At 42.9% G+C, this 288,358-nt stretch overlaps 2 protein-coding genes and 1 non-coding gene across 10 annotated transcripts; 2 read left to right on the forward strand and 1 right to left on the reverse strand.

Annotated features, from left to right (window-relative positions):
* Nucleotides 1-5,604: 5,604 nt before the first annotated feature.
* Nucleotides 5,605-182,240, forward strand: SLC11A2 (solute carrier family 11 member 2). Of its 4 annotated transcripts, none has more exons than XM_073613717.1 (19): nt 5,605-5,797; nt 80,541-80,621; nt 85,690-85,811; nt 90,074-90,199; nt 94,433-94,552; nt 98,904-99,010; nt 101,574-101,644; nt 103,793-103,860; nt 104,308-104,463; nt 106,125-106,283; nt 106,759-106,851; nt 117,830-117,949; nt 126,447-126,596; nt 135,751-135,824; nt 136,359-136,512; nt 149,631-149,684; nt 172,568-172,597; nt 174,317-179,515; nt 179,953-182,240. In XM_073613717.1, the coding sequence occupies exons 1-18, from the start codon at nt 5,638-5,640 to the stop codon at nt 174,395-174,397; spliced, it is 1,926 nt and encodes a 641-aa protein (XP_073469818.1). In that variant the 5' UTR covers nt 5,605-5,637; the 3' UTR covers nt 174,398-179,515; nt 179,953-182,240. The 4 variants fall into 4 exon arrangements, with proteins under 4 accessions (XP_073469818.1, XP_073469819.1, XP_073469820.1 ...); XM_073613719.1 differs by lacking the exon at nt 5,605-5,797 and adding an exon at nt 38,464-38,650; XM_073613720.1 differs by lacking the exon at nt 5,605-5,797 and adding an exon at nt 44,068-44,091.
* Nucleotides 165,533-165,640, forward strand: LOC141130696 (U6 spliceosomal RNA). The gene has a single exon (XR_012242466.1). It is a non-coding gene; the product is annotated as a U6 spliceosomal RNA (small nuclear RNA).
* Nucleotides 182,241-184,921: 2,681 nt separating the features above from the next.
* HIGD1C (HIG1 hypoxia inducible domain family member 1C) lies at nt 184,922-228,825 on the reverse strand. 5 transcript variants are annotated; one of them, XM_073613723.1, is made up of 4 exons: nt 228,639-228,825; nt 214,268-214,363; nt 191,153-191,287; nt 184,922-190,590 (listed from the first exon to the last, which is right to left on the reverse strand). In XM_073613723.1, exons 2-4 carry the CDS (start codon nt 214,356-214,358, stop codon nt 190,529-190,531), a joined length of 288 nt encoding a protein of 95 aa, XP_073469824.1. In that variant the 5' UTR covers nt 214,359-214,363; nt 228,639-228,825; the 3' UTR covers nt 184,922-190,528. The 5 variants fall into 5 exon arrangements, with proteins under 5 accessions (XP_073469824.1, XP_073469823.1, XP_073469826.1 ...); XM_073613722.1 differs by having other exon boundaries at nt 228,634-228,821; XM_073613725.1 differs by lacking the exon at nt 228,639-228,825 and adding an exon at nt 223,875-224,043.
* Nucleotides 228,826-288,358: the final 59,533 nt, after the last annotated feature.

Genomic DNA, 288,358 nt, shown 5'->3' on the forward strand with positions numbered 1-288,358 from the left:
TACAAGGGATGTTTACATTCCTTGTAATAGGAATAAAAGTGATCAAAAAATTTATTTTTTGGAAAAAAGTGTCAAACTAAAATAAAGTAAAAAGAACAATAAAAAAAAAATTTTCCCCATGTGCTCGCATGCAGAAGCGAACGCATACTTAAGTCCCGCGCACATATGAAAATGGTGTTCAAACCACACATGAGGTATAACTGCGATCGGTAGAGCAATAATTTTGGCCTTAGACCTCTTCTGTAACTCACAACATTTAACCAGTAAAAATTTTTAAAGCGTCTCCTATGGGGATTTTTTAAGTAGCGATATTTGAATGTGACAGACCTAGCCGGGAGACTGACTTTTGGAGGGGACTGTATGCTAGCCTCTTGCCGAACGATTGTGGGCCCTGGCATTTGGGGGAATGGTGCTCTTTGTGAGCTGTATGCCTGGGGACCCTGGAGGTGGTACTACTGTGGATTCGGGTCCTGGTCCCCCAGGACACGCAGACTCTGGGGACCCTGGATTTGCCATATTAGAAATAGTGGCTGATTCATAATGCTGGGACAGATACTGTTAGGAGATGCTGATGTAAATTCCAGCACCTGTCTGTCTGTTACCTGCTAGAATGTATATTGTAAACAAGTCTCTAGTATGGGATCTAAGAGTCATTAGATCCCCATTGTTTGTGTTAATTAACTCTGCTATTGTGTGAAGAAGAGTCTATGTCTGAGTCATCTAGGCTGTCTAAAGGGATTAGTTATTTAGCCCATGTTAATTAGGTTACAGGTGTATTGTTAGAGTAATATGAGCCGGGGGTATGCACCTACACTGTTAGTGTATAAAAGAGCCTGTATATTGCAATAAAAGAGATTCCTGTTTGAACTTACATACAGCCTGCCTGGTGTTTGTTCTGAGCTATCACAACTGGACTAGAACGGCACAGAGCTGTAGTTCTAATCCCGGAGCATTCGAGATAAAAAGTTGCAACGACCGCCATTGTATTCTCTAGGGTCTTTGCTAAAAAACATATATAATGTTTTGGGGTTCTATGTAATTTTCTAGCAAATGATGATTTTTACATGTAGGAGAGAAATGTCAGAATTGGCCTGGGTGCTCCAGAACGCCTGGAGGTGCTCCCTGCATGTTGGGCCTCTGTATGTGGCCACGCTGTGTAAAAGTCTCACACATGTGGTATCGCTGTACTTGAGAGTAATAGCAGAATGTGTTTTGGGGTGTAATTTGTGGTATGCATATGCTGTGTGTGAGAAATAACCTGCTAATATGACAATTTTGTGAAAAAAAAGAAAAAAAATCTTGATTTTGCAAAGAATTGTGGGAAAGAATGACAACTTCAAAAAACTCACCATACATCTTTCTAAATACCTTGGAATGTCTTCTTTCCAAAAAGGGTTCATTTGGGGGGTATTTGTACTTTTCTGGCATGTTAGGGTCTCAAGAAATGAGATAGGCCGTCAGTACTTCAGGTGTGATCAATTTTCAGATATTGGCACCATAGCTTGTGGACTCTATATAACTTTCACAAAGACCAAATAATATACACTGATTTGGGTTATTTTTACCAAAGATATGTAGCGGTATAAATTTTGGCCAAAATATATGAAGAAAAAATTACTAATTTGCAAAATTTTATAACAGAAACAGAGAAAAATGCATTTTTTTACAGAATTTTTGGTCTTTTTTTTCTTTTTTACCCAAAAAAATAAAGAACCCAGTGGTGATTAAATACCACCAAAAGAAAGCTCTATTTGTGTGAAAAAGGGACAAAAATTTCATTTGGGTACAGTGTTGCATGACTTAGTAATTGTCATTCAAAGTGTGAGAGCCCCGAAAGCTGAAAATTGGTCTGGTTATTAAGGGGGTTTAAGTGCCCAGTGGTCAAGTGGTTAACGTTCATGTTCATTTTGAATTGAAACAATTTTACCACTATATACTAATGTATCTATTGCCATTAGATCGTTTGTGAATCATGTCGTTATTATGTATAATAAATTGTTAACATGATAGAAATAAATAGCACCTTATCTCTTTTATTCAATATATATCGCCTTGAAATCCACTAACGTGGTTGCATATTTTTATTTTCTTAGCCGTGCTTCATATAAAGTCCCAACCAATTCCCTGGTTCGAATTTATAAATATAAAGGAATAGTAGTGGTAAATAGTAGTGGTAAAAAAAAAAGCATTTATGGGTTTAACTAATCCTTCTTCCCTTTTTTTTTTTTTTTTTTTTTTGGTATAATTCTCCTTTTTAAGGGGAGTGGCAGGGGGTGTGTCTAATTGCCTACATACTTTTTGTTAATAGGTGTCCCTCATTCCCATCTCAAAAAGTTGGGAAGTATGTTAACTACCGTATTGGCGCATATAACATGCACTTTTTTTACCCTGAAAATAGAGGGTAAACTGTGCCTGCGTGTTATACGCCAAAATTTTTTTTTTTTTTTACCAACAGGGGCCGAGGATCGGGCAGTCCGCTCCTGGGTACCACCCATTGGGAGGGTGTTAGGCCGGCCACCCCGCCTCTCCTGGCCGTGGGACAGTGCTGCCAGTAAACTTTAAAGTTCAGAAAACATTACTGCCAGCCCTTTGTCATTTACCGCTCCTCTTGTGTAACTCTCAATGTAAATCTAAGCCTCTGAATCTCTCAATTAACGCAGCTCATTGTGGCTGCTTGCCTCCTCCTCGTATATAGCTTTTGATTGGAGGAGGAGAGCTGTCACGTGACGGTCAATGAAAGAGAGGAGAGCAGTCACATGACCGGAGGTATTTAGAAGCTTTGATTTACAATGAGAGTGACACAGGAGCAGCGGTGTATGAGAAGGGGCTGACAGTGAAGTTTTCTCAACCTTAGAGTATGCTGGCAGCGCTGTCCCTGTCCCAGCGCTGGGAGTGCATAGGGGGGCCTTTAAAATGCAGGGGGTCTGTGTACTGTGCAGGGGGTCTGTGTACATTTTTTTTTTTTTTTTTTTTTTTTCCTGCAACTTCCCTCTTAAAGTTAAGGTGCGTATTATATGCCGATAAATACAGTAACTGCCCCTTCTTTTACTTAAATTGCACTTATCCACTGCCCCAATCTGTTGCTCTAGCAACCCAATAAATATGCAATTTCAGTTGTGGAGCACATCCTCTCCTACCTACAAGACTGTGATGCACTGCATGGTCCAACAAGCACTGGCATGTTGGATCGATGCCTTGCCCTGTGCAAATAATTCAGAAAAATTTCAGAAAAATTTCTGAAATTTCAGAATTTCAGAAAAATTTCAGAAAATTTCAGAAAATCATTATTCCTAAAGATTTGACAGAGTACTGGAGTATGTTTTTATGGAGGAGATTACCACATATGAGTTTTTCTATTCTAGTTATGGTATCTGTAATAACTGGATCACCAGGAACTCGTTTGTCACATGTGGTTATGTGCGAGGGAGCCTTGGGTACATAATTGAATGATGGAGTATTCAGTACACACTACTGGACTACACTTTATGTTAATTATAACTTGCTGGAGTTGAATTTTAAACTCCTTTTGCATTAGTTCAATGTTTAAAAGTGTGTTTTCTTCCAGTTATTATGTTTAAGACTTCCCAGAGGAGCATACTTTCACTATATCACTATATAATCTATATTGGTATTGCCCAAAAGCCACCAAACTATGATCTAGAATATAGTCTTTTTTTTAACCAGGGTGCCTCCTGGGTTCTTCAGGGGTGTTTTGGCAAAATGCCTAAAAATTGCCCCAAAATCCTGTAATAGCCAGAGGGTAGATCATGCCTGCCTTTTAATTACAGAAAGCCACAGGTTTTAATTGTGCCACATTACAGCCTTAGGCACCATGTGGGCCAGCATCCTAACGATCACTAACGTCATCAGCTGATGAGGAGGACGTCAGGCATCTGCACAGCTTATGTTAGCTGCGTGAGGGAGAAAAAATGCTGGAAGAGAGTTAGTACCAGTGCACAAAAATGGTATATGCTTTGTAAGAATTTAATCACCTCCAATGTTGGATGTCCTGTGTGTGTTGATGCTGATACAATATGTAAATCTATTAGTTTAGTTTATCACATTTTAGAATGGGGTTCCTCAACATTGTGCATAATTTAAAAGGGTGCCTTGACTGGAAAAAGTTTGGGAAATACTGTTTTACGCCTATTTTTTGTACATACTGAAAAAGTAAGCTGGCAGCCTACAGAGTTATTAAAGTGGTTGTAAACCTCAGACATGAAATATAAATAAAGCATATCCCTCTATAGTGTGTACTTGTTTTGTTTAAGAGCTGTAAGTGCCAAGTGTCATTTCTGTCTGCTGCTTTGTTCCTCTATCAGCATGAATCTATTCTGACAAGTTTTCCTGACACCAAGAGAAAAATGGTGACAGGGGAGGACTTACAGCTGATTGGCAGCCTCAGCTCTGTTCCTATATGCTGTGTGAAGGGGGTTGTCCCTTCCCTCCAATCAGCTTTCAGAGCTCCCCTAACTGAGCTCTGCAGAGTGTGACTTCAGCTCTCCAACCCCTGTTTTCTGAACACTCAGACATCCTTTAAAATTTCTGAAGGCCAATGACTTCACTGGGTATCTGGAAGGGTTTACAACAACTTTAACCCCTTGGCGCCTGCTGCCACTGGCCCTTTAAGGGGCTTGCTGTTTTTCTTTTTTCTTCACTGTACTGGGGTCCGGTGCGTTTTTGATGGGGTTTTTTTTTGTGTTCCAGTGAATTCCGGTGCGTTTTACCACATTCCAGTGCAGGAAAAATGCAGCATGCTCTACTTAACTTTTTTATTTTTTCACTGGAGCTGGAACTGACAAAGCTGGTGTGAACTATGTCACTGCCACTGGAAACCATATAACCTAATTTCCATGCGTTTCTTTTTTTTTTTTAAGCGGTCCGCTTTTAAGTTAAAAGTGGTCTCTGCGGTGGATTCACCGCAAGATCACTTTCATTGGTGGTGGGAGAGGCGCTCTCCGGTGCCCTCTGCCGCTTGCTGGAGCCACCGGCAGTGGTGGAGCCGATTGGATCCTGTCCCCTGCTTGGCATGGAGCATAGTGAGGGGAAGATGGGCCCCCACCCGGCTCCATACCATTTTTTTTTTTTTTTTTTTTTTTTTACACGTCGCATATGGATATTGTCTGGAGAGTAAAAGTTTGTCGCCATTCCACGAGTAGGCACAATTTTGAAGCGTGACATTTTGGGTATCCATTTACTTGGTGTAACCTCATCTTTCACCAATATAAAAAAATTGGGCTAACTGTGTGTTTGTTTTGTTTCCTCAAAAAATGTGCTTGCAAGACCGCTGCGCAAATACGGTGTGACAGTCTTGCAACGACAGCCATTTTATTCTCATTATATATATTTTTTTCTAAGTAATTTTCTAACAAAAAAAATTGATTTTAACTTTTAAACAACTAGTTTAAAAAAAAATAGGCCCAGTCCTTAAACAGAAACAAAACACAATGGACTGCATGTGGTGTGCACTGGCCCTTATTCTTCTATCTCTGGCTGCTGTACGAGAGAATTATTGTTTTGTTTGACTAGTGTCAGTTTTACAGTGTAATCCTTTACTGGAAAATACCACTTCATTGTGTTTGCACCTTTTTTTTTTTTTTTTAATAGCTTCTCAATTTTCTTTCCTTCAAGGGAAATATGCCAACCAATGATGCTCAGATTAAACAGCACTTATCTAGTGGGAGAGGCTGCTTTAATAGTGATATTGTGGCACAGTACCAAAGCCAGTGTTTGGAGAGCTTGAGTGAGCAGAATATGAAGACCAAGAAGTCCGAAGGGTCAGCTCCTTGTGAGCTTGGTAAGTTTTAAAAAAAAATGTATTTATTTGATAGGTAATTTTAGGGCACAGGTTCGCTGCCATCAGATTCAGTAGCAAGTCAAATTTAGTTTCCTTTCAGCTACTTTTGAAGTTGCTTTGACTTGCTGAGTTGTTTCAGTTTATAATTTCCTTTCTCAAGGAGCTTCTTAAACTTATAGGCTTCTTTTCCATATTTTGAGTTGTGAGGGGGAATAAAACCTATGTATGTGTATCTATCTATCTATCTATCTATCTATCTATCTATCTATCTATCTATCTATCTATCTATTACATCATTCTGATGATTTATCAGCAAGCAGATCTGCAATGTACTTTTTATTTATTTATTTATTTTTTTAATCAATTGATCTTATTTAAACTTGAGCTCCAGGCACATTCATTTTCAAAGTTTTTTAGAGGTATTGATGAGCACCTACTGCTGCTGTTTACTAGTAAATATCCGTTAAAAGGTTAAATACTGTTAAAAAGTAAATATCTGATTACTTCAAAAAGCTTAAAAATTACTCCTTTCAGTTTCAGCCCCCTACTAAAAATCAGTGCTGTGTGTATAATGTACACCGGTGCTGGTTTCTTGTGTCTGCCCTCGTTTACATCCGGCCAGTCACAAAAAGTATGGCTGCTTGCCTCCTCACAGGCTGTGTGAATGGCCAGATGAGGGTGAAGAAGCTAAACAGCAGAGGTAAATGCTTATGCTTCCAAGGCTATGAGACCGATAGTGCAAAGAGTTCATTTCTTCGTTTTATGATAAAAGGAAGTTTCCATGGACTATAATCAGGCATTATATGGCTTAGAAATAATATGCATAAAGCCATATTCAGACTAAACTTGCATTGACCTGTCCTCCCATGTATTCCTTTTTTGTCAAAGCAGAACTGAAATATCATGATGCAAATATGGGCATTGGTAGTTCCTGGCTGTCATGCTCATCCTATAACTTCATTACTTACTGGGTCACTCACCTGAAACAAGCATGCAGGCAGTGAAATCAGAAGTTGGGAATTGCATGGTTGGCACGGGTCAGTAATTTATTAAGTAGGTAAAGCTTTGGAGAAACATGAATGAAATCTAAAAATGTTGGCAGAGAGGGCCTTCATATTTCTTATGCCCCTGATTCATGTAAACTAGTGCAGCGCAGAGCTTCAAGAGACAACTTGCTGTTTAAAAGCTTTGATGCACAACAGCCAAGGCACAAATTTACAATCTTTTAGCTATCAATTTATTTAGCATTTTTTTTTTTACTATAAAAAAAGTTAGAGTAAATATAACCGTACATTTAGACACTTATTCCCATGAAGATGTTTGTCTCCTGATGAGCATGTGATCATTCTTCTCTGTCTTTTTTGCCTTTTTTTTTTTCTCCAGTCTCTGATCCATAGACTTTTCAAATGTTCCTAATGCCATCTGTTAATTTTCTTCTTGGGATACAGATAGCTTTGCTGCCTTTTGATATAGCCTATTTCCAATGTATTTGCGTCCTTGTCCAACCTAGTAGAGTCAAAATTCAACCTAGTAGACAAGCCACTTTGGTATGCTTTAGAGCCCATTCACACCTGAGCGTTTTGTAGCTTGAAGCCTCAAGCTACAAAACGCTTGAGGGGAAAAATTCCATTATTCTCTATGGAGATGGTTCACATCTGCACTCTAAGTCACCTGAAGCCCTACGCTTGAAGCTCAAACAAGTTCTGGACCCTTTTTTGTTTTTGGAGCAGGAAGCAGATGACAAAATCTAACAACATAGCAACAAATGATGAAAGAGATGATCATTTTTCCTATTAGCTAATAAAATAAATGCCAAAGCTCAAACGCCGGACAACGCTGCATGAAAACACGCAAATATGCCCGAAAAAACGTGCAACAAAATGCCGGAAAAACGCTCAAACGCTACACTCAGGTGTGAATGGGGCCTTAGAAGGCCAGTGTGTTGGAGAACATTGGTAGACTTGTCTCAGCTCCCATAATGTTCTTTAATCCATCCTTACTTTGCTTGTAATTAGGAAATCATTACAAAGGAAAACATGTAGTACACCACTGCTGACTGTTCTTTTAAAAAATACTACTTGTGTGTTTGTCATGCTAATGACCTTACATAGTTACATAGTAGGTGAGGTTGAAAAAAGACACAAGTCCATCAAGTCCAACCTATGTGTGTGATTATGTGTCAGTATTACATTACATATCCCTATATGTTGCGGTCATTCGGGTGATTATCTAATAGTTTCTTGAAGCTATCAATGCTCCCCGCTGAGACCACCGCCTGTGGAAGGGAATTCCACATCCTTGCCGCTCTTACAGTAAAGAACCCTCTACGTAGTTTAAGGTTAAACCTCTTTTTTTCTAATTGTAATGAGTGGCCACGAGTCTTATTAAACTCTCTTCTGCGAAAAAGTTTTATCCCTATTGTGGGGTCACCAGTACAGTATTTATAAATTGAAATCCTATCCCCTCTCAAGCGTCTCCTCTCCAGAGAGAATAAGTTCAGCGCTCGCAACCTTTCCTCATAACTAAGATCCTCCAGACCTTAGCTTTGTTGCCCTTCTTTGTACTTGCTCCATTTCCAGTACATCCCTCCTGAGGACTGGTGCCCAGAACTGGACAGCATACTCCAGGTGCGGCCGGACCAGAGTCTTGTAGAGCGGGAGAATTATCGTTTTATCTCTGGAGTTGATCCCCCTTTTAATGCATGCCAATATTCTGTTTGCTTTATTAGCAGCAGCTTGGCATTGCATGCCATCATCTACTAGGACCCCCAGGTCCTTTTCCATCCTAGATTCCCCCAGAGGTTCTCCCCCCAGTGTATAGATTGCATTCATATTTTTGCCACCCAAATGCATTATTTTACATTTTTCTACATTGAACCTCATTTGCCATGTAGTCGCCCACCCCATTAATTTGTTCAGGTCTTTTTGCAAGGTTTCCACATCCTGCGGAGAAGTTATTGCCCTGCTTAGCTTAGTATCATCTGCAAATACAGAGATTGAACTGTTTATCCCATCCTCCAGGTCGTTTATAAACAAATTAAATAGGATTGGTCCCAGCACAGAACCCTGGGGAACCCCACTACCCACCCCTGACCATTCTGAGTACTCCCCATTTATCACCACCCTCTGAACACGCCCTTGTAGTCAGTTTTCAATCCATGTACTCACCCTATGGTCCATGCCAACGGACCTTATTTTGTACAGTAAACGTTTATGGGGAACTGTGTCAAATGCTTTTGCAAAATCCAGATACACCACGTCTACGGGCCTTCCTTTATCTAGATGGCAACTCACCTCCTCATAGAAGGTTAATAGATTGGTTTGGCAAGAACGATTCTTCATGAACCCATGCTGATTACTGCTAATGATATTGTTCTTATTACTAAAATTCTTGTATATAGTCCCTTATCATCCCCTCCAAGAGTTTACATACTATTGATGTTAGGCTAACTGGTCTGTAATTCCCAGGGATGTTTTTTGGGCCCTTTTTAAATATTGGTGCTACATTGGCTTTTCTCCAATCAGCTGGTACCATTCCAGTCAATAGACTGTCTGTAAAAATTAGGAACAACGGTCTGGCAATCACCTGACTGAGTTCCCTAAGAACCCTCGAATGCGAGCCATCTGGTCCCGGTGATTTATTAATGTTAAGTTTCTCAAGTCTAATTTTAATTCCGTCCTCTGTTAACCATGGAGGTGCTTCCTGTGTTGTGTCCTGAGGATAAACACTGCAGTTTTGGTTACTGAAGCCCCCCGATTCACTCGTGAAGACTGAGGAGAAGAATAAATTCAATACCTTTGCCATCTCCCCATCCTTTGTAACCAGATGTCCTTCCTCATTCTTTATGGGGCCAATATGGTCTGTCCTCCCTTTTTTACTGTTTACATACTTAAAGAATTTCTTGGGATTTTTTTTGCTCTCCTCCGTTATGTGTCTTTCATGTTCTATCTTAGCCGTCCTAATTGCACCCTTACATTTCTTATTGCATTCTTTATAAAGTCTGAATGCTGAGGATGATCCCTCAACCTTGTATTTTTTTGAAGGCCTTCTCCTTTGCTTTTATATGCGTTTTTACATTGGAGTTAAGCCATCCAGGATTTTTGTTCGCTCTTTTAAATTTATTACCCAATGGGATACATTGGCTAATGCCCTTATTTAATATGCTCTTAAAGCAAACCCATCTCTCCTCCGTATTCTTTGTTCCTAATATTTTATCCCAATTTATGCCTTTTAGCAAGGTTTGTAGTTTAGGGAAGTTGGCTCTTTTGAAATTCAGTGTCTTTGTGTTCCCTTCATGTTTCCTATTTGTGTGATTTATACTGAAACTAATTGACCTGTGATCGCTGTTACCTAAATTGCTCCGTATTTCCACATCTGTGATCAGGTCTGTATTGTTGGTAATCAGTAGATCCAGTAATGTTTTATTTCTAGTTGGTGCGTCTACCATCTGACCCATAAAATTGTCCTGCAAGACATTAAGGAACTGGCGAGCCTTAAATGAATGCGCGGTTCCCTCCGCCCAGTCCTATGTCTGGATAATTAAAATCCCCCATTATGATAACACTTCCCATCCTTGCTGCTAATCCAGTTTGTGATAGGAGATCCGTCTCCACTTCCTCCCTCAGGTTAGGGGGCCTATAGCATACTCCCAGTATTATTTTCCTCTTAGCTTCATCCCTTTTGGAGCTCTACCCATAAGGATTCCACCTCCTCTCTAGCTCCCTTAGTGATGTCATCTCTCACATTCGCTTGTACATTATTCTTGATATATAGGCATACCCCTCCCCCTTTTTTACCCTCTCCTATCCTTGTGGTATAGGGTATACCCTTGAATGTTTGCCAGCCAATCATGAGAGCTGTTGAACCAGTTCTCTGAAATTCCCACAAAATCCAAATCCTCCTTGTACAACAGTATCTCTAGTTCACCCATCTTGTCCGCCATGCTCCTGGCATTGGTGAACATGCCACATAGTTTAGACCGGTCGCATATTGTCCTCGTATTGGGTGTTTCAAGATTGCAACTAGGACTTGCTACTATACTCGCCTTGTGTTTTTGTGCTTTGGTTAACCTACCACTAATGCCCCCAATACTACCCTCTGGAATATCTTCCGCGCTGGCTATCACTGTCTCTGGACCCTCCCCCCCATCGCCTAGTTTAAAAACCCCTCTAACTTTTTGGCCATCTTCATTCCCAGCAGATCTGCACCCTCCTCATTTAGGTGCAGTCCGTCCCTTCTATAGTACCGGTTACCGACTGAGAAGTCGGCCCAGTCCTCCAGGAACCCAAACCCCTCCTTACTACACCAGCTCTTCAGCCACTTGTTTACTTCCCTAATCTCCCTCTGCCTTTCTGGTGTGGCTCGATGTACCGGTAGTATTCCTGAGAACACTACCTTGGAGGTCCTTTTCCTCAATTTAGCACCTAAGTCCCTAAAATCGTTCTTTAGGACACTCCATCTGCCTCTGACTTTGTCATTGGTGCCAACGTGCACCATGACAGCCGGGTCTTCCCCAGCCCCTCCCAGTAATCTGTCCACAAGATCCGTGATGTGCCGAACCCGAGCGCCCGGTAGACAACATACTGTTCGGCGCTTCAGGTCTTGGTTACAGATTGCCCTCTCTGTCCTTCTAAGAATTGAGTCCCCTACCACCAGAATCTGTCTTTCCTTTCCCTTTGCTGCCCCCCACTCTCACTGGAGGAGTTCTTCCCTGGCAGCTAGGAGAGTCCCTCATCTCCAGCAGTGCTGGTCCCTGACTGGTTTCACCAATGTCACTCAATGGAGCGTACTTATTGGGATGCTCCAGTCCTGGATCGGCCTCTCTGGCACTTCCCCCTCTACCCCTCCTGACTGTCACCCATCTACTCTTTGCTAGTACCTGCACCTCTTTGTCTCCACCCGCCTCTGTGCTGACCCCTGCCGGCACCTGCCGTGTACGTTCCTGGCTCACCTTTAGTATGGAGGGACTTCTCAGTGCTGACAGTTGCTTCCCCAGATTCAGAACCTGGGCTTCCAGGGAAACAATGTGCTTACATTTTGCACAGCAGTATTCGCCCTCGATCGGATGATCAAGGAACGCATACATGCTGCAAGATGTACAAAAAGTCGCCTCTCCACACCCGCCGGGCATCGTACCTATTAAATTTAGTGAGGGTTTGGGGATTTTACCCTGTCCAAATTACCTAACAGCTAGCTTCCTGGCACTAATACTCAAGACAATACACAGGTACACAACAAGACAATGCACAGGTACTCACAGACCTACGTGCAATCGCAAAACAGCCGCAGACCTACGTGCACTCGCAATACTCAAGTATACAGTGCACAATACACAAGTACTAATGATCCACACACACTACTCAGACAACACTCAGATACTCACACTACACAGGTACTATGACCCCTGTTATAACCTCCTGTTTTAAACTCTGCTTTTTAACTCCCACTTATACCAGCTCCACTTACACCGAGTTCCACAGCCTCAGACTGAGCACGCTCAGACTGAGTCCTACACCCAGTTAAATAGGCACCTGTGAGCAATTAACCACACCCCTTAATTGATAGACTGAAGGAACCAGAGAAAAAAAAAAAAAATAAGCTATTTAAAAAGTGACAGAAAAAGGCAAATGAAAAACTAAAAGGAAAAGCCCCAAAAAAACCTTGCTTCAGCACATTGAGCCACTCAACAGAAAAATATATATTTCTGATTACACTCTGCTTTTCTTAATCAGCATGCTTGTTCTGAATCAATAACATACCTGATCCCATTATACATGGTCTTCTGTAAATTTCTCAGTACAGGTTCCCTTTAATTACCTAGACACTGCAACCGTTACATACTTTGGCTTTCAGCATAATGCTGACCTGGTAGCTGTGCCAATAGATAACAATTAATGGCAAATTCAGTGAATGAAATGTCCAACCTGACATGATTATCTTGAACAAACATTTGTCTTTTGTGGTATGTCAAAATTGTTTTTCTCTTTCCCATCAAACCTTAAAGTGTAAATTCACGTTTACAACTCAAAATATAAATAGTTCAAATTATCATACTTGTTATTAAATTACCATACTTATTATTAAATTATCATACTTGTCTCAATTGGTCATGTACTTAAATGCTATTATATCATATCCTTGAATATTTCTAAATGACATATTAATACCTTTTATTGACTTTCTTATCAAAGAACATTTGTGTTTAGTGTAACAACACAAAACAAAAAAAAGCAAGAATTTGCGCACTAAAGTAGTGTTTTTTTTTTTTTTAAAGTGGTTAATGCATGCTCTGCCTTTTATGGTAGAAGCTTTCCGATATCTACCCCCCCAAAACACATACCTGAGTCCTCTCTTATTCCAGCACTGTGCCTGGCTGCAAAAGTTCTGCTCTCTCATTGTAGTCTCACAGAAGCCTCTGAGAGCAGCCGGATCCATTGACACCTGCTGTTGTCAGTCAAATCCTGTGAGGAGAGACTGGGGAGCATGACCACATTGTGCTATGTGTGTCTATGGATGCTCACAGCCCAGCTTGGGAGTCCACTCATATTGGTACCCTCTCAGTACCAGGTTTACTGAGGGGGCACTTGGATGGAGGAGTAGAAAGTGTTGAGGGACTCCAGAAGAGGAGGAAAGTGGCCACTCTGTGCAATACCATTACACAGTGCAAATAAGTGAATAGTAATGAAAAATATCAAAAATATATTTTTGGTAGAAAACATGGGTAAAAGCATGGCAAACTCTCACGAGAGTGAGAGAGCTGAGCATGATGTCATAAGCCTAGGCTTTTTACCAGACACGAAACAGGAAGTGGGCTGTATAAGGTATTTACTGGCAGAAAAGAAATGTTTTACTATCCAAAGTTAAAACAACAAGGGCAGAAGATTTAATAGATGGAAAGATGAAAAAAATACTGAAGTTCTGCTTTAACATTAAATTTGAATTTTAAAGCTTTTAATAAAGCTTCAGGACAGAAATGTAGCTATGTTCTTGCAATATTTCCCCTTAAAAATTATTACAGACACTGTTCAAAAGCAGGAAACACAATGGTCTGCATTTTTGAAGGGTTAGATTTAGCGCCATTCATAAAATAACCAAATTCAGAAAAAAGGATAAAGCAACCATATGAGCTTAATGAACATGGCAATTGCACAATGTGAATGCCAGGGTAAAAATTATGCCGTGTACACACGGGTGGACTTTTTGGCATTAAAGGTCTGACGGACTTTTGACGGACTTTCGAACGAACGGACTTACACACACGATCACATCAAAGTCCAACGGATTCATACGTGATGATGTACGACTGGACTAAAATAAGGAAGTTGATAGCCAGTAGCCAATAGCTGCCCTAGCGTCGGTTTCCGTCCGTCGGACTAGCATACAGCCGAACTGATTTTTCAACCAGACTCGAGTCCGTCGGAAAGATTTGAAACATGTTCCAAATCTAAAGTCCATCTGATTTTCGACTGAAAAAGTCCGCTGCAGGTCCGATGAAGCCCACACACGGTCGGCTTGTCCGACGGATTTGTCCCGTTGGACCAGTCCGGTCAAAAAGTCCGCCTGTGTGTACACGGCATTAGAAGCACTCAGCAGGCAGGCAGTGTCCTCTCACATAGTTTAAATTCAAAAGTTTTCTGGTAGTTTGGAGTATAGTTTTTAGTACTACTAATACTTTATTTATCAAACCAATCACCGGTTAGGTTTTGCAGGTATATATCATTACTTTGCCAAAATGTACATTTATAAATAGTAAACTAATATATATTTTTTTTTAATTCTTTGTAGAAGATGATTGTATGTTTTTAGGAAATATGCCAACTCAAACATGGTATATATTTGCTAAGTCCTACAAGAGCTGTTGAAATTCAATAAGGATTTGTAAGCAGTTTGAGATCACTCCTCAATTCATCTAATGAATGAATACTGAATTCCTTTCCTACATAAAATATGAATACCTTCAAAGTCCTTACTTGAAGATCCACTGCATTCCTATTGCTCCTTTCCTGTCCTGTCCCTACTTTAATAATACGATCTTTATAGTGGTATTCTGGAAGTTAGTGTAGCGCACCCCATGTAGGAGCCGCTATTGAACTAGGATCCCCACCCTGCACAGCCAGGCACACCAAATTTTCACAGGCTCCAAGAGTCCAGAAACAGTCCAGTGCTTGTTTTGTATTTTGGATAGAGAATAGGGGTATTAGGGGATGCCCGCTTTAGAGAACTCTTCAGGGACAACTTTACTATATACAGTCTATATACACTCCTCTGCTTCCTCCAGCACTCTTGCTTGCATAACCTCATTGGCACACTTGACAAAATTGATCCTGACACAGCACTCTGTCAGATATAGAAGCAACGGCCTGTTATAGGCAGAGACCCCAGGCCCCTTTTTAAATGTGTACACCTCCTCTTCAGGCACTTCCAGCCCACCTGGCTGCAGCTGCTACTCTCCTTAGTCCTCCCAGACTGACCCACATTCTTCCCAGACTGTACACTCACCAGCCCACCCGGCTGTCTTCTCCTGGAGAACTCCTGGACTGCTGACTCTCTCCCGCTGTCCTCACGCCTGCTCCCGTGCATCCAGGACAGGATTCCTTCATGTGTTTTAAAAGGATCCATCCAGCACCCGAGCTCCAGGCCCGGGGTCAACCCCCTAGAAAAAAGCCTTTGGAATACAGAGTAAAAATAAATATCAACAAACTGTTTTAAATCATTTTACAAATCTATATTTGAATTCAAATCTTTTTTTATTTTTTGACAATGACATGGTGTGGGCAGATTTCTGCCATTTACAGAAATGGGTTGGAGGAATTCGCACTCCTCCAACCCATGTATTAGAATACTAGGGAGGTGAAGCCTCCTCTAATCTACATGTAATATCTCACCCCAAATGTGTTTAGGAGGGGAGTGAGCTGTCATTTACCACTGTGTATACGCCCACATGTGACTCTATAGTCACATGGGCTGCTCAGATGTGATAGGGAGGAAATGCTCAGCGCAGAAACTCACTGAAAACTGAGCATGTGCAGAGTTGCCACTACAGCTGCAAAATCCCTAGCTGAATTGGGGACATGAACAGAAGTGGGAGATGGAGAGCAGAAGGATTAAGCAGTTTGATTTTCTGTATTCTGCAAAAAAAAACCTCATAGTGACTGAGTGTGAACAGCATGTAATACAGTATTTGATAGTAGTTTTTTTTTATGATGTGGGTTTAGTGACACTTTAAAATGTGTGTGTATTGTAAAACTTTTTTGGTTTAGATAACCAAAAAATATCCTTCCTTTTTTTTTTTTTTTTTTTTTTTTTTTTTTTTTTTTTTTTTTTTGTATTTCTGCATCCCACTGAAACATTTCTCTTCACTTCCTGTCTTGGAGACACAATAGGAAGTGAAAGGAAATCTCTTGCAAGTGAGATGAACCTCTCCTCCTAGACAGGTGCTACCACACCAGGTGTCTCTATTGGAAGAATAACGCTTACCTCCACATTTTGGATTTCCCATCACTTTTACTAATCAGCAGGACAAATGGAAAAGAATCTGTCTAGCAAGAACAGTAAGGGCCAGTTCACACCACATGCAGTCCAGTGTGTTTTTGTTCTCCATTAAAAATGCATGCAATGTAGGTTATATGGTTTCCAATGGTATAGTTCACACCATTGCAGTCAATTCCAAGGCTTTCTGAGTTCCAGAAAAAAAGTATAACATGCTGCATTTTTCCTGTACTGGAATGCAGTAAAACGTACCAAAAATGCACTGGACCCTAGTATAGAGAAAAACAAAGCACCTGGAATGTATCCAGAAACTCCCCAAAAAGACACTGGAATGCAACAAAAACGCACTGGACCCTAGTATAGTGGAAAGGGGACCATAAAAAAGAAGAAAAAAAGCACCTGGAATGTATCCGGAAACTCACCAAAAAGGCGTTAAAAACGTGCATGCAAAAACGTATCCAGAACGGATCTGGAGTGCATTTTTGTTGTGTGAACCGGACAGAATACAAATTTAACATGGGTGGTAAGCATTCCATAAGCTATCCAAAACTATCTTAAATAGAGTCTTGAATAGAGTCTTGACTATACATACTCTTTAAACCATTCTCTTGCTTTTCCACTAGACTAGACAATAGGAGTGAATACAACCTTATGATCAAACTGAATCTAAACAGAAATAAAATATTTACATATGATTTGTACATTTAAACATGACAAGGTGTTTTGGTTATACAAGGCTTGTATGTTCTCTTCCTGGAAAATAGCATGCATTTCCATTTCCAGACATACAGGTCGTTTCACTTCCATATTCTATCACACTATAATTTTTCTTTGAAAAGTACAATTCACATAAGTATCAGTAAGGTGTGCAATGCATTATTTTTCACATGAAGTAGTCCTATAACACTAAAAGCCTTTATTCCTTGTCAATTGTTATTGTATGGTCTCTTCAAATGGCTTGGTTTGATAATCTTCTCAGTAGACACCCCACTCAAAATCGGTTATGTTAGCATGAAGATAGCAGCATTTTAGGGAGCTATAATCCACGCTGTAATCTTTGATTTTAATTTTACACTTTAAAATATTGCAAAAATAAAACGTATACAGTAAATCAAGCTGATCTCTGAAATAAAAACGTCTGTGAATTGAAAGATTTTGATTGTTTAAAGCAGGGTAATGAAAATGCCATGTGTTAGGCTGGCCATAAATGGAGCGAATTTCTTTCCTGCAACCACAGTCTGTTGATGCGGGAATCCCTCCTGCCGGACTATTGTCTTCTCTTGGCAAGAGATTCCAGCAGGCTGGTTGTACCCAAGTTGACCAATCATTTTGGTATTGTACATTCAGCCTGCCCATTAGGCAGGCCATAGATGATTTTGTTTTTCTTCCCTGAAACCCCATCAACACAGTCAGCAGAGCTATTGTGTTCTCCCGGTGAGGGGTGTAGGGAGCTGTCCCTGCCAGGAGAACACAGTGATTATTGCTGGCGGCTATAGCTGCTGGAAATAATTGCATGAAAAAAATCTGACATGCTGGTTGCGCCCAAGTCGATCAATCGACTTTGGTACAATCAGCCCTCCCATAGATGGTTTGAATCTCGGCCAATCCATGTTGATCTGGCCGAGTTTCGAACCACCTATGGCCGGCTTTAGGCTTTACTGAATTAATCCTGCTGTATAACAAAATGCAATTCTGGGGAACAACTGAAATCCATCAATGGGCCAGTAATGCTATCCGGCATTTGCTGCAGCTATGTTTAATCCACTGCATTTACAAGCGCATCCTGTGTTCTAATTGGAAAAGAGACAGTACTTCCTAGACCAGTGGTTCTCAACTCCAGTCCTCAGGACCCCCTAACAGGCCAGGTTTGCAAGGTAACTGAAATACATCACAGGTGATATAATTTGCTGTTCAGTGATTGCAGTATTCTAGTCTGCATCTCCCCAAGGTAATACTTAAAATCTGGCCTGTTAGTGGGTCCTGAGGACAGGGGTTGAGAACCACTGTCCTAGACCTAAAATCTGTGCTGTAAAAAATTCCTCTTTCTGCATCACCAACCATATTAAAAAACTCCTAAGAACGCTGTGAATATGATTGGTGGCTGACCAACTGCTTAGTACTGGTCTTTGTATTACAAGTATGTGAGAGGCAGCAAGGATCCTGCAGTGTGTTCCAGCACTCCAAGCAGACGTGTTTCAGGATCATCAGGTTACCAAGAAAAAGGGAGAAGGATGGACTGTGCAGCAATAACCAAATAAACTGAAGCTCTAAGCAGGTAGGCTGTTTTCTTGTTTTATCTAATGGCTTAATATTTATTTGCATTGTTTCAATTTTGTATTGTACCTTCTCAGAAAGAAACAGTCTTACACAGGGTTTATGCAAGAATCTTAAGCAGGCCATAGAGCAGGGGTGTCCAATCGCTGGCCCGCGGTGCCCTCTGATGTAGCCCTCCACCACCTGCTCTGGGATGGCGGGTCGGCAAGCCCAGATCGCGGGTTTCCGACCCGCCATTCCCAAGCATCAGTGTCAAGAATGGAGCTGGAACTAGAGGAAATAGAGCCGATGCTTCCTGTATAGTTCCGGCTCCTGTCACAGGTGGAGTGATGCCGAATGTACTCCGCCTATGACAGGAGTGATACATGAAGCATCGTCTATGCTCTCTACTGCAGCTGCATGCTTCCTCTAGTGCCAGCTCCTGTCACACTGATGCTCGGGGATGGTGGGTTGGGAACCCGCGAGCAGGACCCACTAGCAGCAGCAGCCAGTAGTACCCACCAGCCGTATCAGCCTGGGGGACAGCAGCAGCCAGCGATACCTGCAGGAATCCTGAGCAAGAAATGAAGATGAGGTACAGGTAAACCGCAGTGCATGAGTGTAAAAGCAGCCTTAGGCCCCTCTCACACGATTGGTCCGATCGGGTCCACCTGTCTGTCTTTCAGGTGGACACAATCGGACCCTCCATTCACCACTATAGAACAGCAGATATAAATGGACTTGAGTCCGTTTACATCTGCCTAACTCCAATTCGATCCCCTAAAAAAACAGAAGGGGATCCGTCCCCTTCTGTCTGATCGGATTGGAGGGCCCATAGAGTAGAGCGGGCTGTGTCCGTGTTTGCGCTGCATATGCAGAGTGGACACGGACCTGTCATCTGCCCGCTCCGCTCATTGTGGCCCGCGCCTGGTTACCAAGTTGCTAAAGTGGCCCTCTGTCCTCAAAAGGTTGGGCAGCCCTGCCATAGAGGGTGCAAATTTCTTTCACAATTTACAGGTTTGGCTATATATAAAAATTAGGGATGAGCCGAACACCCCCCTGTTCGGTTCGCACCAGAACATGCGAACAGGAAAAAAATTTGTTCGAACACGCGAACACCGTTAAAGTCTATGGGACACGAACATGAATAATCAAAAGTGCTAATTTTAAAGGCTAATATGCAAGTTATTGTCAATAAAAGTGTTTGGGGACCTGGGTCCTGCCCCAGGGGACATGGATCAATGCAAAAAAAAGTTTTAAAAACGGCCGTTTTTTCAGGAGCAGTGATTTTAATAATGCTTAAAGTCAAACAATAAAAGTGTAATATCCCTTTAAATTTCATACCTGGGGGGTGTCTATAGTATGCCTGTAAAGGGGCGCATGTTTCCCGTGTTTAGAACAGTCTGACAGCAAAATGACATTTTGAAGGAAAAAACTCATTTAAAACTACCGCGGCTATTGCATTGCCGACAATACACATAGAAGTTCATTGATAAAAACGGCATGGGAATTCCCCACAGGGCAACCCCGAACCAAAATTAAAAAAAAAAAATGATGTGGGAGTCCCCCTAAATTCCATACAAGGCCCTTCAGGTCTGGTATGGATATTAAGGGGAACCCCAGCCAAAATTTAAAAAAAAAATTGACGTGGGGTTCCCCCTAAATTCCATACCAGACCCTTCAGGTCTGGTATGGATTTTAAGGGGAACCCCGCGCCAAAAAAAAAAAAAAAAAACGGCGTGGGGTCCCCCTAAAAATCCATACCAGACCCTTATCCGAGCACGCAACCTGGCAGGCCGCAGGAAAAGAGGGGGGGACGAGAGTGCGGCCCCCCCCCCCCTCCTGAACCGTACCAGGCCACATGCCCTCAACATTGGGAGGGTGCTTTGGGGTAGCCCCCCAAAGCACCTTGTCCCCATGTTGATGAAGACAAGGGCCTCATCCCCACAACCGTGGCCGGTGGTTGTGGGGGTCTGCGGGCGGGGGGCTTATCGGAATCTGGAAGCCCCCTTTAACAAGGGGACCCCCAGATCCCGGCCCCCCCCTGTGTGAAATGGTAAGGGGTTACTTACCCCTACCATTTCACTAAAAAACTGTCAAAAATGTTAAAAATGACAAGAGACAGTTTTTGACAATTCCTTTATTTAAATGCTTCTTCTTTCTTCCTTCATCTTCTTCTTCTTCTGGTTCTTCTGGCTCTTCTGGTTCTTCCTCCGGCGTTCTCGTCCAGCATCTCCTCCGCGGCGTCTTCTATCTTCTTCTCCTCGGGCCGCTCCGCACCCATGGCATGAGGGGGGAGGCTCCCGCTCTTCTCTTCATCTTCTTCTTCATCTTCATCTTCTTCTTCATCTTCTTCTTCTTCTTCTTCTTCTTCTCTTCTTCCTTCTTCTGTTCTTCATGTCTTCTCCGGGCCGCTCCGCAGCCATGCTGTGGCATGGAGGGAGGCTCCCGCTGTGTGACGGCGTCTCTTCGTCTGACGGTTCTTAAATAACGGGGGGCGGGGCCACCCGGTGACCCCGCCCCCCTCTGACGCACGGGACATGACGGGACTTCCCTGTGGCATTCCCCGTGACGTCACAGGGAAGTCCCGTCAATTCACCGTGCGTCAGAGGGGGGCGGGGTCACCGGATGGCCCCGCCCCCCGTTATTTAAGAACCGTCAGACGAAGAGACGCCGTCACACAGCGGGAGCCTCCCTCCATGCATGGATGCGGAGCGGCCCGCAGAAGAAATGAAGAAGGAAGAAGAGATGAAGAAGAGAAGAAGAAGAAGAAGAAGATGAAGAAGAAGATGAAGATGAAGAAGAAGATGAAGAGAAGAGCGGGAGCCTCCCCCCTCATGCCATGGGTGCGGAGCGGCCCGAGGAGAAGAAGATAGAAGACGCCGCGGAGGAGATGCTGGACGAGAACGCCGGAGGAAGAACCAGAAGAGCCAGAAGAACCAGAAGAAGAAGAAGATGAAGGAAGAAAGAAGAAGCATTTAAATAAAGGAATTGTCAAAAACTGTCTCTTGTCATTTTTAACATTTTTGACAGTTTTTTAGTGAAATGGTAGGGGTAAGTAACCCCTTACCATTTCACACAGGGGGGGGGGCGGGATCTGGGGGTCCCCTTGGTAAAGGGGGCTTCCAGATTCCGATAAGCCCCCCGCCCGCAGACCCCCACAACCACCGGCCACGGTTGTGGGGATGAGGCCCTTGTCTTCATCAACATGGGGACAAGGTGCTTTGGGGGGCTACCCCAAAGCACCCTCCCAATGTTGAGGGCATGTGGCCTGGTACGGTTCAGGAGGGGGGGGGGGCCGCACTCTCGTCCCCCCCTCTTTTCCTGCGGCCTGCCAGGTTGCGTGCTCGGATAAGGGTCTGGTATGGATTTTTAGGGGGACCCCACGCCGTTTTTTTTTTTTTTTTTTTTTGGCACGGGGTTCCCCTTAAAATCCATACCAGACCTGAAGGGTCTGGTATGGAATTTAGGGGGAACCCCACGTCAATTTTTTTTTTAAATTTTGGCTGGGGTTCCCCTTAATATCCATACCAGACCCGAAGGGCCTTGTATGGAATTTAGGGGGACCCCCACATCATTTTTTTTTTTTTATTTTGGTTCGGGGTTGCCCTGTGGGGAATTCCCATGCCGTTTTTATCAATGAACTTCTATGTGTATTGTCGGCAATGCAATAGCCGCGGGTAGTTTTAAATGAGTTTTTTCCTTCCAAATGTCATTTTGCTGTCAGACTGTTCTAAACACAGGAAACATGCGCCCCTTTACAGGCATACTATAGACACCCCCCAGGTACGAAATTTAAAGGGATATTACACTTTTATTGTTTGACTTTAAGCATTAATAAAATCACTGCTCCTGAAAAAACGTCCGTTTTTAAAACTTTTTTTTGCATTGATCCATGTCCCCTGGGGCAGGACCCGGGTCCCCAAACACTTTTTATGACAATAACTTGCATATAAGCCTTTAAAATTAGCACTTTTGATTTCTCCCATAGACTTTTAAAGGGTGTTCCGCGGCATTCGAATTTGCCGCGAACACCCCAAATTGTTCGCTGTTCGGCGAACTTGCGAACAGCCAATGTTCGAGTAGAACATGAGTTCGACTCGAACTCGAAGCTCATCCCTAATAAAGATGTGTTGATGTTTATGAACAGAACAAAGCTTCCAGCAGGGAATTACAGAAGCAGTCATAGAATAGTGAACACAATAGTAATCACAAGCAGTTGTGATTATTATAGGGCTGCATTGACAGACATTTGATACCAATGATGATATTTTGTGGTCAAAGCGGTAGTAAAGTCTGCTTTGTAATTTTTAACCACAGGTAAACTTGTTTAGGAGATATTCACACTGGATGCAGCCAGTGACATCACCAGAGCATATGCTCTGAATGTCCAGTATACCGTGCCAGACCTTCAGAGCCCTGTGTCGGAACCGAGTGCTCCTGTGCGCGTGCAAGGGAATGATGTCATTGCGGCTCCGGCAGATTATGCAATTGTCTTACAGGGGAAAAATATAATTTTTAATTATTTTTTCTTTATCAGATTACAACCGCTTTAATGGGCAGCACAGTGGCTAAGTGGTTAGCACTTTTGTCTAGCAGCACTAGGGTCGGTGGTTTTAAATCCCAACCATGGCACCACCTTCCCTGAGTTTGCATGTTCTCCCTGTGCCTGTGTGGGTTTCCTCCGGGAACTCGGGTTTCCTTCCACACTCCAAAGACCTGCTGGTAGGTTGACTGGCTTCTGTCTAAATTCTGTCTACACTAGGGCTGTCGCTACACACTGACTTTTGTGTTACTTGCAGAGCTGGAGCAGACAGTGCGAGTGTGCTCCTGCATCTAGCCAGCACAAGTCTTTCAGTCACTTCCCTGTCCGGCGGAGTGATCTTGTGCTGTGTCATTTGGCCCCCTGTAACACCTAAAAATCCTGACTGATCCTGCCTGGCTATACCATCCCCGCTGTAAACTGACCAAGATAATCAGGGCTGCTGAGCCCTGACACCGTGGTCAGAGTACGTGCCTCCGTCATCTGCAGCCCTGCTCTCCTGTGTCTGTTTTATTTACCTTTTTTATGCATTCTATGTATGAAGGAAAAAAAACCTGTGTATGGCGCGCCCCCCCCCAATACTTACCTGAACCCATAGTAGGTGAGGTTGAAAAAAGACACACCTCCATCAAGTCCAACCTATGTGTGTTGGTGTGTGTTGGTGTTTGCTGGGTTGCATTTTGGGGACTTTTCCTTTTAGTTTTTAATTTGCCTTTTGCTGTCACTTTTTAAATAGCTTTTTTTTTTTTTTTTTTTCTTGTTTCAGCAGTCTATCAATTAAGGGGTGTGGTTAATTGCTCACAGGTGCCTATTTAACTTGTTGTAGGACTCAGTCTGAGCGTGCTCAGTTTGAAGCTGTGGAGCTTGGTGTAAGTGGAGCTGGATTAAGTGGGAGTTAAAAAGCAGAGTTTAAAACAGGAGGTTATAACAGGGGTCATAGTACCTGTGTAGTGTGAGTATCTGAGTGTTGTCTGAGTAGTGTGTGTGTGGATCGTTAGTACTTGTGTATTGTGTACCTGTGTATTGTCTTGTCGTGTACCTGTGTATTGTCTTGAGTATTAGTGCCAGGAAGCTAGTTGTTAGGTAATTTGGACAGGGTAAAATCCCCAAATCCTCACCAAATTTAATAGGTACGATGCCCGGCGGGTGTGGAGAGGCGACTCTTTGTACATCTTGCCGCATGTATGCGTTCCTTGATCATCCGATCGAGGGCGAATACTGCTGTGCAAAATGTAAGCACATTGTTTCCCTGGAAGCCCAGGTTCTGAATCTGGGGAAGCAACTGTCAGCACTGAGAAGTCCCTCCATACTAAAGGTGAGCCAGGAACGTACACGGCAGGGGCCAGCACAGAGGCGGGTGGAGACAAAGAGGTGCAGGCACTAGCAAAGAGTAGATGGGTGACAGTCAGAAGGGGTAGAGGGGGAAGTGCCAGGGAGGCCGATCCAGGACTGGAGCATCCCAATAAGTACACTCCATTGAGTGACATTGGTGTAACCAGTCAGGGACCAGCACTGCTGGAGATGAGGGACTCTCCTAGCTGCCAGGGGAAGAACTCCTCCAGTGAGAGTGGGGGGCAGCAAAGGGAAAGGAAAGACAGATTCTGGTGGTAGGGGACTCAATTCTTAGAAGGACAGAGAGGGCAATCTGTAACCAAGACCTGAAGCGCCGAACAGTATGTTGTCTACTGGGCGCTCGGGTTCGGCACATCACGGATCTTGTGGACAGATTACTGGGAGGGGCTGGGGAAGACCCGGCTGTCATGGTGCACGTTGGCACCAATGACAAAGTCAGAGGCAGATGGAGTGTCCTAAAGAACGATTTTAGGGACTTAGGAGCTAAATTGAGGAAAAGGACCTCCAAGGTAGTGTTCTCAGGAATACTACCGGTACATCGAGCCACACCAGAGAGGCAGAGGGAGATTAGGGAAGTAAACAAGTGGCTGAAGAGCTGGTGTAGTAAGGAGGGGTTTGGGTTCCTGGAGGACTGGGCCGACTTCTCAGTCGGTAACCCGTACTATAGAAGGGACGGACTGCACCTAGATGAGGAGGGTGCAGATCTGCTGGGAATGAAGATGGCCAAAAAGTTAGAGGGGTTTTTAAACTAGGCGATGGGGGGGAGGGTCCAGAGACAGTGATAGCCAGCGCGGAAGATATTCCAGAGGGTAGTATTGGGGGCATTAGTGGTAGGTTAACCAAAGCACAAAAACACAAGGCGAGTATAGTAGCAAGTCCAAGTTGCAATCTTGAAACACCCAATACGAGGACAATATGCGACCGGTCTAAACTATGTGGCATGTTCACCAATGCCAGGAGCCTGGCGGACAAGATGGGTGAACTAGAGATACTGTTGTACAAGGAGGATTTGGATTTTGTGGGAATTTCAGAGACCTGGTTCAACAGCTCTCATGATTGGCTGGCAAACATTCAAGGGTATACCCTATACCGCAAGGACAGAGAGGGTAAAAAAGGGGGAGGGGTATGCCTATATATCAAGAATAATGTACAAGTGAATGTGAGAGATGACATCACTGAGGGGGCTAGGGAGGAGGTGGAATCTTTATGGGTAGAGCTCCAAAGGGATGAAGCTAAGGGGAAAATAATACTGGGAGTATGCTATAGGCCCCCTAACCTGAGGGAGGAAGTGGAGACGGATCTCCTATCACAAATTGGATTAGCAGCAAGGATGGGAAGTGTTATCATAATGGGGGATTTTAATTATCCAGACATAGACTGGGCGGAGGGAACCGCGCATTCATTTAAGGCTCGCCAGTTCCTTAATGTCTTGCAGGACAATTTTATGGGTCAGATGGTAGACGCACTAGGGTTGTCCCGATACCACTTTTTTAGGACCGAGTACAAGTACCGATACTTTTTTTCAAGTACTCGCCGATACCGATTACCGATACTTTTTTTTTAATGTCACGTGACAGTGTTTTTTTTTTCATTTTTTTTTTTTTTTTTAACAGTGCTTGCTTTTTTTTTGGGGGGGGGGGAGGGGGTGAACGTTGTATGTGTGTGTTATTTTTTTTTTTTTTACAATTTTTATTTTTTACAATAATATTTCTTTTATTCTTTATTGTTTTTTTTTTTTTTTTTAATCAGCCCTTTTGGGGGGCTTTGGTGAGATATCAGGGGTCTTAACAGACCTCTGATATCTCCCCCTTGAGACAGAGAAAGAGACAGAGGATAGAGAATCCCCAGTCCCTTTCTCTGCAGCGTCAGCTGCACTGACAATGAATGGAGAGAAGACCGCAGCTTCTCTCCATTCATAAACTGACACATCGTAATCACAGAAGATTACAATGTTTCAGTTATGTGAATGGACAGAGTCAGCTGACTCTATCCATACACAAAGGAAGGAGGGGGAGGACGGAGGAACTGAAGGGGAGAACGGAGGGGACAGATAAGAGCAGAACGAGGGGACAGCGGAGAGGGACAGATAAGGACAGATAAGAGCAGAACGGAGGGGACAGCTGAGAAGGACAGAGGAAAGGAGGGGGCACGGAGGAGGATGCAGTGACAGTCAGCTGTGAGCGATCACCGCTGTCTGTCACTAAAGCTGGTGAAAGCCGCTGGGGGAGAATCTTGTAACTCCCCCACGCGCCGATCACAGCTGACAGTCAAGGTATCGGGGGAAGCATCGGGAGCATTTGCCCGAGTACAAGTACTTGGGCAAATGCTCGGTATCGGTGCCGATACCGATACTAGTATCGGTATCGGGACAACCCTAAGACGCACCAACTAGAAATAAAACATTACTAGATCTACTGATTACCAACAATACAGACCTGATAACAGATGTGGAAATACGGGGCAATTTAGGTAACAGCGATCACAGGTCAATTAGTTTCAGTATAAATCACACAAATAGGAGACATGAAGGGAACACAAAGACACTGAATTTCAAAAGAGCCAACTTCCCTAAACTACAAACCTTGCTAAAAGGCATAAATTGGGATAAAATATTAGGAACAAAGAATACGGAGGAGAGATGGGTTTGCTTTAAGAGCATATTAAATAAGGGCATTAGCCAATGTATCCCATTGGGTAATAAATTTAAAAGAGCGAACAAACATCCTGGATGGCTTAACTCCAATGTAAAAATGCATATAAAAGCAAAGGAGAAGGCCTTCAAAAAATACAAGGTTGAGGGATCATCCACAGCATTCAGAATTTATAAAGAACGCAATAAGAAATGTAAGGGTGCAATTAGGATGGCTAAGATAGAACATGAAAGACACATAGCGGAGGAGAGCAAAAAAAAGCCCAAGAAATTCTTTAAGTATGTAAACAGTAAAAAAGGGAGGACAGACCATATTGGCCCCATAAAGAATGAGGAAGGACATCTGGTTACAAAGGATGGGGAGATGGCGAAGGTATTGAATTTATTCTTCTCCTCAGTCTTCACGAGTGAATCGGGGGGCTTCAGTAACCAAAACTGCAGTGTTTATCCTCATGACACAACACAGGAAGCACCTACATGGTTAACAGAGGACGGAATTAAAATTAGACTTGAGAAACTTAACATTAATAAATCACCGGGACCAGATGGCTTGCATCCGAGGGTACTTAGGGAACTCAGTCAGGTGATTGCCAGACCGTTGTTCCTAATTTTTACAGACAGTCTATTGACTGGAATGGTACCAGCTGATTGGAGAAAAGCCAATGTAGCACCAATATTTAAAAAGGGCCCAAAAAACATCCCTGGGAATTACAGACCAGTTAGCCTAACATCAATAGTATGTAAACTCTTGGAGGGGATGATAAGGGACTATATACAAGATTTTAGTAATAAGAATGATATCATTAGCAGTAATCAGCATGGATTCATGAAGAATCGTTCTTGCCAAACCAATCTATTAACCTTCTATGAGGAGGTGAGTTGCCATCTAGATAAAGGAAGGCCCGTAGACGTGGTGTATCTGGATTTTGCAAAAGAATTTGACACAGTTCCCCATAAACATTTACTGTACAAAATAAGGTGCGTTGGCATGGACCATAGGGTGAGTACATGGATTGAAAACTGGCTACAAGGGCGAGTTCAGAGGGTGGTGATAAATGGGGAGTACTCAGAATGGTCAGGGGTGGGTAGTGGGGTTCCCCAGGGTTCTGTGCTGGGACCAATCCTATTTAATTTGTTCATAAACGACCTGGAGGATGGGATAAACAGTTCAATCTCTGTATTTGCAGACGATACTAAGCTAAGCAGGGCAATAACTTCTCAGCAGGATGTGGAAATCTTGCAAAAAGACCTGAACAAATTAATGGGGTGGGCGACTACATGGCAAATGAGGTTCAATGTAGAAAAATGTAAAATAATGCATTTGGGTGGCAAAAATATGAATGCAATCTATACACTGGGGGGAGAACCTCTGGGGGAATCTAGGATGGAAAAGGACCTGGGGGTCCTAGTGGATGATAGGCTCAGCAATGGCATGCAATGCCAAGCTGCTGCTAATAAAGCAAACAGAATATTGGCATGCATTAAAAGGGGGATCAACTGCAGAGATAAAACGATAATTCTCCCGCTCTACAAGACTCTGGTCCGCCCGCACCTGGAGTATGCTGTCCAGTTCTGGGCACCAGTCCTCAGGAGGGACGTACTGGAAATGGAGCGAGTACAAAGAAGGGCAACAACGCTAATAAAGGGTCTGGAGGATCTTAGTTATGAGGAAAGGTTGCGAGCACTGAACTTATTCTCTCTGGAGAAGAGACGCTTGAGAGGGGATATGATTTCAATTTACAAATACTGTACTGGTGACCCCACAATAGGGATAAAACTTTTTCGCAGAAGAGAGTTTAATAAGACTCGTGGCCACTCATTACAATTAGAAGAAAAGAGGTTTAACCTTAAACTACGTAGAGGGTTCTTTACTGTAAGAGCGGCAAGGATGTGGAATTCCCTTCCACAGGCGGTGGTCTCAGCGGGGAGCATTGATAGCTTCAAGAAACTATTAGATAATCACCTGAATGACCGCAATATACAGGGATATGTAATGTAATACTGACACATAATCACACACATAGGTTGGACTTGATGGACTTGTGTCTTTTTTCAACCTCACCTACTATGTAACTATATGTAACTATGTGTGATTATATGTCAGTATTACATTGTATATCCCTATATGTTTCGGTCGTTCAGGTGCTTATCTAATAGTTTCTTGAAACTATCGATGCTCCCTGCTGAGACCACCGCGTGTGGAAGGGAATTTCACATCCTTGCCGCACTTACAGTAAAGAATCCTCTACGTAGTTTAAAGTTAAACCTCTTTTCTTCTAATTTTAATGAGCGGCCACGAGTCTTGTTAATCTCCCTTCTGCGAAAAAGTTTTATCCTTATTGTGGGGTCACCAGTATGGTATTTGTATATTGAAATCATATCCCCTCTCAAGCGTCTCTTCTCCAGAGAGAATAAGTTCAGTGCTCGCAACCTTTCCTCGTAACTAATATCCTCCAGACCCTTTATTAGCTTTGTTGCCCTTCTTTGTACTCGCTCCATTTCCAGTACATCCTTCCTGAGGATTGTGCCCAGAACTGGACAGCATACTCTAGGTGCGGCTGGACCAGAGTCTTGTAGAGCGGAAGAATTATCGTTTTATCTCTGGAGTTGATCCCCTTTTTAATGCATGGCAATATTCTGTTTGCTTTGTTAGCAGCAACTTGGCATTGCATGCCATTGCTGAGCCTATCATCTACTAGGACCCCCAGGTCCTTTTCCATTCTAGATTCCCCCAGAGGTTCTCCCCCCAGTGTATAGATTGCATTCATATTTTTGCCACCCAAATGCATTATTTTACATTTTTCTACATTGAACCTCATTTGCCATGTAGTTGCCCACCCCATTAATTTGTTCAGATCTTTTTGCAAGGTTTCCACATCCTGCGGAGAAGTTATTGCCCTGCTTAGCTTAGTATCGTCTGCAAACACAGAGATTGAACTGTCTACCCCATCCTCCAGGTCGTTTATGAACAAATTAAATAGGATTGGTCCCAGCACAGATCCCTGGGGGACCCCACTACCCACCCTGACCATTCCGAGTAGTCCCCATTTATCACCACCCTCTGAACTCACCCTTGTAGCCAGTTTTCAATCAATGTACTCACCCTATGGTCCATGCCAACGGACCTTATTCTGTACAGTAAATGTTTATAGGGAACTGCGTTGAATGCTTTTGCAAAACCCAGATACACCACGTCTACGGGCCTTCCTTCATCTAGATGGCAACTCACCTCCTCATAGAAGGTTAATAGATTGGATTTGCCAAGAACGATTCTTCATGAATCCATGCTGATTACTGCTAATGATACCGTTCTCATTACAAAAATCTTGTGTGTGTGTGTGTGTGTGTGTGTGTGTATATAGTCCCTTATCATCCCCTCCACGGTGCTTCCTGTGTTGTGTCATAAGGATAAACACTGCAGTTTTGGTTACTGAAGCCCCCCGATTCCCTCGTGAAGACTGAGGAGAAGAATAAATTCAATACCTTCGCCATCTCCCCATCCTTTGTAACCAGATGTCCTTCCTCATTCTTTTTGGGGCCAATATGGTCTTTCCTCCCTTTTTTACTGTTTACATACTTAAAGAATTTCTTTGGGATTTTTTTTTTTGCTCTCCTCCGCTATGTGTCGTTCATGTTCTATCTTAGCCGTCCTTATTGCACCCTTACATTTCTAGTTGCATTCTTTATAAAGTCTGAATGCTGATAATGATCCCTCAACCTTGTATTTTTTGAAGGCCTTCTCCTTTGCTTTAATATGCACTTTTACATTGGAGTTAAACCATCCAGGACTTTTGTTCGCTCTTTTAAATTTATTACCCAATGGAATGCATTGGCTAATGCCCTTATTTAATATGCTCTTAAAGCGGATCTTCACCCATTTTTTAAACATCATCTCGGTGGCTTCTAAAGGCAACACCGAGTGCCATATGGACCTTTTTTTTTTTTTTCCCTACCTTACGTAATCTGTCTTTCCCTTTGTTCTGTTCCTGCGGCTGTGGGCGTGGACTTTGCGGGTATTTGCGTCATATCCTTTCTTCAGCGCACTGTCTCCTGGGATCTCATTATCATTCATCCCAGGAGACAGTGCGGAGAGCCGCCGTGAAATCTCGTGAGATTTAAACAGGACTGACGTTTACTGCGCATGCGCGAGATCGGGGCTAGAACGGGCGGTGCATGCTGGTCGATCAGCAAAATCGTATCCCGGAAGAGGATGTCTGTGGGCTTCACATGCCCACAGGCAAGATGAAACCCGACAACAGGAACGTTTTATAAGTTATTTTTACTCCAGAAAACTGAGAGCAGTACGCTGTAGAAGCGGAACAAGTAAGTTCAAGATTAAAATACATTAAACATTGTCAGTCTTAGAAAAAAAAAAATTATGCGGAGACAGTGAAACACCGCTTTAAAGCAAACCCATCTCTCCTCTGTGTTCTTTGTTCCTAAGATTTTATCCCAATTTATGCCTTCTAGCAAGGCTCGTAGTTTAGGGAAGTTGGCTCTTCTGAAATTCAGTGTCTTTGTATTCCCCTTATGTTTCCTGTTTGTGTGATTTTATATTGAAGCAAATTGACCTTTAATCGCTGTTACCTAAATTGCCCCGTATTTCCACATCCGTGATCATGTCTGTATTGTTGGTAATCAGTAGATCCAGTAACTCTTTATTTCTAGTTTGTGCATCTACCATATGACCCATAAAATTGTCCCGCAAGACATTTAGGACCTGGCGAGCCTTAGATGAATGCGCTGTTCCCTCCACCCAGTCTATGTCTGGATAATTAAAATCCCCCATTATGATAACACTTCCCATCCTTGCTGCAAATCCAAATTGTGATAGATCTGGCTCCCCTTCCTCCCTCAGGTTAGGGGGCCTATAGCCTACTCCCAGTATTATTTTCCCCTTAGCTTCATCCCTTTGGAGCTCCACCCATAAGGATTCCACCTCCTCCCTAGCTCCCTTAGTGATGTCATCTCTCACATTCACTTGTACATTATTCTTGATATATAGACATACCCCTCCCCCTTTTTTACCCTCTCTATCCTTGCGATAAAGGGTAAACCTTTGAATGTTTGCCAGCCAATCATGAGAGCTGTTGAACCAGGTCTCTAAAATTCCCACAAAATCCAAATCCTCCTTGTACAACAGTATCTCTAGTTCACCCATCTTGGTGAATATGCCACGTAGTTTAGACCGGTCGCATATTATCCTTTTATTGGGTGTTCTGAGATTGCAACTAGGACTTGCTACTATACTTACCTTGGATTTATGTGCTTTGGTCAACCTACCACTAATGTCCCCAATACTATCCTTTGAAATATGTTCCGTGCTATCTCTACCTCTGGACCCCCCCCCCCCATCACCTAGTTTAAAAACCCCTCTAACTTTTTGGCCATCTTCATTCCCAGCTGATCTGCATCCTCCTCGTTTAGGTGTGCAGACCGTCTCTTCTATAGTACCGGTTATCGACTGAGAAGTCGGACCAGTCCTCCGGTAACCCAAACCCCTCCTTACTACAACAGCTCTTCAGCCACTTGTTTACTTCCCTAATCTCCCTCTGCCTTTCTGGTGTGGCTCGATGTACCGGTAGTATTCCTGAGAATACTACCTTGGAGGTCCTTTTCCTCAATTTAGCTCCTAAGTCCCTAATATCGTTCTTTAGGACACTCCATCTGCCTCTGACTTTGTCATTGGCGCCAACGTGCACCATGACAGCCGGGTCTTCCCCAGCCCCTCCCAGTAATCTGTCCACCAGATCCGTGATGTGCCGAACCCAAGCGCCCATAGACAACATACTGTTTGGCGCTTCAGGTCTTTGTTACAGATTGGCCTCTCTGTCCTTCAAGAATTGAGTCCCCTACCACCATAATCTGTCTTTCCTTTCCATTCGCTTCCCCCCCACTCTCACTGGAGGAGTTCTTCCCCCGACATCTAGGAGAGTGCCTCAGCTCCAGCAGTGCTGGTCCCTGACTGGTTTCACCAATGTCACTCAATGTAGCATACTTATTGGGATGCTCCAGCCCTGGATCGGCCTCCCTGGCACTTACCCCTCTAACCTTCCTGACTGTCACCCATCTGCTCTTTGCTAGTGCCTGCACCTCTTTGTCTCCACCCGCCTCTGTGCTGGCCCCTGCCGACACCTGCCGTGTACGTTCCTGGCTCTCTTTTAGTATGGAGGGACTTCTCAGTGGTGACAGTTGCTTCCCCAGATTCAGAACCTGGGCTTCCAGGGAAACAATGCGCTTATATTTTGCACAGCAGTATTCACCCTCAATCGGATGATCAAGGAACGCATACATGTCACAAGATGTACAATGAGTTTCCTCTCCACACCCGCCGGGCATCGTACCTATTAAATTTAATGAGGATTGGGGATTATACCCTGTCCAAATTACCTAACAACTAGCTTCCTGACACTAATACTCAACAAGACCTCTGTGCACTCACAGATCACTCGCAGAGCCACGTGCACTCGCAGATCACTTGCAGACCTACGTGCACTCGCAGACCTACGTGCACTCGCAGACCACTCGTACACCTATGTGCACTCGCAGACCTACATGCACTCGCAGACCACTCGTACACCTATGTGCACTCGCAGACCTATGTGCACTCGCAGACCACTCTTAGACCTATGTGCACTCGCAGACCTATGTGCACTCGCACACCCACCTGCACTCGGGGGAACCTAATCTCGATCCAGTGCTCTGCATGGGAGCAGTAGCTCTCTCAGGCCTCTCCTCATTGGTTGAGACACAACACCGGGAGCTATTGGCTCCCACTGCTGTCAATCACAGTGAAGAGGGAGTGGGGGTGGGGCCGAGCCATGGCTCTGTGTTTTGTGGAGACACAGATAGCGACTTGGGAGCGAGCACACACTCCTGTAGGGTGCTGGGCAGGCTAGACACCATGTTTTACCACACCAGGTGACCCCAATCCTAGTAATGAAACTGTAAGGGCCCACTGTGGTTTAGGGGTCCATGACTCCATTTATACTACATCTGGACATTATTTACCTCTGGGGCTCATGGTAACAGAAGGCATTTTTCATGATGATCTATCCTTGCTCATGATTTGTATATTCTCAGACACCTCAAGTCTCCCGGAAGGTGCAGGAGACTCCTACATTTCTGCGGCGGTTCCTGCACACCTGCAAGCGCCTCCCGATCTCCCGGGAATGATCGGTGCTGCGAGGATCAGCTGTGATCACCGATCTCCTTTTTGTATAGATTTTTAGCTGACAGCCGCTTCTCCTTCTCTCTCTCTCTCTCTCTCTCCCGCGCCTGTCAGCTAAAAAGCTATACAGGGAGAGTGATCACAGCTGTTCCTCCAGCCGCACCGATCATCCCCAGCTGCTTTGTGTGCTCCTCCCGGGCCCCCTTCATGTCCTTCTGTGCCCCCATTCTCCTCCGGCCCCCTCCATGTACTTCTCCGTCCCCGTTCTCCTCCGGCCCCCTCCCAGTACTTCTCCACCCCTGTTCTCCTCCGGCCCCCTCCATGTCCTTCTCCACCCCCGTTCTCCTCTGGCCCCCTCCATGTCCTTCTCCACTCCCATTCTCCTCTGGCCCCCTCCATGTCCTTTTCCGCACCCACTTGTTCTCCTCCGGCTCCCCTCCTCTCCTCTCTTCTCCCGCCGGCTGCGGGGGGGGGGGGTGTCGGGGGGAACTAGTTAATGGACACAGCGAGCGAGATCGCTCCTGTGTCCTGTGATAAATGAGCAGAGTAAACTGTGTTTACTCTGCTCAGTTTATGAATGGACAGGAGCCTCTGTCTCCTGTTCATTCATCTTTAGTGCCGAGAAAGGGTCTGGGGAATGTGTGTCCTCAGTCCCTTTGTCTGTCTCAAAGGGGAGATGTCAGGGATCTGTTTTAGACCCCTGACATCTCACCAAAGCCCCCCCAAAAATATAAAAAAAAAAGAAAGTGTAAAAAAAAAAAAAAAAAAAACTACTGACACCACTCTCCCCTGCCCTACCAACACTGTCCACTGCTCCAACCCCCTCCCCCCAAAAAACACTGTGAAAAAAAAATTAAAAACAAATTAAATTGTAAAATAAATCAATTTATTAAAAATAAAAAAAAAACTGACACCGTCCACATACCAACCACCCCCTTCCCCAGAAGCACTGCGAAAAAATATTGATTTAAATAATATTTTGCCGCGGGGAGTGGGCGGGCGTTTGCGGGGGCGCGAAACGCCACCTCCCTGAAATGAGTTTCTGCAGGTTGGGATGTCTGTATTCTAAGTGGTGCTGGGCACCTTCTTCACTCCCCCCCCATGAAGGAGATATCCACAATGTTTACCCCAAGTATTTTTTCCTAAAACCATTTAGACTGAAAAGACAGTGTTAACTGTGACTCTAGTTGCATAATTTAAACCTGGAGAGTGTCAGTCTTACAAAGGCTACTCTTCACATGCAGCTATCAATCTGTCATTGTGTAAGAGCATGTTCATATCAGGTGCATGGAGCTGTGTTAATCTGCCCAGTTCACAACATAACGCTGCTTTGAGGTATGGTGTGCTGCATGAAAATGAAGCATGAAGAAAAAAAATAGATCTGCCTTTTTAAATGCCATGAAGGCTTGTATACCAAGTCTTTGGAAAAAACGGACCTCTCCCACAGTCTCGCAGTGGTTTGCCAGGGTGAAATATTGTTACGAATCGAACAACTAACTTCTGCCATAGAAGATAAAGTTGCAGCTCATATGGCCAGATGGTACTACTGGGAAAAGTTCTGGCTATCTACTGAATACTTACAGCACTAAAACCCTTGCCTGATATCTTGGTTGTCATTTTATGGAGCATGCCCAAGGGTGTATGGAGCCTTAGTATTGGGAGGGGGGGGGGTCACCTGTATAATTGTCACCCCTGTCTTAACATTCCTTCCGCTTTCATTCAATATACTGTATGACTTTGACTGTAATGTCAGACTTTATATCACATGTGTCAAACACAAGATCGGCAGGCCGAATCTGGTCCTTTAGGCTATTTCTGGTGGCCCTCACACCTCTCCTGTAGTTGCAGCACCCCCTTGTCTCCACCCCCACCTTCTCTCAGCAGTCAGCAGCAGAGAGGAAGACAGAACTCCACCTCCAGATCCTAAGCTTCTCTGTGCAGCTGCAGAGCGGCTCGTCTCTGCCCTCCCTTCCCTCGTCTCTGCCCTCCCTTCCCTCGTCTCAGCAATCGGTAGCAAAGAGGAATACAGAACTCCTCCTACAGATCCTGTATCTCTCTGTACAGCTGCAGAACTGCCTCGTCTCCACCTCACCAGTCTTGGCATTTGATGGACTCCAGCAGCTGACTCTAGTCCTCCTCCCGACCCTGCACTTTCTGCCTCCCAGCTCTCTTGTTGTTACATTCCTTGTAATAGGAATAAAAGTGACCAAATTTTTTTTTTTTTTTTTTAAGGGACAGTGTAAAAATAAAAAGTAAAAATAAATAAGAAAATATTTAAAGCGGAGTTCCACACAAAAATGGAACTTCCGCTTTTCGGAACCCTCCCCCCCTCTGGTGTCACATTTGGCACCTTTCAAGGGGAGGGGGGTGCAGATACCTGTCTAAGACAGGTATTTGCACCCACTTCCGGCATAGACTCCCATGGGAGTCTATGCCTCTTCCTGTCCCTCCGCGCTGTCTCTTGGGAAACACACAGCTCCCAGGAGATAGCGGGGACCAGTTACGATGCGCAGCGCGACTTGTGCATGCGCAGTAGGGAACCGGGAAGTGAAGCCGCAACGCTTCACTTCCTGATTCCCTCACCTAGGATGGCGGCGGCAGCTGCCGAGAACCGAGCGGGTTCTCTGCGTCGCCTGCCGACATAGCTGGACACTGGGACAGGTAAGTGGCCATTTATTAAAAGTCAGCAGCTGCAGTATTTGTAGCTGCTGGCTTTTAATATTTTTTTTTTTTTTTGGCGGTTTAGGTGGACCCCCGCTTTAATTTTTTTTTTTTTTTTCTTTAAAGCGCCCGCTCCCACCGAGCTCGCACGCAGAAGCTAACGCATGCTTAAGTTGCGCTTGCATATGAAAACGGTATTCAAACCATACATGTGAGGTATCACCGCGATCGTTGGAGCGAGAGCATTAATTCAAGCACTAGACCTCCTCTGTAATTCAAAACCGGTAACCTGTAGATATTTTTAAATGTCACCAATGGAGATTTTTATGGGTCAAAGTTTGTTACTTTGTCACACTTCAAAATTGCACCCACTCGTGACATGTTGGGTATCAATTTACTGGGCGTAATATTATCTTTCACAATATAAAAAAAAAAAATTGGGCTAACTTTACAGTTATCTTATTTTTTTTATTTTAAAAAAAGTGTATTTTTTCCAAAAAAATTGTGTTTGTAAATGTGCAAATACGGTGTGACATAAAGTATTACATGAACCGCCATTTTATTCTATAGGGTGTCTGAAATAAAAAAAATGTTTGTGGGTTCTAAGTAATTTTCTAGAAAAAAAAATGATTTTCAGTTGTAAACACCAAATCTGAAAGTCTGAAAAATAGGCTCGGTCCTTAACTAGTTAAAGGTAAATGAGAGATCTGGAGTCTTTTTGAGCCAAGATCTTTCAATAAAGAGGACCTGTCATGCTTATTTCTCTTACAAGGAATGTTTACATGTTTGTAATAGAAATAAAAGTGATCATAAAAATAAAGGGACGGTGTAAAAAAAAAAAAAGTTAAATAAGGAAAAAAAAAGATTGAAAGTGCCCCCATCGCTCCGTGCTCGCATGCAGACGCAAATGCAATCGTAAGTCGCATCGACATATGTAAACGGTGTTCGAACCACACATGTGAGGTATTGTTGCGATTGTTAGCGTGAGAACGATAATTCTAGCACTAGACCTCCTCTGTAGCTCTAAATGGGTAACCTGTCAAAATGTTTAAAGTGTTGCCTATGGAGATTTTTAAGTACCGTAGTCTGTCGCCATTCCATGAGCGTGCGCAATATTAAAGCGTGACATGTTGGGTATCCATTTACAGTTTTTAATTAAAAAAAGTATAATTTTTTCCAATAAAATTGTCTGACCATTGCGCGAATACAGTGTACATTGTGGGACATTTTATTCTCTAGGGTCTCTGCTAAAATAAAATATATATAATGTTTGGGGGGATTTGGGTAATTTTCTAGCAAAAATACTAATTTTAAACTTGTAAACAAAAAGTTCTGAAAGGGGCCTGGTCATCAAGTGGATAATTCTGATGTGTCCCACCATGAAATGAAGTTTGACACCCCACGCTTTATATGTTCAGCAGTAGAAACCCTATTGACACAACTTTTAAAACGTAAAAAAAAAAAAGTATACAGTGTATATAGATGTATAGTGAGCAGACGAAATGTATAAGAAGAGCTGATGAGGGAAGATCTGGGTGATCGGCCAACACAGAGCAAGACTTTGACCTTCACATTGGGTGCCGCGTGTAGTACCAGCCTTCGCCGGCAGAGGTCTCTATCTCAGAGACGAGTCTGTTGTCCATTCATTCTTCCGGAGCACGTCACCGGAGGCGGGCTAATGCGTGCCATGGAAACCGCGAGGTGACCCGCCGGATGCCCGAGGGAGCTGACAAGGTAAGTGTCCGGTCACCGGACTGGCTGACTTGCACCGGAGTTGGGGAGGGATTTCCGGGCTGGTGTGACCTGACAAGTGAGAGTCTGAGCTGTGTCCTGTACCGGGCTCATGTCAGCACTACTACATATGGGGGAGACTCGTACACTGCCCAGTGTTGTGTCATCAGGAGTGATCCCTGGACATGTCCTCCTGTGTGTATTCCATTGGCTGCTATATCGGCACAACGGAGTTCATTTACTAAAGCTGGAGAATGGAAAATCTGGTGCAGCTCTGCATAGAAACCAATCAGCTTTCATGTTGTATTGTCAAAGCTTAATTGAAGAAGCTGAAGTTAGAAGCTGATTGGCTCTCATGCACAGATTCTGAGTGCTCCAGTTTTACTAAAGCAACCCCAAAGTGTTGTCTTTTGTATAGAATGACAAGGATGTGATCAGTGCTGTCTGTATGTCATGGAGATCCAGGGGCTTCATTGTCACAGGTGTGTAGTTTAGGAGCGGAGACCACCTGTGCTATGTCTGAGGCTCATCGGTCTGTACACCAATGAGAAGCAGGGTGCCTGCAATGTGGCCCTCGGAAGAACTAAAGGGCCACATCTAATATTGTGTAATGCGGGAGAATGCAGGCATTCCAGAGGAGATGATAGGAGTCTGTACACGTATTACAGGTGTTGCTGGATGTGAAAAACCTGCTGCAGAAGATTGTCAAAGACCTGCGGGAGTAACATGAAACTGCTAGAGATCAGTGTCATTACACACCCCTTACTACAGTACAACTCCAACTACTGGGCTGTGTAAAGGGCCACAGGTTGGTCCCAAGGGCTTACATGCTATCAGTGATCTGTCATATCCAGTAAATGTTGCAAACTTTATAATAAAGTGGTAGAAAAGTCTTCTTTTTTTTTTTTTAAAGCAGAGCTCCACCTAAAAGCAGAAGCTCTGCTTGTTTACCCCCCCCCCCCCCCACTGTCACATTTTTGGCACCTTTCAGGGGGGGGGAGCAGGTCCCTGTTTATGACCGGTCCCTGTCCCCACTTCTGGATGATCCCGCCGAGGCGTGGTCCACCGGAAGTTTGGCCCCCCCTCCACCTTCCGCTGCCGCCAAGCCATTCACAAAGCGCAGTGTGCATCATGCATGCACAGTAGGGAACCAGCTGTGAAACCCCAAGGCTTCACTGCTAGTTTCCCTTACAAGGAATGTCGGCAGCAGCACCCAAGAGCTGATTGAAAAATCGTCTGGGGTGCCAACATTATGGGATACCTGGACACAGGTGAGTGTTCTAATATTAGGGTGTGATGATATCGGCCCGCATCGCCATCTCATCCAATCCAGAACATTTTGCATTCATTCAAAAATGACACCTGCGCTGAGCGGCCAACTTCCTGTGTTCACCTGTTCACAATGCATCAGACAAGCCGCTTGGCCTGGGACCCAGAAACAAATGGAGATCAGTGGAGTAGCTGTGTCTACTTCAGTGATTTCCAGCTTCAGCCAGGTATGGTATATACATACCAAGCTGGACCAATGTAACTATGTATAGCATACTGATGCCTGGGATTATTCCTTTAACCACTTCCCACCCAATGTACGTCATATGACGTCCTTGACTTTGCTGGGTTATATATCGGAATGATGCCTGCAGCTACAGACATCATTCAGATATCATCTTTTAGTGTTGGCGATTCCCTACACCATAAGAAAGATCATAGCAGCTGTTCTACCGCTTGATCATTCTTACGGGCAGCAAGAGGGGGACGCTCCCGCCGCCCTCCGGTGCTTTTACTGACTCAGCGCTTCCTTCGGTGAGTAGGAGACAGGATCCGCCGGCCCTGGATGGTGACCATAGAGATTTCCATCGAAACAGATGGTCGCCGGAGTCTCTATGATCGTTCGGAGGCCGGGCGCGATGTTATGACATCACACCCGGCCTCTGCATTCAAACGAATGGCGCCGCCTCGGCTGGGATGCTGTGATAGTTTAATTTTTTAATTTTTTTTATTTCAGGCTTCCCAGCCTAGAGCCTAGACCCCATATCTCGCTGTAAAGAGGACCTATCATGCCATATTCCTATTACAAGGGATGTTTACAAACGTTAGAGTGACGCCGCAAACGTTAGAGTGCGAGCAATAATTCTAGACCTAGACTTCCTCTGTAACTCAAAACATGTAACCAGTAAAAATTTTTAAAGCGTCGCCTATGGGGATTTTTACGTACCGAAGTTTGGTGCCATTCCACGAGTATGTGCAATTTTGAAGCGTGACATGTTGGGTATCTATTTACTCCGCGTAACTTGATCTTTCACATTATGCAAAAGAATTGGGCTAACTTTAATGTTTTTTTTTTTCTAAAGCATGAAACTATTTTTTTTTCCAAAAAAAAGTGTTCGAAAAATTGCTGCGCAAATAACGTGAGATAAAAAGTTGCAACGACCGCCATTGTATTCTCTACGGTCTTTGCTAAAAAAACATATATAATGTTTGGGGGTTCTATGTAATTTTCTAGCAAAAAAATGATGAATTTTACATGTAGGAGAGAAATGTCAGAATTGGCCTGGATGGGAAGTGGTTAAAGTGGAGTTCCACACAAAAATGGAACTTCCGCTTTTCGGAACCCTCCCCCCCTCCGGTGTCACATTTGGCACCTTTCAGGGGGGAGGGGGGTGCAGATACCTGTCTAAGACAGGTATTTGCACCCACTTCCGGCATAGACTCCCATGGGAGTCTATGCCTCTTCCTGTCCCTCCGCGCTGTCTCCTGGGAAACGCACAGCTCCCAGGAGATAGCGGGGACCACTTACGATGCGCGACGCGCGCATGCGCAGTAGGGAACCGGGAAGTGAAGCCGCAACGCTTCACTTTCTGATTCCCTCACCTAGGATGGCGGCGGCAGCTGCCGAGAACCGAGCGGGTTCTCGGCGTCGCCTGCCGACATCGCTGGACCCTGGGACAGGTAAGTGGCCATTTATTAAAAGTCAGCAGCTGCAGTATTTGTAGCTGCTGGCTTTTAATATATATTTTTTTTTTGCGGTTTGGGTGGACTCCCTCTTTAAGGGGAAGTTTGGGGTGCATAAAAAAAAACACACATACTCGCTTCTATGCTGCAGTATCAGTGTGATGCTGCAGCTGTCCCCCACTGGCTTTCAGCCCAAGAACTGAGCAATCCTATGACCGCTGATCTGCTCATAGTGGTGACTGTCAGTCACCGCTCTCTATTCTGCTCCTCCAACACTCACTGGAGCACTGAGCTGGGGAGGGGTGGGTTAGGCTGGCTCCAGCTCTCACTGAGAGGGAGAACCAGCTGTCAGGCAGCATGGTGGATCCAGACAATATTGTCAGGATCCTTCCAGACCCTGCAGTGGCTCTGCTCCATCAGCTGATTACGGACAACAATAGTCTGCAAACTCTGGGTCACAGGAGTGACCCACAAGAGATGTACAGTGAGGGAAAAAAGTATTTGATCCCTTGCTGATTTTGTACGTTTGCCCACTGATAAATGATTAGTCTATAATTTTAACGGTAGGTTTATTTTTAACAGCGAGAGACAGAATAAGAACAAAAAAAAATCCATAAAAAAGCATTTAAAAAGTGTTATAAATTGATTCGCATTTTAATGAGTGAAATAAGTATTTGACCCCTTCGCAAAACATGACTAAGTACTTGGTGGCAAAACCCTTGTTGACAATTACAGAGGTCAGACGTTTCTTGTAGTTGGCCACCAGAAACATCTGAGACACATCTCAGGAGGGATTTTGTCCCACTCCTCTTTGCAGATCCTATACAAGTCATTAAGGTTTAGAGGCTGACGTTTGGAGACTCGAACCTTTAGCTCCCTCCACATATTTTCTATGGAATTAAGGTCTGGAGACTGGCTAGGCCACTCCAGGACCTTAATGTGCTTCTTCTTGAGTCAGTCCTTTGTTGCCTTTGCTATGTGTTTTGAGTCATTGTCATGCTGGGATACCCATCCATGACCTATTTTCAATGCCCTGACTGAGGGAAGAAGGTTCTCACCCAAGATTTGATGGTAAATAGCCCCGTCCATCTTCATTTTGATGCAGAGAAGTTGTCCTGTCCCCTTAGCAGAAAAACACCCCCAAAGCTTAATGTTTCCACCTCCATGTTTGATGATGGGGATGGTGTTCTTGGGGGGTCATAGGCAGCATTCCTCCTCCAAACACGGCGAGTTGAGTTGATGCCAAAGAGATCGATTTTGCTGTCATCTGATCACAACACTTTCACCCAGTTCTCTTCTGAATCATTCAGATGTTCATTAGCAAACTTCAGACGGGCCTGTACATGTGCTTTCTTGAGCAGGGGGACCTTGCGGGCGCTGCAGGATTTCGGTCCTTCATGGCGTAGTGTGTTACCAATTGTTTTCTTGACGAATATGGCTCCAGCTCCCTTGAGATCATTGACAAGCTTCTCCCGTGGAGTTCTGGGCTGATTCCTCCCCGTTCTCATGATCATTGAAACTCCACGAGGTGAGATTTTGCATGGAGCCCCAGTCCGAGTGAGATTGACAGTTATTTTGTGTTTCTTCCATTTGCTAAATAATCGCACCAACTGCTGTCACCCTCAAACCAAGCTGCTTGGCGATGGTCTTGTAGCCCATTCCAGCCTTGTGTAGGTCTACAATCTTGTCCCTGACATACTTGGACAGCTCTTTGGTCTTGGCCATGATGGAGAGATTGGAATCTGATTGCTTCTGTGGACAGGTGTCTTTTAATAAGCGGAGATTAGGAGCACTCCCTTTTAATAGAGTGCTTCTAATCTCAGCTCATTACCTGTGACACCCGGGAGCCATTAATCTTGCTGATTGATCAGGGATCAAATACTTATTTCACTCATTAAAATGCAAATCTATTTATAACTTTTTTGAAAGGCTGGATATGTTTGTTGTTATTCTGTCTCTCACTGTTTAAAAATAAACCTACCATTAAAATTATAGACTGATCATTTCTTTGTCAGTGGGGAAACGTACAAAATCAGCAGGGGATCACATTTTTTTCCTCACTGTATTGCCAAAAATGCTTTGGTCATACTTCTCTTTTATAATATATAAAACATTTTGTGCACAGTTGTATTTGTATACATATCTCTTTTAACTATAACCCAGAGCTGGAAGATTTTACTATTACTAAGCACACATTGTGAAATGTCTCCCCCCCCCCCCCCCCCCAATAGCTCCACTTTTTTGTTTTCATTAAATTTCCTCTAGTAATGAATGTACTACTATGGTGATACAACAGACTATGTAACCCAGTGCTGCCAAAAGTGTCATCTCATTCTAGTACAGGTAGTGATCTCCATTCTGTGGGTTTCACAACATGTTCATATCAGAGCAGTCATGTGACTGACACTTCCTCGGTGTATGATGCCCTTAGAGATCGCATTACCCAACTGACAAGTGTGCTCTGCTGCTGCACTCGCTGCGCTCTGTGTTAGGTAATATTCTGCTTTTCATTATGTCTGTGCTGGTTTGATTTCTCATCTCTGGACAAATGTATTCTGCAGTCAAAAGTGTTCTGAGTATGTTGACCAATTGCCTAAAGTGTACCTTTAAGATGAAATTCTTTTTTGTAGTTTTGGATAGAGTAGAGAAGGATTTTTATTGCTGTCTACATCTCCGTTGGGGGGATTCACCCTGTTTACCATTATCACCAAAAGTGTGGTCAAAATTTACAGGAAAAGTGATATATGTTCCTCCATAGATTCTTAGATTTGCAATCTAAGATAATTCCAGCAAAGACTTCAGGGTAAAGAAGGATAGTTCTTTACCCTGTACACAGAGAGAAAGAGAGAGAGACTGAGACTGACTCACTCCATGTGAGGAGACATCTAGGAGCATTGCTGCTCATCCCTGATGTTGGATATAAAGGATTTGCCTTTGTAAGGACGCTTACTACAAGACCAAGGACTGGTCAGTCTATGGACACAATCTCAGTAGAGCAGAAGTTTATTGTTTGATTGCTGGAAGAGCTGGTGGTTTGACCAGTACCTGTAGCAGCAGTGCTGTTGAAGAGTAGCCAGGTGGGCTTGTATTTTCAATTGTGTCTGATGTTTAAACCCCTGTGTGGGATTCCTGAGTGAACTTTTGTTTCGTTTTTATCATTTAATAAACGTGGGCTACCAGGCCCTTAACTATAAACGCCTGTCTGATGTGGACTCATTACTTGAACACGCATCTACCACTGAGCTGAACAATCCCCCATGCTACAAGATTATATATAATCTCTGTAGGAGACAGTTGACATGCCTGGTATAGTCCATAAGTGAAGTAAAGATTATGGCTGTAATGTCAGGTATGTTTTATACTTTTGTCTATATGTACAGCATAGTGGATCCCGAGGTTGGTACATTGTACAAAGCCCTCTAGTAGCACCTGAAAATATTTCTTCCTGCCTTGCCATATGTAACCTGTACAGCAGCTTTGATTTTCTGTAAAGAGCAAGTATGGGGGCCACATTCATTGTATTGTATATGGAGGTCTGGGGAATTTACCATGTGTTGTGTGTTTTTTGTTTTTGTTTTTTTTTTTCCTTCATGCAAAAAAAGAAAACAATTCCCTGCTTTTTTTTATACTGTTACCATTTTAATTGAACTGACACCCATGATTATGAAACCAAAAAAAAAAAATCATTCATATTTTCTTGTGTGGTTTAATTAATATTTACAAATATTACTTTCCAATGCTACCCCTGTGATGATAATATAGTTGAAATGCCAAATCCACAATACGCAGGAGGTAAGACCCCTTTCACACCAAGGCGTTTTTGCAGCATTTTAGTGCTAAAAATAACGCTATTAAAACGCTCATAAAACGCTCCCCATGCATCTCAATTGACCCTTCCACACTGAGGCGTTGCGCTGGCGGGGCGTTGAGAAAAGTCCTGCAAGCAGCATCTTTGGAGCAGCTTTTGGGCATTGAAAAAAGCGCTTCAAAAACGCCCCTCTCCATTGAAATTGAAAACGCTGTAAAAACACCTGAATAGCGCCTATAATCCGCCCTGAGCTGTAGAAAATTCACATGATCTCACAAAAAGGTAAACATGCATACAGAAAAGAGAGCATCTACAACAACAGGACTGAACTTGTGGGAAGGTCAGAATGATTAAACAGACCATCAAAGTGCCAAAAAAAGAATTAATCCCAGAAAAATGAAGATTTGAAGTAAAAACAAGACACTGCTTGTTTTATATGATCTCACAAACGATAAACCTGCAAGGAAAAAGATGGCATCAATAACACATGCTTCAATAACGCTTGAAAAATGCTGCTAAAACGCCTGCAGCGTTGCGTTAATTTTACCGCTAGCGCCCCTAAAACGCGGTAAAAACGCTGTAATAACGCTAAGGCGTTTTAGGGCATTTATGAAGCGCCTTGGTGTAAAAGGGGACTAAGGCCCCTTTCACACTGAGGCGGTTTGCAGGCGGTATTGCGCTAAAAATACCGCCTGCAAACCGCCCCTAAACAGCCTCCGCTGTTTGTTCAGTGTGAAAGCCCGAGGGCTTTCACACTGAAGCGGTGCGCTGGCAGGACGGTGAAAAAAGTCCTGCAAACCGCTTCTTTGGAGCGGTGAAGGAGCGGTGTATTCACCGCTCCTGCCCATTGAAATCAGTGGAATACCGCGGCTATAGCCGTGCTGTACGAGTGATTTTAACCCTTTTTCAGCCGCCAGCGGGGGTTAAAACCGCACTGCTAGCGGCCGAATACAGCTACAAGAACGACGGTACAGCAGCGCTAAAAATAGCGCTGTTGTACCGCCGACGCCCCCACAGCCCCAGTGTGAAAGGGGCCTAAAGCTGAAGTTTAGCTTAAAAAAAAAAAACAATTCCCTATAGTTTGTCAAACCGCCTGTGTGTAATGAAGGATGTCCCATGTTGTGCAGGCAGATCCTTTAGAAACACTCACTGCAGGGATGCCCCGTTCTCTTCCTGTCTCTGAATTTCAGTGATTAGCAGCTTTAGGTCTTCAAGCAGTACAGTTGGTCTGACAGGGATGTTCCCCCTCCTTCCACCTTTTCTATTGAGAAAAGTTCTTTCATTGATTTAGGCTGCTTGTATCACAATCTATGAATGGGGGAGCATCTGATCATGCTCAGGATTCTCTCCCCCATTCACGGATCGTGTTGCAAGCAGTGTAATCAATGAAAGACCTTTTCTCAGAGGATGAGCGGGAAGGAAGGGAGGTGTTCCTGTCAGACCCTACTGCCTGAAGACCTGAAGCTGTTAACCATTGCAGCACTGGAAGTTCAGCCAGACAGAGGACAGACATCCCTGAACAGAAGATCCAGGTGCCTGCACAAGAGACATCCTTCATTACAGGCAAGTGATGTGAGGGAATTATTTGCTAAAGTCCATCTTTAACATGTCACACTTTGTTTCCATCAGACGTGAGTTTGTAGACTGGCCATATTTTCTGATTAGCCTCTGTTTGCACAGTAAAGGGTGTAATTAAAAGGTAAAGTTTGCTAGTGTATTTTGCATTGATGCAGGTCTGTCATTTTTCTGATGTTGGGCCTTTTGTTTGTTTGGACTTGGGAATTTTTTAAAGCATTAATGGGAAAGATCAATGCTTAAATTTGGCGTGTTCTTGACATATCATTGCAGGATCTCGGCCCACCTTACATTAGATGTTACATGCAGAGTTATCTAACTTATTGTAAAAGTTCAATGGTAAATCCTGTGTGGTTTTCACCAGTAAGAATCACCTGCTGCTATAACATTACAGGAGCAGTGCAATTATTTGAATATTTCTACAGATAGTACTTTAAATAACAAACCTGTTATACTCATCTGCTCTGTGCAGTGGTATTGCACAGAGCAGCCCCAATTTTCCTTTTTTTCGGGTTCCCTCCCCTCCACTCCTGGCTCCTTCTTCTCTTTTTTTGTGTGTCCCCATAGCAAGCCCCTTGCTATGGGGGCACACAGTGTCTGCGCGCTCCCGTGCTATGTCTATGGAGCTGTGCACCATTGACTTACACAGTTTTTACCTTAATGCAAGGAATGAAAACAAGTAAAATATGTTTTTTGGCTTTAGTATCACTTTAAGCATTGGAAGCGTTCTATCTGTTTTGAAGTGCAAAAAGATTCTGCTGATAATGCCAGTATTTCAGGGCTGTCCTGTGTCTTCTTGCTTTATTTCAAATTTCCCTCCTAGTGCTTCTCTTGGACTGCAGAGTAATTAGCCTTTATGTAGTGGAGATCTGAGAGTAGGTGTGGTTCAGTAGTTTAGCAAAGATGCTGGGAAGGCTAACACCACTCAGTCCACAAAAATGGTGTTTGTTATCAGCCCACAACAGGACTTAGGAGCTGAGTGCTTTTCTGGCAGCTCACCGAGTATTTCTCTGTGCTTGAAGGGTCTTTAAAAAGATAAAACCTGAGGCCATGTGCATTTATTGCAAACTCATTATTTTGCCCTGAAAGGTTAAAACAAGGGATGCCAGCCTTGAATCTCAAGAAAAATGTGCCAGCTGAGTAGTAAGTGATCTATGGCTCCACACCGCTGATGCCCCTAGGAGGTAGTGTGGCAAAACATACTGTATGTGCAACCTGCTCATCTTCTCCTTCCTGGTGGGAACCAATAGATTAATACCCCCTCCCTAATGAATTGAGAATGCAAAATAAATTAACAAGGCTGGAAATGGGTTAAAATCATAGCTGTCCTCAATCAGGCTAAAGTGTTTTATAATGATATATTTAGCTCTTTGCCTATGAAACGTCAAGCTCTATAATGACTGATTTTCAGATTCATTATAGCAGGTAGGTATGTGGGTTCAAGGGAAATTCTTATGGCTCAGAGCTCACCATTCAGGCCTGGATCACACTGTTGTGTGCATTGCATATTAATTCCGTGTTACCCCAACACCTACCCTGCAGTGCACCACAAAACGTGGAATTTTAATGCACTGCATGCACCTTTTTTGTTGCATTTGCTGCAGTTGGCAGCCAGTTCATGATTCCATTCTCAGAGTCCGTAGTCTGTAACTTTATTAGAACATTGTGAGACATCGGCCGAAAAAAAAAACAAAAAAAAAAAACATCCGGCATTCGGCCCGTGTGTATGCCACCCTGTTCAACAGAAGCTGGCTTCTGTTGGACGAGCATGCCAGGAAACCAGCAGCTTACCGACTCCTGTTCAGCGCTCTGACAATGGCAGAGAGCACTGATCAGAGTGTTCTGGCGGGGGGCCGTCCCTCTGTCAGAACACAGCTCAGCAGGGGAGATTGCTGTACTAACTTTGCACAGTTAGTACAGCGGCTCCAACCTGGAGCCGACAGTTTTTTTTCCGTTCAATTCAAACTCAGCGTGTACCGGGCTTGAGGCTCGATTCACATCTATGCATGTTGCTTTTGAGTGTTTCTGCAGTGCTTTTTGCAGTGCTTTCTGTATTTTTGGACACTTGATTTTGCCGCGATTTGTGTTTTTTTTTTTTTTTACACTGTATATAGCTGGTTGCTAAGGAGGGGGCCGGGAAGCCGGCCGCCGCGTCCTTAACAACCGATGAGTCATCAGTTGTCTGCGGGCTTCCTGCTCAATGTAAAAAAAAATAAAGAAAAAAAAAAGTGTGGGGTCCCCCCCAGGTTAATACCAGGCCCTTGGGTCTAGTATGGATTCGGAGGGGACCCCCATGCCAAAATGTTTTTAAAATATGGCGTGGGGGTCCCCCAAAAATCCATACCAGACCCTTATCCGAGCATGCAGCCTGGCAGGTCAGGAAAGGGAGGGGACGAGCAAGCGCCCCCCCCTGAACCATACCAGGCTGCATGCCCTCAACATGGGGGGGGGGGGTGGGTGCTTTGTGGCAAGGGGGCTCTGCGCCCCCCCACCCCAAAGCACCTTGCCCCCATGTTGATGGGGACAAGGGCCTCTTCCCGACAACCTTTGCCCGGAATCTGGAAGCCCCCTTTTAAACAAGGAACAAGGGGGCCCCCAGATCCCGCCCACCCCCCCCTCCCCATGTGAATGAGTATGTACATTGTACCCCTACCTATTCACAAAAAAAAAGGAGTGTTAAAAAATACAGTAGACAGTTTTTTTTGTCAAGTCTTTTTTTTTTTTTTTTTTTTTTTTTTTAATTAAAAATCTTCTTCTCCGCTTCTTCCTCCAGTCTTCCTCCATCTTCTCCCGCATCTTCATCCTCCTGTCTTCTCCTTCTCCCCCTGCTTCTTCTTCTGCTCTTCTTCTGTCTTCTTTGTCCGGTGTTCTTCCTCTGCCACCGCTCCTGCCAATGTCATAATCCGATTGCCACGCCCCATCGTTATTGAAGAAGTGCAGGACATCGGCGCCAACAGATCAGTGGAACGCAGCATCGGAGGAGGGTCATCGGCTGGAGCGGCGGCAGAGGAAGAAGAACATCGGAGAGATAATATAATCTCTATAGAGATAATAATAAAATGTATGTATGTGTGGTATGTATATTTATACCCTAGAATTATGAATTCTCAATGTCTGAATAAAAAATTCCACCTAATGGGCTTATAAAGGAATTATAACAAATGATGGTTAATAAGTATATAATGTGTGTATTTGGACCACGAAAAATGTAGATTGACAGTATTAATAATATGACCCATAAAGGTAGACTGCAGTCAGATGTAAGCCAATGAAAAAGATAAATAGTGGGTGATTATGATGAAAGTATTGTAGATTGTTTATCTTGTGCGTTATTTCCTCTAGTGTATTATCATGTATGCAATGTATGTCTCTATTTTACTGTGTATTTTGCTGCATAATTGCTATGGTTTTATATATTGTTATACAATCCAATAAAGATTGGTTTAATGTGTATTTATCTCATTTATGTATTCATATCAAGATTGTGTTCACTACACCGACCATTGGTATACACGCCTCAGTTTAAGTCCCAAATTGTCTCCCTCTTTTTTTTGCATGGTAGCTTAGCCACTGTCTGAATACCAGCAGCAGGAATCCCATACACGGTGCGATTCCCAGCAACTCGAATCCCTTACGCAGTGCAAATCCCAGCAGCAGGAATCCCTTGCACGGTGCGGATCCCAGCAGCAGGAATCCTTTGCACGGTGCAAATCCCAGCAGCCACTCAGTCCATAAACTGCAATGATGGGATGTCGGCGGCCACAGCTATTCATGCCTGTTGGCACAGCCAGTGAGCCTCAGAGGAGGAAATGTGTCTGGGAGCAGTGCCTGGTCATACAAAGCAGAGCATGCTATAAAATGGAGGCAGGGAGACTCGTTTGGGGAGAATTAGTAGTAGTTTAATAGAATGCAAAAAGCAGTACGGAGAACGGTTAAAGGCAAACTTGCTAATTATTTTCTTTTCCTCCGGGCTGGAGTTAAGCTGTAAGCCTATAGTCTCTATTTGTATGCAACAAACCTTTTTCACACAAAGGGTCTGATCAGGTCTGCCTGTTGGTTTTTCAGGCAGATCTGGACAGGTGTAAAGCCCTGTACACCTTGGGAGACAGGTGGTTAAAAGAAAAGACATTCAGCCCGTGTGTATGTTGGTCTGTCTGGCAGAAGCCAGCCGTGCATGCTGGGAAACCAGCAGCCAACCAACTCTCGATCAGCGCTCTCAGCCAATGGCAAAGAGCGCTGATCGACATGTTCTGGTGGGGTATTATCCCCCTGCCACAACATAACAGCTCAGTGGGGGAGATTGCTGAACTGACCTCACAGGGTTAGTACAGCAGCTCCGACCGGAGCTGTCAGTGGATTGCAAGAAAAAAAAAAAAAAACTGTTGGCATGCACCTGGCTTTAGAGTACTTCTGTCTGTTTTACACCTGATCCAATCCGGTCCGTTATGATAAAAAATGGAAGGGATCTAATGTCCTCTGTCTAGGCAGATCGGATGGCAGTCTGGTGTGAACGGACAGAGTCTGTTTACACCCGGGCCAGCGGCTGTCCATAGAGCAAAGTGGGCTGTGTCAGTGTGGACATGGACCTGTTATGTGCCCACTCTGCTTCTTTCAGCAGGCAAATCCCCTGCTGATCAAATCGGAGTCCACCCTGTGTGAAGGGGGGCCTTGGATAATGGTCTGTGTATCTGAGAAAATTAATCTTTTGAGGCTTGAAATGTTACCTCTACTGACAGAGCATTTTCCATGCATTGGGCAAATTGTATGCCTTTGTATGGCCCTATTCATGTTTAATACAAACGTGGTTGAGAACGGGAGTGGGTCAAAACCTTGCTGTAAGTCATCTGTCTCATTGAGCTCACAGTGGGAAATAGTAATTATCCTAATGGAATATTCTGTTCACAATTTAATGCTTTATTTGGTAGATTCATATTCTTTAGTATATTCATAATCTGCAGCAGGCCGATAAAGCACAATCTTTCATAAAGCTTTCATCAAGCATTGCAAGTGTCAGCACAAGATAATCAGTCTGTAGGTATGACAAGTCCCCTTATGCATGACGAGCCTTAACTGCTGAATTAAAGTGAGCCAGACTTTCATCCATTTCCATTTCATCCATTTCTTGTCGCACTGTTCATTGCATGCCGCGTGTTGTACAAGTAATCGGACTCGGATCAATGTTCTGATGCTGGAAGGATATCTGTGAAGATTGTTTTACCTTCATGTACAAATGACGTGACATAATTGCCTGAAATTTATATTTTCCATACTACAATTTGAATTGCTGTCTAACTATTTGACTCATTTTGGATATTTACCCTACTGGTGGTGGACTTTCGTTACGTTTTGAGTGATCTATTCTGAAATCAATAAACATTCAGGACACCTATGCAATAGTGTTGTCACCCACCTATTCATATATTTTAATGGGTTATTGGTATGAAGCATGTATTCGCACTAGATTTAATTTGTACACACTTTTTTTTACTTTGTTAGCATTTAGCCAGAATTAGTATAGTAATTTAACCACTTCAGCCCCAGAAGGATTTACCCCCTTCCTGACCAGAGCACTTTTTACAATTTGGCACTGCATCGCTTTAACTGGTAATTGCGCGGTCATTCAATGCTGTACCCAAATGAAATTTGTGTCCTTTTGTTCCCACAAATAGAGCTTTCTTTTGATGGTATTTGATCACCTCTGCGGTTTTTATTTTTTGCGCTATAAACGGAAAAAGACCGAAAATTTTGAAAAAAAAACCCCGATATTTTCTACTTTTTGTTATAAAAAAAAAAAAAAAATACAATAAACTCAATTTTAGCAATACATTTAGTCCAAAATGTATTCAGCCACATGTCTTTGGTAAAAAAAAAAAAATGTCAAGCGTATATTTATTGGTTTGCGCAAAAGTTATAGCGTCTACAAACTAGGGTACATTTTCTGGAATTTACACAGCTTTTAGTTTGACTGCCTATTTCATTTCTTGAGGTGCTAAAATGGCAGGGCAGTACAAACCCCCCCCAAATGACCCCATTTTGGAAAGTAGACACCCCAAGAAAATTGCTAAGAGGCATGTTGAGCCCATTGAATAATAATTTTTTTTTTGTCCCAAGTGATTGAATAATGACAAAAAAAAAAAAAAAAATTACAAAAAGTTGTCACTAAATGATATATTGCTCACACAGGCCATGGGCATATGTGGAATTGCACCCCAAAATACATTTAGCTGCTTCTCCTGAGTATGGAGATACCACATGTGTGGGACTTTTTGGGAGCCTAGCCGCGTACGGGGCCCCGAAAACCAATCACTGCCTTCAGGATTTCTAAGGGCGTAAATTTTTGATTTCACTCCTCACTGCCTATCACAGTTTTGAAGGCCATAAAATGCCCAGATGGCACAACTCCCCCCCCCAAATGACCCCATTTTGAAAAGTAGACACCCCAAGCTATCACATATTCCCATGGCATGTTTGAGCAATATATCATTTAGTGACAACTTTGTGCAAAAAAAAAAATAAAAATTTTTCCCGCAACTTGTGTCACAATATAAAATATTCCATGGACTCGACATGCCTCTCAGCAAATAGCTTGGGGTGTCTACTTTCCAAAATGGGGTAATTTGGGGGGGGTTTGAACTGTCCTGGCATTTTATGCACAACATTTAGAAGCTTATGTCACACATAAAATTACTTTGAACCCCCAAACATTATATATTTTTTTTAAAAGCAAATGCCCCACAGATTAAAATGGTGGGTGTTTCATTTTTTTTTTTTTCACAATAGGGCAGCACAGTGGTGTAGTGAGTAGCACTCTCGCCTAGCAGTAAGAAGGGTCGCTGGTTCAAATCCCAACCACGACACTACCTGCCTGGAGTTTGCATGTTCTCCCTGTGCCTGCCTGGGTTTTCTCCAGGTACTCCGGTTTCCTCCCACACTCCAAAGACATGCTGGTAGGTTAATTGGCTTCTGTCCAAAATTGGCCCTAGTATATGAATGTTAGGGACCTTGGATTGTGGGCTCCTTGAGGGTAGGGATCGATGTGAGCATGCGATTATATGTGTGGAACGTTCGGTAAAAAGTGACACAGTGCTATATTGGGTACCTTAAATAAAAAAAAAAAATTAATAGGGATAGTTGTAGACACGCACCCACACATGCTCAGGTTGAACTTGATGGACTGGTGTCTTTATTCAACCTTACTATGTAACTATGTAATATTCAAAGCAAACTCCCCCATCCATCCATGTTTCCTTGCTTTATTTTGTTAAAAACTTATTTTGAAAATCGACCCACTAGCATTTCTGGTTGTGGCCATCTTGCGTAAGGGCAAATGATTCATATAGCATTTACTTTCTGGAATCCAAGAATGCATGCAGAAGAGTGTGCTTAGCTGAGAAAACTCCTCCTCCTCCCTCCTCTTGTATGACATAATTTGCCTCGACAACAAGTAAATATGATGTTGTTTCCTATCTATTTATTATTGCTAGCAGCAAGAGGATTTTAAAATAATCAATGTTGATTGGGGGAGTGAAGTTCCACTTTAAAATCTATAGGGTATCCTGCCAGTTTCTGCCCTCCCCCCTGTAAACTGACTACGGTATATCAGGGCTGCTGAGCCCTGACACCGTAGTCAGTTTAACAAAAAAACTCACCCAAGCTCTACTGCTATATAGTATAGTTGGTGTGTAGAGTAGTTGGTGCTCTTGCCAATTAAGCTCACAAAAGATCCATAAAAAGTACAGGCCGGCAACTCGACAGCTTCTCCATAGAAAATATTTATTTAAGCATTACAGCAATAACATCATACAAAAAAACTGATGTGTTTCGGCCTTAGGCATTCATCAAAAGCATTAAAATATGACCTTAACCACTTAAGGACCGAGCCTCGTTTTTAGATGTGGTGTTTACAAGTTAAATTTTTTTTTTTTTTCCCTAGAAAATAACTTAGAACCCCCAAACATTATACTTATTTTTTTTTTCTAACACCCTAGAGAATAAAATGGCGGTCGTTGCAATACTTTCTGTCACACTGTATTAGCGCAGCGATCTTACAAGCGCACTTTTTCTGGAAAAAATACGCTTTTTTTAAATTAAAAAATAAGACAACAGTAAAGTTAGCCCAGTTATTTATTTATTTATTTTTTTAATCTTGTGAAAGATAATGTTACGCTGAGTAAATTGATACCCAACATGTCACGCTTCAAAATTGCGCCCGCTCGTGGAGTGGCGACAAACTTTTACCCTTAAAAACCTCCATAGGCGACGTTTAAAAAATTCTACAGGTTGCATGTTTTGAGTTACAGAGGAGGTCTTGGGCTAGAATTATTGCTCTTGCTCTACCGATCACGGCAATACCTCACATGTGTGGTTTGAACACTGTTTTCATATGCGAGCGCTACTCACATATGCGTTTGCTTCTGCACGCGAGCTCGGCGAGACGGGTACGTTTTTTAACATTTTTTTTTAATTTAAAATTTTTTAAAATTTATTTTAACTTTTTTGTAATTTTTTTTTTTTTATTTTTACAAAAGAAAAAATTGTCACTTTTATCCCTATTACAAAGAATGTAAACACCCCTTGTAATAGAAAATAAGCATGACAGGACCTCTTAAATATGAGATCTGGGGTCAAAAAGACCTCAGATCTCATTTATATTACAATGCAATAAAAAAAAAAAAAAAAATTATCATTTAAAAAAAAAAGAATGAAAAAAAATGTCCCTTTTAAGAGCTATGGGCGGAAGTGATGTTTTGACGTCGCTTCTGCCCTGCATAGTCATGGAGACGGGTGGGGGCCATCTTCCCCTCACTCGTCTCCATACCCAGCCAGCAGAAGGACCCGATCGCTCCTGCCACTGTTGCTGGCTCCGGTGAGCGGCGGAGGGCACTGGAGCGTGGCGGGAGGGGGGCCCTAGCCCGCCACCGGTAAAAGTGATCTTGCGGCAAATCTGCTGCAGAGACCACTTTTATCTTGAAGCGGACCGCCGGTCGAGCAAGAAGATACTGGGGTTATGGCAGCTAGCTGCTGCCATAACAACGATATCCCCCTTCAAAGTAAGGACGTATATCGGTGTGCAGCAGTCCGGAAGTGGTTAAAAACAAGTATATATAAGGGAAGCAACCCTTTAGGTATGAGGGGCAAAATTCACTTAATTAAAAAATTAGCCCATTAATTGGTTACAGGTGGAGATGACCAAACCCGGGCCAAAGAAACGCACACAAAAACGGGGTTTCAACAAAGAGCATTAAATTAAGTGAATTTTGCCCTTCATACCTCACAAGGGCTGCTTCCCTTATATATACTTGTTTTTAATGTCATATTTTTATGCTTTTGATGAAGGCCGAAGCACGTCAGCATTTTTGGATGATGTTATTGCTGTAATGCTTAAATATATGTTGAGTCAAGTTGCCGGCCTGTACTTTCTATGGATCGTAGTCAGTTTAAGTGCCACCATCATCCGTGGTGAGTGAAAACATTACTGCATATGAGCACTGCAGCCCCACTGCTAGTATAACCTATAGTATATCCTGTATGCCTTTTTGTAAAATTCTTCTCCTAAATACCTTTATTCCTTTTACCCAATCAGCGGTCACGTGACCGCTCGTCACCCTCTTCCTCCGATTGTATACACTACAGAGGGAGGTCCCGTGACCGCCCAGCAGACGTCAGAGGGAAAGCTCGGCCTCTCCCTCCCTACTCTATATATATCAGAGGGCGAGAGCGGCGGGCGGTCACGTGACCGCTGATCGGGGAGAAGGAATAAGTTATTTAGAAGAAGAGTTTTACAAAAAGGCATATACTGTATACTACAGGTTATACTAGCAGTGGGGTTGGCACTGCCTTAACAAACCATTTTAAAGTTATTCATGTGGAACACATACTGTATATAGGTGTTTTAATTAGCCTCTGCTGTCTGACTTGTCTCTAAAAAAAAAAAAAAAAAAAAAAAACTCAGGAGTGGCTGAATAAAATTATTTGTGTACAGAACTTTGTGGAATTTGGCAGTTTGCCTGGATTTAAGCTTTTAAATCCCATTAGATTAAAATAAGACAATGGATGTCACTGAGCAGCAGCAATCTGACATCTAGCTAATCTTCACCAGGAAGTAGAGAGTAATATGGGAAAATCCCGGAATACCCTCTAAGGCTGATGATATATGGCTGATTTTCTCACACCGTTAAAGTTGCATTTCTCTTACTTTCATTGACACAGCTTCTTTCCTTTAGTCTTGACTAAACAGAGTTTTATAGTGCCACCTACAGAAGTAGGACACTTGCCAGAAAAAAACTTGGCACCTCCTATGGACAGTCCTATTTAGGCATAAAAAAACCCTCTCAGCTATAGGCAGCCAGAAGCTTTGAGTGCAGTTCAACGGCTCTTGTCCCACAAGTGACTGTCCCTGTGTTTTTGCATGCAGGCACTGGGTCTGATGGTGGCAACATTCGAAACGGTCCAGTATTCCCAGTTCTACACGAGGACCCCGCAGAAAGAAATCCTGTCCAAGTGGGACAGGTTGCCTGCTTCTCTGGACAACCAGATCTGCCCGGACTGGTTGATGAGTGCCTCTCTCCTCTGGAGGCTACGGTCCCTGTCCCTACGGGCTGGCAAGCTCTTTCTTCCCCTTCGTTGGACAGTGGTGACAGTGGATGCCAGCCAGTGAGGTAGGGGAGGAGTCCTAGGCTCGAACTTGGCTCAAGGTCGCTGGAGTCTGGAGGAAGCTTGACTGCCCATCAACATCCTGGAACTTCGAGCCATTAGGCTGTACCTGGAGCATTGGACAGATCTCCTCAAGGGTCTTCCGATTAGGATGCAATTGGACAGCGAGCCTGAAGTGGCCTCTGTCAATCATCAAGGCAGTACGAGACATGCAACAGCGGCACTGGAGGCGTTCTTATATTCAGCAGTGGGCGGAACTTTTGTTCTGGCCCTGTTTGCTGTGCCTATCCCTGGCATAGAAAACTGACAGGTGGGATTACCTCAGCCATCAGACCCTGGGTCTGGGGGAGTGGTCTCTGCACCTGGAGTTTTTTCACCAACTCTCTCTGATTGGGTATGCCAGATGTGGATCTGCTGGTGTCCTGCCTCAGCCGTAAAGTTCTTGGTTTGTGGCAAGAATGAAGGATTCTCTGACAGATGCACTGGTGGTGATGTGGGATTTGTACCATCTAATTCACGCGATTCCTCATCTGCTATGCAGGATAGAGGCCTAAAAAATTCCAGTCATTCTAGTGTCCCTGGACTGGCCCCGTCAGAGATACGCTGACATGGTGCGGCTGGTCGTGGCTGCTTCCTGGTGGTTGCCTCTTTGAGAGGATCACCTGTCCAAGGATCTGGTCTTCACTCTGCTTTACTGTCTCCGGATTGAATGGCATGGCTATTGAGAGCCAGGTTCTGAGGGACCAGGGGGCTTTCTAGCTTGGCAATTCCATCCGTCTTCTTCTTCTTTCTATCCGAAAGTGGTGCCAGGTGGCCTTGTGCTCCTTGAATGTGGTCCGAGCAATTTGTGTGTACTTATCTGTAGAGGTCCAACTGTTTTTGCTTACGGGCATTCCGAGGAAAGGTATGGCGGCCTCCTCTGCCACTATTTACCATTTGGATTCAGCAGACGGTTGTTCAGGCATATGTCATTAAGGGGCAGGATCCTCCCTTCCCTGTTGCCATCAGATGTCTGTTTCTCAGGTTTGCAAGGCAGTGACCTGGTCATCTGTGCACACTTTTGCAATATTTTACAAGGTTGATGTTTTGGCTGCAAAGTTTTGCAGGCTGCTATTTAAGGTTTACACGGGCCACCTTGGGGGTTTGGAGTGTTGGCACGTTTGCCTGATTGTTTCCTTTACCCACCACTCATTGTGGCACTACTTTGGGACATCCCTGTTTGGTCAAGACTAAAGGAGAGCTGTGTCCGTCAATGAATGTAAGAGAAAACAACTGGATTTTTTTGTTACCGTAAAATCCCTTTCCTGCCCAGTGTCCTAGCACATATTTTGTGAAGTGCAAGTAAAATTATAAATGGTTTTAATTTTTTTTTTTTTTTTTTTACAAATATATGAAAAGTGTTGCGTACGTTTTTGTATTCAATCCCCTTTTACTCTAGTACAGTGGTTCTCAACTCCTGTCCTCAGGGCCCACTAACAGGCCAGGTTTGCAAGATAACTGAAATACATCACAGGTGATATTATTTTCTGCTCAGTGATTGCAGTATTCTAGTCTGCATCTCCCCAAGGTAATACTTAAAATCTGGCCTGTTAGTGGGCCCTGAGGACTAGAGTTGAGAACCACTGCTCTAGTAGAACCAATTGCCTTCAGAAGTTATCTAATTTGTAAATAGAGTCCACCTGTGTGTAATTCAGGTGGGGACCCGTGCCGGCTGGTGGCTCAGGTCCCTTGGTGGGACGGGAGACACTAGTGGAGTGGCAGAAGGCGGGAGGGGGGTGGAGGTCGTCCCCTCCTGCTGCTTGTAATAACAGCCGAGTGGCTGCTTAGCCGCATCAGTTATTACAAGTAAGCCGACTGTCGGCTCTAAAAACAAAACTGTATTGTACAACCACTTAAGCAAAATGACGTACAGGTATTATACAAAATTATCCCAAACTTGGAGCACTGTTCAAGCCATCATCTGAAAATTGAAAGAGTATGGCACAACTGCAAACCTACCAAGACATTGACGTAAAAAAAAATTGAAAACCATTTATCATTTTACTTCCACTTCACAATTATGTGCCACTTTGTGTTGGTCTATTACCTAAAATCCCAACAAAAAACATTTACGTTTTTGGTTATAACTTGACATGTGGAAAATTTCAAGGGGTATGATTACTTTTTCAAGGCACTGTACCAGCGACTGAAGTGATTTAATCTTTATGATGAAGTACCCCATCTGTCATCGGTCTTAAGAGGTTTAAATACCCCCATGAATTAAAAAGTGACTGTCTTTAGCGTGTAACATGGTGGAATTAGCCTTCTAGTTAAAGCGTTTGTAAAATCTTGTGTTTTTTTTTTTTTTTTTCCCCCCTATAAAAATAACAAACATGTTATACTTACTTGCTCTGTTGCAGTGGATTTGCACAGAGCAGCCAGGATCCCTCTTCTTCTCAGGCCCCTCTTCTTCTCAGGCCCCTCTTCTTCTCAGGCCCCTCTTCTTCTCAGGCCCCTCTTCTTCTCAGGCCCCTCTTCTTCTCAGGCCCCTCTTCTGTGATCCTGGCTCCTCCCTTCTGTTTAGTGCCTCCACAGCAAGCAGCTTGCTATGGGGGCACCCAAGCTGAGTCACAGCCAACTGTGTCCATTCAGACATGAAGCCGTGTGTTTGGGGTCATTGTCTTGCTGGAAGGTGAACCTCTGTCCTAGCCTCAAATCACACACAGAGTGGTACAGGTTTTGCTCAAGAATATCCCTGTATTTAGCACCATCCATCTTTCCCTCAACTCGGACCAGTTTCCCAGTCCCGATGGTGTTCTTTGGATGATGTGATATGTTGGGTTTGCACCAGACATAGCGTTTTCTTTGGCCAAAAAGTTAAATTTTAGTCTCATCAGACCAGAGCACCTTCCTCCATACATTTTGGGAGTCTCCCACATGCCTTTTCACATACTTAAAATGTGCCATTTTGTTTTTTGCTGAAAGTAATGGATTTCTTCTGGCCACTCTGTCATAAAGCCCAACTCTATGGAGCGTACGGCTTATTGTCCTATGTACAGAAACTCCAGTCTCTGCTGCAGCTACTCCAGGGTTACCTTAGGCCTCTCTGCTGCCTCTCTGATTAATGCCATCCTTGCCCGGTCCGTGAGTTTTTTGGTGTGCGGCCGTCTCTTGGCAGGTTTGCTGTTGTGCCATGTTCTTTCCATTTGGTTATGATAGATTTGATGGTGCTCCTAGGGATCATCAAAGATATTTTTTTTATAAGCTAACCCTGACTTGTACTTCTCAACAACATTGTCCTTTACTTGTTTGGAGAGTTCCTTGGTCTTCATGGCAGTGATTGGTTAGTGGTGCCTCTTGCTTAGGTGTTGCAGCCTCTGGGGCCTTTCAAAAAGGTGTGTATATGTAATGACAGATCACGTGACACTTAGATTGCACACGTGGACATAATTTCACTAATTATGTGACTTCTGAAGGTAATTGGTTGCACCAGAGCTTTTTATGGGCTTCATAACAAAGGGGGTGAATACATACGCACGTGCCAATTATCATTTTTTTATTTCTGAAAAATAGTTATATATATATATAATTTTACTTCCCCAACTTAGACTATTGTGTTCTGATCCATCACATATAATTCAGATTAAAAAAAACATTGAACTAAAGGCTGTAATGTAACAAAATGGGTAAAAAGCCAAGGGGGTGAATACCTTTGCAAGTCACTGTAGGTGAGAATAAAAGTTGAAGCTTTATTGATTGCTATTACAAAGGCTTATTTTACAATGTGCCAGTTTTTATCAGTTATGTGTTAAATTGTCACAAATCATAGGACTCACAGTGCTTGTAGGGATATTGGATCACCTGGAGAATGACTGAGCAGGCTTTGAAGAAGTATGCTGACATGTCAGTCTTGGTTGAGACAGGAGGAATGATGTGGTAGGACATGTCCCTCAGGTTTGATGGCACTTTTAGAATATGTTGTGTATGGGTTCGCAAAGTCATTGCTGCAAGGAAAACGTGTGCATTTTGCACCTGCTTGCTCTCCAGCCACTTTCACACTGGGGAGATGGGGGTGTCGGCTGTAAAACCCCCACTGGTGTCCAAAAAAGGGTTAAAAGCACCCGCAAATGTGTGAAAGGCACCTTACCCAGCTCCTAAGGCTCCTTTCACACTGGTACGACATGACAGTCGTACAACTGTGGATCTGACTTTGCCCTGCGACTTGAAGTCCGACATGCGTCCGTCTTCAATGAACAGGGTCCTGACTTTGATCCCCGACAATACCAGGCACTGTGTCTGGTATGAATCTTTAGGGGGAACTACATGCAAAATGTAAAAGTTAAAAAAAAAACAAAACAAAAAAAAAGGCATGAGTTCCCCCTCCAAGAGCATAACCGGCCCTTTGGTCTGGTATCGATTTTAAGGGGAACCCCCGTGCTGAAAAAACTGTGTGGGGATTCCCCCCAAAAATCCATACCAGACTATTATCCGAGCATACAGCCCGGCAGGTCAGGAAAGGGGGTGGGGATGAGCGAGCGCCGAACCATTGGTTGTCAGGGTCTGCGGGCAGGGGGATTATCAGAATCTGGAACCTCTCTTTAACAAGCGGGCTCCCAGATCCCGGCCCCCCCACCCTATGTGAATTAGTGAGTATGGGGTACATTGTACCTAGAGCTGCACAATTAATCGTCAAGAATCGTTATTGCGATCTTTACCAAAGTGTTTCACAATTCTTTCTATTAGTGCCGGTTCACACTGATGCGAGTTCATAACGAATGTGATGTGTCAAAAACATTCTAAATTCGCATGTCATCCAAAAAAGTCATTGTTTTCAATGACCGTCGTTCACATACATGTGTTGTGATTCCCCTACGAAGGCGATGCGATAAAAAAAAGGGTCTTGTGCGAGTTTACAGCGTTGCGTTGCGAATTTAGTCTCCATAGACATCAATGTAAATCGTTCTGGAATTGCATTGTTGGTTCAGATATGTGCGAATTCCACCACACTACTCCACAAAAACCAGGAAGTACACAGGAAGTTAACACCCTTTTTTTTTTTTTTTTTTTACATTATGATTCCATTGGCTAGAACATCAATCGCAGCTATGACCAACTCCTGAAATTCTCAGTGAAATCGCGGTAAATTCGTGGTAAAATCGCACCTCACACAGGACAAAAAAACGGAACAAATTCACAGCGCAGCAGTGTGAACCGGTGTCTTGCCGAGAAAGTTCCCCCGGCGGATAAGGACCCCCCTGTACTGCGCTTGCGCAGTACGAATGACTAGGAGCCACCGAAAATAGCCGAAGCTGAAAAACTTCAATCAGCTGTACACGGCGCCTGCGCCCTAGGTCCAGGTTCAAGCCCCACCATCCAAGTGGACCTAGAGGGAGAATAAAAAAGAGCCGAGCGAAGCGAGGCCGTGCCCAAAGCATGGCGAGCGAAGCGAGCCCGCGAGGGGCCCTCTTACAGGCGCCGTGTACAGCTGATTTCTATTCGGTTTCGGCTATTTCCGCCGGCTCCTACTGCCCAAGCGCTGCACCTGCGCAGTAGAGGGGGGTCCTTATCCGCCGAGGGGAACTTTCTCGGCAGAACACCGGCACTTAAAGTGTTTCACAATTCTTTCTGTGCAAAGAATTCTCTCTGCTCTTCTGAAGCCACAAAAGAAAGGAAGAGAAAAACTGGACAGTCTGCCAAGAATCAAAATATTCTTTATCAGTTGAACTAAGTATAAACATTGCAACAATTTGTCAATGGAATAGACTGTGTGTGTGTGTGTGTAAGTGAAAAAAGTTTAACCACTTACACACTAAACCTTTTTCTGACATTTGTTGGTTTCAAGTTAAAATAATATTTTTTTTTGCTAGAAAATTGCTTGGAAACCCCAAACATTATATATATTTTTTTAGCAGACACCCTAGAGCAGTGAAGGTGAACCTTGGCACGCCAGATGTTTTGGAACTACATTTCCCATGATGCTCAACTACACTGCAGAGTGCATGAGCATCATAGGAATTGTAGTTCCAAAACATCTGGAGTGCCAAGGTTTGCCATCACTGCCCTAGAGAATAAAATGGTGGTTGTTGCAATATTTTATGTCACACTGTATTTGCGCAGCGGTCTTTCAAATGAATGAATTAAAAAAAACCAAAAAAACTAACCAGTAAAGTTAGCCCATTTTTTTTTTATATATAATGTGAAAGATTTTATATCGCAAGAATCGTGAGAGAATCGTGATCTTTTTATTCTAAGCAAAAAAATCGTGATTCTCATTTTGGCCAGAATCGTGCAGCTCTAATTGTACCCATACCCATTCACCTAAAAAAAAAAAAAAAGTGTCAAAAATAAAACGCAGTGCACAGGTTTTTAAAGTAATTTATAAAGACATGAGTATGGGTCACCGGGTGATGTCATATGGATGCCCCGCCACTTATGACATCACCGCCCAGTGCATGATGGGGCAGTGACGGCTGCGTCCGACGCAATGTCGCAGTTACGATAAAAATCGCAGATCGCCATCATTACTAATGGAAAAATAATAAAAATGCCATAAATCTATCTCCTATTTTGAAGACGTTATAACTTTTGCGCAAACCAATCAATGTACGCTTATTGCGATTTATTTATTTATTTTACCAAAAATATGTACAAGAATACATATCGGCCTAGACTGAGAGAGAAATTTTTGGTTTTTTTTTTTATATTTTTTTTTTTTTTTTGGGGGGGGGGATATTTATTATAGCAAAAAATAAAAAATATTGCTTTTTTTTTTTTTTTTTTCAAAATTGTGGGTCTTTTTTTGTTTTATAGCGCAAAAAATTAAAACGGCAGAGGTGATCAAATACCACCAAAAGAAAGCTCTATTTGTGGGGAAAAAAAAGGACATCAATTTTGTTTGGGTGCAATTGTCAGTTAAAGCGACGCAGTGCTGTATCGCAAAAAGTGCTCTGGTCAGGAAGGGGGTAAATCCTTCCGGGGCTGAAGTGGTTAAACACCTGTGTATACAGCCTCATACGGTTCAGGAGGAGTGCTCGTTTGTCCCCACCTACTTTCCTGACCTGCCGGACTGTGTGCTCGGATAAGGGTCTGGTATGGATTTTGGTGGGGACCCCCACACTTTTTTTACAGGGAGGGGGGTTTCACTTAAAATCCATACCAGACTGAAGGGCCTGGTATGCTCTTGGAGAGGGAACCCTTGCCATTTTATTTATTTATTTTTTACATTTTGTGTGGAGTTCCCCTTCAAGATCATCAGAGCACAAAGCGCATGCCAAAGTCGGATCAGTTAAGACAGCGATCTGACTGATCCGACTTCAGTGATATTCAATGGGCTAAAGTAGGATCAAAGTCGGACCAAAGTAGTGCAAGGACTACTTTGAAGTCGGCACGACTTGAAGTCGTACTAATATGAATGGTTGTCATTGGAAATCACAGGGAACGACTTGTCATGGGACTTTGCAGTCCCAAGTCACAGGACAAGTCGTACAGGTGTGAAAGGGGCCTTAGGCTCTGTTCACACCTAGGCATTTTGTTTTCAGGCAGAAAGTCGTGCAATTTTTTGCCGCAATTTTATACAGGTCAAAAGGACACCAATGTAAAAAGCAGAACACCTGTAATCTGCCAAAAAAGAAGCCCCTGTATTTTTTGAGCTTCAGGTTTTTGCTTCAGATGACAAAACGCTCAGATGTGAATGGAGCCCATTGATATGAATGGAATTTATCTTGTTGGGCTTTTTTAGAGCTGAGGCTTACAGCAGAAAAACACCTAGGTGTGAACAGTCTTAAGCACCTCAAAGATGCTGCTTGAAGGACTTTTTTTTAGTGTCCTGCCAGCGCGCTGCGACAGTGTGAAAGCACTCGGGCTTTTACACTGGAGTGACAGGAGAGTCGCTTTGCAGGCGCTATTTTTAGCGCTATAGCGCCTGCAAAGCACCTCGGTGTGAAAGTAGCCTTTGGGCTTAAAGCATAACTCCACTTTAATGGAAAAAAAAATATAGCGTATACAGTTGTGACTCAAGTCATATTGTAATTGAATGTTATTAAAAATGACTTTTTCTTTTCAGTCTGCAGCTCTGTAATTTTCTGTAGAATTTAATCCAATATGGCTACCTGGAGGTGTTCTGTACACAGGTGGTGTACAGAACGCCCCCTGAAAATGTATTTTCCTGCTGGTATGATTGGTTTACTGATTTTCCCAGAAGTCTGCACTTAAAGTCAGATTTTGAGCATGTCATTTTTGGTGAGATACACTCAAAAGGAAAGTATGTCCAAAGGGATGCAGACCCTGCCACCTCCCTCATTAGAGCCCTGCAAGTGCAGTAGCTGATAATTATGCCTCATGCACACTGGACGTTTTTACAGCTGCTGTTTTTGGCTTCAGATGTGTGTGTTTTTTTTTGTTTTGTTTTTTTTTTTCTACAGCCATTAAATGCCCCAGCATGTTATCCTGTATCTCTGCACTCAGTGTTTTTTGGCAGGGGTATTTGGGGCTGGAAAAAAACCCCAGAATTAGTGGTTTTTGAGGAGTTTTTCAGCTGTAAAAATGCTCGTAAACACTGGAAAAACGCAGCTTATGAGCGTTTTTGAGCCATAAGCTTTTGTGGGAGTATAAAAGCTAAAAAATTTCTACTGAAAAAACGCAGCAAAACCTCATTCTACAGTTATAGCTAAAATTACTGGCGTTTTTTTATAATGTCCAGTGTGCATGAGGCCTTATAAAACTACTCCCATACAGATTCACTCTGTACATGGACACAGGCAAACAGCTATTTCTTCAGAAAAGCAAAAGGTAGGAATCTGCAACAACGTTTGTTATAATCCTTGCCATGTACATAGATCAGCCAGATGGAAATGTTTATTTTTTTCTCAACAAAAGTGGAGTTACTCTTTAAATCATCGCAAAATGTTATGATGTAGAGCCGTGACCAAAAGTTTTGCGAATTACACCAATATTAATTTTCACTAAGTCTGCTGCTTCAGTTTTTATGATGGCAATTTGTATATACTCCAGAATGTTGTTGAGTTATCAAATGAATTGCAATTAATTGCAAAGTCCCCTTTTGCCATAAAAATGAGCTTGATCCCATAAAAAAAACATTTCCACTAGATTTGTGAAAAAAGCTTCAGGGCGCCAAATAAAGTCCAGCAAGCGCTAGGACCGTCTCCTACAGTTGATTTAGCTGTGGGATCGGAGCACCACCAGTGCAGAGCTTGCTCAGGAATGGCAGCAGGCAGGTGTGAGTCCATCTGCACGCACAGTAAGGTGAAGACTTTTGGAGGATGGCCTGGTGTCCAGAAGGGCAGCAAACAAGCCACTTCTCTCCAGGAAAAAAACATCAGGGACAGACTAATATTCTGCAAAAGGTACAGGGATTGGACTGCTGAGGACTGGGGTAAAGTCATTTTCTCTGATGAATCCCCTTTCCGATTGTTTGGGGCATCCAGAAAAAAACCTTGAGAAGAAAAGGTGAGCGCCACCATCAGTCCTGTGTCATGCCAACAGTAAAGCATCCTGAGACCATTCATGTGTGGGGTTGCTTCTCAGCCAAGGGAGTGGGCTCACTCACAATTTTGCCTAAGAACAGTCATGAATAAAAAATGGTATAAAAACATCCTCCAAAAGCAACTTCTCCCAACCATCCAAGAACAGTTTGGTGGCTAACAATGCCTTTTCCAGCATGATGGAGCGCTCACCTTGCCATAAGGCAAAAGTGATAACTAAGTGGCTTGGGGAACAAAACATCAAAATTTTGGGTTCATGGCCAGGAAACTCCCCAGACCTTAATCCTTTTGAGAACGTATGGTCAATCCTCAAGAGGCGGGTGAACAAAAGATACCCCCTTAAATTCTGACAAACTCCAAGCATTGATTATGCAAGAATGGGTGTTAATCAGTCAGGATGTGGCCCAGAAGTTGATTGACAGCATGACAGGGTCAATTACAGAGGTCTTGAAAATAGAAGGGGCAACACTGCAAAGATTGACTTTGTATAAACTTCATGTCATTGTCAATAAAAGCCTTTCACACTTATGAAATGCTTGTAATTATACTTCAGTATACCATAGTAACATCCGACAAAAAGATCTAAAAACACTAAAGCAGCAGACTTTGTGAAAATGAATATTTGTGTCATTCTCAAAACTTTTGGTCACGGCTGTAGTGTGAATCATGTGAATGTATTGTGTCCAGTTGTGGACTGGCAGCTCGTTTAGATACCCGTAAGACCCCTTTCACACTGGGGCATTTTTTAGGCGCTGTTGGGCTAAAAATAGCACCTAAAAATGCCTCCCCTGCAGCCCCAGTGTGAGAGCCCAAGTGCTTTCACACTGCAGCGATGCGCTGGCAGGACAATAAAAAAAAAGTCATGTAAGCAGCATCTTTGGGGCAGTGAAGGAGCGGTGTATACACCGCCCCTGCCCATTGAAATCAATGGGCAGCGGCACTTTGCGAGCGCATTTAACTCTTTATTCGGCCGCTAGCAGGGGTTAAAAGTGCCCCGCTAGCAGCTGAATAGCGCCGCTAAAACGAAGATAAAGCGTCGCTAAAACTAGCGTCAATGCTCGCCCCAGTGTGAAAGCAGCCTAATACCCATGACTACATCCTATTTTTGGCTGCTACATTTTTGTTAGTAAAAACGGTTCCATTCCTTGCTTTGAGTAGTATACTGGGGGGAGGGGAGAAGTGACAGATTCAGGTATACATTCTTGTTTTTTGGAAAAACCCATTTGACGTTAATCAAATACTACATTTAAACAAAGTGCCTCTGGCCTCATGTCTGTAATGTACGATGCACTGTTAGATACGCCACCTACCAATCAACAAAAGTGAGAATCTGATTTTTGTTCAAGCTTTGACAAGGAAGACTGAACTTAAAGTGTTGCTAAACCCAGGACCCTGAATTCACTGTATCTGGCCTCCCACAGTACACAGAACATGCTAAATACCTTTTCTCATCAACAGTATATAGCAATCTTGTGATTCTGATCAGTGTCAGGCCGAGCACTGATTATAAAGCTTGTAGGAGGAGTTTTCATTCTCCCCTGACTGTCCTATGAGGCTGCATGACCCCTGACCCTCTGTCTGGACAGTGCTGATTGGCTCTGTACTGATCACATGCACCCTCCAATGATGAAAAAAGACTGTCTAGCAATACACACCAAACTGAGCATGTGCAGAGTACCTCCAAAGACTCTGTCTTATCAGGAGCTAGTTTGGGGAAGAAGGGGAGGATCAGAGAAGACAGGAACAAACAGCCTTTTTACACAATGTAGAGGATTAACTCCTTAGGTTCCATAGTGAGTATAACCAGCATGCTTTACTGCGTATACAGACTGATTTTACTGTTGTGGGTTTAGTAACACTTTAACCACTTGCCGACCGCCTAACGTATATATACGTCGGCAGAATGGCACGGGCAGGCAGAATCACGTACCTGTACGTGATCTGCCTTCCGCGGGCGGGGGGTCCGATCGGACCCCCCCCCCGGTGCCACCGGCGGTCGGCATCTGACTGGGAGCGTCGGGAGGCGAGGGGGAGACCATCCGATCGTGGCCCCCCCCTCGCGATCGCTCCCAGCCAATAGGAATCCTCCCCTGCCTGTGTGTAGTTTCACACAGGCAGAGGATGTGATGTCATCTCTCCTCGGTCTGGCAGTTTCCGTCCCAGCGCCGAGGAGAGAAGACATGTGAGTGCACAACACACACACACACACAGTAGAACATGCCAGGCATACCTTACACCCCCGATCCCCCCCCGATCGCCCCCCCGATCCCCCCCGATCACCCCCCCCCCCGTCACAAACTGACATTAGCAGTATTTTTTTTTTTTTTTTTCTGATTACTGCATAGTGTCAGTTTGTGACAGTTACAGTGTTAGGGCAGTGAGTATTACCCCCCTTTAGGTCTAGGATACCCCCCTAACCCCCCCTAATAAAGTTTTAACCCCTTGATCACCCTCTGTCACCAGTGTCACTAAGCGATCATTTTTCTGATCGCTGTATTAGTGTCGCTGGTGACGCTAGTTAGGAACGTAAATATTTAGGTTCGCCGTCAGCGTTTTATAGCGTCAGGGACCCCCATATACTATCTAATAAAGGTTTTAACCCCTTGATTGCCCCCTAGTTAACCCTTTCACCACTGATCACCGTATAACTGTTACGAGTGACGCTGGTTAGTTCGTTTATTTTTTATAGTGTCAGGGCACCCGCCGTTTATTACCGAATAAAGGTTTAGCCCCCCCAGTCGCCCGGCGGTGATATGCGTCGCCCCAGGCAGCGTCAGATTAGCGCCAGTACCGCTAACACCCACGCACGCAGCATACGCCTCCCTTAGTGGTATAGTATCTGTACGGATGAATATCTGATCCAATCAGATCTATACTAGCGTCCCCAGCAGTTTAGGGTTCCCGAAAACGCAGTGTTAGCGGGATCAGCCCAGATACCCGCTAGCACCTGCGTTTTGCCCCTCCGCCCGGCCCACCCAAGTGCAGTATCGATCGATCACTGTCACTTACAAAACACTAAACGCATAACTGCAGCGTTCGCATAGTCAGGCCTGATCCCTGCGATCGCTAACAGTTTTTTTGGTAGCGTTTTGGTGAACTGGCAAGCACCAGCCCCAGGCAGCGTCAGGTTAGCACCAGTACCGCTAACACCCACGCACGCAGCATACGCCTCCCTTAGTGGTATAGTATCTGATCGGATCAATATCTGATCCGATCAGATCTATACTAGCGTCCCCAGCAGTTTAGGGTTCCCACAAACGCAGTGTTAGCGGGATCAGCCCAGATACCTGCTAGCACCTGCGTTTTGCCCCTCCGCCCGGCCCAGCCCAGCCCACCCAAGTGCAGTATCGATCGATCACTGACACTTACAAAACACTAAACGCATAACTGCAGCGTTCGCAGAGTCAGGCCTGATTCCTGCGATCGCTAACAGTTTTTTTGGTAGCGTTTTGGTGAACTGGCAAGCACCAGCCCCAGGCAGCGTCAGGTTAGCACCAGTACCACTAACACCCACGCACGCAGCATACGCCTCCCTTAGTGGTATAGTATCTGATCGGATCAATATCTGATCCGATCAGATCTATACTAGCGTCCCCAGCAGTTTAGGGTTCCCACAAACGCAGTGTTAGCGGGATCAGCCCAGATACCTGCTAGCACCTGCGTTTTGCCCCTCCGCCCGGCCCAGCCCAGCCCACCCAAGTGCAGTATCGATCGATCACTGACACTTACAAAACACTAAACGCATAACTGCAGCGTTCGCAGAGTCAGGCCTGATCCCTGCGATCGTTAACAGTTTTTTTGGTAGCGTTTTGGTGAACTGGCAAGCGCCAGCGGCCTAGTACACCCCGGTCGTAGTCAAACCAGCACTGCAGTAACACTTGGTGACATGGCGAGTCCCATAAGTGCAGTTCAAGCTGGTCAGGTGGCAAGCACAAGTAGTGTCCCGCTGCCACCAAGAAGACAAACACAGGCCCGTCGTGCCCATAGTGCCCTTCCTGCTGCATTCGCCAATCCTAATTGGGAACACACCGCTTCTGCAGCGCCCGTACTTCCCCCATTCACATCCCCAACCAAATGCAGTCAGCTGCATGAGAGGCATTTTCTTTATGTCCTCCCGAGTACCCCTACCCAACGAACCCCCAAAAAAGATGTCGTGTCTGCAGCAAGCGCGAATATAGGCGTGACACCCGCTATTATTGTCCCTCCTGTCCTGACAATCCTGGTCTTTGCATTGGTGAATGTTTTGAACGCTACCATTCATTAGTTGAGTATTAGCGTAGGGTACAGCATTGCACAGACTAGGCACACTTTCACAGGGTCTCCCAAGATGCCATCGCATTTTGAGAGACCCGAACCTGGAACCGGTTACAGTTATAAAAGTTAGTTACAAAAAAAAGTGTAAAAAAAAAAAAACACATACAAAAATATAAAATAAAAAAAAAATAGTTGTCGTTTTATTGTTCTTTCTCTCTCTATTCTCTCTCTCTATTGTTCTGCTCTTTTTTACTGTATTCTATTCTGCAATGTTTTATTGTTATTATGTTTTATCATGTTTGCTTTTCAGGTATGCAATTTTTTATACCTTACCGTTTACTGTGCTTTATTGTTAACCATTTTTTTGTCTTCAGGTACGCCATTCACGACTTTGAGTGGTTATACCAGAATGATGCCTGCAGGTTTAGGTATCATCCTTTTCAGCCAGCGGTCGGCTTTCATGTAAAAGCAATCCTAGCGGCTAATTAGCCTCTAGACTGCTTTTACAAGCAGTGGGAGGGAATCCCCCCCCCCCCCCCCCAACGTCTTCCGTGTTTTTCTCTGGCTCTCCTGTCTCAACAGGGAACCTGAAAATGCAGCCGGTGATTCAGCCAGCTGACCATAGAGCTGATCAGAGACCAGAGTGGCTCCAAACATCTCTATGGCCTAAGAAACCGGAAGCTACGAGCATTTTATGACTTAGATTTCGCCGGATGTAAACAGCGCCATTGGGAAATTGGGAAAGCATTTTATCACACCGATCTTGGTGTGGTCAGATGCTTTGAGGGCAGAGGAGAAATTTAGGGTCTAATAGACCCCAATTTTTGCAAAAAAGAGTACCTGTCACTACCTATTGCTATGATAGGGGATATTTACATTCCCTGAGATAACAATAAAAATGATTAAAAAAAAAAAAAATGAAAGGAACAGTTTAAAAATAAGATAAAAAAATAATAATAATAAAGAAAAAAAAAAAAAAAAAAAAAAAAAAAAAAGCACCCCTGTCCCCCCTGCTCTCGCGCTTAGGCGAACGCAAGCGTCGGTCTGGCGTCAAATGTAAACAGCAATTGCACCATGCATGTGAGGTATCGCCGCGAAGGTCAGATCGAGGGCAGTAAGTTTAGCAGTAGACCTCCTCTGTAAATCTAAAGTGGTAACCTGTAAAGGCTTTTAAAGGCTTTTAAAAATGTATTTAGTTTGTCGCCACTGCACGTCTGTGCGCAATTTTAAAGCATGTCATGTTTGGTATCCATGTACTCGGCCTAAGATCATCTTTTTTATTTCATCAAACATTTGGGCAATATAGTGTGTTTTAGTGCATTAAAATGTAAAAAAGTGTGTTTTTTTCCCCAAAAAAATGCGTTTGAAAAATCGCTGCGCAAATACTGTGTGAAAAAAAAAAATGAAACACCCACCATTTTAATCTGTAGGGCATTTTTTTAAAAAAAAAATATATAATGTTTGGGGGTTCAAAGTAATTTTCTTGCAAAAAAAAATTATTTTTTTATGTAAACAATAAGTGTCAGAAAGGGCTTTGTCTTCAAGTGGTTAGAAGAGTGGGTGATGTGTGACATAAGCTTCTAGATGTTGTGCATAAAATGCCAGGACAGTTCAAAACCCCCCCAAATGACCCCATTTTAGAAAGTAGACACCCCAAGCTATTTGCTGAGAGTCATGTTGAGTCCATGGAATAATTTATATTGTGACACAAGTTGCGGGAAAGAGACAATTTTTTTTTTTTTTTTTTTTTTTGCGCAAAGTTGTCACTAAATGATATATTGCTCAAACATGCCATGGGAATATGTGAAATTACACCCCAAAATACATTCTGCTGCTTCTCCTGAGTACGGGGATACCACATGTGTGAGACTTTTTGGGAGCCTAGCCGCGTACGGGACCCTGAAAACCAATCACTGCCTTCAGGCTTTCTAAGGGCGTAAATTTTTGATTTCACTCTTCACTGCCTATCACAGTTTCGGAGGCCATGGAATGCCCAGGTTGCAAAAAACCCCCCCAAATGACCCCATTTTGGAAAGTAGACACCCCAAGCTATTTGCTGAGAGGTATAGTGAGTATTTTGCAGACCTCACTTTTTGTCACAAAGTTTTGAAAATTGAAAAAAGAAAAAAAAAAATTTTTTTTCTCGTCTTTCTTTATTTTCAAAAACAAATGAGAGCTGCAAAATACTCACCATGCCTCTCAGCAAATAGCTTGGGGTGTCTACTTTCCAAAATGGGGTCATTTGGGGGGGGTTTGTGCCACCTGGGCATTCCATGGCCTCCGAAACTGTGATAGGCAGTGAGGAGTAAAATCAAAAATGTACGCCCTTAGAAATCCTGAAGGCAGTGATTGGTTTTCGGGGTCCCGTACGCGGCTAGGCTCCCAAAAAGTCCCACACATGTGGTATCCCCATACTCAGGAGAAGCAGCTAAATGTATTTTGGGGTGCAATTCCACATATGCCCATGGCCTGTGTGAGCAATATATCATTTAGTGACAACTTTGTGCAAAAAAAAAAAAAAAAAAAATTTGTCACTTTCCCGCAACTTGTGTCAAAATATAAAACATTCCATGGACTCAACATGCCTCAAAGCAAATAGCTTGGGGTGTCTACTTTCCAAAATGGGGTCATTTGGGGGGGTTTTATGTCATCTGGGCATTTTATGGCCTTCAAAACTGTGATAGGTAGTGAGGAGTAAAATCAAAAATGTACGCCCTTAGAAATCCTGAAGGCAGTGATTGGTTTTCGGGGCCCCGTACGCGGCTAGGCTCCCAAAAAGTCCCACACATGTGGTATCCCCATACTCAGGAGAAGCAGCTAAATGTATTTTGGGGTGCAATTCCACATATGCCCATGGTCTGTGTGAGCAATATATCATTTAGTGACAACTTTTTGTAATTTTTTTTTTTTTTTTTTGTCATTATTCAATCACTTGGGACAAAAAAAATGAATATTCAATGGGCTCAACATGCCTCTCAGCAAATTCCTTGGGGTGTCTACTTTCCAAAATGGGGTCATTTGTGGGGGTTTTGTACTGCCCTGCCATTTTAGCACCTCAAGAAACGACATAGGCAGTCATAAATTAAAGGCTGTGTAAATTCCAGAAAATGTACCCTAGTTTGTAGACGCTATAACTTTTGCGCAAACCAATAAATATACACTTATTGACATTTTTTTTACCAAAGACATGTGGCCGAATACATTTTGGCCTAAATGTATGACTAAAATTGAGTTTATTGGATTTTTTTTTAGAACAAAAAGTAGAAAATATCATTTTTTTTCAAAATTTTCGGTCTTTTTCCGTGTATAGCGCAAAAAATAAAAACGGCAGAGGTGATCAAATACTATCAAAAGAAAGCTCTATTTGTGGGAAGAAAAGGACGCAAATTTCGTTTGGGTACAGCATTGCATGACCGCGCAATTAGCAGTTAAAGCGACGCAGTGCCGAATTGTAAAAAGTGCTCTGGTCAGGAAGGGGGTAAAACCTTCCGGGGCTGAAGTGGTTAAATCTGTCTCACAGCAAAAGCCTGTTTGTAAAATGCTCTTGCTGTAAAGATAAGTTATGAAGAACTTACAGACTGGTACATGGTTCCTAGCCAGCTTCATACATAATTATCTACCTGCTTGTTTCTGCTGTTGCACTGAAGCATGGACGGTTCCTTCATGAATGAAAATGCCCCAACACACGGAAGTGGGTCAGTATTGATTAGTATATGAAACATGGCTACCTCATTCTCAAGGACCCCTATCGAGCCTCATTAAATGGCAAACCAATTAACGCAGATTAATATACATTAATGTTTCTCAACTATCCGTTTACTTCGGCTAAACAAACTGTTGCCAAATCCAATGAAAACTCCTACTCTTTTTTTTTTTTTTTTTTTCTCCTCTATATTTCTGCCCCAGATATAGGACAGTCATCTCTTAATGCTTTAATTCAACCCAGAATCCCAATCATTTTGTTTCTTTACCCTCCACCAGGCCATCCCCACCCTCACCCTCTACTGTCTATTCTCCTCGTTGCCATTCCTTCAGACCATCCTCCATGTACACACCGTGTGTGTGTGTGTGTGTGTGTGTGTGTGTGTGTGTGTGTGTGTGTGTGTGGTCTTCTACAGCCTCTCACAAGGCCATCCTTCTTGTGTCTTCTTATATACCACCATTGCTCTAAATGTCTTCTCTTATATACACAGACAGGGATGATATTGCTATGTTACAAAATGGTAATGCTTAAGTTTTCTAGATTATCTGTAATTTTTGTTAAAACAAAGATATTGAACTATTTTTATTTTTTCTCAAAAGGTTCCCTGAATAATATTGAAGCTGACATTTTACAGGCAGAACACATTGATGAAAATAGTACTTTTCTATAAAGATTAGAGCTCTTTTAACTTTATGCTAGTTTTTTTTTTAATTCTGACTCTGTTAATCTTTACACCATGAATTTTAAGAATTCTCTGCAGAGTCCTATGTGAAAGGAATTTCAAGCAGTCACAAGTTCTCATACAGTCTCCTCTTTGTTTTCAGCCAGACACTCTGCTTACTTTGATATTTTCCACCACTAGTCTTGTTTTTAAGATCTGAAACATTTTAAACATGAACTTGTACAGGGCCTTGCTCATGCAATGCTGCTTCAGCTTTTTAATCAGGGTACCTTCTCTTTAGCAGCTGCTTATCCCCATAATCTATCTTCTGAACTAATTTGTGAAGAGGTTGATGGAATGACCGTAGTGACCAGAAGAGGTTCAATTTTTCTGGGCAAGGTCCGTAAAGACATGGGTGAGTGAGTTTGGGGTGGAGGAACTTGACTGGCCTGCACAGAGTCCTTACCTCAACCAAATAGAATGCATTTGGGATGAATTAGAGCAGAGACTGCGTGCCAGGCCTTCCAACATCAGTGCCTGACCAAAAGCGCTTCTGGAAGAATGATCAAACATTCCCATAGACACTCTCCTAAACCTTGTGGACAGCCTTCCCAGAAGAGTTGAAGCTGTTATAGCTGCATATAGGGTGGGCCAACACAATATTGAACCCTACGGACTAAGACTGGGATGCCATTAAAGTGCATGTGCGTGTAAAGGCAGACGTCCCAATACTTTTGGTAATATAGTGTATATCCTTACATAGAGACTAGTGTTTGATTAGTCATATACAACATCTGCATGCAAGAGTAACATTCGTAAAGCGCAACTCCAGTCTTTTGCCCTCCCCTCTCCTTCAAGGTTGAGAGCAATGCAGTGAGGTTTTTTTTGTTTTTTGTTTTTTTGTTTTTACATTACCTGGAGTACATGTCCTTAATAAAAAAATGAAGTTAAAGCAGAGGTCCGCCCACCGCTGCAAAAATGTAAAAGCCAGCAGCTTACACATACTGCAGCTGCTGACTTTTAATAATCAGACACTTACCTGTCCTGGAGTCCAGCGATGTCGGCGCTGCAGTTGTTGTTTCCATCATCTGTCGGGTGCATGCCACCTCCATTGCGAGTAAGGGAAACCCGGCAGCGAAGCCTTACGGCTTCAGGCCAGGAACCCTACTACGCATGCGCGAGGCCCCGTTCTTCTCTTCTACTGGCCCGGCGGCTGGTGGAAGAGGAGGGAGCTCAGGCAGTGACACCAATACCCGCGGCTGAGGCTCCCGGAAATGGGAACAGGATACGTGTGAAAGACCGGTATCCTCTCCCCCTGAAAGCTGCCAACTGTGGCCCCCGAGAGCGGGGGAGGCGTACAACGAGCGGAAGTTCCACCTTTGGGTGGAACTCTGCTTTAAAGAAACAAGACGCTATTGGCTACAGTGGAGGAAATGGGGTACACTTTTGTTAATGCAAGAGTTTGCTTGGTGTGTGTTTTTATAGGAAGATTGCTGCTAAAGCTTCTTTCACATTTAGCTCGTCTCCAAAGTTGCATGATTTCCGGTGCAACTTTGGAGCGCTTTTTGGTGTGGCTTTGATTCTACTTTACATCCCGTGGATCAAAGTTGCATCAAAGTAGTGCAGACACCTTTTCAAAATTTCTGTGACTTAAACAGGTGCCATTGGTGTGCGATTTGTCATGTGAATTTGCTGTCCACATTCCCATGACAAATCACACAAGTGTGAAAGGAGCCTTAAAGCAAGTTACCATCAGCTACTTTGTATTATATAAAGATATGCCTGAACATACAGTCTACGGATAAATTCCAGCAGGATGCCAATGTTGAACATTCCAGTTTTTTTTTTTCACGTGCTGTGGGGAAAATTACACCTAATGGTGTTTGTTTCTCAGCCAATCAAATCTGAGATGTTATCTTTCCAGAACAGAATAATCCAGCATAATAATAGCTCTTGGGGGAAGAAAGGAGGCCTTTCTTCTTTTTTTTTTTTTTCCTCTTCCCACTGTTTGTTTATTAGTTACCTCCACTGTCTTGTGGACATGCTAGGGCACTGGTTCTCAACTCCAGTCCTCAGGGCCCACTAACAGGCCAGATTTTAAGTATTACCTTGGGGAGATGCAGACTAGAATACTCCAATCACTGAGCAGCAAATGATATCACCTGTGATGTATTTCAGCTATCTTGCAAACCTGGCCTGTTAGTGGGCCCTGAGGACAGGCGTTGAGAACCACTGTGCTAGGGGAAAGCTGGCATCTATAATCTGATGAGGTGTGTGCGCTTGTGTCACCAACCAGTTGTTCTTTTTCTAGAGCACGTTGCACATCCAGAGCACACCGTGACGTCACCGGCGCATGCACTCTGAAGGAACAGAGCTCCCTGACGGGGCCATGCACAAGGGAGTGGCATCATTGCAGCTCAGCCATTTATACAGTCAGAGCCAGCAAACCCAAAAGGAAGACTGGGTGAAGATGGAAGCCCTGTCAGTGGTGGCAGCGTGCCGCTGGAGGCCTTCCATCTAACAGAAGTCTTTTATAATGTGCTAATATTCGATGCATACTAGTATATTGTAACATTGCCTTGCAGGTGTTTTTTTTTGTTTTGTTTTTTTTTTTTTTTTTTTTTTTTTGGAATGCCCAAATTTACTACCGCTTTAATGGCCATTGAGGAAAAAAAACGCAATACTTTCTCATTTCTATACTCTGTTTATTAACTACCCCCTCTGTCTTTCCTCTGGGATAGACTGTTGGCCTACTATTTAATAACAGCTTTTTATATGGATGTGAAAAACTAAGCTATATATGCAAGCCTCTTATAAATAGTAACATTCAATGGAAAGCTTTCTGTGTGCAAATGGACTTTTTCTAATTGAAATCGTAAAGAGCTGTTATCGTTTTTCTTTGCACATATATGCTGCTAGCTCACATTGAGAAAGTATTTTATTCTGTAATAACAAAGCTTTAAAAATGAACAAATATTGGTAAATGAACATTTTGCAATGACAGGAATAAGAGGAATTAGAGGGTTGTGGCATTCTCCCCACCCTAGGATGAGCCCAAGTGATATTCTAGTTCATTAATTTTATATGTAATTCCGAATGTAACAAATGAGCCCCTTAAGACAGTTGCTGACTTTATTATTGATAATTAAAGCCGAACTCCAGGCAAACTAAAGAAATGTTTATCTTTTAATCAGCAAAAGGTTCAATAGAGATGACCTAAATCTACAGGTAAATTATATAGGCCCATTTCCATTTTTGTGCTACATTAAAGAGGAGCTCCAGTCATTTTTGTGTTGTTTAAAAGTCAGCAGCTACAGTTTTTTTAACAGATACACCTGTCCTGGGATCTAGTGATATGCTCACCACTTCCATCACCCTTCCCTCTGTCTTCTCTCCCCGGCTCTGGCATCTCAACTGTGGGCACCTGGCTGTGACAGCTTGCGGCTTCACAGCCGAGTGACCACTGCGCATGCACGAGCTGTGCATTGCGACTGGTCCCGCAGTTTTCTGGGACCTGTGACGTGTCCCAGATGACTGCAGGGAGGGAGGGGGAGAGGAGAACTTCCGATCGGATTGCCTAGGCGACCAGGTACCCCCCCCAAAAAAATAAATAAAAAAGAGCCATTTGGAGAACAAGAGGGGGAGGATGCCTTAAAGGGGAACTTTCCCTTTTGAGTGGAGCTCTGTTTTAAGGCACATTGCATTAAGGCTACCCATTTATTTGAATTGGGTTTCCAAAGAGAGGTTCTGTTGCCGTGCATTATTATAATAAAACTGTGAATCCAGCCTTAAACTCCTCTAAGGTCAGGAGTATACAGCAGTTTAACACAGCTCAAGCCAGGCTTCACTAATAGTCATCGGGGTGGGTTTACTAAAGGTAAAAAATTAGAAGAAAAGCGGTTTAACCCTGAACTGCGTAGAGGGTTCTATACTGTAAGAGCGGTAAGGATGTGGAATTCCCTTCCACAGGCGGTGGTCTCAGCGGGGAGCATTGATGATTTCAAAAAACTATTAGCTAAGCACCTAAATGACCGCAACATACAGGGATATACAATGTAATACTGACACATAATCACACACATAGGTTGGACTTGATAGACTTGTGTCTTTTTTTTCAACCTCACCTACTATGTAACTATGTAAATAGACTGTGCACTTGGCAAGTGCAGTTGCTCCAGAGCTTAGTAAATGAGGGGAAGCTCTGATGACTTCCATTATCCAATCATGAGCAAGGGTTTTCTTTGCAAAGTGAAGCTTCACCTCAATTACTAAGCTCTGGACCAATTGCACTTGCAGAGTGCACAGTCTATTTGCCTTTAGTAAATCCACCCCAATTTATTTTTCATTTGAAGCTTTGAGACATCCCACCACCAGTGTATAATGGGCACTGCTGAACCTTTTATAAATATAAGAAAATAATACTTGTCCTATTCACTTGACTTGTGCTAAGAAATATGCGGATAACTTTGCTGCCCTCACCTAAAAATGCAGATTACATGACTGTCATACTGGTCTAGCAACTTCAATACATTCTGAACACAGAGAATGAAGATCAGGAGTTTTGAGCGCACTCCAAGCTTGTTGCAAGATAGTAGCTCAAGAAGAATTAAAGTGGGGACAGCCAGGTATCTAGCGCTTTCAGAAGGTCGGCAGTGATGACCTGTCTGTCAGCACAAGCTCCCGTTGATGTATGATGCATGCTGTATGTTTGCATGGGACCTTGCCTTACATGTACAAACATTAACAATGGAAATTTTTCCTTTGCTTTAGATGATATTCATTCTTTCTTTCTTTTTTTTTTTTTTCAGTTAATGTGGCCCATCCAAAAGAAAGCAAATTGACTGTTACACCTGACACCATGTCAGACCAGAGTTATCAGCAATTAGATGGTAAGCTTGCTCCTCCAAATGATTGAATACAGAGTATTATAGTAGTGTAGATACCATACTGTCCATTGGTTTTACATACTTTCTTTGTGTTGTGATTATGTATTAAATTAGAGTGTTAATACCTTAATCCATACAAACATCATCCTTTTACCCTGGAGAGTGCACTGCACACTATTTCTAAGAAACAGTACAGCGGACTGATCGATATCACACAGGCTTTAGTATCTGGTGAGGATCCTGAGAAAGTTTGCTGGATGAATGTGATATGGCTTACTTGGTGCAGGTCTGTGAGATGTCTTATACTGGTGAGTATTGTTATCAGTGGAGAACAGGATGGAGTGCTTAGGTGGGAGGGGTGCCGCCTGCACTGCACAGTGCCTGAAGAACCAACCTATACAGTTGTCTGCTCCTTCTTGTAGAATAATGCTAGCCTTGTTTGAACCAAAAGGACAGCATGATGCATGTTACACTGCACTAAAATCTTTGGTGGAAATAATATATCCCAATATTTTTGGTTTGCCACAATTTTCTGATCAGCAAAAACAAGGACTCCTAGGACTGTATACTATACTACTGAAAACTCTCAGATGTCTGTCATTTCTAGTCACATCCCTCTTATACATTACATTGCAATAATACGTCTGTATTTATTGGATAGATAAGCTTTGGAAAACCTATACAGAAAAACAATGTAGGCTGCTGAACTTCCCTCTGAAAATGCTAGCTGACAGACAGTCGTGCTGATACTTTGGCTTCAGTACTTTTTCCGTCAGTGACCAGGGACAGATCACTTATAAAATATTGACACCAGCTTGTAGGCCTAGACCTAAACCATGACAGCCAGGTAATGGATCAGAAAGAGAGCAGCAGTGACCGCTCCTGTACTTCTCTCTGTACAGGTTTCAATGCGCAGATAGACTGAAAACTGATACCCTATGTACAATACGTAAACCAGGTTTTGTGGAAGCTTGTAGCTTCCGTTGTGAATTCCTCCCTCTAGTGGTCCTAAATGACATTTAATAAAGTATGAGTAATTGATGAGTAAAAAAAATGATGCTTGCAGTTGCTTACACATCAAAATCATGTGATGAAATATAGGATCCCATCCCTGCTGACCTTCTGAAAATACTAGTTGCCTGGCTGTCCTCTGATTTATGTACTAGGTTGGGGTTAATAACTAATCAGTACAATGAAGCTGTATGGCAGCAAGTTTTTTTCAGGGTTAGAGATTAGGAATAGCAGCTCTCGTAGTTCTTTTTATTTAATGTTTAGAAAATAAATATCCCAGACCTTGTTTATTTGGTAGCTTAAAATAAATACAAATCCGGTATTGCTTGCCATATGTATACACTATTGCACCTTTATTCGACTTTTCTTAGAACCCTTTCACACTGGGGTGTTTTTCAGGAGCTTTTGGGCTAAAAATAGCACCTGTAAAGTGCCTGAAAAACGCCTTCCCTGCAGTTTAGGAGATATTCACTATATACACCGCTGCAGATGTCATCGGCGCATGCACACTGAAGAAACAGCCCGCTGGTGCCGTATTTTTCAGGGCCCATGCCATGACTGGCGGCTACTGTGTGCAAGTGCGGGAGTGACATCATCGTGGCTCCGGCCAACCGCAGCGCCACAGCCCGCGAACCTGGAAATAACTCCGGTGAAAGATGTCGGCCGTGTACTCGGTGTGCCGGCGCCGATTCAGGGCATTGTTCTAAGGTTAAGTATTTCATATTGAGCTAGTATGCGATGCATACTAGCTCATTATGCCTCTGTCTTGCAGGTGTTTTTTTTTCCCGGAGGTTTACAACCTCTTTAATGCGTGGTTGATAAGCGTTCAATGAGCTATAAAAAAGCTCCCCCAAACTCCCTACGCGCGTTTGCGGTGCAGTTGACATGCGTTTTTTGGTGAGTTAAAACCGCACCACAAACTCCCTAATAACTGTAATGTACTGCCACACCACAACGTGGTTGCCATAGACTTGTTTGGAAGGAGTTGAAATGCTTCAACTCCTTTCAAACTCGACACAAGGTTTCAATTTTGAAGCAAAGTGACCCCAGCGCTTCATATTTTGATGATGTGAACAGCACTATGTGCTGTCCATAGTATCATTTGCACATGCGTTTTAGGGGCGTTAAAAACGGCCCTGAAACGCCTGCTTTTAATGCCAGTGTGAACTAGGCCTTACAGAAAGAAAAATGAAAAAACATTTTTCTGGCTTGAAACTACAATGCTTTTGCCAAAGCTGCATTTCTAAATTTAATTTGTATAAAGCTAAATGAGATTATTTTTGTTTTTACATTGAATATATTCTTAAACTAGATCCTGGAGTGAGCCCAATAAACTATATGTTGTACACTAGACTACACTTTTGGACTGCTTGTTTTTTGAAGATGGTATGTGAACATGAGTGTACTCATGACCCTATTTATCAGTGATATTTCCTTTAAGGTGGAAGTAAAGGCAAAACTTGACTAACTGTAAACCTACTCTCAGCCACATGCTAAGCCTAATCTGTCTAGCCTATTAATGAAAAAATATACTTGCCTATTATGCAGTCACTTCAGTCCTGTCTCTTGCAGCACCCTCTGCAGGAGTAAGCCGACAATGACTGGGAAATGCCTGGGAGGTGGCGCCACCCATAGACTTACTATTTTTTCCACCTTTTTAATGTGACCTATAATCTGTACAACTCAATGGAAAAACAAACTGAAATCTTTTAGGGGGGCGGAGTAAAAATAAAAAAACAAAAATAACGTGGTTGCATAAGTGTGCACACCCTCTTTTATAACTGGGGATGTAGCTGTGTTAAGAATTTAAACAATCGCATTCAAACTCATGTTAAATAGGAGTCAGTACACACCTGCCATCATTTAAAGTGCCTCTGATTAACCCTAAATAAAGTTCAGCTGTTCTAGTAGGTCTTTCCTGACATTTTTTAGTCGCATCCTACAGCAAAAGCCATGGTCCACAGAGGGATCCAGAGGGATCATATTGTTAAAAGGTATCGGTCAGGAGAAGGGTATAAAAGAATGTCCAAGGCATTAGATATACCATGGTACACAGTGAAGACAGTTCTCATCAAGTGGAGAAAATATGACACAACAGTGACATTACCAATAACTGGATGTCCCTCAAATTGATGAAAAGACGAGAAGAAAACTGGTCAGGGAGGCTGCCAAGAGGCCCACAGCAACATAATAAAGGAGCTACAGGAATATCTGGCAAGTACTGGCTGTGTGGTACATGTGACAACAATTTCCTGTATTCTTCATATGTCTGGGTTATGGCGTAGAGTGGCAAGACAGAAGCCTTTTCTTACGAAAAAAAACATCCAAGCCTGGCTAAATTTTTGCAAAAACACATCTGAAGTTTCCCAAAAGCATGTGGGAAAATGTGTTCTGGTCTGATGAAACCAAGGTTGAACTTTTTGGTCATAATTCCAAAAGATATGTTTGGTGCAAAAACAACCCTGCACATCACCAAAAGCACACCATACCCACAGTGAAGCATGGTGGTGGCAGCATCATGCTTTGGGGCTGTTTTTCTTCAGCAGAAACAGGGGCCATAGTCAAGGTAGAGGGAATTATGAACAGTTCCAAATACCAGTCAATATTGGCACAACACCTTCAAGCTTCTGCTAGAAAGCTGAACATGAAGAGGAACCTCATCTTTTAGCATGACAACGACCCAAAGCATACATCCAAATCAACAAAGGATTGGCTTCACCAGAAGAAGATTCAAGTTTTGGAATGGCCCAGACCTGAATCCGATTGAAAATCTGTGGGTTGTTCTGAAGAGGGCTGTGCACAGGAGATGCCCTCGCAATCTGATAGATTTGGAGTGTTTTTGCAAAGAAGAGTGGGCAAATATTGCCAAGTCAAGATGTGCCATGCTGATAGACTCAGAAAAAAGACTGGGTGCTGTAATAAAATCAAAAGGTGCTTCAACAAAGTATTAATGTAAGGGTGTGCACACTTAGGCAACTATTTTATTTTAGTTTTTTATTTTTACCCCCCCCCCCCCCCCCCAAAAAAGATTTCAGTTTGTTGTTCAACTGAGTTGTACAGTTTATAGGTCACGTTAAAGGTGGAAAAAGTTCTGAAATGATTTAACTTTGTCTCATTTTTTTTACATCACATAAACCTGACATTTTAACAGGGGTGTGTAGACTTTTTTTTTTTTATATCCACTGTACACTGTCCACAACCCTGCCAACCAGTACCCTACAAATAAAAAATAAAATAAAAATGTGTGTATACCAAATAAAACATGTAAGTTAACTGTTCATTTTAGTTGCTATACATCATAGCCCTTTGCCTCAAAGTATAGCTGCTTGCAAACCATGGCATTGGTATTGTCCTATACCAAATGAAAAGTAATAGATGCCGCTCAGGCTCTGGAAAGATCTCATCCGATGCCAACTGCTGGGAATGCCGGCCGGGAACGGAGCTGGTCCCAGCCGCAGACGTCACTATATAGCAAGAAAAGTATCCCATAAGCCGCACATCGCTGCAAGTCCACTTTAAAGGAGTATGTGGCAGTCTCAGCCTGGGCTCTAACCAGGCCATGCCCCCAACGTGTTTTGCTCCCCCCCCGCAGCCTAATCGTGGGGTTGCCATGATTGGACTTGCAGCGATGTGTGGCTTATGGGATGCTTTTTTTGCTACATATTGTTCAAAGCCGTTACATAGTAATAAAGTTGAAAGGGGGCACAGGTCCATAAAGCTCAACCTATGTGTATGTGTGAGCTCTATTTGCTACAATTCCCATAGCCCTGGTGCAGTGCTTTTCTAATGAAAATGTTGTTAGTCGCTCAGAATATCACTATTTCACCTGGCATGTCTATCCACAATTCACTGCTTATCATTTGAATGCCTCATAAATGGTTAACATGGCTCTGTTTTGTATCTGTGGAATAGTAAAGTGAGAACTCGATCACATTTTGATGTTCTGTTGTATGCTTTATGCCAGCAATAACACTATCAGACTCTTGCCTATCATTTAGTTGAGCCATATGGAGTGACATTTTGATTTAGTCAAATCATGTTCTGCCATTCTGTTTTACAGAGAGTGGATCAGGAGATCATGGGTCCAAGCCAGATCTCAGTGACATCCCTGATCCAGAGGTGGAGGGGGAACCATTTACCAGCTATTTTGATGAAAAAGTTCCCATTCCAGAGGATGAAAAAGTAAGTAAACTGTAATTGACAGCTGGTAATATTGTGTTTTCTGACTATTTCCGAGCAAGTAAGCAAGCATCTTCAATCCTCAAAGTGGTTCTAAAGGCTGAAGTGTTTTTTTTACCTTAATTTAATTCTTTGCATTAAGGTAAAAAAAACCTCGTGTGTGCTGCTCCCCCTCCCATACTTGCCTAAGCCTGATATCGATCCAGCGCTGTCCATGAGAGCAGCATCGCTTCTCTTTCTGGCTCAGAGCCATTGGCTCTTGCTGCTGTCAATCACAGCCAGTGAGGAGTGAGAGCGTAGGCAGGGCTGAGCCACACAGAGCACAGCTTGTGAGCGAGACTGCATGCGTGCCCCATAGAAAGGGCAGGGGGAGGACCAGAGAAGAGGGGGATAGGAGCTGCTCTGTGCAAAACCATTGGACAAAGTCGGTAAGTATAACATGTTTGTTATTTAAAAAAATATATATATTTTTACCTTTTTACAATTCATTAAAAAGTTAACCCTCTTCTAAGCTGTTTATTCTTTAACCACTTGAGGTCCGGGCCATAGCCGAATGACGGCTACAGCGCGGACCTCAATTTCCGGGAGGCCGTCATGGGACGTCCTCCCCTGTGCACACGCACCGCGCGCACCCTGCAGGGCGCGCGGTGTGTGTGCTGTGATCACCGAGTCACGGAGACTCGGATAATCACAGATCCGAGTAAGGGGCCGGTCCCGGCCCCTTACCATGTGATCAGCTGTCAGCCAATGACAGCTGATCACATGATATAAACAAAACCTCGGTGATCGGTTTCGTTTTCTCCTCACGCTGACAGCGTGAGGAGGAAAAACAAGCCGATCACCGGCTTATGTCAAAGGGACATCGGTCCCGAAGAGAAAGGAGGCACATATGCCTCATCTGTGCCAACAGGTGCCATCTATTATTGCCACCTGCCAGTGCCACCTGTCAATGCCCACAAGTGCCACCTATCAATGCCCTCCAGTGGTGCCAATCAGTGCCACCTAGCAGTGCTGCCATCAATCAGTGCCCAATTAGTGCCCATCACTGCCACACATCAGTGCCCATCACTGCCACACATCAGTGCCCATCACCGCCACACATCAGTGCCGCCTCATCAGCGTACATCAACGAAGGAGAAAAATTACCTGTTTGCAAAATTTTATATCAAAATATTAAAAAAAAATTTTTATTTTTCTTTAAATTCTGTCTTTTTAATTTTTTTTAACAAAAACTAAAAACCGCAGAGATGATCAAATACCATCAAAAGAAAGCTCTATTTGTAGGAAAAAAATGATAAAAATTTCATTTGCAGTGTTGTATGACCGCGCAATTGTCATCCAAAGTGCGACAGCGCTAAAAGCTGAAAATTGGTCTGGACAGGAGGGGGGTTTAAGTGCCCAGTAAGCAAGTGGTTAAAGTGGTTGTAAAGGCAGAGGTTTTTTTTTTTTTTTTTTTTTTTCCCCTCAGTGCATTCTATGCATTAAGATAAAAAAATTCTTCAGTGTGCAGCAGCCCCCTTCAGCCCCCTAATACTTACCTGAGCCCCCTCTAGATCCAGCGCTATTGGCTCCTGCTGCTGTCAATTAAAGTCAGTGAGCCAATGAAGAGAGACTGGGAGGGACGGAACCACTGCTCCGTGTCTGAATGGACACACAGAGCAGCGGCTCGGGTGCCCCCATAGCAAGCTGCTTACTTGGGGGGCACTCGGCAGGAGGGAGGGGCCAGGATCACTGGCGAGGGACCCGAGATGAGGAGGATCTGGGCTGCTCTGTGCAAAGCCACTGTACAGAGCATGTAAGTATTACATAGAATAAATTTATATAATGGCTGTGCTTAGGGCAATATTTAGGTATGCCGCCCCCCCTGAAAGGAGCTTCCCTAGGGATTCTCCAAATAGTTACAAATATAAATCAATAATGGGGTGTGGCGCTTCCTATATAGGTCTATAATGGGATGGACAACTATAATATGGTGGGGGGCCGCCTTGCTACCCCACTAGTGAGCGTAACCCACCTAAACCCAAATGTGTGGTGATTACAAAAATTAGAAATAATAAAAAAAATATATAAATACCATTAATAAAATTGTTAGTGTTCAGATTAATAGGTTTCTCTGTGTGTTAGAATATAACGTAATAGAGGCCATAAAAAAGTGCCATATAATTCCTCCCAAAAGTGTTGGGTAAATGTGAGACTGAGTAACTATAATAATACCCTATAGGTATGCTAGTGATATACTTCCATAACTTAAACCTCAAATATTGCAATCTACATAAATAATAATAAGAGTAGTACACTTAAGTTAGCTATTCAAAAGCCATAAATTACAGACAGTTCAAAACATTTCAAAGTATCCGTGGGCATAACGCCAAACAGAATCATATAGTGTTCATATAACAGTCCATAAATTGTGTATTGGATTTCTCCAAAAATTGTGAAAAAGATCCCTCAGGAAACGTGACTGAAGTGCTCTCAGTATCCTTGCTCCCTGTTTAGCAATTTAGGCTGAGGGACACAATCATTGCTTTTCAGCTGGGGATCAGAGAGCTAAAGGAAACTACCATGATTATGCTATAATTACTTACACGAAAGCCGGAGATTATCCTGGGAGCCCTACCAACCACGGTGGCGAGGAGATCGCTGAGGCTATATCCATATGCACATTGCCCCTTTGGGATGACTGGATCTGGTGAGTGGGGACCCTTGAGGGGGAGCACAAAAGTCACCATGGATACTGAGAGCACTTCAGTCATGTTTCCTGAGGGATCTTTTTCAAAATTTTTGGAGAAATCCAATACACAATTTAAGGACTGTTATATGAACACTATATGATTCTGTTTGGCGTTATGCCCACGGATACTTTGAAATGTTTTGAATTGTCTGTAATTTATGGCTTTTGAATAGCTAACTTAAGTGTACTACTCTTATTATTATTATTTATGTGGATTGCAATATTTGAGGTTTAAATTATGGAAGTATATCACTAGCATACCTATAGGGTATTATTATTATAGTTACTCAGTCTCACATTTACCCAACACTTTTGGGAGGAATTATATGGCACTTTTTTATGGCATCTATTACGTTATATTCTAACACACAGAGAGGCCTATTAATCTGAACACTTTAACAATTTTATTGATGGTATTTATATTATTTGTTATTATTTCTAATTTTTGTAATCACCACACATTTGGGTTTAGGTGGGTTACGCTCACTAGTGGGGTAGCAAGGCGGCCCCCCACCATATTATAGTTGTCCATCCCATTATAAACCTATATAGGAAGCGCCACACCCCATTATTGATTTATATATGTAAGTATAACATATTTGTTATTTTTAAACAAAAAAAACAAAAATCAAGACTTTAATATCACTTTAATTCCTGCACTGAGATTGGCACTAAATGGTACCCTAATGCCAGTCACTTTATAAAAATGTCATGCCATCAGATATGGTCAGCTGATTGTTGCTGCAGTTTTCTTTCTTTATTCTATTTAAAGCCCAAGTTTAGTTATCTTTTTAAATCGAAACAAAGGACAGTACTTTAAATGAGAAGTGTCCTTGCTGATGGTTGCTCTCTTCCATCCTCTGCCCACCAATATCCCCACAGTTGTAATCTTCTGGTGTTGTGGGGGTTAATATAGCTGCTGGACCTGTCATAAGCACTCGCTAAGATTACTGACTATGCCCATTCTTTCCACCCCGTCCTCCATTTATAAAAACATACTATAGCTATGAAAAGCACTGTATAAGTGGAGGACGGGCAGAAGAATGATTTCTTTCATTATTGTAAGCTATAGTATAATTTCTATGAGGAGGAGGGATGTGCAAAGAGCAGGCATAGTCAGCGCTCTGGATGAGTGCTTATGGCAGGTACAACTGCTGTATTAACCCCCGTAACAGTGGAAGATTTCCCCTGCAGTGGTATTTCGCCAGAAATATAATTTCCTGCTTGTGTGATTTCCTTACTGATTTTTCCAGAAGTCTACACTAATATACACTAAGTCAGATTTTAGGCATCCTCGTTAAAACAATGAAAAAGCCACTTCCATTCAGAATCAGTATCCAAAGCACAAACAGCTTTTCCTTTAGCAGAAACTGGTAGAAATCTGCACCAAAGTTTATTAAAATAATTTCAATGTACATTGATTACCCAGAGGGGATTGTGTGTGTTTTTGTTGAGGAAAAAAAAAAAAAAAAAAAAAGTTACTCTTTAAGAAATATGGAAACTATCTTTAGGTATGTAATTATTTTCTTTGCAGAACTCCTTGTTCAGTTTCCGTAAGCTTTGGGCCTTTACTGGACCTGGCTTCTTAATGAGCATTGCCTATCTAGATCCAGGAAACATTGAATCGGACTTGCAGTCTGGCTCTGTTGCTGGTTTTAAGGTAAGTGAATGATACCGGTTAATGAAGCCATTTACTAGGATTATGATTGGTTTAAAGCAGTATTAAAACCAAAAGCAAACATTTTATTATATTGCAGCTGATTGATTCTTAGATGTGATGGCTTTCATTTTTTTGCCCTTCTTTCTTCTATTTTCATATGGTGATACAGCCAGTAAGTCTTTTGTTTTTCAAAAGAACAAGCTCTCTTCCAGATGTATCATGTTACAGGGATGAGACAAACAATTTACTACTGACAGGGGTGCTTAAAGCGGGGGTCCACCTATCTATTGTTTTTTTTTTTTTTTTGAGTTCATTCACAAACTTTTCTTCTCAGCATTACATACTCACATATTGTGTGTAATATGTCCGCCTGTGTCAGATTTCGTCGGAAAGAATAACTTATATTATTCACTGCAGGCGGTTTCCATCTTCATTGTGGGCATTTGAAGCCCACAAGCATTTATTTCCTGGATGTGGTGAATGCTGTGCTCCCAGCATTCACCGCTCGTTCCCGCACATGCTCAGTGGCATCCTGGGAAGCCTGAGACAAGCTCCCAGGAGTCTGCGAGAGGCTAGAAACACGCCTACTCCCACGGGAGGAGAACCAGGAAGTGCAAAGAAGAATAGAAAAATAAAAGGTAATTATGGCGATTTAAATTTTTTTAAACGGCATGTCAGCATCTAGGCAAGGAAGAGAATACATACAGATATTGTTCAAAATGTGGGTGGAACCCCGCTTTAAAGGCTAAGCTCACAATTTTTTTTCTTCTAAATTCCAGCTTCCCGATGTACCAATATACCATTACTGTACCTCTGTTGCAGAAAAGCTTTCTCTGTGTTCTATGGCAGGAATTACCTCAGCCTCCAGTTTCTTCTATAGAAACCCCTTTCATAAATTCCTGGTATCTGTCCTTTAGAACAGGAAAACTGTTAGGAAGTACTAAAGCAGCTGACCTACCCTGTACCTGTCGCCCCCCCCCCCCCCTCCAGGAGTTTGCTCTTGCCCATCTCTGCAGTTGCATGCTTTTCCAATGCAATCATTGTCATTGAGCACTGTTCTAGTTCTCCCTCAATACATAGCCAGTGCCTTCCTCTGCTGATTAATCATTCTGTACTTTACTTTCTTCTTACATAGATTGTTGATTTGGCTGCATGTGCAGGAGCTGAGCGATCACATAACAGCCTATGTGGAGCAGAGCTGTAGTATTGAAAACAAGAGTCCATGGAAGTCTGTAAAGCACACCATACACTATACAATCTAATTGTACAGTCTTCTTTAGATAGAGAGTGATTGGATAGATGTGGCTTCTTATTATATAGTGTATGGCCACCTTCAAACCTAAAATGAACTTTAATCGTTAACAGCATCGCAAGCACATTTTGCCACGTGCAAAAATGTGCATCTAATGCATCAAAACATGCAGTAAAAAAAGTGTAAACTGCAACACATCAAAACGGCCTATGAGTCATGGGGCAATCCTGCCAAAAAATGTGCACTCCCGCTACACTAAGTGTGATTGGTCCCTGAAAGTGAAATTGGCAACAATAACAGCTGAGTGTCTCCCAACTACTCCCTTCCATGTACTTGCATAAAGCTAGCCATATACTAATGATACACTATGCAATTTGATTGTACGATCTCTGTACAGTTTTCTTTTAATCCGCCAAACTATGAAATGAAATAGGAGGACACACCCAAACAATCCGTTCAATTTGTATCAAATCATGCAGGACCTTGCCCTACAGAGCCCAATAAACACTCGGTTTATTGTTACTACAGTAGTTACTTAAGGTGACACTTCTAAGGATAAATGTTATACAGTGGAACCTCGGTTTGCGAGTAATGCGGTTAACAAGCGTTTCGCAAAACGAGCACTGTATTTATAAAAATGCTAACTCGGTTTGCGAGTGTTGTCTCGCAAAACGAGCGGAATTCAGGCCAAAAGCAGTGTGCAGTACCACTTTTGGCCTGAGGTGGGGGGCGTTCGGAAATGCTTGGAAATGCCCAAGGACAGTTCGGCTGACTTCGGCAAACCTCTGAAAGGCTCGTGAACGGAGTCTTTCCGAAGTTTGCTGAGGTCAGCCGAAGCGTGCTCGGGCCTTTTCGGCCATTTCCGAGGTTCTCCGTGCCCCTCACTTCTGGCCACATGCGGTATTGCATCCCATTGAAGTCAATGCGAAACAAGTAAGTTTCGTTTCCATTGACTTCAATGGGAAAACTCGCTTTGATATGCTAGTACTTTGGATTAGGAGCATACTCCTGGAATGGATTATGCTCGTAATCTGAAGTTCCACTGTATAACAATTTAACAAGTTTTAATCGTATCAAAAAGATATAGACAGTAAATACTGAAAATATAGAAAACACACAGCACCTTGTTACACATACATATAATGAAAACCACGAAATTACTGCATATTCAAGAACATATACATCATGAGGGTACAGCAACCGTAAACCAGAAGACAGGTACTTGGCTTGACTGTTACTTAGAGTAGTATAATAATGGTAGCCAAAGACTGGTATAACATAACAAATTCATCCTCATTAAAATCCACATACATGTGTTTTACCGTGGATTGATAATGTCTCATACAATGTGGTATCAATAAGGAAATGCTATACCAGCAAGGGTCTAACATATATAGTACCAGTTAGACCACTAATGCACCTGTTGTGGCTAGCTTACATCAGGTTGCCCCCTAAATTCAGCAACAGTCAGTTCCCATCTAGTACCATCTGATTGTACTTGTTGATAAATGACTGGGACATAGTAGGTAGAAGCGCCACTTTTAGGCAACTTTTAGGCATTTGTGAGATCACCAAGACATACTGTAGCTCTCAGGTGGAGAATCGTCAAGTTTTAATATCACTGGTTTAACACATGATGTGGCTCTTTAACAACCATTGCAAAGTCAGCAACAGCTGGTAGGTAAAATTTCAAGCCGGATTGTGTGGTGTAAGCAGGGCAAATGACAATAATGGTGTATAGAGCCCGTCAGATCCACCTCTTTCTGCATGTCATACAAGTTTGTCCTGATGCACTAGGAAAGTGTCTGGAAATTAAAAAAACGTTGTATAGTATTGAGGCAGGTGTATTTCAGAGAGGTAAAACACACCCTGTTCTGTGATGCAGTAAAGCAGTGCATGATGGGATATGACGTTTCCTGGATGGTCACATGATGCTACAGGAAGTCAAGGCTCAAAATGCATTTTTTTAAATTTTGAACAGAGTGGGTACATATTTAAAGCTGCCATGGAATAGGTAAGTGAGAGATAAGCACATTGGGATGGCTTGGGCAGAAAAGACATTAGAAAAGGCTTCTGTTTATTATGAAAAGTAAAATTATGCCTGAAAAGGTTAACTTTGCCTTTTAAAATCAGCTTTTATTTATTTACGTAAAACCTTTATTTTAAATTTGCTAGTACATCTAACACTCCACTACTACTAGGGAAGAAAGCCTAAAAAAGAAAACCAATGCAGCTCCACATGTAATGATTGGTAAGCTCCAATATATTATATTTTTGGTTTTGGGTTTAATACTATTTATTTGTGAAAACCTTTACCATTGCCAAATATTTGTGAGCTGCATGTAGGAGACATGCTCCAGAACAGCCCATTGCACGTGACCTCGGATATCTGAACTGTACCATTGCCTGTAGTGGTACAGCAAAGTTATGCCGGTGCCCTTAACTGCACTGCAGTATTATGTGAGCCTTTTAATGTCCTGCCAGCAGTATTTTTACTACATTATGAGAAAGATGCGCTAGAGATGAATAGAACATTATGTGTTTTACATGCATTTCAATATAGAAGTTGCTGCCTCTTCACAGAACTTATGAAAAACGCCTGCATTTTAAAACATGAACGTATGAACCAGTCCTAAAACCTGCTTGGAGCCCCTTCCCTTCTCCCTTTTGTATCCATACTTGTTAGTGGCACAATGAGGCAGATTCTATACCCTTGTGATTCTCTGTATATTACCAAGCAGCGACCGACACAAAGAAAGGGTGGGGTTCTATTTTAATGCAAGCCTTGGAGAGCACTTTTGGAGACATAACCTGACCCCATGACAGGAATGGCACTTGGATATATATGTTGAATATGTTGGTTCCATAACTGAATGTAGTAAATGTCTTTTTATTGCTTTTACTTGATTTATAAATGTATGGATTGGTGATTGTATCCATTTTGAAAATTAAACTATGAATCACATGTGACATTTCCACAGCTGCTCTGGGTCCTTCTAGCTGCTACGATTATTGGCCTCCTTCTTCAGCGACTGGCTGCCAGGTTAGGAGTAGTGACTGGTCTGCATTTAGCGGAAGTGTGCAATCGGCAGTATCCAAAGGTTTGTTTTAATCACGCATTAGATTATCCAGTTTACCCTATTAATGTCTTATTTAATGTCTTTAATGTCTTATTTTTATTAATGCATATTTTGAATCCTGAAGAATCAATTTAAAAGACTGGTAAAAAAAAAAAAAAATTATATATTGTATACATAAAGAAACGTTTATGCTTTTTATCAGAGCTTTACAAATGTGAGCTATGTCCCAACAATGTTATTTGTCCTAAATGCATGCTTTAGTAATGGCAGTAGTTAGAACACAGAAGTTGTCTTTAAGAAAATAGAACATTCTTTTAATATGTAGTATGCCGTTTTTGCAGAGAAATTTGTTCAACTTTGGAGTGTTGACTGTGTCCGAGACCTCTTTAGACCATGTTACCACAGCTGCATGCACTCCCATCCTGATGTCACCTCTGCCCACATCTCCATCCTTATGTCACCCCATCCTCCTGCTGTCACCTCTGGCCCTCCCATGATTTCACCTTTTGCCCTTTTTGTGTAGCCTCACATAATCTTGAATGAGTCTGCAGAGGCTGTATTTGGGATGAGCACAATATATGCAGCAGGATTGAGTATTTGTAAACAAAATCTGTCATGTGATCATTCTTTGTCACATGACAAACTACCAGGGATCTCCAAACTACAGCCCTCCAGCTGTTGCGGAACTACACGCCTCATGAGGCATTGTAAAACTGACATTCACAGATATGACTAGGCATGATAGGAATTGTAGTTCCTGAACAACTGGAGGGCCATAGTTTGGAGACCCCTGATAGACTATGTTGCATTAATAAATACCAAATATAACTAGGTGGGCTTTGACCATTCTGAATCCAGAGCTGAGCACTTCCAAGTTCATTGAGGAGGAGATTGGTAAATCCCATCTTGTTTTCCATCCTGATTTCACCCTAAAGTGGTCCTGAGCTCACTGAGGAGAAAGGCCAAGCCAAGAGAAGGTAGCCAGAACAGACTCTGCAATGTACTCTCCCTGGGTTTTTTATCGAGTGACTGCCAAACACAGTCTGCAATACCAGTCATAGGGAGAAGATTGCTCTTGAAAGTACTTAAAGGCTAAGTGCACCTTCTTTTTTTTTTTTTAATTTGTTTTTTTTTCAAAATTCCAGCTCTCATGTGCACCAATATAGCATTCATGTACTTTTTTTGCTAAATTATCAAAGCTTTCCATAAAATTTACAGACACTTACCTTACAGTCCTCCATCCATGATTCCAAACGTATCTATTGCTTCTGTCTTACGTCCTCACGGACTTTAGGTCATGACACAGGAAGAAGCTGACCAGCTGACCTCATTAGCACACACCCTGCATCATCCACACTCCCAGCTGCACGTTTTTTTAAATTAAATGTAATCAATCAGTGATCACCCTTCTCACTAAATACACAATCGGATTGCATAGTGTATGGCCATCTTTATACAAGTACATAGGAGGGAGTTGACAGAAACACTCAGCTGTCAAGCCCCATTCACATCTCTGCATAGCGGGAACGCTCATTTCCACATGCGTTTTTTTTTTTTTTAACGAGGTGGGGGGTGTTTTGGAGCATTTTCACTCATCACACATAGGGCAGCCCATCTACCTGAATTGGCTGCCCTACACACAGCAGTCGCCCCAAAGAAGTTTCAGAACTTTTTTTTTGGAGCGGAGCTTGGTGTGTTTTTTACTGCGATTTTTGGTGCAGTGCATTTCTGAAATGCAAGGAAACACACAGATGTTAATGGAGCCTCATTGTTCTTGTGTTATCGCACCAATTTCACATTCAGGCCTCATTCATATCTAGCATAGTGGGAGCGCACATTTTGTGTCTTGTTTTGCTGTGACACGCATAGGGCAGGCTGCTGATTTAAATGGGCTGTGCTATATGTGGCTTATGGGACATGTTGGTGTTTTGTGGGTTGCGTGTTTTTTACTGTGTGTTTTGCAGCATTTGGCATTTGTTTTTTCACATGCCAAAATGTGTGTTTGCTTCTGTGTTTGGTGTGGTGTTTACAATTATTGTAATTTTAGGTGTATAAAGGTGGCCATACACTATGCAATCTGATTGTACAATCTCCTTTTAGATCTGCCATCAAATATGTAGTGCAAGGGCCTGCCTGATTGGATATAGAGTGCAGAGTGCATAGAGAAGCAAACACACATTTTGCCATGTGAAAAAACGAGTGTCAAATGCTGCAAAACGTACAGTAAAAAACACACAACCCACAAAACGCCAACATGTCCCATAAGCCACATATAGCACAGCCCATTTAAACCAACGGGCTGCCCTATGCATGTTGCAGGAAAACCAAGCCACAAAACATTCACTCCCACTACGCTAGATGTGAATGGGGCCTGAAAGTGAAATTGGTGCGGTAACACAAGAACAACAAGGCTTTATTCACATCCGTGTGTTTCCTTGCATTTTAGAAATGCGCTGCACCAAAAATCGTGGTAAAAAATGCACCAAGCTCCGCTCTAAAAAAAAGTTCTGAAGCTTCTTTGGGGCGATTGTTGCATGTAGGGCAGCCCATTCAGGTGGATGGGCTGCCCTATGTGTGATCAGTGAAAATGCTCCAAAACGCTTCCCTACCTCACTAAAGAGAAAAAAAAAAAAAAGCAGGTGGGATTGCGAGTTCCCGCTATGCAGAGTTATGAACAGGGCTTGACAGCCGAGTGTTTCTTTCCACTCCCTCCTATGTGCTTGTATAAAGATGGCCATACTCTATGCAATCTGATTGTGTATTTAGTGATAAGGGTGATCACTGATTGATTGCATTTAATTTAAAAAACGTGCAGCTGAGAGTGGGAGGGTGGATGATGCAGGGTGTGTGCTAATGAGGTCAGCTGGTCAACTCCTTCCTGTGTCATAACCTACAGCCTGTTAGACATAAGACAGAAGCAATAGATACGTTTGGAATCATGGATGGAGGACAGCAAGGTACGCATCTGTAGATTTTATGGAAAGCTTTTGATATTTTTGCAAAAAAAGTACATGAATGTTATATTGGTACATAGGGGAGCTGGAATTTAGAAAAAAAAAGGTGAACTTTAAAGTGCAAAACTGTTTTTAGTTTTGGCTCGTAAAAGGTCAAAGCCCCTGTAATTTTTTTCATGCTGTTTCTAATGTGACACAACAGGTAGTGAGAAGAAATTTCCCCAAAGGGAAATCCCCCTTTAAAGAGTAAACGGGTTTTTTTCACCTTTTTTTAATTAATTTTTTTCTTCCCTGCAAAGTAAAGGCATGACATTATGTGACACCTGCAAATGAAGCCCGCTGCAGGCCAAATCCATCTTCGCCCATCTTCCTTCCAGGCCCGCGGACTCTGGCTGTGTGACTGTTCGGAGCTGTGTGACGTCACTCCCATGCATGCATGTGTGAGCCGCCAGTCACGTCACACGCTCCTGAATAAATGGCACGGGCGGCCGTTCCTTCAGAGCATATGCGCCAATGACGTCATTGGCGCAGCATACAGTAAACATCTCCTAAACAGCACACGTTTAGGAGATATTTACAGTACCTATAGGTAAGCCTTATTTTAGGCTTACCTATAGGTACAAATTATAAAAGAAGGTATACAACCTCTTTTAAACAGTTGTCACATGATCAGGTGTCCCTTCATTTCCTATTTTCCAGTAGCACAACCAGAAAGCACTATAGCTCCTCAAAGTGTATAAAATCTGAGGGTAAAAGGTGGAAACTTATTGTTCACTGTACAAAGTTGTACACAATGTAAAATTAAAACCATGATGGGTTATACGATACCATCCTAATGGTTGTACATGCAGATGGGCTAATGTCCACTGGTGCCATTGAGCTGAGGGGCGGGAGGGTGCAGTGTGGCAATGAGCCGCTGGAAGCGAGTCCCAAACACTCGGGAGCCAAGCCGGTGTCCGTCGGCACTCCCTAGTGACATCATCGCGACCACGGGGCGGAAGTCCAGGACCAGAATGGTGAACAATACATTTCCACATTTTAGCTTTTACCATTGGCTCAAATTTTATACACTTTGAGGAGCTATATTCATCCACTTCCATCCAGATAGAGTTGTCATCCTTTCTGGTTGTGCTTATTGTTACTCTGTGTACTACTACTGATGGCTGCATCGGATTGACCTTTGGTCAGTGAACAGTGTTGGTCTCAATAGGACCAAGCGCTTGGAACATACTGTGTTTCCTGTTTTCCAGTGACACCCATTACGTTTTGATTTCCCATCACTTTCTGTCCCAATAACAGGGGTTCTAACCTTTCCATACTGCATCAAAAGCTAAAAAGAAAAATTTTGGCTTTAGATGCACTTTAATTTTATTTCTCTGATTTTTATTTTGCCTACTAAAAAATTGTTTGTATCATAGGTTCCCCGGATTCTATTATGGATAATGGTGGAGATGGCTATCATTGGATCTGATATGCAAGAAGTCATTGGCTCAGCCATTGCCATTAATCTCCTGTCTGTCGGAATGTAAGTTCCTTGTCTGATTTGTAAATATTATTATTTCCTGCATCAGATAAAATCATTCATTGTCTCACCCTGTTCTGCACATGCTCAGTTGCTCTCCATTTTTAGGCATCTTTAGGCACTGCTAAGTTTGTAGAGGCCGATCTGCTGACAGCCTTAAAAGAGGAATTAAACCCTCCTATCCTTTACAGCCAAGGACACTGCTTCTGTTTGATCTGAAACTGCCATGCTGCTGCACATGTGACCAGTTTGGATGAGAACATAAGCAAATGGGACAGTTGGCAATCCCGGCATTCCAAGAATGCAACTGCTTTTTGAAACTGTTAAATTGATGGGTTTAGATCTGCTTTATGACTTACTGCTGCTCCGGTTCTGGGCTTCAGCAAAATGTCAGCCTCCAGCAAAAAGAAATAGGAACAATGCTGGGGGGCAATTTACAGCACAAACTAATTTTGGTAGTGTAATTATTAATGTGGAATGTAGGTTATCCGCTGAAGACCATTCTTTAACAAGTTGTTATGAGTAAAGTTCCGCTTTAAGTTAGATTACTGTTGATAATCCACTATATTCAAATACCAGAATGATTTTTTCCCCATTTCTCCTCTCCCATGTTTTCTTTTCTTCAGAGCAGCAACTTGAAATATTGCATGTCTGAATTGGCTGCAACATATTTTTGCTTGGATGCCGATCATCACACAGCCTATTTCTCTCCAGCCCAACTGCCCCATATACACCTATTCCGCTCTAGTTCTGAGAATTACAGGGGTGAAGTCATGATAACCTGCACCACTTACTGGTGGATGTTCTAAGCTATCATATTCAACCTTCCTGGCTGTGTTGTCGGATACATAGCCACATACACCCACCAGCATGTAGGTGCAAGCCTGTTGGAACATGTAGTCCATAAACAGTGCACACATGAACAAAGTGAAACCTGTGTGAGCCACAAGCCTCCAATCTTGGTCCTATTGGGGATGGGGCTGTCACCTGAACAATTGCCATAAAGTGTCATATGACGTCCTTGAGTTTGTGCGGGGATATCTGAATGATGCCTGCAGCTACAGGCATCATTCTGATATCATTCTTTCCAGCCGGCGATTCTGTGCACGATAAGAACAATCACATCGGCAGTTCCGCCGCTTGATCGTTCTTATAGGTGACGGGAGGGGACGACCCCCCGCCGCCATCCGGTGCTTCTCAGGGCTCTCCCGTGCCATCGGGGGCCCGGAGAAAGAGTTGGCCAGCGCCGGATGACAACAATAGAGATTTCCAGTGATCAGATGGTCACCAGTCATCTATATTACTGTCAGAGGCCGGGTGTGACCTCACAACGTCACGCCCGGGTTCCTGGATGTAAACAAAGCCGCAAATCGTGGCTGTCAGCATGAGATCGGTGAATTTTTTTTCTCGATCTCATGCTTTCCAGCCTGGAGGAGAGATGTAGGGTCTTATTGACCCCGCATCTCTCCATAAAGAGAACCTGTCACGATAGATTCCTATTACAAGGGATGTTTACATTCCTTGTAATAGGAATAAAAGCGATCAAAAAAATAAAAATGTAAAAAAAAAGTGTAAAAATATAAAAAGTAAGTAAAACACCCCTCTCCCCGGTAGCTTGCGCTCAGAAGTGAAGGCACACGCAAGTCCCACCCACTTATCTAAACGCCGTTCAAACCACATATGTGAGATATCACCGCGTGTGTTAGAGTGTGTGCAACAATTCTAGCACTAGACTTCCTCTGTAACTCTAAACTGGTAACCTGTAAACATTTTCAAAGCGTCGCCTATGGAGATTTTTAAGTAGCAAAGTTTGGCACCATTTCATGAGTGTGCGCAATTTTAAAGCGTGACATGTTGGGTATCCATTTACTCAGCGTAACATCATCTTTCACATTATACAAAAAAATTGGGCTAACTTTACTGTGTTGTTTTTTTGAATTCACGAAACCGTTTTTTTTTCCAAAAAAAAAGCGTTTGTAAAATTATTGCTCAAATGCCATACGAGATAAAAAGTTGCAATGACTGCCATTTTATTCCCTAGGGTATCTGCTAAAAAACATATATAATGTTTGGGGGTTCTAAGTAATTTTCTAGTAAATAAATTATGATTTTTACATGTAGGAGAGAAGTGCCAGAATAGGCCCGGTGGAAGTGGTTAAAGGGGCAGCAAACATAAAACCGGTGCATTGACCAGGGATAGGGAGGTTATGTAGGTTGTGATGTCATTTACTAGAATCTTGACTTTTTTTTTTTTTTTTGTTTTTTTTTTTGTTTTTTTTTTTGTTTTTGTTTTTGTTTTTTATGACATTGATAAATGAACAAACCTCATTTTCATATTGGTGATTTGTGATCAAATAATTATAGATGTCTAATAAACTGAACTTATTTCAAAGATGCCATTAGTTATTTAAGGAGCTATACCAAATAATCTAAATTTACATGGTGAGTGTGTAAAGTATGCTTTATTATACATTTGATTATTATGTCCTTGTGCATTTGAATATTTGCTTCAGATGTGTGTGCACACCATAGAAAATCAGAAACCTATTTTTTTTTATCTCTCTAGAATTCCATTATGGGGAGGAGTGTTGATTACAATCGTAGATACATTTTTCTTTCTATTCCTCGATAAATATGGTAGGTGGACAAATCATTTTGTAGTCAAAAAATTCTTAGGGTTTTTTGTTTTGTTTTTTTTTGTGTTCTGACTTCCCTGTAACTGTGCCAGACTTTAGGGATTGTATTTACATATTTAATGTGAGCCTATGAGGAGAGCAATATGGGAGCTACCATTGCTAACTTGTTTGTAATACAGCAAACCTTCAGGACTTTTTTCCTGCATTTATTTACACTATTTATTAAGTCCCTGCCCTGCAAAATGCATGAATTTAAAGTGTTACTAAACCCAGGACCCTGCATTCACTATATCTGGTCTCCCACAGTACACAGAACATGAAAATGCAATTACTTTAGTAAATATAAATTGCTAAATAATATTTCTCATCAGCAGTTAGAGCAGTCTCGTGACTTCTATTAGTATGGTTAAAGCTTGTAAGAGGAGTTTTCATTCTCCTGATTATCCTATGAGGCTGCAGGACCCCTGACCCCCTGTCTGGACAGTGCTGATCACATGCACTCTCCCAAGAAGAAAATACTCCCTAGAAAAACACACCAAACTGAGCATGTTCAGCTTGCCCTCAAGGCTCTATTCTATCAGCACATAGATTGGGGACAGTGGAAGAAGGCTGCATTCACACTTCAGCGTTTTGAATCGCGGGCACGTTTGTCGTCAATCTGCCTGCGTTTTTAAAGCGTCGATGTGTAAATGACAAATAGCGGAACTCGCATCTGAGATTCCATTCATTTAAATGACACCTCAAATCGTGGCATGGGTCTGCTGGGATTGTCTTGCTGCAATCACGGCAACACGCATTGCGGGAAGCACATCGCCCAAAAGTAGCTCCTGAACTTTTTCTGGGTGACATGCTTCCCGCGACGCACAACAATCACGGCAGACCCATGCCATGATTTGAGGTGTCATTCAAATGAATGAAATCTCAAATGCGAGTGCAGCGATTTGTCATTCACCATCGGCGCTTTCAAATCGCGGAGAGATTCGCAACAAATCTGCCCGCGATTCAAAACGCTGAAGTGTGACTGCAGCCTAACACTTTCATTAAGTCTCTAAAGGCTAATCTCCTACCTTGCATACTCTTGCCAGGTCAGAAGGTCTTGGGGAAAAAGACCCCAGGCAACAATGACAGTTCACATAGCTCTACATTCACAGGTTCGCTTTAAAGTGTTTGTTAACCCAAAAAAATATATATATATACAGACCCTGGTCCCTTAAAGCAGATTACACAGCACAGTGCTTGTGCTGTGTAATCTGCTCCCCTCTAAACTGCAAAAAAAAAAAAAAAAAAAAACCCTGAACTTGCCACTTCCTGTATGGCCTCTCTAAACAGACCACGAACATCAGGGCTGCTCCGCCCTGATCACCGTGGTCAAAGTGCCCCCCTCCATAATGGACTGCCCTGCTCTGCTCTCCTCTCTCTCCCCCCTCCTTCCTGCCTGTCGTCCCCCTCTGTGTCTGTCTCCCCCTCCTCCCCCCCCCGGCTTCTGCGGAGGAGACGAGCGACCATGTGATCTCCACGTCTGATGTCAGAGGGAGTCCACGGCCCCTCCTGCAGAAGCAATCCAAGCTGTAAAGCGGCCGTGAGTGATGTGACCGGCCTGAAGACCGCTCAAATTAGGTATTTATACTGCTCGTTTTTTAAAACTACTGACATAGTGTGCTATGGGCTGGCATAGTTTTTATATGGATGTGTTAACAAACCCTTTAATGTCTTGTTCACACAGACGGTTTATTTTTATTTATTTTTTGTTCAACCCAGCGAGCTGAACCAAAAAAAAAAGAGGAACTTGCTGTAGTAACTATGCAATGTTAGTACAGCAAGCTTCCTCCTGAGCTATTGTGTTCTGACTGCTGCCACCCCCCCTTCCCCGCCAGTCAGTGCTCGCAGCCATTCACTGCCATCACTGATCGGCTGCTGGTTTTCCAGCATGCCCATTTGACGTAAGCCAGACAGGCTGCTGTACACACTGTGTACATCAAGATATCATTACAAATGTTTCTTTGCATATAAAAGGTGAAGTATTTTGCAACCGCCATGTTAAAGATCACAGGATCATGTACATGTTATGGTGCTTATTTTTTGTATTCCCGAACCAGAAATTGTTACATCTTGTACATTCATATATTCTTTTTTGTTTTTTTATTTATAGGGCTGAGGAAACTGGAAGCATTTTTTGGTTTCCTTATTACAATCATGGCAGTGACTTTTGGATATGAGGTAGGTTATTAATATGAATATTTGGAATAGGCATGACCCCCGCTGCTTTATGACAGTCATTTTTCTAACCCATTGACTTTGACCTTCCTGCAGCCAGATGTCAGCAGTTCCCTATAGCTTTCCATAAGATTGGCACTACATGTGATTGTAGAAATTGTACAGTCAATTTCTGATGTGCATGTTGCCAGCTCTACCAATATTATGTTCAGTTTTGCTGCTGAAATACAATACTTTGCTGTACATTAATTGTTCTTTAACTTTTTCACTGCTGAAGGTCTTTTAGTTTTTTTTTGTAGTGGTAAGGAATATATTTTATTACTGAGTTGTTTTTTTTTTCTGCTTTGCTAGTATGTTTCTTTGCAGAATACAAAATTGCAGCTTAATATGTAAATGCAGTACATATTTTCTTGTAGTTGACTAGTGGTGTTAAATTTGTTCCTCTTTCAGTATGTGCGAGTTCGTCCCGATCAAGGCCAGCTTCTGAAGGGCATGTTTTTTCCTTACTGCGCTGACTGTGGGAATGCACAAGTTTTACAGGCGGTTGGGATTGTAGGAGCTGTAATTATGCCTCACAACATGTACCTGCATTCAGCTTTGGTGAAGGTATTTATAGATTTTATATTTCTAGTTCTGAGATTTTTAGGTTTCTGTTCTAAAGACGTAAAGTTAGATTATAAAGCTTAAAGCTGTATTGAACCCCAAACCTAAAATGTAATACATAGCAGCTTGCCAATTATTAGATGTGGTGGCTGCATTAATTTGTTTTTTATTTTGGGCTTTTTCCCACTGTTTTTACCTTGTGAACTGGTATGCAACACACCTCTCTTGTATTAGAGTGCCTCTACTCTGGGTGAAAGAGCACAGGGGGCACCTTTGGACAGCAGCATTGATAGTCTGGAGGGAGGGGAGTGTTAGATGTACTAGCAGATTTATATACTGTAACAAATTGAAGCCAAGCTCTAGCTAATACTTTTATAATCAGTTGTTTTTTTTTTTAACTTTTGGAATAACGGTTTTACATTTAATGAATGCACACGGATCATTTTAAGCACCTCTGTCAGTGGTAAATGGTCCATTTCCTTCCTATGCTTGCAAGAAAGCTTTTCTGTTGAAAAACACTTACTGGCTGGATCACCAGATGAAAATAGAAGAAAGTAAGCCTAAAAAGAAAACTAATGTAGCAACCACATCTAAGAATTGGTAAGCTACAATATTCTAAATATTTGCTTTTGGGTTTAATACTGTTTTAATTCCATCCAAATATGTTTGCGTTTTGGATGGTCACCGGAGGGGTAAATCATCCAGTGGATGTTTTTTTTTATATCGCTTATAGATGCCAGTCAGTGGCAGCGCTGGTGCTCCAATTTTTTCTTTTTTTGGGCAGCAAAACCGACCGCTACTCAAGCCCCCCCCCCCCCCGCTCAGTAGGTAGGTAGACCCTGTGTTTTCTCCTTTGAATCATGGCGGCTTCCCCTGCGTACTCTCCTCCTCCTCCGGTGGCCAAGAAGATCGCCTCTCCTCTCCGCCAATCAGGTCTCGGGACCCGCTTCCTGACTGGCCAGGTGGAGAATCAGAAAGACAATAGCGAATATTAATTTGCTATTATCACACAACTGGGTGGGCTCAGGCGCCCCAAACCCACCCTTTTTTGAAGCCAATTAGAGCCTCTGGCTCTAATCATGTGCTTTTAAAAAGTAAATAAGAGAAAAAAAAAACATTGGAATCCATGCGTTTGCCCTGCATGTAGATTAGGAGCCGGATGCATGGATTAGGGGAGCCCCTGCGCCTCTTATGGACGGGTCGCCACTGATGCCAGTGGTGAGGTCTTCCATAAGCTTCTGCACTTCATGGGTATATTGTATTAGACCCCCATACACCTTGTAGGACAACCAGCAGGGGGTGGGGTATCGGATGTGTAACGGCTGCAAGTTAGAGCCTGGTACCTCAGTTTGTCCGACTTATCCATGTGGCCTCAAGATAGTACAAATTAAAATCTGGTAAGGCAGCCCCTCCTTACCCAGGGTCAGCAGATTTTTGAGAAGTTTGCACTTTTCTTGTTGATAGAAATCATACTGAAGTCAATTACTTGAATACATATTCAGTCAAATATAGTGAATACTCCATATTCTATAATTATGTGATAATTATTTTGTTGAAATGTGTATGAATTTGTCCACTACGGTTATTAGTCTCTGGACTCCTTGTATTGCACTTGGTTCTCCATCTATTAGTCTTCTCTAAGAAATATGTCTTGCTATGTCCAGTCCAGGGAAGTGAACCGCGCTAACAAGAAAGATGTAAGAGAAGCAAATAAATACTTTTTTATTGAGTCCAGCCTAGCCCTCTTTGTGTCTTTCATCATCAACGTCTTCGTTGTGGCAGTGTTTGCTGAGGCCTTCTATGAAAAGAAGAACAATGATGTGGTAAGTTTCTACATGGGTATTATGTGACTGAATTTTCTAATACAGAGAAATATAAAAAAGAGCCAATTGGGTGCACCCTGGCTCACTTGATTACAAAAGAGCATAAAAGGCTAAAACATTTAAAACAGGAGGCTCACAGCAGAGGGCGGGTGGAGCTGGGCAGAATTTGGGAAGAAAGGTGTAGTGGAGGGAAAGGGGTAATCTGTATTGGATATGTGTCCTAGGGCTGGTAAGAGGGGTGTAACATAGCGATATAAAACCTAATATAGAGCAGCTTGTTTTGCGATACCAGTACTTGTCATTTGTACAGTCACATTGTGGGTGGTCTCATTATGGGTGGTCCGTCACAGGATAGTGATTTGGGGTTACTCCATTTTCACTTTTATCACATTGCCATTTTGCTTTATAATGGCTGTAGCAAATAGGCACACTCTATTGCAAAATACCTGAAGAAACAATATTCTTTTTTATGCAGCTGAATGAGTGCATGAACAGTACTTTCAGTGGACAGAGTAGAAGTTTGTTTCCAAACAACAACGATACTTTGAATGTGGACCTTTACAAAGGGGTAAGTTAGTCTTTGTGTACTCTATACTGATGCGCTTATTTTATAAAAATGGCTTTATTCTGGGTTAGTAATAAAAGTAATTATAAATGTTTATCAAACACTATTGGGTAGCCTCAAACCTGGATGGCTAACTAGAACATAGGCTTTGTTTGGATCTATTAGATCACATTGCATAATTTCTGTGGTCTAAATACTGTTAATGTTCTGTGTGTGTCTCATTATGTTAGGTTGGAAAATCTAAGGTTAAATGAAAATGTAAGTTATAATAGTGGTTAGCATTTCTGCTTGTTAGCACTAAGGTCATCAGTTAAAATCCAACTGCTACACTACCTTCCTGGAGTTTGCATGTTCTTGTGCTTGCGTGGGATTCCTCCTGAGGCCCCTTTCACACGGACGGATAGAATTGTACTTTTAGCTGCGTTTTCTACCGCAGCTAAATTCACACAATGCTTTCCTATGGCCCCATTCACACACTGCGTTTAGCTGCGTTTTGATTACATGCGGTTGTGTGCAGATAAAAAAAATAGAATTGACTGCATCCAGGAGCGATTTAGCGCCGTTATCTGCACATAACCGCAGGTAATCGCAGTGCACTGTGTCAGCTGTGGATAGCAGCGCCGAGCTGGCTCGCTCATCAGGAAAGGAAAAATGTTTTCCTTTCCCACTGAGCGACAAGCACGGGGATCCGACTTGGATCCCTGCCAATGCCAGGCATGGTGTTTGGTATGAATCTTGAGGGGGAACTCCATGCCAAATTTTAAATAAAAAAACCGGCATGGGTTCCCCCTCCAAGAGCATACCAGGCCCTTTGGTCTGGTATGGATTCCAAGGGGCACTCCCTATGCCGCAAAAATGGCGTGGGGGTCCCCCAAAATCCATACCAGACCCTTATCAGAGCATGCAGCCCGGTCGGTCAGGAAAGGGGGTGGGGATGAGCAAGCGCCCCTCACGCCAAAGCACCTCGTCCCCATGTTGATGAGCCAAGGTTGTCGGGAAGAGGCCCTTGTCCTCCTCAACATGGGGACAAGGTGCTTTGGGGTGTGGGGGGGCCCATGCCCCAAAACACCAACCCCCCCCATGTTGAGGGCATGCGGCCTGGAATGGTTCGGGGGGGGGGGGGGGGCGCTCGCTCGTCCCCACCCCCTTTCCTGACCGACCGGGCTGTGTGCTCGGGTAAGGGTCTGGTATGGATTTTGGGGGGACCCCCACGCCGTTTTTTCGGCGTAGGGGGTGCCCCTTGGAATCCATACCAGACCGAAGGGCCTGGTATGCTCTTGGAGGGGGAACCCATGCCGGTTTTTTATTTAAAATTTGGCGTGGAGTTCCCCCTCAAGATTCATACCAAACACCGTTCCTGGCATTGGCGGGGATCCAAGTCGGATCCCCGTTCCTGTCGGGTTGCTATGGAAATGGCACACTAAACGCAACTGCAGCTAATCGCACTGTACAAATGCCGCTGATCGCAGTGCCTGGTGTCTTGAATTTCACAGAAAAAAACATGCTTTTAACTGCGACAGAATAGCCGTCCGTGTGAAAGGCGCCTGATACTCTGGTTTCCTCCCACACCCCAAAGACATGTTGGTAGGTTAATTGGCTCCTGTCTAAATTGGCCATAGTATGGGTATGTATGAATGTGAGTTAGGGATCTTAGATTGTAAGCTCCTTTTACCGCAGGGACTGATGTGAACAAACATTAAATGTATATGTAAAGCTCTGCGTAAATTGTCATTGCTATATAAATACCAATAGTAAAAGGTGTTACTAATTTCATGAAAGCCTAGTAAATTAAAGTGATGTTAACCACTTAAACACCAGCCTTGTTTTGGAATTTACGTGTTTACATGTTTAAAAGTTTTTTTTTTTTTTTTGTTTTTTTTTTTGCTAGAAAATTACTTTTTTTTTTTTTTTTTACAACAAGGTTGGTCTTTATTTGGAAAAATGGGTCATAGTACACTACAAGTCATGACATTTGTGCAGTGAATACATAAGTGGAGAGTCAGCATAGATGCGATAAACAGTATTCAAAATGACAATATGATATGATATAGATATACAATACTCAGGTCAGGTGGGAGAGAGCTGCCAGCCACATAATAGTATAATAGAACATGAGAAGTGTGTGGGGGGGGGGGGGGGGCCTAGTACACTGTTATACACCTTTCCATGTGTGCAGGAAGAAAAAAGAAGTATGGTCACCATGAATGAGTGCTTCACATGGGGTCAGTCCATGGCTACCATACCTTCGTGTGTTTCTGAAGACAACCTCTACTCATATAGGTCAGTTTGTACATTGGAAAAATGGCATTAATCGAGTTCTCCCATGATCTTACGGTAGGAGGCCGGGGAAGTCCATTTGAGTAGGATTTCCTTTTTTGCATAAAAGAGCAACAGTGAGAGCAGCAATTTAGTGTACTGAGGTCTTTGTTCATCATCCTGTATACCCAGCAATGCTAACTCTGCCGTCAAGGGTATCTCCAGCTGGAGACACTCATTGATAAACTCCATAATGGCAGACCAATAACGGAAGAGTCTAGGACAGGCCCAAAACATGTGAATATAGGTGCAATCTGGAGATTGACATCGCGGGCAGTTCGTGGATCTCTGTGGGTATATTCTGTGCAGTCTCTGAGGCGTGAAATAAACCCTGTGTAGGGATTTGGCTTGTATTAGTTTATCCCTAGATGATATCACTAGCTGGGAACTGTTTCCAAAGCACTCCTCCCAAGTTTCTCTATCTATGGTCGGGATGTCCGCCCTCCATTTATCCCACAGTACGTCCATTTTTGAGGAATCTGTCCAGAGCAGTGTCAGATACAGCGCGGAGAGGGGTTTAGCCAGGGTCTCTTGAGCCAGCAATTCCTCGACCACATCCGCCCGTAGGTCGGGTGGTGTTGGGAACTGAACACTAGTCATGAAGGGGGAAGGGGATAATCATGCTTACCCGGTCCCAGCAATGTAGAGCAGTCAATCACACCAAAACAATTATATGCACAGGATAGATAGCGCAGCTTTACTACGGGGGTAGAGCCTCCAGCCAGGTGGATGCATCCTCAGAGCTGGTGAAGAAATGAGCCGTCTCCCCATCCACCACCTGCAACTTAGCAGGAAACAAGATGCTATACTTTATCCCCCTCCTTCGCAGGGCGGCTTTGACTGTATTGAAAGAGCGGCGCTGTCGTTGAGTCTCCATGGTGTAGTCAGGAAACAGCAGGAGCTTAACGTTCTTGTAGGGTAGTCCGCCAGCGGCATGCGAGGCCCTGAGCAGCTCGTCCAGGTCACGAAAGTTTAATAGCCTGAGGATGAAGTCATGAGGAGGGGCTCCCTCGGGCCCTGGCCGGGGCGGCACGCGGTGAGCCCTCTCCACTGCAAAGTACGGGGAGAGCTGAGCAGCCGGCAACAGAGAACGCAACAGGGCCGGGGAGCGCCCCTCTACCCCCTCCAGGAGGCCCACAATCCTGAGATTGTTCCTCCTGCTCCTGTTTTCCTCATCTTCTGCCCAGTATTCAAGGGCTCTTACTTTTGTTTGGAGGGTTCGGATAGAGGCGGTATGGTCTGTTGCTGTGTCCTCCACTGCTCCCACTCGCCGCTCAGCCTCCGCAACCCTGGAACGGATTTTGTCCAGATCCTGCCGGATTATGCCCACGTCTAGCTGGACCTCTTCTATCTTAGAAGCCAGGGTAGGCAGGAGGTAATAGCAGATTGGCAGGAGTTGATAGCCGCCATAATCTCTGGCAGTCCCGGAGGGGCCGATACAGGAATCACCTCGTGGTCTGTTTACGATGCCATATTGCTATGGCGCGCAGGGGGTCCCGTGTAGCAGGGGACCGGGCTGTTTTCTACCAGGATATCCGGAGGAAATGTAAGTTTCTTACCTCTCTTCTGGTAGCCCGGGGTTCTGGAAGGCATCCAGAGAGTGCATGGCCCCTCTGGAAGGCTCAGTTGCAGGGCACGGATAGGTTTCCTGGATCACACTTCAAGAGAGCTCACAAAACACGTCCGTTCAGTCCGCCATCCCGGCCACGCCCCCACTAGAAAATGACTTAGAACCCCCAAACATTATATATTGTTTTTTTTCTAACACCCTAGAGAATAGAATGGTGGTCATTGCAATACTTTTTTTTTTTTTTTTTTTACACCGTATTTGCGCAGCGGTCTTACAAGCGCACTTTTTTTGGAAAAAAAATCACTTTTTTGAATAAAAAAAAAATAAGACAACAGCAAAGTTATCCCAATTTTTTTGATATTGTGAAAGATAATGTTACGCTGAGTAAACTGATGCCCAACATGTCACGCTTCAAAATTGCGTCGTGGAATGGCGTCAAACTTTTACCCTCAAAAATCTCCATAGGCGACGTTTAAAAAATTCTACAGGTTGCATGTTTTGCGTTACAGAGGAGGTCTAGGGCTAGAATTATTGCTCTCGCTCTAATGATCGCGGCGATACCTCACATGTGTGGTTTGACCACCGTTTTCATATGCGGGCGCTACTCACATATGCGTTCGCTTCTGCGCGCGAGCTTGTTGGGACGGGGCATTTTTAAAATTTTTTTTCTTACTTATTTTATTTATTTTTACACTGTTTTTTTTAAAAAATGGGTCACTTTTATTCCTATTACAAGGAATGTAAACATCCCTTGTAATAGAAAAAAGTATGACAGGTCCTCTTAAATATGAGATCTGGGGTCAAAAAGTCCTCAGATCTCATATTTGGACTTTAATGCAATAAAAAAAAAAAATTGTCATTTGAAAAAATGACATTGAAAATAATGTGACTTTAAGAGGTATGGGCGGAAGTGACGTTTTGACGTCGCTTCTGCCCTGCAGTGTCATGGAGACGGGTGGGGGCCATCTACCCCTCACTCGCCTCCATACCCAGGCAGGGGACAGATACGATCGCCTCCACTGCTGCCAACGGCTCTGGTAAGCGGCGGAGGGCACCAGATCGCGGCGGGAGGGGGGCCCTCTCCCACCACATATAAAAGTGGCCTCACGGCGAATATGCCTGAGAGACCACTTTTATCTCTTAGCCGACGGCCCGCTGAACATGGGGATACCAGGGTTATGGCAGCTAGCTGCTGCTATAAGAACAATATCCGCCCCCAAAAAAGGGACGTATATGTAAATGCGGCGGTCGGCAAGTGGTTTAGCCCTCAGTTTAAGCACTGATTTAATCACTTACTGAGTATGCAGCAGCTTTACGTTTTAATCCTTGCCCTATGTTCCAGTTTAAGCTGTTGCCATGACCACTGCCCCAGGTTTCTCTTGCAGCAACCTATTGAGCCACCCTTGCATGCAGGAACTAGAGCTGTGTCTCCCTACACTGTGTGCATTAACAGAAACAGTTGGCCCCCATAGCCTACGATGGCAAGGCACTCTCGTGCGCCTCCCTCCTCCTCTTCCCTTCCTTCTTCAAGCTAACGGGCAGACTTAGAGACTGCACAGTCCACTGTCTTTTATGTGAAGCTCAGAAGTTCAGAGAACCAGCGCTGAGAGATCAGGAGCCAGCAACACAGAAAGTTGTAAATTGCTGAGGTAAAAAGTTAAACTGGGAAATATTTATTTTATTGTGCTCCATGTATTAGAGTGGTACTAAAGGCAAAATGTTTATCTTAATTGTACAGTACGAGACACGGGCTGAATAATCGTAGACCCTGGGTTCAGTCTCAGTCTTAAACATACATCTAACTGTTCCAATTGAAGATGTTCCTTAATTCAAAGATTTTGCAGATAGGAAGTTTGCTTTTGAAGGTTCTCTGCAACCAGCTATTGCTGTAATTTCTGTCAGGCAAAATGTAGCTAACTGGACTAGGGCATGGAACAACCAACATTATTCTGCATTCCAGGACCGTACTTTAACTGAGTAGTTACAGCAATTACTTTCTGTCCTGCTGTTTTGTTTCGCTGCCCTAGAACAAATTGTGACACAGAACTCCAGAATGGCTCTTATTTCCTTTCATATGCACGGAATCTTGTGGCTCAAAGTCTGGTCAGCTGAAGCTCCCTGTAAAAGACACCTTGCACATATTCTTTTTTTAATGGATATAGGTGTGTGAGCTATGACGCGTTGGAAGTTTTACAGCAGTTATACATGTTTTTGCAATAAAGGATAACCATTGTTGAATGCCGTTTTGAGTGGCCGACTTCTCTTCTTGTGATACATATTCTTTTTGATGGAGGATGTCTTTTTGGTGAGGCGCTTGACAAATTCATCAGCTATGTTACAGGAGGAAAGGTACTTCTTCCCCAGTGGAAATACCAAAATTCCCTTCCTTAGGAGCCCCTACCTTCTCAAAACACAGAGCACATCAAAGCTCTATGTAGGCCTCAGCTTCTAAGCGTAAGTTCAGCCTTTCCTTTCAGCTCAAAACTTGGCCCACAGAGACCACCAAGCCTTCCCCAAAGCCCTCTTCCCGATGAAGACGCATCCTCACTTCTTAAGGTAGGGAGACATCTGTTACAGTTTGCCTATCTCTGGGTCACAGACATACAAGAACTTTGGGTTAATTTGTTGGTTTCAAAAAGGTACAAAATACAGCCAAAACTTTACCCCCTCACCCCTTTCTTCTCTCAAATCGGCCAATATCTTTCCAAGGACAGTCAGATTTGCAGAATGCCCTACACCATCTCTTGTCTTAGTAGTTGCGCCAGTACCTCTAGAAGACAGGCTGAAAGGATTCTATTTTAACCTGTTCATAATACCAAAACCCATTGGGGTAATTGTCCTATCCTGGACCTAAAAATGACTACAAAATACCTACAAATTCCAAAATGTTTGGAATTCACAAGGTCCATTGATGTCTCCTTTGAGACAAGGGGAATACTTTGGCATCTGTGGACATCAAAGATGCCTACCTGCCAACTCCAATATATCCACCTCATCAGTGCTTTGCAGTAATCACTTCCAGTTTGTCACACTGCCATTTGGCCTATCCTCTGCTCGTAGAGTATTCACAATGGTCCTTGCACCTCCTTTTGCCCTTCTAAGACTTCAGGGCATCCAGATCAATGGCTATCTAAAGGACCTTCTGATGGACTACTCTCCCTTGCAGCTATCTGCAAATCTCCACAGGACAATTCAGATGCTTCAGGCTTTTGTTCGGAGATCAACTTCCAGAAATCTGCTCCCCAGCCTTCTCCCTAAAGCCGACCTTACACGGGTTGAATTCCGAAAGAGTTTTTGTTCGAATTTCGCAACGTTAGTGGGCCGCAGAAACGGACGATTTTTGAGTGGCCATCGCATTTGAGTGATCGGCATGTTTGAATTGTTTGGGAAAAAAACTAATTTCTATATAATGATAGGAGAATCATGCGAGAAATGAGGTGAAATTGAAGACTTGGTTGGTTGAATTTCGAAATCAGTGGTGGCACCATTACAAAACACACAATTTCTGATGTTAGAAATAAAATTTGTTTGGCATTTCGACCCATGTATGGCCTGCATAATTCTAGACACCACTCAATCAGAAGTCTTCCTTCCAGAGAAAAAAAAAAATCTCTCTCGATCGATCTCCATCTCTCGATCTCCATCTCTCGATCTCCATCTCTCGATCTCCATCTCTCGATCTCCATCTCTCGATCTCCATCTCTCGATCTCCATCTCTCGATCTCGATCGATCTCTCGATCTCCATCTCTCGATCTCGCGATCTCTCTCTCTCTATCGATCTCTCTATCGATCTCTCGATCTCTCGATCGATCTCTCTTGATCGATCTCTCTCGAACGATCTCTCTCTCGATCGATCTCTCTCTCGATCGATCTCTCTCTCGATCGATCGATCTCTCCCGATCTCTCTCTCGATCGATCTCTCTCGATCTCTCTCGATCTCTCTCTCTCTCGACTTGGGATCAAAGATACACCCCTTTGCAAAATTCTTCATGAAAGTTCTGGATCTCGTGCTGGCCTCCTTTTGAGGCTGTCCCAATCATCCAATTTCACTTGAGATCACTCTGACACAACATCAAGGAAGCACCAGGAGTTTTGCAGCCTTAAAGGAAGCAAGTCTGATGCTCATAGGGATGAACACTGTTCAGTGATCTCTGCGTTCCATATCCCAGGAATGGACAATTGGAAGGAGGATTACTTCCACCATTGCTGCCTAGAGCAGGGGAATGGACCTTTTAACATGACATCTTCAACCTAATATGTCAGAAATGGGCGACCCCAGGATATGAATATACTGGACTCCAAATTCAAGTTGCCTCTTGTTTGTGGCCAAGACTAAGGGTCCTGTAGCACTGGCATTGGATGCTTTTATTGGATAATTTCCTGGTTTCCGTTCAGGCTAAATTATGCCTTTTCCACCAGTGCTAATTTTGCCTTGCCTGCTCCACAAGATAGCGCAAGAGAAGAAACTGATGACTCTCACTGCACCAAACTGGCCCAGAAAAACCTAGTACACAGACTACTAGGAGACAACATAGTGAATCGTTTCCACAGCGCTATCGAATACAAATCGCTCTACATCCAATGCAGTGACTAAATAAAAAAATTAAACCAATAAGAATAACTAAAAAAGAATAAAACCCTCTCTCTCTGTGTGCTTGATATTACACAATGCTTAGTGCATAAATGTTCTCCACTATGGTGCAACAAACTTTCACACCAATACCAACAATCCACCTCCTCGTGATCCGTGTGCCCCCACACAACCCCCCCAGGATACTCCCATGCCATACTCGCTGGAGATCCTTGACCCTTTGTTGGTATGCACAAGAGTCAATCAGTCTTTTTTATTATCATTAGATGTTATCCCTCCCGGGATCTTCTCTGTGTCCCAATGCTCATGGAGTTACACCATCCTGGACTCACTTTGTCTTTCTAGGTCCGTACCACTCTTTAACAGCTCACTGTTCAGTCATTCATAAGGAAAAAATAGGGAACACGGTTTGCATAGTGTAGCATATTTTATTAAAACAAGACGTGAAACCTAGTATTGCACTCAAATATAGTATGAAAATAGCTTGCCTGTAGACAGATCTGATCTGTCAGATGTGTCTCTGAACTAGTGTCTCTCTTGTTAGAAGCCATTCCTCATTCTTCACGAGGACAAGGTAGTCTTATGCCCAAGGCCATCCTTTCTTCGTATGGTGGTATCAGTCTTCCGCCTCAATTTAGACATAGTCCTGCCCTCTTTAGCCCTACTCCAAAGCACCCACAGGAGATTGGACTTCACTGCCTGGACATAGTTAGGGACGTGACTCTGCCTAAAAACAACATATTTTATCCAGAAGACAGACTCCCTATTCACCCTACCCTCAGGACTTCTTTAGGAACATTGTGCTTTAAAGTCCACCATCGCTAGATGAATAAAACAACTCCTTGCCATAGCTTACACTCTAAAGCAGGGGCCATCAACCCCCAGGCCAGGGCCCACTTCCGGGCTGTGGCCTATTTGCAGCCGGGCTGCAAAGGCAACACTGTCTGACGTGCAGCGTTGGAGCGAGCAGGGAGATGACGTAACAAAACATCCCACACTCTGAGTGCTTCCGTCATATACCGCTTCCTCCCAGTCTGAATATTGATATCACATATCCCAACCACTGATAACAAACAAGATGATACTTGTTTGGTTTCTGAACATGAACTGTTTATTGAAAACACAGGTACACAGGTAATACTCTGGACAATTCCCCCCCACCCCTTTGCATTCCAGGTGGGGTAGACTGTCCAATCAGCAGTGAGAGCTGTTGGAGGAATTCACCCCACCAATCTCGCAGCTAATCTACATACATACACATCCCATAATAACCAAGGCAGACAGACACAATAATAGAACATTGGAATAGCCACAGCCACACCCCAAATGACCCAGCAAAGAGTACACAACAAAATTATTTATATATATATATATATATATATATATATATATATATATATATATATATATATATATATATATATATATATATATATACATACACACACACATACACATTATATATATATACACACACACACACACACACAACATTCCAGTGTGGCTGTACAGTGAGTCCGATTAGTACAGATCAGAATGGTTTTCTCGGTTACCCTGTGCCTCTATTAGAGACACAGGGTGACTTAGACATATGAGGTGCATGGGGAGCTGAAACAAGGTTTTCCCAACCACCCAAAGTGACATTATTTCTCACCATTGTTCCGTGCTCACACCTGTAAGTTTTGTTATCTGTGTCCCACTGGGGAAATGGAAAAAACAGGAAGTAAAAGGAAATCCCTGGTTATCACCAGGATCACTGGATGTAGGGTCGACATTGAAAGATTTTCCGTTTATTCCTGTTCTGTTGACAGCCCAAAATCTGGGATATTCTTTCATTTTCACTTTTGGTGATTATGTTAAACAGAACAGGGTGAGAGGGTGAAAATCCTGAATAGGAACACACAGCAATAAAAAAAAACTGGCAGGTGTTCAAATTCAAAGCAATTCTCCTGCACTCAAGTAGTGGGCCTGAGGATGCATAGTACAGATAGCTTATTTCTGCGCAATTGGCTTTGCTGCCCTCCTTGGGACAATGGGTATCCTTTGGAAATGTAAGACAATAGCAAAAGAAGGGTACACCAACGTAAATTTTATTCGAAATACAAACAACAATGGTTGTACTCACATACAAATGTAGAGGCATAACACAGCGCAAGCTGACGCGAGCAGTCGATCTCAGGTCAGGTCTGGAGAGCCGGTATTGCCGGAAGACTAGGTAGTGTTAGGACTGACTAACGTGTTTCGAGGGAGACACCTCTTCTTCAGAGCCAAAGTGATTTTATCTTGGTAATGCGCTAGGTCGGTGCGCCCTCCCTCTAGGTGTTCAAATCCCTCTCCTCTCTATCCAAACTGTAAAAAATGTCTCCCTTTAGGTATTCTTTAAGCTAAAAAAATGCTGAGGGCTTAATACTACTTCAATGAATTTGTTTCATTAGCTCCTCCACAAATCTTTAATGAGTTTTTCAGCCTGAAAGAAGATTTTTAATGTGTGTTTTTGTTTCAGGGAGTGATTTTAGGATGCTTTTTTGGGGCTCCGGCTCTCTACATCTGGGCTGTGGGTATCCTAGCTGCAGGCCAAAGTTCCACAATGACTGGTACCTACTCTGGTCAGTTTGTCATGGAGGTAAGCCAAATGTGTTGCATTTAAAATGAATTAACTGAAATAAAAATATGAGAAAAATATTTGCCCTAGTTTCCCCCAAGGGTATCATTCATTCATTTTGGCTGTGACAAAGCCAGCATTAAAGCACATCTAAACCCAAACACAAAAATTGAACACATTGAAGGTTAAGGAAAAGTCATTGCATGGTTTCATTTGTTTTCTTTTTTTACAGTTAGAACATTAGCAAATTCAAAAATATCTGTTGTTCTTTCCATGAAATGCAGTGTCCTTGTCACTTACTGTGAACCCAACTAGTCCCAAAAAAGCACTATGTCAGAGAGATGAACAAGAGCAGACATGTTTGTAGCTCAGCCTGTGTGACATCCATGAGTGTGTGTGTGTGTGTGTGTACAGTGCCTTAAATAAGTATTCACACCCCCTTGAAATTTTCCACATTTTGTCATGTTACAACCAAAAAGTAAATGTATTTTATTGGGATTTCATGTGACAGACCAACACAAAGTGGCACATAATTGTGAAGTGAAATGATTTTCAACATTTTTTACTAATAAATATGTGACAAGTGTGGTGTGCATTTGTATTCAGCCCCCTTTACTCTGATACCCATTAATCAGAGAAGCAGCCAAGAGGCCCATGGTAACTCTGGAGGAGCTGCAGAGATCCACAGCTCAGGTGGGAGAATCTGTACACAGAACAACTATTAGTTCTGCACTCCACAAATCTGGCCTTAATGGAGGAGTGGCAAGAAGAAAGCCATTGTTAAAAGAAGACGTCCAGTTTGCAGTTTGCGAAAAGCCATGTGGGGGACACAGAAAATGTGGAAGAAGGTGCTCTGGTCAGATGAGACCAAAATTGAACCTTTTGGCCTAAACGCAAAATGCTATGTTTGGCGGAAAACTAACACTACACATCACCCTGAACACACCATCCCCACCGTGAAACATGGTGGGCAGCATCATGTTGTGGGGATGCTTTTCTTTGGCTGGGACAGGGAAGTTGGTCACAGTTGATGGGAAGACAGATGGAGCCAATTACAGGGCTATCTTAGAAGAAAACCTGTTAGTCTGCAAAAGACTTGGGACTGGGGTGGAGGTTCACCTTCCAGCAGAACAACAACCCTAAACATACAGCCAGAGCTCCAACGGAATGATTTAGATCAAAGGATATTCATGTGTTAGACTGGCCCAGTCAAAGTTGTTACCCGTGTACTATATTTAAGATTTAATATCTCTCAGATATGATTTGGGTTAAATGAGAGTTCTTTGACCAAGAGTAAAAGCTTTAACACAATAACAACATTTATTGGTAAGTAGTTGAAAGTCTCTATCTAATACACAACCATATATCTATAGTCTACACCAAGGAAGAAAATATTAGGTTAAAATAAGAGAATTACATGAAGGAATACAGAGTATATTCCTTAAAACATTAATCTACAAACATATTTAAAGTAAAATCAGGCCTTTCCCATAATTACCCATTTCACCGAGGTTCCATTCAGATGGCTGCTCTCCCATAAAGTGTTTGTTTTTCCTCCCATCTAGTCTGTATATCAATACAGGCTGATGCCTCATTGGTTGGCATAGCATGGCTCCGATTGGTGAGCTTCCCTATACTTTGCATAAGTCAGCCCCCTTTAATGCAAATCCTTGTGACTATTCTGAGGAGGAGATTAACCTGTATGTTCCCAGGAAATTAAGTATTGGCCTCCCTTCATTACATATCCCAGCATGGGATCCTTTGAAGTGAGTGTGTAAAATAATGAGGTTTGAATCCCATTGTTTATACACAAAAACCTGGGCACTAACTTGTCTGGTCTTACCAGAGATCTATGTGAAAATATGTTCTGGCCTGCATAGATACAAGCTAAATTAAATGTATTCCTAATTACAATATTTTACAGCTATTACTGGAGATTTTACATATACTCATAAGGCAACAAACTCCAGACCTAAATCCAATTGAGAATCTGTGGCAAGGCTTAAATTGCTGTTCACAGACACTCTCCATCCAATCTGAAACAGAGCTTGAGCTTTTTTGCAAAGAAGAATGGGCAAAAATGTCACTCTCTAGATGTGCAAAGATGGTAGAGACATACCCAAAAAGACTTGCAGCTGTAATTGCAGCGAAATGTGCTTCTACAAAGTATTGACTCGGGGGAGCTGAATAGAAATGCACGTCACACTTTTCACATATTTATTTGTAAAAAAATTGAAAACCATTTATCATTTTGTTTTATTTGTATAAATATAAGTATTATCACATGAAGATAACGTAAGTGTCATAATAAGTGTAATAAGGCATTTATGATGTAAAAATAAGCGAAAATGTCCAGGTTGGGCACAATTAGCCATTTTCCCTCCCTGGTGTCATGTGACTTGTTAGTGTTACGAGGTCTCAGGTGTGAATGGGGAGCAGGTGTGTTCAATTTGTTGTTATCGCTCTCACTCTCTCATAATGGTCACTGGAAGTTCAGCATGGCACCTCATGGCAAAAGAACTCTCTGAGGATCTGAAAAAAAGAATTGTTGCTCTACATAAAGATGACCTAGAATATAAGAAGATTGTCAAGACCTCGAAACTAAGCTGCAGCATGGTGGTGGTAGACCATACAGCGGTTTAACAGGACAGGTTCCACTCAGAACAGGTCTTGCCATGGTCGACAAAAGAAGTTGAGTGCACGTGCTCAGCGTCATATCCAGAGGTTGTCTTTGGGAAATAGACGTATGAGTGCTGCCAGCAATGCTGCAGAGGTTGAAGGGGTCGGGGGTCAGCCTGTTAGTGTTCAGACCATATGCCGCACACTGCATCAAATTGGTCTGCATGACTGTCGTCCCAGAAGGAAGTCTCTTCTAAAGATGATGCACAAGAAAGCAGACTAAGGACCCTTTCACACTGGGGCGGGAGGTGCTATTAGCGGCGCTTTACCGTCGTTTTAGCGGTGATATTCGGCCGCTAGCAGGGAGGTTTTAACCCCCCGCTAGCGGCCGAAAAATGGTTAAAACCGCCCGCTACAGCGGCACTATGCCGGCGGTATAGCCGCGCTACTCCATTGATTTCAATGGGCAGGAGCGGTGAAGGAGCAGTGTATACACCGCTCTTTCACCGATCCAAGGATGCTGTTTGCAGGAGTTTTTTTCCCCTCCTGCCAGCGCACCGCTCCAGTGTGAATGCCCTCGGGCTTTCACACTGGAGACACAGCAGCGGCGGTTTCAGGTCGGTTTGCAGGCGCTATTTTTAGCGCAATAGCGCCTGCAAACTGCCCCAGTGTGAAAGGGGCCTAAGGACATTGATTACTGGAACCATGTCCTGTGGTCTGATGAGACCAAGATAAACTTATTTGGTTCAGATGGTGTCAAGCTTGTGCGGCGGCAACCAGGTGAGGAATACAAAGACAAGTGTGTCTCATGGTGGTGGGAGTGTCATGGTCTGGGGCTGCATGAGTGTTGCCGGCACTGGGGAGCTACAGTTCATTGAGGGAACCATGAATGCCAACATGTACTGTGACATACTGAAGCAAAGCATGATCCCCCTCCTTTCGGAGACTGGGCCGCAGGGCAGTATTCTAACATAACCCCAAAAACACCTCCAAGACAAACACTGCCTTGCTAAAGAAGCTGAGGGTAAAGGTGATGGGCTGGCCAAGCATGTCTCCAGACCTAAACCTTATTGAGCATCTGTGGGCCATCTTCAAACGGAAGGTGCAGGAGTGCAAGGTCTCTAACATCCACCAGCTCTGTGATGTCATCATGGAGGAGTGGAAGAGGACTCCATTGGCAACCTGTGAAGCTCTGGTGAACTCCATGTCCAAGAGGGTTAAGGCAGTGCTGGAAAATAATGGTGGCCATGCAAAATATTGACACTTTGGGCCCAATTTGGACACTTTCACTTAAGGGTGTACTCACTTTTGTTGCCAGCGGTTTAGACATTAATGGCTGTGTGTTGAGTTATTTTGAGGGGCAGCAAATGTACACTGTTATAGAAGCTGTACACTTACTACTTTACATTTTAGCAAAGTGTAATTTCTTTAGTGTTGTCACATGAACAGATATATATTTACAAAAATGTGAGGGGTGTATTCACTTTTGTGAGATACTGCGTGTGTGTGTATAATATAAATATGTGTGTGTGTATGTACAACGCTACTTCTACAATGATCATACATACAACAAAGAACTCAAACTATATATACTTTAGAAGTGACAAAACATATTCACATGTTGATCTGATATCATTGTTTATTTTGAAATTTCACTTTATTTGGTTTGTGTGGCATTGCACATGTGAAGAGGTTTTGTCACTTCACAAGTATGATAGGGGTAGCGCTGTGTATGTAAGTATTTTAAGGGAGGAATAGCAGCGTAGGAGTTTAATAACACAATCTTTCAGTGGGGAAATTAGTGTTGCCAAGAAGAGACATGATGTGTGTGGTTTTCAGGATTGCCGCATTTTAGGGGCTGGGAAGCTGCATTGTATTACATTTTTGTTTTGGGGTTTAGATACCCTTTAAATGTATTGTGCTCATTCTTTGTTTACACAGTACTGGTAGCTCCTTGGAGAGTCCTGCACATTGTTAACATTTATAGTGTCATATCCATGAGTTGACATATCTGTATAGTTGTCTGATATGGAATAAAACGTTATTTTGTCCTTACACTAGCAGGGAGATGACCGTACATAATGTTATCCTAGACCATCTTTTTTTTCACTGTTGAATACCCCTTAAGGCAATAGACAATAGAGCAGGAATAACCTACAGCACATTAATAAGGGTGGGGGAGGGGGTTAGGGGCCATTCTTTTGGGAAAGACCTGATCATGCATAGCACCCTGGATTGCTTATGAGGGTAATATTTTTAAAGGTAACTTTGGTCCCAGTCTGCATCGAAAAAGCCACAACGGTTTTGTGGTGTATTGTCATCACACAGCCATTGTTACTCGTGATAGTTATGTTATATACACAAACATTATACAAAGACGCTGGTATAAAATGGGTGACGGTTGTGTCTCAGTCCTGATTAGTACATACACACACCACATTTATCTATAGCCCGTGGGACTTTTTACGAGTCACAACACCAAGGTAAAATATGAGAAAATTTTATTGCTTGAAAAAATACATATATTATAAAGTGTGTATATATATATATATATATATATATATATATATATATATATATATACCGGCAGTGAAAAGACCACATTTCAAGTTTTGACACATTTTTGGGACCATTGACATTTATACAGCGATCAGAGCTATAAAAATGCACTGATTACTGTGTAAATGTCACTGGTAGGGAAGGGTTAACAGGGCGATCAAGGGGTTAAATGTGTGTTCCCTGGATGTGTTCTAACTGTATGGGGATAGGACTGACTGGGGGAGGAGACATATCGTTGTTTCTACTATGTAGGAACAAATGACATGTATCCTCTCCCCTGACAGAACAGCCACGTGCTGGCTCTCGTGGTGGCGATCGCACTGCTCCTAAGGGAACAACGTACCCATACGTTGTTTTGCCCAGCTGTGCCATTCTGCCGACGTATATCGGCATGAGCCGGTCGGCAAGCGGTTAAAGAGGTTTGTGTATATAAAAAAAATTACATGAAAAAATATATATTATAAAGCACATATTATATATGTATACCGGCAGTGAAAAGACATCAATTAGTAGATTTACTAGATTAGTAAAAGACCCAACATCAACATGTGACAACTAAGCTGATGCTGTCCATCAACCAAGATGGACTGTGCTCAGATTCTCTATGCGTTTCGCAAGATAAAGACTTGCTTCTTCAGGAGAAACGCACAAGGATATCTAAAGATAAAGAGCATATAGGGGGTTAAAAAAAAACACATATAACACACAAACTCCATCCGGCTTGCTGTTTCAAACTTACCTTGTTATGATGCCTGTCCCAAAGCCTTCACATGAATAAAGTAGTGAAGAATTCACTCCTGGTCAAAATCAAGTATCTGAAACTCCCAAATTTATAACAAGCCGGGTGGAGGCCATCCCAGATGCACATTAAACTCTGTGGGAGTTGTAGAGAGGCGGGGCAGAAAGCAAAGACAGGTGCTCCCTGAGTGGATCTCCAAACGTCTCAATAGATCACAATGGAGGAAATACCCACACGTCACATCAAAAACAACCTAGTGAGTAAAAGAAATAATCCAATTGATTACTGGTGCAATTATATGTCCCCAAAAGATGTGCAAAGTGTACTGTGCCTTAACTCTAAAGCAACAAAAAAGTATCTGTTATGACAATACAAAAAAGTGACTAGTGCTGTTGACAGTGGAGACTAGGTGTCACATATTGCATAAAACTAGAGAGTAATTGTTGAGGGCTGGTGTCAGCAGCTATTAAGCCATCGACCCATGGTAAAATGTTGGTATCAATGAGTCAGAAAGACCCACTGCACCAATATAAATAGTGCAAACAATACAAATGTGGATGATAACATTACCGGGCATTAAGCCCAAAGTCAATCAAAAACTGAAAGACGAAACTACTAAAAAGTGCCTTAATACACAAAGTGATAAAAATGTATCTGAATATCATACCTACTGGTGACCTGTGATCAAGGCTGGAGCCACACATACACCGCCCACTCCCAGCAGCAGATGGAAAGCAACTCAGTCGAGCCCTGGGCTAGTAAAGCCCAGGTGCTCGATAAACCCCACCTCTCTAACCTCACCATGGTGGCGAACCGCCAAAGGGCTCTTGTCAAGCAAATCGCAAAGGGGGAAACAATAAATGTTGCCACCCAAAAGATGAGGCCAATGAAAAGTAACATCCAGGCCAAGGATGGGACGAGGCCGCCCGGTGACCACGTCACATCCGCCCCAATGGATCATAGTGCTAAAGGCGCATGCTCGAAGCCGAGGGGCAACCGTGTCATGGGACCAGAGGGGTGCTGACCTTAGTGCAAAATCAATCTCAATGGGAGGAGATTGTAGGTGATGCCAAGCCCATCCATCCCCTGCAACGGAAGGGGACGTAGCCCCACGCAGGATATGGGGGACACTAATGGGTAGGAACACCCAAGTGACCGCCTAGGGGATGTGTAGTGGAAATGGGCCTGTAACTCCCGGATAGAGAACAAGGTGCTCTGGGAAAGAAATAAACACACAAATACACACTAGAACAGACACAAATAAAAACAATACAAAACGAAAATGAAATCAAAACCAAGACCAAAACAAAACACACACAAACACCGGAACCAAAAATGAAAATACAAAATGACAAACATGAAACAGAAAAGGAACCCAAAACCCCAATCTGCATTCACTTCCAGACATCCGGCTTGTTATAAATTGGAAGTTTCAGATACTTTATTTTAACCAGGAGTGAATATTACTACTTTACTTTTGTGAAGGCTTTCGGACAGGCATCATAACAATAGGTTTGCAATAGCAAGCTGGAAGGAGTTTGTGTTATGTGTTTTTTTAATGTGGTGTGTGTGTGTTTTTTTTTTTTTTTTGTTTGTTTTTTTGTTGTTGTTTATAACCCCTTATGTGCTCTTCATCTTCAGATATCCTTGTGTGTTTCTCCGGAAACGCGTAGAAAATCTGAGCAAAGACCATCTTGGTTGATGGACAGCATCAGCTTAGTTGTCACATGTTGATGTTGGGTCTTTTACTAATCTAGTAAATCTACTAATTGATGTCTTTTCACTTCCGGTATACATATATAATATGTACTTTATAATATATATTTTTTCATGTAATTTTTTTTTATATACACAAACCTCTTTAACCGCTTGCTGACCGGCTCATGCCGATATACGTCGGCAGAATGGCACAGCTGGGCAAAACAACGTATGGGTACGTTGTTCCCTTAGGAGCAGTGCGATCGCCACCACGAGAGCCAGCACGTGGCTGTTTTGTCAGGGGAGAGGATACATGTCGTTTGTTCCTACATAGTAGAAACAACGATATGTCTCCTCCCCCAGTCAGTCCTATCCCCATACAGTTAGAACACATCCAGGGAACACACATTTAACCCCTTGATCGCCCTGTTAACCCTTCCCTACCAGTGACATTTACACAGTAATCAGTGCATTTTTATAGCTCTGATCGCTGTATAAATGTCAATGGTCCCAAAAATGTGTCAAAAGTGTCCGATCTGTCCACCGCAATGTCGCAGTACTACTACAAATCGCAGATCACCGCCATTACTAGTAAAAAAAAATAAATAAATAAAAAATGCCATAAACCTTTCTCATGGTTTGTAGACACTATAAGTTTTGGGCAAACCAATCAATATACACTTATTGTGTTTTTTTTCCGCCTGTATGGCAGATGTGTTCAGGCAGAGATCACCAATCTGTAGATACTGTAGGTGTGCATGAGAAGCACACATGTAAATTGCTGCAAAAGATATAATGTACACAAGGCTTCAACGCACACTTTGAAGTGATGTGCTTTGGGTCCTAATAATTGTATTAACCAGTATGCTTTAGGTAACAATTTTTTTTTTTTTAATCTTACAGGGTTTTCTTAACCTAAAGTGGTCCCGGTTTGCTCGAGTGGTCCTTACCCGATCTATCGCTATTACTCCTACTCTGCTGGTAGCCATTTTCCAGGATGTTCAGCACCTTACTGGCATGAATGATTTCCTCAATGTGCTTCAAAGCCTGCAGGTAAGATGCTTCAGTCATATGACAGGCTATCCTGTAACAGGATTGGTCTAGACTAGACTACTTTTTCTTTTTAATCCAGTGAAATCTTTACAGAGCTCTTATTAATAAATGCATTTTAGATGAAGTCTGACGATGAATGATTTTACTGTTTTACATCATAATTGGAGCATATATACACACACACACACTCAATTACTAGTATTGAGTAAATGTAATTATATTTGCTTAGTCTGTTAAATCTGAACATCAGGCAAAGGTAAAATCTGTATAAGAAAGCTGTTTTACCTGCCAAAGAATTTTATTTCTGTCCTTCCAATTCTGGGAATTACACAGCTCTGCTGTGTCTATCTGGGAAGGCCATCTGATCTTTCACTGCTTCAGTTTCACTTTCACTCACAGTTCCCTGCCCCACCCTCAGCCTGTGACCGGACAGTGAATAAGGAAAAGTAGAACACTGGTGAATACATCGCTCTGGCACTCTTCTCTCTCCTCCTGTCAGCGTGTTTCTTGCACTGCAGCACACCTGATTGTCTCCTTGTTCTTGTTCTCTATCCCCCTCTCTTAGCTTTGCTGTGCTTTAGACTGCAGGAAACCAATACAAGGTTAAAGTGATGCATGTCACCATAGTGACACTGCGCTATTCTGAGAAGGTGATTGGGATTTTTTTTTTTATCTGTGATTTGCTTGTTACAGTTTTAACTGTCATGAATGTCTTTCATTCATGACGGTTTCCTATTGTGATTGCTATGGTTGGCCCTGACCATGTGATCACTCATTTACAGAGATCGCAATAGTGGGCAATGCTATCATGAATGGAAGCCATTTACTGTATGATAGTTTGCGTTCATGTGATGGCTGTGATTGGTCACAGTGATCACGTTACCTGGGCCAGTCACAGTGGCCTGGTACTGATCACTGTAATCTTCTTGCAGCAGTCAGATCAGAGATCGCAGTGCTGCACTCCTCAGGGGTTGGGCAAGAGGACATCGTATGATTTGGAAAATTAGAATTGCGCTATCCATAAATTAACCAAACATTAATGGGTCCGTGAGTAATTGATTGATTGTAAAAAATTATAAGTCCATAATTTATATACTTGGATTGTGAATGTGAAAAAAGCAATCTAGTGAACAAATAAAAAAAAAAAATAAATAAAATTCCATATAATATGAGCAAGCCATCCTCAGAAACACTGGATAAAAAGCTGACCCACAAGCACAGCAACATGACGTGTAAACATCTAGAAGGTGTGACTGAGCTGTCACACTTGCGGGACGTATCCAGCCTAATTTTTTTGTTCTTCGAAAGATGGTCCTGAAGAGATAAGGAGACAGTTCTTAGAAGCAAGTGCAGCTGGGAAATCCCCAGTCCATAGCTGCAGAAATCCAGTCAAAGTCCCAACTGCCGATGGGCTTGTTTTGCACTAATTAAGATGATCTAGTAGTTCCTAGGGATCCCGGCTAGTTGCTTTAATGAGGATCCTTATGATCTGATCGGTTGGGAGGGGACCGCCTGGCTGTGACTGTGCTCGATGTCCTTGGAGCCATACAGTGTTTCCTTACATGCATTCCCTGATCCTCTGTTATGGGGGATCATGGAACTCTGGTAAGAGTTCATTTCTGCTGATCTGCTGGTGGATTCAACACAGCTTTTCATCCAGTGTTTCTGAGGATGGCTTGCTCATATTATATGGACTTTTAATTTTTGCACGGGAGGTTTTTTATTTATTTGTTCACTAGATTGCTTTTTTCACATTCACAATCCAAGTATATAAATTATGAACTAATAATTTTTTACATTGATGTATGTTATCTCTTCAATCAATTACTCATGGACCCATTAATGTTTGGTTTCACTACTCAATCTGTTCATGCACATTTTAGTTTTTGGGGAGTTTTTGATTTTTATTATTTATGAATTATTCACTATTATCAGATGTACTTATGAGATCAGTTTGATTTTTGGTTAATTTATGGATAGTGCGATTCTAATTTTCCAAATCATCTTTTTTGTATTAATGTTATACATGAGAATTGCAGCTCCTGAGGGATCAGTTTTGGCTATAACTCCTCTCAATGTTTTATTTTTTTTTTTTTAATGTATTTGTCTTAGTGCAGTTTTTGATATTTCTTGGACATCATATGATATCCACCTGGAATAACGGAGCACCTGCCCCACCATATTACAATAGGTCAGACGAGAAGTGGTTAAAGACACAAAATGCATACTAAAAACAAAGGAATACCCAAGTTTTCCATGGAATTGGTTGGTGCTTTAGTTGATTTTTTTTTTTTTCGTATATATTTAAATTGTCTGTGGTAGCCCTGTAATATAGATATATTTTTACAGCAGCGGTTTCTATTTTTTCGGAATGCAGAGGCCCTATACAATAAAAAGATGGTTGTTGCAATTTTTTATATTGCATAATATTTGCACAGCTATTTATCAAATCCTTATTTTTCAGGAAATGATACAGGAAAATAAATTTTATTGTACAGAATAAAAGAAATGGTGTGGAGTAAATGGATATCAAATTTTATCAAGCCCCAAAACAGCCTGCAAAATGGTGAAAATTGTGCTGCCCAAAGTTATCAATAGTTGGTTCTTCATATGCCTTGTCAGCTGATCAGTTTGAGTACTCCTAAATTGATAGCCCTAGTATTATTGCTCTCACTCTGATATTCACAGCGATATGCAATATGTGTGGTGCAATAGCAGTTTACATACACATGTGCATTCTGTGCTTGCTCTTGCATTTCGAGTGTGCACAGCATACTTGGGTTGTTTTTTAATTTGTATGTAAAATTTTATTATTTTTTTACTATTTTTTTATTTTTTTTATTTTAACTTTATTGCTATCACATCAAGCCCCCTATGTGATAGTATTGGGCAGGTGACAGGTACTCTTTATAAAGACATTAGGAGTCTAGTGAACCATAATGTCTCCCCTGCCCTTTGCTACAGCCGATCAAGCACAGATTGTGCTTGATTGGCTCTGCACCCTGCTTTTGAGCCAGAATTCTGACATCTCTAAAGCCAGAAATGCTGAGAGCTGAGCACTTCCAGAGTCATGCACAGCAGAGGAGATCGGGGAGCACTGAAAAAATTGGGCGGCTGTACAGCTGCCCCGATCACTTGTACATTACAGACAGGAGGCAGCCGAACAAAACAGTAACAAGCTCATGGCTTCTATTGCAGTTTATTTTGTTTTAAACCCTTTGGACTCTGAATAAACATAGTACATTCAGATAGGCAAAGTGGTTAGGATGCAAGATTTCAAGATAACATAGATCCCTTTATACTATCAATGATTACAGAGCTTCATGAATTTTTGTCTGTTAAATCTGCCTGAAGTACAACTTCCCTTTTTCCTGCCATTATTAAAACTGTTGAGGTGGAACTGCAGTGCTTGGCAGTACCCTAGGTCGGTATCCTTTAGAGGGCTACCTTTTAGTTATATTCCAAGCCATTAACTAGCACTGATAGGGTTTAATGGATTGTAGAATATTTAGATGTGAATGCTTGACTGCAAATTGCTTCTACAAAATTGCAGAATGAAAGCTGAGATTAAATTGTTCAGTGATATTGCTATCTTCATAAAGCCTATGTTCTAGTGAGTCTAAATGTTACTGCCAGCAACTTGTAGGACTCACTATATCCCCAGCAGTAATTTTTTCTGTGCGTCATACCCTGTGCATGGTAGTGTGGTTATCTAGTGGTAGTCGGTGACATCCAAAGGACTGGGGAGCACTTTTGTCTCTTGGTCAGTGCTCCAGCATGAGGGAGAGCAGATGGAAGCTTTGTAATGGGATTGTCAGGGGGACCTACCACTGTCTATAAAGGGTTAGAGCACTAAAAGTGCAACTAATATTTATAAATGGCTTTGTTTAACAGTGGTAGTCTACTGAAATTGAATTTCAGTTTGTTGAAAAAAAAAACTTGAAGAGTCCTGCTGTTGCTTATGAGAGGGCTTGAGGGTAGATCGACATTAGATTCCGCTATTTAAAATTATTATTGAGCAGCTTAAATGGGTTTGCTGTATGTTTTCTGTACAGAAAGTCTTCCACTAAATGGCTCAATAAACAATGACTACTGTATCATTACATTTAATGCAAAAATATAGTTTCTTGGCCAGCTTGGTAGTTACTACTATTTATTCCATTGTGGTCTTTGTGATAGAGATTAGCACAGGCCAAGGACTGCAGTAAACACGCTTATGGAGCAAATGTGCCATTATCAATAAGACTGCTATGAAAGATTGTTTAGTATTATCTTTTTTGACCAGTTGGCTCCATAAAATACATATGACCCTTTCTAGTGTCCACTGACATTTTATTGATTTTCAGTTTTTATTTTGTATGCCAAGGCCACCTTTTAAGGCCAGGCCATAGAGGGGGTTGACGGAATCTGAAGCACTGGTTACATGTCTGTGCTCAATGAGATATTTTTTCCAAGAGCATCTCAGATTAAATATGGGCTCACTACATATATGAAATGAAAGTACATAACCTTTGTGTGTGGCAGTACACTGCTATTCACACTGTAATATTTTGTTGTTGTTTACTACCTTTTTTCAATGCTATAATTATATTTTGCCTTTACCACGTCGGCTCTCACACCTGTTTACCCCCTATGGACAAGACCATATTTTCACATTTCTGCTATGTGTCTGTTCATGAGTCTATAACTTTGTAATTACTTATGATAATTAATTTATACATATTTATATTTTTTTAGGGGGGGGGGGGGGGGGAACAAAAAGGGCTTTCTTGTGACCCTAAAGTCCTCTGAGAATTTTCTACATTTATTTGTTTTTTTAAGGGGGGGGGGGGAGTAAAAATCTGAAAAAAAAATGTATTTTATCAAGTTCGATCAGTAATATTTTGAACACAAGTACCATTAATGTAGGGAAAACTTTTACATTTTATTCTGCTGCTTGTTCGATTTTACTGCAACAATAACATTACATTTTTCGTACAAAGCATGTTAAAGTTTTTTTTTTTTTTTTACAAAAGGATTCATTTTTTTTTTTTTTTTTTTGCATACATTTCATTTTTCTCATAATGCATCAGTAATTTAAAATTCTTACCAATTTAAAATAAAACAGATATACCCTAAACCACATATTGTTAACAGTAAATCCTTGATAACAATGTGTGTGTGTGTGTGTGTATATATATATATATATATATATATATATATATATATATATATATATATATATATATATATATATATATATATATATATATATATATATTAAATTTCTATATGTAACGTGCTTTATAATAATTTTTTTCCAGCAAATAATTTAAAATAGAAACATGGAACAGGAGATGAAACTGTTAAATAGTAATTATACAGGTTGAAATTAATTTGTTAAATAGTAAAATAAGAGCATGTCCTGGTTAATTATGAGTTAACTTCCTGACTCACCCTGGAGGTTGGACTATTGGGGGTGCTGAATGATTTCATACACAGGACTCATAATCGAACTCTTGTCCGTACAATACAGTTTTATGCCAGAAAATTAATTTTGATGCAATGGAAGACTGCAACTGCCCCAGATATACAAGTACCGTATGAAGAATAAAGTTATACCAATTTTTAAACTGGTGTATAAGGGTAGGGCCTGCCCAAAAAAAATTTCTAAGATCTTGCAGCCCTGGCTTGATATAGCAAACTCCTTTTGGAAGGACACTCAACTCTCACAATAATAACTGTCTCCGGCCTCCCCTTGATAAATTTTGGCATCTAGGCGAGGCTGTGACCTCTGATGGTGGGCCATTTGTGTGCCTGGAGGGAGGGTGTGGAGGTGGCAGGGCTGGACAAAGTTTGCCTTTTTGTATGGAAGAGTGTAGACAGGTGCGTGTTTGGTGTGGATGTTGTGTTAACGGAAATATCCCTACTGTATATAGCATTGACATTTTAGGTTGGGGGCCCTATGAGGTCCACACTCATTACCCTTACATGACCAGTGGTATAGCCCATTCCTCCGTTGAGGAATTTGGTAAATGATGTATAACTATAATAGTTGGCCCCTCGTTGGGCTATTGCACTTTCTTTTATATTCTGTAAAAGAGATTTGTTTATGGATGCAATTGTACTATCTGAACCTGTAAACTACTTTCTATCAAAACAAATAAAAACTATTTAAAAAAAAAAACTTCCTGACTCGCATATCTGTCTGTCAGAGAACCAGGAGATAAGATAACTACTGTGTTACTTGTTTGTTGTTTTCGCTTAAAATGTTACACTGAATGCTCACAGTGATTGTCTGTCAGAGTGACCATTCAGTGAGGAAGGCTTCTGACTAGCTCCCAGTCATAGGATCTCACAGGGGGAGATGAGAAAAGATAAAAACTGCAGGATGTACAAGAGACGACCTGTGTACAGAGGAGGTTTTTTTCTTTGGATGTTTGTAAGACACACCGTAGACAACTGGTTAAGCTTGATTTAGCTTGTTTGTATTCGATTATATTAAACATTTTATAGTAATTTGTCCCCGTTATGCAGTTTGTTCTGGTGTAAGCAGACATGAATAACTGTAGCTATGTGTGTGTGCTTAACCACTTCAGCCCTGGAACCGGTGATCAGCATGTGCTGATACGAAACACAGCCAGGCTGGTGGGCGCGCCCCCTGCCGGAGCGTGCAAGATCATGTACTAGGTATGTGATCCAGCGCAGGGAGGCCGCTTTGCTGCTGGTTGGCAAACCGTTAAAAAAGCTGTGGAGGGCAGGTTTTCCGAGCAGGTGCTCCTCAGGTTCTATAAGGCTGCAACCAAGAGTGTTCCGGCTTATCATAGCTCTCTACTTTAAGGGATGTGCACGGTCCATGACAGAAATGCCTTTCAGCAGGTAATAAAAACCATGCAGAAGATTAGTAAGTAAGTAAAGGGATGTTTTTACAGAGTATTGAATAACTGGGGGAGGGGAAGTGTCTTCAGAGAACTATTAATATTTTGAAGTATAGCTTCCATCCTGCGAATGCCTTGTTTCCAGTGCTACCTTCTGGCTGGCAATATAGGAGTATTTTCTCTCGTACCACCAGGCTGCTAAACTGTATCTTTCCACGACCCATCAAGTTTTAAATGTGAGGGGCTTTTTTCATTTTAAGTTAGATGTGCAGTATGTATTTAATATGCAATGTATGTGTTTTTAATTTTAGCTTGAATTCTGTTGGTTGGCAGATTGTACTTATATGATAGTAATTTATTGAGAGGTTTAGAAACAGTTTATTAGTCCAAATATATCATTACATCTCACCAGTAAACCCATCATTATCATCATCATCATTATGCACATATCTGGAGTAAAGTCTGACAAAAAAGAAATTCCCCCTGCAAGTTAAGAGCATAATGTGTATGCAACACATACCAGCACATTGTGAAAGACTTGCCTTAAAACGAAGCCCTTCATCGCTGACAGGGCTTCCATCTTCACTTCGTCTTCCTTCCGGGTTTGTGTGCTCCGGCCGTTTGAATGGCTGAGCCACGATGGTGTCAATCCCACACATGTGCATGGGAGCCACGATTGTGGCTCAGCACTCTAAAGGGATGGCATACTCTGTATGCCATCCCTTCAGAACGCAGTGCACATGCACCAGTGAAATCACCGGCTGCAATAATGGTGAATATCCCCAATACGGTGAGCACTTAGGAGTTATTCAGTTATTATAAGCTTACCTGTAGTACAAGTCACCAAGTGGCGTTTACTACTGCCTAAAGAGTCACTGACTTGAAACAAATGTGGAGCTGTGGAAGTTTGCAAAGAGTGAAATGCTGCCCTGTGTACTTGTTCCAAGTTACTGACTCTTGGAAGTAGTGATCAGGATGGTGGCATTGTCACCTGCGCCTTGAAGCCTAGGTGCAGCCCAAAAAAAGAAAATCACCGCAAGGGACATAACTTGCAGTCAGTAGAATGTGTGTCCCTTGTGCTGATGCCTCATTTATTAGGCGAGTTCCTCCTTCATCCATGCCCCCCACCCCCACTGCTGTAATCTTCAGGTATGGCACAGGTTATTTGAACAAATGGGCTGTCACAGGATCTCACCAAGAATGCCTATGTCCGCTCTCCTCCAGCCATGCCTTCTGCGCCCCTGTCTCTGTAATCTTCCGGTGTGGCAGGGTTTAATTTAACTATCACAAGATCTCCTCGAGAGAGCCCGACAATACCCACACTTTCTGCCTAGCTCCACAATTCAAAGAAGCCATACTTGCAGCTTATAAGAATAAACATGATCTGTGAATGCCTGCCCTCCTATCAGAGACTGTGACAGCGGGGAGGTGGACATGGGCGGAGGAGAATTTTGCCTAATCGAAGAGGCATCAGCAAAAGCCAAGTCCCATTGGCAGCTCTCACATTGCTGGCCTCATAGGTTCCCTTTATTGCTTCTGTCAGTTATGTATAGGAAGACATAACAGATCCTGTTGGGGCAGAAATATTGGAGCTGATTTGTTTTTTAAGAGAGATACTCTTGGGCTGTTATCCTTTTCTACACTACTTAGTGATTCACTTTTCTAGCGCAAACATTGCAGCCAATGAAGTGTCCCATGATACAGACGGTGGGACTCTGCCCCGCCCCCAGCTCCTCCTTCGCTGGCTTTGATTGACGGCACTGGGAGCCAATGGCTCCCACTTCCCCAGCAAAGCCAGTGAGACATGGAAGTGAGGGGAGAGAAGAGCTGCAGACGTGCACAGCGCTGGATCGAATGAGGACTCGCGTAAGTAAAAGGGGGAGGGGTGAGGGAGGGTGCTGATGCCCAAGCGTGTTTTACCTTTATGCAAGGAATGCATGAAGGTTAAAAAATGTTTAGGCTTTAGAACCACTTTAACTTTTTTTTTTTTTAAGTGTTACTAAAGTACTGTTGACAACATAAATACAGGCATATATATACACTTTCTCTTTTATGCGTTGTATACACGTGTAGAAAATCGAACACATTTTCATTTGGCACCCAATCATTTTCTACTCGGTCAGTACAAAAATTGTATGCAGGTTCTAACCCTTCCCCACTTTTTCCAAAAGAAAACCAATGTGTTTGGGCATAGGCTTTAACAGTACATAACCATTGTGCAGTGCTTATACCCTATACTGTATGTTAGGTGTCTTATCCACAACTGTGACAGTGATTATTTCTCCTTGATGTTTTAGCTTCCATTTGCTCTGATCCCAGTGCTAACATTCACCAGCATGAAGTCCGTAATGAACGACTTTGCAAATGGGCTGTAAGTATATAAACACAAAGTATGTAATTTTATATGCTTGTGGGGGTGTTGTATTTCCTTTTCATTGTATAGTTTCCTAAACCCCATCTGTGTCCATATCTTTCACATTTACAATATATATTTTACTTTTTGCAAGGTGCTGCTAGCCACATTTTACGTAGGGACAAACTAACTTAAACTTCTTTGACCAGATTCATTACATTCCTTTGCCTTTCTCTTAGCAGCTTTGAAATAGGCATGTTATTATATTGCCACATGCAGTATTATGCTTTGATCAGTGGTTTACGCATTGCCTTGTTGTCCCCTTAATGCCCAGGGTGACCATACTAGAAGAAGATGGGCATATCTTGCCTTTCTATGTGAATGATATTGTCCTTCTGGTCACCATTGGGTACCAGCCTTTTTCTCTGTATAAGCTTGTAACTCTGGACTTTCAAACAGTGCAAGTGATATTTCATTGTAAACTATCAATGTAACTGAAGCTAATTCCTTATAAAGGTGGTTATTTTAACAATCTATTCCTTAACATCACAGGGGTTGGAAGATAGCTGGTGGCATCCTGATCCTTATCATATGCTGCATAAACATATACTTTGTGATCATATACGTGTCAGCCCTTGGCAACCTCGGTCTGTATATTGGAGCGGCCATCTTGTCTGTTGCATATCTCTGCTTCGTGGCATATTTGGTGAGTATGATAGTGATGTTTGCAGTAGCTTATCAGAAATAGAACAGGAAAAGCAATATCAAAAACTGTAGTGCTGCTACCCAATACCGTATTTGGAAAGGGCTAGAGCTCTTCTCATGCAATCACCGTGCTTGACTAGCGGCCTCCAACCGCAATCGCAGAAGTCCTCTAATGCAAGATGAAGTCGGCAGCCAGGTGAGCATAAATACATTTTTTTTTAAATTTCTTCACGAGGAGTATAAAGGTTCCATACAAGAGCCAGCACTGATGCGTTTCAGGCTGAAACGCGTCAATGTTGGCTGTTTATGACCTTTGTACTCCTTGTGAAGAAATAAAGAATTTTATGCTCACCTGGCTGCTGACTTCATCTTGCCTTAGAGGAAGAGCAATATGACTTTGTACAATGGAAAACAAAAATGCAGCATTTCCTTTTGTCTAACATTGTAGAAGGCCATTGCTGATGTAATTGTTGCCTGGGATATATATATATATATATATATATATATATATATACACACACACAGTGGGAACGGAAAGTTTTCAGACCCCCTTAAATTTTTCACTTTTTGTTATATTGCAGCCATTTGCTAAAATCATTTAAGTTTTTTTTTTTTTTTCCTCATGAATGTACACACAGCACCCCATATTGACAGAAAAACACAGAATTGTTGACATTTTTGCAGATTTATTAAAAAAGAAAAACTGAAATATCACATGATCCTAAGTATTCACACCCTTTGCTCAGTATTTAGTAGAAGCACCCTTTTGATCTAATACAGTCACGAGTCTTTTTGGGAAAGATGCAACAAGTTTTTCACACCTGGATTTGGGGATCCTCTGCCATTTCTCCTTGCAGATTCTCTCCAGTTCTGTCAGGTTGGATGGTAAACGTTGGTGGACAGCCATTTTTAGGTCTCTCCAGAGATGCTCAATTGGGTTTAAGTCAGGGCTCTGGCTGGGCCATTCAAGAACAGTCACGGGGTTGTTGTGAAGCCATTCCTTCATTATTTTAGCTGTGTGCTTAGGGTCATTGTCTTGTTGGAAGGTAAACCTTTGGCCCAGTCTGAGGTCCTGAGCACTCTGGAGAAGGTCTTCGTCCAGGATATCCCTGCACTTGGCCACATTCATCTTTCCCTCGATTGCAACCAGTCGTCCTGTCCCTGCAGCTGAAAAACACCCTCACAGCATGATGCTGCCACCACCATGCTTCACTGTTGGGACTGTATTGGACAGGTGTTGAGCAGTGCCTAGTTTTCTCCACACATACCACTTAGAATTAAGGCTAAAAATCAGACCAGAGAATCTTATTTCTCACCATCTTGGAGTCCTTCAGGTGTTTTTTTTAGAAAACTCCATGCGGGCTTTCATGTGTCTTGCACTGAGGAGAGGCTTCCGTCGGGCCACTCTGCCATAAAGCCCCGACTGGTGGAGGGCTGCAGTGATGGTTGACTTTCTACAACATTCTCCCATCTCCCGACTGCATCTCTGGAGCTCAGCCACAGTGATTTTTGGGTTCTTCTTTACCTCTCTCACCAAGACTCTTCTCCCCCGATAGCTCAGTTTGGCCGGATGGACAGCTCTAGGAAGAGTTCTGGTCATCCCAAACGTCTTCCATTTAAGGATTATGGAGGCCACTGTGCTTTTAGGAACCTTAAGTGCAGTAGAATTTTTTTTGTAACCTTGGCCAGATCTGTGCCTTGCCACAATTCTGTCTCTGAGCTCTTCAGGCAGTTCCTTTTGACCTCATGATTCTCATTTGCTCTGACATGCACTGTGAGCTGTAAGGTCTTATATAGACAGGTGTTTGGCTTTCACAATCAAGTCCAATCAGTATAATCAAACACAGCTGGACTCAAATGAAGGCGTAGAACCATCTCAAGGATGATCAGAAGAAATGGACAGCACCTGAGTTAAATGATTTTAACAAATGGCTGCAATATAACAGAGTGAAAAATTTAAGGGGGTCTGAATACTTTCCGTCCCCACTGTGTGTGTGTGTGTGTGTATATATATATTATTATGGAATTGTGACATTTCTCAGACTTTTATTTGCTGCATGCTTGTACCAGGCCTATTGGAAATAGTGTAGCCAGACAAGGCAAACTAACATTTTCAGGAGTAAGCTAGTAATGTTTATATTCTATATTGCCCACTAAGGGATGTAGGAATTCTATGGCTGCCTTCAGGAGGTTTGGACACTTCCAAACAGAAATTGTTAGAGCCATCTCCTGATAACCCTGCCTCTGACCATCATGCCTCAATTTTTTGCTAATGTTCTTGAAGGTTGGAAGCCCCTTTCTTAGTTTTCAGTCTAACCATATTTTTGCTAGCCTTTTTATTTTGTAATACTTATTCATTATTGACTTCAACCAAAATTCTTGATACATATCAATTCTTTTTTTTCTTCGGTGATCTCATGCAAGATTTCCACATTTCTAGTCTTTATATATAGCAGCTATCTGGATCGACATATCGTTGGCAACAGCTTTGAAAGCTGTACTTTGACCCCACTCGAATTAACGATTGTGGGAATAGCCTAGAATGTGATCTTTGTCTACTGGGCTCTGCATTGTGGCACTTTCCAGACATTACCTGGTATTCCTGGACAAAATCGGGCAGGATCCTGCATTAGGTGCTCACCTTTGCACAAATTGTGAAGTTAGCTGCAGCATGCTATACAGCTCCACGGTCATGGTCCAATTCTATGGTTCTCAGACCTTGATGACCCATTCTGGAGTATGCTCACTGTGACAGGTGAAGCCTGGATTTTAAATGCCTTAGTGTTGCGAGTAGGGTAAAATAGAGTCTCAGTATTTATGAACCCTGGTTCCTGGCTATAAAAACACTATCCACAGGACATAAAACTAGCTGATTTAGTGGTCAGAGTTGTTTTTCACTTTATTTGGCAACCCCTACCAATTTATCTCTTATTGCTCCACAGCAAAAACATTTAAATTGTTTTTACACACCTATCTGTTCTTAGTTTTAGAAGGATGAGGTAAAAGCATCACACCTCCCAGATGGTGTGTTTCTACCACCCAGTTCTGTCAAGACCACAAGTAGTATGTTCCAGCATTACTGTGACCACCTTCTGCAGAGTCAAAGCCACAGGAACTCAGTCCTGGGTTATGGGTCCGACCTGGGTTATAGCGGCTTCTGCTCCAGACACACAACTCTATCCATTTGGCACCCCTGTGAAGTACCCCACTAGTGATTCTCTCACTAGAAATGCAGATCACAAGTAGGAAGTTGGGACAAAAAGGGCCGAATAGCATGCGTTTGGTAGATGGCCTGCAAGAAACACAGAACTCACTTGTGGTGATAGCTGTTCCCTTGTCCCAGAGCAATGTCCTATTTTGACACCACTCCTCTCATCTGACTCTGGCTCCCTCTCATCTGACTCTGGCTCCCTCTCGGGCACACACCATGTGGCTTGATGTCGAAAGCAGATTTCTATGCCACAGTCTGATTTTTTTTATTTTTTTATAGAAAATTTCACTTCTAGAACCTTTGGTTTCCAGAGGCCAAAAGACACTACACACCCTCTTTTTCCTTTTAACCCTTATCAGGAATCAGAATTTTGGGGAGAACTTTTGGCCTTGCGCTAAATGCTTTCCACTGTAGACGAATTAATTGATGTAGTGTGCACTAGTCTTTGCCTTACAGCACCTGATTCTCCATAGTCGAAACAGACCCCTGTGGGTACCAAGCGACTGGTTAAGTCTAAAATAAAATTTCCCATACATGTACAGATTGATTATGCATTTTGGGGACTGGCTCAGCCCTGAAAGGTTTATACTCCTAAGCTTTTTGCTGATATTTATCCAATGGAAAAAGATTTTAAAAAGAAATGGTCTATTCCGTAGTGAATTCTGCCATTACAGTTCTCAGCAAACACCTTACAGTTACGGTTTAGAATGTGCCCTCTTAGGGATTTTGTTGATAGGCGTTTTGAAGCTTTTTAAAGGCCTTATTTGCTCTTTGCTACCATGTCTATTTGCTAGACTATTGCCAACTGATTGAGACCAATGATTAGAGAACACAAACTGGTCTGCTCTCTTAGAACACTTACAACAGATGTCTTCAGCCCTATTATTTTGTCATTAGACAAGTCTCAGGCATTTTTTATATCTGTGAACATGCGCAGGATTTTGTGGCTAAAAGCTTGGTCTGCTATATATGCTTGTAAGAAATGTCTTCTACGCATGCCATTTGATGGTAAAAGCCCCTTTTGGGGAATTCCTTTGCAAATTCTTCAAGGCAGTAGCAAGGGGAAAGTTACTCCTACTTCATAGGAAAAAGCCTAAAGTCTTCTACTCCTACGGCTTCTACCTGTACTTAAAGGGGTCTTTCCATTCTCTCCAGGTGGCAACATCAAAACTGAGCCTTCCCATAAGCCCTGTTCACATTGAGGGGGCACACCTTACTCTGAATATGTGGAACATCTGTTGGCGTTTGCTTTCTTTCTTTCTCACTTTCCAATCTGTCAGCTTAAGACCAAAGATAGGCAGATTTGATGACTGCCTTGCACCAGCCTCAGGTTATACCAGTTTCTTCAAAAGAATAGTTTAAAAGTTTTTATTCAAACCTATCCACCAAATACTAGACTTCACAAGTTTGTTTTTTTTTTTTTTTTATATTAATGCATTAACTGCATTAATGTAAAAAATCTTTCACTAGTTGTTTGCCTCCCTAGGGCAAGATTCAGCTCTTGGACTCTCAGATCACATTGACACCCCTCAGTTTACTTCTGCTTGAGGATTCTAGCCCAATTTCACTCCAGACCCCTTCAGCTCAACATCCTCAAAACATGGAACAAGCAGATCCAATCCTTGGATAGCTCAATGCTTCTGTCCAGTCAAACATAAATCTTTCTGGCATGGTCAATCTCCAGTCCTGCTCAGGAAAACTAGGAAAGTCATTCCATCACAGGAATGTGGTAATAACAGATATGAGTCTTACAGGCTGGAGTGGCATTTACAACTGTCTGTCTAGAGCAGGGATCCTCAAACTACGGCCCACCAGCTGTTGCAGAACTACACATCCCATGAGGCATTGTAAAACTCTGACATTCACAGACATGACTAGGCATGATGGGAATTGTAGTTCCTGAACACCTGGAGGGCCGCAGTTTGAAGACCCCTGGTCTAGAGATAATGGTCCAAACAGTCAAACTCTGGAGCAGCTAAGCAAGACGACCAATTAGCTTCTAACTTCAGCTTGTTCAGTTACGCTTTGAAAATTAAATCTAAAAGCCAATTGGTTGCCATTCACAGCTGCTCCAGTTTTCATAAATTCCCCCCTGTATACCTTGATGAGTGTTATATTTTCTCTCTGAAGTGATTCTAGAAACTATTTTTCACGTGGAAGGTTGATGGTATTGCTATATTTTGCTTAAAGATTTGTTATTGTGCAACCTAAACAGTACTTCCAGGTAGATGTACTGAAAAATTCCAACCTCGCTGAATAAATCTGTCCCTTTTTACATTAATTTTTTTTTTGCACACGTGACAAAAGTCCAGTAGTCATTCTTGTTTTATGATTTTTGTCTAATATCTGTAATGATGTCTTGAATTAAAGTTTAACCAGCTAAATACACAGTTTAAATACATATATGGTTCCTGTTTTACATTCTAAAGGATGTGTAATTCTGATCAGCCAGTGGTTTGCACGCATCTATCCCACAGATAAGCAGGTGACAAGTTTTTTTTTTTGTTCGGCAATTCAACTTCCTATTAAGGATGGGCCGAACACCCCCCCCGGTTCGGTTCGCTCCAGAACATACTAAACAGGCAAAAAATTTGTCAGAACACACAAACACCGTTAAAGTCTATGGGACATGAATAATCAAAAGTGCTAATTTTAAAGGCTTATATGCAAGTTATTGTCAAAAAGTGTTTGGGGACCTGGGTCCTGCCCCAGGGGACATGTATAAATGCAAACATTTTTTTCAAAAACTGCAGTTTGTTCGGGAGCAGTGATTTTTTTTTTTTTATTGCTTAAAGTGAAGCAATAAAAATTAAATATTACTTTAAATATTGTGCCTGGGGGGTGCCTATAGTATGCCTGTAAAGTGGCGCATTTTCCCCATGTTTAGATCAGTAACACAGCAAAATGACATTTCTAAAGGAAAAATTGCCATTAAAAACTGATCGCGGCTGTAATGCATTGTCGGGTCTCGGCAATATAGATAAAACTCATTGAAAAAAAGAGCATGGGATTCCCCCCTCCCCAGTCCATTACCAGGCCCTTTGGGACTGGTATGAATATTGGAGGGGAACCCCGAACCAAAATTGAAAAAAAAAAAAAAAATTGCGTGGGGGTCCCCCTAAAATCCATACCAGGCCCTTTGGGTCCGATATGAAAATTAAGGGGAACCCTGTGCCAATTTTTTTTAAAGAATGGCGTAGGGGTCCCCCCCAAAATCCATACCAGACCTGAAGGGTCTGGTATGGATTTTAAGGGGAACCCTGCGCCAACATTTTTTAAAAAATGGCGTAGGGGCCCCCCCCCTCAAAATCCATACCAGACCCTTATCTGAGCATGCAACCTGGCAGGCCGCAGGAAAAGAGGGAGGAACGAGAGAGCACCCCCCTCCTGAACCGTACCAGGCCACATGCCCTCAACATGGGGAGGGTGCTTTGGGGTAGCCCCCCAAAGCCCTTGTCCCCATGTTGATGGGGACAAGGACCTCATCCCCACAACCCTTGCCCAGTGGTTGTGGGAGTCTGCGGGGGGGGGCTTATCGGAATCTGGAAGCCCCCTTTAACAAGGAGACCCCCAGATCCCGGCCCCCCCTCCTGTGTGAAATGGTAACTGGGTACAAATGTACCCCTACCATTTCACAAAAAGTGTCAAAATGATAAAAAAACAAGACACAGCTTGGGACAAGTCCTTTTATTAAAAAATAAATAAAATTAAAAATGTCCCACGATGTCCATTCATCTTCTTATATCGCTCCGCCGACGGACCGAAAAAGGAAAAAAAAAATCCGACAAACCATGTTGAGGGCATGTGGCCTGGTACGGTTCAGGAGGGGGGGGGCCCTCTTTTCTTACGGCCTGCCAGGTTGCATGTTTAGAACAGTGCCACAGCAAAATGGCATTTCTAAAGGAAAAATTGTCATGTAAAACTGATCACGGCTGTAATGAATTGTTGGGTCTCGGCAATATAGATAAAACTAATTGAAAATAAGAGCATGGGATCCCCCCAGTCCTTTACCAGGCCCTTTGGGTCTGGTATGGATTTTGAGGGGGACACCTTCGCCATTTTTTTTTTTTAAATTTTGGCTCAGGGTTCCCCTTAAAATCAGGTCTGGTATGGATTTTGGGGGTGGACTCCTACGCCATTCTTTAAAATTTGGTGCAGGGTTCCCCTTAATTTCCATATCGGACCTAAAGGGCCTGGGATAGATTTTAGGGGGACCCCCACGGTATTTTTTTTTTTTTTTAATTCTGGTTCGGGGTTCCCCTTAATATTCATACTAGACCCAAAGGGCCTGGTAAAGGACTGAGGGGATCCCATGCTCTTATTTTCAAATGGTTTTATCTATATTGCCGAGACCCGACAATTCTATACAGCCGTGATCAGTTTTACATGACATTTTTTCCTTTAGAAATTTCATTTTGCTGTGGTACTGTTCTAAGCATGGGAAAAATGCGCCACTTTACAGGCATACTATAGACACCCCCCCAGGCACAATATTTAAAGGAATATTTCATTTTTATTGTTTCACTTTAAGCATTAAAAAAAAATCATTGCTCCCGAAAATATGGCCGTATTTAAAACTTTTTTTTGCATTGATACATGTCCCCCGGGGCAGGACCCAGGTCCCCAAACACTTTTTATGACAATAACTTGCATATAAGCCTTTAAAATTAGCACTTTTGATTTTTCATGTCCCATAGACTTTAACGGTGTTCTGGCGGCTTTCAAATTTGCCCAGAACACCGAATATTGTTCGGTGTTTGCAAAACATCCGAACAGCCAAAGTTCGGCCTGAACTTATGCTCGGGCCAAACCGTTCGGCCATACCTACTTCCTATGCACCGTCTCCACATACAAAACAAAGAAGAGAGCAGCGCCATCTAAGTGCAGCGTGATGAAAACATTTTAATATAGGACAGACGATTTTAAACTCACAAGTTTGTAGAGATTACAGCGCATGTGAAATGGTATAGGAAGTTCATCCACTCCTGGGGGAAGGCAGTCGGGCTCGCAGGTGGAGAGGCAGCTGATGTTCCTGGTTGCGCTGGTGGCTCCCATCGCTTCCTGGTTCTCAGATTCGGCTCAGGGACGGCTGGACATGTCACTTCTAGATGGTGAGAGAGTGGGGAGGAGCGTGCGTGGAAAGGGCTTCTGATTACAGAATAGGCACTGGTGTGGTGGATTGGACTGATCACGCTCATGTGAACAAAGATGAGTTTTTTTTTTTTTTTTTTTTTACATAGCAATGAAGATAATGCAGGGGTAGAAAAGGGTTTTTTTTTTTTTTTTGATAAAATACTTATATATATATATATATATATAATGTGTGTGTGTGTGTATATATATATATATATATATACACAAAAAAGAATTGAATTAAAAATGCTATGATCTGGAAGCAGCTGAAATGGGAGATAGGTGAACTGTGGTAAAGGAAGAAAGTATATAACTAAATAAGTAAAGGTTAAAATTAAAAATGGACATGAAGATAAAGGATAAAATTTAAAATAAAAAGCCACCAGCGCAGCCGGTAACATCAGCTGCCTCTCCACCTGCGAGACGACCGCCTTCCACCAGGAGTGGATGAACTTCCTATACCATTTCACATGCGCTGTAATCTCTACAATTGTGTGAGTTTAAAATCATCTGTCCTATATTAAAATGTTTTTATCACGCTGCACTTAGATGGCGTTGCTCTCTTCTTTGTTTTTTACTGTCTACAGAGCCCCTTCTAGCTTGTTATGAGCCGGCACCCATCCAGAGTCAGCCCATCTGTGACCATCTACACACCTCTTGCTGCATTTGAACTCTTATACATGAACTCCCCACTATAGAGAGTAGATTAATCGCCCATTTCTCTCTATTTGAGCTGGCAGAGCGCACATGAACATATGTATAGAATGTCTCCACATACAGCCTGCTCATTGGAAAGTCAATTATTTAGTATTACCTCTGTCAATTTAGATACTGTAGGAGGCATTCCAGGAAGTAGTAAACCTTAAAGTGGAACATTAGTTAGAAAATTAAGTACTGATAGATCACTTTAGGATGGCTCCTTTTGCAGGTATACTGTAGCTATGTAAAACATTAAAATTAAGTGCCTATACTTAAAATCCAGGAATACAGTGTTTCACCGTGCTCTGCACATGCTCAGTTGCTGTCTGTTTTTAGGCACTGTGCCAAAAATGAAGAGGTTGGTCTGTTGACAGCCCAAGAATTTACTGCTGCTAGCCTTCAGCAAAATGTCAGCCTCCAGCAAGAAGAAACATAATTATTAATGTGGAATGTGTGTTCCTTGCTAAAGAACATTATTTATCAAGTTGTTATGGGTAAATTTCCGCTTTAACCGATTGCCGACCAGCCGTCATCATTCTACGACGGCAGGTCGGCACGTTCCCGCAAGCCATCGTAGCTGTATGTCAGCCCTTTAAGCAGGGATAGCAGGCGCACACCCGCTGCACTGCGGGGGAACCAATGCACACACAAATCCCTGTTCTGTGAGAGGAGGAGAGACAGATCGTGTGTTCCTACTAGCTAGGAACAACGATCTGTCTACTCCTCTAGTCAGTTCCATCCCCCCTACAGTTAAAACACACACTGAGGGAACACCGTTAACCCCTTGATCGCCCCCTAGTTTTAACCTCTTCTTTGCCAGTGACATTTACACAGTAATCAGTGCATTTTTATAGCACTGATTGCTGTATAAAATGTCAGTGGTCCCAAAAACTGTCAAGTGTCCGATCTGTCCTCCACAATGTCGCAGTCCCAATTAAAAATTGCAGATCACCACCATTACTAGTAAAAAATAAAAATGCCATAAATCTTTCCCATAGTTTGTAGATGCTATCACTTTTGCGCAAAACAGTCAATATACGCTTATTGCTTATCTGCTTCAGAGGTATATAGAATCTTTAACAAAAGAATCCATAATAGATAGGCCTTTGACAAATTTAGAAAAAATTTTCTTGCAAGAACCTAGACCCACCCATGTCTTATCTAAGATTTATAAATATTTAATTTCAGAAAACAATAGACAGACGTTACCATATGTTAAAAAATGGGAACTAGAGATGGGAATAGAATTTCCTAGAGAAATGTGGGGAAAAGCAATTATAGCGACTCATAAACTCTCAATATCGGCTAAACATCAGGAAAGAAACTATAAAATTTTAGCCAGATGGTATAGATGCCCTGTGGACCTACATAAAATGAACCCGGACAACACAGACATCTGTTGGAGGTGTCATTTAACTCAGGGCACAATGTCACATATTTGGTACTATTGCTCAGAAATCCAACCATTGTGGCAAAAAATATTTGAAATTTTTAGAGCACTGACTGGGAGCAACCTGTATCCAGAAATACAAATAGCAGTATTATCCATGATTCCAGGATCAATAAAAAACATAAAAAAAGGAATTTTGAAATACTTTCTGACAGCAGCCCGAACGGTTATAGCTAGAAAATGGAAAAACACACTTGCGCCGTCTGTTACAGAATGGGAGTGTGAGATGGCGGAGATGCGTACCCTGGAGGAAAGAATGATAATAGAAAAAGGGTTAAAAAAACAAACATTAAATATATGGACTAGATGGGAGGAGTTCAGAGCCTCTCCGAGATTTTTGAGGACAATATAGAAACAATAAAGAACATAAATGGAAGAGATCCCCTTTAATAAGGGTTTTTTTATTTTTTTATGAATGGGTATGAGTGTGGGGAAGGGGGTGGGTAAATAGGTTTTATATATAGGTTCTACATCCTTGATTTAAAAATATGAAGACCCAAAAGAAAAAAGGAATTTGAATGATGTTTTGATAAAAAATGATAGAATTGTTTCATTATTCGGATGTATATAAGTTTGATAAATGTATTATTGAAAATGTTTTGATAAATAAAGATTGTTAAAAAAAAAAAAAAAAAAAATTATACGCTTATTGCGATTTTTTTTTTTTTTTTTTACCAAGAATATATATTGACCAAAACTGATGAAGAAATTTGATTTTTAAAAGCATTTTTGGGGATATTTATTATAGCAAAAAGTAAAAAATATATTTTTTCTCAAAACTGTCACTTTTTTGTTTATAGCGCAAAAAATAAAAACCGCAGAGGTGATCAAATACCACCAAAAGCAAGCTCTATTTGTGGGGAAAAAATTAATTTTGTTTGGGTACAGCGTTGCACGACCACGCAATTGTCAGTTAACCACTTGCCGACCAGCCGCCGCAGTTGTACAGAGTATGAACAGCGATCTGTCATCTCCCCTGCACAGTCCCCCCCTTCAGTTAGAACACACACTATTAACCCCTTGATTGCCCCCTAGTGCTTAACCCCTTCACTGCCAGTGACATTTTTACAGTAATCAATGCATGTTTATAGCACTGATCGCTGTAAAAATGCCAATGGTGCCAAAAAATGTGTCAACATTGTCCACCATAATGTCGCAGTCCCGGTAAAAATCATAGATCCCCACTATTACTAATAAAAAAAAAATAATAATAAAAATGCCATAAAACTATGCCCTATTTTGTAGACGCTATAACTTTTGCGCAAACCAATCAATATACGCTTATTGCGATTATATATATATATATATATATATATATATATATATATATATATAATTTTTTTTTTTTTTTTTACCAAAAATATGTAGAAGAATACATATTGGCCTAAACTGAGGAAATAAATAGCTTTTTTTTATATATATTTTTGGGGGATATTTATTATAGCAAAAAGTAAAAAATATTGCATTTTTTTTTTTTTTCAAAATTGTCGCTCTGTTTTTGTTTATAGCGCAAAAAATAAAAACCGCAGCAGTGATCAAATACCACTAAAAGAAAGCTCTATTTGTGGGGAAAAAAGGATATCAATTTAATTTTGGGTGCCACATCGCACGACTGCGCAATTGTCAGTTAAAGCGACGCAGTGCCGAATCGCAAAAAGTGCTCTGGTCAGGAAGGGGGTAAAATCTTCCAGGGCTAAAGTGACGCAGTGCCGTATCGCAAAAAATGGCCTGGTCAGGAAGTGGGTAAATCCTTCCGGGGCTGAAGTGGTTAAACCAGGAAATAGCACAGTGATATTGCCTACTCTGCACTGTAACAGTGCTCTGAAAATCAGAACAGTGCTGAATTAAATAACACCGTTATTTTGTAAAACAATAAACTAATATTTTCCAATAGATCCTTTAGCTGTTGAAGTTCCATTTTAGGAGAAACTATTGAATTACAGATTTTGAATCCCTAAAAAAAAAAAATCTAAAAAGCCTTTTTTGCGGAGATGGTCAGACTGCAAATATGCTAAAGGTGGTGTTTTAGACTGAAAAGCTTCTGCAGAAAACTGACATGTTACCTGAGACTGTTGGAGATCATTGTCATCACAGCCCCTTCATACACCATGCTTCCACTCCCACTATTTTGGGCTGTACAAAGGGATACACAACAATCACCAGGGGGACTGCTTGTGGCTGCAGGTTGGGCACCAAAGTTTTAATACAATAGGCCTAAAGGTCTTCTGATGAAGCATGGTGCAAAGTAGTAATACAAAGTAAAATGAACAATAATGGCTGTAATATTTAGATACAGTGCCTAAATATTTAGTTATCTAATACTAATTAACTGTTAGTAATTCTGGCATTGTAAGTCAGAGTAATGTCATTGATATCCAATATTTTGATTATCGAAAGGATTATTAAACAAAACTGTCATGTACTGGAATATAACTTGTGAGCCTGACAACAATAGCTTTGAATAGAGTGTCAGGCTTGGATTATATACTGTTTGATCAGTATTGTATCTGTGTATATGTACTAATATCCTGACATGGCATATCATGTCAGTCTGTATAAAGTGTAGTTACAGTTTTATAGCTTTTGGTATGTATTGTCTACTTACTATGCTGTTTGTTTCTTGCAGACATGGCAATGCTTGGTTGCCTTGGGCCTAAAGTTCCTTGAATGCGGGCAGACGGTAAGCATCCATCAAATAATGCTTTCCGAAGATCAAGCTTCTTCTTCTGTTATTAACTAAGGGCTTGAATTGTATCTGGGCATGGCAAGTAGCCATCAGAGCCAGTGTGTTTCTATGGTTTACTGTGTGAACTTACAAAAAGTATGTGCAATTTTGCACAGAGGATGCTATGTTAGTTGTATAAATCATGGCTGTTTTTCTGCCTCCTCTTTTATTTACATCAAATTATGTACGGTGTACGGATGTATCATGGTTCTGCAATTTTAGTTCAATGTCCTATTTTGGGAAATCAAAACCTGTTTTGATCATTGTCTTAATTTTGTATATATCTGCTACCTTTCATTTGCCAATCACCGTTTCAGTTAGCTACGTCAACAGAATTTTTTCCTAATAATTCTGCATGAGATTTTATCAGCTGTCTGTGCCGATAGTGGATGGCATCTATAGGAATAGATTTATCTGGAGATGAAACTATAGACTAATGCATGGCAACAAAAGGGCGCACCATACAGCAATAGGTATTTATTCATAACTCAAAGTAGCTGCTTGCTATTCAGACTGTGATGGGAATAGAAGCGGGGCATGTGTTTTGCATCTATAGCTAAAACCTGCTAGTCTGAAGGGACATGCAAACTGATTAAAGGCAATACACTAATGCCCAAAATGTTGCAGACCCGTAGCTATCACATCTATATAGGCTTGTTGGACATCATATTTGTGGGCACTAGTGCAGAGGTGACCTCTACATTGTGGTTATAAGAGCCACCACTCTTCTGGGAAGGCTTTTCACAAGATTTTGAAGCATGCCTGAAATTGGGACTCCACATTATGCAAAAGGTGTTCATCAAACAATGTCTTTATAGACCTGGCTTTGTACACGGGAGCAGTGTCTTCCTGTAACAGAAAAGGACCTTTCCCAAAATGTTATTGCAAGGTTCAAAGTGCACTATTTTTTCTAAAATGGCTGTGTATATGCTGAAGCATACACTGTACCCTTCTCTGGACACATCTAAACTAGATCATTTGGAGGGGTGTCTAATAGATGTGCTGATAATTTGTTCACAAACTTCAGGCCGTAGAAGTGTATTGTAATACAAGTTCTATTTTTTTTCTTTAAAACACTGCCAATGGTGGCCACTTGGCAGTAATAAAAGATGTTAATTAACTGATCTGTATTAAATAAATATAGATTTATACCTGTAAATCTGTTACGATCACACATAGCAAATGCCAGAACTGTTTTACGTCCAGGTTTTGGGGTAGTCTATTATGCTAATAAACTATTCAGGTAATTCTTCACCTCAGCCATTCAAACAGAGATCTGCCAACTGAAGGTTCTAATCCCTGATCTCTGATAGAACCACAACTTCTTCCTGCTGTCAATTCTTACCAAAAATATGGCCATAATAAGCGGGATGATGCCTGTCCTAGAAAAGTGGAGGATCTCGGATCTGGAGCATTGGTTCTAATAAATAGCATTGTCTTTAGTACAGTGGACTCCACACAACACTGAATTCTGGTGGCGGTGCTTAAGGAACGGACCTGGGCATTGATTGTTATGAACACATAAGCTTTAAAAAAAAAAAAAATCACATGTTAACATTCTATTGTATTGTCCATGTATTGCTATAATTGACATAAGCTGCCTATTATTATTGATTGGAAAAAATGCACTACCAAGTTTTCATGTATTTAGTCTATCTTAATATATTTTTAACTTTCTGAATGGTGAAGGAAAATATGCAATGAAGCTGATAACATTTCCTTCTGCTGCTCTATTAGATATAAGGCACACATTGCCAGAGCACTGATCTTCAACGACTCAATGGGTTTTTATATCCACGTTAATGTTTTTAGTTTAGTTCTTTCTGAGAAAGAATTTTCTTGTTTAACGTTGCTATAATGTCCTTTTTAGATGTTTAAACCTACTAGCTTGTTCTATATATTAATAAGATGACTACTATACTTTGCTCAAACATTGATTTCCAGCAATGCAACCGCTTTATTGTCACCACTGAGTTTTTCCACTCCTCACCAACATTTTCTCTAAACATTGCATAAATATAAGGCCTCAAAAGATTATTAGTAGAATGGTGTTATGTTAAGGCAATGGTACCATGAACATGCAATCTTTTATGTTGTTCACAACGCCATATACATTGGAAGATTTACAGTTTGTGTGCAACACATTAAAGCTGAACTTCAGGCACAAAACATTTACACTGGATATATTCCTCAATAACTGATATATTCCTCAATAACTACAAAATATAAATCCACTTTGTATGCACCAAATGCCCTTGTGGACCCAGATATTACCTTGTAAAAGTAGTGGTGACATCATCACTGTACTGCATATAGCCTGTACAGAGAGCAGAGCTGCGGTTGGGTTACAGCAGGTTCATCTACTACATTCATAAAATTACAAAGGGGCAGATACAAGGCCAGTCATTCTAAATAAGAGGAGATCGGCAGTGACTGGTCTTTATTGGAACACCTTGGCTCTTGTTTTTAGACAATATTTGTTTAGCCTGTATTACAGCTTTGTAAAAAGTGAGAGACACCTGATAAAACTGACAGAGAACAAAAACATTGCATTGTTATGCTAATATAACCAGTGGGGTAAATTCCAAACCGTGGTCTCTTTTCACTGTGTTGATTAAGTGAAATGTCCTTCCTATGAAGACTTGATGGTATCACTAATTTTCTGTTTCATTTTAGTATTTCCAACCGTCACAAGTCCTTCTTTTTTTTTTTTTTTTTTTCTTGTGTGTTTTCTCTCTTTCACAAAAATATTGTTTTATGTGCAAAGCTTATACACACAATTAATTAATGCTTCAGTCTGAAATCAGACCTGAAACGGTGAACAGGGAAGCACTGGACCCCTGCTGTGAGCTGCTCTGTGCTACGGTGTGGACCCAGCCTTAATGGGATGAGTTATCAAACCTGCTTTACATTAGTTTCCTATATAAATATCTACACTGTTGTAGCTTGCTGGTTCCTAATTCCCTTAAATATCTTAAGCCCCGATAGTGATCAACTGGATGATCGTTAAAATTAGCCTTTTATTTTAAACACTTTTCTTAAATCTGTATAGACGGACATTCAAGGGGTATCTTCCTTTTTTTCTTGTCCATTAAAACTTTTTAAACCGGCTCTTGACAAAATCATCAAAGATGCTACTGGCAGCAAGAGCCTCCATCTTTCTAGGCAGAAGAAATCTAAGGAACAGACTGCTAAATCTTCTCCCTTCTTATCTGTTAAGAAACATCCCTTTATTTCGCCACTTACTGATCTCCCCTGTGTCTAGAGTTTCAGCACCTGCCCTATCCTTGGTTTCTCCCCTCCAACCTTCCTGTGTCACTGCATAGATTAGAAGATCTCTATCAAGCCCTCTTGGTTCTTCTGGATCGTTGCACCATTTCCTGTGGCACAACAATTCCAGGGGTTTTATTCTAACCTAATCACTTTTCCCAAGCTTAATGGGGCATTTCTTCCAAACCTGACATTGCTTCCCTTCACCAGGGAGACTTTCTGGCTTCTGTGGACATCAACGATGCTTACTTACATGTCCCTATCTTCATCAGCAATACCTAAGCTATGCTGTGGGGCCACTACACAATTGGTTTATGGCCCTGCCATTCAGCCTCTCATCTCATGGGCTTGGCTTTAATGGCATGGCTGTTTAAAGTCCAGGTTGTGAGAGATAGGGGCATCTTTGAGTCTGCCGTTCCTACAGTGCCAAAAGCCAGGTCTTACTTCACTTTGCGTTAGTCTTACGGCTTTTACCCCAGGGTTTCTCTGTGGGGTGAATTCCTTCCTTCCTGCAGCTCGATCTGGTTTTCATCATAATCAATGGTCATGATTCTGCCTTTTCCATATTGTTTCAGAGACCATTAACCTCTCGCAATTTAAAACCTTTGTATGTCCCTGTGATTCCTTGGGACCTCAACCTGGTTCTCTTGACACTTCAGTAACTGCCATTTGAACCCATTCCTCATTCTACTTTTGCCCACAAGGTGGTGTAGTTATCACCTATTCGAATAAGTGTTTTAAACTGGTGGCCCTACTCTGCAAGAAACCCTTGCTGTTCTGCATAGGGACAAGATGGCATTGTGGCCCAGGACTTCATTTCACCATCTCTAGGTGGCTCAGACAGACTTTCACTCAAGCTCATGATCTCAGTGGTCTGATTTTACCCTTTTGTTTCAAGGTACATTATACTATATCTGTAAGACCCCTTTCACACTGGGGCGGTTTGCAGGCGTTATTGCGCTAAAAATAGCGACTGCAAACCGCCCCTAAACAGCCTCCGCTGTTTGTTCAGTGTGAAAGCCCGAGGGCTTTCACACTGAAGCGGTGCGCTGGCAGGAGAAGAAAAAATCTCCTGTCAGCCGCATCTTTGGAGCGGTGAAGGAGCGGTGTATTCACCGCTCCTAAACCGCTCCTGCCCATTGGAAACAATGGGACAGCGCGGCTATACCGCGGTAATACCGCGGCTATAGCCGCGCTATACGAGGGGTTTTAACCCTTTTTCGGCCGCCAGCGGGGGGTTAATATTCAGTTCATATTCACCTCAACTGATAACTGAGGAGCCTTTGTGAACAAGCAAAGCCCTGACACTTTCATGTAGTGGCAGAACTTGCCTGATTCCCCTCCCATGCCTCTACATTGTTTTTGGCCCATCACTATGCGCAAGTAGGAATGTGTGAGTGGGAGCAGGAGGGAGCAATAATCTTCAACACTACCTGAAAGTTCCTGCACCTTATGGCACCTTTTACACGAATGCTCCAATCTCCTCTATGGAGTGGCGGGTGTAAACGGACATGTGCTAATTTCCACCCGCCTTCATCCAATCTGATCCACTAAAAAGGAATGGGTATCCGTTCCCCTTCCATCCAGTGGATGTAAACGAACAAGCAGTCCATTTACATGCGACTGCCCATAGAGGAGAGCGGGCTGTGTCCGTGTCCACTCTGCATCAGCGGAGCAGACTGGGACCTGTCATCTGCCTGCTCAGTGGCGATCAGCGGACAGATCACCCACTGAGCAAGTGGATCGCACACGGAGTTCGCCCCGTGTGAAAGGACCGTAAACCTGCTATCTTTACATCATTTCACACCTTTTTACTATTTTACTAATTACTCTCATTGAGTAGGTCACAGCTGTTTGGCATAAATAATGGCAGTATTATATGTTAATTTGCAGCAAGATGCAATCCTAAAATCTACAACACATTTCTTGTGAAATGAACTATCATTTTTATATTTATGAAGCTTGTTATATGTCTTGTAGCTTGTGCATTAATTTGTACTTTCGGTATGTGTCCCTTTTAAACAGTTTACTGCATATTAGCAAGTCATGTCATATCAAATTCTGGGATTATGCACTTTTCTGCCTTAAGTTGCATACCCTGGCTGATTTCAATTGTCTTAAAATCCATGAAAAAACTTGATATGATTTAGTCTACATTTTGTATTCATATAAAAGAAGCTGTTTTAAACATACAGTAAATGCAATGAAAAGATGCTATTGTACATTCAAAATCGGACGACATGAAGATTAACTGACATGATATGAGCTGAAATCTTTTAATAAAGATTTTCACAGCGTTTTCCGTTGTTGTGTGTTTTATTTAGTGTAGGATAGCATATGCTTTCTTGCTGCATTTTTTTTTTTTTTTTTGCATTTTAAAGGCTGGGGAAAAGGAGGGGGGTTGTCATTTACCATAATATCTAAAATAACTTCATTGAAGAACAAAGGACAGATTTTTCTCAGAATGTTGTGACCTCCTCTAACACAAAAGTGTCTCCTGCTTTCTACCTTAATTAATCACAATAATTTATTAATGAGAATAAAACAGTCTCTCTCTAAAGTGACTCTGTCATGACAGAAGTACAGGGGCTGTTTCTGAAAATCACTGCCTCTGACTTTTACATCACAGAACATGTATACTGTAAATGATCTTTATTAAAGTGTCAGAACTACTTGTCTCTAGATTTGTTATTTGTCAGACAGCATTGAAGTCAAAACTTCAGAATGACAGTCCAAGTGTCTTCTCATTTTTAATGAGATAAGTAATGATGATCTTCATTAGTCTCTCATGACATATTCCTCAAGGTAACCACTACATTTTTATACTTTGACTTCCATCTGATCCCTCTGGGGTTTTTTTTTTTTTTTTTTTATAGAAAATGTGGGAAGCATAGACGTTTACAAGAATGGTTATATTTGGTCACTATGGATATTACACCTTTTGATTTTACTTGGAAATCCCATTTTATAAAGTCATTTCTGAAACTCAAATAAATTAAAATGTCAGGGCAAAAATAAAAAAAAATAAAAAGAAACATTCAGTACATCGCTCTAATAAATGTGCGTTTGCTAATGCTTTGTTCCTTTTGCAAAGTTGTAAGTATAGAAAAATACTTGCTAATATGCCAAAAATCCAACAACAACATAGTGCCTTTCCTGCACTAAATTCCCAACCAGTGTTTCTGGTCATGCCTGCTGGACTACAGAACTCAATCTGTTCCCCCACTGCTCTCTGTCCCACTCGACATGCATGCATAGTCATTTCATTCCCAGCAAAACAATGCTGCTACCTTTACACCCAAGAGCCTGCCTATACTGTTTGCAGGGTCAGGACTTTTGGGAGGTGCAATTTTTTTTTGGGGGGGGGGGGATTGCGCATGTCTAAATCTTTACTAACTGTGCTCTCGGCTACTAATAAAGTCACAGGGAATAATATAATTCTTACTACAGGGACAAGATACAAGACAACAGCTAGAGGGGTAATGCCTGGATTAACATTTTAAAAAACAGAGATGGTAATAGTACAATACCAAGCCTCTCCAATCCTATGGAACTCCTTACCCCATTCTGTCCGCTTATCTGCTACTTTATTAGCTTTCAGAAGATCCCTGAAAACCCTTCTCTTCAGAGAAGCCTACCCTACCCACACCTAACAACTGTATTTTCATTTTTCCCATCAGTTCACCCCCCACAGTTTATTACCTTTTGTTTCCACTTGACCCTCCCTTCTAGATTGTAAGCTCTAACGAGCAGGGCCCTCTGATCCCTCCTGTATTGATTTGTATTGTCTGCCCTCATGTTGTAAAGCGCTGCGCAAACTGTTGGCGCTATATAAATCCTGAATAATAATAATAATACCAATTTTAAAAAAGTTGGGACGCTGTGTAAAATCTACATAAAAACCGAATGCGGTGGTTTGCCAATCTCCTAAATTGTATTCACAATATCCAAATGTTTAAAATGAGATAATATACCATTTCTATGTAGACTTTACACAGCGTCCCAACTTTTTTGGAATTGGGTTGTAATTTTCAATGATATGTTGTAAGAAAAAAAAAAGTGATCTTCAGATTATAATGCAAGGTGTTACCTGGGATAACCTGGATAAGTTGTAGCGACACTTAAAACAACCCTGCTTCATTACAGATCCTGTAAATTTTAACATTTTCTCCAACACAGGGATTAAAAACAATATCATTTTTTTTCCCTTAACAATAGAGAAAAGGTCCAATAATGTGTATTTGAGTAACCAGTCATTCTAATCTTGAAGCCATCATGCAGCGTTAGGGTTAATTAAGCTGGACATAGGTGGATAGAAGTCTTACAATGGCTGTTTTTGGTGACACAACTGCCCATTCTCAGTTGCGTCATCATGTGACTGAGACCTGCTGTTGTGGACTCTCCCCTCACTTAGTACACAGGTACTATTGACACACATACAATTAAATATTTTTATTTACAGAAAGCCCAATTAGAGCTCTTCCGTCAATTTGAAAAATGTTTCTTTATGGGACTAACATTCTGAGGTTGGATGCAATCAAAGCCACCGAGGGGCATATCCATGTTGCCTGATCCTTGCATAGTTGCCCTAACCAATGCTCACATTTTTGGAGTGCTTGCAAAAATGTAGCCTTGTGTGGCGAGCCTGAGTTGGCTAAAATGGTTATAGCTGCTGTGGAGCTACATAAGTTTCCATACCCCCCCACCTTCATACAGCCTTCAGTGAAGGGAAAATCATTGGCAGTGTCTGTTTTAATGTAGTCCGCAGAACTGCAAGTTGCTTGCATACCTGTTTAGGTAATGTCCAGTGTCCCTTAGATCCCAATTCCCAGGCTCCTTTTTATTATGCTATTTATGCTGATGCTGCAAACCATGCTGTTCTGGCCCTGGTCTTTACTAACTAAATGATGGGTGGCCTTACCGGACACTTGGGAGGTGAAGGGATGTGCTAGAGACTTTTGATGGAAATTTACATAACAGAATGCTCCAGCTTTGGGGGATTCCAGGGTGCTCTGAAAATACACTAACAGATATTCCATGCTTGTAATATTTGCCATAAGCCAGTTTACCAAATTAGAGATCACACTTACATGTTAAGTGCAGTAACCTATAGCAACTAATTGGAATGTACTCTGCTGAAATCTGATCTGTACTTAATGGATAAAGCAAGAGGGAAGTGGTGCAACAGGTAGGAAAAGCCTCAAGTCTTTAAAGTGGTGTTCCGCCTGAAAAAAATAAATAAAAGTCAGCAGCTACAAATACTGTAGCTGCTGCCTTTTAATATAAGAACACTTTCCTGTCCAGGGCGCCGGCGATGTCCTCACCTGAAGCTGATGTCCCTTGGCTCCGGGTGGGTGTCAAGGGACGTCAGCTTCACAGCCTGGTTCCCTACTGCGCATGCGCTTTGAGTGGTCCCTGCTGTCTTCTGGGACCTGTGTGTTTCTGAAGATAGCGGCGAGGACGGAGGAGGGGCCGGACATGGCGTAGATTGCCACGGATACTGCAGCAATCTTTCACTGGAAGTGGGAGAAAATACCTGGATTAGATGGGTATCTTCTCCCTCCTGAATGGTGCCAAATGTGACACCGAGGGGGGAGTAACCGGATCAGTGGACTTTCCATTTCTGGGTGGAACTCCGCTTTAATGAACACACAGAATTGCACTTAAAGGGGAGTTCCAGTCTGGGCAAAAGAAAATTAAAAGTCAGCATCTACAAATACTGTAGCTACTGACTTTAAATGGGACACTTACCTGGCTAGAGATCCAGCAAAGTTGGCCCCTCAAGCCGATTCTTCAGTTGGCTTTGGGTGCAGGTCCCTTCAGGCTTCACACCCGGTTTCCTACTGCGCATGCACGAGTTGTACTGTGCTTTTCTAACGGTCTTGCTGTCTTCTGCGACCTGTGTGTGTCCCAGAAGGCAGTGGTGGGCCGGAGAGGAGGAGGGGCCGGACATACTCTGTAGGGTTCTTACCTGCAAAACCATGTACCTACCCCCCCACTTTAGTTATACTTTAAGTAAATACAAAATATCTTTCTAAATGTCAAATATTGAAAGAAAATAGTATCAAAAATAACATACATATATAATATACACACACTATATTGTCAAAAGTATTGGGACACCTGCTGTTACATGCACCTGACCTTTAATGGAATTCCAGTCTTAGTCCGTAGGGTTCAATATTGAGTTGGCCCACCCTTTGCAGCAATAACGGCTTCAACTCTTCTGGGAATACTGTCCACAAGGTTTAGGAGTGTATCTATGGGAATGTTTGACCATTCTTCCGGAAGCGCATTTGCGAGGTCAGGTACTGATGTTGGATGAGAAGGCCTGGCTTGCAGTCTCTGCTCCAATTCATCGCAAAGGTGTTCTTTTGGGTTGAGGTCAGGACTCTGTGCAGACCAGTCAAGTTCCTCCACCCCAACCTCACCCACTTATTCATGTCTTTATGGACCTGCAAATGATGGGCCAACTCAATATTGAACCCTTCGGACTAAGACTGGGGTGCCATTAAAGTGCAAGTAAAGGCAGGTGTCCCAATACTTTTGGCAATATAGTGTATATAAATACCCTTTTTCCACCAATAAAAAAGACAATGTTGTAGGAAGGTGTGTGTGTGTGTGTATAATATATATATATATATATATATATATATATATATATATATATATACACACACACACACACACAGTATGTGTGATTTTTTTTTTTTTTTTTAATACTATTTTCTTTAAATATGACATTTGGAAAGATAATTTGTATTCAGCTAATTTAACTGTTTTTTTTATGTTTTTAAATATACCATGTGCGTCTTGTGAAAGCAGCTTCCCTATGACTGGTATTCTAGATTTCTAGTCCCCTTTTTTCATTTGTGTTAATACATATGCTGCAGAGACCGCACTGACTTAGTGAGTTGGCAAATTTCCACAGTTTAAGCTATTTTAGCTCTTTATTATGCCCTGTACATACAGTCGGAGTTTCCGACAGAAAAAGTCCGATGGGAGCTTTTGGTCAGCTATTCCGACCGTGTGTATGCCCCATCAGACTTTTTCTGTCGGAATTTCCGACGGACTTAGATGTAGAACATGGTCTAAATTTTTCTGTCGAAAATGCCGACGGAGGTTATCCCGTTGGCAAGGCCAACCGTGTGTATGCGGCATTAGCAATAAAAACTGACATAGGTTCTAATTCTTCTTCACTATATCCATTCCCCTGGATATTGCATGAGATAAAATACTGCATGGTTTTATGAGATTAATAAGGCATGCGGTATTTAATCGGAAAATGTAGTATTTTAATTTTTTTTTTTGTGACTACCCAGAAGCTTTTTGAAAAATGCTATGAGCTGTTTTTACTGAAAATTTTAAAGAGGAAAGTACTGCTTTGTGACACTAATTTAAAAAAAGCATTTTTTTTTTTTTTTAATTCCTACCTAAAATATACTGAACTACCTTGACCGTTGCCTCTAACCCTGATCAAACCTTGAACTAGCTATTTAGCTATTTTTCTATATTTTTTTTACACACACTTGTTTACATTTTTCTCCGCTGGCAAGGAGACAGAGATCCAATCTTTCTGGTTCCTGATGGTTAGTACAGGACTTGGGGCTCTCGATGAGCACAAACACATGAGTAAAAGTCAGCACTGGAGAAATGATAATAGTGGCAGCTGGCAAAAAGGTCAAAATATACATCTCAAAGTCAGTGGCATCCAGTAGGATCATATAGAAAAAAAGGAGGGCGCACGACCTTGTGCATTACAAAATATAAAATTTATTTAAAAATGTAACAGCAAAAGTAATACTCACAAACATTATAAAAAGGCTTGTCAGTACTCCAGCAAATGGAACTGTGTCTCTAGGCACCTGCAACCTGGACTGGGTGTTGGGGGGGGGACCAGATGGCATCACAAACGGCTTACGTGTTATGAGGGAGGACCCTCTTCCTCAGAGCCACAGCAGTAGTAGACTCGATCCAATAGGATCGCCTGATGCTTTGGCCAATCGGGAAATAGGTTTCACAGATCTGCCTCCTGATTGGCAGGAAGGTACTTTAGTGTGATAATAGCGAAAATTAATTCGCTATGGTCACACAACTGGGTGGGTTCAGAGTGCAATGCTCTGCGCTCCAAGGCCACCCTTTTTTTGAAACACCCACACCGCATTGAAATCCATGGTCCAGTACCACTGATATGTAGATCAGGGGGCCGGCGCCCATGCGCCCTCTATGGACTGGCTGCCACGGCTCAAAGTATAGCATTTCTAAAGGCCATGCTCACAAATGTATGAATCCATATCACATCAATGCATTAAACACTATATGCTGGTGAATAGAAAGGTTACATAAAATACACAAATAACTTGTCAATAAATATGATCAAATAGGTCTCCAAAGTAAAAAAACAAAAACAGCAAAAAAATCTTCTATGTAATACTTCAAATGTGTAAAAAAACAAAGAAACTTCTTTTAATAAGTAAAGTTCTTAGTCGCAAAAAGTAATGGTGCCTTGTGCCATGAATTCCATCACCAAAAGGATGTGTGCCACCCATGCTGTCCTCCGGACCAACATCACAATGCACTCACTAGATGCAAATGACACTGCGCACATCAGCAAATAGTAGTGGGCATACTCCAAAGTTAGTAGGAGGCTACTTCTACTGAAGAGACTTGTGACACCCAAAGTGTCCACCACACATGGAACTCTATCTATTCACAAAATATAACCTTGCATTATGCATGGTCACAACAATTCCACAATTGTATTTGGCTTCCAGCATTCCCCACCACATAGACTATCTGTATTCAATGATATATGCTTTGAGGAAGGAAGCGCTTGTGCAATGGAACCACAGGAAAACTCATATTGTGTAGTACTTTTATTATAAAAAGACTTTCAATACAGCTCAGTATAAATTACACAGGCAGAAAAAATCCAACCAACTGCATAAAAATTGCATTAAAACAGGAGCAGTCACAACATGTAATACACAAATGGCACTTACAAAGATGGCTGCCGGTTTCAGGTGTGGAAGTGGTGGCGTGATATCAGCACCCACTTGCTCTGGGGTACTCGTGCGGGTTTGCTCACAAGCCGTGTTATCTGTGTCTATTAACACATGCAGTGCATCTCAGCCCCACCACCTGCTCCTTTGCCAATAGCTCCTGCTGCTATCAATCTTCCCTGTGAGGAGGGAGAGAGAGAGAGAGCCTGATCCGAGCCAAGATCAGGCTCAGGAAAGTATTTTTGGGGAGGCTGTACCTACAACCTTAGCCTTTACAACTACTTAAAGAACCATTGGCAACTGCCATTTTTTAGTCCCAAAACAATTAATGGAATATAGAAACAATGTTTTTAGCCATTAATATTACCATTAAAATAGAATGATAAAATGTAATTAATAGCACTGCAACTGACAATAATGGTAAGCTACTACAAATTATATAATAAAGAATGAAAAATATATTGCTGTAAGGGATTACCTAAGTTGGAGTCCATGGCGCAGAGATGTACGCTCACCCTTGCAAATACACACAGCCCACGGTAACAAAGAGATAAGCTACCTGGGCTGTGAATCTGTGCACGGGGCTTTAACAGGAAATTGCCAAGGGATAGTTGAGGTAAAGCCATAGTCAAGGATTCCGGAAGACAGGGTAAACGATAAACGGAGCCAGGGTCAGAAGCTGGGGTCAGTCTTGGAACACTGCAACAGAAAACAAGGAACACTTGGCGACAATGAACTGACAAGGCCCTCAGAGTGACGCAGTCTTTTATACCCAGCAGATTAGGTAACCTGTCTCAGCTGATCCAAGAGTGACAGGTGCAATCAGAGTATCACCCTCAGTACTTCACGCTGAACTAGGCATGGCTGGAAAGCAGGCTGAATAGAACTGAGGTGTGGCTCAGAGGTAAAGAAACGAGCAAGAACAGACAGTCCTGAGTTCAATACCACCCAGAGCCACTTGGGGCGCGACCACGCCTGGCCGTCTGTCAGGCACGGTAGAGACCGTGATAGTTCCCTCCCCTTAGGAATGCCCTCAGAGCATGGAACAGCCTTATTTCCTTTGGGCTTTCTTTGTTTTAGAAGTTCCAGCTGGGGCTACTTTCATCGCTCGCAAGGCTCTTTCAGAAATCTTCAGGTCCTGCTTAAGGACTATGGTGCCAGTCGAGGCATATGTACGGTCAAGAGGTAGCGGGGACACAAGAACAGGAACTTCAACTGGAGACAGGCACAGGAACTTCAAGCTGGATAGCAGGCAGAGATTCAGGGGTAGCAGGCAGGATCCTAAAAGTACCCACTTGGAGAACCTTTGGCCGAGGTGGGCGAATTGGGCAGAGAGAGATAAGGTGCCCTCTCCCCCCACAGTAAAAACAAAGACCACAGTCTCTCCTCCGCTCTCTTTCACCTGGAGATAGCTTGGGCCAGATGGCCCTGATCTCCATGGGTTCCACGTCTCCCAGGGAAGGTGTGCGTGTGACCTTAGGAGCGTCTAGGCTTTGTGGGGTAAGGGCTTCGGCTTCATGGCTTGGAACATACTGTGATGGCATGGAGTCGTATCTGTACCGGGCATTCCTGTCCCTGGATACCCGTAGGAAACGTGTACAGGGAGCAGACTTGGGAATACTGGTTTTCTTTAAAGCGGGAATGTATGAGTCCAGAGCAAACACGAAAGCTTCCCAGCTCTCCAAGACTGGATTCCCCTCCTGTTAACACTGATGAGCCCAAGTTTTGCATTGTCCAGTGAGCAGGTTGATGGAAGCACGAATCTTAATAAAGTCGGTGGCATAGGTCCTAGGCTTAAGGGCAAACAACAGCTCACAATCCATCTTAAAACAAAAGAAGGATGCACGATTACCATCAGACTTCTCAGGCATCAAAACAAACCGTTCCAGACATGCAGGTTCCAGGGCTGGGCGTACTGTAGTTTTAAACAAGCGGACTTCTTGCTGCAACTCAAACGGTCTGGCCCAGGCTGGAGACATATAGAGCAAGGGAGGTGAGCATCTTGTACATCTCTGCGAACTCCATGTTGGTCAGTTCATTATGTAAGGGCTTACCTAGGTTGGAGTTCATGGCGCAGAGAAGTACGCTCACCCTTGCAAATACATACAGCCCATGGTAACAAAGAGATAAGCTACATGGGCTGTGAATCTGTGCACGGGGCTTTAACAGGAAATTGCCAAGGGGTAGTCGAGGTAAAGCTGTAGTCAAGGATTCCGGAAGACAGGATAAAAGATAAACGGAGCCAGGGTCAGAAGCCGGGGTTAGTCTTGGAACACTGCAACAGGAACAGTTGGAGACAATGAGCTGACAAGGCCCTCAGAGTGAGGCAGTCTTTTATACCCAGCAGATTAGGTAACCTGTCTCAGCTGATCCAAGAGTGACAGGTGCAATTGGAGTATCGCCCTCGGTACTTCATGCTGAACTAGGAATGGCTGGAAAGCAGGCTGAATAGACCTGAGGTGTGGCTCAGAGTTAAAGAAGCAGGAGCAAGAACAGACAGTCCTGAGTTCAATACCACCTAGAGCCACTTGGGGCGTGACCACACCTGGCTGTCTGTAAGGTACGGTAGGGACCGTGACAATTGCATACACATACAAAAAGGGCAACCTGCTAAGTAAATATAATATTCTGCAAAGTGTATCTCTATAACTATGCCATAGAAAATGCCCACCAATGTAAGGTTGTGCAAAATTCATAAAAAGTTCATATTACACCTGTCACTGAAAAAGTCTTCACAGTGCATCTACATATCCATGTCATACATATGTCAGCAATAAAAGATCCAGCGCTCAGTACAATAGCTCACTTTACTTTATAGTTTATGATGCATCCATGAGTCAGCGAGGGAATGAAACTTCAGGATTAAAAAAACGATTCTGCAGCTCCTCCAAAAATGAGTGGTTGATCCAGCCAGTAACATGCAAAGGAAACAGCGTAGCAGGGTGCAGGGATTAACCACTTGCTGCCCACCCACAGTAAGCACATGCGCACTGGCGCGTGACCAATCACGGTGCTTAGGGCCCGGCCAGTATGAGCGACCCAGGGTATCATGTGATCGCTGTGGACAATCAGCAATCACGTGATTTACCGTGTAAACAAAACAGTTATGAATGGCTTCCATTAATGACTGCTTGCTTACTATTGTGATGCTGTGATTGGCCCACGGGGTACCTGGCACCCTGTACCATGTGATTAGCTGTAGCCAATCACAATAATAAGCAAGCTGTCATGAAAGAAAGCTATTCATGACAGCTAAAATGATTGCTTATAGCAGTGACCTTCCTACCCCCCTACAGTTTCACTATGGTCACACTAAACTGAAAAGAGTATGTAACAAAAAAAAAAATCTTAAAAATTAGAATAAAAAAATGATTATTATTTTTTTTTTTACATACTGTCACCAGTCAGTATCCCTGTTCACTGCCACACCAGTCATATGATGGTGTTGTACCACACTGGTGACAGTATGTAAAAAAATAGTGAAAAAAAAAATAAAAATTTAAATGTCTTAATTTTAACTTCAAAAACTTGGCATGCCTCATACTAAATACATATACTAAAATTGGAACGATACAGAGAAGATTAGCATGGCCCCTGCGCAAGGATGACACGCAAATTCGTGAAGCGTTCCATATTTTTAAGAAACAAGAAAAAAAAATCACTTTAACGGTATCGCAGTATCTACTTTCCAAAAATTGATTATTTGGGGGTATTTGTACTTTCCTTGAATTTTTGGACTTCAAAAAATGAGATAGGCCTTCAGTACATCAGGAATGATCGATTTTCAAAGATATACAGTATGCCATAGTTTGTAGAATCTATAACGTTTACATAAACTAAATAATGCACAAATATATTTGGGTTATTTTTACCAGAGAAATGTAGCAGACATTGTAGCAGACTACATTTTGGCTTACATTTATGTTTGCAAAATTTTATAACAGAAACCAATAAAAATGCTTTTTTTTCAAAATTTGTGGTATTTTTTTGTTTATATAGCAAAAAATAAAAAACCCTGTAGTGATTCAATACAAAAGATTTCGCTTGGGTACAACGTTGCATGACCGAAGTAGCGCAGTGCTGAATAGCAAAAAAAAAATTCCCTGGTCATGAAGGGGGTAAAACCTTCCGGTGGTCAAGTGGTTAAAAACTTGCAACACTTTATTTGTAAACAACAGTATCACTTACAGGGAGGTAGACTATATTAGGTTCACCGTGCAGAGAGATGATGTGTCAGCATGGCAAAATGGACAAAAGGATCGATGGGATCAGTATGCCCCAGGACTAAGCACAAGATCCACCAGATGATGGTGATATCAGCGGCATCTGCAGCAGCTGTCTATGCACATCCACACAGTACAACTCAGCCCGAGGTGCAAGAGTGGGTGGGCAATAACATGTTTCGGGGGCTCCGCCCCCTTTGTCAAGCCTAGGCTTGACAATCCATACAATATCCTTCTGGATCCACTCTGCGCTTTTCATGAACACAAATAATTCTCCCTCATGCAAAATAACTCACTAAAACATATAGACCTCTTACCTACAAGCAGGTTCTACTTTGCTTTAAAAACGCAGTCATCCCTAATCTTTATTAGTCAGACCTTCCAATAGCCGATATGATTCCAAACTCTGCCAGCAACTCTAATTGCCCCATACCATGTGATTCCATGACAGGCTATTCACAAGGGTGTTTTACTTTGTCTTTGTTATCAGTTTGCATCTGTAACCATATCCTCAGAGGTGTTTGTGTGACTAAGGTATGTAGGTGATCAGAAACTCTCATTGAGCCCAATTTACTTTTAATTTAATTTAACCCTTACGCTGCCAGGTCAATACATCGTACGGACCTGACAGCAGGGGGTTTCACACAATCCAGTGGCTGCAGCCACGAAGATTGTGTGTAAAATTGACAGGCAGACCTCCTGCCTGTCAGGTGGATGCATTCAGATGCTGCGCTGCCACCCGATTGCCTCCACATATCACCTATGTGAAAAAAAAGTTAAGCAAAAAAAAATTATAATTTTTTAAAAAACAAATAAAGTTAGACCCAAGCACATAAACCCTACCCCCCAGAAAAAATTGTGAGGCCCCCACACCCACATATACGCACCTACTAACCTAAAGGCATGCATCAGGGGCGCCCACTTGTGAAAACATCGATTGCGATACACATGTTATATACTGTCATGCATGCCGGAGTGTGATGACATGATGACCTATTGAAGCATCGCTTATAAAAAATATAAGGTACTGAAGTTCGTCACCATTTCATGGGTGCACACAAATTTAAAGGGGTTGTAAAATCAGAAGGTATTTTATCTTAATGCATTCTATGCATTAAGATAATAAACCTTCTGTGTGCAGCAGCCCCCTTCAGCCCCCCTAATACTTACCTGAGGCCCCTCTCTCTCTCTGGGACTCTCCTCCTGATTGGCTGAGACACAGCAGCGGCACCATTGGCTCCTGCTGCTGTCAATCAAAGTCAGTTAGCCAATCAGGAGAGCGAGGGGGCTGGGCCGAACGGGGGCTCTATGTCTAAATCGACACAGGGAGCTGTGACTTGGCTCAGGTGCCCCCATAGCAAGCTGTAGCGGCACTTGACAGGAGGCAGGAACCAAGAGAGCCGAAGAGGGACGCGAGAAGAGGAGGATCAGGGCTGCTCTGTGCAAAGCCTACTGCACAGAGCAGGTAAGTATGACATGTTTGTTATTTTTAGAGAAAAAAAAAAACGAGCCTTTACAATCACTTTGAGGTTTGATATGTTGGCCATCTATTTACTCTGTGCAATCTCGTCTTTTATTTTTTACCAAAAATGTGGGTAGTTTATTGCATTTGTTTGCCATACAATTCATTTTAGTGTGTTTTTTACTGAAATTTTGCATTTCCTAGACCTTTGCAGTAATATCAAGTAACATAAAAAATTGGAACTACCACTATTTTATTCTCTAGGGTGTCTGCTTTCAGAAAATATATAATGTTTGGGGGTTTAATGTAATCTTCAGGCCTAAAATGATTATTTAAACATGTGTACAAAAAATGCACAAACCGGCTCTGGCAGCGAAAAGTTTAAATAAAAGTGGTTCTACATTCAGTGCAACCTTTTAGAAACCATGTATTCTAAGAGAATGTGATCAACTGTGGCTTCTGTGTATGATAGTTCCTTTTTTGCTTTATTTTTGTTTACAACAATGTTCATTAATCAAACCTTCAACTAGAGCAGTGATTCTCAACCAGGGTTCCGTGGAACCCTAGGGTTCCTCCAGAGGTTTCTAGGGGTTCCTTCAGCATTGGGCAATTTCTGCATCTCAGATAAGTTCCCACTGACATCATTGATCTTTTTAGCTATCTATAAGGAGGTAATTCTTCCCAATGACCACTGTAAGGACCATTCCTCTCACTGACCATCACTCTAATGTATCATGAGTTGCAGACTTCTAATTTTTCACAGGGGTTCCTCAAGACCGGAGAACTATCTCAAGGGTTCCTCTGTATTGAATAGGTTGAGAAAGGCTGAACTAGAGTGTGATTTTGTGGAGAATCCAAATAAGCTGTATTTTCCTGCTTGAACTGCACACAAAAAGACAATGCACAGATGAAATACAATAGGAGCTGTTTTTACCTCCCATGTTTAAGATTTACATCAAATTAGCTGTAAACCAATTATTTCACATAACATTTTAAAACCCCGAACAGACACTGTGAACAGTAACATTTTATCTGAGACTTTATTCTTTCCAAACGGCAATGAAAAGTTGACAGAGATTCTAACCTAAAAAAAAAAATTTTGATTGGAATTGACTTTAACCACAGAAGATTTGGCTGCTGAATGACGGGCCATTTTTTGGCACTGCGTCGCTTTAACCAACAATTACGCGGTTGTGCGAAGCTGTACCCAAACAAAATTGACGTCCTTTTTTCTCCCACAAATAGAGCTTTCTTTTGGTGGTATTTGCGGTTTTTATTTTTTGCGCTAAAAACAAAAAAGGAGCAACAATTTTGAAAAAAACACAATTTTGTACTTTTTGCTATAATAATCACCCCCATTTTTTTATTTTTAAAAAGCATATTTTTTTCTCAGTTTAGGCCGATATGTATTCTTCTACATATTTTTGGTAAAAAGAAATCGCAATGAGTGTAAATTGATTGTTTTGCGCAAAAGTTATAGCGTCTACAAAATAGGGGATAGTTTTATAGCATTTTTATTATTATTATTTGTTTTACTAGTAATGGCAGCGATCTGTGATTTTTATTGTAACTGCGACATTATGGCGGACACATCAGACACATTTTTGGGACCACTGGCATTTATACAGCGATCAGTGCTATAAAAATGCATTGATTACTGTAAAAATGTCACTGACAGGGAAGGAGTCAACACTAGGTCTCAAACTAATTCCATCGAAACAAGCCCTTAGTCTGTATAGATTCTATGTACTCTCATCAGTTTTACAGCCTAAAGTGTTACTAAACCCACAACAGTAAAATCAGTCTGTATGTGCAGAATAGCATGCTTGTTATACTTACTGTGGAACCTAAGGGGTTAATCCTCTGCCTCTTGTGTAAAAAAGGCTGTTTGATCCTATCTTCTCTGATCCTCCCCTTCTGCCACAGTCCACAATCCATCTCCTGACAATACTTGGGGGCACTCTGCACATGCTCAGTTTTTTTTTTCCTGTGAGGGTGCATGTGATCAACACAAGGGCCAATTAGCACTGTCCAAACAGAGGGTGAGGGATCCTGCAGCCTCATAGGACAATCAGAGGAGAATGAAAATTCCTGCTACGAGCTTTGACCAGACACTGATAAAAGTCACAAGACTGCTATATACGGCTGATGAGAAAAGGTATTTAGCAGTTTATATTTACTAAAATTATTGCATTTCCATGTTCTGTGTACTGTGGGAGACCAGATATAGTGAATGCAGGGTCCTGGGTTTAGTAACACTTTAAATCAGTGGGCTTGATTTACTAAAGGCAAATAGACTGTTTACTTTGCAAGGGAATTTTTCACAGAACCGAATGAGCTGAAGCTCTGCCTACTTTCATCATCCAATCATATGCATGCAAAACTGCTGTTTTTTTATTATCTTTGCAAAGTAACGTTTCATCGACATGTACTAAGCTCTGTGGAAAATTCCCTAAAGAAGTTAACAGCCTTTTAGTAGATGAACTCCAATCTGTCAAGTCAACTGTAAAATACTGTAAATACAATATATCAGAATGCTATTTTGTGAAAGAAAAGTAGAGTTGGAAGAATTTAGTGATGTCCTGTGAGGTGGCTTCCTACGGAGCAGCAGTGATAGAGATACAGTGCCTGGAAAAAGTATTCATACCCCTTGACATTTTCCAAATTTTATCATGTTAAAACCAGAAACGGAAATGTGTTTTATTGGGATTTTATGTAATAGACCAACACAAAGTAGCACATAATTGTGAAGTGGAAGAAAAATGATAGATGGTTTTCAAATTTTTTACAAACAAATATGTGAAAAGTATTGCGTGCATTTGTATTAAGCCCCCCTGAGTTAATACTTTGTAGAACCACCTTTCACTGCAATTACAGCTGCAAGTCTTTTTGGGGATGTCTCTACCAGCTTTGCACATCTAGAAAGTGAAGTTTTTGCCAATTCTTCTTTGCAAAATAGCTCAAGCTCTGTCAGATTGGATGGAGAGCGTCTGTAAACAGCAATTTTTAAGTCTTGTCACAGATTCTTAATTGGATTTAGGTCTGAACTTTGAATGGGCCATTCTAACACATGAATATGCTTTGATCTAAACCATTCCATTGTAGCTCTGGCTGTATGTTTAGGGTCGTTGTCCTGGTGGAAGGTGAACCTCCTCCCCAGTCTCAAGTCTTTTGCAGACTCTAACAGGTTTTCTTCTAACATTGCCCTGTATTTGGGTCCATCCATCTTTCCATGAACTCTGACCAGCTTCCCTGTCACTGCTGAGGAAAAGCATGGTGTGTTCAGGAGGATGTGCAGTGTTGGTTTTCCGCCACAGATAGTGTTTTCCTTTTAGGCCAAAATGTTCAATTTTTGTCTAACCTGACCAGAGAACCTTCTTCCACGTTTGCTGTGTCCCCCACATGGCTTCTCACAAACTGCAAACAGGAACAGGCTTTCTTTCAACAATGGCTTTATTCTTGCCACTCTTCCATAAAGGTCAGATTTGTGGAGAGCACGACTAATAGTTGTCCTGTGGACAGATTCTCCCACCTGAGCTGTGGATCTCTGCAGCTCTTCCAGAGTTACCATGGGCCTCTTGGCTGCTTCTCTGATTAATGCTCTCCTTGTCCGGCCTGTCAGTTTAGGTGGACAGCCATGTCTTGGTAGGTTTTCAGTTGTGTCATACTCTTTCCACTTTCGGATGATGGATTGAACAGTGTTCTGTGAGATGTTCAAAGCTGGGATTTTTTATAACCTAACCATGCTTTAAACTTCTCCACAACTTTATCCCTGACCTGTCTGGGGTGTTCCTTGGCTTTCATGATGCTGTTTATTCACTAACGTTCTCTAACGATCCTCTGAGGGCTTCACAGAACAGCTGTATTTATACTGAAATTAAATTGCACACAGGTGGACTCTATTTACTAACTAGGTGACTTCTGGAGGCAATTGGTTCCACTAGATCAGAGATATGCAATTAGCGGACCTCCAGCTGTTGCAGAACTACAAGTCCCATGAGGCATAGCAAGACTGACAGCCAGAAGCATGAAGCATGATGGGACTTGTAGTTTTTCAACAGCTGGAGGTCCACTAATTGCATATCCCTGCACTAGATTGTCGTTAGGGGTATCAGAGTAAAGGGGGTTGAATACAAATGCACACCACACTTTTCACATATTTATTTGTAAAACATTTTGAAAACCATTTATCATTTTCCTTTCACTTCACAATTATGTGCCACTTTATGTTGGTCTATCGCAAAAAAAAAACAAAAAAAAAACAATAAAATACATTTATGCCCCGTACACACGGTCGGACATTGATCAGACATTCCGACAACAAAATCCTAGAATTTTTTCCGACGGATGTTGGCTCAAACTTGTCTTGCATACACACGGTCACACAAAGTTGTCGGAAAATCCGATCGTTCTGAACGCGGTGATGTAAAACACGTACGTCGGGACTATAAACGGGGCTCTAAACGGGGCAGTAGCCAATAGCTTTCATCTCTTTATTTATTCTGAGCATGCGTGGCACTTTGTGCGTCGGATTTGTGTACACACGATTGGAAATTCTGACAACGGATTTTGTTGTCGGAAAATTTTATAGCCTGTTCTCAAACTTTGTGTGTCGGAAAATCCGATGGAAAATGTGTGATGGAGCCTACACACGGTCGGAATTTCCGACAACAAGGTCCTATCACACATTTTCCGTCGGAAAATCCGACCGTGTGTACGGGGCATTACACTTCTGGTTGTAACATGACAAAATGTGGAAAATTTCAAGGGGTATGAATACTTTTTCAAGGCACTGTAGGTCTCTCTGTAATGTGGAATGACATAAAGAGAAGATGTTTAAATGCATGCCCATAAATCTGTGATGTTTTACTGTTTTACAAGCTTCCTGTACCACTTGTGGATATAAATGGTGTAAGTACAGCAATAGAAAGCTCCCTTCTAGTATTACTCCATGTTATGTGTGTTCATGTATTGTACCATCTGGTCAGTATTTCACATATTTATATTAATCAATATATACGATCATTGCTGAGGGCCATAGTCATTGTTGTCGATATTTAGACTACATTTCATTTTCTAGCTGAGTTGCCCATCTGGAGAATTATAGAGTCTTATATGCCCAATATTAAATCTTTAGAAAAGGGGGATCTGAATACTCTTGTGTTTGAAATTCTCTTTTTTAGTAAACCTGAGTTTAATCTAACATGCAAAAAAAATATATTAGGGCCAGTACATACTAGGATTGCACAGAAGCGTGGCACACATCCCTGTGTGATTCTTGCTTGTCCTGTCCGTTCATCTGAATGGGCTGAAATTGCACGGGAACACAGTGATAGTAGTGCATACACTACTTTTAAAAAGCGATTCGCCCTAAATCACGCAGCACTGCGCTACCATGCAATTTGGTGCACATAAACACACTTTGTTTGGGTGTCGTTAACATGTGCATTTTCAGTGGATCAGATGCAAGGGCAGTGTGTTATTAGCAGTGCATGGAACATGCTTTTTTCTGTACCATGTTCTGGTGTGAACCAGCTCTTAAAGTACAGTTCTTCATTTGCAAAAATTAGGAACAGTTATTCCAGGGAAAAGCTACCAAATGCTTAGAATGGCAATTGGAAACACTACAGGCTTAAAACGGAACTAAACCCTCCTATCCTTTACAGCCAAGGAAGCTGCCATCTTAGCCTCTGTTTCATCTGCAGTTGTCATGGTGCTGCACATGTGATCAGTTCTGACATTAGTCATATGAAAGCTCTACAATTTGGTTGAGAGCACAAGCAACTGTGACAGTTATCATTCATGGCATGCCTTGAATGTAACTATTTTGTGACACAGATAAATCGATGGTTTAGTTCCACGTTAACATATAGGACTATTGACTGAAACATTTTCTTCTTCCCACATAGATTTTGAATCTTACTTTATTTTTATTTTTTTTAAATAATCTTATAGTTTATTGATTTTTCTTTACAAATATTGTACACAAAAAAGAACAGAACAAACATATCCATAAGAACAAACAGATAATAGGGGGGTATCCCCCCCGGTGTATTCCCCAGAGAAAAAAAAAAAAGGAATCTTACTTTATTTTAAATGTCAATGAAACTGATCAGCCTAATCATTACCATGATTGTTCCCACATAAATCTTCCATGCCATTGTCACATATTTTCATGTCAAAGTGAATCTGTACTTCATTTTAAACGTATAAAAGACCCACCTAAAGCTAGCCATACATACTACATTCTATACAGTCTGCTTTAAATGTACCCGCAATTATCTAGTGTAAGGACCTACCTGATTGGTTATATAATGATTTGTATGATCAGATTGTAACATTTAGCCAGCTAAAGTCCACTACAAGATGCTTTTTATTACTTTTGTTTCCAAAAAAAAAATGCTTTTTCTGTGCTCCTCTCTGATTTTGTTTTATTTTGGTTAAAAGATCTGACTTTTACTGATTCGTAGCAAAGCTCTGCCCACTGCCCTCTCTCTGTCCAATGAGAATATCCTTACAGGATCTTACAACTTTTAGGTTTATATTTTGGGCATATATGGCATCTGTTTGGTAAAATCTGGTTTGCAGTTGACTACTTCCTAACATTACTCTCTTCTTGCTCTGTTGCAGTATAACCTCGGGCTGATCAACTATCCAGAGCTTTTCCTTTTACACAATATGGAGAAAGAAGGTATCTCATCCTCCCGATGATGTTTGGGTCACATGGCACAACACTGATGATCCCTTCTAGACACCACATCTAGAAGTACTCAGGAGTTTAGAGGTGCCATGCTTTTAGTACCGACTACCAAATGAACTTTGCAAGCTTTGTAGCAGGTGAAGTAGAGCAAAAAATTGTAAACGTTACTATGTAATACGTTATACTTGCTTACCATACCCTTATATTTACATAGTCAATTTTGAAAAAGACCATTGAAAAGCTGAAATTTAACATTTGAAAAAAGTCCATGGATTTTAACCAATAGACGATTCCCTTCTTAAGAAATCAAAACGTGCATACACAGAACTTTAAACCCATAGCTGATCCAGAAGAAGGCGAACAAAATACCCCTATAAAGCATGGTCCTTGACAAGAAAAAAAAAATCCATCCTGATTCCTTAAAGCAATTGGATATTCTATGGATCAGTAATCTACGGTGTCATCCTTGGTCATTCATGATTTCATATTCATATGAAATATTTTCAATATATGTGAATTTTGCTGGTTTTTATAGACTTTACAAAGTTCTGTTTCAGTTTTCTCACAATTTTCCATACTTCCAAGGACACATTTTTACCTAAAGTTATACTATATTCCAGGATGTGGGATTAACCATTATCTTAAAACATTATATGGACACGGTGAAATCAGATATAATTTTAATGCAGGTTATTGATGCCTTAAACACGACATAGCATTTTGGGGGATGATTTGCTTAAGAAATACTAAATGAGTTATTTAAAACTGGCTCAGCAAACCTGTGTTCATATACTGTATGTCCAATCAGTGGTGAGCATTTGTTAAAAAGAAAAAAAAAACTGCTGCTGAACCTGAAACCCTCAATATTATTTTATTGGTGACTATTATAAGGATTATAAGGATCAAAAATATTGTTAAATTTGATTTTGATGTCGTGTGTCTCATGGAAAAGACTGGTATGTATTTGTTTTTTGTTTTTTTATAATTTTCACATACTACTGGTTTATGTCAGCAACATATCCAGAGGTAAAGGTGTTGATCTCTAGAGTAATTTATATTTATTAGAAGAAGATAATTCTTGTAATTTTTCAGCTGTATTATTGCATAATGCATATTTTGGAATACTTTTAATTGCCAATTTTATGAGCTTTATTGTGGGCTGTATGACTTTTAAAATAATGCTGCTAGCTCGATTCATAAAAAGTGATATGTGTCATATTGCTAAAATGTCATCAATGGCACTATACCCTGCTGTATATGTTAGTGCCTTTTGTTGATTTTACAAGTGTTTTTAGGGAATTTTATTCCAATACAGTCACCACTTTATGTGAAAATGGTGATTTGGGCAAATTTTTTCTTTCTTTTAGTATATATACCTGTCGGCAATAACATTCTGACCCCCCCTCCATACCCATCGAGGCATGGACTCCACTAGACTTTTGTTGTATCTGACACTAAGCCCTCAGCAACAGATCCTTTAGTTCTGTAAATTGCAAGGTGGGGGCCTCCATGGACTGGACATGTTTTTCCAGCACATCCCACAGATGCTTGATTTGATCGAGATCTGGACAATATGGAGGCCAAGTCAACACCTTGTTGTGTTCCTCAAACTATTCTTGAATGCATCAGACCGGGCCACCTTTTTCCATTGCTACATGGTCCAGTTCTGATGCTTACATGCCCACTGAATGCCCTTTTGGCTTTGGACAGTGGTCAACAATGGGAACATTGTGTGTATATATACTGTGTGTGTATATATATATATATATAAATATTTTACACTGCCTATCTTTATTGAATGTATGTTTGTGATGGAAAAATTTGTGTGCCCTAAAGTTAATAGGGAGAAACAATCAGGAACTTATCTGTGTAGTTCCTTATCATAATTAGCCAAATTAGCCAAGGGAAAGATTACTTTGTGACAGTAAAAATACTCTCCCTTGCCAGAAATAAAGGGCGTGTGACATCAAAAATTGTGCAGAAAAAAATGAAAGTTATATTTTCTCTATGGTTCTCATTAAAGTGACCATGGATTGGTAGAATATTTTTAACAAGAGCGGTCTTTAAGGCTTTTACCAAGCCTCCACCAATTTCCACGCTGCTGGGATGTGAAAATTGTTGAGGTGTTTAAAATATTTAGAGAGTTAAACTTTGACATGCCCCAACTGTAAAATTTGGTCTTGCTATAAAGTTTTCAGTTAAGCTGGCCATATACTGTACAAATTTTAACCAATTCCTGATGTGCCGGAGGAAATTCACTCCGTGAGTAGCCCTGTCGCCATGTCCCACCTGACATCCTTTGATTGAAAAATTGAAGGAGCTGGGTGGAAAATTGTTGGCTGAACAGCAGCTACATCCAATCAGATGCAGTCACTGTTTGGGTATTTTCACAGCTGACAGGCCGAGCCAGAATGGGAGATTAGTCCACGCTGTATATATGATTTTTGTTTCCTTCATGCATGTATGGCCAACTTTAGAGATGAAGTAGTTAAAAAAAATTATTTGTTACCTTATCCAAAGAAGAAAACTGAAACCGAGTGTGACTTGCTAACTGGAAAAGCGGAGTCTGGTTACTGTTATCTTAAAAGCTAAAGTGTATGTCTGGGAAAAAATAAAATAAAAAATTCAGAACATCTCTTACATTTCCCCACAGAAAAATACCAGTTGATCTACCAGAAATAGTGTTCTGCTAACTTCTTTTTTGGATTGACTGCTTCTAGGGTCCTATGTATTTCTGGATGCGTGCATTGAGGGCCCATTAAAAATGAATGTGCGCACTTTAAAATGCATGAACAAGGCATCCATGCAATATGAAAATATGCATTTTGAAATCCAAAATAATGTGACTGCATAAGTGTGATTGCCTTCATTTTGCTAGTGCTAAAAATTAGCCTTGGGTGAACTTATGCTTATAAAGCTTTAAAACGTCTGAAACCACACAAGTGTCTTTGGTCTTCTGTTTTTTTTTACGCCGGGTTCACAGCTATGCGAATTAGATAAGGGTTTCCCCGCCTCTAATTCGCATAGCAGGAGAATGTGACTGGCTTCCTATGGAGCAGGTTCATACATCTCCGTTGCAGCTGCGGAGCGCACTGTACAGAAACGGTGTGCGTCTTTGGCTCTATTTCAGGGCCGAATTCAGGTATAGGTTCGGCCCTGATTGATCCCTGAAACGGGGAACAGGGACGCACAGCACTCCTGTGTGATCCGCAGCGGGTTCCAGTGTGAACCGAGCCTCAGTACATGAATTAAAATGTTCCTTTTTTGTTATAAATGTTAAATTGTAAAATTGTTAAATTACATCAATGTTCATGTTGTATCAAATGTGATGGATTCCTATAAAAATATGTTTAGACTTATTCTTTTCCACCCTATACTGGAGAAGAGCTATTGAGGGGAATCAGCATTGATTGTTGTGGTCTGTACTGTTCATAAAGATCTGGTGCACAGACAGGAGGTATTCAGATAATTCCTTGCTGGTCCATTGCATTTCTGTAAAATATATTTAAAAAAACTAGGAAACAGGTCAGGTCCCAACACATCATGTACTTAAAGTGTTACTAAACCCACAACAGAAAAATCAGTCTGGTTATGCATTAAAGCATGCTTGTTATACTCACTGTGTAATCTAAGGGGTTAATCCTCTGCATTGTGTAAAAAGGCTGTTTGATCCTGTCTTCTCTGATCATCCCCCTCTTCCATAGTCCCCAATCCATCTCCTGATAGTACAGAGCCCTAGGAGTCACTCTGCACATGCTCAATTTGGTGTGTATTGCTAGAGTTTTTTGGGGGGGAGGGGTGCATGTGATCAGCACAGGGCCAATCAGCACTGTCCAGACAAAGTCAGGGGTCATGCAGCCTCATAGGACAATCAGAGGAGAACTCTCCTACAAGCTTTAACCAGTGCTCGACACTGATAGAAATCACAACACTGCTATATACTGCTGACGAGAAACGGTATTTAGCAGTTTATATTTACTAAAACGATTGCATTTTTGTGTACTGTGGGAGACCAGATATAGTGAATGCAGGGTCCTGGGTTTAGTAACACTTTAAGGCATACTAAAATAATGTCACAGTAAACATTAACATGCTATTTTAGCAGGCCTAGAGTGCTTTTGCTGTTTAATGAGTCATGGCCATAGAAATGGTCTTTATTCTTCTCTACAGATGGAGAGCTGCAATAGGATTCTAGTACATTAACACCACTAGACAGTGAATATGAAAAATAAAAAGTATTATTTGGGTTATATTTACAAGGTAATACTACAGAACTTTCCTTTTATTTACAGGGTAACTCCACTTTCCTTGGGAAAAAAATAGCAAATAATGAAAAAATAATATAGCATATACAAATGCGACACAAGCCATACTGTAATTGAATGTTATTAAAAATTACCTTTGCTTTTCAATCTTCAGCCGCTGTAATTTTCCTTTAAATGCAATGCAATATGGCTACTTAGAGTTGTTCAGTACACAGAATGTGTACTGACCACCCCCCAGAAACATAATTTCCTGCCTGTGTGATTGGCTCACCAATTTTCCCAGAATTCTGTCCAAGATACAAGTCAGATTTCAGGCATCCCCTGCAACAAAAATTTCATTTTTGGAGAGATACTTTCAATAGGAACATGTCTAAAGGGATGCAGACCCTGCAGCTTTCCTCATTAGTGCTCTGCAGCTGCACAGCTGATCGATCATTTTGAAACCACTCCCATTAGACCCACTCGGCACAGAGGAACAAACAGTGATTTCTTCAAAATAACAAAAGGTAGGAATCTGCAAGAAAGTTTATTAAAATCCTTGTAATGTACATAGATCAACCCAGGGAATGAGAATGTTTTTTTTTTTTCAACAAAAGTGGAGTTATGCTTTAAGCTTTAGATAACCAACCCTGAAGGCTAAATTTCAACAATATGATTTATTTTTGAGACCTTTTACAAACTTTCTATATTGTTTTCTCTCTAGTTACTTTGCTGCTGATCACATAACATTGCATTAAGAAAAAAAACAATGTGTTATCAGTTTGAAAGTACCTATAGACATTAGATAACATTTGCCAATCAGGTTCATGATTCGGGGGCAAGCACCAACACTTTCAGTTCTGTGGCCCGCACGAAATTCTAAGGGTCGGTTCACACTGGGACGACTTGGGATCCGACTTGTACGCCCTCAAGTCGCCCCAAGTCGCCCCAGAAAGAGATTCACATTTAAGTGAATGGGAGCGTCTTAATAGACACTACTGAAGTCGCTCCGACTTCAGAGTGTACTCCCTGTACTACTTGGATCCGACTTGGTAGGCGACCTGTACCATAGAAATCAATGGAAGTCGCCTCCAAGTCGGATCTCTCTCTCAAAGTCAAGCGACTTTGCAGGGAAAACCCCTCCCTCCCAGAGAGCTGATTGTCCTGTGATTGGCCACAGCCGAAGTCGCCTGTCCTGGAGGCGACTTGAAGTCGCGTTGTAATTTGCTAAAGTTGCGCTGAAGTCGCGCCGAAGTCGCGTTGAAGTCGCCGTGCAAAGTCGCGTTAAAGTCGTGTTGCCCCTGTGTGAATCGAGCCTAAAGGGCGTCTACGACACCGTTTATAAATTCCCCCACTGTATATTATAACAATGTTTTTATGCTAAATAATGATAAATTACCTTTATAAATAAAAATGGGATAAAAAATTGTAGACTGGACTATGTATTTCCGTTCAGACAAAATAAAATATCCCCATTTTTGGCACAAAAAGCTGAACTTTAGCAAAAACACAAGGAAGGCAGTTAGATGCACCTGTGCAGAATGATTGTAGTGGTAAGGAACAATTAAAAATGCTAGTGTTATTTAAAGATTTTTTTTTACCTAGGGTATTGTTTATTATATTGGTAAGGGGCACCCATCAGCAACTCCCAGTGGAACACCCATAAGGCCCGGTTCACACTGGTACGACACGACTGTCCGACTTTTGCCATCTGATATTGGTCCTACTTCCATATGACTTGAATGAATAGGATACGAGTTTGCTCGGACTTTGAGATTGTCCGACTTGTCCGTTGATCAATCAAAATAATACCAGTGTGACATAAATTCCTTTTCCTGCTGCTGTAATCACCAAGTCGGATGGTTAGGACGAGGATCCGACTTTGATTCGACGTCAATGATATTGATTGATCTGAAGTAGGGCCAAAGTTGAACAAAAGTAGTGCAGGAACTCTTTTCACAGTCAGACCAGTTAAGATGGCTCTCATATGGAACCATTGATTTGTACAGGTTATACGACATGTGCTCCCAAAGTCAGAGCGTATGTCGCACCAGTGTGAACTAGGTCTAACCTGACTTCTAGTGAATAGTAACAGGTCTTCCTCCAGACTCCCGCTTGTAGCTCCGTCTCAATCATGCTGGCTGTCAGGGACCTTCCATCTAACGACCATCCCCAAGAGGTCATCCTAGTGGAGGATCCTACCTAATCAAACTGTACATGTTTCTGCTGCTACAGTTAAAGTAAACTCAAAAATGTTAATTTTAATAATCTCTCTCTTTAAATATGTAGACTTAATTTTTTTTATCCAACATACATTTTTACAGATTTATCTATCAATACCTGGCTAAGTCTGCCAGTTCACCTCCCTCCTGGTTGAAACTGACCACGCTAAGAATGGAAGCCTAGCCGTGGTCAGTTTGCGTGCCCAGCCATCCTGTTCTGAGATACAGGCAGGCCGCGCAAGTGCACAGCTTGCCTGCATCTTCCGTGGTCAGTTTGGAGCCATGCCCCCCGCCCATCCCTCCTCTCTTGATTGGTTTAAGTCTCAAGCCTTGCTGTTAACTGCACAGAGGAAGTGATGTATGCAGCTTCAGTTCCATTTCAATGGAAACGCTTAGCCTTGTTGGCGTATGTCACTTCCAGAAGTGGCGCTCGCTCTTACAGAACAGTCACGCCCCCTGGCCGGTCGTGATGTAGAACAGCGATCATGTGACCACTGTAACAACATTAAAAAGTTATCTAAAAGGAAGTTTCTTTAGTCCTCATGCACACGGACGTTTTTACAGCTGCTTTTTTGAGCTTTTTTTGCAGCTTAAAAAGGCCTGTCTATGTTAGTCTATGGCTTCATGCCCACCTAGGCGTTTTTGAGCTGCAAGTGGCATAGGCGTTTTTAAGCTGTAAAAAAAACCCAGGACCAGTGGGTTCTGAGAGACGTTTTTCAGCTGTAAAAACGCTCTAACGCTGAAAAACGCTCAAAAACGCTCAAAAACATCATTCACCAACGTTTTTTAGCGTTTTTGATCCATTAAAAAAAAAAAATTTGAAAAAAAAAAACGCTCAAAAACGCTAACGCGGAGAAACGCTCAAAAACGCTATTACAAAAACGCTGAAAAAAGCTGAAAAAAGTCACTGCTAAAATACTGGCGTTTTCATAACGTTATTTTAGCAGCCTGTGTGCATGAGGGCTTATACTTCCAAAACATGGATCGTAAATATATACAAAATAATTGATCGGACTATTCATTTTCAGGGCTTTGCCTTTACAAACATTTTAAAGGCAATGGGTGCATCTTACCAGTGCTAGTAGAAATGTTTTAGGCTGGGACCCTCTTTTACTCTTTAGAATTGATGCTTTGTGACTTGTCAGTCATGTTTAATATTATCTACGTTATATAAAAAAAACATGGCCAACTAATGCCTTAAGCAATCAATAAATGTCTGTTAACGAATTGGGTAAATTTTAATGTCTGTACAAATTGTCTATTATTTAGGAGGTCATTTAATTCAAGGTGTCAGGTTTACACCAGATCCGTGTTTACACACTCACCTTTTTCTTTATCCTCCCCCAGTTTTCTGGACTGCCACAAATGTCTGCTTTTATAGTGTCCATGTGGGCTGGCATTGCAGTTGTGTGAAATGAGCTGATAATATACTTGAGAATTCTAATGCAATAATTGTCTATATTGTTTAAATCAGTGAAACATTTACATTTTCTATATATATACACACAAAATATTGCCAAAAGTATTGTGACACCTGCCTTTACACGCATATGAACTTTAATGGTATCCCAGTCTTAGTCTGTACGGTTCAATATTGAGTTGGCCCACCCTTTGCAGCTATAACAGCTTCAACTCTTCTGGAAAGGGTGGGCCAACTTAATATTGAACCCTACGGACTAAGACTGGGATGCCATTAAAGTTCATGTGCGTGTAAAGGCAGGTGTCCCAATACTTTTGGTAATATAGTGTGCATGTAAAGTACTGCCAGGATAAAGCATTTCATCACTGAGTAAATAGCTTAGTAAAGCCTAGTTAGGACAGAAGGTATTTACATGTCTCATTCCGTCACCTATGCCAAATTAACAGGCTTATTCCTCAATTCATGGTGGTGGGCAGAGCCATGTAATTCATTGCTTTACACCCCCTTGACCAGATTCATAACCAGAACAGCTGGTGTATAGTGCGAATATATCCTAATATTATAGAGACATTGCTTCATAACTGCATACAGCTGTCTCAGGCTATTTGGTCATCATCGGTGCAGTGTATGGAAGGCAGGTCTTCTATGATTTAGGGCTTGGGACCCAATGAGCCAGAAAACCATACAGGTTATGGTGAGAAGGGACTAAAGGAATCGAAAAGTCCTCCAACTCAATGAATGCATAGCGCAGTAAGCCTTCTTAGAACAAAGGGTATTCATGTGGCATTTCACCACATATTGTACCTGAAAAATACTGAGAAATCTGAGTAAAGAAAAATATAATTTGTGATCCCTCACACACAGGGGCAAGAAGTGTGTAAAGAGCCAGCTTGATGCCCAGTACATCCCTCTGTGCAGTGAGACTGGGCAGTCTATGTGATGAGCAGAAGATATCATGCATAAGTCAGTTCCTCAATGAATCCTTGTGTCTTCTCTGTATTATGCATGAGTGACAATCTGTGTTCATTATAGACGTGTGCTGAGACTATTCAGGCACCTTCAAATGCAGATTTTAGCACCAGGCATTGAGCTACCTCTCTTCACATGCAGGTCTGCACACCCTTGTGTGTGAATACTAAGCGGTGTATTTAATAAACATTTTGCAGAGCTATTTGTCCAGTAAAACTGCTGTTAGATTCGTATTGTTAATGAGCTAAAAAAAAAAAAATGTGGTTCAAGAAAATAGTGCATTATGACCACTGGATGGAGCTCATAATCATAGTAAATACTTATTTCCTATGATCCTTAGCTCCAACTAGTGGCCTTAAAGTGATGTTAAAGGCTTAATTTAAAAAAATAATAAACATGTTATACTTACCTGCTCTGTGCAAGGGTTTAGCACAGAGCAACCCCAGCCTTCCTCTTCTCGGGTCCCCTGCTGGCGCTCTGGGCCCCCCCCCCCCATAGAAAGCCAACTGCTATGGGGCACTTGTGTGTGCTCGCTCGTAAGCCTCGCTCTGTGTATCCATAAAACACACAGAATGGGGCTCAGCAATGCCCCCACTCCTTCCTTACTGGCTGTGATTGACAGCAGCGGGAGCCAATGCTGAAGGCGGAGGAGACAGAGAGCCGGGACAGCAGCTGCCCTTGTGCACAATGGTGGATTGAGATGAGGATCAGTTAAGTCTTGGGGGGGGCTGCATACTGAAGATTTTTTACCTTTATCTATGAAGGTAAAAAAAACCTTCAGGCTTTCACAACCACTTTAATGTAGTATTTTCCTGGCCCACTCTGTTTTTTGTGATTAACTAGAGCTCGTAGCTTGGGAACATTTCATTTTGCCCTATTCACAAAGAACTAACGTACCGGCAGTTTTGCTGCATGAAGAACTCTGCAATTTTTTTACAAATACCCCCTTAAGAGTTTGTGTTCATAGTTAATTATCCAGAGTCAAAGTAAGAACATGTCTTATCTATCGTTACTTATCATATTAAAATGTATATTTTAAGAGTACCTGTTATGGAGTTAAGATAGATTTGTGACCTAACTGGCATTCACAGGAACACAGCTTTCTTATTCCATAGAACCCAGTGAGATCGGTGCAGGATGGGAATGGTGTGATGGATGCCGCACTGGTGTTACTAATTCCTCTGGAACAAGGTGACTATTAGATCAGTTCTGTGTCACAGTTGTGTGTAAATGACAGGTACTCTTCAATCTCTAAGTTGTCTGTGCAGGTCTTGGTTCTAGTATTAGTGGTGTTGTAATGTTTCCAATACTTGAACTGTTATAGTCCCTGTATAATGTCCTTAATGAAAAATGTTGGTACAATACATACTTGTTCTGATCATAATAATAAAAACAATGAAGTACTAGTATGTGATCACAGAGATACAATGTAATTCTTGATATTCCAGACTTTGTCTTTCCATCCAGACATACTGTACTAGGCGTCTATCACCTGTTGTTAATTGATTGTATTTTCTCTTTGTGATCTTACAGTGTTTTGTAACATACTGTAAATTCCTCTTCTGTCTGATGAATATTACTACTCCATGGGTTATCAATGTGCCTTATACAAATGAAAGGAACTTTTGTGTACAGAAGGTCTGGTTGAATGGTTTTCAATAAAAGTGACCCCAAGGAAGATATTGGTTTGTGTTTTTATTTGAGAAAATAGACAAAGAACAATATCCAGAACATGGGTTAAAATCTCATTTATTATTCAGCGTATCTTATATAAAGCAGCACTGGACAGGCTCACAGAATGCACTCACTATCTGCTCTCACATAGTAGTATATAGAGTTAGCAGAGGCTGTTGTCGGGATTACTGAAAATATATGAACGGTGAGCTCTAACCAAGTGCTTCTCAACCCAGTCCTCAAGTACCCCCAACAGGCCATGTTTGCAGGTTTTCCTTTATCTTGCACAGGTGCTTTAAATCAGAGTCAATGGCTTGGTATTTTGGACAGCTATTTTATCTAAGAGAAATTTAAAAAAGCATGGCCTGTTAGGGGTACTTGAGGACAGAGTTGAGAACCATTACTCTAACCAATATCCTGCAGTAGAAGGCACTTCACCATCTTTATATCTACAGACAGATCCCATCTTCTTCTATGACAATTATTTTACAGTTAGGGACTTACCTACAGTAAAGTTTTTTGCAGATCACAATACTTTTTCTGAGATTTACACAGTGGGAGATTTACTAAAACTGGTGCACACAGAATCTGGTGAAGCTCTGCATATAAACCAATCTGCTTCCAGGTTTTATTGGCAAGGTTAAACAAGCTAAAGTTAGAAGATTGATTACTATGCACAGCTGCACCAGTTTTAGTAAATCCTCCCCAGTGCATGAATTGTTCCTTTCAGGCTGGGTTCACACTTGTGCGATCACAGACATCGCATGTATTTCACACCGCATTGCTGTGCAGATCACATGCGATATCTGTGCGATGCAAATTCAGCCATACATACAAATGGCTGAAATCGCATCGAATTTGCACCAAAATGGTGCAGGACCCTCTTTTTGGTTTGGTCTGCACTGCAATCGGATTGCATGGGTGTTCACACCTATGCAATCTGATTCCTGCACCATTTCACGGTTCGCACTGCGATCCGTGAACCAATCTGGGGGTGTCATTAACTTTACAATGACACCCGCACCGGTTCACAGATGTCAGTGTGAACCGCCGGGGATTCAGGTGCGTTGCAGGAAGCGGCACAGGAATCATGCTGGTTCCCGCATTGCACAAGTGTGAACCCAGCCTAAAAGGTTAACCTTTTGTAACATGTTACACCCATATTCAGGGTGTAACATGTTACAAATCCACCAGCCCTGAACGTCCCTGGCTCCCCGATGTGACAGGAGGCCGGCGATCTTCTTCCCCGGCTCTCTATCACACTCCGCCCGCACGGCCACGTTACTCATTCACAGAGTTCTGTGAATAGAAAACTACAAGGTTCGGGGTCCTTTGTGGCTGTCGGCTTGTAGTTCTTAATGAATTACTGTATCACGGTGCTGTTGAGCACTTATTGATGCCTACTGCTAGTGTGTAACTGCTTGGGTCTACGATACACAGCCAGACAGCTTACGTGCAGAATCTGCAAGAACCCCGCATAGCACCCATGATCTGCTGATTGTGGGTGCAATGCTTTCCAGGCTCCCAACAAAAAATAATAAATTCACCTTTTTTTTACCTGCAAAAAGATGTGCATTTATTATTATTTTTTAAAAAGGTGAACTTATCCTTTTAAGGCTTGATTCAAGGTCAGTTCACACTGAGGCAGCACGACTGCCTCAGGCGACCTGGACACGACTCAGCGGCAACTTGCAAAACGACTTCTGTATAGAAGTCAATGCAAGTCGCCCCCAAAGTTGTACAGGAACCTTTTTCTAAGTCGGAGCAACTTGCATCGCTCTGATTAGAACGGTTCCATTGTACAGAACAGGACGCTACTTGTCAGGCGGCTAGGTCACTTGACAAGCCGTCCCAGTGTGAACCGAGGCTCACGGCAATGTACTTTACACATGTGGATGTGCTTCTGTGCCGTTCATTTTAAATGGCATCCATCAAACCCACTAAATGTATCTGCATTGCAGCGCAAAACTCAGTCATACACTACCGTGAATAGTTCTCTTAAGGCTTGAAGGGAAGTCCAAAATTTTACACCTCTTACCAGAACAAGAGTTGAGGGGAAATCTTCCAATGAGGACTCTTGTTCCCGTGACAACTGAAAAGAAAGAGTCCAAGGAGATTTTCTCTCACTTCCTGTTGCGTCTCTGGGACAGCAAGTGGAAACAAATCTCCCCAAAACAATGGGACAGAAAGTAAAAGCAATTTTCCCCAACAGGATGGGATTGGAAGTGAAAGCAAATCTCCCCAATGGTACACAGACAGCAAAAAAATAATCAGGGGTTGCAACCATTCCCTACTCTATCCGAACCCAAATAAAAAAGTTTTGGTTACATAGATTTAAATGTGTTATTCTATTATACTAACACATAGATTTGTCACTGTACAATACAAGCAGGTTTGCAGGATATGGATGGTGGTCAACACAAGAAAACAGTGCATGTGATGTGCTACGCAGACAGCAAAAATAATCTGACAGGGGTTGTAACCCATTCCCTACTCGATCCAAAACTCAAACTCAATTAAAACATTTGGTTACACATACTTGACTGTATTATTCTATTATACTGACACATAGATTTGTCATTGTACAACACAAGCACTTTGGAGGATATGAATGGTGGTCAACACCTGAAAACAGTGCAAGTTCCTGATAAATAAACACCATTTTACACATCTACAATAACTAGCGTGTATTGTATACAGTATGTGACATTTATTAAATTCAACTATCAGTAACAATACAGCTGCTGCAGCTCACTGGCACTTGTATACAATAACTAATTATATTATCTATAAGTAACATTTTCTAAGAAAATACAAAAAGGTTTTTCTAACATTTCCTATTAAAACACAGCCCATGTACAATACATGATGATAACATGACAGAAGCAGAAAGAAAAGAACACCCATTAAGCCTCATTCACACTAGCAATGATATACTTGTCCCTAAATGCATTTATATGCAATTTATAGGATATTTCTAAACACATATGAATGCATGCAAGGTGTTGAAATGGTATAACTCACATTGTGTGTTTAAGTGCATTTTGTCTAGCTACATTTAGTGAAATTAGAATTCCGAGTGTCCAGACACAGATTAGATACTCTGAACTTGACTAAACACATGTAAACATAAGAACGCAGGAGAATTTGATTTGGTAGGTATAACTTTTTTATATTTCCCTGATCATTTCTCCTGCATTTAAAGATACACCAAACACATGGGGGTAGTGTGAATGTAGCCTTAGTAACAGTGCTGGTAGAAAAGTACACAAAATTGCCTTTTTTTTCTAAAAGATAAATAGAAACAGTTTTTTTACTTTTGTAAAGCACAGAAAGTACCCATGTTAGAGGAGCTCCAAGCTTCTTCAGAAAAAATTCAGTCAGCAGCTAATACAGCTAATACTGCAAATACTGTAGCTGCTGACTTTTAATATTAGGAAACTTACCTGTCCACGAATCCAGCGGTCGTCTTCACCCGAGCCAATTTTCCAATCGACTCTCAGGTGCTGCCGCCACCATCTCGGGTAAATGAAGTCGGCAGTCAAGCCTTGCGGCTTCACAGCGGGTTCACCTACTGTGCATGCGTGCTACGCTTTGTGGATGGGGGAAGGAGGGGGGAACTTCTGGATAAGTTTGCCACGGAGAAGTCATCCGGAAGTGGGAGCAGGTACCTGTCAAAATCAGGTAACTTCTCCTGCTGAAAGGTACCAAATGTGGTCGGGGGTGGGGAGCAAATAAGCGTAGCTTCCCCTTTTGGGTGGAGCTCCACTTTAAGTCTTGGTGCCTCCTATGAGGTATACTGATCCAAAGCAATAACTCCTCTTCTAGACTGCACAGTGATGGCATACCTTGGACACTTGTGGACAAGAGGGGGGTAGCCTATACGTGAAAGGTGTGTGTGTTGTGGGGGGGTGGCTGTCAGGCAGGTCATTACGCACTTATGATGCCTGATCAGTGTGAATACGAGAAAACAATACTTTATTACATATCACTTACATGTGGTGTAACCTGTGTATTGCTCCAGTGGCAGGGCAGCATGCGATGACAGCTCTCTCCAGACTAGCAAAGCCGACAACAGCTGCAGGGCATCAGAAGGGACCCGCTGATGAATGAACTCGTAGGGTTTCCTCCCTTGCTCCTGCCAGCTGACAGGAGGTAGTGGCAGGTGCTGTGAACGAAAGGTAGGCGGGCCGCAACGCGTTTCTAAGCCCCTGCCTCCATCCCCTGCCCACTAGCTGACAGGCTGCGGCCCACTCACCTGTTGTTCACAGCACCTGTTACTTCCTCCTATCAGCTGGCAAGAGCAAGGGTGGAGACGCTGCCGAGTTCGTTCACCAGCAGGTTCCTTCTGATGCCCCTGATGTGGTTACCCCACATGTAGGCGATTTGTAATAAAGTATTGTTTTCTCGTATTCGCACTGATCTGGCACCCTGCTGTTTTCCTTGAGAAATTTCCCACATCTTGGCAAGGAGCTGCCGCAGCCCGTGTGTGTCCTAGTCGTTTCACAAACTCTACTGTTCATCGATCCAAAGTTGTGTCTCTTATGGACTTGTTATCATTATTGCCTGACCTTGACTTGTTTCCACTGTTGTGTTGAGCACTGACACTGCTGGTATATTACAAACAGCCTTAGTTTTATTATGCACTTTTGACCCAACCTGAGTACAGACCCCACACCAGGCCTTCACCTTGCATATGCTACTAGTCTCTTGTATTATTATCTAGTAGTACCAGAGGTATGCAAACACCATGATCAAGCTGTACAGGCCAATGGTTTATAGAGTTTCTGCTTGAAAAAGCTACATCCTTATGATTAAATGTTGGCAGCACCGGCTACCTGGTCCAGGAAAAGCAATTTGATTTGAACTTTAATAACTAGCTTTATTGAAATTGTTCATGTCATAACAAAATAAGTTTCCTAGAGTAAAACTAATTTAAGATTTTTCTTTCATTTTCAAATTTTTGCTGGTAAAATGAGATCAGGAATCTCATTGGCTGCCATGAGCATCTCTGACATTTGCTACTAGGCTACACAAATTATAATGCAGTAAATACTGACAATTCGCAGCACCTACAGGTTCAATCTGACAAGCAGGCAGACAGTACAAAATTTAGCTTAGTTTGAGGGGTTTGCCATTCAAGAGGCAACAACAAAAATGGTAATACAACACTAGGATCACCTGAATAATTTGATCATGGAACGCCAGCATCTATCCTACCCTTGGTGTTGACCTGCAAACACTAACACGTTAGAATAACTGGGTAAATAATTGACAGGTAATGTGAAATGTTGCATTAAATTCAACAATATGGTCATGTTTGGCAACGATTTCTGTTAGGCATGTGAACAATAAATTCAGTCTTGTGTGAGTTGACAGATCATATGGAAATCTACTTTATAATAGTGTTTTACGAATTTTGGTGACATTCAGATACTGTAATAAAACACTAACTATTACAGCACGATCCTAGTATTAGCAAATATGGGAGGAGTACCAGGAGATAAAACGAATTCTAAACTAAAACATACTGCTAATAATATTGTGCGGGTTTTATTAGGTGGGAGCCAGATGGGTTTATGGACGGAAGTTGTGTTGTGTCTACTGGACTTCTCAGTCATCGGGACCATGAAAACGAGGCTTGATATATTCTTTGTACATGGAATATAATACACCTAAACCAGAAAGGAAAAGCAAATGGAGATAAAAATAATGAATGTATCAGCGTGACATAACACATCCTGATGCTTTACACTATTTCTTATGAACCAATAGGGTTTCTTCCCTTAAATTTATAAAGACACTTCCAGGTCTGCACTCTCTTTTGGGAGTCCAGTAGCACAAATACTACCAACTACGGTTTTCTACACTTGTTGATTCCCACATACTCTATTTGTTATTCACTTTAGCTGTTATCCTCTCCAAACCTGAGATTTTGTTACTCAGTCCTGTATTAATGATCTGTGGCCGCCATGTTATCACATGCTATGTCATTTTTCCATGTTCAGTGAAACCTGTATACCTTTGTTGTTTCTATTGGTTTCTTACCTGATTCTCCAAATAAAGAATTAAAACAAATAAATAATGCAGTTAATATAACCAACCCTTGGTTTATCAAGGCTATTCACCAAGAACCCGGAACAGTTCAGAGAGGGCAGATAATACGGCTATCTTCCCAATCTCATTACCCATCAGGGCACAACATTGGCTGACCACTGGACAGGAGAGATAACTTACCAAAAGTCATGGCACCAACAACAAATCCTTGTGCGCCAACTCTCATGTGAATGAGATGCACAGACATCTTCTGGTCCCCGCGGCTACGCAGCCTGTAGAGACCATAGGCCACCACTCCCAAGAAACCAGCCATTCCTACAAGTGAAAATAAAATGTTTTTCAGTTTCACATTTAAATCCAAACTTCAGTCAAAATGTAGTTTATTAGTACTGGGAAGAGTTAAAACCTCTGTCACCTCTGGTTTTCTACTGCTAACTGTGTGTCTCACTGTAGAGATTTCTGGTCATTTCCTGTCTTCTTGTCATTGGGACTCTCCAGCAAAGATAAAGACAGCCCTGGCACGGTGAATTCAGACTCCCTCATTCAGCATCTCCACTACACAAAAAATATATTGTTTCTTTTTAAATACAAAGTGTTCTCTGATTGGATGAGGTAAAGGTGGGGCTGATGATGTCACAATCCAATCAGAGAATACATTTTCTGAATAATGGAAGAGAAACTAAGCGAGCGACTCCCCGTGTGCACCACCAGAAGAGGAAAGCACTTCCTATGTGTGACACAGCCTACTACAGTGATTTTGAGACTCCCCTGTAGCCTTCCAATTGTGACATATCAATAATTACAAGTAACCAAGCTGGCCCAATGTAAATTTATTAAATAGATTATACCTGGAGCTCCTTTAAACTATTTTTTTAACCTAACCTTACTGGTATCACAAGGGGCTAACATGCCCCTATATGATAACAGTGCAGGTGATCGATTCTCTTTAACCACTTACAGTCTGGGACAATTCCTCTCTTACATGTAAAAAATGTTTTGCTAGAAGACTACTCGTAAACCCCAAACATTATATATTTCTCTTTCGTTCATTGACAAACACAGCGCTCTATTATTCAGAACCATAGGGTTATACCGCCCCCTACAGGAGTAGAACACTAGGCAGAGAAAAAAAAAGACTTGGCTATGCCTATGGGCAGTCCTAGGTTGTATACACCCCCCTCTCTGCTATAGGCCTTCAGTTTTTTTCTGCCTAGTCAGGAGTAAGGACCTAGTTCCCTGCTGGGATCTCTAGTCCTGGGAATTTTTTTGTTTGTTATATAAAATTTTTTTTCCCTGGATCTTTTTCCGGTGAGATCTACAATCAACTGCTGGACTGGGTGACGGGCTGGACACTAAGATCCAGTGGTCTCCCCAGTCTGGCCACCGAGCGTGTGCAGACCGCAGCTACGCACTAGGTCGGCCGCGACATAGCCCCACTGGACGGGGGCTGGCCCTGCGAGTTAAACGTCTAGCGAGGTCGCATAAGACCAGGTCTCGGCCTGAGTCGCCATTGACAGCCCCCCCACTTCGGTGGCGAGGGGATCTGTCTGGGAGCGTTATCCACACGCTTCGCTGGATTGGCAAGTACAGGGCCCCCTCCTCTCTTTCCCTAGATGTGGTGTGAGGCGCGGGTACTCCCCGGGGTGGTCGACTGGTCCCTCCAGGGTTCTCCTCCCACCCTCCCTCCCTTCCCAGGCTTCTGGCCTAGGTGCTTTTTGGTCACACTGTCCTCCCTTTCACCCTTGGAGTTGTTACTGGGGGGTATCCCTTGGGCCCGCCTGCTGAAGTGGTTTGGCCTAGGAGGCGGGTGACCGGATGTCCACGATCGAGGGGGGGGTGGACGCCTGCGATGTATACTAGCTCATCATACCTCTGACTTGCAGGTTTTCTTTTAGTTTTTTGGAGGTTTACAACCTCTTTAAGGAGACATCAGGGGTCTATAAAAGACTCACTCACACAGGATGTTGGGAGGGCAGTAAACCCCCCCAGTTGAGCCACACTTTGCCCCAACTGCTACCCCTGCAGATGCAGTTGCCAGGGGTGTACACATGCAGTAACGCATGCGGTTGTGGCGCGCTAGCGCAGTCAATATATGCATGGAAATAAATGCACATCATGGGAATGTAGGCTGCACCTCTCCCTCCCCGAATACCAAACAGTATTCATTTCTAATAAATAAAGACACTCACGCCGGAGCTTGGTATATAATTGGCCGCAGCCTTTATTGGTGTAATATTTAAATAAATTAAAATCCATGTAATCATTTTTATTAATACATAAAATTCTTAACTTGTAAATAAGTACAAAACAATACCACATATCAATAAACACAAGTCGCCCCTTGAAATGTAAAGGGTGACCAACCACATAACGTGCCTGCGACAAGGGGATGGGGGGTGGGGAGCTTGCTGACTTCTGACCAACAGTGGAATATTCCTGTGGGGGGGGGGGGGCTTTTATATAGAGAGCCCCCTTTCTAGAACACTCCAGCTGATCATATGACCCTCTGGGAATTTCCCTGGCGGTCTTTACAATCTTACATGACCCCGTTTCTTCCTGCCTAAGAATCAAATACATTTTTCTTTTCCATGCTGTTCAGGCACAAATACTTAAAGTGGAAGTCCAGTCAAAAATGAAAATTATTCTATTATTGATATGTAAAATATCTTTATTTTGACATTTATTTTTTGTATAGCTGATTGCCAAGCTTAGAAAGTCTAATCAAAGACAGACAATCAGCTTCTTCCTGTTCTTCAGGGACAACCTTACTTCCTTATTTCTAAATTCTGCATGGGGGCCTCTCATTTCCTGAAAACGTCTTCTTCTACACGCCCCGCCCCCATCCCTCCTCTCCTTCTCAGATAGACATGCCTATACCTGCCCAGCCCTGCCCCCATCCCTCCTCTCCTTCTCAGATAGACACGCCTAGACCTGCCCAGCCCTGCCCCATCCCTCCTCTCCTTCTCAGATAGACACGCCTAGACCTGCCCAGCCCTGCCCTATCCCTCCTCTCCTTCTCAGATAAACACGCCTAGACCTGCCAACCCTGCCCCATCCCTCCTCTCCTTCTCAGATAGACACGCCTAGACCTGCCCAGCCCTGCCCCTATCCCTCCTCTCCTTCTCAGACAGACACGCCTAGACCTGCCCAATCCCTCCTCTCCTTCTCAGATAGACACACCTAGACCTGCCCAGCCCTGCCCCATCCCTCCTCTCCTTCTCAGACAGACACGCCTAGACCTGCCCAATCCCTCCTCTCCTTCTCAGATAGACACACCTAGACCTGCCCAGCCCTGCCCTATCCCTCCTCTCCTTCTCAGATAGACACGCCTAGACCTGCCAACCCTGCCCCATCCTTCCTCTCCTTCTCAGATAGACACGCCTAGACCTGCCCAATCCCTCCTCTCCTTCTCAGATAGACACACCTAGACCTGCCCAGCCCTGCCCCATCCCTCCTCTCCTTCTCAGATAGACACGCCTATACCTGCCCAGCCCTGCCCCCATCCCTCCTCTCCTTTTTAGATAGACATGCCTAGACCTGCCCAGCCCTGCCCCATCCCTCCTCTCCTTCTCAGATAGACACGCCTAGACCTGCCCAGTCCCACCCCATCCCTTCTCAGATCTCCATCTTCATAGCCTCGTTTTGGGCTTGTTCACACTTGCTAAATTACTGATGCTCAACAACGCTCCTATAGTGTTTGTAAAGCGTTAGCATAGGCGTCAGTGAGCTTTAGAATGCCCTATGCGCGGTTTCATAGTGTTTGATAAGCATTAAAACTGCTCCACAATAGAAAGTGACAGATTTTAACGCTCTGCAACCGCCACAATACCACGCTGAAAACGCCTGCCAAGCGTTTGTGGAGCGTTACCATAGACGTGAATGGGAGGCGTTAAAAAGCTTCAACGCCTCCTGACTCGACATGAAGCTTCAGTTTTGAAGTGAAGCGACGCTAACGCTTCATGTTTTTGTAATGTGAACAGCACAATGTGCTGTCTATTGAATCTTGTGCATAGGCATTTGAGGGGCGTTTTTAGCACCTGTCAAACGCCTGCTCCCGCACTAGTGGAAACGTAGACTAAGGCTAGAGTGTGACTTTGGAGTGCAGCTTTAATCCAACTTTACGCTCTCTGGATCAAAGTCGCATCAAAGCATTGCAGGTACCTTATCAAAGTCGCTGATTTTCAAAGTTGTATAGATGGGAATGAGTGCCATTGAAATCAATGGCCTGTGACTTGTCATGCGACTTTATGTGTCCAATATCACATGACAATTCATACCAGTGGAAACGGAGCCTTAGTCTACGTTTCCACTATTGCGACCCCCAAAGTTGCACGATTTAGATTGCGACTTTGAACCAATTTTACGCTCTATAGATCAAAGTCGCATCAAAGCATTGCAGGTACCTTTTCAAAGTCGCTGATTTTCAAAGTTGCATAAATGGGAACGGGTGCCAATGAAATCAATGAGCTGTGACTTGTCATGCAACTTTATGTGTCCAAAGTCACATGACAAGTCGCACCAGTGGAAACAGAGCCTTAGTGTGGTTGCCTGTACTATGATCATTATAGACTGTGAGCTGAGACCTCAGAGGACGTCCAGCTACACTGACAGCCCCCCCCCCGATGTCCAGCTCCCTTCTCCTGTGCACTGCTATACTGTATATGTGCACCTCCCAGCCCCCCCCCCCCCGTGTGGTTGAGGCTTTTTATTTCTTTATTCTCTCATGAGTTAGGATGTACAATGAGAGAACACTGGGCAGAAACCTATGATTAGCTCCTCCCATCCTGCATACGCCCACTGGCTACACAGGAACAGTGTCCCTCCCAGGGAGTGATGACACTAACTTTCAGTAACCACACCCACTGGCTGGTTTTACTCTCAGAAGGAAGTAGAATTGAAGTCATGTGACGGCACTGGAGACTGCAAGATAAAAGGTAGAAAAACTGGGATTTTTTTCATTTTGAGACATAAGGCTGAACTTAGCTCACATTAATGATTGCGGCGGAAAATTTAAGTTTTAGGGTGGACTTCCACTTTAAGCCCTCTCAGTCCATTCTAATAATATTTCTGGCAACGCATTTTGTAATCTGCTGTCACTCAGCAGTCACCAACAGTTCCTATGATAACTTGATGTCACGTGGTGGGTAGACTGAAGCCATCTCTTTTACTTGGCGTTCTCATACAGATAGCAAAGCAATTTTAATACATTCAACAGTGATAGCATTTAATACAATATATTTTAGTCACAGTCCAATGTCCTCACCTGCCCTTTCTGTAATATGCTGCATGGAAAATAAGTGAGCTTTGATATATATATATTAGGATTATGGGACAGAGTGTAACAATATCCATGCTCATAGTCCACAGCTCTGTGTAATCTTCTACCTTAAAAGAGAAGTTTGGGTCAACCCCCCCCCCCCCGAAAAAATACGCACCTAGGTAGATGCAGCATTGAAGCACTAATCCGATGCCGCATTTGTCCCCCACCTCCTCTACACTGAGAACTGAGCGATCAAAGACAGCTGATCGGCCAGTTCTCCCCTCCGCTCTGAGCAGAGAGTGGTGACTGTCGGTCACTGGCTCTCTGCTCTGCCCCCTTCCCCAGTGCTCACTGGAGTGGCTGGCTCAGACTCTCAGCAGCTCGCTAAGAGGCCAAGTCAACTGCTGGTTCAGCCTTTGTGGGTGGATCCCAACGGTAACGTTGGAATTGATCCAGAGCCTGGACCAGCTATGTGGCGCCAGCCATCAGCAGACTTTAGCTGCTGTTGGCAGAAAACGGGTCACCGGAGTGCAGAACAAACTGCATTCCTGTGATCCATAGGAGAAGTACAGCCAAAAAAGCTTTGGCCATACTTCTCCTTTAATAAACATCTCCACATTGGTAAGGTTCAGAAACATCATCCATCTGTAATCCTCCTATACACCAGCCCCTCCATTTCCCATTACCACATTAGGATGAAAGAAAAGAGCCCGATTGGTTTGGAGTGCTGTTACTTTTGTTACAGGTCTGAAAGAACTTTGAAAGAAGTTTGAAAGAACTTTCAAACAAAATTAGTTGACTCAATGATGGCAAAAAAGAATGTTCAGTGGGCAGTATGTAGGCAGTCAGTAAGCATAATGTAGTGGCAGGGCGGTCAGTGAGCAGTATGTAGTGGCAGGGCGGTCAGTGATCACTATGAAGTAGCATGACAGTCAGTGATCAGTATGTAGTGACAAGGCAGTCAGTGAGCAGTATGTAGCGGTAAGATGGTCAGTGGGAAATATGTAGCGGCAGGGCAGTCAGTGAGCAGTATGTCGTGGCAGGGCAGTCAGTGAGCAGTATGTAGTGGCAGGGCAGTCAGTGAGCAGTATGTAGTGGCAGGAAAGTTGGTGAGCAGTATGTAGTGGCAGGAAAGTCTGATCAGTATGTAGTGGCAGGGCAGTCAGTGAGCAGTATGTAGTGGCAGGAAAGTCTGATCAGTATGTAGTGGCAGGGCAGTCAGTGAGCAGTGCATAGTGACAGGGCAGTCAGTGAGCAGTGCATAGTGGCAGGGCAGTCAGTGTGCAGTATGTAGTGGCAGGGCAGTCAGTGAGCAGTGCATAGTGGCAGGGCAGTCAGTGAGCAGTATGTAGTGGCAGGGCAGTCAGTGAGCAGTATGTAGTGGCAGGGCAGTCAGTGAGCAGTGCGTAGTGGCAGGGCAGTCAGTGAGCAGTGCGTAGTGGCAGGGCAGTCAGTGAGCATTATGTAGTGGCGGAGCAGTCAGTGAGCAGTATGTAGTGGCAGGGCAGTCAGTGAGCAGTATGTAGTGGCAGGGTAGTCAGTGATCAGTGTGTAGTAGCAGGTCAGTCAGTGAGAAATATGTAGTGGTAGGGGGGCCAGTGAACAGAAGGATGGAGATCCTGCTGCAGAAGCTCCCCATCAGCCACTCACTGCACCACTAGAGATGAAAGACTTGCATGGCTGCTATCTCTGCTCCTCCACCTTCAGCTGCTGGATCAGCCATAGCAATCAACCGTGCAAGTAGGAAAGGAGATGGCCACATTCCTGATCCAGCCCACCACCTCCAGCTGACTGAGGAAAAGCTGCTGAATGCCCCCTGGCTTCTGGTCCCAGGATACTTGGCACAGGGATTAGAAATCTGATCTGCACTCCAGGAAGAGGAGAGAGCCACGGGCATCACCCACCCTCCCCTCCTGACCTGGCAAAAGAGGGGAAACCAAGGATGCTGCACAAGAAGCTGACCTGCTTCTTAGCAACAAATGACATCATCAGATGGTAGGACGCAGGCAGGTGGCCCAGCACATATATATATTATATATTATATAGAGTTTGGTATGTAAAGTACCATTTCAGTCTCTGCAGATGACACCAAGCTATGTAGTTGAATAACCTCCTATCAGGATGTCCCCAAATTACAAGCACTGTTTGATTGGGCAATTATGTGGCAATGAGGTTTAATGTTGATAAATGTAAAAGTGATGCCCTTGGGGGCAGGTAAAGTTATGCACTTGCATCATAAATTCTACTACTTCATTACAGTACAAAGCATTAGTAAGACCTCATCTGGAATATGCGGTTTAGTTTTGGGCACCAGTTCTCAAAAAGGATATCAGGGAACTGGAGAAAGTGCAGAGAAGGGAAACCAAATTGACAACAGACATGGAGGAGCTTAGTTAGGAAAGATTAGCTAAACTGAATTTTAAGTAATTTATTAATTTGATCACCATGTACAAATACATAAGTGGTTCATATAGTAAACTGGGTGTAGACAAGTTATTCACTTTCAAGAGGACAAGTGGGCACTCTTTACTTCTGGAGAAAAAGAAAGAGATTTAACCTCAACATACGGAAAGGCTTCATAGTTACATAGTTACATAGTAGGTGAGGTTGAAAAAAGACACAAGTCCTTCAAGTCCAACCTATGTGTGTGATTATGTGTCAGTATTTCATTACATATCCCTGTATGTTGCGGTCATTCAGGTGATTATCTAATAGTTTCTTGAAGCTTTCAATGCTCCCCGCTGAGACCACCGCCTGTGGAAGGGAATTCCACATCCTTGCCGCTCTTACAGTAAAGAACCCTCTACGTAGTTTAAGGTTAAACCTCTTTTCTTCTAATTGTAATGAGTGGTCACGAGTCTTATTAAACTCTCTTCTGCGAAAAAGTTTTATCCCTATTGTGGGGTCACCAGTACAGTATTTGTAAATTGAAATCATATCCCCTCTCAAGCGTCTCTTCTCCAGAGAGAATAAGTTCAGTGCTCGCAACCTTTCCTCATAACTAAGATCCTCCAGACCCTTTATTAGCTTTGTTGCCCTTCTTTGTACTCGCTCCATTTCCAGTACATCCCTCCTGAGGACTGGTGCCCAGAACTGGACAGCATACTCCAGGTGCGGCCGGACCAGAGTCTTGTAGAGCGGGAGAAATATCGTTTTATCTCTGGAGTTGATCCCCCTTTTAATGCATGCCAATATTCTGTTTGTTTTATTAGCAGCAGCTTGGCATTGCATGCCATTGCTGAGCCTATCATCTACTAGGACCCCCAGGTCCTTTTCCATCCTAGATTCCCCCAGAGGTTCTCCCCCCAGTGTGTAGATTGCATTCATATTTTTGCCACCCAAATGCATTATTTTACATTTTTCTACACTGAACCTCATTTGCCATGTAGTCGCCCACCCCATTAATTTGTTCAGGTCTTTTTGCAAGGTTTCCACATCCTGCGGAGAAGTTATTGCCCTGCTTAGCTTAGTATCGTCTGCAAATACAGAGATTGAACTGTTTATCCCATCCTCCAGGTCGTTTATAAACAAATTAAATAGGATTGGTCCCAGCACAGAACCCTGGGGAACCCCACTACCCACCCCTGACCATTCTGAGTACTCCCCATTTATCACCACCCTCTGAACACGCCCTTGTAGCCAGTTTTCAATCCATGTACCCACCCTATGGTCCATGCCAACGGACCTTATTTTGTACAGTAAACGTTTATGGGGAACTGTGTCAAATGCTTTTGCAAGGCTTCTTCACAGTAAAAGCTGTGAAAGTGTGGCATAGACTCCTAGTTCTGGCCAGCTCAGTAGATTGTTTTAAAAAGAGCCGAATGTATTCTGAAATGCACAAAATGTAACTGGATATTAACATTTATACGTAACACCAGGGGTAGTTGATCCAGAATCAATAATTCTCCCGCTCTACAAGACTGGTCTGGCTGCACCTGGAGTATGCCGTCCAGTTCTGGGCACCAGTCATCAGGAAGGATGTGCTGGAACTGGAGAGAGTCCAGAGAAGGGCAACAAAGCTAACAAAGGGTCTGGAGGACCTTAGCTATGAGGAAAGGTTACGAGCACTGAACTTATTCTCTCTGGAGAAGAGACACTTGGGAGGGGATATGATTTCAATGTAAAAATACCGTACTGGTGACTCCACAATAGGGATAAAACTTTTCCACGAAAGGGAAATTAAAAAGACGTGCGGCTATTCACTAAAATTAGAAGAGAAGCGGTTTAACCTTAAACTGCGTAGAGGGTTCTTTACTGTAAAAGCGGTAAGGATGTGGTATTCTCTTCCACAGGCAGTGGTTTCAGCGGGGAGCATCGATCATTTCAAAAAACTATTAGATAAGCACCTAAACGACCATAAAAGCACACACACACACACACACACACACACAGGTTTTTTCAACCTCACCAACTATGTAACTATGACTGTGGGTATAGGATTGTGTATATGGAGCCGTTCTATTTTTTCTGTTGGTTGAACTAGATGGCCTTGTGTGTTTTTCAATCTGACTAATTATTGTAATTAATGTAATGTAACAATGTAATTGTGCAATATGAAAAGCATATTTCAGTGACGTTAGGCTTTCTCATTTTGCAGATCTCCTCCACAAGGCAAAAGTAGTGCCTACAATTACAAAATCAATTTTTCTAGGTCTTTAACAAGTCTGTTCACATAAGATGATGTCACTGTCATTTGCCAGGCTGGCTGCCCTGCATGCTAATTAGATTTGTCCCATATTAAAGTTTCCCAAGGAAGAATGATCACAGAGACCAGGTTATTATTCGTGTGTTAAAGATGAAAGCTTTTCTAGCCTGCTTTACTGAATGTATTAAATCACATTAATTACAAGCTGTTGTTTACCCTCTATCCTCTTACACAAAAAAGGAATGATTTACGTCAGGAGAAGTTGATGGGATGCAGAATGGAATATGCGACTGTGGACGAGGTCCTCTATATTTGGGTTGCTATTAGTGTTCAGAAGAAGACCACTAGGTGCCTCTATAGAAGGGCATTAAATGAAAATAAAATTTGTGTAGCACAACCAAACACTCAAATCAATATACATTACACACACAAATCAATGTCTGTGAAAGTCTAACAATCCTTGCAAAGTATCCAATACAAAGCCTTAAATATATATTGAGTGCAAAAAAAAAACAAAACAATAAAACTTTAATTAAAGTCCAATGCTCCCCAATATAAGCAGCGATCTTCTAACAAATTCCTTCCTCCAGTGATTTGTGCACCTCCACACACCAGGTGAAAAACTTGCTCCCCTTAAACACATTGAAGGGCATTTTCCCACTGCCAGCACCCGGGCGCCGGCGGTAAAGCGCCGCTATTTTTATCGGCACCTTACCGTCATTTTTGCAGCACTTTTCGGTCACTAGTGGGGCACTTTGAACCCCTGCTAGCGGTCAAAAAAGGGTTAAAACCACCCGCAAGGCGACACTGAAGCCGGTGGTTTGGCGGCGCTGTCCACTGATTTCAATGGGCAGGGGCGCCTTAGGAGCGGTGTATTCAATGCTCCTACAGCACTGCAAAGAAGCTGCTTGCAGGACTTTTTTGGACATCTTTCCAGCGCAGCGCCCCAGTGTGAAAGATCTCAGGCTTTCACACTGGGATTGCAGCTGAGGCTTTTTTCAGGTGCTTTACAGGTGCTATCTTTAGCGCTAAAGCGCCTGAAAAACGCCTCCAGTGTGAAAGGGGTCTAAACATGCTCATCTGTGTCATCCACTGGGTACAGCTTGTATGGTAAACCATCTTCACTCCTCCTCAGATCCAGGGTGATCTCACCTTCCGACTCCCAATGTACTCGTATTTTAAATTTAGGTTACATGGAACAGAAAAACGGACACCTAGAGGAGCTGAGCCCATGACATCACGCCATCGTCATTGCAGAGTAGTGGTGAGCAGGCTGATGCGATTTTTAACAAGCACATTGTTATTTTAATTGTGTAAGTTGATTTTTATTGTGGAGGTATATGAATAAATATTAAAAATGGAAAGCACTATGTATCCGTCTTTCCGTTCCATGTAACCTAAATTTGAAATACAAGTACATTGAGAATCAGAAGGTGAGGTCACCCTGGATCTGAGGAGGAGTGAAGAGGGTTTACCATACAAGCTGTACTGTGGGTTCTCGGGCTCTGGCTGTGTGATTGGCCAGAGCCGCGATGATGTCACTCCCACATATGTGCGTGGGAGCCCTCAGTTCTGGCACAAAGCTCTGAAGTTCCGGCAAGGTATGCCGGACCTTCAGAGCGCATGCGTAGGTTATGTCACTGGCTGCATGCAGTGTGGATATCTCCTAAATGGTGCATGTTTAGGAAATATTAAATTTTACCTACAGGTAAACAAGCTCAAAGATTATATAGAACAGCTGCTGTAAACCACCACACTCCGTTCACATGCCCGCGTTTGACTCCACATGTAGAAAATTAGAGGGAGAAATGGAACCTCCAATAGTGTAAAATCATTTGAGATATTGATTCATATAAAATATATATTGCACGTACATCAAATACAGTTAAAACCAGCCTTTTTGTAACATATTAAAAGACACGCCGAGCAGCTCTGTGTTGCGATCTCACCACTGCTTAATTCACTAGATATCAGAACACCATCCCAGCTTCAACATACAGTCTATGTAGCCACGCCCAGATGCGTTTCATCACTTCCTGACTTTGTCACCGGGGCTGTGGCGAAGTCAGAAGTGACGAAACACGTCGGGCGTGGCTACACGGCGACTGTATGATGTGGAAGCTGGGATGGTGTTCTGTATGCTATGCAAGGATCTTTAGACTTTCACAGAAACTGATTTGATGTATGTGTTTAATGTATATTGATTAAAGTTTAGGTAAACCCCCCTACTGTTTTCAGCCAAGGAAGCTGCCATCTTTGCCTCTGTTTAATCTACAACTGCCATGATGCTGCACATGCGATCAGTTATGACACCAGCCATTGGATGGTTTGACAGTTTGGTTGGGAGCACAACCAATGGGAGTGTTACATTTCTGGCACGTGCCGGAAATGAAACTGTTTTCATAGGCTCACCAAAATTTGACACTGCTTTCATAGGCTCACCAAAATTTGACACTAGAAGATTGGAAAAACTTTGCCTGGTCTAATGAGTCTCAATTTCAGCTGCGACATTCAGATGGTAGGCTTAAAATTTGGCATGGTTCCATCCTGCCTTGTATTAACGGTTCAGGCTGGTGGTGGTATAATGGTGTGGGGGATATTTTCTTGGCACATTTTGGGCCCTTAGTACCAATTGAGCATCGTTTAAATGCCACGGTTTACCTGAGTATTGTTGCTGACCATGCCCATCCCTTAAGGATGTACCCATCTTCTGATGGTTACTTCCAGCAGGATAATGCACCATGTCACAAAGCTCAAATCATCTCACCACTGGTTTCTTGAACATGACAATGAGGTCACTGTACTCCAATGGCCTCCACAGTCACCAGATCTCAATCCAATAGAGCACCTTTGAGATGTGGTGGAACGGGAGAGTCGCATCATGGATGTGCAACAGACAAATCTGCAGTAACTGTGTGATGCTATCATGTCAATATGGACCAAAACCTCTGAGGAATATTTATAGCACCTTGTTGAATCTATGCCATGAAGAATTAAGGAAGTTCTGAAGGCAAAAGGTGGTCCAACCCGGTACTAGCAAGGTGTACCCAATAAAGTGGCCGGTGAGTGTATATTAGATGTTGTTGTGAAATCACTGTATTAGTATTTATCTGGCAACTTGCTGTATATTATTCACTTATTTTGATGTAATATTATTTTAGGATATTTGGGTTGCACTGATTGAAAATTGGATATTTTATAGAAGGGCATTAGTCTAAATCTTTTTTTGTTCACTCATGCTAAAAGTACAGACTTCCTTGACTCTAAAATCTCTAATTTTGCATTCCGTTCTACCCTAATCTCACCACTCTGTCCAATGAGAATGTCTCAGTGGACAATAAAAGGTATTCACATTTAAAACAGATGGTAGCTGGTAGGTGGGGTTGGACCCTATCCAGGCATACCCCACTTTTAAGTACGCAATGGGGTTTATTTACTAAAGCTGGAAAGTGCAAAATCAGGCTCACTTCTACATAGAAACCAACGAGCTTCCAGGTTTTATTACCAAAGCTTCATTGAACAAGCCAAGGTTAGAAGCTCATTGGTTTCTATGCAGAAGTGAGCCTGATTTTGCACTTTCCAGCTTTAGTAAATAAACCCCATTATGTACTTAAAAGTGGGGTATGCCTGTAGTGAGAACTGGAATGGAGTTAAACCAGTTTCAGAGGAACACAGGGGTTTTTTTTTGCCTATTAAAAAAGTAACAGCTGTAGCATGTTAGGTTTCAGCGCCAGATACCCACCAACCTGCCTAGTTTTTGGAGCAGATGTTTTCCTGTTGAAACCAAGAAACACAAAAAAAATACAGAGCTATTCAGCCTGCAAAACTGCATCTACATTTATTCTACGAATACCAGCAAAATTGGATGTTACAAGGCTATTTTATCTCCAGGTCAGATGTTATTCTTTCATAAGAATATTGTAAATCAGTAAAATGCCACATTACGGCTACTAGATGGAGCTGGATCATCATAAATACAGACTTCCTCTTTCACACCATTCTTATGAGTGAAGAACACCTGACCTGGAGACAAAAATAGCATTCTAACATCCAATTGTGCTGGCACAGAATAAATGTACATGCAGTTTTGTAGGACGAATAGCTCTGTATTTTTTTTTTTTAATAAAAACACCACTTAGTGTTTCTAACTTCCTTTCAATAGGAAAAAATCTACTCCAAAAACTAGACTGCTCGGGTATCTGATGCTGAAACCTAACAAACTACAACTGTTACTTTTTTATTAGCCCGATTTTGTGAGCATTTGCACATAATGAATGTATATGCAGTTTTGCAGGATGAATAAATCTGCAAATTTTTAATACAACATAAGATTTCTCTAGCAGTCACTAAGCTAAAATTGTCCCTCGCAATAAACTACTTTCTAACACAGAGTTCCATGGAAACCTAGGGTACCTCCAGTGGTTGCTTGGGGTTTCTTGAGAAATTAGCAATTTCTGCCTCTTAGATAAGTTCCCGCTGCCACCATTAATCTTTTTAGCTATTTGTAAGGGGGCAATTCTTCCCAGTATCTACAAGGTTAAGGAGCATTCTTCCCACTGACCATCACACTAATGTATCATGAGCTGTAGATATAATCATTTTTAGCAGGTTTCCTGAGACCAGAACGTTATATCAAGGGTTCCTCTGTGTTGGAAAGGTTGAGAAAGGCTGTTCTAACAAATAAAGCTAAAGTTTAGATGTGGCTTTTCTTTTTACAGTTATATTACTCCAGTTTGGATCAATGTAAGTATGTATGTGCCATACCTGGCCCATCCCTGTGGAAGTCACTGCAGTAAGCACCGCTTCCAGGTCCTGTGACATTCACAGAATGCCTTGCATTTTCTCAATGAATACAAAGCGTTGAATGAGGTGGAGATCACTACCCCACCTATCTACCACATCCAATCAAAGAACACTTTGTATTCATTGAAAACAATGCTATTTGTTTTGTGGATGGTGTCTGTGCCGAGCAGGAGACCTCCTGTGTTCACTATGCAGCAGGACAACCACTAAACACAGGATCCAGAAGCTAACAGCAATCCTTTCAGTAGCAGAGCCTACTGCAGTCATTCCAGTATCCACAGGGATCTTCCAGGTATATGGTACATGTATAGGTACATCAGTTTAAGCTGGACCAATGTAAATATGCAAAAAAAAAAAAAAAAAAAAACACATACTTAAACTTCAGCTTTAACCATCCCCCTACTTAAAAACGAAATCACCTTTTAGTCTGACTTCCCATCTTGTTTCTCGTTACTAATAACTAGCACTCTTCTGCTTACAATAATGCTGACGAGCACAAAACAAGCAGCACTAATGATTAAGATTAAAAAAAATAATAATAATAATAAAAATAATAATGATATCTATGTACTTATTGGGAAAAATGTAAACATACTGTATATATAAAAATGGTACTTCAATCTGTCTTTATATCAGACAGTTATCATCTCCTATACTGCATACACATACCTCCCAACAGTCCCGGATTGTGCGGGACTGTACCCCATTTTGACTCTACTCCTACAGTCTTAGGTACAGGGGCTGAGTTCAGCTGAGGGAAGCTCCTCCTGATTCCAGCATCTCTGCATTCCACTGGTGAGCGAGCTTAAGTTGGGTAAAGGGTCTCTACCGGAAAGAGGAGGTTTGTACTGGAGAGGAAAGCTCTGTACTGGAATCTGTACTGGATGGGGAGCTTTGTACTAGAAAGGGAGGGAGTGGGGCTGTACTGGAGGATAATTGTTGTATTCTGTACACTGGCCTGTGCATCACACATTCCCGACCCTGCACTCTGTGCGTCACACATTCCCGACCCTGCACAATGGACTCCATGTTGTACCTTTGTTGGTGTTTATCAATTTATTCTCAGAGCTCTTGGATTTCGGCACTATAAACAGACTACACTACAAGTTTTAGCTAGCTAAACAAAAACATAAATAATTTTATTAATGAACAATACAGCCCTGGATGTGTTTCTGTCCTTATTATGATAAGTCTTCTAGTGAATTCTTTTCAAAACTGCTGCAAGAATATCTGTAGACCACACCCATATGGCCACACCCACTTTTAGCTGCAGTGCGCTACATGCAAAACATTCTGCCCCTTTAAAAATTGTCCCTCTGTGTTAAAGGAGAAGTCCAGCCTGAGCTTTTTAGGCTGGGCTTCTCCTCTGGGTCACAGGGGTGCAATTCGTTTTGCACTCCTGTGACCCGGTTTCAGCGGAGAGCGGTCTGAAGTCCGCTCTCTGCTGACGTCACTGCCATCAGTCGAGGCAGCGCGTCATCCCGACTTCCCAAGTCTAGATCGGCCAGCTGCCTTGATTGACGGCAGTCTCAGAGAGTCGCTGAGACGCCCGCTCCCCATCCCTCCACAGTTTAGGGCTTCAGTGAGCATGGAGAAGCAGAGAGGAGAGTGACAGTCAGCAGCTCTCCTCTCGGGGATCTGCGATAACCGAGTCATCGGCGATGTTCGGTGGCTCGGTTCTCAGTGCAGAGACAGTGGGGGACAGATGCAGCATCGGTCTGATGCTGCATCCACCTAGGTAAGTATGAATCTTTAGCCTCCATGCACACTGGGCTTAAAAAAACATCTGTTCTCTTTGGAGTAAAAAAGCTCATATAGAGCAATTTTTGTACAAACTTTAGACGAGTTTAGGAGAGTTTTACGTTTTTTCTGCCAGTGAGCTCCAATCAGAAACGCGAATGAGAAGGGTTTTTTTGTCCTGCCTCTAAAAGTTGATCTCAAAATATGCCTGTAAATGCCCTAATGTGCATGGACACATAGGATAACACTGAATACAAAAGAAGATGCCGCTCCCAAGACTTCCACACCTGAATAAATGCTCCCGCCCTACTCAACCTCTTAGGTGCTGGCTCTGCACTGGTGTGTAGAAGAGGAAAGGGATCCTGGACAGCTGCACTCAATGAAACAAGGCATCTTTATTGGCAAAAAATACATAAAATCCAAAATACAGTCACATCAGGGGTCGGTGAAACAGAGGTGGGACAGGTTTCAGGACAACCTTGGAGAGAGCGTAGCTCCGCCTTCTTCACAGGAAACACACGCAGCCTTTAAATCCCTCCTCTTCCACCATGGCCTCAGTTATTGTGGTCTCCGACAACTGGAAAACAAAGCACAGAAAACCACCAAACAACCATGATAGACACTTAAAAACCACTTCTAAGATAAACAAAGGGAGGGAAGTAATGGTTGTCCTGAAAGACTCTTAGAAATACCGCCACCGGTAAGTCTAACTATGCCTTTCGCAAATCGCCTTTCAGGACAACCTTGGAGAGGATAGCCGATAAACTTACCCTAGGGTGGGACTACTGCCTGCAGTACCTTAGTGCCGAAGGCTTGATCTGCGGCGGACAGTAAATCCAACCGATAGTGTCGGAGAAATATGTTGAATAGCTGGACCAAGTAGCAGCCTTACAGATTTGTTCAGGAGTAGCACCGGCCCTTTCAGCCCAGGAAACTGCCGTAGATCTTGTAGAATGAGCAGCAATACCTGAAGGGGGTATTTCTCCTTTAGCTTTATAGGCCTCTGTGATTGCCAATCTAAGCCATCTGCCCAGTGTACATTTGGAAGCTTTCTCTCCCTTGCGTGAGCCTGAGAAAACCACGAAAAGAGCATTCGATTTTCTGAATTCTTTGGTTACTGTAAGGAAGTGTAACAAACATCTTCTCACATCCAGAGTATGAAAAACTTCTTCTCCTGGATTAGTCGGAGTTGAAGAGAAAGTGGGCAGGATTATTTCTTGTAATCGGTGAAAGGTAAAAGAAACCTTAGGAAGAAACGCTGGGTCAGTTTGAAGGACCACTCTGTCTGCAAAAACTTTCAGAAAAGGTTCTCTAACTGCCAGAGCTTGGAGCTCACTGATTCTTCTTGCAGAGGGGATGGCCACCAGAAAAATTGTTTTGAGAACCAAATTCTGCAAGGATGCTTCTTGTAAGGGTTCAAAAACGGAGCTCCCGAGAGACCCTGCAAAACAATAGACAAATCCCAACACTGAAAATCTTTAAGGGCTACTGGCCTATCTTGTGCGAGTGCCCTGAAAAATCTTGAAATTAAAGTTTTTTTGGATAAAGTTCTTTCAAAATAAACAGATAAAGCCGCCACTTGAGTTTTCAGGGTGCTGGCTGCCAGTCCCTTCTCCATTCCCTCATGGAGAAATTCAAGAACAGATACTGAACTCTTAACCTGGAGGCCTTTAGATGCACACCAGGAGTTCAATTTTTTCCAGACCTTCATGTATATGGCCCGAGTGACCTCTTTTCTACTTGAAAGAAGGGTCTTTACTACTTTGTCAGATAGTTCTTTTGCCTTCAAGAGGTCTTCTTCAGAAACCAAGCTGAAAATAGTCCACTTCCGGATGGTTCACTGACCCTTGCGATAGAAGATCTTTTCTGGACGGTAACTTCTAAGGAGGTTCCGTGGCTAGATTTAACAGAGCCGCGAAATAAGGCCTTTTTGGCCAGAAGGGAGTGACCAGGATCAGATTGTTTTTTTCTTCTCTGAACTTCCTGAAGACTAGTGGTATCAGAGGAAAGGGGGGGGGGGGGAGCATAGCACAGCTGGTAATGCCACAGATGGGTGAAAGCATCTATGCCTACTGCTTGATCTCCTCGGTGGAGAGAAAAGAATTTGTGTACTTTTGAGTTTTGTTGGTTGGCAAACAGATCTATTTGGGGTTGCCCCCAAGCTTTGGAGATCATCAGAAAGACTTCTTGATTTAAGCTCCATTCTGCTTCCACCAACTTCCGTCTGCTTAGAAGATCTGCTAGCAGATTCTGAGAGCCTTTCAGGTGGACTACTGATAATGAGGCCACGTTCTGTTCCGCCCAGGTCACTAATTGACTGGCCAACACTAGGAGCCTTTTGCTCCTGGTTCCCCCTTGTTTATGTAGGCTACTGCAGTTGTGTTGTCTGACAATACCTAAACAAGATGGCACTTCACTACATCTTGAAAGGCTAGGAGACCCAGAAAAACTGCCTTCAGTTCCCACCAGTTTGAGGAATTTTGGGCTTCCGACTTGGACCAGACCCCCTGAGAGGTCTGACCGTCCAGGTGGGCTCCCAAGCCCCTGGAACTCGCGTCCGTCATTAGATGCTTGTCCAGGGGAAAGACCCAAGAAAGGGCTTTTGTCGGGTTGGATGGATTTCTCCACCACCAGAGAGCCCTCTTTAGCTTTAAAGCGGGATTCCGGCCAGCAAAAAATTTTTTTTAAAGTCAGCAGCTACAAACACTGTAGCTGCTGACTTTAAATAAGTACACTTACCTGTCCTGGGTGCCCGCGATGTCGGTCGCCCGAGGCCGACCCGTCTCCTCAGCTCTCGGGTCTGGGCACCACCATCCTAACTAAGGGAAACAGGCAGTGGAGCCTTGCGGCTTCACTGCCAGTTTCCTGCGGCGCTCTGTGAATGGCCCCGTGGCTTTCTGGGAAAACACACAGTTCCCAGAAGGCAACGGGCCACTCACCGAGGAGCAGGACACGCCGCGGAATAGGAAGAGGCAGATTAGGAAGACTGCCTAGCAACAAGGGTTCAGGTAAGTTTAAAAAAAAATTTTTTTTTCAAATTTTTTTTTTTTTTTTTTTTTTTAGGATTTTTGGTGCAAATTTTTTTTTTATGGTGGCCCTCCACTTTAAGAAAAGGTTTACATGTTTTTCTAATGGTTCCTGGTATGACCAACTGCGCAGAATGTTTAACTGGAGGAGCCTTTAATGCAACCTGGCCCACTGAATGGCGGGAATCGATGCTATAAGAAGACCCAACACCGCCATAGCTGACCTGGCTGACACTGACAGGTTGTTCTGAACCTTTTTCACCGCTGATTGTATCTTTTCCTTTTTTTCCTGCAGTAGAAAGACTTTTTGAAGCACAGAGTTTATGGTGTACCCCAAAAACTTCATCTCCTGTGAGGGTTCCAGATTGGATTTTTCCAAATTTAGGAGCCACCCTAAGTTCTTTAGGTGATCCTGGGACGTCTGGGGATTTGATAAGACTTGTTCTTTGGAATCTGCGAAGAACAACAGGTCCTCCAGATAGATAGGGGACAACTGAAATCCCTCTCAACTTCAGAGGTTCCAGAGCTTCCACCATAATTTTTGTTAAGATCCTGGGGGAGGACGAAAGTCCGAATGGTAGAGCTCTGAATTGAAAGTGTCATACCGAGTTCCCCAGATCCACCGCTAGGCGTAGAAACTGTTGAGAAGTCTGATTTATCGGAACATGAAGATATGCATCTCTCAGATCCAGGGATGCCATGAAACAGCCTGGAGTCAGCAGCTTCGTAATTGAAAAGATTGTGTCCATCCTGAAATGCTTGTACCGAATTGATTTTTTCAAGATTTTTAAGTTCAGGATCAAACGGTACTTCCCTGAAGGCTTCTTTACCAGGAATATATGAGAGTAGAAGCCCCTGCCCTCCTGATTTTTGGGACCTGGATGATTACTTCTTGCTGAATCAGATCCTGTAGTAGGCTCATCATTGCAGCAGCTTTTTCCCAATATCTAGGTAGGGCTGTAACATAAAATCTGCTTGGGGGGTGGCTCTGAAAATTCCAGCCTGTATCCCTGAGTTATGATGCTTTTCACGAACAAACTTGGAGATGTCATGTTCCACTGTAGATAAAAAGCTGACAATCTTCCCCCTACTGGGGTGAGATTGTCACTTACTTTTGGAGGGCTGGTCTGGGGGAGATCTGAAAATAACTCCTCCTCTTCCCTTACGGTCCTGCTCCTTATTCTTATGGGGCTGTTGAACAGCACAAAAATTCTTTTTAATCGGCTGTTTCTTTTTGGCAGGGAAAGCCTTTTTCTTGTCGGCTGTCCTATCCAAGACTGTTTCAAGGTCTGGACCAAAAAGGAAATCACCTGAAAAAGGTAAACTGCACAGCTTAACCTTGGAAGCTGTATCACCAGACCAAGTTTTTAGCCAGACCGCACGCCTGTGCTGATGACCTTGCCGCCAACTTGACTGATTCAGCTGAAGCATCAGCCATATACTTAACAGCTTTTAGTATTAAGGGAAAAGATTTTCTTTACGCGGTGTGCTCGCTTCAACATGGCTTCTCAGCTTTTCCACCCAGCATTCCAGGTTCCTTGCCACAACCGTGGAAGCCATAGCAGGTTTGAGACTGACTGATGTAGCATCCCAAGTTTTTTTATGAAGGGAGTCTGCCTTCTTATCCATCGGGTCTTTCAGCACCCCCATGTCCTCAAACGCAAGGTCTGTGCATCTAGAAACCTACGAGAATCTACCCGTGGTTTCTTATTCCAAACTTCAGAGTCTTTATCTTCAAATGGAAACCTTCTCCTAAGGGTCTTTGAAAAAAAAGGGCCCCACTCGGGGTCCTTCCATTCTTTCTTGACTGACTCTGACAGGACTCTATGAACTGGAAACACCCTGTGTTTAGTTTCATCCAGACCCTGGTACATTTTGTCGTGAACTAACAGTTGTACCTTATCTTCCTGAATTTCAAGAGTAGTGTAGATAGCTCTTAAGAAGTCATCCACTTCCTCTAGGGATACCGAGAGGTTCTGCTATCGTCTTCCTCTTCCTCCTCGTCTAAGTCCCTGAGTGAGAGAAGAGTACTTCCCCCTTCATCACCTGAGTCCTCAATCTCAACTAGTCTGGATGAGGACGCTTTTGGACTAGGTGGTGGATTCTGGGACTCAACCTGAGTTGCTGGGTTCTGTACCAATATGGACCTGACAGAACTCAGCGAGTTCGTAAGTTCCTTTACAGAAGAGAATAAGTCCTTGAATTGCTGGGACGTTTCTTCCTCCACCATGTCCTTAATACAGGATCTGCACAATGCCTTCTGCCACAAATCTCTAAGGGGGTTCTTGCAAGAAGGACATTTCCTTTGACTTGGTGGATTTGCATGTTTAATTTTTCCTAACGCTTTTTCCTGTAAAGAGAAAAAATTTTAACTAAACCTAGTGTCCCAAAAACCCACAACACTAGTATATAGCAAAGCCACCACCAAGCCAAAGAAACAGAAACCCAAGCAGTGTTCATAGTGAAGTACCCAGTCCATGCTGCAGGGTCCGAGAGAAGTAACCTCTGACCGTGTAGCTACAGGCTCCCTTGGGGAGGAAACAAACAAAAACCAACAAGGCCCATAAGGATCAGAAAAAAGGCACCACTGTACCTCTCTTACCTGGGCTTGACTGGTGCTAAGGGCACCTGCATCCGCCGTTGCTGTCTTGCTCTCATCCATTTTGCAGAGAAACCGCAGCAAAGTGACAAAGAAACCACAGGTTTTTTAAATTTTCCCAGTCCCTGCGTCATCAGCGAGGGCCGGAAGCAGAAGCACCAGTCTATAGACCCGCCCTCTGGTCACTGCGTTCCAGGCGCTTGGAACCACTGGCGCCACGCCCCCTCAGGCACCCGCGTCACCGGATATGATGCCCTCGTCTGCCGGGACCTGGAACCGAGATGCGGGACACGCCGCTGACCGGCAGCAGCCACAGCTCGTCCATCAGAGCCATCTCCTCAGACCCTGCAAAAAGCGGACTCCAGGCACCAGATGCCGCACCACCTGAGGGCCCCAACTCCCCTGAGATGGAGAGACCGAGAGCTCCGGAACACCCCCCGCCCCTGGAGGGGTTCTTGGATGGTCCTTAACTAGTAAAAAAAAGGTAAGTTTAACGCCCTTCCAACCCTGGAGAGAGCGCAGCTCCCTGGTTCCCTGCACCTGCTTCCACCATGGCGGAGGAAACACAATAACTGAGGCCATGATGGAAGAAGAGGGATTTAAAGGCTGCATGTGTTTCCTGTGAAGAAGGCGGAGCTACGCTCTCTCTCCAAGGTTGTCCTGAAAGGTGATTTGAGAAATATTTGTGAAAATGCTGCATTCCCTTTGCGCTGAGGACATATACGATAGAAATGAATAGCTTTTGCCAATCCTGCATTTACTGTTAGATTAACCCTTCCCTGAATACACAGGAAAGAAACATAACTGCACTTTTATCAGGTTTTTGTTGCTACACAAATCTGCAAAAGATGCATATTACTGCCAAAGCTATTAGACCCCTTTCACACTGGGGCTGTCCGTGTGTTTGCGGTAAAGCTTCGCTTTACTGCTGTTTAAGCAGCGCTTTTCGGCTGCTAGCAGGGTGCTTTTTAACCCCATTGCAATGGGCAGCGCTTTCTGTGCTCCCACACCGCCCCAAAGATGCTGCTTGCAGGACTTTTTCTAACGTCCCGCAAGTGCACCGCCCGGTTGTGAAAGCACCTATTGCAATGAATGGGAGGCAGTTTTCAGGCTCTTTACAGGTGCTATTTCTAGCGCTAGAATGCCTACAAACTGCCTCAGTGTGAAAGGGGTCTTAGTGACAGCTGATTAACTGCAGACAAAGCCCTCTGTAGTAGATTACCTATAGGGACAAATGGTGATTCTTTGGACTTCTTTATCAGCTTGGAGGACGTGGAGTCCGCCTCTGAAGGTTTCCACTCTTCGGAAGACATGACTTCTGTATTAAAAGAAATGAAATGTCGGTAAGAAAATATTTAATGTTAAAATGTGTAATAATACTATATACAGTATATTATACATATACATTAATGCCCGACTGAAGAAAGTCACGCTGTTGGTATATTTCCCAGGAGATTAGCAATGCCTCCAAGCTAATTCTCTCAATCTAATAGTTACATAGTTACATAGTAGGTGAGGTTGAAAAAAGACACAAGTCCATCAAGTCCAACCTATGTGTGTGATTATGTGTCAGTATTACATTGTATATCCCTGTATGTTGCGGTCATTCAGGTGATTATCTAATAGTTTCTTGAAGCTATCAATGCTCCCCGCTGAGACCACCGCCTGTGGAAGGGAATTCCACATCCTTGCCACTCTTACAGTAAAGAACCCTCTACGTAGTTTAAGGTTAAACCTCTTTTCTTCTAATTGTAATGAGTGGCCACGAGTCTTATTAAACTCTCTTCTGTGAAAAAGTTTTATCCCTATTGTGGGGTCACCAGTACAATATTTGTAAATTGAAATCATATCCCCTCTCAAGCGTCTCTTCTCCAGAGAGAATATGTTCAGTGCTCGCAACCTTTCCTCATAACTAATATCCTCCAGACCCTTTATTAGCTTTGTTGCCCTTCTTTGTACTCACTCCATTTCCAGTACATCCTTCCTGAGGACTGGTGCCCAGAACTGGACAGCATACTCCAGGTGCGGCCAGACCAGAGCCTTGTAGAGTGGGAGAATTATCGTTTTATCTCTGGCGTTGATCCCCTTTTAATGTATGCCAATATTCTGTTTGCTTTGTTAGCAGCAGCTTGGCATTGCATGCCATTGCTGAGCCTATCATCTACTAGGACCCCCAGGTCCTTTTCCATCCTAGATTCCCCCAGAGGTTCTCCCCCCATACATTGCATTCATATTTTTGCCACCCAAATGCATTATTTTACATTTTTCTACATTGAACCTCATTTGCCATGTAGTCGCCCACCCCATTAATTTGTTCAGGTCTTTTTGCAAGGTTTCCACATCCTGCGGAGAAGTTATTGCCCTGCTTAGCTTAGTATCGTCTGCAAATACAGAGATTGAACTGTTTATCCCATCCTCCAGGTCATTTATGAACAAATTAAATAGGATTGGTCCCAGCACAGAACCCTGGAGAACCCCACTACCCACCCCTGACCATTCTGAGTACTCCCCATTTATCACCACCCTCTGAACTCGCCCTTGTAGCCAGTTTTCAATCCATGTACTCACCCTATGGTCCATGCCAACAGACCTAATTTTGTACAGTAAACGTTTATGGGGAACTGTGTCAAATGCTTTTGCAAAATCCAGATACAAGACGTCTACGGGCCTTCCTTTTTCTAGATGGCAACTCACCTCCTCATAGAAAGTTAATAGATTGGTTTGGCAAGAATGATTCTTCATGAATCCATGCTGATTACTGCTAATGATACCGTTCTTATTACTAAAATCTTCCTTCCTCTCCAAGAGTTTACATACTATTGATGTTAGGCTAACTGGTCTGTAATTCCCAGGGATGTATTTTGGGCCCTTTTTAAATATTGGTGCTACATTGGCTTTTCTCCAATCAGCTGGTACCATTCCAGTCAGTAGACTATCTGTAAAAATTAGGAGCAATGGTCTGGCAATCACTTGACTGAGTTCCCTAAGTACCCTCAGATGCAAGCCATCTGGTCCCGGTGATTTATTAATGTTAAGTTTCTCAAGTCTAATTTTTATTCTTTCCTCTGTTAACCATGGAGGTGCTTCCTGTGTTGTGTCATAAGGATAAACACTGCAGTTTTGGTTACTGAAGCCCCCAGATTCACTCGTGAAGACTGAGGAGAAGAATAAATTCAATACCTTCGCCATCTCCCCATCCTTTGTAACCAGATGTCCTTCCTCATTCTTTATGGGGCCAATATGGTCTGTCCTCCCTTTTTTACTGTTTACATACTTAAAGAATTTCTTGGGATTTTTTTTGCTCTCCTCCGCTATGTGTCTTTCATGTTCTATCTTATGCCGCGTACACACGGTCGGACTTTCCGGCATACTTGGTCCGGCGGACCAGAGTGTGCCGGACAATCCGCCCGTGTGTGGGCGGCGGCGGACTTTTCCGGCGGACTTCTTCCCAAAAGCCCGCCGGACCTAGATTTTAAACATGTTTTAAATCTTTCCGTCGGACTCAGTTTCGGGCGGAAAGTCCGCTCGTGTGTGTGCTGGTCCGACGGAAAGCCCGCTCGTGTGTAGGCTGGTCCGACAGACCAGATACGACACGAGGGGATGGTATTGCATCTCGCGCTCGCTGCAATAGGAAAAACAAATCTTCCTATTGCGGCGAGCGCGGGGCATACCAGGCCCTTAGGTCTGGTATGGATTATAAAGGGGAACCCCGCTACGCCGAAAAAACGGCGTGGGGTCCCCCTAAAATCCATACCAGACCCCGATCCGAGCACGCAGCCTGGCCGGTCAGGAAAGGGGGTGGGGACGAGCGAGCGCCCCCCCCCCTCCTGAACCGTACCAGGCCGCATGCCCTCAACATGGGGGGGTGGGTGCTTTGGGGGAGGGGGGGCGCCCTGCGCCCCCCCCCCCAAAGCACCTTGTCCCCATGTTGATGAGGACAAGGGCCTCTTCCCGACAACCCTGGCCGTTGGTTGTCGGGGTCTGCGGGCGGGGGCTTATCGGAATCTGGGAGCCCCCTTTAATAAGGGGGCCCCCAGATCCCGGCCCCCCACCCTATGTAAATGAGTATGGGGTACATGGTACCCCTACCCATTTACCTAGGAAAAAAGTGTAAGTAATAAAACACACTACACAGGTTTTTAAAATATTTTATTAAACAGCTCCGGGGGGGGGGATCTTCCTCCGGCTTCGGGGGTCTTCTTCCGGCTTCGGGGGTCCCTCCGCTTCATCTTCTCCCGGCGTCCGGTTGGTTCTTCTCCGCTCTCCGGCCTCTTCTCCCGGTGTCGCAGGTCTTCGGCCGGCCCCTCCGCTCTCTTCATGTAGCTCTATTGCGAGCGGAGGTCCGGACTTCTGGGCTTCTGGGCTTCTTGGCTTCTTGGCTTCTCTTCTCTTCCCCCAGATGTTGACACGACGCTCTCTCCGGCTGGACTGGTCTCTGAGGGCTGCGTTGTGACTTATATAGGCGGAGACCCCGCCCCCATATGATGTCACAGTCCTTGGGCATGCTGGGACTGTGACGGTTTAGGGGGCGTGGTCGACCACGCCCCCTAAACCGTCACAGTCCCAGCATGCCCAAGGACTGTGACATCATATGGGGGCGGGGTCTCCGCCTATATAAGTCACAACGCAGCCCTCAGAGACCAGTCCAGCCGGAGAGAGCGTCGTGTCAACATCTGGGGGAAGAGAAGAGAAGCCAAGAAGCCAAGAAGCCCAGAAGCCCAGAAGTCCGGACCTCCGCTCGCAATAGAGCTACATGAAGAGAGCGGAGGGGCCGGCCGAAGACCTGCGACACCGGGAGAAGAGGCCGGAGAGCGGAGAAGAACCAACCGGACGCCGGGAGAAGATGAAGCGGAGGGACCCCCGAAGCCGGAAGAAGACCCCCGAAGCCGGAGGAAGATCCCCCCCCCGGAGCTGTTTAATAAAATATTTTAAAAACCTGTGTAGTGTGTTTTATTACTTACACTTTTTTCCTAGGTAAATGGGTAGGGGTACCATGTACCCCATACTCATTTACATAGGGTGGGGGGCCGGGATCTGGGGGCCCCCTTATTAAAGGGGGCTCCCAGATTCCGATAAGCCCCCGCCCGCAGACCCCGACAACCAACGGCCAGGGTTGTCGGGAAGAGGCCCTTGTCCTCATCAACATGGGGACAAGGTGCTTTGGGGGGGGGGCGCAGGGCGCCCCCCCTCCCCCAAAGCACCCACCCCCCCATGTTGAGGGCATGCGGCCTGGTACGGTTCAGGAGGGGGGGGGGGCGCTCGCTCGTCCCCACCCCCTTTCCTGACCGGCCAGGCTGCGTGCTCGGATCGGGGTCTGGTATGGATTTTAGGGGGACCCCATGCCGTTTTTTCGGCGTAGCGGGGTTCCCCTTTATAATCCATACCAGACCTAAGGGCCTGGTATGCCCCGCGACGGGGCTCGCAAGGTGTCAATCTAGCCGATAAAAGCGGCAAGATTGACATCCTTTTCTAGTCCCGTCGCACCTGAGTCACGTTCAAAATGAACGGACTTGTCCGTGTGTGGGCAAGTCCGTTCATTCTGAAAGTCCGCCGGAACTCCGGCGAAAGTCCGTCGGAAAGACGGGCGGACTTAGCCCGCCGGAAAATCCCGGCGTGTGTGGGCAAGTCCGTTCGTTTTAAAGTCCGGCGCACCTGGCGGACAAAGTCCGTCGGAAAGTGTGCCGGACCAAGTAGGATAGAAAGTCCGCTCGTGTGTACGCGGCATTAGCCGTCCTAATTGCACCCTTACATTTCTTGTTGCATTCTTTATAAAGTCTGAATGCTGAGGATGATCCCTCAACCTTGTATTTTTTGAAGGCCTTCTCCTTTGCTTTTATATGCATTTTTACATTGGAGTTAAGCCATCCAGGATTTTTGTTCGCTCTTTTAAATTTATTACCCAATGGGATACATTGGCTAATGCCCTTATTTAATATGCTCTTAAAGCAAACCCATCTCTCCTCCGTATTCTTTGTTCCTAATATTTTATCCCAATTTATGCCTTTTAGCAAGATTGTAGTTTAATCTCCTTGTACACACTGGAGGTGCAGGACTTTCACACTTACTGTACACCTGTTCTGTGAGAATAGAAAGCATTGCTGCAACATTTTAGGTTCCCTACAGTGGCATACCGGGTCTACCTCCCCCCCCCCCCCAATATCCTGGTTAAATACTGAACTTCCAGAAGTGAGTATTTACCTAGGGGTGGTCCTCCCCAGGAGACGGTGTTCCGGCTTGGTGATCGGTTGCTCGGTGACTAATGGTTTTTCTGGAGCCTCTATCAGTGCACTGAAGTGGTGAGCTGGCAATGTAAACCCATCATACTGCACCATTACACTACCTTCTTTTAACACCTCATCTGGTTCAGTCAATCTAAGGGCATTACTTGTTATATCAAATACAATGTAGCATGCTGTCTGTAATCGGTCAGACCTCCCTAAAAAATCTGTGCACTTTAAGCGCATCTGCAATTACAGGTTTCTCTTATGCCGCGTACACAGGATCGGATTTTCGGACGGGAAATGTTGGATGTGAGCTTGTTGGCAGTAAGTCCGACCATGTGTATATGTAGCGCTCGGTCTTGTAAAACTAGCGTTCGTAATGGAGATATCACGTACGTCTTGTATGTCACTACATTGGTAATTGTTGGCCAACATTTGTGTGACCGTGTGTTTGTAAGACAAGTTGGAGCCAACACCCTTTGAACAAAATTCCACGGTTTTGTTGTCGAAAAGTCCAACTGTGTGTACGAGGCTTTAGTGTCCCTGCAAAGTCCCACAAATTCCTGCTGATCCTGCCAGTGAAGTTCACCCAATGAAGGTTGTGATGGTGTGACAATGATGCTGCACTGCTCCTGTATTCAGAGCATAGTCGTCCCTCTCATGTAGGCTGTGCTTGCACACACAATGGTGGGATGTAAGGGTAGTGGTAATCAACATTGTCACTGCTGATCCACACGCTTGTAGCTTGTCAGTCATCACCTGATCACACCTAGTCCTAGTTGGGCTGACATTGTGCTACTGACACCCTCCCACTGTGAGCTGCAGTGTCTGGGAGGGGGGAGCATATGAGGAACATGTCTAGTTTATGATGTTTATGCAAGACATACTAACTTAATTGGGTACCTGTTTAGACTGTCATACATGATCTTTATGTAAAAAGTAACACATACTCATACTAGTACTTATACTATAGCCTATAAAAAAAAATGAATTTACCTAAACTTTAAAGCCCAACTCCTGGATTTAGACAAATTCTACCCTTGCAGTGGGGTATCTCCCCCCACTGCAAGGGTTCAATGCATGTTAAAGTGTTTGTAACCCTAAGAAAATAAATAAAATAAAAAAATAAATAAATGGATCCTGTTCTTTTAAAGCATTTTATATAGCACAGTGCTTGGGCTGTGTCATTTGGCTCCCTGTATCACCCGCCAGTTTCTGCCCTCCCTCCTGCAAACTGACAACGGTTTATTATGGCTGCTGAACCCTGACACTGTGGTCAGTTTACGTGCTTCCGTCATCTGTTCTGTCTCCTCTCTCCCCCGACCCCTGCCTGTCAGCTCTGTCCACTCCATGATCCTCCCCTCCTGCTCGTAAAATAATAGTCTCTACAATCCCCTCTGTTAGATAATAACATGTGGCCCACTGTCTGTCCTTTATTAAAAAAAAAGCTGATATCTACCTTATTTCAGAGCGTTTCCCAGCGCTCGCGTGACTCCTCGGCTCTCTCCTCTCCACCTAGCTGACGTCAGTGGGAGTTCTCGGCCCCTCCCGCTGTATCTGTCAGACGGGGAGAGGAGTGAGCCGAGGAGTCACGTGTGCGCCGGGAGGCACTCATATAAAAAGGTATGAATCTGCTTTTTTTTAAATAAAGGACATACCGTGGGGCACATGTTATTATCTAACAGAGGGGATTGTATAGAGACATAACAAGTGGCTTTACAACCACTGTAAGTCTAGATGGCGATAAAAAGGTCCTAAAACTTACTTTTCTCCCTGCTCCATACAGCTCCAGCACTCTCCTTCTCTCTCACTGGTACAGTGGGTCATTTGGTGCCATGTACAATGCAGAGATATTGCCCTGCACTATATGTGGAGGAGGTTGGAGTAGAACCATGGCTGGGAGCACCTTAGAGGAAGGAGGCTTTGTGAAATTAGTCACACCACTAGAGGAACCCTTTTATAATGAGAAGGTATTTCTCCTTACTCCTGCACAGCTAGTTCGAATAGGCAGGTAACTCTTGCAGTATGTATGTGGGGAAAGGTGGGACCTACTGCAAGGGTAGATTTTGTCTAATAAACATGATCACTGTCAGCCCATGTTTACAACAGCAAAGCTTAGTGTTAGTGCATTTAGGAGTTCTGCTTTGCGAGGGATTACAGGAGATCGATCTAGCAAGACAGATTCAGTTTACTCCAGGTGTGGTAACTTTTTTGTCTGCTTTGGTAACATCTCTTTGTATTGCTTCTTTTGTCTGAAATAACATGCACAGCAATGAATTGGGGAGACCAATGTGCTACTGGTTAACCTCCTCCAGCTCCCCAAGCTCCTTATGCAGCTGAAAACAGCAGTCATGTGATTACTTATAAAAAACTGTATTTTTAATATATACATATACACACACACACACCTCAAAATTTCAAGTCCTGAGTTACTGGCCAGGCCTCAAGGGTTACTCGCCACCAGTTGCCCCACCCAACCCCGCCCCTGCCCACCCCTAATTCGCCCCCCTAAACTCGCCCTCATAAATTATCTCATGAAATGACACTTAAATGTTTTATGCAGAATTAAGTTATAAAAATAAATATTAACAACAACTTTAACCGTGCCCAACAATGCAGGCTACCTGTGTCCATTAATGCTGCCTCACCTGTGCCCAACAATGCAGCCTCACCTGTGCCCATGAATGCAGCTTGCCTGTGCAGGGGAAGAGAGGAGAGGAACAGGAGAGCCGCCCAGATGATCAGAGTGCAGGGAACACAACAATAACAGCTTTCATTTCAACTGCTGTATGTTCCCGGCCGTCACATACAGCCAGGATTGGATGGGTGATCTGTATATCAAAGTTCCCAGCCAGGGAGTTGGCCTGTATGTGACAGTGAGAGCAGGGAACATACAGCAATTGAAATGAAAGTTGTTATTGCTGCGTTGCCCATGCTCTGATCATCCAGGCGGCTCGCCTCTCTTCCCCTCCGCAATCACTCCCAAAGTGCCCAAAGTGTCAATATTTTGTGTGGCCACTATTATTTTCCAGCACTTAACCCTTTTGTGCATGGAATTCACCAGAGCTTCACAAGTTGTCATTGATACCTCTTCTATTCCTCCATGACGACATCATGGTGCTGGTGGATGTTAGAGACCTTGCGCTCCTCCACCTTCCGTTTGAGGATGCCCCACAGATGCTCAATAGGGTTAAAGTCTGGAGACATGCTGGGTCAGTCCATCACCTTTACCCTCAGTTTCTTTAGCAAGGCAGTGGTCGTCTTGGAGGTGTGTTTGGGGTCGATATGTTGGAATACTGCCCTGTGGCCCAGTCTACAAAGGGAGGGGAGATCATGCTCTGCTTCAGTATGTCACAGTACATTTTGGCACCTTTAGAACCTTCTGGAAGTTTTCTGGGGAGCTATTTAAGGAGTCTCCTGACCCCCCCCCCCCCGTCGTGGCCGGTTTATGTGGTGGTTAAAAGAAATGATGGGTCAGCCCGAGTCTTAGCGGTTGGGTTGAGCTTTGGTGTATTCTGGATAATTTTGGTTGATAAAGGTTGTTTTGTAGTAAATAAAGTTTACGGTGTTATAAAAGAAATTCTGATTTAAACCAATAAATCAGGCTGCGGCCTATTCTGATCCAAATTTATGTGTGGAGTGTGGTTTGTTCATATACGCATCTTTGCAGGTTTTTTAGCCTGACACCTGCAGTCCCATGAAGTCACCCTTTGTTGCTTGCTTCTGAGACTATGGAACAATGGGATCTGTAGTGTGCACAGACCAGTGCAAATGATTGCAACTAGGCCCCATACACACTATTAGATTTTCTGCAGATTTTTGTCTTCAGATTTACCAAAATCATGTAGTGCAAGGACCTGCCTGAGTGCATACAAATTGAAACGCTTAAGGTTTGACCTCATATTATATGGTTTTGGTAAATCTGAAAACAAAAATCGGCAGAAAATCTAATAGTGTTTATGGGGTATAACATGCAGCTTGATTCAGACAAACAGGAATAAGGGGGAACAGTAATGTGTGCAGAGCTCACAGAAGACTTTACAAAGAGGCAGAAAAATACAGTAAAAAAATGATTACAGGGACAATATGTAGGGGATGTGTATGGATTATTTTAGGAGAACGAGGATATTGTTTAGCATCACTTTAATTATAGCATAAAAATGAAAATAATGGCTTTCCTCTCTGGATCTGATTTATAGACTTTAGTACTGGGACATATTTGTCCACAAAGGCTATGATGTCATAGTAAGGTTTAATTTACACTTGCTGTCAAAAAAAAGCATTGCCTCCTGCATGCCTGTCAGCCGCACCTGCACCACGCTGTGAAAAGATATCCACCAGGGAGGGTTACAGCACAATACAGCTCCCATCCTCTACATAAGTATCTGTTCAGTGCATGTGAAACTAGTATTAATTGTTTTTTAGAAAACCTGTATTTGTCATACATATAGCAAAAGCTCCTGAACACTACATACAACACAGCTACTTACATTTCCTTGTCTCCCTGTATTGCATGCCAGGTAAAATAGTCTACGAACCTATGTAGAATAACACACTAAATGTATTTAAAAAATAATAAGCTCTTTGAAAGGGTGAAGTATGGCTTACAGGCTGTTGTGGGCGGCAGAGCTTGATATCTAGGTTATGAAGGAGTAGAGGTGGCAGCGTGCCCAATGATAATCTTGCAGGTCGCTTGGTTGGCATGCCAATACTGAGCTGCGCAAGAGCCCGAGTCCTCATGTGACCCAGATGATTACTGGCTGAGAGCTAGGAAGTGTGACAGCCCAATATCAACAACGCTTGTACTGCAAGGCCCCAAGCTGAGGAAGCATTGTGAGGCAAACGCTGAGCTTTCTGGGGAATATGAATACACCGGAAGCTGCAAATAGCAAAGCAAGGATTAATGGAATATCTGTGAACTATTCACCTTGCTGACGTGACAATTTCCGAAAAGAAGTTTAACTCCTAGGCTCCGTTCACAGTTGTGCGATTTGTCATTGCGACTAGTGACAAGTCGCAGCCTATTGTTTTCAGTGGCACAGTGTCTTTGAAAAAGGTGCACTGCTTGGAGATGACTTAGTGCCAGAGAGTGTAAACTCAAAAAAAAAGCTGCACTCAACGTTGCATCAAAGTCCCACTGGAAATCGTGCGACTTTGGAGTTGCACAAGTGTGAATGGAGCCTTAAAGGCTGATACAGGCAGTGATGTGCACACAGAAACTTATGAGCATTTGGTACCTTACACAACAAATTACTGTACGTTATTTACCTACTGTGTAATGCTATCCACCTGATAAAAAATAAGGAGATAAAATACAGCTCAGTGGGGTTGATTTACTAAAACTGGAGAGTGCAAACTTGGGTACAGTTCTGCATAGAAACCAATCAGCTTCCAGGTTTTTGTAGCTCAAAGCTCCAAAACACTCAACATCCAAAATCGATTGGTTCAATTGCGCCTGTTCACACCGGAGCGTAATGTCACTTGAAGCTTGTAGCTCAAAAAAGCCTATGAGCTTCTTCTGAGCTACAAGCTTCAAATGTTTTTGCCCCCAATAGACTTCAATCTGGAATGCTTGAAAAACGTATGAAGAAAAGGAGGGCATTTGTGTTTTTTCCTCCAGGTAAGTAGCTCTTCAGAAAAAAAAAAAAAAACCTCAAGAAAATATGCCTATACTCAAAAAGTGATTACATTTGGATGGTGACCTATGTAAACAAAGAAGAGGTTGCTGTGTGTGACAAGTGTAAAAAAAAAGTGCTGGCTTTACTACAAAGAGCTGTTTTGACAGTTGTCTCTATTGCTGTGTTGCTTTCTAGTTAGAACAAAGCAATCACATGTAAGGCAAGGTCACCCTAGTATAAAGCAGGCTGATACACAACACAAACCAAGTCTACCCTGCTGTTGCCGAGTAATCAGCTGCGGAAAACCAGCAGTTTTGGTGAATTTCATGTAGATTTTACAAATTGCGTATTGTCACAGCCTATTAATCACTTGCCTTACTGGGCACTTTTACCCCCTTCCTGCCCAGGCCCATTTTCAGCTTTCAGGGCTGTTGCACTTTGAATGACAATTGCACGGTCATGCTACACTGTACCCATAAGAATTTTTTTATCATTTGTTTTGAGACAGAAAGAGCTTTCTTTTGGTGGTATTTAAAAATGTTACTAAACCAAAACATTACTAAACTACTTTAACCCTGCTTGGGGGGTTAAAGTAAAACTATAGGCAAAACTTTTATTTTTTTAAATTTTGGATAGAGTAAGAGTCGGTTCACACTGAGGCAGCACGACTTCCAGCGCGACTGTCTCAGACGACTTGAACACGACTGCAGCGGCAACTTGCAAAACGACTTCTATATAGAAGTCTATGCAAGTCGCCTCCAAAGTAGTACAGGAACCTTTTTCTAAGTCGGAGCGACTTGCATTGCTCCGATTAGAACGGTTCCATTGTACAGAATGGGACGCTACTTGTCAGGCGTCTAAGTCGCCTGAATAGTCGTCCCAGTGTGAACCGGCTCTAAGAGAGGGTTATATCCCCCGTCAGATTTTTTTTTTCACCATCTGCGTCCCATTGTGGAGATTTACCCTCACTTCCTGTCCTACAAGTTTTGCCTTTAGTTATACATTGAAAGAGAAGTTTATTTTTTAATTTTTTTATTCATACTTACCTAGCTGAATGCAGTATGGGCCGCCCAATGCTACATCTGTCCACCGATGCCTCTACACTGAAAAGCGAGTGATCGAACAGCGTTGATCGCTGGGTTCTCACAACTCCCCTGTAGACTGTCAGTCACAGCTCTCTGCTCTGCCCCCTCTTCGCTCTCTGGAGCGCTGAGCTGTGGAGGGGGTGGGAGCGGCCAGCTCAGGCTCTCAGTCGGGTGTCGGTCCAAGGATCTAGGCCGATTGTGATGATGCAGAGCCTAGACTGACTCTGTGACATCAGTAGACAGCGGACTTCAGTCTGCTGAAAACGGGTCACAGGAGTGCAGAATGAACTGCACTCCTGTAATCCACAAGAGAAGTACAGCCAAATGAGCTTTGGCTGTACTTCTCCTTTAAGTAATACCCAGGGCAGCATCCTAAGCACATGTCATACTTCTCAATAAACCTCACTTGTAGAAAACAACAAAAATAACACTATATTGGTATAAAAATAATACATTTGGAAATGTACAGCTAAAATGATCTGATTGCCTACGTGCAACAAAGAGCGTTACAAAGCAGAAGTAGGTTAGAGTGAGACATAAAAGCCTGTTTACAGCCCATTACAGCTGCTCAGTGGATCCTTACACTCATCACATCCCTTTTTATTGTCATTTTTATGGGTTCAAGCTGCAGATAAGTCAGTGATCATCACACCAGGCACAACTAACCTAGGAAGTGGAATGGATATATTGAAGGTGACATTTGAAGAGTGGTAGCAGTAAAGAGCTGCGCCATGTTTTGGATAATGTACGGAATTTCCCTCCACTTCCTGTCCCAGAGACACAACAGGAAGTTTGAGGAAATCGCCCATTAAACAGGTGACCCCACTGGAATATTTCCCCCTCGCCTCTTGGTCTGGGGACAATGCTAAATTCTTTTCTTTCTCATTGGCAATAGTCAACGGTACACAAAGGGCTCCTTTACACTTGCTGCTCTTCTGAAAAGCAATCCGTGGTGGGTCACTTTCCAGAGGCGCTATGTTGCCTCTGGGATGTCTGTTTTAAATCTTAAAGTGTCTGTAACCCTAAAAAAAAAAAAAGATCCTGTTCCCTTATGGCAGGTTAAACAGCATAGTGCTTGTGCGATCTAATCTGTCCCTCTTTAAAATGTAAAAAACCTGGTTGAACCTGCCAGTTCTTGTGTCTCCCTCTTTGTGCTGACCACGCTAATCATGGCCACTGAGCCATTTTTGATGTCCTGCCAGCACAGCGCCCCAGTGTAGAAGCACTCAGGCTTTCACACAGGGACTACAGATGAGGCTTTTTTCAGGCGCTATTTTTAGCGCTAAAGCGCCTGAAAAACGCCTCCAGTGTGAAAGGGGTCTTAGTGAAAGTAAAATAAAAATGTATTGCACAATGTAACATGTGAATGCGTATCAACCTGTTTGTGTTTATGTGTGATCAACGCACACATTGCTGTGCAAATGGACCCTAAGGGCCCTTTCACACTGGGGCAGTTTGCAGTCGCTATTGCGCTAATAATAGCACCTGCAAACCGACCCAAAAGTGCCGCTGCTTTGTCTCCAGTGTGAAAGCCCCGAGGGCTTTCACACTGGAAAGGTGCGCTGGCAGGACGGGAAAAAAAGTTCTGCCAGCAGCATCTTCGGAGCGGTGAAGGAGCGGAGTGTATACCGCTCCTTCACCGCCCATTGAAATCAATGGGATGGCACGGGTATACCACCGGCAAAGCGCCTCTGCAGAGGCGCTTTGCGGTGGTTTTAAACCCTTTCTCGGCCGCTAGCGGAGGGGAAAACCGCCCTGCTAGCGGCCGAACACCGACGGTAAAGCGCCGCTTACAATAGCGGCGCTTTACCGCCGCCCCCGACCCAGTGTGAAAGGGCCCTAAAAGAAAGACGGTGCATACTCTGTAAGTGAGGCAATCAACCACTGACAAGGATTATAAAACCGAGAGTGTAATCTCACCTTCACTACATGACAGATACTTTCCGATCTCATAAATCTGACCATACACTATACAATCTCCTTTAGCTCTACCAGCAACTACATAATGTAAATCCATGCATCATTGAATATAATGGGATTACATTGTATAGCTTAGTCCTCATAGTCTACAGTTTTGGAAAATTGTAATGAGATTGTACAATCAGATTGTATTGTATATGACCATCCTAAGACTTAAAGGGGTGGATTTACTAAACTTTGCAAAGTGGAGTTGCCCTCTGTTAGAACAGTTGCTCCAGAGCTTAGTAAATGAGCAGAAACTCTGCCGACGTCCATCATCCAATCATGTGCAAGCCAAGCAAAAATGCTTTTTTTTTTTTTCTTCATTTTCCTTTCACACGATTGGGTATTCTTTGCAACATGAAGCCTTACCTCATTTACTAAGATCTGGAGCAACTGCACTTTGCTGCGTGTCTAGTCTATCCGCATTCAGTAAATCAACCCCAATAGGAGGACAAACAGTTTGTTACAGTTGTATCCAATCAGACAGGCCCCTGTACTACATAGTTGGTAGGAGATTGTAAAATGTATGGCCAGCTGTATACAGGTAGGCAGATGCTGAAGTAGAGAACTACAAGACCCAGCATGCTCCCCTAGCCCTTTACTATATGAAAACCACAATATCCCTGATCCCCCCTGCCATCCCCAGCCCCAACCATCCCTAGGTGTAAAATTGTATAGTGCAGAACAGAGCAGAGTACAGACCTGACCTCTCTCCCTGGGGATCTCTGTGTACACCGGTCCTGATCGCACACACACACACTATACAGCGCACTCACTGACAGCTGCAGCACGTCACGTGGATGTTCTATCCAATAGGCGGTCAGGCCTTACACAGAACTCTTTAGATGATGCCGCTGCTCAGAGGTGACAGCCTGCGCGAGTCTAGGAGGTCAGAGAGGGACACGCCCACGTCTCGCCCACACCAATGGAATGGCAGATTATTCAGGATGATTGGTGCTCTGACAATGACAGGTATAATGTGCTGATTGTATACAGTGTGTGATCATTGTGTACATTCAGAACAACACGGAGCTCCAGTGATGTGAGCACCTCCCCTCCTCCCTCCTGTATGTTGGGTGATTAACCCTTTTATAAGGAGTGTCTGTCTGGAATCTGGCTATGTGGAGGATAGGGGATGGTGTGCAGTGTATACAGATTGCACACATTTCCAATTTATATTAAAGACAAATGAAAGCGATATTAAACTAGAACTTAGCCGTCATTCACATTGGAGCGATTTGTCATGCGATTTGACAGGTCACACCCCTTATTGCCGGCAGTCGCACTGTTCAAATCGGTGAATCGACGACTTTGCGGTGTGGCACCAATTTGAAAAAAGTAGTTCCTGCACTACTTTTGCCGATTTCGGGTGCGATTTGCATAGACATCTGTGCATGAAGCCACACAGATTTTAGGTGAAGTCGCACAATTTCAAAGCTGTAGTCAGTATGAATGAGGACTAAAGGCAAAAAGGTTATTTTGTCATTTTTGGATAGAGTAAGGGGCAGTTCAGGAATGCGAGAAAGTGTTTCCCGCACTGCGTTCAAAACACACTGCCTTTGTGTTCAACTACGGGTGCCAATACATTGTTAACGGAACTCCAAACGCAAATGTAGTAGGTTTGCAGGCACTGGATCACAGTAACATGCGATTTGGTGCAGTGTTTTTCAAAATGAGTGTGTTACAGTGCAATTCACAATAAATGGGCTGCCAAATTGCACTGCAGGGGTGCACACAGGAATGCGGATTGCGTTCCTGTGCGATTCTTGGATGAAATCCCTCCAAAGTGAGGGTATCCCTGGCTTGTCCCCATTGGAAGATTCCCCCTCTATTGCTGTTCTTTTTCACTTTTGGTGATAACAGTAAACATAAATAGAGAGGGTGAATCTTCCTAACAGGGGTACAGACAGCGATATTAAAGCGGAGTTCCACCCAGAAATGGAAACTTTTCAGGTGGGATGGGGGAGAAGATACCCGTCTAATCCAGGTATTTGCTCCCACTTCCAGCGAAAGATTGCTACAGTATCTGTAGCGATCTACGCCATGTCCGGCCCCTCCTCTGCCCCCCCCCCCCCCGCTGTCTTCTGGGAGACACACAGGTCCCAGAAGACAGCAGTGACCATTCAGAACGCGCACCACGACGCGCACAAGCGCAGTAGGGAACCAGGCTATGAAGCCGCAAGGCTTCACTTCCTGATTCCCTTACTTATGATGCCGGCACCTCAACCTGGAGCCGAGGGACGGGTCGCCTTCGAGTGAGGACATTGTGGGTGCCCTGGACAGGTAAGTGTCCATATTTTAAAAGTCAGCAGCTGCAGTATTTGTAGCTGCTGACTTTTAATTATTTTTTTGCAGGAACCAGGCAAGTGTTCAAATTACTCTCTACTCTATTCAAAACTGAATAAAAACTTTTTCCCCTAGTTATACTTCGACCGCCTGCCAGCCGCTCACAGTAAATATGACTAAGGACTAACATCCGAAACGCATGGGCAGTTTTTACAGCGTTGTACATGTCTTTTCAATAAAGGAATACTATTTTTTGGATGTCATCCTGAGTGTCGACCATCCCTTTTCTTATTATGGTACATGTACGTCACCAGCCCTTTTCTGGGTTTGGGGGCAAATGCGTGCACCCCCTGCCAGCCCATGCTGTGATTGGATACAGCACAAGTTTTGCAGAATATTTCAGACAATAATTTTGGCTGAAACCTGCTGATTGGCTGTGTCCAATCACACACAGAGTTCTGTGTTTACAATCATACAGAACTCTGTGTACAGGGAACAGCGATCTGGCTGTTTCTTCCACCTGAAAAGCAGGAAGAAAAAACAGCTAGATCTATTAATAAAAGCAGCACACATTACACATGTTAGGCACACAATTAACCCTTTGATTGCCTCTAGAAGTTAACCCCTTCCCAGCCAGTGTCATTAGTACAGTGTCAATGTACAGTATTATGTCTGATCACTGTATTAATGTCACTAGCGACATCAGTGTCAGAGACCCTCCCAGCCAGGGTTTGTTAGCGCCAGATTGCCTGCCATCCTTTCACAGTCACCGCCAGTACAGTATAACTATACTCTATAGCAGGGTTTCTCAATTCCAATCCTCAAGGCGCACCAACAGGTCATGTTTTCAGGATTTCTCTCAGATGAAACAGCTGTGGTAATTACTAAGGCAGTGAAACTGATCAAATCACCTGTGCAAAATAATGGAGAGCCTGAAAACATGACCCGTTGGGGCACCTTGAGGACTGGAATTGAGAAAAACTGCTCTATAGCTGCGTAAATTCCAGTATATAAACACCATAGTTTCATAGCTCCCAATTGTCCCCAATTTGGAACAAAGTCCCTCTTTCCTCCTCATTTTGGTCTGATCTATATACCGTATAAGCCGAGTTTTTCAGCCCATTTTTTAGGCTGAAAAACCCCTCCTCAGCTTATACTCGAGTGAGGGTCTCGAGTAAGGGTGCAGCCTCACTGTGCCCACCTTTGATTACTAAAACAGCGGGTGTCTCCTGCTGTGGGGGTGGGGCATGCGTTTGTAGGTGTGGCACAGAGAGAAAGTAAAAGAATGTGGAGAATGGGAGTGGTTTACGCAAAATAGTGGGCTTGTCTTAAATGGGCATGGCTCAAAGGGGGTGTGGTTAGAGTCTGAGATGAATGAGGGATGGAGAGGGAAAGGGAGGGGGAGGGAGGGACAGCAGCCCCAGATCCTACACAACAATAGAAATATGTGTATTCTAGAAAGTTTAACAATCAGCAGATAAAGATACTCCAAACACCTGGTGTTAACACTTCAATCATCCTGGCACCATGGTTGTTATGGTGTCAGGATGATTGAAGTGCATTATTTCTATTATTACATTGTAATATAAAATGAAATCATTCAACTCACCATAATGCCGAATCAGTGGGATCCCTGAGTGTGTCACGTTCCATGTCACCTGCCACCAGCCGTTCCGGCTTGCATCAGGTGCCCCCAGCAGAGTCCGTCCTTGCATCAGGTGCCCCCAGCAGAGTCCATCCTTGCATCAGGTGCCCCCAGCAGAGCCCCCTTACATCAGATGTCCCCAGCGGAGCCCCCCTTACATCAGATGTCCCCAGCGTAGCCCCCCTTACATCAGGTGTCCCCAGAGGAGCCCTCCTTACATCAGGTGTCACCAGCGGAGCCCCCCCGTACATCAGGTGTCACCAGCGGAGCCCCCCCGTACATCAGATGTCCCCAGCGGAGCCCCCCTTACATCAGATGTCCCCAACAGAGCCCCCCTTACATCAGATGTCCCCAGCGGTGCCCCCCTTACATCAGGTGTCCCCAGCGGAGCCCCCCTTACATCAGGCGTCCCTCGCCCCTTTCCATAACAGACCGGCAGCGGGGCAGAGTGGGGCGGGGGGTGGTCGGAGCGAAGCGGGGCAGGGGGTAGGCAGGGTCGGAGACGCAGGAGCTCCGTCTAGCTACCCAGCCGTGTTCCTGGTCTTCTTAAAAATGGCGGCCGCGGACCTCTAGCGGTGGCAGGCGGCAGCGGCGGAAAATTGTGAAAAAACTAATTTCTCTGGACATTTCCCGTGAAACAATAAAATCGGGAAAATAGTCGAAATCCCGGGAATGTCCCGGGAAATTCGGGACAGTTGGTAAGTATGCATTTTCCCATCCTAGGCTTATACTCGAGTCAATACGTTTTCCCAGTTTTTTTGTGGTAAAATTAGGTGCCTTGGCTTATATTCGGGTCGGCCTATACTCGAGTATATATGGTAGTTGTATATAAAATGTACTACCTATCTATCAAAAAGTGTTTTCCAGTGCTAAACCGTTCATCCAATTTCTAAATGGCTGCATTTGTAAATTCCAAAAGCCAATATAAAGGAATAGTAGTTATATAAAAAAGCTCTTGTGAGTTTAACCAATCTTTTTTTTTTGGTGTAGGGGTGTGTCCTATTCTCATTCCCATCTCAGAAAGTTGGGAGGTATGTAGTTTGTAGGCACTATAGCTTTCACACAAACCAATATACATTTCTTGTTTTTTTTTTTTTTTACCAAAGACATGTAGAAGAATTTATTTTGGCATCAATTTATGAAGAAATTTGATTTTATTGTGTAGCCAGGAGCTGGCTATTATGCCTGCAATTCAGGGATAGTGTACAGCATTATTAATGTGGGGTTGTCTCCCTCTAGTGTTGGCTTGGACTCCCTGTGTCATCTCCTTTTAGACAAGACTTATGTCCTGTACACACAATAGGATTTTCCGATGGAAAATGTGTGATAGGACCTTGTTGTCGGAAATTCCGACCGTGTGTAGGCTCCATCACACATTTTCCATAGGAATTTCCGACACACAAAGTTTGAGAGCTTGCTATAAAATTTTCCGACAACAAAATCCGTTGTCGGAAATTCCGATTGTGTGTACACAAATCTGACGCACAAAGTGCCACGCATGCTCAGAATAAATTAAGAGACGAAAGGTATTGGCTACTGCCCCGTTTATAGTCCCGACGTACGTGTTTTACGTCACCGCATTCAGAACGATCGGATTTTCCGACAACTTTGTGCGACGGTGTGTATACAAGACAAGTTTGAGCCAGCATCCGTCGGAAAAAATCCATGGATTTTGTTGTCGGAATGTCCGATCAATGTCCGACCGTGTGTACAGGGCATTAGAGCAGAGCAAAGCATCATGGGATGTGTAGTTCTGAATTCCAGCAGGACTGGCCTGAACTATGACTCCCAGATTGCTGAGAAGAGAACAGAATGCTGGGAGAGGATATAAAAAGGAGGGTTGCGGCCTAGATCACTCTCCTGGGACGCCAGCTTGGATCTGCCAGCAGGAGCTCTGTGTCAGTGTGAGCTGCTGCCGAGTTGTGGCCTGCACAGCGGGGAGACATACAGTTGCATCCAGAGGGACCTCTGCGGACAGCATCGTTTCTCATCTCCAGCAGGTCGGAGATTGTTTCAGATCCTCCAGCAACACCTGCACTTCAGATCCGGGTAGGCCGCGGCGTAGTGTGACAGTTCAAACGCTATTCCCAGAGCCAGGATTCAGAGGGAGCTCTTGAAAGAATCCTCATCATCACCTGCATCGCTGCCAGCAGCTTCTTTAACCAGTGTGGTGAGCGGACATTTGCCCATTTAGATTCTGTAAAGACACTGCATATAGGGATGGGCGAATGGTTCGGCCTGAGCATAAATTCGGGCAGAACTTTTGCTTTTCGTACGTTTGACAAACAGCCGAACAAACCGGTCATTTGACCGCTTGTTCGGCCCCCCAAACCAACCACAATGCATTGCGGCACTGAACAGTGCATTGCAAGCCCTGATTGGTTGAAGCAGTGAAAGCTTCAGCCAATCAGGGCACAGAGCACTGTCAGAGTCATGATTGGACACTGTCATCATGACGTTGTCCAATCATGGCTCATTCCCGCCTCACAGTATAAAAGTATTCTTTCAATGGCAGGCATTTTCAGTGTGATTTCAGCATGGAGAGAGATAGAACAGGGCTCTGTTCAGTGCTATTAGTTAGTATGCTATACTGTGCTATTTTGCTTCAATTGTCAGTGTAGAATATTAGTTTAGTGTCAGTCTAGGGATAGTGTGAGTGTAGTGAGGAGGACCATCATTCAGCTTTGCATAGTGTGCAGCTAGAGTAGGGACAGCTCAGATAGTTTCACTGTAATGTAGTGAGACCGTGTCATTCATACATACATTAGTGTAGAGTAGGGACAGCTCATAGTTTCAAGTGTAGTGTAGTGAGACCGTGTCAGTAATCTTGACATTAGTGTATAACTAGAATAGGGACAGTTCAGATAGCATCAGTGTAGTGATGGTTGAATACCGTCTATTTGATTGCGTTACTGCCAGTTTAACGCCATTTACTTCTGTATGTTTTACTGCCAGTTTAACGCCATATAGTTTTGTGTGCGTTACTGCCAGTTTAACGCCATATAGTTTTGTGCGTTACTGTCAGTTTAACGCCATATAGTTCTGTGTGCGTTACTGCCAGTTTAACACCATATAGTTTTATGTGTTACTGCCAGTTTAAAGCCATTTACTTTTGTTTGCGTTACTGGCAGTTTAATGCCATATAGTTCTGTGTGTCACTGTACGTTTGGTGCATTATATTGCAGCATATTATAGTGTATCTGTGGAGTGTGTCTGTGTAGTGTGAGTACTCAAATTAAAGTGCACCAAACACCTCTTTACATTGGTTAAAGTGCATCTATGTACAGATTTCAACTTCTTCTTTACATTTGCTTATAAGCACCGCCCCCTCCCTCCCAAAAATGTCTGGGAAGACAACAAGGAGAGGCAGACATTCCCTTGGCACTGTAAGGGGGCCAGCAACAAATGTGTCCACAGGCAAAGGTGGACATGGTGGTCAGTCCTCAGGCAGGGCATCATTTCCTCTGTTTAGTGAGTTTGCCCATGCTATCCAGCCACAGCATGCAGAGGAGGTGATGGACTGGCTTACTAAACCTTCCTCATCCTCCTTATCCTCTGTCACGCAAGCAGAGACAAGTGTGCAGTCCTCTGCAGTTGCCAGAGTGGATAAACCTGCCTCCTTGTCCACATCTATTCCTGCCATAGCCCAAACACCAGCCATTGAGGAGTCAGCTGAGTTATTTGACCACAGCGTCAGCCACTTGTTTCTTGATGATGCCCAGCCATTACTGGATTCAGATGTTGGTTCTGAGGTTGAGGATGACAGGAACATGAGCCTAGAGAGAGGGAGAAACACTGGTAGACAAATTGGCATTCATGTTCCCCAAGCCGCAGCGTATTGCCAAGTTGTCTCCAGTGGCAATGATGAAGATGGAGGAGATGGAGATGATGATGAGGTCACTGATGTGACTTGGGTGCCAGATAGAGCAGAGGAGGAAACTGAAGGTGAGGCGGCACAACCCCAAGGAGGCCGACGTCAAAAAAGAGTAGAGCAGCCACCCTATTCCATCACATTCTGCAGCTGTTATCTCCCGGCCCACTCCCCAAAGCTCAGCTGTCTGGGCCTTTTTCAGCACTTCTGCAGAAGATCGCACTGTTGCTATCTGCAAACTGTCTCACGCACATCAAATGTGGCAAAAACACCAACCATATGCATATCATTGATATTTTTTTTGCCTTCATCAAGAGCACCTCTATAGGGTTAGGGGGGAAGGTGCCCCCGACACCCAAAGAGTAATTTTTCTGCACCTGTTTGACAGGTGCATATCATTGCAATTTTTTTTACAGCAAGGCCAATTCTTGCTTTCATCAAGAGTACCTCTATAGGGTTACGGTGGGAAGGCACCACTGACACCCAAAGACCAATTTTTACGCACCCGGTACTTGTATACAAAGTCAAAGTGACACCAGAATGTATCAAAAAAATCTCTAATCTTGTTCCCAGTGCACTACATTGTGGCCTCATCCTACACACTGGCTCCCCAGCTGTTGCTGAGCAAAATAAAGGCAGCTTGCAGGGAAAATTTCATTTTTTTTTGGTTTATAAATGCAATTATTGCTGCAGCAGATTCTAGACATGATACAGATCTGCCACTTTACAAGTAGACTAAGGGGACCCCCAGGCACTATATTGGAAGGAATTTTTCATTTTTAGGCTTTCACTTTAAAAATCAAAAAATCACTGCTCATTTAAAAATTACATTTTTCACAAACTTTTTTTTTATTGATCCATGTCCCCCAGGGTAGGACCCGGACCCCTATAACCATTGTATGCTCAATTACTTGCATATAAGCCGTCAAAATGGGCACTGATGTTCGGGTCTCATTGACTTTAATGGGGTTCGTTATTCGTTTCCGAACTTTTGCAGTGTTCGGAAGTTCTGGTGCGAACCGAACAGGGGTCCGTTCTGCCCATCCCTAACTGCATATAGAAATGCTCTGTTCAACCCAGCTTTCTGGTACTTGTGGTGCCACTGGAAGTTAGTTCACTTACTCTAACGAACACTGTATGCAGACTTCTATATCCTGTTCACATCTTTATCATCAGCAATCTCATTGGATGCAATAACATCCCAGCTATATAGGAAAAGTGTGAAGTAAAATACAGATACACCACAGATCAGCCAAATTTGCTATATACTATCATCAAGGATCACTCTATTATTAATACATCAAGGCTAGCTGAAGATCTGCCGGATTCCGAGCAGTAACACTTTAAGGCCTAATGTACATGGGACGCGGAGGCAACCTCTTCTGAACAATTTTTTTGAGAGCTTGAAATCGGCATTTAAAAACGCCCGTTTGCATACCGCATTTAGTTGCGTTTAGCGGCGTTTTGCGCGTTCGCGTCTAGGAGCATTTATTTAAGATAACATCAAAAGACCCTCCCAAAGCACAAAAAACAGTATTATGTAACTATTTCAGCCAGTGGCATCACTAGGGGGTGGCTATTGAGGCTATAGCCCCAAATCTGGGGCCCATACCCCCGAGTCTCTTGCCGCAGGGGTCCCTGCCTAACCAGTGGGTCGTGGCCTCTCTGCAGCCACTCTACGGGTGCGGAGGGCGGGCGGATGAGAGAAGTGAGCGGACAGATGAGCAGAGATTTCTCTCTGCCTGCCCCGCATCACTGCTCTTCCGCCCTTACAGCTGGGCCTCTTCAATGTCGAAGCGAGTTGCAGCGGGGAGCAGCGAGATGACATTATCTCTCACTGCCCGCCCCGTATCACCTGCCCTTACTAAGAACTAAATTGAACGGGTGCTGCCAGTCTGCCACCAATGCAGTGACAATCCACATTTGGTGGCACTGGCTGGCATGGTAAGTGACAGGCGCTCATCCACATCTGGTGGCAGGTGACGTGAAAATCTGCAAATGGTGGCAGGTGACGTGGCAAGTGACAATCCGCAAAGCCTGCAAAAAGGATGGTGACCGCTGCTATGGGCTCTAGCCCCAGATCTTTTGCAGACCTAGCAATGCCCCTGATTTCAGCCATTCTTTGAGACCAGAGTGAGTAGCAGCAGCTGAGAGAGCAGCAGTGTACTTGTATCTACCTCAATTTCGGTGCTTTTACTATGGATTCCATAATGAGCATATGTGAGGAAATGCTCCTGACATTGCTGTTGATGAGGCTGGAAAGACGTCGGAAATTGCGTGCGAGGACCAGAGTTCATCTGGTTCAAATTCCAATTCTACTTTGGCTAACAGCAATGCTAGTGGTGTATTGGATTGGATCATGGGCTCATTAGGGGTATATAAATGGTCTGAAGCATTGCAAGCAATTACAAGGTTTTAAAATATTTTTTAGTGGTTTTTCATCATTTGCTATCATTTTTAAGTTTTGTAATGTAAAAAAAAAATAGGGCACCTTTAAAAACGCTTCTAAACGAAAACGCAGTTAAACGCCGGTACCACGTTTAGCCGCGTTTTCCATCTGAAACTTCGGAGTCTGAACTCATTTTTTTGCCTTCAAAGAAAAGCCTCTAAACGCAACTGCCTAAAAACAACATTAAATGAACCTGTGTACATGTACACATAAGATAACATTGAGTTCAGGGGCAGCTGACAAAAGCATACAAATGCCACTGAAGGTCCGTTTACCAGCAGCAGTGTACATAAGGCCTTACCCTTCCTCTCTTTATTCGCTAAAGTGACTAAAGTGATTTTTAGCCCAAAAGGGTCTGCTCTCACTTTCTCTGGAACTCTATTTGAAGGAGCCAGCCAATATAAACACAATAGTTTGCATAATGTTTGTCATGTTGTAGTGATGTAATGGCCTGTGGGTTGAGGAAACAGAGGGGAGTGAACCTGACATAGTGAATTCGAGTGTCAGTTTCCTACCCTTCTGCTGACCTGTTCACATAGGTTCAGTGGCGTATCTAAGGTATGGCAGACATGGCAAGAAAAAAAAAAAAAACCCAAACGTCCTCCCGCGGCCACTTCTCACACTAATATGGCCCCAGGTGCCACAGCCGGCCTGCTGAAATCTGGCGCCAGCACTGCACTTGTTAATAGTTACTTGGCCTGGGGAGGGGAGCGACAGGCTCCCCCATGATGGCCGATAACTGGCCAGACCGGGTCCACGGGTCCGCCTACCCTCCTCTGCGTGGCCTCATCTTCTGCCCGGGGGGGGGGGGCTGTGACGTGGGGAGGAGAAGAGACTCAGATGAGAGAAGGAATGGATGACGGGGGAACCCCCAGACAGCTGCAAGGATTAGCAGCCTAGCAGGTCTGTCTATCACAGGAGCTGGTCCAATGCCGATGGTGGAGGTGGGACTGTGTGTGTGTGTGTGTGTGTGTGTAAGAGCCGAGTAAACAGGAGATGACAGCTCAGTGATTTCCTGCACGGTTCAGGCTGCATTGAGGCTAAAAAAAAAATGGCATTAATCAGGCTGCATTGATGGGAGATGGGCTGCAGATGGACATTGGTCAGGCTGCATTCATGGGCGCTGACCCTTAATTTGCTTCAAAGTTGTTTATTTAAAAAATATTTTTTTTCCCTGAAACTTCCCTCTTAAAATGATGCTCCATGTTATATGCCGATAAATACGGTAATTTGCATTTGATTTATTCACATGCTATTTGAAATAAATGAAACTTGTAGCCATAGATTTCAGAGGAATACAATAGTATTTATTGCTCATATAGATAATTACACATACATGGAGGAAGAGTTGCACTATAATTGTTCTCTAGCAACTGCACTTGTTTATGTGGCATAAAATAGAATACATACAGTAGCAGGTTGGCATAATGGTGTGTGGCAGTAAAAGGCAAACCTTGGTGCTCAGCATGGTATAAAATAATGTTATTCTCTCAGCAGCTCACTGCACTGGCAACTGCAAGCACCGTGTGCATTCTTGCACAAACAAGTACTGGGCATTACTTAAAAGTAGTACCTGCTGTTGCACAAATCACTTTATTACACATTATTTATTTATGTATATGGCTATGCATATTTATTTAATCCATATCGAGCACTATATTTGATTGGCTGCTTGGGCCCAGCACACACGCACAATCGCACATGATGATTTAAAAGTTTTAAGTCATCATCATGGGTGATTGTGCCAAGCAGAAGCAGCCAATCAAATAAAGTGCTCAATATGGATTCAATACATAGGTGCAACAAGCTCATTAAACAGTGCACATTCAAACTTTGCCATACATGAACTTTCACTGAATGTGCACTGTTTAATGAGCAGGGGCGGACTGACCCATCGGGCACTCGGCACTGCCCGAGGGCCTGAAGCCATTAGGGGGCTCCATAAGAGGCTCTGCAAGACTGCAACAGTCTAGCAAGGGCAGTGGCTGTAATAAGACCTCTCATGATGCGCTGCTCCCCGCCTACCCCTTCTTCCCTCCCATCCACCCCAGGTGCTTGTACTGTAATTACATCAACTGGGATGGACGAGAAGAGAGGAGGGGCCGGCGGGAAGCAGCGCAGTGAGAGGTCTTATTACAGGCATCGGGTGTTTTTTTTGTTAAGGTTGTCTGAAAGAAGGATTTCACATGTTTTGACAGGGGCGCAGTTTCAGTGCTTGCAATAGGCGCCATTTTCACTAGATACGCCTTTTGCACAGGTTACTGTGACGGAAACAGGGTCTGGCACAATTTGGGTCATTTTGTATACTTTACATTCCTCCCTACCACCAAAGCAAAATAAAAAGGAAAGGTCTGCAGTCAGCAGTGATGCACCTCCATCCCTATATACAAAAAAAAAAAAAAAAAAAAAAAAGTCGCCCTGGGACTTTAAATGAGGTGGTCACAGTCAGCCGCTGAGTAACAAGAGTAAAGGCAGTATAAATGTTTATTAAAATAAATGTACATACATGGATAATATAGCATATTAGCTCAGCCAATGGATTTGCACATAATAAAGAAAATAAAGTTGATACAAACGGTATAAAATGCAGTATATACAAATGCACGCATCAGGAAACCCGATGTACGTTTCGCAAGATCATTGCTCGCTCATCAGGGGTGGATGCGGATGAGATGTATCTAAATAAACAAAAATATGTGTCACAGTGGTAATGTAAGAACAATGGCAGAATGGGCCAGAGCAAAACGGCCCAATACTTACCATTGAACAAAACCAGAGTTTCCCTCGCTGAACCCCCAAATGGACAGCAGCAGCCAGAGTATGGCACGGGAGCTGACCGGGAGAAGATGGACACAGGTACCCCCAGGGGGGACGCCAGGAGGCAGACATGGCATGAGTGAAGGTGAATGGTCCTATTGTCTCAGTATGTAGCTTGATAGATATCAGCTGTAAACATAGATGTATATGTCTCAATGATTTGCCAAAATTTAGTAAAATGAACATAAAGTTATAGAATATAATAATATTTTTGTATGAGAGCAAGTATGCTCTAGCATAAGTATATGTGTCAAGCTTTACTAAAAAAGCAGACTAGAAAGAAGTTGTACAGTTATTTGTATAGAACATAAATGGACTAACCTGATCCAATAATGGAGCAGACAGAGACCATGAGTAAAAAAGTAAATCCTGAAAAATTGTGTTTGTCTGGGAAAGAAAAAAGAAAAGGGTTGTGTGAAAAGCAGTGTTATAAAAGAGACAAAAAAGTGTAGGGAATGCAGATGAAGCATCAGATGAGTGCTGGGGGGTGGGGAGAGTGTATTTACCTTGCTATGGAAGCAGCTGAACAGCAATGAAAATCTCTGTGGTGTGCATAGTATTGGTGAAGGAAGTGAACTCAACCATGTCTCACCCCTGACTTATATCCCCAAAGGGGGCCGGTCCGCCCGCCCCCAACGCCATGCAAGGATGGATTGGTGTGCCGACGCTCAGGGTGTCAGCCACCAATGGTAGTATGCATGCGCAGTAGACTCCCGTCCATCCAAGATGACAAACTGCACTGCCACTGGGTGGCAGCGCAATGTGGGAGCCACCCAATGGGTGTAGGAGCATGGTGCCGATATGCCGGTGCCCTCCCCCAAAATCCGTGGGACAGGGGGGAAGGGGGACAACAGGAGACAAGAATCTCCCTTAGCATATCGCAGCTCCCATGCCAAACAAAAACCGCCAACCGCCAGAGGAGAAAGCAAAGGAAACAAAGGCCACAGAACACCACCACTGTAGGAGGCAAGGTCAGAGGCTAAAGCTTGCATACTCCCATGGGTGGCTGACACCCTGGACGTCGGCACACCAATCCATCCTTGCATGGCGTTGGGGGCGGGGCGGACCGGCCCCCTTTGGGGATATAAATCAGGGGTGAGACATGGCTGAGTTTACTTCCTTCACCAATACTATGCACACCACAGAGATGTTCATTGCTGTTCAGCTGCTTCCAAATCAAGGTAAATACACTCTCCCCACCCCCCAGCACTCACCTGATGCTTCATCTGCATTACCTGCACTTTTTTGTCTCTTTTATAACACTGCTTTTCACACAACCCTTTTCTTTTTACTTTCCCAGACAAACACAATTTTTCAGGATTTACTTTTTTACTCATGGTCTCTGTCTGCTCCACTATTGGATCAGGTTTTTTTTTTTTTTTTTTTTTGTATCCCTACCACCAAAAGTATACAAAATTGCAAATAGTGTTTATAACCAGTGCTATACTGTTCAGATAAAAATACCTTTGCAATTTACAGTGTTATGTTTTACACTTTTATGTGTTCCTTTTACCACATATCTTGGCCTGGGAACTGCAGACAACTTCTGTGTAGGACAGCAACAGATTACGCTATGGAAGTTTTTCGTTTCATATTCCCGAGAATTATCCGCCGCTAGTTGCTTTTCCGGTATTGTGCTTTGGGTTTTGGGGAGACCGATTTCCCTGGGCTGGGCGAGACTGCCGTAATAGCAGTCATCGCCATCTGGTAAGCGGATTATAATACTCACCTTGGGTGTGAAACTACACGAAGATTGTCCTTTCTTTTTCCTGGTTTTCTTGCATCCCCACGGATGGGTGTTTTTTCTTGTTTTTCTCATGGACTGATACTTAATGGGACTTTTCCTCTTTACATGTAAAGTTTCTTATATACGTTTTTGTATTATTGTTCACCAGTTCATGTTTCATATGAATTTTTCACCACTGATTATATGCTGGTATGCTTATGAGACTCTGCCTTAGTTTTCTCTAGTCACAATTTCCTTTCAAAGTTTTTTTCACGTTATTTCTAGCGCTGCATCTTTTGTGTTTTTATATGTACTTTTGGTGTTTGATACTAGACTTTCAGGTGCCGGCAGCTTTAATCAATTTAATTTGACACTCATTCACTATTTGTTATTTATTATTTCTAGCGCAGCTTCAGCCTTTGGGCTTTTTTTTTCCCTTTACCCACAGTAAACGTGAACTGTCTCACTGGTATTGCGTAAGTTTCTTACTATAGGTGATAGTTGGTAAAAATGACTGAACCCAGGGTGTCAGAGGTGACGGAGGATTTGCAGAGTCGGGCCAACCAGTGGCGTATAGATTCTATCAGCGGCCCTCACGAGGGTAGCGCTACAATTGGATATGTTTTATAACAAAGTAGAAAACATTGGGTTTTTTCATAGTTTTCGGTCTTTGTTCATTTATATAATAACAAAAACTTAGTGGTGATTAACTGCTTCCCGACCGCCTCACACAGATATACTGCGGCAGAAGGGCACGTACAGGCAGATTAACGTACCTGTATGTTGCCCTTTAAGAGGTGGCTTGCGGGCGCGCCTGCCGAGAGCTCTGTCACTGTCCCTGTTCTGCCTAATGACACTGTCACTGATCACAGCTCCCTGTAATCGGGAGCGGTAATGTGTCACACACAGCCCCTCCCTCCCACAGTTAGAATCACTCCCTAGGACACACTTAACTCCTACAGCGCCACCTAGAGGTTAACCCCTTCACTGTCGGTCACATTTACACAGTAATCAATGTATTTTTAATTGCACCGATCGCTGTATAAATGTGGTTCCAAAATCACGCCAAAAGTGTCCGATGTGTCTGCTATGTTGCAGTCACAATAAAAATCGCTGATCACCGCCATTACTAGTAAAAAAAAAAAAAAAAAAAAAATTATCAATAAAAATGCCATAAAACTATCCCCTATTTTGTAGACGCTATAACTTTTGCGCAAACCAATCAAACGCTTATTGCAATTTTTTTTTTTTACCAAAAATGTGTAGAAAAATATGTATCGGCCTAAAGTGAGGAAGAAAATTTTTTATTTTTTGGGGGGGGGGATATTTATTATAGTAAAAAAAGCGTTTTTTTTTTTTTTTCAAAATGGTCGCCTTTTTCTGTTTATAGCACTAAAAATAAAAAACGCGGAGGTGATCAAATACCACAAAAAGAAAGAAAAAAAGGATGTCAATTATGTTTGGAAGCCACGTCACACAACCGCGCAATTGTCAGTTAAAGAGACGCAGAGCCAAATGGTCCAGGGCTTAAGTGGTTAAATAATATCAAAAAGCTCTATTTGCATGAAAAATTATATAAATTTAATTTGTGTACAGTGTTGCATGACTACGCAATTGACTGTTAAAGTAGCGCAGTGCTGAGTAGGAAAAAAATGGCCTGGTCATGAATGAGATAAAACCTTCCAGTCAAGTGGTTAAACCTAAAAACCTACATTTTATATATTGCAGATACCCATTCATAGATGTGGTGGCTGCATTAAATAAATTTGTTTTACCTGGTGATCCAATCATTAACGCACTTCTGGTATTAGGCCTCGCTCACACTGGCATTAGTTACAGGCAACTAGAACGTGTTTTTGCTGCCCCCTGAACGTCTAGCAAAGCAGCCTACAATAAATAATATGGACAGCAGACAGACGTTCACATTTTAAAAAAAAAATTAAAAAAAAAAAAAAAATGTAACCTTTGCATCATTGCGCAGAAAACAATGCTACATCATAGCTCCCAACTGTCCCTGATTTTGAGGGGCTATCCCTGATTTGGGATGTACTCCTCATTTGTCACTCATGTTGGTCCGATCTATATACAGTGTCTTGAAAAAGTATTCATACCCTCTGAAATTTTCCACGTTTTGTCATGTTACAACCAAAAACGTAAATGTATTTTATTGGGAATTTATGTGGTAGACCAACACAAAGTGGCACATAATTGTGAAGTGGAAGGAAAATGATAAATGGTTTTCAAATTTTTTTACAAATGTCAGAAAAGTGTGGTGTGCATTTGTATTCAGCCCCAGAAGATTTGGCTGCTCAATGACCAGAGCACTTTTTACAATTCGGCACTGCGCTGCTTTAACTGATAAATGCTGTACCCAAACGAAATTTACGTCCTTTTTTTACAAACTAATAGAGCTTTCTTCTGATGGTATTTGATTGCCTCTGCGTTTTTTTTTTTTTTTTTTTGGTGGGGGGGGGGTTTGCGATATAAACGGAAAAAGACTGAAAATTTTGAAAAAAATGAGATTTTCTACTTTTTGTTATTAAAAAAAAAAGAAATCCATACATTTAGGCCAAAATGTATTCATCCACATGAATGTCAATAAGCGTATATTTATTGGTTTGCGCAAAAGTTATAGCATCTACAAACTAGGGTACATTTTCTGGAATTTACGCAGCTTTTAGTTTATGACTGGAAAAATGGAAAGTTTATGGCACAACTGCAAACCTACCAAGACATGGCTGTCCACCTAAACTTAGAGCCCATTCACACAGGGGCAGCTTTGGATCCGACTTCAAGTCGCCCCTTGTCGCGCTACATGAATAAATCAATGTAAGTGAATGGATCTGTCTTAATGCACACTACTGCAGTCGCTCCGACTTCAGAAAAGGTTCCTGTACTACTTCAATCTGACTTGAAGGCAACTTGTACCCATTGATTTCAATGGAAGTTGCCTCCAAGTCTGATCACTGTTCATACTGAGGCAACTTTACAGGAAGCAGAAAAGAAACAGAAAGTAATTTCCTCCACTAAACAGCCAGCCCCCTCCTTCTCACACACAGCTGATAAGCTCTGATTGGCCACTTGTAAAGTTCCCTGTCCTGGAGGCGACTTCAAGTTGTGTTGTAAGTTGCCCCAAGTCGTGCTCTGATTCATACTCAAGTCGTGTCCAAGTTGCTTCCCAAAGTCGTGCTGGAAGTCGTGTTGCCCCTGTGTGAATGGGCTCTTACAGGCCTGACAAGGAGAGCATTAATCAGAGAAGCAGCCAAGAGCCCATGGTAACTCTGTAGGAGCTGCAGAGATCCACAGCTCAGGTGTGAGAATCTGTCCACAGGACAACTATTATGCCTCGTACACACGGTCGGACTTTTCGACCGGACTTGTCTGACGGACGCTGACAGACCAAATCCAGCGAACAATCCGATCGTGTGTGGGCTTCACCGGACCTTCAGTGGACTTTTCCAGTCGCAAATCTGATGGACTTTAGATTTGGAACATGCTTCAAATCTTTGTCGTAACTCCGCCGGACCCAGAAATCTGCTCGTCTGTATGCTAGTCCGATGGACAAAAATCGACGCTGGGGCAGCTACTGGCTATCAGCTTCCTTATTTTAGTCCGGTCGTATGTCATCATACGAATCCGTCGGACTTTGGTGTGATCGTGTGTAGGCAAGTCCGGTCGTTAGAAAGTCCGCCAAAAGTCAGTCGAAAGTCTGTCAGACGGCTGTCAGACTTTTGTAGCTGAAAAGTCTGACCGTGTGTACGCGGCATAAGTCATGCAGTCCGCAAATCTGGCCATTATGGAAGAGTGGCAAGAAGAAAGACATTGTTGAAAGAAAGCGATAAAAAGTCCCATTTGCTGTTTGCAATAAGCCAAGTGGGGGACACAGCAAATATGGAAGTAGGTGAGATGAGACCAGAATTTTAACTTTTTGGCCTAAAAGCATAAGGCTATGTGTGGCAAAAAACTAACACTGCACATCCCGCTGAACAACCATCCCCACCATGAATGGTGGTGGCAGCATCAAGTTGTGGGGATGCTTTACTTCAGCAGGGGAAGGGAAGCTGGTCAGAGTTGATGGGAAAATGGATGGAGCCAAATACAGGGCCAAACACAGGGCAATCTTAGAAGAACTCCTATTAGAGTTTGCAAAAGACTTGAGACTGGGGCAGAGGTTTACCTTCCAGCAGGACAATGACCCTAAACATGCAACCGGAGCTACAATGGAATGGCTTAGATCAAAGCAAATTCATGCGTTAGAATGGCCCAGTCAAAGTCCAGACCTAAATCCAATTGAGAATCTGTGGCAAGATTTAAAAATTCCAGGGAGTGTCTTGTGCCTACATACTTTTGCTAATAGATGTCCTTCAAACCCATCTCAAAGTTGGGAGGTATGGCTGCATGGTCAAGTCTAGGAGGCATTGAAACTTGTCAACTCCTTCCATTCAAGTCTATTGTAATGTGCTGTAAACGCACCAGTAGTATTTGTTTGACAAGCGTTTATAAAATATTAGTAAGGTGGAATTAAAACCCTTCCCCCTTAAATTAAAAAAAAAAAAATCACTTGGGTTGCATTGTTTATCACACTTTAACCACTTCAGCCCCGGAAGGATTTGCCCCTTTAATGACCAGGCCATTTTTTGAGATATGGCACTGCGTCGCTTTAACTGACAATTGCGTGGTTGTGCGGCGTGGTACCCAAACAAAATTGACTTCCTTTTTTTTTTATCCACAAATAGAGCTTGCTTTTGGTGGTATTTGATCACCTCTGCAGGTTTTTATATTTTGCGCTATAAACAAAAAAAGAGCGTCCATTTTGAAAAAAACAATATTTTATAGTTTTTGCTATAATAAATATCCCAATTAAAAAAAATTAATTTCTTCATCAGTTTAGGCTAATATATATCCTTCTACATATTTTTGGTTAAAAAAAAAAAAAATCGCAATAAGCGTATATTGATTGGTTTGCGCAAAAGTTATAGCGTCTACAAAATAGGGGATAGATTTATGGCATTTTTTAAATTAGTTTATTTACTAGTAGCGGCAGTGATCAGCAATTTTTATCAGGACTACGACATTGCGACGGACAGATCGGACACCTTTGAAACATTTTTGGGACCATTGACATTCATACAGCGATCAGAGCTATAAAAAATACACTGATTACTGTGTAAATGTCACTGGTAGGGAGGGGGTGAACACTAGGGGGCGATCAAGGGGTTAAATGTGTTCCCTCAGTGTGTTTCTTACTGTGGGGGGATGGGACTTACTATAGGAGAAGCCAGATCGTGGTTCCTAGCTAGTAGGGATGGGCTTTATGTTCGGGTCGAACATGAGTTCGACCCGAACATTGGCTATTCGCCGAATAAAAGTCTAAGTCTAATTAAAAGTCTATGGGAGAAATCAAAAGTGCTAATTTAAAAGTTAATATGCAAGTTATTGTCATAAAAAGTGTTTGGGGACCTGGGTCCTGCCCCAGGGGACATGTATCAATAAAAAAAAAGTTTTAAAAACGTCCGTTTTTTCGGGAGCAGTGATTTTAACCACTTGCCGCCTGCCATATAGCAAAATGACAGCGGCAAAGTGGTTTCATTATCCTGACCGGACGTCATATGACGTGATCAGGATAATGAGCCGCTGCGCGCTCCTGGGGGCACGTATCGTGGTGATCGTTGTTGCGGTATGTCAATCTGACACCGCAACTCCGATCTAGGTAAAGAGTCTCTGACTGAGACTCTTTACCACGTGATTAGCCGTGTCCAATCACGGCTGATCACGATGTAAATAGGAAGAGCCGTTGATCGGCTTTTCCTCACTCGCGTCTGACAGACGCGAGTAGAGGAGAGCCGATCGGCTGCTCCTCTGACAGGAGGAGCTACGTTCTGACGTCACCGCTGTAGTCCCGGAAGCATACGGGCTCTGTGGAAGCCGGCCGGCTCGTTATCCTTTACTATACGCATTTTATCCATCTTTCTGTAAGTTACCACTTGTCTTTTTACCTGAATAAATGTTTAAGGATTTACACTATGTGGAGTTTTTTTTTTTTTTTTTTTTTTTGGTATAATACTGTCACAATATTGATCCTGTCTGCTGACTACTTCCGCTGACACTTTGGAGTCCAGTGCTTGCCAGGGAGATCCCGGGCTGGGGTTACAGCCATCTGCTCAGTGCGGTCCCCTGTAACAAGGGACCATCATCTTCTGGTAAGCGTCAGTATTTTTCAGTGGTGGAGGAAATTCATATATTGCACCTACAGCATCACTCCAGTGTGGACCCTCACTATATATCACTCTGGACTTGCCTTCATTATTGGATTTTCTGATGTTTCATCTTTTAATATAGACTTTATTTTTTCACTTACAGATTGATTTCCATTTATGGACTTTTTTTTTTTTTTTGACATTTATTTAGTATTTGCACCCGCACATCTGGTGCATAACTTTGATATGTGCCGTTAGACACACCAAGTCTTATTGTTGGATGTTTATCTGCATTATCAATTTATGATATGGGTTGTATATCACTTATACCTTAAATTTTTGCTCATCATTTTGCACCATTCATTGATTAGCGCGACTTTTTGCTCTTTATACCGCTGACAGGGGGGTCTGTGCTGATTGTTTATCAGCACAGCCCCCCTCGGATCCTACCCAGGACCACCAGGGAAACCATCCACACTGCCCCCTAGACCCCCAGGGAAATACCAATATGTGCCCAGGCAGCTGCCAATCAGTGCCCACTCCAATGCCTACCAGTGCCGCCTATCAATGCCCATCAGTGCCCACTCATTGGTGCCACCTTATCAGTGCCCATCAGTGAAAGAGAAAACTTACTTATTTACAATTTTTTTTTTTTTTTTTTTTTTTTTAACAGAAACAAAACTTTTATTTTTTTTTCAAACTTGTTGGTCTTTTTTTATTTAGCAAAAAATTAAAACCGCAAAGGTGATCAAATACCACCAAAAGAAAGCTCTATTTGTGGGAACAAAATGATAAAAATTTAGTTTGGGTACAGTGATGGATGACCTCGCAATTGTCATTCAAACTGTGACAGCACTGAAAGCTAAAAATTGGTCTGGGCAGGAAGGGGGTATAAGTGCCCTGTATTGAAGAAGTTAATAATGCTTAAAGTGAAACAATAAAAGTGTAATATTCCTTTAAATTTGGTACCCGGGGGGGGGGGGGGGTGTCTATAGTATGCCTGTAAAGTGGCGCATGTTTCCCGTGTTTAGAACAGTCTGACAGCAAAATGACATTTCTAAAGGGGAAAAAGTAATTTAAAACTACTCTATACTCTACTATAATGAATTGAAATGGTCCTGCAATACACATAAAAGTTCATTGATAAAAACGGCATGGGATTCCACCACAGGGGAACCCCGAACCGAAATTAAAAAAAAAAAAAAAAAAAAAAAAAAAATGCGTGGGGTTCCCCCTAAATTCCATACCAGGCCCTTCAGGTCTGGTATGGATATTAAGGGGAACCCCACGCCAAGATTAAAAAAAAATTGCATGGGGGTCCCCCTCAAAATCCATACCAGACCAGGGTTAGCCAAGGACGTTGCTTCTGTTTGATATGCAACTGCCATTTGATGGTCTTAAAGTTTTTGGTTGAGAACACTCCAGGAATGTAACTTTTTTTTTGAAACCATTAAATCAATGGGTTTAGTTCCGCTTTATGATTTACTGCTGTTCAGGGGCTCTGGGCTTTCAGCAAAAAGAAGAAATGGGGGCAATGGGAGGCAATTTAAAGTACACACTATTTCGGAAGCATAATTATTCATGTGGAATGTATGTTCCTTGCTAAAGAACATTATTTTTTATTAAGTTGTTATGGGTCAAGTTCCACTTTAAGCAGTTACTGCAACAGTTTTTTTTTTTTTTTTTTTTCTTTTTTGGAATAAAGGTTTTACATAAATGAATAAAAAGCTGATTATTGTAATCACTCCTGTCAGTGTGGTTTGTCTCTCAGTCTCCTCCATATCTCCAAATTCGTTTACACACCTTTCACACAGACTGTCTGATCAGGTCCGCATGTCAGTTTTTCAGGCAGACCTGATCTGAATCTCCAGTCAAATCTATGGAGTGGCGGATGTCAACGGACACATATTCACTGACACCTTCTGCCATCCGATCCTTTTCACCGAAAACAGAATTATGGTGGTCCTATTCCCCATCCATCTGGCAGATTGAATTGGATGGCATTAGATGTAAACAGACAGGCGGTTTGTTTCCATCCAATTGCCCCATAGAAGGAGCAGGACTATTTGTGTCCGCTCTGCATAGCAGATTCCGCTTAGCCGAGGCAACCGTGTGAAAGGGGACGTAATGTTTTTTTCTTAATGGTGGGAAAGGTTTCCCATCCATACAGGGGCAGGCCAAGGAAACTGCATAATGCTCAGCTGACAGACATCCATTACTGGTTTGATGGTAGCTAGAAATGTAATTTAACCCTTCAGTAACTAGTGGCACCCCATAATTAAACATATTTAACCCTTTAAAGCCTGACTGAACTTTCAGTTTTATTCAGCAATATATTTTGGTCCAGAAGTTGGAGTTTCCTATCCAATAAGTTAAGCTGGCCAAACATAGATCGAAATTGGCGAGGTTCAGCAGGGACCAGACAAATTTTAATCCATGTATGGGCACCCTTGTTGTACACAAGTCGATCTATCGATCGTCAAATGTACAACCAGCCTGTTGGGTTTTTCAGGAATGATTAGCAATACTAGTCATTATGTTCTGCCAGCGCTGCCACTGAGCAATTTTTCTAAAGAAAATTGCATTATCTATGGTCTGCCTTACACTGGGAGTTATGAATGTGTATAAACAGTATATTATCAGATATCTGTTTCAGTATAACACTTTCTACTTAAGTCAACTCACAAACTACGAAGAATTGTACTTTAAATAAATATAAGTACAGTAATCAGATGCTGCACAACCATGTAGCAATACTGCCATCTGGTGAGACAAAATTGGATCTGTCATTACTCCTTAGACAGGCTTGATAATGAAATGAAGACAGTTTTGCCTTTTTATAAAGATGTTCTTGTCAGTTTCTCCACCTGAGCATCATGCTCATTTGGTTGCTCCACTCTTGTTTTTAAAAAGTATTCTAAGAACATCACCTGCCTAAAACAAGGTAATGTCTAGCAAAATGTTTCCCTCAAAGGAAGTGTCCCTGAGGCATCTCAAGACACGTTTTAGGCTTTCTGGGGATGGTTACTTGAAAAATGTTTTATGCATTCAAATACGGTATTTTAATAACCAATTTTAGACAATGGATTCAAATTGGATGGGGGTGCATGTCCCAACACACCAAAGGCCACTGAGATAAAATGTAACCTATATTACAGTAATCTAAATGTATTTTATGACCATAAATGTAAATTCCTATAGGGTGAGGTAAAATAAATATATTATTTGTTTTTAGTACCCTGACAAACCTATATAAATGTCAACTTGTATAGCAACAAATCAATATGAATGAGACACAATGATAGCAATATCCTAATATCACCCCTATATGGTACTATCATATGTATACTCAAAACAATTGTAAGATATATAACTGGGCATACTTACCAGCAGTGGCGTCACTAGGGGGTGGCTATTGAGGCTATAGCCCCGAATCTGGGGCCCATAGCCCCGAGTCTCTTGCCGCAGGGGTCCCAGCCTAACCAGTGGGCCGTGGCCTCTCTGCAGCCGCTCCACGGGTGTGGCGGGAGGGTGGATGAGAGAAGCGAGTGGACAGATGAGCAGAGATTACATCATCTCTCTTTGCCTGCCCCGCATCACTGCTCTTCCGCCCTTACAGCTGGGCCTCTTCAATGTCATAGCAAGGTGCAGCGGGGAGCAGCGAGATGACATTACCTCTCACTGCCCGCCCCACATCACCTGCCCTCACTCAGAACTAAATGGACCAGTGCTGCCAGTCTGCCACCAGTGCAGTGACAATCCACATTTGGTGGCACTGGCTGGCATGGCAAGTGACAGGCGATCATCCACATCTGATAGGTGACGTGACAATCTGCAAATGGTGGCAGGTGATGTGGCAAATGACAATCCACACCTGGTGCCAGGCAACAGTGGTAAGTGACAATCCACATCTGGTGGAAAGTGACAATCCGCAAAGCCTGCAAAAAGGTTGGTGACCGCTGCTATGGGCTCTAGCCCCAGATCTTTTGCAGACCTAGCAACGCCCCTGCTTACCAGTATGGTCCTAGAGGATGCGAGTGGCGGCTAACACTGTTTATCTGTCTCACCTAGAAATGTAAATTAATTGAAAAGAAAGGAATAGTGTCTAAAAAATCCTTTGTCACTCAGAATTTGAAGCTGTTTCTGAGGAGGTGGTCTGCACTAAGGAGGTGATATGTACTGAGGAAGTGGTCTCTATTGGGGGTCTGTACTAAGAAGGTGGCCTTTATTGAGGAGAGGAGGTGGTCTGTACTGGTAATTTGTACTGAGGAGGTAGTCCGTTTTTGTGGTCTGTACTGAGGAGGTGGTCTGTACTGAGAAGATGGTCCATTCTTGTGGTCTGTACTGAGAAGATGGTCTGTTCTGGTGGTTTGTACTGAGGAGGGGGTCTGTACTAAGAAGGTGGCCTGTACTGAGGAGAGGAGGTGGTCTATACAAGGGGGTCTGTACTGAGGAGGTTGTCTGTACTAAGAAGGGGGTCTGTACTGAGATTATGGTCTGTACTGAGGAGGTGGCCTGCACTGGTGGTCTGTACTAAGAAGGGGGTCTGTACTGAGGGTCTTACTGAGGAAGTGGTCTGTACTGAGGATATGGTCTGCACTGGGGGTCTGTACTGAGAAGACTTGTTCTGAAGAGGTGGTCTGTACTGGGGGTATGTAGTGAGGAGGTGGTCTGTACTAGGGGTGTATACTGAGGAGGTGGTCTGTACTGTACTTTAAACAACACAATATGGCCACACCCACTGCACAAACTAAATCACTCTCCTTTACAAATTGACCCTTTTTGTTAAATTCAAACGTTGGGAGGTATGCTAATGGACGAGCCCCATATTCAACATATCCACAAAAATCCTTATCTAGTAGAAAACAATGTCTTGGCAGGCATATGTTGGTACCTCACCTCAGCAAAAAAAGGAAAAAAGATTGAGGAGGAAAAGATACTAAATCATGTGAGAAAAAGGGAATGGAAAAGTATGTGCCCCCAAAAGGACCTTAAACTTTACATGTTTCGCTCCTATAGTAGAGCTTCGTCAAAGGTAAAAATAATGTCCCCAGGACATGGTGAAGAAAAAAAATGGCGTCTTTTGTGTGTACTTCTCTTATTTATTACCTGGCTGCCTAAAATGGCTGTCTGCACATGCTCATTACTGAGGGGACAATATCGCCATCTTGTGGATAAAGAAAAGACATGCAAAATTGCACTCAGATAAGTCCTCTTATTTATATTACAAATAATCCTCTCAGAATCCTATCCATATAAAGGAAGGTCATTTACAGTAATGGAAAAAATCCTACTAAACTCATCCTCTTGCATTTAAACAAATACAATCCATACAGGTAGGAAATAAAGCACTTAAACAACATGTCACAGTATTACTGTTCACACGCAAAAGGTAAATGTAAAACCTTCATTCAGACCATATGGGGCATGTAAATTCAAACAAAATATCCATCTAACATATATAATAACATAAAATAATATATAATATTCCCTCAGAACTGCTATTAAAGAATGATTGTATTTTTATGATTTCTCCACTTATAGGATTCACAAATTATTTTACAGTGGGGCTGTGAGAACATGCCATGCAATGTCCGCATTTAACGCTTCCTATTTGGTAACCTTGTGGGAGTGGCCTTTCTTGGAGCATTTCCTAAATGACTGTGCATTAGAGGGGTTGTAAACCCTCATGTTTTTTCACCTTAATGCATCCTATGCATTAAGGTGAAAAAACTTCTGTCACTGACCGGCCCCCGAGCCCCCCTGTTCTACTCACCTGAGTTCTGTGATTCACACGCCAGAGACGCGCTCTTACCCTCTGCCCATTGTCTCGGCTCTTGATTGGATAGATTGCGCAGCCATTGGCTCCCGCTGCTGTCAATCAAATCCAATGACGCGGGCGCCGGGGGCGGGGCCGAGTCCGGCGTTCTGTGTCTATGGACGCAAATGCTGGACTCGGGAGGGCGGCCACAAGGTAAACCCCTGAGAGAGCGCTTCTCCTAGGGGGATATACGATGCGGGAAGGAGCTACCAGCACCACCGGGGGACTCCAGAAGTTGAGGATCGGGGCCACTCTGTGCAAAACGAACTGCACAGTGGAGGTAAGTATGACATGTTTGTTATTAAAAAAACAAAAAAAAGAAGCCTTATGCCTCGTACACACGAACGGACTTTCTGGCAGACTAGGTCCGACAGAATCAGTCCGTCGGACATTCCGATCGTGTGTGGGCTAATCCGATCATTTTTCATTTAAATATCTGACGGACCTAGAAATAGAACATGTTTCAAATCTGTCCGACGGACTCAATTACCTATCGGGAAAATCGTTCGTCTGTATGCTGGTAGACGCAAGGGCAGCTATTGGCTACTGGCTATTGAACTTCCTTTTTTAGTCCCATCTTACGTCATCACGTTCAAAACTAATGGACTTTCGAACGGACTTAGTCCGTTGGTGTGTGGGTAAGTCCGTTCATTCGGAAGTCCGTCGAAAGTCCTTTGGGAAGACCGTTGGACCTAGTCTGTGTGTACGCAGCATAACAATCACTTTAACATGTCTCAGTTTTGGACAATGCTACAACATTTGGAGCAGGACCATGTTGTCTCTTTTGCATGTTTGACATAGTGCTTTTTACCCATATTATAGAGTCACATTGGTCTATAGTGGACTCTAAGCACTAAATAAAATGAAACTTAGCATAGTTAGGAATAGCTTGGAGTATGTCACTCCAATGATCATGATATGTGGCATCTAATTCTCTTTCCCACATTCAATATTCCCATCACACAAGTTCCTGGAATAAGCTCTTTAGGCTACTAGGTGCTGTAGGGACTGCCAGCTGGATACTGGAACATATACGATATGTATATATATGTTAATATTCGCCAGCACATCAAGGATCATCAATTTCGTCCAAATGTTGTTTTTTTATTAAACTGAGATCACATCACAAACCGGTTTAGTGCAACATTTTTGGAGCCATGAAGGACCCCTTTATCAGGCATACCAAAAATTGGTATTTATATGTGTCAGATTTAAACAATAATACAATATCTCACAAAAGTGAGTACACACCTCACATTTTTGTAAATATTTTATTGTATCTTTTCATGTGACAACACTGAAGAAATGACACTTTGCTACAATGTAAAGTAGTGAGTGTACAGCTTGTATAACAGTGTCAATTTGCTGTCCCCTCAAAATAACCCAACACACAGCCATTAATGTCTAAACCACTGGCAACAAAAGTGAATACACCTCTAAGTGAAAATGTTTAAATTGGGCCCAATTAGCCTTTTTCCTTCCCCGGTGTCAAGTGACTATTTAGTGTTACAAGGTCTCAGGTGTGAATGGGGAGCAGGCGTGTTAAATTTGGTGTTATCGCTCTCACTCTCTCATACTGGTTACTGGAAGTTCAACATGGCACCTCATGGCAAAGAGCTCTCTGAGGATCTGAAAAAAAGAATTGTTGCTCTACATAAAGATGGCCTAGGCTATAGGAAGATTGATAAGACCCTGAAACTGAGCTGCAGCACGGTGGCCAAGACCATACAGCAGTTTAACAGCACAGGTTCCACTCATAACAGGCCTCGCCATGGTCAAGTTGAAGTTGAGTGCATGTGCACAGCATCATATCCAGAGGTTGTCTTTGGGAAATAGACGCATGAGTCCTGCCAGCATTGCTGCAGAGGTTGAAGGGTGAGGGGTCAGCCTGTCAGTACCCAGACCATACACCGCACGCTGCATTAAATTGGTCTGCATGGCTGTCATCCCAGAAGGAAGCCTCTTCTAAAGAAAACCTGCAAACAGTTTGCTGAAGACAAGCAGACTAAGGACATGGATTACTGGAACCATCTCCGGTGGCCTGATAAGACCATGATAAACGTATTTGTTTCAGATGGTGTCAAGGATGTGTGAGGAGTACAACCAGCAACCAGGAGGTGAGGAGTAAAAAGACAAGTGTGTCTTGCCTACAGTCAAGCATGGTGGTGGGAGTGTCATGGTCTGGGGCTGCATGACTACTGCCCACACTGGGGAGCTACAATTCATTGAGGGAACCATGAATGCCAACATGTACTGTGACATACTGAAGCAGAGCATGATCCCCTCCCTTCGGAGAGTGGGCCGCAGGGCAGTATTCCAACATAACGACCCCAAACACACCTCCAAGACGACCACTTCCTTGCTACAGAAGCTGAGGGTAAAGGTGATGGACTGGCCAAGCATATCTCCAGACTTAAACCCTATTGAGCATCTGTGGGCACCCTCAAGAGGAGTGCAAGGTCTCTAACATCCACCAGCTCTGTGATGTCGTCATGGAGGAGTGGAAGAGGACTCCTGTGAAGCTCTGGTGAACTTCATGCCCAAGAGGTTTAAGGCAATGCTGAAAAATAATGGTGGCCACACAAAATATTGACACTTTGGGCCCAATTTGGACATTTTCACTTAGGGGTGTACTGACTTTTGTTTCCAGCGGTTTAGACATTAACCGCTTGACATCCGGGCCATAGCCGAATGACAGCTACAGCGCGGATCTCAATTCCCGGGAGGCCATCGTACGACGGCCTCCCCTTTCCTCGCTCCCCGTGCATGCTCACGAGCGTGCATTGGGGAAATTCTGTGTTGGCCATGCCCATTGGACACAGCCAATCACAGATCGCTGTAAATGGCCAATCACAGCGGCCATTTACAGCGGGTTCGCTGTGGCCAATGAGCGATGATCTCAAATGTAAACATATGAGATCATTTCTCATTGTTGGCTCTCTCTCCTCACACAAAGCCCGCATGTGAGGAGAGAGATCATCTGACAGTGATCTGTGAGTGAACACACATAATACAGTGCCCCATCAGTACAGTGCCCATCTGTGCAAATTGATGCCCACCTGTGCAAATCGGTGCCCACCTGTACCCACCTGTGTCAATCTGCCATCGGTGATCAGTGTCCATCTTCACAATCCGTGCCCACCTGTGCCGCCTCATCAGTGCCCACCTGTGCCGCCTCATCAGTGCCCACTTGTGCCGCCTCATCAGTGCCCATCTGTGCCGCCTCATCAGTGAACATCTGTGCAATGAATCAGTGCTCATCTGTTCCACCTCATCAGTGCCCATCTGTGCCACCATCTGTGCCACCTCATCAGTGCCCATCTGTGCCACCTCATCAGTGCCCATCTGTGTCGCCTCATCAGTGCCCACCTGTGCCGCCTCATCAGTGCCCACCTGTGCCGCCTCATCAGTGCCCACCTGTGCCGCCTCATCAGTGCCCATCTGTGCCGCCTCATCAGTGCCCACTTGTGCCGCCTCATCAGTGCCCACTTGTGCCGCCTCATCAGTGCCCATCTGTGCCGCCTCATCAGTGAACATCTGTGCAATGAATCAGTGCTCATCTGTTCCACCTCATCAGTGCCCATCTGTGCCACCATCTGTGCCACCTCATCAGTGCCCATCTGTGCCACCTCATCAGTGCCCATCTGTGCCACTGCATCAGTGCCCATCTGTGCCACTGCATCAGTGCCCATCTGTGCCACCTCATCAGTGCCCATCTGTGCCACCTCATCAGTGCCCATCTGTGCCGCCTCATCAGTGCCCATCTGAGCCGCCTCATCAGTGCACATTTGTGCCGCCTCATCAGTGCACATTTGTGCCGCCTCATCAGTGCACATTTGTGCCGCCTCATCAGTGCACATCTGTTCCGCCTCATCAGTGCACATCTGTTCCAATTCATCAGTGTCCCTCTGTGCCACCTTAGTGCCCATCTGTGCTCATCCGTGCCGCCTCATGAGTGCCCATCAGTGCAGGCTTAGCACACCTGTGTAGTCGCATCACCACCAGCAACTATGTCCAAAAGATGCTTTTCCGCCGAGGAGGCGTACCAAATTCTTTCCCAGGCCGACGAGAGCAACGGGGAGCTCTCTTTTTCGGATTCCCTTTCAGACTCCGATTCTGAGTCAGATGTAAATTATGAGCCAGTCCTCAGTAGTGGAACACTTAGTGACTCAGAGGAGGAAGATATTCAGCCCGCCAAACGAAGGCGTTCTGGTGAAGAGGCAGTGGCATCCACCAGCACCGCAGTTCCATCCACCAGCACTGCAGTGCCATCCACCAGCACCACAGTACCTCAGCAAGAAAGGCCAAAGACCCATGCCAGCCTTCCCTATGCCCTTCAGAACCCCTTGTGGCTTCCTCCTAATTCAGGAGAAGCCAACATTCCCCCTTTCACTGCCCAGCCAGGAGTCCAGGTGGACACGGAGAATTTTTCCCCAATCAATTTTTTTTATTTAATTTTTACTGAGGACATGCTATTGACAATTGTGGCCCAGTGCAACCTTTATGCACAGCAATTTATTTTAAATAATCCAACATCCTACTATGCCCGTCCCTACGAGTGGAGAGACCTAACGGTGGAGGAGTTGAAGGTTTTTTTAGGCCTCACATTTTGTATGGGACTCACCAAAAAAACACTTTGATGTCCTATTGGTCAACCCACCCCATCCACCACATGCCAATCTTCTCCAAGATAATGCCCAGAACCAGATACCTCATGATAATGAGGTTCCTTCATTTCAATGATACCCAGTGCCCTCCCCGAAATGACCCAAATTATGACAGGCTTTTCAAAATTCGGCCACTTCTAAAATATTTTTCTGAAATATTCCCCCAGCTGTTTACCCCAGACCAACACATATGTGTGGATGAGTCCCTTGCTAAATTTAGTGGCAGGCTTAAAATAAAAAATGTATTCCCAGCAAAAGGGCCCGCTATGGGGTGAAGGTATACAAATTATGTGACCGCGTCAAAGGGTACATATATGCCTTCAAAGTGTACGAAGGGTAGGACACCCAGCTGCAACCCCCTAATTGCCCAGACTACTTGGGATCAAGTGGGAAAAATTGTTTGGGACCTCATATACCCCCTACTGGAGAAAGGCTACCATTTATACGTAGAAAACTTCTACACATCTCTGCCCCTGTTCCACAACCTTCACCGGAAGAAGACGCCAGCATGTGGCACCATAAAAAAGAACTGAAAGGGCTTTCCTCAAAGTCTTGTCAATAAGAAGTTGAGAAAAGGAGAAACGGCAAGTCTGCGAAACAAGGAGGTTTTGGCAGTGAAGTGGAGGGACAAAAGGGATGTCTACATGTTCTCTTCGATCCACAGTGATACTTTCGTGGAAATCCCCAGAAGGAATTGCCCCATACAAAAACCAAAATGCATCTATGATTATAATTTGTTCATGGGGGGGAGTCGACTTCAATGACCAAATGCTGGAACCATACCTTGCCACAAGATGGACATACCATTGGTTTAAAAAAGTTGCAATTTATTTTTTCCAATTGGCCATATACAACTTGTATGTAATTTACCGCAACTCCACCCAAAACCCCAAACGCTTCCTTGGCTACCAGGAGGAAGTTTTCACTGCCCTTTTATTCCCGAACGGCCCACCAGAAAATATCCAATCAGATATTCTTAGTCGACTCTCCGAGCGCCACTTTCCCGATAAAATCCCTCCCAAACCAACAGGCCAACGACGTCCAAAAAAATGTAAGGTGTGTACCAGAGCAGGAGTCAGAAGAGACACATCTTTTTATTGTGCACAATGTACTTCTCAACCAGGCCTCTGCATAGGTGAATGTTTTCGCCGTTACCATACTTCAATAAATTATTAGTGAAGTATGGTAAACGTAATCCTCAGTTCCTGCCTTCACACACCTTCACACCCCTTATGCCACTGCCTGCTCTGTAACTGACCCTGGCGTGTTATTCGATCACGCTTCTGTCTGCCGATTCTGTACATACCTCTGCCTGATCTGGGACTGACCCTGGACTGTTGTTCGACCATGCTTCTGCCTAACGATTTGGTACATACCTCTGCCTGATCTGGAACTGACCTTGGACTGTTTGACCATGTTTTTTGCCTGCCTCATGGACTGATCTTGTACCCTGCTACTGGACTAGTGGAACTCAACACAGGGGTCTCACATATGTGAGGGGCTCCAGAATTGTTTTTCTGGATGAAGAAAACAATTTTTTTTGTTTTCTCAATCTTAGATTAGAGTCTGGAGACTCGGAGGCTTCAAAGAGATTTGGGTGGGAGAAGCCTCTACCCCTGTCCCCATTCTGTCCTGAACAAGGCCCTACTTCTTCCTGCTACCTGTAGGACTTACTGCCATTATGTCTCTGCCTGTCGCACTGACCACACCACATGTTCCTGCCTACTACCAGGACCAATATTTTTGGCACTGCTGACAATATCTCTGCCTGCACTGACCCTGGACTTTATATGGACAGTATCCCTGCCTGCTGCCTGGACAATTGTGTTCACCCTTGCTGACCAAGTCCCTGCCTGCTGCCTGGACCAGTGCTATCCTCCTGTGTACAACTGCGTTACTACTACCACAGGTAATCTTTTGTTTACGCTTTGCTCTGCATAATGTATTTTGGGGTGTAATTCTTGGTATGTTCATACTGTGTGTCCCTGGAACACCTGACGGTGTTCCTTGCATGTTTGATCTCTGTATGTGGCCAGGCTGTGTAGAAGTCTCACACATGTGGTATTGCCATACTTAGGATAAGTAGCAGAATGTATTTTGTGGTGTCATTTTTGCTATCTAAATGCTATGTGTTGGGAATATCTTATAAACAGACAACTTTGTGTATAAAAAAAAAAAAAAAAAAAAAATGCATTTTCATTTTTTTTCCTACATTTTCCAAAAACTTCTGGAAAAAAATGAACCATTCAAAAGATTCATTATGCCTCATAGATTATACGCTGGGGTGTTAGCTTTCCAAAATGGGGTCATTTTGTGGGTGTTTCCATTGTCCTGGTGCTCCAGGGCCTTCAAAAATGTAATAGGTGGTTGAGAAATGTGATGTGTAATTTATGCTCCTAGAACACCTGATGGTGCTCCCTGCATGTTGGGCCTCTGTATGTGGCCAGGCAGTGAAAAAGTCACACACATGTGGTATCGTAATACTCAGGAGGAGTAGCAGAATGTATTTCAGGGTGTCATTTGTGGTATATACAGTGGCTTGCAAAAGTATTCGGCCCCCTTGAACTTTTCAACCTTTTGCCACATTTCAGGCTTCAAACATAAAGATATTAAATTTTATTTTTTTGTGAAGAATCACCAACAAGTGGGACACAATTGTGAAGTGGAACGAAATCTATTGGATATTTTAAACTTTTTTAGCAATTAAAAAACTGAAAAGTGGTGCGTGCAAAATTATTCAGCCCCTTTACTTTCAGTGCAGCAAACTCACTCCAGAAGTTCAGCGAGGATCTCTGAATGATCCAATGTTGTCCTAAATGACTGATGGTGATAAATAGAATCCACCTGTGTGTAATCAAGTCTCTGTATAAATGCACCTGCTCTATGATAGTCTCAGGGTTCTGTTGAAAGCGCAGAGAGCATCATGAAGACCAAGGAACACACCAGGCAGGTCCGTAATACTGTTGTGGAGAAGTTTAAAGGCGGATTTGGATACAAAAAGATTTCCCAAGCTTTAAACATCCCAAGGAGCACTGTGCAAGCGATCATTTTGAAATGGAAGGAGTATCAGACCACTGCAAATCTACCAAGACCTGGCAGTCCCTCTAAACTTTCAGCTCAGACAAGGAGAAGACTGATCAGAGATGCAGCCCAGAGGCCCATGATCACTCTGGATGAACTGCAGAGAACTACAGCTGAGGTGGGAGAGTCTGTCCATAGGACAACAATCAGTCGTACACTGCACAAATCTGGCCTTTATGGAAGAGTGGCAAGAAGAAAGCCATTTCTCAAAGATATCCATAAAAAGTCTCATCTAAAGTTTGCCACAAGCCACCTGGGAGACACACCAAACATGTGGAAGAAGGTGCTCTGGTCCGATGAAACCAAAATCGAACTTTTTGGCCACAATGCAAAACGATATGTTTGGCGTAAAAGCAACACAGCTCATCACACTCAACACACCATCCCCACTGTCAAACATGGTGGTGGCAGCTTCATGGTTTGGGCCTGCTTTTCTTTAGCAGGGACAGGGAAGATGGTTAAAATTGAGGGGAAGATGGATACAGCCAAATACAGGACCATTTTGGATGAAAACCTGTTGGAGTCTGCAAAAGACCTGAAACTGGGAGGGAGATTTATCTTCCAACAAGACAATGATCCCAAACATACAGCAAAATCTACAAAGGAATGGTTCACAAATAAAGGTATCCAGGTGTTAGAATGGCCAAGTCAAAGTCCAGACCTGAATCCAATCGAGAATCTGTGGAAAGAGCTGAAAACTGCTGTTCACAAATGCTCTCCATCCAATCTCATTGAGCTCGAGCTGTTTTGCAAGGAAGAATGGGCAAGAATTTCAGTCTCTCGATGTGCAAAACTGATAGAGACATACCCCAAGCGACTTGCAGGTGTAATCGCAGCAAAAGGTGGCTCTACAAAGTATTAATGCAAGGAGGCTGAATAATTTTGCACGCCCCACTTTTCATTTTTTTATTAGTTAAAGTTTCAAAAATCCAAAAGATTTCGTTCCACTTCACAATTGTGTCCCACTTGTTGGTGATTCTTCACAAAAAATACAAATTTTATATCTTTGAAGCCTGAAATGTGGCAAAAGGTTGAAAAGTTCAAGGGGGCCGAATACTTTTACAAGCCACTGTACATGCCATGTGAGAGAAATAAGCTATTACAATGACAATTTTGTGGAAAAAATAAAACAAAATCTTAATTTTGCAAAGCATTGTGGGAAAAAATTACAACTTTGAATAACTCACCATGCCTCTTACTAAATACCTTGAAATGTCTACTTTCCAAAAAGGGGTTATTTGGGGGGCATTTGTACTTTCCTGGCGTGTTAGGGTCTCAAAAATTGAGATAGGCCACCAGTACATCAGATGTGATATTTTTTTTATGATTTGCACCATAGCTTGTAGACTCTAAAACTTTCACACAGACCAAATAATGTCCACTAATTTTTGGTTATTTTTACCAAAGTTATGTAGCAGTATAAATTGTGGCCAAAATTTATGAAGAAAATTACTAATTTGCAAAATTTTATCACCGAAATTAAGAAAAATGTGGGTTTTTTTTTTCAAAATTTTCGTTCTTTTTTTTCATTTATAGCGCAAAAAATAAAAAACCCAGAGGTGATCAAATACCACCAAAAGAAATGCTAATGATGAACAGGCCTGCTGGAGGGGGCAGAGAGATTAGCTGCATCGATGGCCAGACTGGGACCCAAACACAGAACACAGCAAGGGGAAGCAGCATGTGCTCCTCCACATGGAGTCCTAAAAGGAAGGTGCAGGGTACAGAGGAGAGTCCCAATGTGCTGTGCTACCTCTCGCCTGACCTAGAGGTGTCTAGGGACAGACCATGTCGTCTGACTGCTACCTGCATGGGCATCTTGGGCACTAAATATATTAGAGGCTTTTGGCCAACCTAGTGTGTACTAAACCTGTTTAATATTGTGGGACTTTGCTGCTGCCAATGGAATTCTATTTAAAGGGGTCCCACTCCAAGTTAAAGGGCCCTGCTGCCAGCAGACTTTGCATATATCTACTGCAGTGGCTAGATAGGGCCTAAGCATTTCGAATAAGCCACATTTTCATTTGTACTCTTTTATAATTCAGTTACATTCACCGCTGCTGTTATGATAGTTGGCAACATTGTTTCTTTCTCTACTTAGTACGTTCAGACTGGACCCTTCACAGAAGATAAGAGGGAATGAACATTATTTTATTCAGAGTGCCACTTTAAGTTTGGCATTTGATATCATGATTACCCTGCCATTGTCGGCCTGTTTAATCAGTGCTTCCCCTACAGGGCTTTTTTCAGCCTAAATAAAGGGCATTATATCCTTGGTGTGTCAATGTATTGTTGAGTCCAGTTAAAGGGTGTGTCACAATTGGAAACAGTAGAACACAACATTTCCTGCAGCTTCTTTGGGGGTCATTGCTACACATGGGGGGGCATCGTCCAGGATTCTCCTAATGTTCTCTACAGAGTGATTACAGCACCAAGAAGTACGAGCCAGATCAGTGAGATGGACCCAGTCACTGCTGCCGGTTGATGTGAAGAACAGAACGGTTAATTGAAGTCAAGTGTGGCGATGAATATTCTGACTCCAATTGTTGGGAAGCGATGTATCCCTTGTGAGACCTCTGCCTGGCTAATATAAGATATAATCACTGAGGACAATCCTCATCAGATAGTTTGAACTCAACAAATACTGATTCCATCCACAAAGGTGCTTTTATTCTAAACATCGGGTTACAGCAGATGACAGGATACAAACAGATGAATAGGTTATAGTATTTATGCGGTCAAAAGATGATATTGTCTGTAGCTTATTATGCAGAATACATGTGCCCTGCTACATGTGACTTGTTAGCTGCATCCATGACACAGAAAGTACAATTACAGGAAGCAGGGTGGAGCATTAAATACAAAGGAAGTGTGTCATAACATAAGGGAAAAAGAACATAAGAAAACAAGTGAATTACCACAAAAGGTCACTAGATGGCAGCATGTGAACTAAATATAAAACGTCCATAGAAAACGTTTAGGAAAACAATCTATATAAATTCTATGCCCCGTTGGGGCAGCACAAGGAGCATCCCCAGTGAAGTATGTGCAGAGGGTCAGATTAGGCAGAATGGAAAATGTAGAGCTTGTCCATATTGTATGGACTCAATGTGTGAAGATTGGTATAAAATATGGTGAAAAATTCCTCTCTGTTTGTTAACCATGGATAGAGGAAGCTGCAGTTTTATACAGGGAAGATACCTGCACCATCTGTAAAAGAGGTTATTGAGATCTTGATAGATCAAGTGACACAGGCCATGGAAGAGTGGGAAGTCTCTGACACAATGGCGTCCCTAGGGGGGGGCCAGAGGGGGCCCTGACCCCCCAACATTATGTTGTGCCCCACCATGTGCCCCCCCCCAATTAAAAAAAATAATTTTTTTTTTTTTTACAAAAAATCAATGTCTAAGAGGGAGAGAGTCCCCAGTCAGCTCCTGCGGGTGATTCCTCCCCCCTCCCTCTACTCGCTGACACTGCATAATGCGAGCGCTCAGACAACCACGGCCGCCTGATCTGCTCCTTCCCCTGCATCCTCATTGGCAGGGAGAAGAGCGAGTTGCAGGAAGAACTCCACCAGGACTCTCAGTTACTGAAAAAACAGACTGATTTCTCCCATCCTTAGGACAGGAGAACCAGCCTGTAAATTCCAAGAGATGCCAGACCAGCGCTGTCAATAGCAGGGGCAGTGGTGTGTAATAGGGGGCGCTAGAGACCTAACAAACATATGCTTCTGCCATTAAGTGCACTCACTAACCAAATCAGTCTCAGTGAACTGGGTGGTGCTAATTGTGCTGAACTAGTGATACCACAAACACATGATTTATGCTACAAAAATAATATAAAATACAATGAAAAAATAATTAAAGAATCCAGTGAAAAGAATTTTTTGAACAAAATTAGTGCAAGTGAAATGAATAAATCGTGATGTCTAATAGTCCCAATCCATTGAAGAGATCAGAGCAAAGCAGTTGAAACCAACATCACAGCAGACACATGGATCCTCACAAATGCAACAATTTAAGCGTTGATATAAGGTTCCGTCACCCAAGAGGAAAGACACCTGAAGGTAATAGATATCTGCTTACCAGATACCAATGACTTCTTTAACTAAAAAGAAAGTCATTAGTGCTTGTACAGGATTGTGCCTGTTCACATGAAGGCTGGAAGGCTGGATGGTACTTTAGGCATTGAACCCTCCCGTCCCATTCATTCAGGATAGGAAATATGAGAAACAAAAAGGAATCCTCATAGCGTAAAACCGTTTAATATATAAAATTAGAGAACAATAAAATAGCCAAATGGCCTCTTACATTGGACGGTGCCTACCCGGCACTGGGACTGCTCGCATGTCAGGGTGGGTAGAGTCAGGAACCCTTCGCATCACATCGCACATGCGGCGTGTGTTCCACTCCGTGCGTCTAGCTAACCAGCTAATCCGGAAGTAGGTGGGATGAATCTGGACATGTGACCACGTACCGCTCCGACGTACGTTTCGTTTGTGAACGTCATCAGGGAAGCGTACATTGGTCACTAAGCAACTAGTTTATATAGGAAATGAGGGCGGGTAAATTAGTAACATTACTCCACCTTTGTGTCAATAAAGTTTATTTGCTGAACACTGTGCACAAACCAACCAGTGGAAGCTCCCCCTGGTGGTTATATGTCACAGTGCTCCAGGCAAGGAGAAAATTCTATTTATTAAATACCAAATCTGTACAGCATTAAATGGCAGGAAAACAGTGGGAGATGTTATATTAATAGATATTGCTACATAAACTATCACAATATAAATGTTAATTATCTAATTTTTTGGAAAGGACTAGAATTAGTCCCGTCATTCAGAGCAGTCTCAGTCTCGGTTTCACAATAGCTGGTAAATGATAAGCACATTTAAACATATTCCATTGAAACCACAGAATTGTATTAATTAAAAAAAACTTAAACTATACTTTAATAAAATTGATAACCACATAACCAGTAACATCAAGGTTCAAAGAGTGCATAATGTTGTAATTGTGATTAATCGTTTGTTAAAAAACAATTGAGGTCTATATCTATATTCATCCCATACGGTTGCATACTATGTAACTTGTAAAGCCAATATGTTTCATTTTTGGATACTGTCCTTTTCATATGAGTACCCCTCCAGTCCCTTGTTACTTTATCAATCCCATAAAACGTGCATAATGATGGATCGCTGTTATGGTACATTTTAAAGTGTCTAGAGACACTATGGTTGGGGTAGCCATTTTTTATATTAGCAAGATGTTCACCAATTCTTACTTTGAGTTGACGTGTGGTTCTGCCCACGTACTGTAAGGAACAGGGACATTCCAATACATAAGTCACGTGGTCAGAATCACATGTGATCAATGGTTTAATATTGAACTGTTGTTGGGTGACCACAGAATTGAATTGGGATTTCTTTTTCTTGGAGCCCGGTTTTCTTGTTATTTTGCATGCATTGCACCTAGTGCAGTAATAGAATCCAGATCCGTCCAAGAACGTAGATGGTTTCCTGGGTGGATCCGGTACATTGGGGGCTAGTCGGTTCCTGAGGGTGGGGGCCCTACGGTAAATGAATTTTGGTTTCTTTGGTAAAGAGGACTGTAAATCTTTATCTTTTAACAGAATTGGCCAGAATTTCTTGAAAATACCCTCCACTGTTCTATATTGTCGATGGAAGCCTGACAAAAAAGCGCATTCATCTTTATATTCTTTTTTCGGTTTAGAAACCAGCAAAGTTTGTCTATTCATATTTGATACCTGAACTACCAGCTTATCCAAAACATGGGCTGGGTAACCCTTTTCCAGGAATCTGGCAGTAAGGGTATCTGCTTGTGTAAATCTGCTTGTGGTTCAGGATGAGGTACGCCTAATAGAAACATCCAAACAACAAAATAACCAAAAAATATGGGAAGGCATCAAAAAATTGGAAGAAAATAAACAGATAGTGGTAAGACCCGCAGACAAGGGGGGAGGGCTGGTGATATTAACCAAAGAAAATTACAATAAAGAATTGCAAAGATTACTGAGGGATACTACAACATATAAGTTACTTAAATCCAACCCCACCACAAAATTAAAAAAGGAACTATTAACATGGATTAGTAAAGGAACAAATAAAAAAATCTTAAATCAGAAGGAAGCAGATTACCTCGATTTGACTACGCCCAGAATCCCGGTATTATATATTGTGCCTAAAATACACAAAAACAAGGAGAACCCACCAGGCCGCCCAATAGTGAGTGGGATTGGCTCTCTGTACTCGAGGGTGGGGGAATATCTGGACACCTTCCTCCAGCCTCTCGTCCCACAGAGCCAATCCTATCTCAAAGACAGCAGGGAGCTCATCACCTTGCTACAATCTGTGGTAGTCACTAACCAAACTTTATTAGTGACAATAGACATCGAGTCACTGTATACCAACCTACGGCAGACAGATGTGTTGGAAGCAGTGAGGTGGGCCTTTACAAATAAGTCCACTTTAAAAAAATCGCAAATTGAATTTTTACTGGAAGGTTTGTCTATGGCTATGGGGAATAACTATTTCTGGGCGCTTAATGAGTATTATAACCAAATAGGCGGAGTTGCCATGGGAGCTCGTTATGCTCCAAGTGTGGCAAACATCACATTGAACAAATGGGAATCAGAAACCATTTTTAATAACAGACCCAAATCACTTCTGTTGTACAAAAGGTACATAGATGATGTCATCATTTTGTGGGAGGGAACTAAGGAAAGTTTTGGTGAATTTATGGATGGTATGAATCATAATGAATACAATCTAAGATTCACAGCAGATCTTCACCTAACAACAGTCAATTATTTGGATTTAACACTTTTTAAACAGGGTTCCACTGTAAGCACAAAAACATTCTTTAAGGAAACCGACCGCAACGCCTATGTCCCTACGCACAGTTGCCACCACCCGCAATGGATTGGGGCTGTACCCAAAGGGCAGTACATGCGCATACGGCGCAATTGTCAAAATGATAAAGATTTTTTTACACAAGCAGATACCCTTACTGCCAGATTCCTGGAAAAGGGTTACCCAGCCCATGTTTTGGATAAGCTGGTAGTTCAGGTATCAAATATGAATAGACAAACTTTGCTGGTTTCTAAACCGAAAAAAGAATATAAAGATGAATGCGCTTTTTTGTCAGGCTTCCATCGACAATATAGAACAGTGGAGGGTATTTTCAAGAAATTCTGGCCAATTCTGTTAAAAGATAAAGATTTACAGTCCTCTTTACCAAAGAAACCAAAATTCATTTACCGTAGGGCCCCCACCCTCAGGAACCGACTAGCCCCCAATGTACCGGATCCACCCAGGAAACCATCTACGTTCTTGGACGGATCTGGATTCTATTACTGCACTAGGTGCAATGCATGCAAAATAACAAGAAAACCGGGCTCCAAGAAAAAGAAATCCCAATTCAATTCTGTGGTCACCCAACAACAGTTCAATATTAAACCATTGATCACATGTGATTCTGACCACGTGACTTATGTATTGGAATGTCCCTGTTCCTTACAGTACGTGGGCAGAACCACACGTCAACTCAAAGTAAGAATTGGTGAACATCTTGCTAATATAAAAAATGGCTACCCCAACCATAGTGTCTCTAGACACTTTAAAATGTACCATAACAGCGATCCATCATTATGCACTTTTTATGGGATTGATAAAGTAACAAGGGACTGGAGGGGTACTCATATGAAAAGGACAGTATCCAAAAATGAAACATATTGGCTTTACAAGTTACATAGTATGCAACCGTATGGGATGAATATAGATATAGACCTCAATTGTTTTTTAACAAACGATTAATCACAATTACAACATTATGCACTCTTTGAACCTTGATGTTACTGGTTATGTGGTTATCAATTTTATTAAAGTATAGTTTAAGTTTTTTTTAATTAATACAATTCTGTGGTTTCAATGGAATATGTTTAAATGTGCTTATCATTTACCAGCTATTGTGAAACCGAGACTGAGACTGCTCTGAATGACGGGACTAATTCTAGTCCTTTCCAAAAAATTAGATAATTAACATTTATATTGTGATAGTTTATGTAGCAATATCTATTAATATAACATCTCCCACTGTTTTCCTGCCATTTAATGCTGTACAGATTTGGTATTTAATAAATAGAATTTTCTCCTTGCCTGGAGCACTGTGACATATAACCACCAGGGGGAGCTTCCACTGGTTGGTTTGTGCACAGTGTTCAGCAAATAAACTTTATTGACACAAAGGTGGAGTAATGTTACTAATTTACCCGCCCTCATTTCCTATATAAACTAGTTGCTTAGTGACCAATGTACGCTTCCCTGATGACGTTCACAAACGAAACGTACGTCGGAGCGGTACGTGGTCACATGTCCAGATTCATCCCACCTACTTCCGGATTAGCTGGTTAGCTAGACGCACGGAGTGGAACGCACGCCGCATGTGCGATGTGATGCGAAGGGTTCCTGACTCTACCCACCCTGACATGCGAGCAGTCCCAGTGCCGGGTAGGCACCGTCCAATGTAAGAGGCCATTTGGCTATTTTATTGTTCTCTAATTTTATATATTAAACGGTTTTACGCTATGAGGATTCCTTTTTGTTTCTCATATTTCCTATCCTGAATGAATGGGACGGGAGGGTTCAATGCCTAAAGTACCATCCAGCCTTCCAGCCTTCATGTGAACAGGCACAATCCTGTACAAGCACTAATGACTTTCTTTTTAGTTAAAGAAGTCATTGGTATCTGGTAAGCAGATATCTATTACCTTCAGGTGTCTTTCCTCTTGGGTGACGGAACCTTATATCAACGCTTAAATTGTTGCATTTGTGAGGATCCATGTGTCTGCTGTGATGTTGGTTTCAACTGCTTTGCTCTGATCTCTTCAATGGATTGGGACTATTAGACATCACGATTTATTCATTTCACTTGCACTAATTTTGTTCAAAAAATTCTTTTCACTGGATTCTTTAATTATTATTTTTTCATTGTATTTTATATTATTTTTGTAGCATAAATCATGTGTTTGTGGTATCACTAGTTCAGCACAATTAGCACCACCCAGTTCACTGAGACTGATTTGGTTAGTGAGTGCACTTAATGGCAGAAGCATATGTTTGTTAGGTCTCTAGCGCCCCCTATTACACACCATTACTTATTTGATTGTTCCATTCAAATTAAGGGGAGCAGCTTGTATTTGTGACTTTTTGAGTGTGTGGTTTTCCACTCACCAATTCACTCATTATATACTTTGTAATTTTTTATTTTTTTTATTTTTTACCAAAGGCGCGAAAGTATTGTTTGTTTATCAGCAGGGGCAGGACAGCAAGAGGAGGCTGGGGAACCCCACAGTGGCAGAACACCAGGGCCCGGTGGCAAGACAACCTTTGCAACCCTGATAGTTCTTCCACTGCTTTGGATCCTTATATTTTCTTGGTATGCTGGTGACATATATATCTCTTGTTTTCTGCCACCCTGGGGGGCCCCAATACAGTAGGAAGGGAGCTCACTGCAGAACATGTGAAAGGGCCCGTTGTGGGGTCGTAGTAAAGGGCCCCAGGATATATATATATATATTTTGCATTTTATAGTTGCCCCCCTACTTTTGTCCCTGTCCCCCCATGTGCCCCCCCTAAATATGAAAGCTGGAGACGCCACTGCTCTGACACCACGGAGAGACATAGAATAGTAGAAAACTTGTGGGTACAGCTTCACACATTATCTGCTAAGTTTCACAGAATGTCTAAGTCCCCTTTCACACTGCAGCGCTGCTAAAGCGCTGATCATTTTTGCAGTGCTTTAGTGGCAGTTTTCGGGTGCTAGCGGGGCGGATTTTTTAAGGTCACATGACAATGTGACCTTAAATAAAAGGAAAAAAGTCCAGTTTTGCAGAGATTTCAAATGCTTTTAAGGTGCTTTGGAAGCGCTGCCCATTCATTTCAATAGGCAGGGGCGTTTTGGGAGCGCTGTTTATAGCGCTCCCAAGCCGCCCTAAAGATGCTGCTTGCAGGACTTTTCCTAACATCTTGCAAGCGCACCGCCCAAGTGTGAAAGCACTTATTGCACAGAATGGGAGGCAGTTTTCAGGTGCTTTTTAGAGGCTATTTATAGCACTAAAATCTCTGAAAACCGCCTCAGTGGGAAAGGGGTCTAACACAGTTGTGCTGAGCCGATTTCCCTGTTCAAACATTCCTACCAAGAGGAAGAAGAAAGATTGTCCACTTTCATCCACTGCTTGGACAAAAATCTTCACCAGGCCATCCCTAAAGGTGGGATGGAACTAGATGCTGTAAATTAGGACATGTGAGATGTAGACCCCATAGTGCTGAAGCTTCCGACAAACGATCAAAGTGATCCACTGACTTACTCCAAAATCATCAAGACAATCTGAGACTAAGAGGCCCTATTAGTTGCCAAGACTGGGAAACCAACTACTCACATAGGTGTATAGACATATATATATATAACCCAAAGAGTGTTATCCTTTATTGGGTAAGGCTGTGTGGGATTTTTTAGTGCTCTAGTTCAGAGGGTGGCTGCCATCTTCTTAATAATTTGCTAATCCCTCTACATAATGTATATAGGGTATTGTACAACTGGCAAGCTCTGGACTGCCTGATGACTTAACCCATATACTGGCTGATATCCTGACTGTTAATTAATCCTAAAGGATATCCATATATAATGGGTCCACTGCAGCAATTCAATACATCAGTCAGTATGAGGGAACGCATCAGAAAAATACCACACACAATCCTTAGTATTAATAGTGCATAAGTGGAATAAGACCTCTCACCTCTGTTGTGCCTGTGCTCACCCAATAAGGTTTATTTGGTTTCATTTTGGCAAAATTGAAAGCTGCAGTAGATGTATATGCCTCTGACGCTGTCCTGAGAAATGGGCTATCTCATACCCATCTTGAGAGTTATGCTCGCCCCAATTATGGGCCATATGTGATATGATATGTAATATACATGATGCACATTACAGTTGATGGAAAGGCAGTTAGAACTTAGTAATAGTTACTGCCATCAGTGCTCTTGCTTTCCCTGTTATGTAATCACTTGATGAATATAAATTATCGTCCCGTCCCCGTCAACTCTTCTCTGCCTTCAACTCTCTACTTTGTCCTCCACCACCTCCACAACTCACTCACTGCCCAGGAGATCGCCAATCACTGCAAACAGAAGATTGATACAATTTGTGAAGAGATCTTTACTGTTCCGATACCCTCCACGCTTTACACTTCATGCCCACATGCACAATCATTACTTCCCTCTTTCAACCCCACCACTATAGACGAGGTTGCTAAACTACTTGCTAATGTCCACCTTACCACCTGCCGTCTGGATCCTGTTCCCTCACAAATGCTACGTTCACCCTCTGGCTCTATGCTACACTCTCTAACTCACATCTTAAATCTCTCCCTCTCTTCTGGCATCTCCCCCAATTCTCTAAAACATGCACTTGTCAGACCCAAGCCCTCACTGGACCTATCCAATCTTAACAACCTACGCCCCATCTCCTTGCTCCCCTACTTATCCAAACTCCTTGATCGTCTGGTCTACAAGCGACTGAGCATCCACCTCGCTGATAATAGCCTTCTTGATCCCCTTCAGTCTGGATTTCGTCCTCAACACTCCACAGAAACTGCTCTCCTAAAACTAACAAACGATCTACTAAAGGCCAAAACCAATCAACACTATTCTGTACTCCTACTCCTGGACCTCTCTGCTGCCTTTGATATGGTTGACCACCCCCTCCTCCTCAAAAAAACTCCACGCCTTTGGTCTCCGTGACTGTACTCTTCGCTGGTTCTCTTCCTACTTATCCAACCACACCTTTAGCATTTCCTACAACTCTACTTCCTCTTCTCCTCCCTCCTTTCTCAGTTGGGGTCCCCCAAGGTTCTGTTCTTGGACCACTCCTATTTTAAATCTACACCTCCTCCCTAGGTCAGCTGATAGCCTCCCATGGCTTCCAATACCACCTCTACGCTGACGAAACCCAAATCTATTTCTCTACCCCTCAGCTCACTCCCTCTGTCTCCTCACGTATCACTAATTTACTATCAGATATATCAGTCTGGATGTCACACCACTTCCTCAAACCCAATCTATCCAAAACCAAACTTATAATTTTTCCTCCCCCATGTGCCCCTTCCCCTGATCTCTCTGTCAAAATCGATGGCACAACTATAAGCCCATCCCCACATGCCAAGGTTCTAGGTGTAGTCCTGGACTCCGAACTCTCCTTTTAAGCACCATGTCCAATCACTGTCCAAATCCTGCCGCCTCAACCTCCGCACCATTTCCAAAATACGCCCCTTTCTAACCAATGACACAACAAAGCTCTTAATTCACTGGCTGGTCATCTCTCGCCTCGACTACTGCAACTGCCTTCTCATTGGCTTACCTCTACATAGTCTATCATCTCTTCAATCCATCATGAATGCTGCTGCCAGACTCATCCACCTTACCAATCGCTCTGTCTCTGCTACCCCTCTCTGTCAATCCCTCCACTGGCTTCCGGTTGGCCAAAGAATTATATTCAAAATACTAACAACTACGTACAAAGCCATCCACAATTTAGCCCCCAGCTACATCACTAGCCTAGTCTCTAAATTCCTAACCTACTCTTTCTCTTCATTCCTCTCAAGACCTTCTGCTCTCTAGCTCCCTCATCACCTGCTCCCATGCTCGCCTCCGGGACTTTTCCAAAGCCTCTCCAATCCTATGGAATGCCCTTCCCCAATCTGTCCGCTTATCTCCTACTCTATTAGCTTTTAGACAATCCCTGAAAACCCTTCTCTTCAGAGAAGCCTACCCTACCCACACTTAACAACAACGGTTTTTTCATTTTCTCCATCAGCTCACACCCCACAGTGATTACCTTTTTTGTTTCCACTTGATCCTCCCTTCTAGATTGTAAGCTCTAATGAGCAGGGCCCTCTGATCCCTCCTGTATTGATTTGTATTGTAAGTATACTGCTCCCCTCATATTGTAAAGCGCTGTGTAAACTGTTGGCACTATATAAATCCTGTATACTAATAGTAGTAATAATAATTATAATAATAAATACCATTTCTACAAGTTGTTTCCTGAGGTCACAGAACCGCCACCCATCTCCACTGGCAAAGACTGTGAGAAGTGAGTGGTTGGTGGAGACTTGTTTTAGCAGTGTTGTCTAAACTGGTTGTGACAGTGAGGGAAGGAGGAGAGTAGGAGCTGTATGTGCTGTCTAGACTTAGTGATGGGGGGCTCAGTCTGTTTCTGTCAGTGCATGTGAAACGAAGGAGCAATGAAGAAACAAGAGAGATGTGCCACACTTCCAGGTCCCAGTTGTACAGTGTTGTCAGGATGGAGGTGGATATAGAGTCAGAAAGAAGTAAACTGGAAGGTCATTTTGTAATATTACCAAATGATTACTAAAAAAAATACATTTATTGGGCAGTGATTGGGGTAACCTTGCAAACCAGAGTTTAGTTTTTTTGACTGGAGAACCACTTTATGTAATAGACTCATACAGTATATGTATTCAGTCACTGGTTGATTGAGGGTCTCCCAAGTCTAACACTAATCCTGCTCTGAACTTTTGAGACATGGCTGTTCCCTAGTAGGTGGCTGCTTGGCTTTTCCAAAGTAGGTTTTCTTATGATGACAACAGTAGAACATGTCTGTGCAATTTTTGCCAACATGACCACTTGTAATCTTCATTGGAAGCCCATGTGACCAGGTTGAAGGAAAGTTTTTAGGCGTGTAGAAAAAAACAACAAAAAAAGTTTGTGTAGGAAAGGAAGGAAGGAGGGGGGTGGCAGCCTGTATTCTCCATTGATTCCTCTGCACCCTCTGGCCAGTTGCTGGTTATCCATGTCTGTTGCCCATCCTGCCTTTTTGGCTTGTTCCTGGTTATCTGTGTATGCTGCCAGCCCTGATCTCTGGATTGTTCCCACTGACTTCCAGTTTGTGGTTCTTAGTACCTAGAGCAATGTAAATACTGGCTGGCTTGTAAACTTCCCAACCTGGGGGATCCTGCTCTCATGAGGGTCAATCCAGCTAATTCAGTGAGTTCTGACCCAAATCCCAGTTTTTGTCCATTAAAAGAATGATCCTAGTCCCATTTCCAGGACCCTACTCTTCTAGTGTGCACAAGCATGGTTCCTGCTCAGCAGACACAGCTTCTTGGTCCAACCTATCCCGTGGTGCCCTGCTCCATCATGAATTGGCTGTTAGCCTACACTTATCGGATAAGCCTACCACCCCTCATTGGGTATTTCTATAAGGTAGCTAGAGGGTCCACATCATCATAGTTGGCACCCTGATGAATATCTGGAGATAACATCTTTAACTTTCACTGCTGCTGAAGGAGTGGAATAGAGCTCATCTGTCCATCAAAGCATATTGTCGCCCAAGCAGATATGTGCAAGAGTTTCCCTGATGCAGTCACATTCCTTCTCCCTTTCCACAGAAATCAACAGCAGAGAAATGACCCTCAACCAAAGAAATGGACAAGGCTTTGATGGTTTTGTCTGTGGCCAATTACCTTTTGCAATAGAGGGATCAACACCTTGCAAGACTTTTAGAGAAAAAAGGGTAATATTAATGTAGTGGTATCCAGTGGTGTATTTTGGTTTTGTGCTGCTCTAGGCAAGACTAAAATGGCCCCCCGTGTAAATGTACCCCACCCTTTTCTGTCTAAGATTCACCCCTTCAGCTGTAAACTCCACCCCTTTCTCTTTAGCTTCCACCTCTCCCTATTAGAGCGCCACCTCTTTCCCTCTCTACATTACCCTTTTTTTCCCCCGCACCTGAATCATATTGTATGGGTGTTCACACCCATGCAATGCGATTCTGGCAATCACACTGTGTTTTGCGATCTGTTTCGGGGTGTCATTAACAGAATATTGACATCTGCAGCAGATCGCATGATCGCTGCGTTTCCTGCATTGCATAAGTGGGAACCAGGCTGAAAGGAAGAGTGACATTCTCAGAATTGTAACATGGAGAGTGGACAAAGCTGCAAGCTGATATTTAATCTGATGTTTAGTGGATAGGTACAAATAAAAAAAAAACTAACTTGTTCAGCTTGCTGGCTCTAAGGGGTTCATGCTGGGACCTGTAGTCCTTCACTTTTGGGGGGTCACATCCCCTAAAAGTGAAGGACTACAAGTCCCAGCATAAACCCCTCCTCTTTGTTTGGGTCTCTAGCTCTGCAGTGCTCTCTTATGACGCAGCACACACAGCTCCAATCTAACACCCCGCCTCACCTCAGAGTTTAGAGAGTTCTGTTCCGTTCCCGTCATTTAGAGCATGCCGGAGAAGATCATGGAGGAGGCGGGTGGAAACCACGAGGGGCTGAGCACGGAGGAGGATGAAGGTTAAATCTACATTAGGGTGGGGACGTGGCATGATGTCACTGGTTGCTAGATGCGAGGTGGTGCAGCCCTAGCAACCAGTGGGCAGGAGCCAGCTTCGGGTCTCGGCTGGGGATTCATGGGATTAGTAAAGCGGCACTATCTATGCCTCCTCTGCGGCCTTTTTTGGGGCATTAGATTGGCAGCCCAGCCTGCCCCTGTTCTCTGGAGTCCTCAGCGAGAGGACTCCTTGCTAGTGTCCCTTCTTCCTGGGGGGTGGCGCCTACCCCCGTAAGATGCCGCCCAAAGCAAACGCCTTGTTTTCCTTGCGGCAGATACGCCCCTGGCGGTATCCCCCCCCAGGGGCCGCTGGATATTGTGGTCCACCTGTCACCCTGTCCAGCCCGGCATTCACCTCCCACTCACCCTTGAGACAATGAACAGTGCATATGTTTGTTTTGTATTTTATTAAGGGATTTTGAACTTGGATAGGGTAAGGGAAATTAGGGGATGCCCAAGTCAATAGTAGAATCAATTGAATGATTAGTTGGAACCTCTATTTGCACTTCTAGAGCTCCAGTCTTCTCCAGCACAACGCTTATGTGCAGGCTGTCTCTCCCACTCCTGTACAATACTTGGTTCCTGGTACATCTAGCACATGGAAGGCCCAACTCTAACTCTGTCAGGTCTCAGCAACTGCCATCTGCAGGCAGGGGCCCCTTTAGTGTAGCAACAGAAATAGGAAAGTCTTTAGTGCTAGCTGACCTTTTGGTGGGCTACTGCTCCCAGTCAATCCTCTTCAGGCCCTGCTAGCCCTCCTGGCTGCAGCTGCCTGACTCCACTGCCCATGACATCACAGTCTCTCCTGCTGGTTCTACATCCATCTCAGACTGCACTCTCCCAGTCAGCTCCGGCATGCCTCCCCAGTTCTCCAAACCGTGCCTGTCACTCACCTGCCCTCCCGGCTGCACTCCAGGGGATTCTTCCTGGAGACTTGCCTGGCAACACTAGCTCCCGTTGTCCTTCTCTGTCCCTCTCTGTGCCCTCTTTTACAGATCCTTGTTTGTTACTCAGAAAGGCTCTGACTTGCACCCAAACCCCACAGGCCCAAGGTCACCCCCCAGACTGGGGAGTGCCCCAAAGGCCTGACAACCTAGTACTCCATCTCCAGCTTCTTCCACCCGACAACTCCCCCCAGCTGGGCTGACCCTGGGTACATCCAGGAGGCCTGCCCCTGCCAATCCTAGTTGGGGATTGGTCAGGGCTCCCTGAGACACCCCACACAGCTCCACCTCTAGGGTTGCCATCTGTACGGGATTCACAGTTTGGGTTTTGAATCATGTGTCCAGGTTTAAGGCAGACTGAAACCCGGACACATTATTGAATTCAGACCAGGCTGTGGCTCCCCAAGTAACTAAGATAGTCACACACAAATCTGTTGCTGTCCGAGAGCTGCAGTGGCCATCTGGTGGCAGGTTTGGCATCACTGGAGAGCAGGGTGATGATGTCAGGAAGAGTAATCTGGCCACACCCACCATTCGGTGAGGCACCCAAAGGCGTCCCAGGCCACTAAAGTGTTCAGGTTTGCCTTGAAGAAAAGGTAGCTATCCACCTCTCCTCCCGACCTTACCTCTAGAATTCTCTAAAAGCATAAGGGAGGTAATTGAAAGATGATGCTATCTGTGAGTCACCAGCCTACACAGATCAAAACAAAGAGGCCTAGCCCTGATTAAATTTACCTGCACTTGCAAAAAATCCTACTTACAGCACCTACCTAAAGTAGAGGGTGCTATATTTATGTAAACAGGACCAAAATTTAGTTTGAAAAATCTTCTCTGAGAACCTTCTGACTGGTTTGCATACTCATCTATGAAAGCTCTTAGGGCTTTTCAAACGTGCGGATCCATATCCAGCCATCCGCTTGCTCAGCGGGGATCGCTCCATTGATCCCCGCTGAGCCGGCGGATGACAAGTCCGTCTCTGCACACTGTGGAGGGACGGACCTGTCAGAGAGACCGCTCTCCTTTATGGGGGGATCGGATGATTACGGACCGCCTGTCCATTTTCATCCAACCCGATCCGCTAAACAGATGGAAAATAGGACATCCATCCGTCTGGATTTTGCGGAGCGGGGCAGATCGGATGTCAGCGGACATGTCACCGCTGACATTCGTCGCTCTATAGAGATGTATGGAGTGACCGTTGTGATCCGCTGAAAAAACTGACAGGCGGATCTGAACGGTCCGCACGTGTGAAAGGGCACTAAAACCATTTTCACATTAACTACCTAATGGGGGAAAAAAATGTAATTTTTAATAATAGGCTTGAACTTCTGCTTTTATTTTTGGCTTCACAGTACAGTAAACTGAAATTGGATTGACTGTAAGACGTTACCGCACACTGAGTGGGAAATGACTCAGTAGAAGATGGCAGTCCCTGACAACCATCCTTTTCCTATACTGCACTGAAATAATAGAAGACATCTCTTAAGCACCTATGACCATTGTACTGTACAAAATTGTACTGGCAAAAGAAAGGCCAGCCATGTAGTAACAAATATAATTCTAATTTGTACACCCTTTTTATTGGATTGGATATGTTGAATAGAAAAAAACTGCTTATAGACAATGTTATTTAATTTACTTATTTTAATTTTTATTTCTATATTTTTTGTTAGAAGCATTTGTGATTACCGACCCCCATACTGTACATAAAGAATTAAAAACTTAAAGTATTTAGTTGTCAAGTTTTATTGTTTACCAGTCATTATCAGTGAAGCGACCCAAAAAAATGACCACTAGAGGGGACTATTTTGCCAGAATTCACAGATAAGTGACTTCACTCATGTTGAAAACATCAGTGTTATGAACAGTTACAATGTTATTTAACACATGAATAAGGAGGAGCTTCAGTCAGTTCTGCAGAAATTAAAAGTCAGAAGCTACAAATACTCTACAAATACTCTAGCTGCTGACTTTTACGTTTACAAAAGTTTTATTTGGAAGTTAAAGTTAACATACAATGAGTATAGATAAGAAAAAACATATAACAGTAATATATTACTTTCATTTGAACAGAGGAGTGATTACAAGTTACAGACAAAATAGTAAATACTAATGATGGATTTATAGGAGTGATATGTAAGATAGTGGGACTCAAGTATAAAGGGTTATAGGGAAAATGGGTTGAAGATATATTGATATATGTTAGGATGGATTCCAGTAAGACCATTTCTTCTTGTGAATATGAGTTGTATCATTAAGAGTGTGATATATCCATTCTGAAAGTTTAAGAGATTCCATTCTGGTAACTACTTGTTGCCAAGGTAGATTATTGGATTTCCAGTTGTAAGCTATCATCCAGTGGATGGAACTGCATAGAGAATGAAATAATCTTGTGCAAGGTGAGGGAATGTTTGGTATGCTTGCATATAACAAACATATCTGGGGGGTGGGAGTGATTTTTTGTTTGGAGGAATTTTCAAATGTATCAATGGCTTTACGCCATATTTGAGTAAGGTGAATAATTCCAAAATGTGTGCAAAAGTGTACCAGGTTCCGCACATCCCCTGAAACAATTTGGAGAAATTGAAGGGTAGTATGTGTGAAGTTTAGAAGGGGTTAGGTACCATCTGGAGAATATTTTTATCGGAGTTTCTCTAAATGAAATGGCTTTGTTACTTTTGCGAAGATTGTCTGACATGGAGTTGCATTCTTCGACGCTAAATGAGACTCCTACATCTGATTCCCATTTAAGCATCTGTGTGGATTTATCTGGTATTCCAAGGTTATTCAGATAATTGTATAATCTTGAGATGAGGCCTCTGTCTCTGGTTGAAGAGATACAGATTTGTTCAAAGGTAGTGTTGGAGGGTTGTGTTGTGAGTGCGAAATGTTCAGCGTAAAAGGTTTTAATTAAGTGGCAATGGTGAAGTTCGGAGGAAGGTGGACCATAGGTGGTATGTAATGTGGAGAATGGGATAAATTCCCATTTTGATTGTAAGGACCTAAGTGTGGTTACATTTTTGGTCCAAGGAGAAAAGGAGTGTCTATTGCAATAGGCATAAGGAAATCTAGGGTCTCCTAAGAATGAGGCTAAGGGGGGGAGTGTTTGAGATGAGTTTAAAAGTATCTTTGTGTCTAATCCATAGTTGATAAAATTGAGCAATGATAATATTATGTTTAATGAGTTTTAGCTGCTGACTTTTAAAGTGGTTGTAAACTCTGTTACACCACTTGTACCTAAAGGTAAGGCTACAGTAAGGCTTACCTGTAGGTACTATGAATATCTCCTAAACTTGCACCATTTAGGAGATATTCAGATTGCATGCAGCCGGTGACATCATCGGGGCATGCGCTCTGAAGTTCAGTGCCTGACTTTCAGAGCCCATGCTGGAAACAGAAGATCCCGCGCGCATGCGTGGGAGTGACATTATTGTGGCTCCGGCCACTCACAGTGCCGGAGCCCATGAACCCGGAAGAAACACCGGGAAAAGATGTCAGCTGTCTCAGGCGCTGCTGGAAGAGCTTCGTTCTAAGGTAAGTATTTTATAATGTGCTAGTATGCGATGCATATTGACACATTATGCCGTTGTCTTACAAGTGTTTTTTTTTTTTTTTTATTCTTCAGCGGTTTACAACCACTTTATTAAACAGACATTCACCTGTCCAGCGCTGGTCCTCACCCGGCTGGTCTTTGGGTCTCCGGCATCAGTATGTTAACTGTGGGAAGCCTGCTGTGTCACCTTGTGGATTCACAGCTGCCTTCCCACTGTTGGCACAAGCCGTGCTGCGCCCTGTGAATGGTTCTGCAACCTTCTGATACTTGCGGTGTGTCCTAGAAGGTTGTTGGTTGGTTGTTTAGGGAGGGCCAAACTTTCTCCCAGGTGATCCGAGCAGAAGTGGGAGCGGTTACCTGTCAAAACTAGGGACCCGCTCCCCCTCCCCAAGAAATATATACTAAATATGGCAGAGGAGGGGGAGAGGAGGAAGAGTGGATCTTCTCCTTCTGGGTGAAGTTCTGCTTTAAATTGGAACTTTGAAGACCTTTGACCAAAATTTAGTGGTCATGCACCCAGGGTGTGGTCTCATGCCCTCAAAACCTGCCATGCATTGGTGTGCATGTGATTTTTGAAAAGTACATACAGATTTTGTGAAGAAGCACAAAGGCAGACAAGAGGACACATTAATGGTTTCTTATTTGGAGGAATACTGCCTGTTTTGGACCTAAATTCCTAAATGTCCTCCTTCCTTGTACATGATCAGAGATAAGGTCCTACAACTTCTGCAGAGTGCTCATACCGCCATTGGTGTGCACAGCCTATTGCATTAGGGTGTGCACCCCAGAACACAAACACACGTGTGTATATCAGCAGTTCAGTGGATGGTGTCAATAGAATAGAGCAGAGATTTTTTAATTTTTATAATTTTTTTTATAATTTTTTACAATTTAATTTTTTACAAGATTCTTTTTTATAATTTTTTTTTTAGGAGTCCCATTGGGGGGCTTTGATGAAATATCAAGGGTCTAAACAGACCCCTGATGTCTCACTTTGAGACAGAGAAAGGGACAGAGCTGCACTGGATAGTGAACGAATGCAAAGTGCTCTGCGCTGAGCAGCTTCCTGTTCATTCATAAACAGAAGCATAGTAAACATAGTTCACTATGCTTCTGTTAAGAATGAACACAGGAGCGATCGGTACAGATCACTGATTGTGTTCATTCAGAAAATAATATTTACCAGCCCATTCCCCCACTCTCCATTGTGAAACATCCCCCGCAGCAGCCGGCGGGAGAGCAGAGGAGGGAAGCTGGCAGCACTGCAGAGGGGAAACTGGGGGTGCCAGGAAGCAGGGGGAATTGGCACCGCACAAGGTGATTAGGGTGTGTCCAGGCACACCTGGCATACCCTGTGCGCGTACCTATGCCTACCAGTCAGAGAAATCCAAGATACAAACACTCTAACTTCAAGTGATTGCTTCAGTGACAACAACCTTTTCTACAGTTATTTTGAATGAAATACATTCTATGAATGAAGGACAGGTGAAAGGCCCACCCCCTCTATTACATTTAATTCATAGAAGCTGTATTAATGACTCCTATAAATGGAGGAGCTGGATGGAAAATTGGAAAAAATCGGGCACTCCTGATGGCAGCCTATGACAATTTCTCAGTACCCCTGCTGCACTGGAAGATTGCTGCAGTGTGGGTGGAGGCATTGGATGAGGAACGTTTCTACTGAAGTAGAAGGCAGAAGCACAAAGGACACATCACAATGCAGATGAGTAATGCCCCTTGTGCTGAGTTTGTTTTTTGGTGTAAGTAAACTTAGGCTTTAAATGTAAAAGCTTTAGGCTGGGTTCACACTTGAGAACGCAGCGGCTCACAGCAGGAGTACGGTGTGTCCCCATTCACCAATTCAGGTCCAACTTCAGCCTGAATTTTTTACTGAATTGGGACCTGAAACGGACCAAAAGACGCACAGGATTCCTGTGCAATTCGCACCGGAGCCACTCCGGAGATGTGTGAACTGGCTCCATAGAGAGCCGGTCACAATCACCTGCTATGCGAATTGGATGCGGAGAAATCCCTGCATCCAATTTGCATAGGTGTGAACCCAGCCTTAAAGTCCACATGTATTACCTCTCCTCCAGAGGTGTGGTGTCTGAGAACTCCCTGGTTAATACTGGCAACTTTGCCCATTTTTCTTTCTGGCTTGGCATCTTTGGCTTTCTCAATTGTCTGGCGTGGGATGACATAACCCCTGCGCATGCTCAATAGAGTTAATTCATCCCTCATCAAGACATGCCAAGAATGTATACTAAGCCGCACATTTTTGGCTCAGTGTACATTTAGGAGAAAAGGTGCTTTTATTGCAGAAGAGATATACTGTACATAGTCTCTTCTGTAATAACGCCTTCCTGCCAGTGAATATTCACATGTACACTATAGTTCTGCTTTATGGCTTAAAGGGGAACTACTTGTTGTGCATAGCATAGGGACAAAACAGGAAGTGAGAGGACATCATGTCTAGATGTAGACAAAAAACAACCACGATCACTGCAGGTAATCACTGGTTGTGGGAGTAGTCACAAATAGCAACTATTTGCGCACACCAAATATTCCATATGCAGGATCGGCAGATTCCTGCCACTGGAAATTGCAAGGTGGATGGTATGCTAATAGCCCATGTAAATGTAGCCTTAGAGGACAGTATCCAAGGAAGAGACCACCTCTAGATTATGTAGATTACATTTTAAAGGCAATACAGGAATTATTACCCACAGAGCCAGCAGGAAAACACCCCAGTAAAGGAGGTAAGCGGGTGCTCCACTACGTCAGTCTGCTCCAACTTTAAAAATGACAAACAAGAAAAAGGGAGGCCTAAACTGTTACATAGGGCCTCATCTGAATCACCCTCATCAAAAAGACTGGTAAAGATTGTTAAAAATGCCTTCCTCAGAAACAAGTTTCCTTTCCCAGGATCACAATGCATACCAACCACTGAAACCCCATTTAGAATGTCAGCCAAAGCATCCTTGGAGAAAAAGAGGAGTATCCACCCTGACAGCTGAATCTGGGACCGCAGGTACCCCAAACAAGCTTCCTAACAAGCTAGTGAGCCCATCCCTGATTATGTCTGCTCAAGAGAAATGTTCCTATACAGTCAGGTCCATAAATATTGGGACATCAACACAATTCTAATCTTTTTGGCTCTATACACCACCACAATGGATTTGAAATGAAACGAACAAGATGTGCTTTAACTGCAGACTTTCAGCTTTAACCAGAGGGTATTTACATCCAAATCAGGTGAACGGTGTAGGAATTACAACAGTTTGTATATGTACCTCCCACTTTTTAAGGGACCAAAAGTAATGGGACAGATTAACAATCATCCATCAAACTTTCACTTTTTAATACTTGGTTGCAAATCCTTTGCAGTCAATTACAGCCTGAAGTCTGGAACACATAGACATCACCAGATGCTGGGTTTCATCCCTGGTGATGCTCTGCCAGGCCTCTACTGCAACTGTCTTCAGTTCCTGCTTGTTCTTGGGGCATTTTCCCTTCAGTTTTGTCTTCAGCAAGTGAAATGCATGCTCAATCGGATTCAGGTCAGGTGATGGACTTGGCCATTGCATAACATTCCACTTCTTTCCCTTAAAAAACTCTTTGGTTGCTTTCGCAGTATGCTTCGGGTCATTGTCCATCTGCACTGTGAAGCGCTGTCCAATGAGTTCTGAAGCATTTTGCTGAATATGAGCAGATAATATTGCCCGAAACACTTCAGAATTCATTCTGCTGCTTTTGCCAGCAGTCACATCATCAATAAATACAAGAGAACCAGTTCCATTGGCAGCCATACATGCCCACGCCATGACATTACCACCACCATGGTTCACTGATGAGGTGGTATGCTTTGAATCATAAACCGTTCCTTTCCTTCTCCATACTCTTCTCTTTCCATCACTCTGGTACAAGTTGATCTTGGTCTCATCTGTCCATAGGATGTTGTTCCAGAACTGTGAAGGCTTTTTTAGATGTTGTTTGGCAAACTCTAATCTGGCCTTCCTGTCTTTGAGGCTCACCAATGGTTTACATCTTGTGGTTAACCCTCTGTATTCACTCTGGTGAAGTCTTCTCTTGATTGTTGACTTTGACACACATACACCTACCTCCTGCAGAGTGTTCTTGATCTGGCCAACTGTTGTGAAGGGTGTTATTCGGTCATCCACCACAGTTGTTTTCCGTGGTCTTCCGAGTCTTTTGGTGTTCCTGAGCTCACCGGTGCGTTCTTTCTTTTTACGAATGTTCCAAACAAATGTTTTGGCCACACCTAATGTTTTTGCTATCTTTCTGATGGGTTTGTTTTGTTTTTTAAGCCTAATAATGGCTTGCTTCACTGATAGTGACAGCTCTTTGGATATTGAGAGTTGACAGCAACAGATTCCAAATGCAAATAGCACACTTAAAATGAACTCTGGATCTTTTATCTGCTCCTTGTAAATGGCATAATGAGGGAATAACACACACCTGGCCATGGAACAGCCGAGCAGACAATTGTCCCATTACTTTTGGTCCCTTAAAAAGTTGGAGGCACATATACAAACTGTTGAAATTCCTACACCGTTCACCTGATTTGGATGTAAATATCCTCAAATTAAAGCTGAAAGTCTGCAGTTAAAGCACATCTTGTTCGTTTCATTTCAAATCCATTGTGGTGGTATATAAAGCCAAAAAGATTAGAATTGTGTTGATGTCCCAATATTTATGGACCTGACTGTATATACTTTTTTAATGTGATGTACAATAACATTATGCTTTTATTATATATACTGATCTGTCTGCAAAGTCCATGAAGGGTTTACCGTGCATTCATGCACCATGGTTTTTTCTTTTTCCTAGGATTCTGCTCCAACTACCCAAGATTTGTTGAGAAATTTGCCAAGATAGCCTGACCCCTCAACAAGTTCTTTAGGAACCAAGGAAAGGAAGATGGTATGGAGCTGCCCAATCAGGCCAGACAAGCCAAAAGGCCAACAAAACCTCAAGAGTCATTATAAGAGGAGTGGTCTTTCAAGTGTGAGCAGAAATTCATGTAGGTTCTAGCTGATGGTTGCCCACATCCTTTAATTGCATATATGTAGAAAAGAAACCCTCATGAATGAGATTTTAAATGGCAACAGATAGTGTTACCTAAATAAATAAATTACCATTTAGAATGCTTTATAAAAAAATATATACAAAAAGACTTTATTCATATCACTAAATATAAAAACATGTTGTACAGGGTTAAAGTGGCTATTCAGACATATGAATAAATTATAATAGTAAGTCACAAATTTTCCACTTGAAGATACCAGACAGAATGCTCCAGACACTGCACACCCAATGCGTTTTTTGCTTTGGTAATCTTCAGGGGTGTATACGGTGTAGAAGCACGGAGCTATATTCTGTTTGAAGGTAGCTAGAGATTGAGGGAATAGCAAAAGTTAAAAGCATGAACAAACACAAGCATTGTCCTCCAGTCTCCAACGGGGGTAAAGATGTCAGGGCAGCCAACCTGTGATCCACTGGGGTCGGTCAGAGCCACACAGAGAAGGTTGATCACAAAATACCTAAAAGGTATCACAGACCTAATGTTGTGGATGCCACATCTTGTAACAGTTGTATCTCAGCTGCTTCCATGTCTCTTATGCAGGATCCAGGAGGAGAAAACGCTGGTAATTTTAGTCGCACCAGCTTGACCCAGAAGGACATGGTACGTGGCAGGGTTGCCAACCACCCGCAGAATTTTTTACTGACAAAACATGGAAAATTTACTGGCGGAGCACTTTTTTTACTGCCAACCTCGCATTTTGGTTTTCCTCCAATCAGGGGTGGAAATTAATTTGGCCTTAAGCATCATTAAAGGCCATATATCTGCCTTAGCTATTTATTTTCAGAGACCGATTGCCTCGCATTGATTGATACGCACTTTTGTGCAGGAAC

Source organism: Aquarana catesbeiana, linkage group LG02 (assembly GCF_042186555.1).
Source record: "Aquarana catesbeiana isolate 2022-GZ linkage group LG02, ASM4218655v1, whole genome shotgun sequence".
Classification (NCBI taxonomy): Eukaryota; Metazoa; Chordata; class Amphibia; order Anura; family Ranidae; genus Aquarana; species Aquarana catesbeiana.

What these genes read in the sequence shown, in the direction of transcription:
- SLC11A2 (XM_073613717.1), top strand. Translation starts at nt 5,638, where the DNA reads ATGCCAACCAATGATGCTCAGATTAAACAGCACTTATCTAGTGGGAGA. An exon ending in CCATTCCAGAGGATGAAAAA is followed by an intron (nt 85,812 to 90,073) that starts GTAAGTAAACTG and finishes TTTTCTTTGCAG; the next exon opens with AACTCCTTGTTCAGTTTCCG. An exon ending in AACGACTTTGCAAATGGGCT is followed by an intron (nt 135,825 to 136,358) that starts GTAAGTATATAA and finishes TTAACATCACAG; the next exon opens with GGGTTGGAAGATAGCTGGTG.
- HIGD1C (XM_073613721.1), bottom strand. Translation starts at nt 222,382, where the DNA reads ATGATGTCGTCATGGAGGAATAGAAGAG. An exon ending in GTCATGGAGGAATAGAAGAG is followed by an intron (nt 214,364 to 222,354) that starts GTATCAATGACA and finishes CTTTTAATACAG; the next exon opens with AAGTCATGTCTTCCGAAGAG. An exon ending in TGTTGGTGCCATGACTTTTG is followed by an intron (nt 190,591 to 191,152) that starts GTAAGTTATCTC and finishes TTTCTGGTTTAG; the next exon opens with GTGTATTATATTCCATGTAC.